This window comes from Botryllus schlosseri, chromosome 8 (assembly GCF_051294905.1).
Source record: "Botryllus schlosseri isolate E-star chromosome 8, Bs_hap1, whole genome shotgun sequence".
Taxonomy (NCBI): domain Eukaryota; kingdom Metazoa; phylum Chordata; class Ascidiacea; order Stolidobranchia; family Styelidae; genus Botryllus; species Botryllus schlosseri.
The window spans coordinates 23737618-24025975 of NC_137243.1; the positions used below are offsets into that span (position 1 = coordinate 23737618).

At 40.4% G+C, this 288358-nt stretch overlaps 10 protein-coding genes and 4 long non-coding RNA genes across 15 annotated transcripts; 4 read left to right on the forward strand and 10 right to left on the reverse strand.

The window, feature by feature from the left end:
* Window positions 1-15121: 15121 nt before the first annotated feature.
* Window positions 15122-222280, forward strand: LOC145444551 (ficolin-2-like). The gene is made up of 5 exons (XM_080322547.1): window positions 15122-15360; window positions 15438-15534; window positions 17557-17653; window positions 217782-217849; window positions 221793-222280. The coding sequence occupies exons 1-5, from the start codon at window positions 15160-15162 to the stop codon at window positions 222038-222040; spliced, it is 711 nt and encodes a 236-aa protein (XP_080178673.1). The 5' UTR covers window positions 15122-15159; the 3' UTR covers window positions 222041-222280.
* On the reverse strand, window positions 31568-41858 carry LOC145445400 (ficolin-1-like). Its single transcript, XM_080323594.1, has 5 exons — window positions 41579-41858; window positions 41419-41515; window positions 40698-40794; window positions 40297-40364; window positions 31568-32367 (listed from the first exon to the last, which is right to left on the reverse strand). The coding sequence occupies exons 1-5, from the start codon at window positions 41801-41803 to the stop codon at window positions 32120-32122; spliced, it is 735 nt and encodes a 244-aa protein (XP_080179720.1). The 5' UTR covers window positions 41804-41858; the 3' UTR covers window positions 31568-32119.
* LOC145444549 (ficolin-1-like) lies at window positions 49292-54795 on the reverse strand. Its single transcript, XM_080322545.1, has 5 exons — window positions 54540-54795; window positions 54374-54470; window positions 53710-53806; window positions 50200-50267; window positions 49292-49764 (listed from the first exon to the last, which is right to left on the reverse strand). The coding sequence occupies exons 1-5, from the start codon at window positions 54747-54749 to the stop codon at window positions 49517-49519; spliced, it is 720 nt and encodes a 239-aa protein (XP_080178671.1). The 5' UTR covers window positions 54750-54795; the 3' UTR covers window positions 49292-49516.
* LOC145444550 (ficolin-1-like) lies at window positions 67955-73819 on the reverse strand. Its single transcript, XM_080322546.1, has 5 exons — window positions 73542-73819; window positions 73385-73481; window positions 71476-71572; window positions 70753-70820; window positions 67955-68447 (listed from the first exon to the last, which is right to left on the reverse strand). Exons 1-5 carry the CDS (start codon window positions 73749-73751, stop codon window positions 68200-68202), a joined length of 720 nt encoding a protein of 239 aa, XP_080178672.1. The 5' UTR covers window positions 73752-73819; the 3' UTR covers window positions 67955-68199.
* On the forward strand, window positions 78496-82059 carry LOC145445506 (uncharacterized). Of its 2 annotated transcripts, XM_080323697.1 has the most exons (11): window positions 78496-78937; window positions 79079-79689; window positions 79748-79957; window positions 80024-80203; window positions 80258-80487; window positions 80549-80677; window positions 80731-80871; window positions 80955-81057; window positions 81188-81314; window positions 81368-81488; window positions 81549-82059. In XM_080323697.1, exons 1-11 carry the CDS (start codon window positions 78779-78781, stop codon window positions 82055-82057), a joined length of 2520 nt encoding a protein of 839 aa, XP_080179823.1. In that variant the 5' UTR covers window positions 78496-78778; the 3' UTR covers window positions 82058-82059. The 2 variants fall into 2 exon arrangements, 1 of the variants encoding a protein (XP_080179823.1); XR_013917055.1 differs by lacking the exon at window positions 81549-82059 and having other exon boundaries at window positions 81208-81314.
* LOC145444055 (uncharacterized) lies at window positions 82734-83868 on the reverse strand. Its single transcript, XR_013916600.1, has 2 exons — window positions 83608-83868; window positions 82734-83393 (listed from the first exon to the last, which is right to left on the reverse strand). It is a non-coding gene; the product is annotated as an uncharacterized LOC145444055 (long non-coding RNA).
* LOC145444034 (ficolin-1-like) lies at window positions 105598-107826 on the reverse strand. The gene is made up of 3 exons (XM_080321932.1): window positions 107674-107826; window positions 107059-107126; window positions 105598-105994 (listed from the first exon to the last, which is right to left on the reverse strand). Exons 1-3 carry the CDS (start codon window positions 107745-107747, stop codon window positions 105738-105740), a joined length of 399 nt encoding a protein of 132 aa, XP_080178058.1. The 5' UTR covers window positions 107748-107826; the 3' UTR covers window positions 105598-105737.
* On the reverse strand, window positions 130596-132126 carry LOC145444113 (uncharacterized). Its single transcript, XR_013916613.1, has 2 exons — window positions 130842-132126; window positions 130596-130794 (listed from the first exon to the last, which is right to left on the reverse strand). It is a non-coding gene; the product is annotated as an uncharacterized LOC145444113 (long non-coding RNA).
* On the reverse strand, window positions 148852-149815 carry LOC145445574 (uncharacterized). The gene is made up of 2 exons (XR_013917084.1): window positions 149661-149815; window positions 148852-149628 (listed from the first exon to the last, which is right to left on the reverse strand). It is a non-coding gene; the product is annotated as an uncharacterized LOC145445574 (long non-coding RNA).
* LOC145445497 (MFS-type transporter SLC18B1-like) lies at window positions 154213-156100 on the reverse strand. The gene has a single exon (XM_080323684.1). The coding sequence runs from the start codon at window positions 155657-155659 to the stop codon at window positions 154226-154228; it is 1434 nt and encodes a 477-aa protein (XP_080179810.1). The 5' UTR covers window positions 155660-156100; the 3' UTR covers window positions 154213-154225.
* LOC145444041 (uncharacterized) lies at window positions 171290-173934 on the forward strand. The gene is made up of 3 exons (XR_013916595.1): window positions 171290-171491; window positions 171552-172418; window positions 172496-173934. It is a non-coding gene; the product is annotated as an uncharacterized LOC145444041 (long non-coding RNA).
* LOC145444125 (uncharacterized) lies at window positions 214908-215527 on the forward strand. The gene is made up of 3 exons (XM_080322052.1): window positions 214908-215075; window positions 215130-215237; window positions 215294-215527. The coding sequence occupies exons 1-3, from the start codon at window positions 214914-214916 to the stop codon at window positions 215525-215527; spliced, it is 504 nt and encodes a 167-aa protein (XP_080178178.1). The 5' UTR covers window positions 214908-214913.
* A 13103-nt stretch (window positions 222281-235383) lies between the features above and the next one.
* Window positions 235384-245952, reverse strand: LOC145444327 (protein unc-93 homolog A-like). The gene is made up of 8 exons (XM_080322280.1): window positions 245832-245952; window positions 245033-245206; window positions 240100-240291; window positions 238764-238942; window positions 237870-238061; window positions 236943-237112; window positions 235740-236008; window positions 235384-235659 (listed from the first exon to the last, which is right to left on the reverse strand). The coding sequence occupies exons 1-8, from the start codon at window positions 245950-245952 to the stop codon at window positions 235484-235486; spliced, it is 1473 nt and encodes a 490-aa protein (XP_080178406.1). The 3' UTR covers window positions 235384-235483.
* Window positions 245953-268061: 22109 nt separating this feature from the next.
* Window positions 268062-269138, reverse strand: LOC145444329 (MFS-type transporter SLC18B1-like). The gene has a single exon (XM_080322283.1). It carries the CDS (start codon window positions 269136-269138, stop codon window positions 268062-268064), a length of 1077 nt encoding a protein of 358 aa, XP_080178409.1.
* Window positions 269139-288358: the final 19220 nt, after the last annotated feature.

Sequence of the window (288358 nt, forward strand, 5' to 3'; positions counted from 1 at the left end):
CCAGAAGGTTACAGAAAGACACCTATCAGTAGTTCGCGAGGCCGTTAGGAACGGACCACGAGATTCGAACTCGAAGTCGCGTGAAAACTTAAGTTAGCCTTGATACACGAAACGGACAATATCAACAGGTATTTATTTTCAATCGTCAATGCCATTCAAATAAGACGTCACAATTAGGCCTACATATTCTGGGCGTCATGGCTTAAAAACAAACAAACAAAAAACATTAAAAACATGTTTTAAACAAGGACCTTGTTTTATACATGTTTGTTTTAAATTTTTTTCAATGCATCTCTAGGTTTGTAGCATAAATAAATTGCCAATCGCACATTCCGTTGCATTGTGGCGATATCAAATTTATTCCATGTAGTCTCTGCAATAAAACGGTAAGTTGCTCTGACAAGTTCGCTTATAAATGACATGCTGAACTATTACTTATTTCTTGTTAACATTGCGAAAACGGCATTACGTATCATGTAGCAAGTTTAGCAAAGAAGAATGTAGGTTACGGATGCACGATTAGACATACCATACAAGAGTATTCGTAGGTAGACGGTGGATGCCAGTTCCTACGCCACTCGTATGAAATACCCAGCAGTTTTGTCCCATGCTGCTACTTAAATATTCTTGATTATTCGTGGCGAACAAGTAGTGAGCAGTCAATACGAACAGATCAATAAAGTATCATTGGAATGATGCAAAGAAGACGAGAACTAAATAATATATGCAATGTCCTAATGTGGGGAAACGTAAATATATATTTACTATCGCTTTATTAGTGTCCAATATCGATGGGTTACAATATTGTACTAATCGTGTTCGAAAATCATTTAGATGTAGAGTCCAGCACGCGTGTAACCGTTCTCATTAATTACTGCAAAGACTAAATATTGATTTTTGCTCGTCAAGCTTGTTCTCGTAGGATTAAAAACTGGAGATGTCTCATCAGAAACGTGTTCAGGGCAAAACGACACACGTCATGTCTGCAAAACGTGTCAACACTTCAAAAGATAATATCCTAGTGAAACCGATTGGTCTGGACCTGTAAAATAGAGTGTCCCTGAATTGGTGTTCGGTAAATCCTCACATTTTCATCATCAAATCAAGTGCATTAGTACACATATTGAGCACGTAGGCCTACGTGTGCGTACACTTGAATGAAGTAAGGAAGACAAACTTTCATTTTATGAAGGAGGTTGCTTTTGATATGTGACCTCTGCAAATTGATGTTTACAGGTGTTTTATATAAAGATGGCTCTTCGGCCTTTCCCCACTGACAATCCGTTGGTAATGTAACTAATATTATTTAATTAAGAAGCAACAAATCTGGGCATATCTCCTAAAATTAATTATATAACATATGGGGGATGGACCAATTGGTATTTGAACAATAACTCATACGACGAGGTTGCAATATGAAATCAGTATATTATACAACAGAATAACTTTAAGACAGGCGACACGAACCAGAGTTCAGTAAGAGGAAAGACCACGAGAAAACAGAACACAGGGTATAAATACAAGCACGACACACGAGAAAATAATGATTGCCTGTAATTACTAATCCCATAGAAAGAAAGAGTTGTACGACACTAAAACGTAAATGCACGAACATAACAATGGACCAATAAACCCATTGCAATCGTCCGACCTGACAGACATCTGCGAAACAAAAATGTCAACAAGGCCCGCGGACCGGATCAGTCCGGGATGCAATTCGTTTATACTTGGAAGCAGTTGACTTCATGACAAAGTGTATTTGCAGTGTGAGTGCGAGTAAAGAACATGTTAACAAACTTACAAAAGTTCTGTGAATTGGACCCCGACTCCACATCTCTGGTTGCGTAATATTGACAGAATGTATTTATACGTTACAGGACATATACGATTTCTATAATGTAGGTGATTCCAAACCTCTTTCCAAAGACAAATCGGTGCAAATACTTTACAAGCTTATGGACCCCAAAATCCTATGAGAGTTGTTAAATTAGAAATCCGGAAGATTGCTACGGATCCGGCATGTCATAATCCGCATTACCCTCACACAAAATAAATAAATTTTGCCCCGACCCGACAGTGACAGAGCACTTTCTATTTGGCTAATACACATACTAGCTATCTACAAACCCGATGTCAGGAAAACCGTGTAGTGACATCGAACAGAATTGTATACAAGGGTATAGCCACTTATGGGGATAATACCAAAGACTGTGAGCTTCAAAATAGTCTCATGCGGTAACCGTAGCAGACATCGCATCAAGGCAAAAGAGACTTATAATAATATTATAAATACAAGCAATTCGGCAATATTCATGCAAATTAACCGTATAATTTTGACCGGTTTGAATCTCTCCCTCTCAATGATCCGTGGCCTTGAATTGTATAATCTGACGTCCTTCGTGTTCACCTCGTAAACTGTATTTCAGTCCTAGTTTTATCGAGCAATTGAAGTTCAGGAAGCGGCATCATCGCGTTATTGCATATAGGTGTTACAATTTTCCAGTGGTAGCGATAATCCAGCGGTAATCCCCAATAATGCTTTCCGTCTGTCACCAAAGCCTAAGGAAAAAGAAATTAATTCGAACAATGGTTTTGCCTTCGACCATTTCGAAAGTGTCATCATAGTGTCCTATATGGTGTCGACACAAGCAAATCGCACGGTTCAATGAAATTGTATCACGTCACAGTTTCCATTTGGCTACAGGCGTTTTGACGGTGATTTTTGACCGACTTTCCGAGCATTAAATTTGATGAATCGGGTATCAATCGAAAGCTGACGCTGTACTGCTTGCGAAAATATAAATTTTATTCCACTCATGGCCCTGGAACCCCCACATTCTGCCCCAAATTATTCATTGTCGAGTAGATTGGCAGTGTGACGCAACAATGATGACTGGCGAAACGAGAGACTAGCTCAAGAGCAAGGATGCGGCCGAGCGGCGAGAGTGGGATCAGCTGACGTCGCGGCAATAGCAATGTGCAACCGCGCCACAGAGAAACGCTGCGCTGTTGATACTTTTTCTATGCGTTTCGGTACAAGCGAGCACACACCAGCCTTTCCTTGACTTGTAAGGGTAGAACTGGGTCCACGGAATGTATTAGGGCCCTACCAATTTTCGCGCAATATCCTTCAGCTGATAGAGATATGTAGGCTACGTCTGAGTAGTCTACATTGAATATGTCAGATTAATATGATATCGATTGCCTTAGCCCGCTTGTTGCGTAGGGCTCCGAAGATGCGTGGCGCTGTTGATACTTTTTCTATGCGCTTCGCTAAAAGCGAGCACACACCAGCCTTTCCTTGACTTGTAATGGTAGAACTGGGTCCACGGAATGTATTTGGTCCCTACCAATTTTCGCGCAATCCTTCAGCTGTTAGAGATATTTCTAGTAAGAAAAATATACTTTCAAGTAATAAGATTCACTCAAGACAGCAAATTTAGATAATGTAAATATATCATATTGTAGTAATACAACTACAGTGTTGAGTTTTCACTCTAGTCCCCATAAGCACCACGTCGGTGACCTTGCCAAATTCCGAGAAGGCGAGAAAGTGCAAACTCTTGTTGGGCCGAATGGACAATGGACATATTCAGTTATTCACAGATGCGAAAAAAATACTGCAAATCCGTTTTACGTAAGTTACATTAGGAATATATATACAGGCTACAGAATGAATATATTTCAAATATCTGTGATACCACTGTATTACTTTTGATGCAAAAGGTCCCCGGCATTCAAAAAATCTATTTGGTGATTGAAAAATGCTAAACTAAATTCCAACGCCAATGTTTATAGTGATATCAGATATATTCCAGTGAAAAACAAAAGTATGAATTTGGTGGTAACATTTTGGAATCATTTGGCAGGTATGGCCCGCAAGCTTTCTAGTAACGGATTGAATCCGGACAGCGATACCAGTTTAATTCGACACTCCTGCTGTTAAACGTTATTCAACAATCAACATTTTACCTGCTGCATTCGCGGACCAAGTCCTACCCATACGGATCAAATAAAAGCTTGTAATGTATGCTCATGCTCAATGCTCCTTGCTCACACTTAACCATAAAAGCGACTATAGAAAGTATCGACACCCGCCATCAACAGCGCGACGTGTCTCTGGAGCCCTACGCAACAAGCGGGCTAAGGCAATCGATATCATAATAATCTGACGTACCCAATGTAGACTACTTAGACGTAGCCTACATATCTTTATCATCTGAAGGATATTGCGCGAAAATTGGTAGGGCCCTAATACATTCTGTGGACCCAGTTCTACCCTTACAAGTCAAGGAAAGGCTGGTGTGTGCTCGTTTGTACCGAAACGCATAGAAAAAGTATCAACAGCGCAGCGTTTCTCTGTGGCGCGTTTGCACATCGCTATTGACGCGACGTCAGCTCATCCCACTCTCGCCGCTCGGCCGCATCCTTGCTCTTGAGCTAGTCTCTCGTTTCGCCAGACAGCATTGTTGCGTCACACTGCCAATCTACTCGACAATGAATAATTGGGGGCTGATTGTGGGGGTTCCAGGGCCGCGAGCGGAATAAAATTTATATTTTCGTAATCAGTGCAGAGTCAGCTTTCGATTGATACCCGATTCATCAAATTTAATGCTCGGCAAGCCGGTCAAAAATCACCGTCAAATTGCCTGTAGCCAAATGGAAACTGTGACGTGATACAATTTCATTGAACCGTGCGATTTGCTTGTGTCGACACCATATAGGACACTATGGTGTCATACAACAATATTAAGGACGCGTGGGTCTGTTATTCACGAAACAGAAACATGCAGGGAATGCGGACAAAATCACATCGAAAGGAGCCGGAATAGCCTTTAAAGATAACTGATGTGTTCCATTCTCAGAAGCGTCATGGTCAGGTCATGTTATTTGGGAAATGTCAAAAATAAGGCTTTTGTAAAATATGGGTTTGTATGAAAGTTTTTGATAAAAATGTCAGGTGTTTATGTGAACCTTCAAAACAGGAGAATTCTTAAATTAGGGGCCGTGAATCCACGGGGGTATGCCGACTATTATCGAAGTAGTCAATGAAAGATGAATGAAAAGACCAAAAAGGTCAGTGAAAAAATTTGGATTTCCGGCAAATCTGTGGATTGATCAATCCTGAGGTTAGGGAATAGACTATAACCAGCGATCAGGAAGTAGATGATCGTTGAATTCAAAACAGGTAATCTGCATATTTCGGTATCTGTGATGGAGGGCACTAATTTATAAATTTAGTGATTTAGCGCTTAATGCTCATGCATTTTGTTACATCATGTAATAGCCGACAGGCGCCACCCAGGCTGCATTTAGCTCAATGTGTTGTGTATAGATAACCTTCAACTTGCAATAGAAAACTGTCTGCATGTTCATTATTCAATACCGGTTAGATTGTGTCATGTTTTCCAATAGGGACGTACTTTCATCAATGAACATGAACATGAACAATGAACATATATACCTGGTGTAAAAGGCCTCCAGATTTTACGTACCATACATACGTATATTGTACGGTTTGTGTGAACTTGTGTGCTGTGTTTAGCCTTGTCTCGTATATTTAGGTCGGTGTACGTTATCAGTTTGTATGTGTCGCTGTTTATATTGTGTAATATGAGTATAGTGTGAAACGACGTTTTTAGCACTGTGTCGTGGTATACAGTGGCGGCTCGTCCTATAGGGCAACTGGGGCATTGCCCCACCTAAAATTCTGTTCAATAACAATTTAACCATTTATAGACGCACAGCGCTCAATATATATCGAGATCACAGCGAAACCCGCGTTCTTCTTGTGCTTTCGCTTGCAAATGCCCATACATAGCGAAGTCTCCGCGAAAATCGAATTCTCTTCTGTGTTTTCGCTTTGTGAATGCCTATAGCCGGGGCTTGCCCCGGTAGCGCTCATAACAAGCTTTCACTATCTATTCTCTCAAAGCTGCGCACAATTAAGAAACGTTGCTTTACTCTCTCCTATTCGTAAAATGGCCGAGCAACCGGGACAAATATGCTTGCTCGCCCCTAAGGTGTGATGTAACAATCGTATCTATATCTGAACTCGGATACCGTGATATGCGTTGAGTCGACCGTTGCTGGTACAGGTCGATTTTGATGGTGTTTCACACCATGATAATTCTTGAAACTTGGTATGTCATGTCGTGATGGTGGTATTTAACACTGTCCTAAGTTTCAGGGTTTCTACTCAAAGTTTAGGGAAGTAATTCCGTTTCCAAAGTCGAGTGTGTGCCGATCGGTCATGTATCGCAAACATATTTCACGCAAAGCCGGTATTGGTCTCCATTGATTTTAACGATGCTCCTTAGCTACATCCGTCATGAACTTTTACATGGTATGTCTTGATTTTAGTATCGAACGCTGTGCCAAGTCTCAAGGTTGACACTCAATGATTAGGGCAGCAATTTCGTTATTAAGTTCGAGTATGGTAGAGATGTGCGCTGATCTGACACTTAGCCTACCTAACGCATTGCGGATTTCACGCAAAAGCCGGTGTATCTGTGTTCCATACTGAGATAGGTGATGAGATGATGATATCATGAAACAGTTTACTAACATCCTCGGTTTGCATTCAAATATTTAGTTTTATTTTATATTCTCCAATGTCAATTTCACCGTGGAATGGTGGCCTTCGGGCCATTTGCTCACAATTACAACCCCTGTCAAGCGCGATAGCTGTTTCGTTTTCGATGGCGGCTAACAGCTGATCGCTTGATCAGCCGATTCCTCAGTAAATATTACGCAAAATTCGGCGTTGATCTGTTCGTATTAATTTTGACAGTGTACCATACCGAAAACGGTCATGAGGCTATACTTCTCGATGATTTCATGTAACAGTGTACCAAGTTTTCGGCTTTCATCCACGTATTTATTCGGTAATATATTTTCCGAAGGCGATTTTGCAGCAGACATTTAGACACTATAGACCGTAAGCCGTATGTGTCGTGTGACAGTCTCCAGCCTCAAGGCCAGAATCTCCCAAGCTGTACCGGGACCGAATTTCCGAGGCTGCTATCCGTAGTTCTTCAGAATGATGTTTTGGATTCAATATGACATTTCCTTGTCCAATCTATGAGATAACAATTGCGTATGTGTCCGAACTCGTTGACCTTTCCAGTTAGGCATACGCAATCTCTCGATTTATAGTCATTTCCATTTCTGCAGATAAGTAGTCAGGTCAAGTGCGAACATGAATCGTGTTGAATCTTTGCTCCGTACGCCGTTTAGCCAGCTGCCTTTAGAGCAAAAATTAGAGGTAAAGCGACTAGGTCCGTATCAGCCTAGAAATTGCCCATTGATCCAATCGTAAGCCGGAGGAAAGCGCACTCGTGCCTTTTCTTCAGCGCATTTCGATAAAAATGAATGGCTTACTTATGGCGAGGATAAAAACGCCTTGTTTTGCTTTTACTGTCTTTTATTCGACAGTGCCGGTACCGGAAGCAGTGGCTCTTGTTGGAACAAAATTGGTTATCGCGATCTGAAGCATTTGTCAGAGCGTCTGAAAACGCACCAAAAATCCCAAGTGCACATGGCTAGTGCAGTTAAATATAAATTGTTTGGCAGAGTAAATGTAATGTCGCAGCTCAATGAAAGTTATCGCGTATCAGTCTGCAAGCACAATGAGCTTGTAGATAAGAATAGGCATGTTCTCTCTCGGGTGATTGATGCCATTAAATTTATTGGAGTTCATGAATTGCCCCTTCGAGGCCACGATGAGAAGGAATGCTCTCTCAATAGGGGGGTATTTTTGGATCTAATTAAATACACGGCTTCCATTGATAGCATTTTGCGCGAACATCTCGACACCGCGACAGTAGCTAAGGGTACCTCAAAGACTATTCAAAATGATGTGCTTGATTCGATATATCACATCTATCTACAGCATTTGTTTACCGAGATTGTTGACGCTGAATTTCTATCTATTCAGTCTGACGAAACAACTGACATTTGTCACAACTAGTCGTAATTTTTCGGTTCACGAAATTTGGTATGCCAGTCGAACGATTCCACAGCTTTGTGGCTGTTGACGATCGCACTGCTGTCGGAATTTCTTACGTATTAAAAAAAAACATTACAGCCCTATTCAGTTGAGTCGAAACTTATTGCGCAAACCTACGACGGCGCAGCAGTCATGAGCGGATCGCGACATAGCGTACAAGTTTTAATGAAAGAAGTTTACCCGCATGCGCATTTTTTGCATTGCTACGCGCATCAGCTCAATCTTGTAGTGAAAAAAATGTGCTTAGGAATATCTTCTGTCAAGATATTCTTTGCAAATCTTTCAGGGTTCTCCTCCTTTTTCTCTGTTTCGCCAAAGCGATCTGATCTATTGCGCGACATATGCAAGCACCGGTTACCTAGATGCGTATCAACACGGTGGAACTTCCAATCCAGAGTTGTGCAACGAGTGTCAGAGAGTAGGGTGGAGCTTCTGGAATGCTTCTCAGTGATTGAGAGCTCTCCTGTCTGGGATGATACTTCCATACGTGAAGCGGCGGGGCTTAAACGACTCCTGGAAGACGAAGAATTTTTGTTCTTTTTGAAGCTTTTTTGTGACATCTTCATGCACGTCGATACACTGTACAGCACTTTTCAGTCGCGTATGGCCGATGGTACTACTGCGCAATTGTGTATTGCACATTTTTGTGAGGCAATTTCGCATATCCGGGCGAATGTACACTTCGCTGATGACACAGCGCTTTTACGTCGTGGGATAAGTGTACAAAACCTGCTTGTTGCGGCTTACGAATGTTGCGATATACTGATGTCCCAAATCCAACATCGTCTGAATAGTGACCAGTTGGTTACTTTCGCCGTGTTTAATCCGAGAAATTTCCCTGCCTACAAAATTCATTTTCCTTCTGGACTACTGCGCAGCGTGCCTCGTTATTACCCGATGATCGACATTGCTCGGTTGGAGAGCGAGTTGACTTGTTTGTATTCTAACACATCCTTTTCGGAAATTAAAACCACTAGTGAACTTTCAAAATTCCTAGTTGAAAATTCGCTTTCGATCAACTTTGCTACAGTAACTAGCTTTCTGAATATCATTTTGACCACCCCGATTTCATCCGCGGAATCCGAGCGCAGTTTCAGCACATTGAAACGTATCAAGACCTTTCTCAGAAACAGGATGGGCCAAGATAGGCTTAATGCGTTGGCTGTTCTCTCGATTCACAACGACGTGGTTCTGGGAATTCCAGATTTCAATAAACTCGTTATTGAACATTTTGCTAATAAGAAATCACGTCGCGCACAATACTTATACAAGACATAAATTAATGCTGGTGGGCGGACGACTGTACACATCATGTTCTTTCCGAATAATTTCAATCAAGTGAGCCCAGGTAACTCAACCATGTCTATGGCTAAGGAAAAGTGAGTGGTTTTCATCCTTATTACTCGAGGCACACTGACAGTTAATTTACCGATATATTTTGTTATGGCTATGGAAAAAAAGTGAAAAATTCATCAAGATGAAATAATTTATTCATGAAATTGTTTAATGCGATATGTGCTCGCATTTCAATTCAACACAATGCTTTGATTCCTGCTTGAATGATGGCAGGCAGACTCGTAATTAATCTTCCATGGATAACAGCTGGCTTTTTATAATGTTTTACGTTTATGGGTGCCACCGCTTTGATTGCCTATCCCCTGGTCGTAACGCATCAGGATCGTGTACCAAACACTTTCGGACGAGGGCAAATCGATTTGACTCGCTTTCGGGACGAGAATCCATATACAAATCGGGTCGGAGGCGCTGCAGCACTTTACAGAATTGCTGAGCATGGAACGATTAAAACACCACAAGGTGTCATGCGAATGCTCTTTGTAGGTAGTTGGTCTGTGTATTTTTGGTATAGTCTTACTCGGCGCTTGCGTAATCTCTACCACAAAATCATAACGCATGCTACTAAGGATAACCTGATGATTGATTCGTGGCATGGGAACGATTCTTAGTTCGCGTGCATTTTGTAAAATAATCATTTGAATAAAATACAATGAATAAAACATTTGTTACCGCACTTCAAGTCACGCCACCGGCAAACCTCTCGCGGCACCTACGTTAAAAATCATTGTTTACGGGAAATTCATGTGGCCATCATGAACGTTGAAAAACGCTACTGTGACGTCATATTGATAACAAGTCGCTTGCGGCCCTTGCCCCACCACCCGATATTGTCACGAGCCGCCACTGGTGGTATATAATCTAAATATAACCGTATGGACTCGTGCCATGTGTTGATAGGCGTTTCGTGTAACGAGCGCGCAGCAGGCGGCGATCGCAGAGAGACGAGGTCACGAGCCCAGGAACTAGTGCGGGGCATGGACCGGAGCCGGATCGGATATCCGGCCGGATTTTTTCAATTTTGGTTGGGCCGGATCGGAGCCGGATCAGTATTTTTTCTGATACGGCCGGAGCCGGATCGGAGCCGGATCAGAATATTTTTGATCCGGCCACAGCATGACTATAGTAACTTCCGACCGCAGTGAGAAAATAACCGAGCCATATTTGTAAAATCACTGAGCCATGACCCAAATATATGATAGCTCATTCAATCGCAGCATTTATTATATGACTAAGCATTTATTACCTCCAACATCCTTTGTTTCCATTGTATGTGGTCGATGCGGGGTCTCCTTAGCGTGCAGTGAGATGGCTAGTTATCCTACTATCATAAGATCATCGAAAATAGCAAAAGCTCTGTATGAAGAAGGGAAACTAAACGCGGTTGATGTGAAGGGAAATAAAAGTGAGGTGTGGAAGAGTTTTGCCTTGCTAACTGGCCCTGGCACCAGTGAGGAGGGCGGTGACTATTCAGGATTTGTTCTCTGTCGGCATTGTGGTTTGACATTCAAGCATGACAGAAAGAACAGTGGCACGACACATTTAGCCACTCATACCAAAACCAGATGTAGTGTATCGAAAGTCATACCATCAGCGGGCCAACGTTCAATGTCATCCTTTCTGACAAAAAAGAAATCTGCTCCGCTTCCGACTAAGGCCAAGGTACAATTGCTCAAAGCAGCCACATCATTCATTGTAAAAGATTTGAGACCATTCCGATCTTTGGAGGGTGACGGTTTTGTCGAGCTTGCTCAAACATTTATGGATATAGGGTCGGTGTATGGTCGAATGAATGCAGAAGAAATAATCCCATCCAGATATACCGTTAAAAGGGAAGTTCTAAGCCGTGCTGCACTGGAGAAGGAAAAAATTTCTGTCATTGTGAAAGCGGCTATTGGCGAATATGGGATGATTGGGCTCACCACGGATATGTGGACTGATATCAAAAGCAGACATTACATGTCACTGACAGCCCATTACATCCGCGAGGAAAAGTTGCACTCGGTAGCAATATCTGCAACAAAGTTCGAGGAGCAAAAATCAGGTGTAAATCTGCTAAATAAAATCCAGGAATGTTGCACTGAGATTGGACTATCTAGCTCTACGCTAGACTGCTGTTATTTTGTAACGGATGACGCAAGCAATATAAGATCTGCACTGACTGAACATCAGAGACTGACATGTGCTTGTCACATGTTGTCGACTGTCCTGCACCACACGTTACAGCCCTCGATGTCCGTGCATAGTCACTGCCCTATAGTTTTGTCTGATACTGAGATGATAGAAAAAGTTTCTGATACAATATCTCGTTGCAAGTCTTTGACTGCATATTTCAAACGTACCGGTCTCAATAATAAATTGCCAACTGCCTTGAAACAAAGTTGCGAGACACGGTGGAACTCCATGTTGTATATGCTTCAATCAGTTCACGATAATATGGAACAGGTGATGCAAGTTTTAAAAAATGCCAACGAGATGGGAAGATTGAATGGAATTGACTGGACATTGGTGATGATTCTCATTAAATTTCTTGGACCATTTGAAGAAGCTTCTAAAATTCTTGAAGGAGGCTCGTATCCGACTCTTCATTTGGTGTACCTCTGCTTCAAAAAAATTGAGCGATCTTTGTTTGAAGACTCTTCTGATCCTCCTATTTTGGAATACATGAAGAGACGTGGGCTGTTTTGTCTGAGAAAGAAGTTTGTAGTCACAGACTTTCACCTGTTGGGATTCTTCCTGAATCCCAAGTATAAAGCTCTTGTTCCACTAACTGATCGCGAAAGATCCAAGATACACAGGCTTGCCGAACAGTTCCTGATCAACATCAATAAGGAAGCAAATTCCTCAGATCAGGAAAATCTAGTACCAATACCTGAGCCACCAAAAAAACAAAAATATGGCGATCTGGACTTTGGCTTTGAAGACTGGGTGGTAGCCAAGCCTGCTTGCGAACCCGAAGAAAATGAGATCTCAAGATACATCAAATACTGCTTTGATGAAGCAACATTGGGATCATTTCATGACGAAGATGCAGGCCTTTTTGATGTAGTGAAGTTTTGGCTATCGCCGCCAATCAGAAAACTATTCCCCTTCCTGCACCGATCGGCATTAGGTATTCTTTCCATACCAGCATCTAGTGCTGCAAGTGAACGACTGTTCAGTGTGTGTGGCCATACTATTACAAAGAAACGGGCAGCCTTGTCATCATCCACCCTTGAGGCAATAGTGATATTAAACAGTTCATGTAAATAATAAATCGCAGTCGAACTTCCAGTTTTACTTAAGGGTTGGGCTTAATCTTTGAGCTTCCTTAGTTTCAATCAATGTTAGTTACCAACCTGTGAGTTTTTCTTGCCATGTAGTCTACCTTGTCATTTTTAATTGGATACCAGCCTGTGAGTGTACTTTCATATCCCATACAAACCTGTGAGTTTTTCTTACCCTGTAGACTACCTTATCATTTTTAATTCGATACCAGCCTGTGAGTGTACTTTCATATCCCATACAAACCTGTGAGTTTTTCTTACCCTGTAGACTACCTTGTCATTTTTAATTCGATACCAGCCTGTGAGTGTACTTTCATATCCCATACAAACCTGTGAGTTTTTCTTACCCTGTAGACTACCTTGTCATTTTTAATTTGATACCAGCCTGTGAGTGTAGATTTCATATCCCATACAAACCTGTGAGTTTTTGTTATGTAGCCTACCTTGCCTTTCTATATTCGATACCAGCCTGGGAGTGTTTGTGTAGTTTTCATATTCCATATTCCATACAAAGCTGTGAGTTTCAATGCCATGTCTGTTTCAATATAACCTGAACCCATTGACTATGATCTACTGCATTTGTAGTCAACTAGAAATAGCTAGTCGTACATGAATATTATCGGAGTTTTTTGGATCGGATATCGCTCATTTCAAGTATCCGGCCTCGGAGTCGGAGTGGAGTCGGACCAGAGAATTGTGGAACAGGATCGGAGTCGGACCAAAGAATTTGTCGATCCGCCCCGCACTACCAGGAACACACCGGCTTCCCTATTAGGTACGTAACGCCGTATCAGGGTCGCTACAGTAGCAACTCAGTTTGTAAATAAACGGTTACTTTGGCAACCACTTGAGGTTTCATTCAGCGATAGAATTGCGAAATGACGACTACCACGAATGAAAGTTGAGAATTATTAAGTGGAGGTCACTATTGATATCTCCTTCAACTGATCCAACATAGCCGCTTGTCATTGCCACTTCATTCAGTAGATTCATAAATATATGCACATTTCACATGTTTACGAAACAAGGCAGGAGTTAGTGGTATTAGAATTGTCAATAGAGCCTTAATGAGCTGAACTGAAACACAATTTAGCGTGACTCTACTATCTACCGGTTTAGACACGCCTATGCTTCATCGAGATATTATCTTTTGAAGTGTTTATTCGCCTAAACATTTCTGAGAAATCTCTAATTAGGTCGGCGGTTATGAGTCTGCATCCATATAAACTTTGCATACACTTCCAAGAATATATTGTTACCAATACTTGATCGCTGGGAACTATGGACCAAAATTTATTTGTTATAAAGCGAATTTCATTAATTGGATTCTTGCATATTTTACATTGAATACAACGGTTATTGTGCAAAATTGTAAAAAGCAAAGCGGTCAAGCTTACTTACTTGATTGAGCAAGAAACCCGATAACAGTTTCGCTGGTTTTATTGTTGTCCAGGCATAATCGTTCTGTGAATAATTTCTGTATGTGAAGATGAAATGAAATAAAATCTCTCCGTATATAACTTAAATTCAAGCTAACTGCAGCCCTAACTGCTGGTTAAAAAATCAGGTAAATTCAATTTCCCCAAAGTTCTTTATTGTCTTGTCTCTATTGGGTTTTAGCAATCTGGTAATTTATTTAGGAAACCTTTTCTCTACTGGATAACTTCCCCTCCAAGGAAAGGCGTAGAACTAGACTCATGTCCTTGTTTTTCACATTATATCGCGGATCATAAGGGTTCTACTCTAGCAACACGCTTATGCGAACGATGGAATTGGCAAGAATACGACGATTTAACGGTTGAGTAGGTTTATGAACCTTTAAAACAGTGATTCTAACAACGATATAAGTTGGCATATTTATGCGCTCCATTTTTTAGTCGTAATCTGTGGCTGGCCCCGCGTATGTGTTGTGGGAATAGGCTACACGGGATTTAACTGTAAATTCGGACGTTGGAATTTGGTTTATAATTATTATCATATCGAGATTCGCTTTTCATTGGAGCCAGGGCATCATTCGAGTCCGATGTTGTACAGCAGTACGACTACAAATATTTGAATTATATTTTTGTGTACCTAAATGTGAGCCTCAAAAATTATACTTATAGGTATAATCACACCACGTGTACCAGTGCAGTATTAAATCAACTATTTTTAATATCTGTGTCAAGGAATAGTTCGAAATCCGCCGGTTAAGTTAAAAACGGCATTGAACAGGTGTTTATGTATGGCCGAGTTACAATATTTTAAAATTCAGAGGTGTTTCATACAATATCAATGATGGGAATAATAGCTGAAAGTAAATCTTAAAGAAATTTACTCAATCATTTTCTGCAACCTTATTTTTTTATCATCAGTCATCGAATTCACAGCTTCACCCTTCCTTTTTTGAACTCGCATTGTAGTATCCTCTTCATGTAGGATATTTACAATGCGACCATTCAAAGCATATAAAAGAAAACGCGCCTCTCTCACTTTTCATACAGTTTGTGTGAGTATCCAGTGAGTCTTATCAAATTATTCTCCGTAGGCATGTCATCGTTTACATCACTTGGTCCAATATTACTGATGGTATGTGTGCACCATAATCTCGCGTGGTCGGCGAATAATGCGCACGGAGAAGAGGGTGCGAATGAAACAATGTTAGCTTTGTCGCAACTCGAATCGCAAGAACTTCGACAGGAATCGCACGAGTTGAAACAACTACCCTGTACTGATCACATTGGCTGGATGGTCAGTATATAATTATACCACATAAAAAGTCCACACAATCAATTAACCTATATACATTGTCGTTTTGTGTCTTTCAGCCGTTTCAGCGACGAGTTGATGGAACAGTCAATTTTTACAGAAACTGGAATGAATATGTGGCTGGGTTCGGCAACCCAACGGGAGAATTCTGGCTCGGTAACAAACTCTGTCTTTTATGAAGCAATATAGATCCGTGAACGGCATTAAGAATGTGTGAGCTTAGATCCTGCATCAATAGGTGCCATATGTATTGGCCTATCACTTATTCTTTTATGAATCACCCACATTGTCCGCATGTCGTCTAACCACATGCTGTAATTATCGTAGAAATTTAATTTTGGTGAAATTGGCGTACTCTACACGTGAGTAGTATTTAATAATTGAACCGTGAACCCCCATAAATACCTGACATATGATGGCCATTCTATTATACACAGTCATTCATACTTTATGATTAAATACCCGAAATATGATGGCCATTCTATTATACACAGTCATTTATACTTTTGGCAGAACATCTAGGAGTCGTTTCTGGCGCTTACAAGGTTGCTGATTACCAATATCACAGTGGTTTTGACTGTTTAGAATATACTTTTACCCCTGAAAGAGACAAAATTACTGGATTTACCCACTAGATATTTCAACGCATAAATATACAATTGACTATAAAGAACCCTCATGTCATCTTTAGTTATTCAATCAATATTAGCATGAACTGAAGCGTGATCTTTGTTTGCCAAGAAGCAATTTGTCAAGCCCAAAAATTGTACTTTTGCACAGCGGAAATAAATTTTCTCCCTATACCAATTGTTCATTCTATCAAGATATGAAAATTTACCATTCTCTCAAGATATGAAATTGGTCCTTGAAAAAGGTTAACTACAATATTCATATGTATGTCATCTCTTTTGGCTTGTACATGGACGATTTTCTGCTGAGCCTACAAAGCAGTCATATAGTATACCAATCAAAAGAGAAGCCTGAAGCTACGGATGGTGTGATAGAGTGGTTCACATACGCTTCGTGTGCGCGATCCTCAGAAATTTGCAGGTTCGCGTTCGCAAACGAACTTGAGTCGTCGCTATATAGGTATCGTGTACATTGGTTTACTACTTTACGGAGATTTAGTGTGTGAAGTAGCAGTATGACGTCACCTGAAGCCGTAGGCTCGTGTTCACAGTATCGGCACATAAAACACTTCCAAAAAGTACGCTTTCACACGAACCAGATTCTTTCAGGGGTTCGCGCCATGCCTACTTACAGCTTGTGTCTTTGATGGACCTCAGATGCAAATACGGTGAAAGATTTCAATTTTGTATGAAAAAAGGAGCTCACTACATGGAATTCCTACAAGGATGTAGTAAATAAATCTTTTTGTAAGAACACAAAGCACTCAACTACAAACAGTTGGTTTGAAAATTGCTTGGTATATTTTCTGATAATCATGGTGATTAGAGTGAAAAGCAAGGAGACGGGTTTCACGAAGACATCAAAACAACAACAAAAAGGTATCAGGGTAGATGAGAGGAATATGCTAATGTAGACCATTGCCAGAACCTTTCGAAAGACTGCATTAAATTATTTACAAGCGAAAATCGTACCGCAAAAAATTATGTTTCAAGATAAATATTAATATCATATTCCAACTGATTATTCTGAATTTGCATTGGCTGCTTCACATAAAATCGATCACATTATTAGAGTATTTAGGTAGATACTCAAATATATGATTGGAGTTGATTTATGTGCATGATATCCGTGAAAGTCTCCAACTATGATAAATCTACTAACCCTGAACATAATGATGTTACTGTATTTCGGTAATAGTCTTCAGTGTGTAAAAATAACTAGTAGATTAGATTTCTGAACTGTATGATACGACTTAGTTGTTCTTTTTCATCTATCCCATACGGCGCAAATAAAATGAGATTTCAGTCAAAATATCACCATGGATTATTTCCAAAACCTACGCCAATTTGAAAAACTTACGTGATATTCGTATTCGGTGCGCCTCAGAACCACCAGATCTATTCCCACTTTGTCTGCGTAAAAATATGTGTTGACCATGACCAGTGTAATGATAATTATTATTGAAAGGAGTCGCATTTTTAAAAGTCGTGAACTAAAGCACTGTCGGAAATATTAAATATTCTAGTCTGTTAATTGATTCTTTTGTAGGTTTGGATGAGATATCACGATTGATGAAATTGGGATCATATGAGTTACGGGTTGATATGGAGGATTTCGAAGGGAATTGGAGATATGCTTACTACAAGTATGATGCGGAATGTATTAAATGGGTTTGACATATCTTTGTTGTCGCGATAGATGTATCGCGTATGTCATAATTAGTAACAAGGATACCAAATTTTAGAAATAGTCTACACACGAGGTGCATAGTTACATAGGACAGAAGGCTAGCTATTCACAAATCCGAAAACGGCAAGACTGAATCGTGTGTGTACAATGTTTAAAGCATATAATTTAAAGACAGTGTTTCTTGTTGAAATATGCTATATAGGGTTTTGCTTTAAACAAAAATCAATTTAAAACTGTTTTTTTAGAGCCATAACGTCACGAATACTCAGTTGTGACGTCATAGGGATTGACATTACCAATTAAAAATATAGGGTAAATATAGCTCCTTTGACGAATTATCCGTACTATTAATGTTGAACCGACTATTTTGAGGGTTCCAACCATCCCATATCGCTATACGTCGGCTACATCGGGTGGTAATTGTAAGTAAGCTCATAAAACGTGTTTTTTTTTTAAAGTATTTACACAATTTTGGCATAATTTTACAACTTAAAAAACACAATTTTGTTTTTTTTTTCAAAAAGGCCCTTGTTTAAAACGCTGTTTAAAACATGTTTAAAACAAAAGTGTTTAAAACGTCGTTTGTTTTAAATGCAAGCCTAATGCTGTATAATGTGGCTCAATAAATGCGAACGTCACAAAGTCAGTTCATCTAATTATATTGAGTCGATTCACTGATGTCATTCCATGCTAATTATATTGAGTTGATTCACTGATGTAATTCCATGCAAATTTCCGCAATCCTTTTTGGGCTAGGACCCAGAGCGCTACATCGTGATTTAATATTGATAAATCCAATTTGACTCGTCCTCATTAATATACATCCGAATATCCTGTATTCCTCACAACTCAAACAGTACCAACACAGAATGAAACAAAAGGGGCATGTATAAATTTGCAAAGTTATATATCGCATGATGTTTTTTCCTCCGAGTTGGCAACCATCAGTGTAACGAACAATTTGTTTCAACAGGCATTTCCACGTCGGTGACTACCGCGACAACTTTCCTGTTACCACTTCCGGATACATTGGTGACGCAGGTAATTCGCACTTGATGTCAATTTATTTGCCAGCTTCGTGGCCTTCGCACACTACACAAATCACAATTCAAACTGTTGCTACTACGAATCCTTCGATATATCCTACTGAGCTACTCCTTCGAATCATTTTACCTTGTTTAATGTGTTGTCTAACACCGCCGTAACGTCAATTGTCACTTAATTTGTATCTCAAATAGAAGGTTCAAATGAATGCCTTTTTCTGAATTTCTTTTCGTTGTAGTCAGTGGCGCACAGGACCTTAACAGGCACGTGCCACTCGAGTGTCACTCGAAACTTTTCATAACAATTTGCGTAATAACTCTTCTTTATCATTAGGTAACGATATGCTGCTCGACGATGTACCCTTCTCAACCAAAGATCGTGACCACGATGTGCATTCCAGTAGTAATTGTGCTGAAAGATTTTCCGGAGCTTGGTGGTATACAGCCTGTCATAGATCCAATCTAAATGGGAAATATCTGCGAGGAACCCACGAATCTCATGCGAACGGGGTGAACTGGCTGGGTTTTCGGGGACATTATTACTCGTTAAAATTTACAGAGATGAAGATGAGACTGCGCTAATCTAAACCCCGAGAAATGTCATGTTTTGACGTTACGCTGCCTGATGTTGGGAATTTAAAATTATAGTAAATCAATCTTCATTACGATTGTTTCACCTTGGATCGTGGATTTCTTATTGATAAATGTGCTCACATAAACGTGAATCGTCGCATTACTGATTCGCTCACTGATTTCCGTATAACATTGATAATTGCGTCTTGTTGAAAGTAATTTTTTATTTTGTTTTGGCTTAGACTCTTGTACGTTGTTGAATTCGTGCTATCGTATGACCATGATTTGTGACATAACTGATCTTTTTCGAAAATTGTATCGTTATATCATACGACATCCTTTCCTGAGTGTGCATTTCATATGTCGTGGTGCAAAAGACCGTCAGGCTATGTAGGCACCAAATATTTTTGTTGTTGTTAAATAAACATTAATAACAACCCATGACGACTGTCAGCCGAAAATGTTCGTGTTTATTTCAACATGAGTATATATTTCAATCTCCTGTATATTTATCAGAGATGCACGATGTATCATGGAAGTTCTGTCGGGTGTTCGGTTCTTAGAAGTTGATAATATATCTAAATATCGTGTTGGAGTGTATCGGCATAAATTCGTTATACATTCGTGCTTGATCAAGTCAACACATAGCGTCACCAACATATATTCCGTTATATAATAATATATCTTATATACATAAACAATGGTTAGCGTGACGACAGGTTTAAGTGCAATTTATAAATACGCAAACTTGTAGTGATGATTAGTGTTGAATAGTGAAATGCGATTTATTCGAGTACTGAAATTGTAAATTCCTTTCCACTAAGAATTAGAATTTGTACATTTTCTTCCTATCTTGGAAGTCTTGAAACCAGTTCCATTGGTCGTATCAGAGCCAGACTTGGGTTAATCGGAATTAGTAATCGCCATCAATTAATACGATTACGGTATTTTCAAGCAATCGTGATCGCAATCGCTTACATTCTGCCGAACAATACACACATAACAAGATGAGTCAGCAGAAGTCCAACATAATTGCACCAAATATTCATTATAATATTTTTGCGTTGAGTGAAAATGCGCGTTATTCTGTAGAGTCGGTCTCAAAATTTCCACCCTCGGAATCATTAATTCGAAATAATTGTACATTGATGTAAAAGCCTATTGAATTGATTGTATCACTGGATTGAATGTTATGGCATCGCAACTTTTGTGGTTACAAGACATGCACAGCTTGCAAACAGAACACCTTATCCACTCATTTCCATATCTCATTCCACGCGAAATCCGTGTAAGCATGGTGGGCATCGCGACTTCCTAGGATCAGCGGACGACCATGTTATTCGTGAGTAGTATACGGGCTACATAAATGATACCTTAGAAAATATACATGCGATACGAATGTGGAGTTGGTTCCGAAACCTAACGATTGCTAATAAATTTATCATCATGAAGTTAAACATTGACAAAATTGATTGCCAAGTATAATATCCTAGTAACGAAGTTAGCGTCGATATGAACACCGTTCCTTTCAATTTATATTCTACCATTTTGCTGAAGTGGGCCACAGAATATTTTCAAATCGGAAAATGGGCCACGGCCGTAATAAGGTTGATAACCCCTGTCTAGACGGAATTATTACAAATATTACTCTTAGCCAGCGAGCCTTTCGAATTGATCGTGTCCACACCTGCGTTGGGATCAACTTACTACCTTCGAGACACGAGTCATCTCGAGGCATTGCATATTTTCCCTCGATTCAATCGATTTTTGAAGGTGACTCGAGTCAAGTCAAGTCACTCGATTTCTGGAGGTGACTCATCGGGTCAAGTCGTGTCAAGTCACAATTCAATTGAAGTTGATATTTTGAAGTATTATTACGTCATTAAATTTTGATAGCTGTTAGGAAGTCGCCATTTATTGTGAATCGATGGACGCATAAGTAGAGGTAAATAAACATACAACACGCATACGTAGAACTGCTAAACTGCGTATAAGTAGATCTATACCCTCATAACCTCGGAAAGTTGAAACGTATTGATATTAGCCCACATACACATACGTGAGATACGATTTAAACTTGCGTCGATGGTTGACGAGTATAATATAAACTTATCAGCTATATTAATATTTGATTTAAAATATACAGGAAGTTTGGTAAGGTGAGTTCCGATCAGAATGAGCAGCCTATGGAACAGAAATACATATTTTGCCATCAGATTACTTTGCTACCATTTTGCGACAACGTAAGCCGTAAGCGTCGAACCTCCGATCACTTCGTTTGCGGTCAATGGTCAATGCTAGAACAATGGAGTTATGGAGGCTCAGTAACACCGCATAATCATACAGTGTTTGCTCACTGTTTATAATCATCATTAGTTGCGAAAAATGTCTCTGCGACGCGACATCAACGAGTTCATTCTGCGTTGCTCATTGCCGTGCCACCGAGTGAAACACTCACACGTCACTCTCTCCGGACTGTCGCTCACTTGCTCCTGTCCTGTGTTATCGTAATTCCAGACGACATTATTGCTTTACAATACACAACTCCGTAACAATGCAAAATCCGATTTGGGCGATGGGGGCTCCGGGGACAAGCAAAGGACAAAATTTGCATTTTCGTAATCAATACATAGCGGTAGATTCAGATTGATGCCGATATTGTCAAATTTTGAGCAATGTGAGCCAGTCTAAATAGTGCATTAAATTATCTTGGGTCATATGGATGAAAACACGTAACCCAGTCGAAGCGGTCCGTGAGCCGCATAGAAATCAATAGGAAGAGAGATTTGGAGGTACATAACTTTACCTGTTACACAATTAAACAATTTTTCATGACATCGTGAATAATGTGTTTTCATACGTTTATTGGAAATGTGAAAGTAATTTAAACCATCACTGTGGCATATAAATTTCGAAGTAGAGAATTTGTAGTCGGGCATACTGTTGGAGTTTGAGTAGAGGTTATTTGAGAAAAATAGTCGGAGTCGGTGTGTTTAAAGACTGGGGAGTTGCAATTTGTTAGTTCGTTTTGTGGTATTCATGGTGTTATGCGACTACTGTGGTCACTTAAACCTGGCCAATATTCTTTATTTTTACTCCGTAACTGCCGACTTGTAGCACGGCCCACTTTCAAGCTTTTGTAAGACACCGCTTACGCGGATGGGATGGCGAGTAGCAGCCCAGCTAAACATCCAACCCTTAGGTAGGAATTCTGGAGTCGACATCGGTCGGGATCGAACCCGCGACCCATTGCTGTTGGTTGAGTCGAGGTAGAATTGCTTTACCCAGGTAAACTTGCTACCGCCGAGAGTCGTTTTCTGTCTTTCGCGCTGAAGGCCATGGATTTAACCGACCACGCTAATTCGAATATTATTTTTCTATTCGACAATATCGAGAGAACAAGCGTATCAGAGTCGAACCAAGCACCTTGTCGGGCCCCTTGCTCAATGCTTGCCCATTACCACCAGACTCAGGCTACTCTGGTTACTACGAATACCATGCGCCTCACGAAAATACCTGACAGCAGCTATACCTGGCCATCCACAAAATCAGGACCGAAAAAGAATTTCTTCAGCCCACCCGTACAAAAACGTTGCGCCCCTACAGGGCGATAAACCAGACTTCTGGGAGGCTTCGACCCCCAATTCGCAATTTTCGCAATTTTCACCAGTACCTGTGAGCACATTCATTCTACTCAGTTTAGGCAGAGAGGTCGAGTTATCCAATTGCGCGAAGCGCGAAAATGTTTCCTGAATCCGTCAATAATATTGTTAGTTGCATATGTATTGCTATAGAGCACGTAATTAATAATAAGTAATCACATTCGGGTGGTCCTGTAGGAACAAATAATTCATTGCATGTCATTATTTCGTGACCTACTTCCTGTTGTATACTGAGTATAGATATTGACATCGCACAAACGTACTAAACTAAAAGACGCCCACGATTTAAAATCGGTATTTCTTCACTGGCAAATAATTTTTCTCTGTGTTATGGCATTTGTTCCGTTGGCTACAGATTGCCAAGACATCGATATTTGGCGCCAGCCATTTTGGTGCCTATGTACAATTAGACATATATATATCGAAGTTTTCGCTCAACAAAGGGCAGTCCTTTTCGTCCAACGTTTTCTCACTGGCGAATGTTTGGCACGCTTTTCGGAGTCCCATGTTAACCTGAACTTCATTATGTGTTGACGCGTCGTTGCGCAGTAATAGCTGGCGTCAAAATGCCTATTTTTATACATCATGCGTATTTCTTGGGGAACGACACTCAATGATTAGGACATTTAGTGACACTAAATCGCGCAAAGACTACAAATATTTGATAAAAGTTGGATTGAGTTTCAAAAATACCCTTTCCAATTGGGGGGGTTTGGAGTGAGGAAGTTAGGGTCCTTCACAAATTGAATGAATCGATGACGAATGATCGCGCAAACTTCGCGGTTTAGCGAGTCAGCTCGTATACTTGTCGCGCGCATGTCGTCAAATGACACGGCTTGAACTTCGCGGCAAATCGAACATGTTTCCACACCTAAATCTGAAATTCCTAATCAGTTCAAAATTTGATGTTTTATTTATTTTATCAATGGACAACCTTCAACATATTGCATCTTGAATTTAGGGTGTAAAATTGAAATATACCTAGCTCACCGGCATGCAAGTCGTCGCGGACCGGCGATTGAGAACCACTGAAGTAGACTAGACGGCAAACGAAAATGTAGGTCCCACGAGGTCGTCGTTTCGTTTATTTCGAATTACTCATTACATCAATAAGTCCATTCCAAACTGTATGAATTCGAGCATAGGAAAAAATTAACTCTAGTACTGGGGCCAATATGTAACAAGAAAGCCATTAATCGTGATAAATGAGTAGCAAAAGTCTGTAAGTTGATTTTTAATATAATTCTAATCGTAGTTCGACGCCTGTAATCTCTTCTTAATTTCTGTGAATTTGAGGGAGTATTAGTATCCACGGTAAGGGACCCAGTTGACTCCGTCACCATAGGATGCGTGCTTTCCCAATAAATACCGGCCGTTCAAGTATGACTTGTGGCAGGACACGTACCACCATCCCCCTTTAAACGTTACTGCGCAGTTACCCGAATATTTATCGTGGTCGCGATCTTTCGTCGAAAATTTAGCATTGCTGAGTTCAAAACCATACCTGAAACAATGAATGGTAAATATTTTAGACATGATAGCCATCTCACCGATGCCAAAATAGCTGGTGTAGACAAAATATAATGACTTCCGAAAATCATCCGGATTCGAGAAGTGACACAATATATTTGTATTGACCTTTGTCTGCAATATTGGTGTGCTCAATTTATTTACTTTCGAATGCAAATTGCTTTCATTGACCCGCAATCATGAATTGAATTATATAACAGTACCAAGGTAATGAATCATAATCAACCACAAATCAAAAAGATCAGATATGGATACCGTTGCAATGTACGCTAATCATTGTATATAATTGCTCAAATAGAACAATATAATACCCGCCCGTATCACATTTGAAAACATGTTTGGCTGCCGTAGTGTCCTACGATGATCACGATGACGATAAAGAGATGATGACGTGTCTTAAATAACACTGGTCAACATCTGATGTTAAACTGATATGCGATTATGGGATTCTTGAATGAATATTTCCCCTGATTCGCCCTTATTTTTGCTAGCACGGCACGTTTGCGAGATATTCGCATTTTACATTTCCACAGTTTACTATTATTTTCATAACAGGAAGATTGAGAAGTGCATTGTAACCCAATAGTGACGTAATTGGTAAAGCATCATATATCTTCTTGACTGATGTCGTGGATAAGGAAGGCATTAGGGAGAGGGTTACCTTACATTTTTACGGCAATGAAAAAGCGGACAGATTGGCCAAAACCGTTTCTGACTCCCCGCCGAATTACTGGGATTTGCCGATGCTCTCGGAACAAGAAGCTCGCCGTATCGTACGTCGCCACTGCATGACGTTGTGGGATCAGGAATACCGCATATCCGAAAAAGGATGTCAATATAAATCCTTCAAATCCTCTGTTTTGATTCTCCCCCTACTTGTGGGAACCGCCTTATAGATGGCATCATGTTTCGTTTGAAATCTGGACATTGCCGATTGAACGCTCATTTGTTTAGAATTGGAATAGTTGAATCTCCATATTGTAGTTACTGCCGATACCCCGAAACAGTCGAACACTTTTTAATATGTTGTCCAAAATATGCTTTTCACCGTGAATTTCTTGTAGATAAATGTGCGCAATTGAAAGTGAATTTTTGTATTACCGATTTACTCCTTAATCCTCAAATAACGCCTTATGTTGTTGAATTTGTGTTATCGTGCAACCGCAATTTGTAACTTGGGTTTATCATGCTATTCTGATAATTGATTTGTTTCCTTGTGCAACCGCCTTACCCTCGTGTTTTTGGTCTACCCTCGTGCCCTTGTGATACCGCCTGTTATGAACTGAGTGCATCCAATTTATTCCGTTTCCGCCATTATTCATGTACAATGTTATTGGCCGTGGCGCAAAAGGCCGTCAGGCGATAAGCGCCATTATTTATGTTTAATAAACAACAACAACAACAACCTTACATTTTTGCAAAAAGAGCAGTTTATTGGGCAGTTAATTCCAGATGTAGATACTGCTTGTGATGCGGTGTATGTATATTGTATGAACATGTTTTAATTTGTCATTCCATTACGGCAGTGGTTCCTAACCTGTGGTGTGCGAAGATCTTCCAGGTGGTACGCGAATAGATTCTGTTTTTTCCGTCGACCGAAGGGAGTTATTAGTTCAGGTGGGTAGATTTTAGGTGTTTTGAATCCGTCGTCGTCGTGATAATGTCGTTGTCGTGGCAATCTACTGACGGCCTACGGGGAAGAGAACTAGCCGTAAAGCATTGAGATTCATACCTAACCAAATTCCGTTTTAATATATTTGACCACATCACCACAAGAATTCCAAATGGATCCACTACACAAATCATATACTGCTCTTTAAAACGGGCAGTTTATTTTCTGTTCCGCAGCCTTCGGCCGCTCAACACGGTAGGAAATGTTTTGAACGCTTTCGGCGCGCGAATCTTTTGTAGTTCGTACGCGAGCACTGCATAAAACCTCGGAATGGTACGTGGGTGGGAAAAGGTTGGGAACCACTGCATTACGGGATCAAGAATAAAGTAGATATCACAATTCACGTCATATAGGCTATTATACACTTTGTTCAACTGGTTAACACAATAGGCTACACAAACAAACATCGTCGATGGGTTTTGCTGTTCCCAACACATGGTGAGGACCAATTGACCACATTCAGGACTGCTATGTACTGCCATATCAATGTGAAATGGTCTTTTTCCAAAAGAAAATTGTGTATCCCAACTTAGGCTAAACGAGAAAACATGCACCAAATTCATGCTTTAATGCAGGTTCGGCTTCCGTCTCATGATGATTTTGAATCTGATTACAATGATATTTAATACAGTGGTGCTGAAGGGAGTTCAAGATACCGCAATGATTCTGCCGAGTCGAGATACAAACTAGAAGAAAGTTATGTTTACTCAAAAACGTTTTAACGATCAATAACACATTGATGGTGCAACATGCGCGACTGGCAATATTCGTGCTAGGAAGGAGAAAACGACAGCTCTTAAACTACATTCGTGTAACATGGGGACGCGATACCAATGTACCGGTTAGATTTAACAGTTGTCTAGAGTGGACGGTAGGATATAAAGAAACTTCTGCTTGGTACACCACCTGAAGAACGACACGAAGCATATAATCTCCCGGCGCTTCGCTATGTGCAGCATCGGGGAAGATGCGCACGAGCGCACCTATGCCAGTAGTAATGGTCGTAATACATGAGGTAATGAGAAAACTCGGCACGCCATTTCGGAACAAGTGGAATCGGGTGGTTGATATTCAATGTGAATTGTTCCCACAATGCTACGATTGTTATAGAATAATTTGGATATGTTATATATGGCGCGCTTGATATGGTCAGTATGATTTATACCAGTGAGTGCCTTGCGATGTCGAATCATTTGAGTTTTTACATCTCAAAAAACTCGGGATATACTTTAAAAGGTTTATTTCCAGCACTGAACTTGTTAACCCGATTAGGATAGATTGAAACTTGGCGGTCAGATTTCGGTCAGGAATGTTAGTAAAATATGCAGCAAAGTCCTAAAACTTCTATTCAATTTAGCGAATGTTTCAAACTGAGTACTGTAGACACTAGTAGTAGTATTGATCGCTGCGACCTGCCTGGGGTTCTTATGGGCCCGTTCGCATGGGGCCGTGAAACTCGTGCTCGACTGGTAGCCCTTTTGGACCCCCCTATTGCTGAACCGGTTCGTGGAGTAGTATAGGCATCTCCCGCACGGTAACCCTTTAGGGTATAGTGATCGCTCACACGGTGCCTCGAAAACCCGTGTACTTTCAGGTGGAGGCATCACGCGCATGGTGACTTTTTGAGGTATAGGCGTGTTGCTGAGGTGTTGTTTCAAGTATAGTCATCGCCGACATGGTGATGAATAGGTATCAAGTATAGTAAACAGTCACGTGATTGATCATTATTTAATGCGTATATTTATATATATTACCGATTCGGGTTAATCCTAAAGTTTACGGTGAGCGCGACACTGATATATCGTTATTCTTACGGATGCGGTCGCGAACTAACGCTTATTCAAATAGGTGTGAAATATAGTTTGCAAAATCTCTCGAGGTTTGGTGTTACAGATCGCTCGCAAGTGATATTTTGGTAATTAGTTGTCACATACCTCAATTGCACTGGTAAGATTTAATAAGAATCATAAATATAATAAGTAGCGAATACGAGAACCGCCACCGGCGGTGACTTGAATACCACCAAATTGTCAGGTTAACGCTTATTCAAATAGGTGTGAAATAGTTAGCAAAATCCTACGGTCGCTTACAAGAAAATGCTTCAGACATGGCTATCTCTCACTCACTACACAACTGAAGTTGAATCGCATCCGAATGCGTGAATTTGTCACCTTGACATCAAGATTCGAAAACCAACAACTTGACGCTTTATGTTCTAACTCTAATCGTTTGCGAGGTCAATCCTTTTCGCGATCAAACTCACTACACAACTGAAGTTGAATTGCAGTCAAATGCGTTAATTCGTTACCTTGACATCACGATAATCTTATTCAAAGTCTGTAAACATGGTACTGTACTATATCCGCTATTACGAATAACGTTTCTCACTTGTTATGTTCGCATATCGATTTGAAACACGCAAACTCAGGAACTCCTACAACTTTATTAGCAATCTAGTTATTTTCGTCGTAGCTGGAAATTTAATCGCTGGTACATCTTACCATACTCAGAAGAGTCAATCTCAACAACATTCAAAAGTGTTAAATCTAGTTTTCAGTTTTCACTTACTTGATTATATCACTCCAACTTGCAAACTTAAATAATTCATCGTGGCTGTATTCATATGATCAGTATTGTTTTATTCAACTGTAAAGGTCGTTACTATTCTGTAAGATAATGTAATTACTACGCGGTATATTCTGTAAGACAGAGTAATTCAAATGTCAAAATCATACCCATATCGCCTCGCTATACAGGTACATCAGTGTTTTGTTAACCTTGTATTTGGTAATCGTTGTTCATTTAAATGACGAATCATATGCATGGTACAGTTGTGACCAGAATATTTTGCGTGAACAAGAATTTAGCAATATATTGTTCACCATCGATTTCTATAATTTATTGTCGTCAGTACCTCCGCCAAATTTGCAAAACGATGCGAAAACACATCGCCATAATTTCGTGCAATGTGTTGACCTTCTTGCAGTTTAAATAGCATTCTAAAGACAGATTTATTGAACTTAAAAGGGGTCCCTAGCGCTGTGTGGGATAATTTTGGGTATCACCGGAAAAGGAATCACATTCGCGCTCGCTTGATATTTCAATATGTGCGTAACAGCAGCACGCAGCCGTGTAATAAACTTATGTTAAGAGTTGCATCTCTTTTTGATTTACTCATAATATGGTATGCGAACCATGCGTTAGCGTCGACAACATAATCAGCAGGGGTGAAACCAGCGAGTGTGCATCATTCGCATTTCAGCGCTGACGATTTCCGTGTCAGGACACTCTGAGACAGATGACGATTTAGCCAACATGCGACTCCGCGAGATGCGCTGCCAAAACTAATCAACGACGATCGTGAACTATAACGACCACGGCATGTTGAACGAATCCTTCAGTATTAATATATTCAATTGTGGATACAGAACAGAGGTGGGCATCTTTTTGCTATTCACGGCCACATTTCGGTACCTTATGCAGCCTATGGCCGCATTCCGGTGATTAAGCCGTAATGAACTAACTTATGATCGTCAAATAACCATATGTTAAACCATCCATGTCCATTTCCGGTGATCTCCGGACTAATCTACTTTCTCATATCAGCCTATTATACACACCAAAATTACGAGTGGCTGGAAAAGGTTATGGTCGTACGAAACGCAAATTTTTTTCAGATTCAAAAATGAATTTCGTCATTATTATTACTACATTCACATATTACAATCAAATATGCATCCTTTGTCAGCCCATGTGATCAGATTCACTGGTGGAGTTGGTGGAGGTAGTGTATTCGGAAATTTAGGGCAAGTTGCACATGATGACGCATCTTCGGGTAGACCAATTGTTATAAGTCACTTTGTTGCATGCTATTATTTCTTGACCTCCCATCAGAATTGTAGGAAGCCTATAGCGGAAATATATTGAGATCACCTAAACGAGTGGTTCCCAACATTTTAGGATGTCGGAACTCGTAACCGCATTTCAAACTTCAGAGTACGAATGCAGCCGCATGGAAACACTCGAGTATAGGCTACTTATAAGGAAAATTTAAAGGTAGCTTGCCTACCTGTGTACTCACCATCCAGCTAATTCAAAAGCATGCACAATTGGCACATATTGCACGTGGAATTATATAGATTCTACATCGGTTATTATAGCATTGATACAAGCAAATTGGCGAGTAATATTATGCCGTGATGTGATAGGTTTGTTTGTCTTATCTGTTCTGTACTTGTCGCTCGCATGTCGTCAAATGACACGTCTTGAACTTCAAGTCAAATTGAACATGTTTCTAGCCCTAATGTTACCTCATGAAGTTCTGAATCAGTTTAAAATTTGATGTTTGATTCATTTTATCAATGGACAAGCCTTCAACATTGCATCTTGAAATTAAGGTACAAAATTGTAATTTACCTGGCGGACCGGTAGGAATGTCGTTGCGGACCGGCACCGGTCCGCGGACCGGCGCTTGAGAACCACTGTGCTAGATCACAAATCACGACAAGTGATATTGTTTAGTGTTGCAGTCGTGATCTAGTTTCGTATGGATTGGATTGCTATCCTTGTGGGTGTGGATGAACTTCCTTGAAAGATTACGCTATACGGTTGTCGAATTAATGCAATTATTACATCTCCGCGATTCCGCTAACGTGAAACACAAATCTCCGTTTTCCAGAACGATACTTATCGACATTTTGGGAAATTCAATTCGAAATATCAAATAAAACTTTCATAGTATCTTATTGAGCAGAAGGATATATTCATCGACGTCTCTCGACGTATAGATCAGTTTGGTGATCTATTCAATCTCAGCATGTACTTTGATCGTGGTATTGGATCATAATTTTATTTTACCTGAGCGTCCCTTTATTGTGTCTCTATGGGGTGTCTGCAATAAATTCATAGAATCATCAACATGACGCCGTATGCCGGAACTGTTACCTGCGAACTTTTTCAAAAAGTTCGTGTTTATATCCATGGTATGCCACGTCCCACGTCATTACCATACCTTACTCTCTATATATTTCTCGTATGTCGCAACCCCCCATGATACGTAACATATCAACACGGCTTTTCTGTGACAATTAGGAACGGCTGTCTGCCCTAGGTGACAACTGCACTTGAAGATATTTCACAAGGTCTTTTCATGAAGGTCTCCAGCCCGTTAAAGGCATGCCTGGTCAACCGGTCAACCACTACGTTATAAAACATTCAACTGAAGGGTTGGTAACACCGTAAAAGCTATCATAGCATATTATGCATATCAAATGGGATTTAAGTAGAAATACTGAAGCTACCGATTTGGATTGGAAGCTCAAGTTGCAAACGATGTTCTCATCACAAAAGGCTCGTCTCTTCCACACACCAGACAATGTAAAACAGCAATATTGGTCTGATATGACTATATCGTTTATTAGCGAGAGATTAGTAACGGTAATGCGGTATAAGGATTTCAAGAAGTATAATGTAGGATATGTATAGGGTTACTTAACCTTTTCTGTCCACGGACGCCAAACCCCAGTCCTAAAGGCTATCCACCTTTTATAAAATATTAAAGTATATATGACATTATAGCCTACTGCTCAATGTATTATGATAAAATTGATGATGGTATAACCTAGGTTTTCATAAGCCACGTGTGATTAAGCATTGTATCATTATAGTTGGGGTGTGACTGTATTTTTGGAGTTAGTGTTGCTTGATCAGGGGGAATCTTCCGTCAAGGATAAGTAAAACGACTGAATTTTCGTAATGCGTAAACCTTGTTTTAAGTATTTCGAAGGCCTACTGCACATCCGTGGAACTCAGGTTAAGAAACCCTGGCTTGAATGATAATTACGGAAATATTGAACATGTTTAACATAGGTGTGAAATTCGGTAATTAATGATTTTCGTCGAGCGAAGATTAAGTTACATACACCACCTCTTTATTCGACGTTCTATGGACGCAGTCTCATTTTCATTTCTGTGAATTTCAGAGAGTAGTGGTATCCTCGGAAACCTACCCAGTTGACACCATCAGCATATGAATTATGCTTTCCCCGCAAGTATCTACCATTTATGTGAGAGCCGTGACAGTTCGTAAACCACCACGCCCCTTTAAACTCCACCGCACAATTCTTCCCCCAAATGTCGTGATCGCGATCTTTCGTGCTAAATTTGACATTGCTGAGTTGAAAATTGTTACCTGAAACAATGAATGGAAATAGTTTAGCAATGTTTTAGTCAATAACTTTTATCTCATTTTTGAAATAAGAACTATTGTAGACAGGATGTACAGACTTTGGAAGTCATCTTTAGATTTAAAAATCCATTCAATTAGGATTTGGTATTGTACTTCGTCTGTAATGTTGCTATGCCCAATTTAACTATTTTGGACTTCTGGACATGATCTTTGGATATTCTTCCATGCAAGTCCAATTTTGTGCAGGCATATGGACTACTGTTAAACAGTTATAATAAACTAAATCAAATCAAATGAAACGTACAGTGCAATGACAAAGATAATGATGGGCTCTCAGAAATGGTGGGTACAGATATGCTGTCCTGTCATATCACGACAGCTCATGAAAACATGAGAACCGAAATCACGAAATGTCACGACATTGCTCCAAGAAAAATATTATAACATTCGATTCAATAGGTGGATGAAAAATTAATATGTGGTATTTATGTTATGGTGTTTACTCAGTACTACATAACTAATAATGTCATATATTGCTTTTATCCAGTTTTCTACGAATAGATACAAACCGATAAAAGGAAACCAGAAGCATACTACGACGTGGCTACAGGGTAACTCGTTAGTAAACCTGTTGCTTCATTTTGATTGCATTCATAAATAAGCTACAGACTCCAAGTCGTTTCGACACCTTCCTATCTTTTCATTGTAGCGCACGCTTGTGGTGTTTTGAATTGATGAAAATTCTGAATAAAGTGAACTGAATTCGCGCAAATTATTTGAAACAACACGAATATGAGTTAACTACATTCATTGTTTGACATAACGATATTTCGATTAGAGAAAATCAATCGGTGAGTTATTTACACCGGTATGATGTCACGATTCAAATCACTTGTTAAATAGCTTGCTGGTTATACTGTTGACGAGAATTCTACATGTCAGTAATACAGAAATGAGCGGATGTAATAATTTAAAATATAAATCTTGGGCCGTTTGTGGACGAGCGTAACAAATTCGGTACATACCGAATTACATCATTTTGTACTGACTTCACGCATACTAGACACGGCCACGACGGCCGTCGCCGAAAGTACACATTCCGAACTTCCCTTTGGCTCCTTTTAAAATATGGTGTTTGGAATGAACGGTGGGTGTCCCGGACGTTGTTTATTGCTTTGGCATGTCTGAGTGAAGTCAGTGGACCCACGTTCTTTGTTGCTTCGCGGTCGAAGGATTTGGTGAGTATATTCGTTCATGAAAATATGTATAGGATTCTTTGCACCATAAATCACATAGCCAGCAGTGTTTTGGATCAATAATGTGTAATTCTTCTTGGCAAAGTTGAAAATGGGGAGTGATGCAAATTTGCATCATTAGCCCTTTGTTGGTAATTTCTGACAACATTCCTACTACTGAAATATTTCCATATGAAATAGGTATTTACGTGAGAAAAGAGGGGAATAGATTCACCAACTTCACGAGTCAAGAAAGTGCCTTGATACATCACATAATGACAACGAATATGTAAACTAACTTCTAGAATAGTGGTAAAAAGGTAAAAAAATATTCTCAATAATTTCAATCAGAAATTGTTGTTGCAGAAATGGATACCAAATGTTGTTAGGGGAAAAATCACTCATCAAGTGACGGTAAACTGGAAATGCAGTAAAGATGGTGGCAGTGATTCTGACGATGAAGAACGTTCTACTGCAGCAACTTCTGCTGCTATGTGATAAATGAGTTCGGATGAATGCTCTTCACCCGATGAATCTGATGAAGATTCCTCAATCGTGTTTTCAAAAGTAGAGAAAATGGAAGCACCGTCAGTTGCATGTACACCGCATGAACCGAAACGAAAACCTATATGGAAAACAATTCAAGGTGGAAAGATCCCTGGCTGCTATTTTCCTATATGGAAGTCAGAATTGCTCGACAGTGACTACTCTATTTATTCTCCGCACATATATTTCGAATATTTTGTTGGAGCGGAATTGCTGGACTGGATTGTTTATGAGAGCAATTTATTTGCCGTTCAAACTAATCCAACGAATGCAATACAGATGGCTGGAGATGATATTGAAAAAGACTTAGGATGTTGCATGTATATGTCTATCGTGAAAATGCCAAGATCCAATATGCAATGGGCCAATGATACTAGATATGATAAATTTTCGGATATCATGTCCCGAGATCGATGGAAGCAGATCAAATATTTCTTGCTCATAGTTCATCTCACATGTGAGTTTTTGCAGTAGGAACTGTGCGATCAAACATACTGTGTGGCTGTCAATTCAGTAATGGCACAGACTTCAGGACAAGGAGAGTGAGATTTGAAGTAAAGGAGGTTTCTCTGGACGGCGTCAGTATTTGGGCAGTAAGGTGGTATGACAGTCGCAGTGTTATACTGGCCAGTACCTATGTAAAAGCAAATCCTGTTAGTAAAATTGAAAGATGGGACCGGAAACGAAGTAACGCTCACAGGTCGACTACCCATTTATTGCCGAACAGTAGAATTCATTTATGGGGGAGGTTGATCTTCTGGATGCCTATTTGGCTTATTACAGAACATGTATCCGCTCAAAAACATACTACACGTAATTGCACGTCATTTGGTTGATCTTGCTGTCGCCAATAGTTGATTGCTGTACAGACGGGACTGTGTTTTTGTGCAATTTCCGAAACAGATGCAAAAATGTCTGCTTGCTCCAAATTATATGCAGAATACCTGGTAAAGTATGGAAAATTATTGACAGGGAAAAATACGGAGGGCATCTTTCTGTATCCAGCAGGAGTATGATAAAAAAAGGAAAAGAGGACCAACAAAGCCCACCCCAACGTGACCAAGTGGGTCACACCCCTTCCATGGACACCAGGCAGAGATGCAAGAGACATACCTATGAAGAACAACCTGTTATAAAATGTGTCAAATGTCATGTACGTCTGTGCCTGAACAAAAACTATAACTGTTTTGCTAATTTTGACCAGTAATTTCAATTGTCAAAATTGACGTGTTTTGTTTCGATTTTTGTCGCGAAAGCCTGGTGTCGCAAATTTGCGACAAACATTTAAAATAACAAACAATAAAAGAAAAATTTAAATTTTGTAGACCAATGTTTAAGTTGAGGTAAAACAATTATAGTTACGCATAGAAATAATTTTTCCAACCATAGAGAATATATTCAGTCCACAAAGGGTTAAGATTTAATATACAAAGACATGCTCATCTCTTCAGAGTAAATCCATGAGGGCGACTAATGCGTGAAAAAAGTGATAAAATATGGGAGCCATGCTCGAGCTCGTACCCCACAAAGATTATTGCACTTTCACTACAAATTTATACATCGGTCAGTAGCAATCCTACTAAAATAAGTACACAAAACAGTTGGACAGATGTTATATGTTCAATAAAAAGAAGTGTCTCAAATTTGGAGGCGTATATGTTGCGGTCATATCCATTAGGGATGTTAAAAAATGACTTTTTTCTCAAATTGTACTGTCTACTTGATACAATTGTTTAGGTGACCTAATTTAAACCTACACACAAAATTTGGTTCAATTCCAGCCAGTAGCCGCATTGCTACAGGTGAAGAAAGGTTCTGTTTATTATCTAAAAATAAATTAACAAAAATTTCAAAGTTTTCTGTTCACCCCATGAAAGTGGTAGGTTGTCTACAGAAACGATGGAAGCAGAGTTACTGCAGTGGACAAATTTGGATTTGAATAAAATAGTATTTACGGTGGGGACACCTAAAATAAATAATTGAAGAATGGGTCACCGTAAATACTATTTTATTGATAATGCAAAATTTTGGAAGGCAGTAACTCCGCTTCCACTGGTTGGAATTGAACCAAATTTGGTGAACATCGTTTCTATAGACAACCTAACTCTTTCATGGGGTGAACAGAAAATTTTAAAATTTTTGTTTATTTATTTTTATAAAAAAAATAAAAACTTTCTTCTCCTTTAGCAATGCGGCTACTTGCTGGAGTTGAACCAAATTTGGTGTGTAGACCTAAATTACGTAACCTAACAATTTTATCAAGTAGCCAGTACAATTTGAGAAAGAAAAAAGTCATTTTTGAACAGCCCCAATACCCATAAGGGTCGTCGTAATCGTTGCCCATTATTATAACATTCGCCACCACCTATCATTGTTGAAATACATTTTCGGCACTCGTTCATATTAAATCGAAGGCGCGGATTCCCAAATCACGACCAAGTATTTCAAGAAATGCAGCTGAAAAATTCGCTAACGTCTACTCAATTTCCACATGAATAGCGTCAGGTTATTATTAAGAATAGTCATTTTGTTGATGTTTGTCACTAGCCTACAGTAAATATTCGCAAGACACAGATGACGGCTGCACGACGATTGATCTAAATTTAAACTGGAACTTGCGAGTCCGCGGGGGTCCTTGACGGTCGAAACGGGGTCCACGAAGACGAAAAGATTGAGAACCACTGTTCTAAGTGTTTATAAGAGAGGAGGTGCATAGAGAGAAACATAGATGAACCTGCACCACTTCGGTAGGAATTCTAGAGTCTACGTTGATCGGGCTAAAACTCGCAACTTTCAGTTTCTGAAGCTGTGTAGCGTAAAACACAATACGGTAGGGACATGTCCGACATTTCACTGTTTCTCCTGCGTCCGCGAGGAAATGCTGAAATATGCTTAAATGCCCGGCATTTCCAAGGCTTGAAGAGAGCTCAAAATTTTTTCGTAAATCAACATGAACAATATTTTATTTGGGGAAGATTTACGCTACCTGCAATTTTTCTTCTATTCAGACTAATTATAATTACAATTGTAAGAGAACCGTGAATTCCTATAGTGTCGGTAAGGCCGTTTGGATGCTTTAATCAAAGATAATGGATCTCATGCTGGGGTCGTTTTCCCTTATTTTTTAATATAATTAGCTTCCAGCATAGGCCCGAGTAAGTCTGGGCAAAAGTGCTGGCCCTTTTTGATATCAGCTTAGCACATTTTGACGTCAGCCACTCGGAGCATTTCCAAATTGCAAAAGGAGTCGTGACCATAAAAGGTCTACAAGATGTGCGACCTGCTGGTTAGGGTGGTTCTTAAAAATCGGATTTTGGAAAGTTGCTGGTCTGACATTGTTTGTCTCCAACGACCACACAGAACGTCCAACGCAATGCTTCAGGATGTTTATGCCTATCTCACAAAAAAAAACTAGGAGGAACTGCAGTTTGCATTTGGGGTTGTTGTCGTCCTCCACAAAATGTTCCCCAACGCCCTCAAACAGAGCTTAATTGGCAAGATAAATTGATATTGGCCATCATGGTACCCCCAACAATGATCAGCTATTAACCAGACGAGGTAATCCAGGCTTTCCAGCGTTGACCCAACAGCAACTATGAATTTACTCTGGATCAGTGGTTCCCAACGTGGGCGATATCGCTCCCCAGGGGGCGATTTGGCGGTCCAGGGGACGAAAATCACGAAGGGGGCGACAGGGGGGCGAAAATGGACAAAGGGGGCGACGGGGGGCGAAAATAGCGAAGGGGGCGATAGGGGGGCGATGACGCATCAAAACGGCTGACCTTTTTTTTTTAGTCAACCCACGGAAATTTAGTTACAAAAGTGTGTCAAATTAGACATCGAGCCGAAAATTTGACCTTTTTTTTTTTTAGTCAACCCGCCGGTGATTACGGTTTGCATGCCCAATTTTAGGTACACAAAATTTGGGGGGCGATGATCGGTGTTGACCTTGAAAAGGGGGCGATGGGTCGAAAAAGGTTGGGAACCACTGCTCTAGATGCTTCATAGCTGATGTAGGTAAAATTTCGGATCCATTGAGCCACCTCTACACATTAATGAATATCAATAAAATTTTACACAGTGAGTTTTTTAACGAAAAGGAACATTTTGGCAGGGTCGACCAACAACTTTCCAAAATTCGTTTTTAAGGACCACCCTACTGCTGGTGCGGACCGGTATTTCGGCTATTAATAGTCTTATCCGTGTGACATGAACATGACTTTGCGACGTACAGTTACGTTCCTTGCATTTTCGAAGTCATCAATTACACCAATTCTACCGCTAACTTTCCTCACGCGGGCTGAGAGGATAAAATATTATAGTGATATATCGTGGAACCAACATTACTCACAGGATTAATCCACGAGATTTACCAATCAGCGGCACATTGAAACCAGATGTATACAGTAAGCCCCCCAGAAGTTGCATCATTAACTTATTGTGTGCCCCAGATCAGGGTTTATTTTGGCGGAGGTTGGCTTAAAAGTGTTGTTTCGGACCTGGCTACAAAACACATCCACATATCCACACCCACATAATAGTATATAGCATGGCTATCTAACAAACCCATGTGGCCAATGAGGAGGTCTGTTGCAGATCAAATTAGAACACCGACCCTATCAATCACCAATCACCAATAGTCTAGTTAATTCACGAGATACGTTAAAAATCCACTCCACGACGGGCATGGACAAGGCATCGCTAGTGTGACGTGTTCGTACCTCATTTTAAAACCCGCTAGGAGGCGCATAACAATGTCCAGAATTTGGGCCATGAAAATATAGTAACCCTATACTATACAGTCACCCGATGTGACATATGTTGTCTACAGAAAATGCATCATTATCATAACTTCATCAATATGTGTCATTATTATTAGCCATAAAAGTTAAATAAAGACCAGAATTTTCGTCGCTCCTCGCGCACGGTACATATATGGAGTGTCAAATATATTTTCACGAAATATCGGGGAATACATTTTGGGTAGCGAGTTGTGTGGTACCGTTCACGCCACATTGTCGCCCATATGAAATATTTCATCACAGTAAATATGGCCCATACATTTGAAACTACCGTTTTGCAATCTTGCAATTACCTATCATAGCAGCCCATGTCGTGTGTCCTAATCTGGAAAAGGGGAACTCTGACTTTTTTGTGCGTTAGACCTGTTTTAGCAGAACACCGCTGCAACTTTTTGTACAAAACACACCAAATATCTTTTTCCGCTTTTTGAAAGTAGTATTGGTATTTCTCTTTCAATTCCTAGTATCATACTATAAGTTCTAATTAGTTTCAGTTATTTTTTTCTGGAGATCATACATATTGAAGTATAGAAGCAACTGTAGTAATGCTTCTATTTTCCGAAAATATAGCTACACTATATGACATTTTTACGATCCGATAAATTTCTTATTAACGTATACTAATCGCTCAAAGTGTTAACACCGTATCCGATACAACTTCTCCTTATTGCTCTTCGACTAAACTACGGGTCTTACAATTGTGGGGAGGGCGCCATGCCATGATATGTTTTGAAACGGGGTGTTCGACTAAACAAAGGATTAGTATCGCATTTCCATATCAGCACTATCATTTGCATCGCATGATGCGGACGAATGGCTATTCTGTCTAAAATTGATACCTCCTGGGATGCATCAATATGAATCAAGCTTTCTACACCTTCCCCATAGCTCAATTTGCAGCTTTTGACAGTCCATGCGAACGAATTGCGACCGTTTTCACAACTACTTACTTACTTGAGTAGATTTAAAGTCAGTCAGTTATACCTCTACTTCAAGTAGTTCTAGGTTGCTTTAAAAATAAGTACTTCTACTCGTACTTGAGTATGTTCTTTCGTCGCTACTTTAACTTCTACTTGAGTAGCTTTATTGATTGCTTTGGCCACCTTTGACTGATAGTATGGTCGGAATGACTTGCAAATGTCTAGTAATAAAATAGACCACTCGCTTGGCTAATAGTCAACAATGTAATTGAACGATATTGATGAATATTGGAGCATGCACACAGCATGGAAAATACGAAAAGATATCACGAAAACGGGCAGACAAATATATTCTGCCCGTTTTAATGCTCCCTTAGGATGACATAAAACAACACACGCTAGACAGAAGAGATAATTGACATTGCATACCTGCATTTCCAACATAGCCCGAAGTAGAAACAGGATATTTGTCCTTAGACGTGCCTACATGAAAATGCCTGCAAAATGAAAACGTTTTGGAGATGCCATTCTAGGTAGGTGCATTCTAAATTTTGCTATTTGGATGCCAATTAAGTGTTAAGAGTAAACCTATTAAAACAACGTGTTGACCTGATTAGAGCAGATTAAAACCTTGCGGTAAGATTTTGGTCAAGAATGTTACTAAAATAAACATGAAAGTCTTCAAACTTTGATTCAATACAACGAATGTTTCAATAACAACTGAACACAGTATGCACCACACAGTTGGAATATAAACCAGTTTTCAACACAACCTGCAGTCACTTGCAACCCAATTCCATATTAAAGCTAAGCAACCAATCAATCCATACTTATAATATGCGTATCTCCAATTCCCCTCGAAGTCCTGCATATCTATACGCAATTCGTAATCTCCTTTATACATCAATTTTGAAATCTCTTCAAGTCCTGAATGAGCAAAGTATGTTTTGAAATTCATCTTACATTTCACCATTACAGATCACGTTGACTGGCTATGAGGTTTACGTAAAACCTTTTGAGACGCGTAGTAGGTTTTAATTGGGTTCTAATAGGATTCTAATATTGAGTTCAAAACAGTAATGGACCCCTCGATTTCTATTGTTATGGAGTAAGGTAACTGTACCTAGAAGTAGCATTGGCTCATCAGTGAAGTTACCAGAAGTGGTAATTAACGAAGTACTTCTATTTTTTAAAGTACTTGCTGCAGATTTTGCCTACTGACACTACTTAATAAATAGTTTTGATTTTAGATAACTTCTTCTTCTACTTGACAGTTTTCAGTTTTGTAGGCAAAAATAAGCGTAGAATACCTACTTACTTACTTACTCACCTACTTACCCTCACTCCTGCTTCTACTTGAGTAGAAATTCTGCCTTTACTTCTACTTCTACTTGTGTAGCGACGGTGACTACTTTGAGCCCCTCTGGTAGCTACTTACATCAATGAAGTCCGCCGGTACGAGTAATACCGGTAAACTACACTGCTTATACGATATTTCGAGATGCAAAAACGCCTGGATGAAAAGTTTCACGATCAGATATTTGTGCGTACCGAGCCAAAATTCTCGCGACGGTTTACCAAATCCGTTCACGTAGTCCTGCCAATTACGATAAAAATTTTCCGATCCATCCATTCTCCTCTGAAATACCTGAAAGGAGTTGAAACAAAAGTCATCAAAGTTCTATATCGTGTCGCAGGGACATTATCTTACAGTCCATCCCAGAAGATCGGTCGGTATCAAAGATTGTTTCAGCTCATGCAGTTCTCGGCGACATTGCTTATCTACGACTTCCGGCGGCGGTGGTGGTGGTGGTGGTCCTTGTCTTTCTTCTCCCGATTCGTTATCATCATTTAATTCGTAGTATGCGTGTATTGATACTACGAGATTAACACCAACCAGTAATAGAAGGAATTTATGCCGCAGTGGTGATGACATTGCGATCAATTGTTGCAGGATATGTATGTCCGTATCACCTGTCGAAAACAAAATGTTCACCAACTATGACTCCAATTATGAACGTTACATTTTGTCTATTCTGCATTCATTCTCGCGTAAGAAGGGCTCGGAACCAGTTCTGTTGTACACAGCACAGTTTTAGCTGGAACAAGAGTATGGTCGGATCAGATCTCTCGAGTGCATGCCAGATTCTACCTTAAATCATGCAAAGCTATAAACATCCACTCGCCTAACACTATGGAAGGAAGCATTGATTCCGAACTATATATACTGGAACCGCTGGGATCTCTCAATTGAAAGAAAAAGGACGGTTTCTCAACTCAAACAATTTGGTCTTACTGTCTTTGATATCATACACGTTTTCATTGACAATGCTATAGGTCGAGGAGCCGACAAGAAATCCGATAATATCGTCCAGTAGGAGCGTCTTTTAAATAATTGTTTTAGGAATACTTCATTTCATTTCTAAATAGCCGGGTTACTGTGAACAAAGTCAGAGAGAACACGACATTGACAATTGCCAAGCTTATATCAGATTTATTGGATTTCATATTCGATCTCTCAAAGTCACCGACTGTGATCTGTGCGCTCTACGTAGCACTGCATGTCGGATGGGAATGATAGTTCGTGAATGCAAACTGCGAATAAAACCAAAATTAAGATTGAATGCATGTTAAGGAAGAAACCTTACCAAATAAAATGCTTCACCGACAAGATATCGCGATGGTGGAGCGTCCGGCTTCTTGATCGGTTGGTCGTTGGTTCGATCTCCGATATATGATCAGTAGAACTGGTGTGGGTATGGCTTCACCGCAAAGATTGCGCGGGAGATAGCATGGAGTGGTGGTGCAAAAGTAGAAAGCCTTACTAGGCTAGGCTTACCATATTTAGAAAATCCAAAAAGAGGACACTTTTTCAGAAATTTGCAACTTGCAAAACCGGAGTAGAATTCTCAAAAAACGGTGAATTTTTCCCACTTTGTGATCGGTTGACTAAAAAAAAAAAAAATGGTCATCTTTTCGCTCAGAGGTAAGTCCACCGTTTTTCACTCCGAAATACCCGCCGGAGCAGCGTCACTTCTGTGCTAATTTGCGGCATATCACTCGCAATTTGCTCTAAATCTGACCTAAATTTTCAAAAGAGAGGACAAAATTTTTAAAAAGAGGACAAAAGGGCGTCCTCCGAGGACACTTTCAAAAAAGTCAAAAAAGAGGACAAATCCTCTTAAAAGAGGACGTATGGTAAGCCTATACTAGGCTATTTCTGTACCTTCATGTACCGTTCGAAGAAGTATAAAACGTTGTCTACCTATTGTCGCGGAAACGGCTCTATGCCTATTTTTCACATAGTTGGAAAGCGCATTATGCACTAATTAACCTAAAATTCGAAATTAACTGTCACATATCAATTCTTAGGAATTCGAAATCGTCATTGATTGCTATTACAGAGCATAGGGTTTACTAGTATAGTGCCTCAATCGGGCGAAAAATTTTTCCAACAAATATTGGTAAGAGGTTTGATTTATGACTACTAATCCAAATACTGTGAGAAATAGAACTATATTTGATATTGAAAAATGGCAATGTCTGCCAGCCTATTCGGATTTTAACATATCACAAGAAAATTGATCAAGTCAAAACATATAAAATTGATTTCGACTCATCGTCACATCACTGTCTTATAATCGAGACATGGATAGATTTTGCGTCTTCACATTGCTTTGAATTGACTACACTAAAACAAGCATCTCGATCCCGATTCCTATCATATGGCCATGTCGCAATTGGTATTCTGATATGATGATATAATATGATGGTGGTCACACATTGTCTCTAGAGTAGGGTTACCATGCGTCCTCTTTTAAGAGGATTTGTCCTCTTTTTTGACTTTTTTGAAAGTGTCCTCGGAGAACGCCCTTTTGTCCTCATTTTTGAGATTTTGTCCTCTTTTTTGAAAATTTAGGTCAGATTTAAAGCAAATTGCGAGTGATATGCCGTAAATTAGCACCGAAGTGACGCTCCGACGGGTATCTCGGAGTGAAAAACGGTGATTTTAGATCCGAACGAAAAGTTAATTTTTTTTTTGTCATCCACTTACCAATGCGGAGAGAAAAACGGTATTTTGAGCTCTGAGCGGACAGATGACCATTTTTTTAGTCAACTGATCACAAAGTGGAAAAAATTCACCGGTTTTTGAGAATTCTTCTCCGGTTTTGCAAGTCTCAAATTTCTGAGAAAGTGTCCTATTTTTAGATTTCCAAAATATGCTAAGCCTACTCTAGAGCAGTGCTCTTCAACCGATGTTCCGCAGCGCACTGGTATGCTGTAAGAAGTTTGCAGGTATAAGTGACATAAGTTGAACGACCACAGGAATTCGTCCGTTTCATTCATTTTGATTCAGATGATATTAATTTACAAAAATGTGCAGGAGAAGCAATCGTTCTAAGTATTCACGAAAACAAAGTTTCACCACATTACTAACCTATAATTACATATTTTATACATTTCTATATATTACTGGACCAGTTGTTGATCAGAATTCACCTACTTTCGAAAACTCGTGGTTTTTACTCCGTTTCGATGCTTCAAAGATACTTACAAAAGTAATCTTACTACTACTAGACACTTACATCTTTGATCATTTTGAGCACGAAAAATAAATTGACTAAAACTGGCGAATTCCCGATAATTCGAATCCAACGATTTTACCTAACCGAAGTAAATGTGATATAAATACCACGGTTTATACAGCTGTTATGTTTGGTGTGCTACGAAACGTCAAAATATAAATTATTCCGAGCTCTGAACATCATTTTAACATTATAAACTGCCTTTGGAATCCTCAAATACATCTATCTATACAAGTTGATATACTGTTTTCTGGTTAGCATTGTGTTATCATTCATTAGTTGGTAAGGCTTTCTTGCCCTAAAGACAAAAGTATGAAGTAGAAATTATCGTGTAGTTTTAGTCTTCAACCGAAAATTCAAAATTGAGAAGCGCGTATAGGTAAGACTTGAAAGTACTTTTGAGAAATTCAGTCTGTTTTATAATTATTGATTAGGGCAGGGGTTCTCTGCGGGGCGCCAGGGCGTCCTGCGGGCCCATATGGAATGTTGCATGAAGGGTGCCACAAGATAATCAGGTATTGCAAGTCTGTATCATCTTTCATTGTTTAGCTTCAACCCGATATACCCCTAATTCATGCGTTCAATTCCGGTTACGTTTTGGCAGTCATTGGCACCTCTGCCTTACAACCGGAACGCAGAACATGCTTACATTATTTTGACACATCATCTCGCCGCTTTGCAATTTCCGTAATACAGGGTCTGATGCCATGTTTAGAATGATACTGACATTTCTGGACTAAAAACAGCAGCAGCCTTCAAATTATACCGGTTCGGATACATTTCCAGTGCGGATCGCCTCCTTGCAGCCACAAGCGGCGAGTATGTCTCAAGACGTAAGAGTCCCATGTATATACTTATGACCGCTCTGTTCGATATGTAATACGGAACTATCCAATTAATACGTTAGTCTTCATAACAAATATGATTATTTCCTAGTCCCCGACGATCAAATATTGACTATAATATCTTCTTTCAGTCCTAAAGCGAAACTAATATTGATGCAGACTCATAATTCCCGACCACGTCGACGATTTGTCTAAAACTTTCAGATAATCAAACACTTCAAAAGATAATATCATAATGAAGCAGACGAGCCTAAGCAGGTATGTATCCGAGAGTCATACTACCTTATGTTCCACATCAGCTGATTTAGGGTATATTGACAAATAGAACACCGCTACTCCATGCCTAACTTCGTAATCATGTGAAATGAGCATATATATTTCAGATGCGCCCAGACGAAGAGGGTCGATTCAAGTGGCTCTGATTGGTTATCTTAACAAGGTAAATATTATAACCGCTCATTCGCTGTATTCGTTATTTACATGTTCTATCGTTGAATGTAATCGCAGTTGGTTGTCAAGGTAACTGTAATATATTTGATCTCAAGGAGACATATAGTAGTATTAGTATGAAATTCAAGAATTGACGATTTTAGGCGAGCGAAAATGAAGGTATATACTAGGGATGGTGCAAACCCTTAAACCAGGGGTGCCGGAAGTACGGCCCGCGGACCGCATTCAGCCAGTCACAAGATTTTATCCGGCCCGAGAAGCAATCTCACGATATATTAATATAAAACAAATTCCTACATACACGTTTACAGTTAAATATTTTGTATTCATCACAACGCATACCCTGGGTCGACACCAATATACGATATAAATAAAGGAAGCATAGAAATATGCCGAAATATGCATCATTGTTAGAGAAACTGCTCTACAGGTTTTTGAATGTCGGCCGCCCAATCAACTTATTATTGCCGATTCCAATGTTTGAGCTGGGAAAGGTACATGCTCGTTTAGTGTTGATTTTATATGCTGCCAGCCAGAATTTCAACCAAAGATGTTACAATGACATGAAATATTGTATTATATGCACAGTGCACAACCTAGCAAGGTTCGTTTCTGAACGTGAACCTCTAAATTTCTGAGGTCCACACACATAACGCGAACATGGACTTCACGTTCACACCATCCCTAGTATAAACACCATGGCACCATTCAAAGTTCAAATCTCGCAATCTTATTTTTATTTCTGTAAATTTCAGAGAGTAGTATTGTCCTCGGACACCTTGCCAGTTGACTCCGTCAGCATATGAATCATGCTTTCAACGTAAGTATCTACCATTTATGTGAGAGGCATGGCAGGATGTAAACCATCACGCCCCTTTATATACAACCGTGGTCATCCAGCATCGGTCATTTATAGACCGAGGTTTTGTCGCTGTTTATGTTTTTGGGACCGCATTTTATCAGCGGTTTGTTCGCCAAAACTTCACGTCTTCATGTGCCCCGACGCAGAAGGGGTTGGCCTCGAAATGAGTGAGTCTCATTGGCCTTAACTCGCTGGTTGCACACCCCTACACCAGTTCATCCCAATGGTCTTCCACCATATTTTCCAGAAAAAAAATCAGTCGAAAAAATCTGACCTTGAATTCTCAGGAGATAAAGCCATATTTACTGCGCGTCTCGCTCATTGGCTACAGTACCCAAAAAATGACCTTGGATATGTAAAAACGATCGCAGGATTTTTTGCAATAAATTCAATACATATTACATACATATTAACAGATAGCTCTGGCACCGTGTCGACTCAAAATTATACCCTTTGATGCCATACTTTAATAAACCATGAAGGCGTAAACATTTGCGTTATAATAAACTTGCAAATGTGGGTACCTCGCGTTGATCGAACCGTTATTACGAAAATATGATGATTGTTTAGCGGAAGAAAGCAGAAAGTCAATTTGACATCATTTTTTCAGACTGTCGCAGGCTCAGACGGGATGATATACTGTATGTCTGCCAGTATAGAGATTATAGAGCTCTCTATACTGCCACTTTTGGTTACGTAATAATTATAGTGTGGGAATATTAATTCACTACGGCTTGTACGAGCTACGATTAGTGGTGCGTCGTATTAAGTTTTTACAATTGCGTCGCAACTACAAAAGTTACACTGATCCTAAATTTCCTATTAGGTTTATTTGAATTTTACCACGTCAGAAAAGTTAACAATTATTCACGATTTTCATTCGCACTTGATCCGGATTTTCATTCGCACCACCTTCATCATTCGCACTGAAATTTTTTTCATTCACACTAGTGCGAACCGTCACACAGGTTGAAAAGCACTGCTATAGATTATTATTGATAAAAAACGACACTGAGCCTGAAAGAAGCCCACAGGAAGGCCGTTAAGATCTCGTGCAAAGCGTTTGAAAGTAGCTGCCGAAGAATGGGCGACTAACCGATAATAGAACGGTGAAAAGACTAGTAATCACGAAACCACGGGTCTTGATTAGCTAATCGGCTATGCCTCAATGACCACGACAGCACCAGCCAGAGATATCTAAAGGTTTAGATATCCCTGCAGCAGCTTGCTAATTAGGTGATCAACGAGTTTGCTTCCGGCGGCGATGCTGAAAGCGCATTGCCTGACAGATAATGATTTGGGATTGATTCAGGGTATGTTGAGGTACGAAATACACAATGAACAAACAACAGCTGCTTCACAAAAACGTCTACAGCAAGACCGCTTTATTGTGAAGGCAACCGCCGTAGCCTATATGCTAGGCTTACCATATTTTGTAAATCTAAAAAGAGCGGACTTTTTCTAAAATTTGAGACTTGAAAAAATCAGAGAAGAATTCTCAAAAACCGGTGAATTTTTCCCACTTTGAGATCGGTTGACTAAAAAAAATGGTCATCTTTTCGCACGGAGCTAAAATAATCGTTTTTCACTCCGAAATATCCGCCGGTGCGTCAGTTCTGTGCTCATTTACGGCATATCACACGCAATTTGTTCTAAATCTCACCTAAATTTTCAAAAAAGAGGACAAAAGGGCGTCCTCCGAGGACACTTTCAAAAAGTCAAAAAAGAGGACAAATCCTCTTGAAAGAGGACGTATGGTAACCCTACTATATGCCTTGTTTTCAACGAGGGAAAGCATAGGCGTTTATGCAAGTGGCGACGCATTGCTAGTTTCAGAAAGGATATGGCATTATTGAATACAAATATAAAGCTTAACAATGACACTACAATTTGTGTGAGCTTATTGGGCTCAGGTTGCAGTACATAGTTCAAGTTCGAAAGCTCTTGAGGATCGGCTAAATAAGCGGGTTATGCTTAGCACTTGTCAGATGCTAGCATCAAACTGTATTCACTTGCAAGTGTTGTCAAAGTCCTTGATGGTAACGAAGAAAAGAGGTGTAAAAGTAGGCACATACTATGCTGGATATGATTTGTCAAAGTCCCTAATAATCGCGCAGAAAAATGGTGTAAAGGTAAGCACAGACAATGCTGCATAGTGAATAATATCCAGCATAGTTTGTATATCATATCAATCATAGTCTGTGCGTGCATTTAAACCTCGTTTCTGCGTCATCATCAGGGACTTTGAAAACACTTGCAAGTGAACTCAATTTACTGTAAACATTTGGCTCATTCATTGTTGGTTACCATGTGACAATCGCAGCGTAGCAAAACAAAGTGATATCGATTTCACACGGCGACCCTGTAGTGCGGATCTTTAGAGCTGCGATGACCAGCATGTAGTGAAGAGCAAATACATTCCCTTACTGTATTTTCCACCCATGCCTACCCTTAATTATGGAGATGTATAGTCTCTTCTTACATTGCCTGTGTGTGAAGAGTGCGAATGTGCTAAGAAACAACTCAGCTTCCCTTTTGGGTTATTATATTTGTAAATCCGACTCTACATGGGTCAGTGGCTCACCAACCATGAACCTCACTGCTCTATTCATATCGCGCCCAAACAACAACAATAACAACAACAACAACAACAACAACAACAACAACAACAAAACAACATATAAATCAGGTTGAATTATTTCTTTTGCTATAGCGAGGACCATTATGGAGGTGATGTGATATTACTTTCAGAACTGTAATATTGGTAACACAGCGCTATACATGTTCACTTCATTGATAGATTACTACATACTCACACAACTATGCCTATGGCCTATATGTAAATTAGGAAACAGCGAACATTATATTCAATCGGTAAAGGTGCAGAAGGTTGGTCAAATCGCGGTTTATGCTCGCAGTCTCATCTTCATTTCCGTGAATTTCAGAGAATAGTAGTACCCACGAAAGTCCCTCCAGTTTACTCCATCTGCGAAGGTCTCATGCTTTCCCCGCAAATACTTACCATTCAGGTTGGAGGCATGGCAGCTCGTGTACCACCATGCACCTTTATATGCTACTGCACAGCTGTTCGCATGTGAATCGTGATCTCGATCTTTCGTAGAAAATGGCACTTTGCTGAGTTGTAAGTTGTTTCCTGAATCAACGGATGGTAAATTAAGTAGAACCAATGTATTATTTTCACCGCATTGTTGTCATTAATCTGAGAACCAGTCAAATCACTGAAAAGGGCTACAAGAGAAAGGGCAAACACATAATAACTAAAATACTGCTCTTGCACAATAACATATTGACCGACCTTATGTAATACCCTGAAAATGGGATTGGTATGTGTAGTGCGATGTCGAATTTTTCTCGCGACCAACGACGACGTTTCTCAAAGTGATGGCGGGTATCAATATCTGACACGCCTTTTAAAATGCGTGTATATACCCTGGTGTATTGTTTTATATATGCCTGATCTGTAGCATTAAATAATATTCAACCTGTCTATAAGGCCTACCAGACGCTACGCACTAAAAAAATTAACAATTATTCTAAAATGGCGAGATTGTGAAACTGGGTAATTTACCTGCATCACCAATGTATCCGGAGGTCGTAATTGGGAAATTGTCACGGTATTCACCCACGTGGAAATTTCTGTTAATAGGAATATGTCGATTTCCATAATAATTTTGTTTTGCTTCTGGTTTTAAACTCAAAGAATATATATATTGAAATGTAGATACTTCAGATTCCATTTCTTTGACATGTAGTGGGAGTTGGTGTGATTCGAATGGAAGTCACAAAGCGATGATGCTACCTTCTAATCCAGGGATGGGCAAACTACGGCCCGCAACACCGTTTTGTGCGGCCCGCGAAAGTCTCAATAAACGTAGAAATATTGATAAAATGCGTAAATAATCAAATTACTGTGGGTACTTGATTAAACTTTTTCCTAATATATTTCAACATGATAATGAAAATTTATATTCTTACCATAGTATTTTATTTATTTTATTGATGGCGCGATGGCCCGACCTCGCGGCCCATATATTTTGAAAGCTTTCAATTGCTAAACATCACAGAACGTGAATCGTATTCGAACTCCAAGTGTGATTTTAGAATGGCAACACGAGCAAGTTTGATACTTTTTGTGATGTACTTGGATGAACCGATTAGCGAGTGCGTTAGAAAGATTCGTCCTTGGTATGTGTAGAAGTATTATGCTCGTAGTGTTTATATATAGTAGAAGCGTATTTTAAGGTAAAATTGTTATGATGCTGTCAGCAAATTTAGGAACAGATCGCAGCTCACAGACTCAAATTTACAACCAGTTCAAAGAATCGGGACAGGGATATCAATACTTCCTGAATCGGGACAGCCGACTTTCATCCCTAATTTTGACAATGAGGACTACCAGCATATATATTCTCGTCATTGTTTCTGAAGCGTGTACGTTATCATCAAATCAATGTTTGGTTTGTCCTAAATTATACAAATGGGCTACATAGATAGCATAGTGGTATAATCCACAGCTGCGACACCAAAGGGTTGTGGTTTCGAGTCCAACCGAGGTCGACTCCAGAATTCCTACATAAGTGTTGGAGGTATATGCTCCTCCTCGCCATATCATCCGTGTAAGCGGTGTCTTATAAAAGCCTAGAAGTGGGCCGTGCTACAAGTCGGCATGTACGGAATAAGAATGAATAAAATTGGCCTGGTGTATATGACCATAGTAGTCGACAAATACCATGAATACCACAAACAAACAACAAATATACATATTATATCCACGTTATCAGTCACCTCATAATCAAATAACAATATTGAGTTTTGGCTTAGTATCCCAGTTTTATATAGTGCGGCCCGCGAATGGATTCAACCGTAGACTGCGTCCCGCGAGCTACAAAGTTTCCCCAACCCTGTTCTATAGTCACTCGATAATATCTGAACAGGATTGCGTCATGGGTGCATGCAATTGATACAGGCCAGGCATGTCAAGCTCATTTTGGTTGCTGACCGGATTCATACCTGTTGACTCTTTTTAGGGTATGGTTAAGAAGATTATGAATATCCAGCGCTACGTTCACAAGAGGGCATGCTTTCCAATATAAGCGGCTTCAGAAATCATTCGCTCGTGAAAGGAACTGATAAACATATGTTGTAATATGATATCGTTGCAATCGGATATGGGGCGTACACTTACCTCCCCTGACGGGCCTAACGCTGACCATGGTAATTTGGAGCATTTTAAAAATTACATGTTAATGTTACCTCCGTGAGTTTATGATCGTTCTATTTATGTTCCGATTCATAACACACAGCAATATAACTAAAGCCACAACTTTGCTATTTCTCGGGGCATGAATTATATAGGCCAATGTTTGGTGTTGTTAGGTATATTTACTCAGCGACATGCTGTGGAACAGGGGTGGCCAACCAGCGGCCGTAGAAGGGAATTTGTGCGGCTGTCGACACGTAATTCAATTAGTATGTGTGGGCGGCCGTCAACATGCAAATTAAGTTTACGAATTTTTTACGAGTTTTTGGGAGATAATAATTAATCTAGAAATTTCCTTCGCGCTAGGCACGATTCAATGCGACTGTAATTTTCAATTTTAATGTAGTAGCGCTCTTTGCCATGTGAGCCCCACAGTAAAGATGTGAACAGCAGAGTAAAATGATGCGCCCCATATAGACATTCCAACTTTGAATCGTGTCCTTCACTCGGAAGAAATTTGGCACACCCGAAAATTCATCATAATTTATATCATAGCCTAAATTTCTGAAAATAACCCTCCAGCTACTTTACCGGTGAATCTAATCACATGGGATGAGAAAGGATACATTTTTGATAGTAATATGTGAAGCTACTAATATTAAAGGCAAAATCCATTCGAGAATTCGAAAATAAATTAGTTTAGCATTATTATTTTGCGTCCATTTGGTTCATTAGGACGATGCCCTGGAATGCAGCCGTAGGCTACACGATTAATCGAAATGCGGCCGTGAATACCAAAAAGGTTCTCACCCCTGCTGTAGAAGCTGGCACAGTTGAATGGCAATGCCCAGATCACAATGCACTGCCTAATTCATTCTCATTATTCTCTTGGGCTCTGCATCTATTACAGATTGTCTTTGAGTCAGACTATGATACTTTACCATTGATTTTGACTTGAGTCCACGACTAAGTGAAAATGACTCGACATGACTCTCAAAACTCTCAAAAAGACTTGCGAGTCGGAACGTCTTGACTTCCTGGAAGTAGCCTACATGTATATTTCATAATAGTATTTTTAAGTTATAGTAGATATATGCTGGATAACACTAGGGTTTGTGCGTATAGTCGGGATATATAACAACGGGGTCGGATGCAGACGTGCGTCGGGGTGTATTCTGCGATACCCCATGTTTGTCATATCTTATATGGACAATGATATCTAGATATAGCTATGTTTGTTTCTTTGTTTTGGGGTATTCATGATGTTTGTCGACTACTATGGTCATTTACACCTGGCCGATATTCTTCGTATTTTCCGTAACTGCCGATCTATAGCACGGCCCACCTCTAAGCTTTTTGTAAGACACCGCTGACGCGGATGAGGTGGCGAGGAGGAGCCTAGGTATAGATATAGCTATGTATACATAATGATTTGAATTGAAGTTACAATATTGCGCTCGTATTAAGGAAAGGAAGGAAAAGAAAGGACGTAGTTTATTTTTGTGCGGCATATACACCGACTCATGATACACATACACACGATCTGTGCATGTGCATGATGTGCATATGCCGCCGGACAAGGAAGTGCAGATATAGCCTTTACGGCTTTCTAAGTCATGCACAACCCCTCCATGCTATCCCAGTAATGCATGAGCGTCAAGCAGGGGAGTCATGGATACCATTGTTACTAATCAGGTCTTTGGTCTGACCCGGCCGGGAATCGAACCCACGACCTACCGATCAAGATGTCGGGCGCTTCACCATCACGCTATCTTGTCGGCAAACGAGTACTTACCACAATTCACTTGATTATACCAGTTTCTATATTACCAACAAGTGTCAAAGTATCAAAACCGTTTCATACAATCCAAAGCACACCTGTAATAGGCATATCTCCAATTACCATCGAAATCTTCCATATCAACTCGGAGCTCATATGTTCCCAATTTCATCAATCGAGATATCTCGTCCAGACCTACAGAAGCGAATTAATTTACAGACTTGTATTTAGTTTCCAATATATCAAACAATGCCTTTGCAACACGTTCCATTTATGTGAAAATTGAATAACCTGTCATGCGGCGGGTATCACGGGACGGTCATCACGTCAAATACCTATATTAATCGAATACTTAATAACAGATTATGTCAATAAAAAAAGGAATTTGAACTATGATTATGGGGCCCAATTACCAAGTGGTACGCGTCTTTTCATCAATGGAATACGACCCTGTTCCGCATTCCTTTATATATGCATGTGCTTTATTTATACCGAAGTATACGAAGAGTCATTTATTGCTCGTTTCGGTTCCAAGAAATTAAAACCGCAAATAATAAAGTTACCAATGAGGTTAAGAGTAAACTCAAAATTGTTACGAATGGACTGATCCACACGGACATGTAGTGAATATGGATTATTTGTAAATGATTAGGTGACAATGCAATATATATTAGGCCTGCCCCTAATGAAATCGAATGCAAGCTGACATATTCGTGAATTCGAATCCCAGCCCAGTGGTGCATAATATATAGCAACTTTTACCAAGCCAGAATTCTCCCGATGGATTGCCGAACCCTGCCATATAATCATTCCAGTTTCTGTAAAAACCCACAGATCCATCCATTCGTCGTTGAAACGGCTAAAAGACACATCGCGGCAATCAATATACTTTCAGTGATAGTATGGATCTGGTACACTTTCTACTTACTATCCATCCAATGAGATCGTTACAGGGTGATTGTTTTAATTCGCGCAGTTCCTGGCGAAGTTTGAGATATTGAAATTCCGATACAGCTATCATTGTTTCATTCTTGTCTTCTACGCGCCGTTCTCCTTGAGCGTATTTCGCAGACCACGACAGAGTATGATGAACACAGACCACCAATAAAATCAGACCAAGTGATGAAAGCGCTGACATATCTGTATAGGTTTATTCCATATAACTGTCGGGATGGTCGCACAATCTTTATAATGAGTGAGGAAGGTGCGTTGACTTTTATTTTTCGAATAGGCCTACTTGTGAGGTCAATCTCATGAAGAGTGTAAATATGGCACGGACAAATTGATTCATAAAGAAAAGATACAGAGCTGCAACTACGATGACTGAAGTATGAGGGTAAAATAAGGTGTGCGACCATGGTCGAGTAAGTCACTCTTAAAAGTAATTTCAATTTCTATAACATCATTCCTATCATTGGAATTGTGTGACACATTTCTAAGTTAAAATATATTGAAAAATCGGCTTACGTAAACATATTTTCTGCTAATACTGCTGGATTTCGACACTATTCCGTGGCACATGAATATGGATTACTTGATATAGCACTTCACCTGCAAACAAGATGTTACACCTATTAGCAATTAATAAGAAAATGAGATCTATTTGACTCTGATTTTGATATTGATTTAATGAATGGTTAGAGTGGGCGTTAGCCTGAGGGAGAGAGAGAGGGAGATAAAATTTAGTTTCAACTTCAAACCCAGAATATATGAATACAGTGGCTATAACTATACAATATTATAATCTGCGAACATGCAGTCTGGTTTTTGCCAGTCGTACCAGTTTAAGTGTAAATACTATTTTCGATATATGCACGGCTAATATCCAATTACCGATTTTATCCGCCTCTGTACGGACTGATAGTGGTTGTCAGCTGCAAATATTACGACAAGTGTGTAAAATCGAAATGCAGTGCCGGACAGTAAAGAGTTTGGAATATCTGTCGACAACCTTGCCATGCGCAATGTTATAGTAATTTCACTTCAGACTTACTAAGTATCCAGTGGTTATGAGCAATGTACCCTCTAATTATGACGAGACTGCGCGCACTAACCAAATCACTGCGCAGACCCTTGGACGTAACGACTGAAAAAAGGTCATCACTTCGGATATTTTGCGCGTAACTTAGATTTTTTGTGCGCGTGTCAGCACTGCGCATTCGCGCACGTGCGCAGGTTAGAGGGAACATTGGTTATGACAAGCTTTTAAATACATATTGTGGCTTCTAGTCCATAAAGAAAATATATGGGTTACAATATGTTTCCTCCAGCGTATGCAAAATGAATATTTACGCAGCCACATAACCGCCGACCTAAGCAACGATTTCTCAGAAACGTCCAGGCAATCAGACACATCAAAAGATATTGTCCTACTGAAACAGACGTGTCTAAACTAGTATATATAGGAGAGTCACGCTATATTGTGTTTTAGCTTATTTAGGATGTAAAGTAAATATATATATATTACTGCTACCCCACGCCTAGCTTCGTAAACATGTGCAATGTAGGACTACATAAATATATCTTTCTGATATGTTCCAGTGAAGTGGAATGATGTGAAGTGGCACTTATTGGTGACCACAACTTCAATAATCTCAATTCCCTGGCGTTATATTCGGTATTTAGAGTTTCAACCGTTGAGTGGAATTACAGTTGGTTGGCACGGTAACTGAGACGCGTTTGATCGCAAAGAAATACGTAAATAAATAATATATCTTCGAATAACTGTAACTGTAACTTATTATACTAACTCTATGATGTGTAGACCAGTGTTTCCGATCTAAAGGGACGCGACCCATTGGCCTGTTGCCAAGCATTTCTAAATAATACGGTTTTCTTTTTAATATGTCAATAACGATGACTTTTGGTTGTTACGCAATGCCAGCAATATTCTAATTGATATTATACTAACTTTATAGCACAAATAAATTAACTTTTGGAACACAGACGGTCTTACGTGGGACGGTTGTCGAAAATAGATGGATCTCAATTTCAGATATTTCTGTATATGTTCCTGGTGGAACATCCAATCAATCAAGCCTGACTTGATCTCATAATGTATAATATGCTAGCTCAATTTCGCAAAATGATTATTAACATGTGTATTGTAGTAGAATCTTGTTTTCACGACTCAGCGAAAAGTTGGGGTTCCACGAAGGCTTGCAGATCGTCGCAAAGAGCACTTGAATATATATAGAATCACACCGATTAGTTATGGTACGAACCCGTGAGTGGTTCAGACTCGTGGTAACTAGAACCTTTTTGAAAGGTCCTGTGTGAACGCAAACGTAAACCTATGACGTCACACATTTCAGTGAAGTGATATACAAGATACCAAGCGACAACTCAGACCACATTATGACACAATGTTGAAGTACATGTTCACTTTTTAAACGTCACCAAACGTATCAACTAGAGCAAGTAAAAGCTAAAATAATCCCAGAAAATAAATACTTTCTGTGGTTTTGCCAGCAATATCAACGACGACTTGCGTTTCACTTGCTAAGGCATTGCAGCACAGACTATGGTCCGATACGGTGAACTTACCGCTATAGGAAACATATTCACACACGAATACTGAATGTGTGGGCAATTCGGCATCGACAAGATGGAAATTTATGGATAGTTTTCATGAAAACCAGATGTAACGGGCAGACTTGGACAACTAGAAAACTTTCAACTTTTCCAAATTAGATTGGAATTAAATTACAACGACAAGGTTTTTTTTCGAATTAGAGTATAATTAAAATTACAGCTGCACAGTTTGAAATTAGATTAAAATTATAACTATAGCTAACAGTTTTTTTTTTAAATTAGATTAGAATTAGAATTACATGAAATTGTTAGGTTGTCTATAGAAACAATGCTCAACAGATTTGGTTCAATTTCATCCAGTAGAAGCGGAGTCATTGCCGTCGAAAAATTTTGTTGTGACTACCGAAAATACTATTTTATTCAAATCCAAGTTTTTCGACATCAATAACTCCGCTTCGGCTTGTTTGAATGGAGCCAAATTTGGTGGGCATCGTTTCTACAGACAACCTAACAATTTCATGGGTTAACAGAAAATTTTGACTCATTTTTATGTATTAAATTTAAAAAAACTTTCTTCTCCTGTAGCAATGCGGTTGCTGGTTGGAATCAAACCAAATTTAGTGTGCAAGCTTCAATTAGGTAACCTAACAATTTTATCAAGTAGCGAGTAGAATTTGAGAATAAAAAGTCATTTTTGAACACCCCTGCTGCACCGCAAGCTTGGCTCGTTTCTCACTATACAGTTCTCCTGTAGCCTTTTCAGGAAAACCAGACATCAGATAAGAATTGAAATTACCGTAGACCATAGAAAGATTTCATAAATTCGATTAGAATTAGAATTAGAGCATAGAAACATTTCACAAATTAGAATAGCTTCAATTAGGATAATTAGACAACTAGAATATCTAGTTGTCCAAGTCTAGCAACACCACCTGTATCAGGAATAACTGAATATATTTTTGAAGATTGTTCCTGTTAGTAGTGTCATATTCCATTAGTAATTTTATATTAGTCGCGAAGATTCATATCGCAATTTTCAAAGTAGAAACTTTCGAAAAACTGCTTACCATACCTGGACTATTTTTCCGACATTTTGTATTCTACTTCCACTTGACGTAGTTTTGACTTGTATTGGGAGCTGTTGCATCTACTTGTAATCGAGTATAAATTGACGGCGATATTTCAACATCGACTTAAGTAGCAACGCTGGTAACTTTGACCATCTCTGCATTGGTTTACCTCATATATGCGACTACGAAAGAGGGTTATCGCATTTCCACATCAACACTATCATTTTCATCCCATGATGCGGACGAATGCTTATGCTGTCGAGAATTGAATACCACCTGGTATGCATCAATATGAATCAAGCTCGGCACCTGTCGCATAGCTCAATTTGCACCTTTTTACAATCCCTGCGAACGAAATACGATCGTTTTCACAACTATATTTACTTACTTGAGTAGATTTAAAGTCAGTCATTTCTACTTCTACTCCAAGTAGTTTCAAGTTGCTTATTTAGGAAGTACTTGTACTTGTTACTTGTATTTGAGTAGATTTTTTTGTCGCTACTTCTACTGATACTTGAGTAGCTTTTCAATTACTTTGACCACCCCTGCAGTGATGACACTTTTCAGCCACGAAGGAATCGATAGGGGCTAGCGAGAGGTGGTACTAGCTGAAACACTATCTTCTCTTAACGCTTAAGCTCCGTCGTTTTCTCCGTCTTGGCAGTGTCTGAGCTATTGCACGTCTACCCATTCATATCAGTTGATTCTCCATCGATAGAATGCTGTGTCCATCGCCCAAGCCGTTTCAGGTAAGTGAGTAATAGTAATGGAAAACAGCTTATTTTGAACAACAACAGCAGAATCTGATTGCGGGGTGGAAAACATGACGCCAAGGGCTTAATGCTACCCGCGGGTCCTGCGTTGGTGAACCATGCTCTAAACCAGTGGTTATCATTTTTTTAGACACGCCTCCCTTTATCACGGTGAAAAATTTTGCACCGCCCTTATCGTCATGTCACAAAATGCAACCAGAATTCTAGCAATCCCAGCGGATAGTTTGGTGGCATGGAAGGTTATTACTTCGGCAAGTTTTTCCAACTTTTGCAAATTTTTTTACAGCTTTTGGCAACTTCCTAAATACTCAGAAGTTATGTAGGATGCTGTTTTAAGCTGTTAAAGAAATGCCATAGTGCAGCTTTTTGCAACTTTTATCCATATTTTTTCATGCAACTTTTTGCACGTTTTTATCGATTTTTCATGCAACCAACTTTTTACTGGAATTATTTGGCAGTATTTATAAATAGATCGCTTGATTATTCGACTGAAATACCGTACATCAGCACTGAAGTAACGATATGCCGGGTATTTCGGGAGCTGAGCCAGAAAATAAATCTTTTTTTTTTTTTAATTTTTCAAGTCAACCAACGGAGAATGTGGATGGAAAACTTTTTTCGGGAGTGGAACTGGGAAGTTGACCTTTTTTTTAGCCCGACCAAAATGTGGTCTTCTAGTGCAAATTTTGTGAAAAATAAATAAAGGCAACTTTTTACTGCAACTTTTGTGATAAATAAATGCAACTTTCTGTTATGTCCTTGATCTTGTTTGAACAATAACTCGAAACGACGAGGTTGCAATATGAAATCAGTATATATTAACAGCAGAATAACTTTAAGACAGGCGACACAATCCAGAGTTCAGTTAAATGAAAGACCAGTAGACAACAGAGCACAGGGTATAAATACGAAGCACGACACACGAGGAAATAATGATTGGCGATAAATACTAATCCTAGACAAATAAGAGACAAACGATACCAACGTAAAATGCACGAACATAACACTTTCCACGGACTTGACTGCAACAAAAACTTGCCCTCACTGTTGATGAGGGAATTCTCAAATATTAAATTCGAATTATACACGGAAAAAGCTGTGAATTGGAGGTAGATCGCGCAATGCGCGAAAAAAAATTAGTCGACTCCAGCTTCGCCCCTCCCTTCACATGCTTTCACGCCGCCAAGGAGGGCGCCCCCCCCCCTGCTCTAAATGCATCGTAGCTACTCTTATGACGAAAACATTCAATGAATAGGTGACACATTTTATTATGAAATCACCAAATTACAAAGCGCTTACACCTTACAGCAGGGGTCACCAACCTTTTTGCAACCAATGGCTACTTTTGGGTACTGATTGAAGCGACGGGCTACCATTTACTCCCGTCGTTTACCCGTGTCAGACACAATTTCCGCTTTGATATTCATAGCATTGGGCAGGTATCGCATAGTGGTAAGACCTAAGAGATTCTTTTAAATCAAAACATCTCATTTTAAAATAAATCTTGTCACACGTTAGACCAGACGTCGTGTTATTTGTTTCTGAACCAGTCAATGGGAGGCCTGGCATTGCATGATATCAACTAGTGCGCCGTACTATGATGGTATGTAACTTACACTGCAACTCTGAGTGAGTGTTCCAGAAGTGCAGCGTGTTCTGTGTTAGTTATTGGATGAATGTCGTGTCCGCAAAGGCTGATTCACAACGATAAGTTGAACCAAACACGCTTGCAAACTTCATAGCTTCTGCGCATTCACCGGCACTGTACTTTTCCGTGTCAACAATACCCAAAAGTTTGCTGCAGCCTTATAGGCTTTTAGGTGGAGGTGATTTTGCAGTGGTACAATTTCAATCTCTAACTGTTCAGCATCCAGACATGACAGATTTCATTATACCTGACAGCAGCATCGATTAAAGAAAGTTAGAAACATGGTACTATAAATCGCGTTGAATGTAAGAGAGACAAGCTGTGTCAAAATATGCAATACATATTAAGCATACTGCATCTGCTAGTACGTCACCTCCATTTGCTACCGGATAGTAATGTTGTTTACTACTTTGGCATTGTCCGGGACGTCGAGCTACCATAACGGAACCCCTCAACCCTTTCAAGAAGACCGTGGATAGCATGCCGTTATATTGCCTGTATGGGCAGTACGGCGTAGTCCTATTCTACGTCTTCCTTTATCTTGTTATTCTACTACATGTTGATATATTACTAATTGTAATTGGGGATATTTGATATCATCATTTTAGGTGTTTATACATATGTATTGTCATTTCAAAGTCACATGTTATAGTGTGATTTAAACAACAATAGCTAAATAACTCAATATATATATTTAAAAGCTCACTGGTGATAATCTGACGAATTTTGGCAAATGCTGCTATTCGATCTATTTTTAGAACAGGCTCGCGGGCCACTCATCTAGTCGTCGCGGGCACCAGGTTGGTGACCCCTGCTCTAGATTTTGAGATTGCAATTGCTATCTGGCATAGGGCTGTTCAAAAATAACTTTTTTTTCCCGATTCAAGCCGGTCACCTCTTAAATCGTCAGGTTACAGTAGAAAACCTTGCTCACCAAATTTCACTCGATTCCAACCAGTAAAGGCCTCCGCAGATCCAATTAAAATTTTTAATTTATTATGGAAAATTAAAAAAAAAAAATTCCAACTTTTTCTGCCAACCCCATGAAATTGTTGAGCTGTCTTCAAAGACGTTGCAAAACAAATTTGAGTCAATTCCGACCAGTAGAAGCGGAGTTATTGGAGTTTTTCGTTGAAATTTCTCGGATTATCCTTGATTGGTTGATAATCCGCGATTTATCAACGAAAAACTCACATAACTCCCCTTCTACAGGTCGGAATTGACTCAAATTTGTTTTGCAACGTCTTTGAAGACAGCTCAACAATTTCGTGGGGTTGGCAGGAAAATTGGGAATTTTTTTTTTTAATCTTCCATAATAGATTAAAAATTTTAATTGGATCTGCGGATTCCTATACTTGTTAGAATCGAACCAAATTTGGTGTGCAGCGTTTTTTGAGGTAACCTGACAATTTAATCAGTGAATGGCTGGAATCCGAAGAAAAAAGTTATTTTTGAACAGCCCTTGTCCAGTCTTCGGCAGTTACTTTCAAACTCCCTGCCCGAAATGTTGAGGAATTTCCTATTAATTTCCTGTGAACGTCTTGAAGGGTCATTAAAGTTTGCTATCGATATTCGATGGAATGATACATTGCAACACAGCATTTCTGAAATTTTCCGGATTGTTGACAACCCTAGTGTTTTGAATGACTAAATTTTGATCATTTTGCACTCGCATTTTCATTTTGATTGCTCGAAAATATAACCTGAACGGGGGTGAGACACTGACGCACCGGGCATCCCCCGTGATAGCAGAATTCATAATAAACTGCTCGATATTAATCGAATGCTATTGCCACACTGATGCCAAACATCTAAATATGAATAATGTAAGAGTACTAGAACGCCCACAAAATCACCAATGACGAATGACGGTGTAATTCAGATGTGTTTCGTCAAATGACAACTAGGGCTGGGCGAAACCGAGTACCTGAGTGATTCGATTCTGAATCACGTAAAGTGCTTCGAGTCGAGTCAAGTATTCGAGTATCACTCATCATGACGTCACAACAGAATATAATATGCCAAAGTTGAAAAATGTACCTTTTATCCCACCACAAAGAATATAATGCATTTTATCCGCCACATTAAAGATACTTTGTATTTTTTTCGACCATACTGATTTCATTGCCCTTGTTGACAATGTTGTGGGATGATGATGACTTTGAAAATATGTTTTTTCCAGTAACGTTTGCAGCTTTGTACACTGTCTCGTAGGCTGCGACACGGCCAACCAAGATTTCAAGGCTTCCTCAGTGGAAAATGGTAACAAAACTATGATTCTCGATAGTAAATTAACTTTTAGTTCTGAGGAGCGCATAATTTCAGTACTCGAAAATCTCATCTTTTACTACTCGACTCGAATCATTACTATTAATACTCGATTCAGATTTGAGTACTCGAATCATTGTGCCCAGCCCTAATGACAACGCAGAAAAATCATAACCATTAACCATGTGAGGCACGGATTTATCTGCACCGTTTATTGCTGGTTAACAATGTGACAATCGCAGCGTAGTAAAACAACGTGCAATTGGTTTCGCACGATGTAGTGCGTATCTTGGAGTTTCGATGACCAGCATGTAGTGCGGAGAAAATACATTTACTTACTGTAATTTTCTCTCTTGGCTATTCTAAATAATGGAAATGTAGTAGTGTCTTTCGTTGCCTGCGTGGGAAAAGTGCTACTGTGATAAGAAGCGATGTAGCTCCGCTTTGGGTCTATATCAGAGTTGGATCAATTACATTGTTTCAGTTCAATTAAAATTACAGTTACAATTGCTTTCATGAATGTTTCAATTACATTACAATTACAATTACAATTACTCCATGCAAAAAATATCAAATTACAATTACAATTACAATTACTCCTTGCATGCTTCAATTACATTACAATTGCTGCTGTTGAACATGTAATTGAATAATCATAAATTCAACCGTGCTCCTTGACAACCGTAGCGTCGTATTTAACAACAATTCAAGTCTGGTTCAGATTGTGTAGTAATAAATGCGTTTATGTGCGTACATAGTATGCTATGTGAGATGTCATTGTGACAATAGGCGCCGACTTACGAGGTTACGAGGTGGCGCAGCCACCTCGTCACCATATTTACGAGGTGGCGGCCACCTCGTACAAAATGCTCAAACGCCCCCAAGTTGTTTGTGACCAGTAATTAGTAATCAGGCGAATCGATGCGTCCTCCTTAGAGACGTCTTCGTTATTTATACGCGCGTAGTCATGGGGTTCGAATCCCCCTGTTTGAAACGCGAAACCCGTCATTTTGAAATGACCATTTTAACTCCAATATTCAGTTGCAATTCAATAATTGTGTTATTAGTGTTCCGTGCGGCCAATTTGCGAGAGTCAAGTTTTCAATCAGCGCGAAGAGTCTGTGATGATATCCCGCTGAGATGGTCGCGAAATTAGGTCAGTCATTGCCGTGCGCGTGGCAATCGTTGCCAGCCTGATTTATCGCATCTCGAACAAGCCTGATTCCGCTGGCTTGAACAATCGCATCTGCAATAGGCCCAGTTCAAACTATATCATCGCTTGTTTGCGCAATCGCATCTGCATTGGCGGCTTCTGCCTGGTGTGCACGATATTACCGTGTTGATGATCATACCGCGTACTCGTATGATAAGCTTGTCGACGAGCCCGGAAGTGCTGTTAATTAGCGACACCCTGATCAGTCGTGAACAATTAAATACGCGCGCTTATCACTGCGTCCTACGTCTTAAGCAGCCTTGGCGACGATTTGTGCAAGTCAGAATGTAAAAGTTTATTTGGAATATGTGCTACAATGACGCCGATTTCAGGTCGTTCAGACCTTTCCTCTTTTCTAACTCAAGCCTTATCGCAGCTTCTGATGGTTATGTTCAAGTATTAGCGGAAATCAATTACGCGTGCACATTGTACAGTACATGTACAAGTACATTGTACATGTACAATAGGGCTCTTCAAAAATGACTTTTTTTCTCAAATCGTACTGGCTACTTGATAAAATTGTTAGGTTACCTAATTTAGGCCTACACACAAAACTTGGTTCAATTCCAGCCAGTAACCGCTTTGCTACAGGAGAAGAAAGTTTCTGTTTATTATATAAAAATGAATAATAAAAAATTTGAAAATTTTCTGCTCACCCCATGAATGTGTTAGGCTGTCTATAGAAACGATGCTCACCAAATTTGGTTCAACTCTAACCAGTGGAAGCGGAGTTATTGCCGTCGAAAAATTTGGATTTGAATAAAATAGTATTTACGGTGACTTTGTTTATTTATTATAGTTGTGCTCACCGTAAATACTATTTTGTTCAAATCCAAATTTTTCGACGGCAATAACTCCGCTTCCACTGGTTGGAATAGAACCAAATTTAGTGAGCATCGTTTTTATAGACAGCCTAACACTTTCATGGGGTGAACAGAAAATTTTCAAATTTTTTATTATTCATTTTTATATAATAAATAGAAACTTTCTTCTCCTGTAGCAAAGCGGTTACTGGCTGGAATTGAACCAAATTTTGTGTTTAGGCTTAAATTAGGTATCCGAACAATTTTATCAAGTAGCCAGTACGATTTGAGAAAAAAAAGTCATTTTTGAAGAACCCTATGTACAATATACATTGTACGCACGCGTCGCACATGTTTGCGGACATTCGATGTCATTCAGTTTCGCGAAGTCACTATTTAACCACAATCGCTAATCAGCATACACTTAACGGCATTTTATCCAAGCTATCGTCGTCGGGAAGTAGGAGCCAAAGCATGGTAGGCCCGAGACGCGGTAGTTAGGCTAGCGATATCTTTCGTACTAGGCCTATTGCAGATGCGATTGCGTAGGCCAGTGATGATCTCGTGTGCACCAAGCCAACGCAGATGTGATTTTGTAAGCCAACGATGATATCGTGCGCACAGGGCCTATTGCAGATGCGATTATTCAAGCCAGCGAAATTAGGCTTGTAGGTGATGCGATAAATCAGGCTACCAACAATTGCCGAGCGCGGGGCAATGAATAACCTAATTTCTCAATTATCTCAGCGGGAGATCGTGTCGCGTTACATTGAGCAGTGCAATGCGTACAGACGAATCTCGCTTATTGTCGACACGCCTTTCGTTAATTGGCCGCGCGTAACACTGATAATACGACTGAATTGCAACCGAGTATTAGCGTCAGAGCGCTCATTTGAAAAGGGCGGGGTTTCGCGTTCAAAGAGGGGGTTTCGCGCTTCCAAAAGAGGGGCTTTCGACCCCCGAAACCCACTGGCTTTGCGCCTGGATGTACTCAAAAAATGCTTAGCTAACGTAAATCGGGAAATGCACAAATGCCGCCAAAATCCCTGTTTTAATCTGCAAACAATTGCCGCGATGCGAGCTTCTCAATGCGAAGCCAGAAACCGCACGAGACAATTGCTGATTAGCTGCGCGATTTCACGTTTGTAATCATCATTGTTGTCGGTTTGAAACCTCATATTCGAGAGTTGACGTGTGTTTTTTGCGAACTTGCCAGCCCAGTTCGTGGTGTATTTCGTTACTCACACGACACATTGCGCGTTGATAACATTGATGCAACTTCAAATTCTCAGTGACGTAGATTCTGAATTTTGTTCGATGCATTCCGCCTGATGGAATGCATCGTATACATCGTCGGACGACGTTTTAAGATTCCACTTAATAACTCAAATGCATGGTTTGATGATAATGAGCGCAGAGGCGGTATTAACGCTGATCAATCAATCAATCAATCAGCGATTGGTACTCTGCACGCACACCAGCGGCATTTAGGAAAGTGCGTTTTACAGCGACGATGACGTCATCGACACAGAACAATTATGACGTCACAAGACTTCGCCACCTCGTAAAAAAATAAAAGTCGGCGCCTATGATTGTGACGTAATATAAGCGTGTTTTGTATGCTCAGTAATTATGGCTCACGTAATTGGAAATGTAAAATGTTATTATTTACCTAATTTCCTATGGGTTAGGATTAAGGATAGGGTGCAGTATGTCGTTGAAAAAGTATTATAATATATGCACGTGTTGGATTTGCGTATATATCATGTAATTAAAGAAATAATATTATTTTTATCGAGGGACGTAGGAATTAGGATGAGGAGTGAAAAGAAAACTGTGCTTTGTCAGATAAGACGTTATTTAATATCCAGTGGTCTGGTTAGTTAGCCAGACGAAATAACGATGCAGCATCATGATCTGAAATCGTATTGTAGATTGCCAACCAACGGATAGATGCGCAAGATGTGAGTCACGGATGAATGCACCGACAAACGTACTGCAGAGCCGGCTAAAAGCAGCAAACTTTGTAGTCCTAGAGCTGGCGATCCATGCGTCCAAATTTGATGCATCTGGTCTTTATCGTAAGCTATTGATGTACTAATTCCGAAAATACAAAATAAAATCTCGTCAGGGCAATGTAACTGCTCCAAACTAGCCGTTTAAGGCCGACTCTACTGAAAAGTGAGAGCGCTGCCGAAGCATGACCACAACAATTACCAATTACGCCCAGCGATTGTTCAGAACAATGCCGATTCCCAGACTTTCACGACTATTTTGGGATGGTACCATTGCCTGGAAATATACTTTTATTGCGGAATCAGTGCGACACTAGCTTTCGATTAGGACCATACATATCAAATTTCGACGCTTGGATCGCCAGCTATGGCAATATCAATTCTGCTGCTTTCAGCCGGCTCAGCAGTTCGCTTCTCGGCGTATTCAATCGTGAGTCACGTGTTGCGAATCCATCCGTTGGTTAGTAATCTAAAAATTGTATACAATGGCAGCCGAGGCCAGCATAGCGGTAAAAATAATAATAAAAAAACTTCGCCCGCAAGGGCGCAGTCAAGGGCTTCCGCGAATGGATCCACCAAATTCCTTGTCGACATTTAAAGAGAATGCATTATAAGTCAATTATTTTATGTTGTGCTTGTCAGGTCTCAATAGCAATTTAATGTAATTGAAATTGTATTTGAGCAAAATTTTTGTCAAATTACAATTACAATTACAATTACACATAATAAAAATGCTTCAATTACAATTACATTACATTACATTGAAAATGTAATTAATTACATTTAATTACAATTACAAATTACAATTGATCCAACTCTGATCTATATATTCATGAATCTGAAGATACAGGAATCAGCGTGTCACTATCAATGAACCTCACCGTAAGTCACTGCTCTGTTCTTCTCGTGACCATTCAACAACAACAACAACAACAACAACAACAACAACAACAACAACAACAACAACAACGACAACAACAACAACAACACCAACAACAGCAGCAGCAGCAACAACAACATACAAGTCAGGGTGATTTAATTCTTTTACTAGCAGGGAGCATCATGAAGGTTATACGATATTGGTTTCATAATTGTAATATTGTTAACACAGGGCTATATATGTTCACTTCATTGAAAGAGTACTATGAACTCAAACATCTATGCCTATATGTAAATTAGGAAACATTGAACATTATTATCTAGGATCTAAATTCTATCTCATTCGGGAAAAGGTGTACGTCTGTAGAGGTTGGTCTATCGAGGTTTACGCTCGCAGTCTCATCTTCATTTCAGTGAATTTCAAAGAATAGTTGTGCCCACGAAATGCATACCAGTTTACTCCGTCAGCACCGGACTCATGCTCACCCCGCAAATACTGACCATTAAGGTTGGATTCATGGCAACTAACGTACCACCATGCCCCTTTGAACCTTTGTGCACAGCTATCTGCCCAAGAATCGTGATCGCGATCTTTCGTGGAAAATGGTACTTTGCTGAGTTGTAAGTTGTTACCTGAATAAATTGATGGTACATTCAGTAGAATCGATGGAGTATTTTAGTCGTATTGCCGCCATGAATCCGAAGAATATAATTCGGTCAAATCATTCAAATAGGCCTACTCGGTATGGACAGTTTACAAAGACAGCTACTAGAGATCATGAAGTTTAGAATCAGATATATTTTTTGGTGTTAGGCAAGGTGATTTCACTTGTACGTGACTAAAATATGTGTTGTAGAAAAGAAAGGGTGAATGATTGATAAGATAATGCATTCTACAAGGGTGATGGCGACTATAAATAGAGGGGCTCAGGATTGCGCATTATATATATATTTTGTTGTGCACGCGAAAATGCGTATTTTAACATTCCACAACAAACGTTGGTGCGTGTAAACAGGCCCCACGTCAGCTCTGACTTATTTCATAATATACGCCGAAGATTATCGGATTTATCATAATCAAGTCAAAACCCGCTGCGCATTAGAGATTCGATTCAATCGTCAGATCCAACTCCATCTCTCGTAATGACAATATGTATTGGTAATTCCAAGCTAACATCCAAATTGACGAAATCTAAAATCCAATTCAGTTCCTTAGCAGCCCGAGATATTGAAATCCAGTACCATATGCACCGCACAGTGCACATGTCTGATGCATGTGTGTAATCGAGGACATTACTACGGTACCTCAAACCGCCTCTGTATTTCAAACATCAACATAAACATAGTATGTGTGGTAGGTGTGATTTATTCAACCTTAAATTATTTTCATCAACATCCACAGCAGATATGAAAAACTATGTCACTGACAATTTTATGTCTGTCATTAATTCCATAAATATACATCCAGCCGAATGTATAGATTGATAGACTGCAAGTGGCCGTTTCTTCATCATTTCATATCAGGAATCGGCAGCTCCAGCATACAAAGGACTATTTGAACACATTTACAGTTGCATAAAACCAACAAACATGACGATTGCACCACATTTCCACTTTTTTTCCACAGTTAGGGATGGTGTGAACTTCACGTTCGCAAACCAACCTTTCTACATCCACACTATGAACGTCTTTCATATGCTATCACTTTTCGTCTCATTATAGTATTTTTGATTGAAATTCTACGTATTGTAACGTCGTACCACTCTTAGCATGGTGCTTGCAGCACGAAAAAGAATTCAGCACTAAACGAGCATTCACCTTGAAAATTTCGAAGATTATTTGCACGAAATATTCACCTTTACGTCTAAGTCTCTGCTGTGAGCTTTGGTCGCAATCACACAATGGCGAGAACGGAATATTTACTACCATATGCGTGGTTATCGAATTGTGCTTAACCAACCAATTAATTATTGACAACAACGAAATTGATATAGGCTAAAGAATGCATCATTATTTATTGTAAATATGTAGCGGACGTAGGCCTACGTGTATATCTTAATTTGGTATGTGCATTGTATCGCTTTCTTGTCGGAAGATAAAGTCACTCGCGTACCCCGTAGAATTCTCGAAGCGCAACCGAGTTTGAGAACTCTGCTGTATGAGTATAGCCCACATCAAAGAGCCGTGAGTTCTTTTTCGAACACGCCCAATTCCAAAATTCGTGTTTATAAGTGCTGGAGGTTTGTCTAGGCTACTATGTGATCCGCGTGATGCAAGTCTAGAACAATGGTTCTCATGCTGGGCGATTTTGATAGTCAGAGCGAAATAAAGCGTTGAAGTAGAAGTAGTATACATTATACAAGTAAAACTACTTAAGTCAGTCGACACAAAATACTTGAATACTACGGAAAAGCTGAAGGACAATCTTACTGACGACCGCTGGTTTCATCCAGCGATAAAGATATGTTGATCTTGAGTAGAGGGCAATGAGTCAAAAAGTTCTGGGAACAACTAACCTATAATGAAACTGTGCCGAGCTATAGGGGAGTGACAAGTCAATAGCGATAATTTGTGGACGGCTACGCATAAAAAAAAATCACAGCTGCTAGGTGTCTCTATTCGCTAGACAATGTAGTAGAAATATCGCTCCTGCTCTGTAGAATCCGAATATAACGGGGGAAAATATGCACTGTCACGCTGAACTCTAAATCTCAGAATGGCGGTGTCCTTTGCCAATCTCACGCTTTTTCTAAAGAGCAATAGAACATACGCTAAACCAAGTTCTCCCGCTTACCATAAAGCTTACACACCCTGGATTATTGTAATATATACATAAGATTTCTAGCTCTAAATGATACTTGACCTCTCTATAAAGCGAACCTAGCGCGAACTAATTTAATAATTATTCTTGAATGATGATATATATTTTTTAATTTACCTGCATCTCCAATGTATCCAGACGTCGTAAGTGGAAAATTGTCGCGGTATTCTCCCACGTAAAAATTCCTGTTATAATATACATATCTTGATTAGAGTATTATTTTCGCTTTTTATGGTGTTAAAAAATAAGGAGAATCTATTGAAACGTTGATAGTGCGGACTTCATTTGTTTCGACTATAATAGGATTTGGTATAATTCCAATGAAACTCACAAAGCGCAAATTTTACCTTCTAGCCTAGCGGTTCGACAACATCCCCGATCCGGATGTGCGTCCTGGCTGCATGCCATTGATATAGATCATGCATGTTAAAATCAATTGGGTCGCGGATCGCATGCAGATCTGTTGATTCGTGTTAGCCTATAGCCGGGAACATTGTGAGTGAGAGAGAGAGAGAGGACATGATGTTCAATATAAAGGACATACGAAATCAACACAATGGGTTATGTGACAGAGGCGGGCGAAACCCCTGACCACGAAATCCACGGACACCGATGTTGCCTAATCCCAATCACATTATTTATGAACAAGAACATATACTGAATGTCACTGGAACATGGCTGATCGCTGGTAGTTTAAAGCAATTTATATGGTGTGTGTATTTGAGCAGTTCCGAAACTAGCTTTTAAATAAAGAACGACCTAAAACAAACACAACATCATATGTTTTATGTTACATTATTTCATTATCCCTATTACGTCACACAGATAAAATTATCGTACCTGTAATAGGCATATCTCCAATTCCCTTCGAAATCTTCCATATCAATTCGTAGCTCATATGATCCCAATTTCATCAATCGAGATATCTCATCCAAGCCTACGAAAACGGATCAATGTTACAACTTGAATTTAGTGTTAGGTCCGGGATCAATAACACCATGTAACAAATTTTTGCAAAAGTTTTACTGGGCTAAAATTTGATGTATTGTGTTTTAGTATTCCAACTAATTACAAAAATACCAACATTTTTCCTGAAGTGTCCCAAATTTTGAAGAAATGTCAATTTCTCTAATTTTTGATTTTACTCATAATTGCTCCGCATTAATCACATAATTCTTTATTGGGGGTAAGAAAACGCTAATGAAAATGTTATAATGAACAAAAATAGCTTACTCATGCATCATGTGACAAATCAACACTTTAAAAGTCGTCAGAAGTGGTTTAGTTTGAATGACTTGCGTCTGTGAAATGAGACATCTTCTCCCCTTAGCCACCCATCCATATTTCATCCGCATGTTTCGAAGAATACATGCAATGCCCAGTATTTATCTTTGTCCCCAATCTACATACCAAAGTAAAGTTAATAAGAATAAAAACCTTACTTATTTCTTCAAATGATAGAAAGACCATAGATATTTCAAAATCAGCCAGAAGACAGATTACATTGGTGATGTTGACATAAATAATGACATTATACTCCCTAGATCCACACTCAGTACAAAACGAAAATGAATTTGAGATTGCTTGATGTTGTTAATACTGACCACCTGAGACCCAGAAGATGATTGTTACTAACATCCAACTATTATGCATTAAATGCCGAATCAAAGTGACGTCACAGTTGATAGGAATTCCAACAACGGACATTGAAAAACATGGTGCAGGCAGCCTAAAAAGCGGAAAATGATATTTTTGAACAACCTTTGAGGCGAATAAAGCCAGGAATACGGTTTAGTAAATATCAAAAAATCGGCTCAACCAATTTTTTGTTACATGGTGTAATTGAAACAGTGCCTTTTCCGACCATTTGTAAAAATAATTCACCTTCCATAAAAAAAAACTTAATAACAGATCTCTTCTATTTCACAAAAAAAATTAATTTGAATCCTGATTATAGGGTCTAATTACCTATTATACTGCGCTTTTGCGAAGTGATTTATCCATGGATGTGCTTTGAATATGCTGAGTTATATGAATGACATGTGGTGAAGATGGATGATCGAAGTTAGTTGCTAATGTCGAAATCCCTTGAACATACCAGTGAATATACCAGTATCAGCGATTATCGTAAGCCAAAATCCATCCCCCAAATCCCGTACATGATTTTGACATTATTGCAGTATAAATAGAATTATCGATAAAAGTTTGTTGAACTTGAATATTTTCCATCGCGCTGCTCGGGATAATTTTTTTGTATCACAAGAAATCAAATCGCGTCAGCGCTGGCAACCGCCGATGAGATATTAATAGCCTACATATCCGACACAGCAGAACGCAGCCGCGTGATCATAGTATGTTAAGAGTTCCATATCTTCCGTTTTCGATTTACTCGTGATACCGTATAATACCATCTGCCTTAGCGTCGACAAAGTCAGCCACGCTGTGAGTGCTGATCTGTAGTCGTGGAAGTTTGAAAGTTGTTTGGTTATTATGCCAGAGTCGCCACAGTTCTCACAGACAATAAATATGCTACTGGATGTTGACGATCACTGTTCTAGTATGTGATGCCGTATTAACTTAGGAATTAGTATAATTAAACTATTTGGTTATCGTCAGTTAGTGATGAAACAGAGAGTTCGGATCCCGCTTGGATGTGATTGAAATAGGTGAAAACGGCTTATTCTCTATGCTGAAGTTTCTCGACCCCTGTCTTATACGAACGCCGTGTCATATTTAGAGAAAATTTTACCGATCCAGAATTCTCCCGATGGATCACCGAACCCAGCCAAATATTCATTCCAGCTTCTGTAAAAATTCACAGATCCATCCATTCGTCGTTGAAACGGCTAAAGATACAGTTATCATCAAGCACTAATTTGTAGTATTGAACATTATACGCTACTTACTATCCATCCAACAACATCATTACAGGGTGATTGTTTTAACTCGTGAAGTTCTCGGCGAAGTTTACTGCATTGCAATTCCGTTGAATCTATCACGAAGTCATTCTCGCGCTCTTTCCGTTTTTCTCGTTGCGGGTATTTCGGTGACCACGCGTGTGTGTGATGTACACAGACTACAAGTAATATTATACCAAGTGATGGAAGTGGTGACATATCACTATGGTATGCTACTATACTGTATTGTAGCCTATCCGATATGACTAGCGAGGATGATCGCACAATCTGTATGAGGAGTGAGAGAACTGCGGTATCTTTTATATGCTTGGAACACTTCGATCAATTTCATCGAGAGGTAAAAAGATGAGTAAAAAATAAAATAGAAAAGCTGCGATTTCGATGACTGGAGGATGCTCGGAAAATAAGACCCGGGAAGTGGTCGAATATGTCGCTTACGAAGGCAGTTCTAACATGACATTATTCCAAACGTTACACAGAAAGAGAGAGAGAGAAATAAAGGGCTGGGGATTATTACCGACTATACCTGGACAACAATGTAACCCAAGAAATATTATATCCCTACAACCTAACAAAAAATACGAAATCAAAAACATATAGTGGCACTGACTAGCGGTGGTTGGTGCGTGCAAATTCTAACGTCTTCGTGAGTAAAATTGAAATATTGTACAAGGCAGTGATATGTAACGAAAATCGGGAGGCAACATTGCTTTATGCAATGTTGCACAGATGTGTTACCAGTATTTTACATTTAATATCAGTAGCTATCCATGTATTATGACGCCCTTCGTAACAAATATTGTGACTTCCAAATCCCTAGGATCAAATATTTGTTACAATATGTTTTTTCACAAACTTAATGAATACAAATATTGATGCAAGCTCATTACAGACGACCTACCCGACGGTTTCTCAGATATGTTTAGGCGAACAAACACTTCAAAAGATGATATCTTAATGAAACAGACGTGTCTAAACCAGTACATACAGAAGATTCTTGCTAAATTGGGTTTAATTTTAGATCATTTAGGTTAACAATATTGACAAATATATTACCATACCCCATGCCTAGTTTCGCAAACAAGTGCAATGTACCTATACATCTTTCAGATACGCCCGAATTAAGTGGGTTATAGCGAAGTGGCACTGATAGACCACCTCAACTGCAATGTTCTCAATCCGAAAGGAGTAATTCACCAGTCCAACTGTTGAATAGAATCATTATTGGCTAGCATGCTAAATGAGAGGTGTTTGGCCAAATGAAGATATACCAGTAAAGAAAGGTAAATTAAGTTCAAGTCCCTGCAATGTTTACAATATCTCATTATAGAATTTGTAATACAATTGTTGATATACAATGTTCTTTCTTATTCTCTACTAGTTGCCGACGATTACCCCTTAAGAGTGTCAGCCGCAAATCTTCGGGTTCATTTCGATATGAATATATTAGTCAATTGTATACTGAAGTTCTGTACCTCCAAGAAGCTCTTCAAATATCTCATTAATTACCAATTATGAAAAAGTCATTGAACCAAGATCTACACTATAGTTCGGTTATGAACTTTCAACTTCATGGCCAGGACATTCATCAGATATAACGGACTGCCAAGCCAGTGCGAAAGTAAACGAGCCATATTTATGAATTCACGGAACCACCGTACCGCACCGAAATTACGCACAGTCATAACAACAGTCATTTTAATTTCACAATTCCATTCCTGTTGTGCGGGGAAGTGGCTTGTGTTATCGAAGAAAGCCAATAAAGATCTTTATGCAGAAGAGGACCCGAAAGTCGAGGATATAATGGACAATCAATGTGAAATATGGAGCAATTTTACATAGCTCATAAGCTCCTGTGAAGGTAACTAATTTGTATTTGTATTGTGTCACTGTGCCAGCAGTGTGGTGGTATATTCAAACTATAGAAGCTCAGTGACACATCACATTTATGAACCCATATTAAAGACACATTGTATCAAGAAAGATATCACCATGGTAATTATTCCATGTCATACATTGTGAGAAGCAAAAAGTTCAGCTACGTTGCAAATTAATGTCAAAGTCCAATTACTTGAAATCAAGTTGAAACAGCCAGGTTTTCGAAGAGGAGTGCTGCAGTAAAAAAAAGAGAAAAAAAAGAAATACCAGCTATTTGAAATATGCTATCGACGAATATGAAATGATTGCGTATTTGATGCACCTCAGAGATTTAGAATGATATCACTTACTGAAAGGGAAACAACTAGGGTCTGCCGACTTTCGGATGATATTGCATAAAGAAGTAAGATCTCAAGATATGGAAAATACATTTCCCCATAAAAACGAAGATCTGAAAATCAGGTAATTTCAGTCAGTCCAAAATTATTTATTTCATACCTTACACCGGTAGAGAATGACTTTTCCTTCGATAGCTGCATCTAATGCTGCCAGTGAGTAAAGTACATGTGGTCATGCCGTTACAAATAAAAGGGTAGCCATGTCGTATTTCACACTGAAGTCAATAGTAACATTGAATTGTTCTTGGAAATAAACCGATTGTTGACTCGAAGTTGGTATAATTACTTCAGATACTTCTATCAACATTCAATACCAACCTGTGAACTTGAAATTTATTGCCATGTTGTTTTGTTTCAATTTTCAATAACAACCTGTGATTTGCAAATGCCATGTTTATTTTTTTAATTATAATATTTACCCGCATCGCATAATGCACTGTTTATGTAGTCGAACAGAAATAGGCAATCGCAGATGATTGTAATTGTAAGTTTTCTGATAGGATATTGCTCATTTCAAGAATCCGGCTTCTGAGGCTGATCGGAGTTGAACCAGAGTATTGAAAAACAAGATATGAGTCGGACCAGATAATTTGTTGATCCGCTCTGCACAAGTTAATGGCCCTGTCACATGCGCCACTTGTGGTATGCGAGAATATGGAAGATATCTGCTGCGATTTCGTTGTTAATTCACGGATTATCCACCAATCAAGGATAATCCGAGAATTATCGAAGAAAAATTCAAATGAATCCGCTTTTACCAGTTTGAATTCAGTCAAATTTGTTTTGCATCGTCTTTGAAGACAGGTCAACAATTTCATGGGGCTGACAAATAAATTTGATTTTCTTTTAATTTTACCTAATTAATTAAAAATTTTGGCTGGATCGGCAGAGTCTTATACTTGTTAGAATTGAACCAAATTTGGTGTGCAAAGTTTTGTAGGGTAACCTGGCAATTTAATCAGAATCAAGAAAAAAGTTATTTTTGAACCTAGTGCACACCCATAAATTTTGTTGATGATCCCATGCAGGCCCAAAACACTAGCGAAGTTACTGACGAAGTGTGTTTCAGTCCTGTATATGCTTGTCGCTGATATTGCGTGTAGGTCACCACTTTCACCGCCGGTATGGAACGAAAATCCATACCACGAGTCTCAAAGTCAAATGTGCTTGCGGGCCAATTTTTTAGTTTTTATGACCCTGCAGGCCGCAAAAACAATGGGGGTATTTCCTGTTTTTCCTAGTAGGTCTTGGGCCTCCAAGTAGGCCTTATTTGACGGCATGAAACTGTCCTGTTGATCGTGAGCCGACCTAACAGACTGACATTCAAAATACAGCTTTAAAATGTGATTAATTATTTTAGCAATTTAAGCCTGGCACGAACAAAATAACATCTATAGATATTTTAATGAAATTGTTGTGGTTGATCGACAGTAATTTTAAAATATAGACACCATGCGGGCGGAAAAATGCATGATGTCATCGTAATTGCTTTTGCGTTATGATTTTCCTGTTACTCCAGGTAGAATATTTTTAAATTTATGTGAGAGATACGATGCCATGGCATTTGGCTATACATTACTCGCCACCTTCAAGTGGTCTTAATAACATGGATATAGGTATCAAAGATGTCACTAGCAGATTGTCGATTGTTGACATAACTACTTGCTTTTATAGCAAAATACCAAGTTCCGAACTTCTTATATAATACTATGTTTACATGACACGTGACTAGCTTGTTGCGTACGTGTTTGTAAACAAGTCGCGGTGTTACCAGTCACTTGGAGTCAACTCGAAGTCATTTTCGTTTGGTCATCGAGTTATCCCGAGTCCGAGTAATTCTATAAAATATAGTTTCCATTTCCATGTCACAAGTTTCCATCACGACTCATGCACGTTTTATCATCACGAATCGGAACTAAGACGTAATAGCATATTTTGCACTATAGATCATAGGTCTCAAACACGCGGCCCTCGAGGCCATTTTGGGTGGCCCGCGATGGCATTTGGGATTTCGAACATTAGACAATATTCAATTGTCAAGTACCTTTTTTTAATTTGAGAAGTCTGAAACAAAAAATCAAACTTCTTTATTACATCACTTTCAAAAGTTACCACGCAGTGGAAGATCAACTATTGCGTCACACTATACTTGTTTATGACCCGTTGATGATTCGTGGCTGAAAATTGTAATTTGGACTTGGACACGACTTTTTGTAGAATTACTTTAACTCTGACTCAATGTGTATGAAATAAAAACGACTCTAGTTCAGTCGCGTCCAGGACCGTAACTGCAGCACCCCAAAACCCCCAATTAGGGGACCAAAAATTATTTCGTGAATTAGCATAATGTATATAGCAATGGTCGGGAACCTTTTTCGTCCGAAGAGCCATTTTGGCCAAATTTTTTCCATTATAACTCTTGAACAGTTGGTTTGTGGTACAGAACTTAAAGATAGCTTTCAATACAACATCCATTGTAGTAAAATATTTATTCAACTCAAGGACTTCTCGGGTGCCTCTTTTCAAGAGTTAACGGCACACTGAAGGGATTTAAACAGAATGAAAAGCAAAACCAGAAAGGCGAAGTATGACGCAACAATCAGAAATTACATACCATGAAGTCTGCAATGTAACGATGGCAACAATAACAAACTTGAAGAGTACGATCATAGCAATTTACAACGTAGCTGGCATGGAGACTAGGCTTTGAGAGCTCGCGATGTTGTGACCGACAGCACTACTAGTGGGTGGGTAACATACTCGCGTAACAAGCAGCCTGTTCAGCTCTATTATTACGTTGCTGTAGGTTCTAATAAATGTTAGATGTAGGTATATTTCGTCTCGAATGCCTGTATTTGTGCAAGTAGATTTTATAATCTGTTTTTTATGGATATATTTTTCATATAGTTGATCTCAGTAACTCAGAATTGCGGTAGTGAAGGCTAGCCAATGGCTCCAGATCGCAAGAGAAGCAGAGGTGGTAAATATTGCTGCCTTCCACATTGCAACAGCTCTAGTACAGGCAAGAACAGATTGTACAAGATTCCAACTACAACAGGAATGAGGTTTGGGATGCCGACAAAAGATTGGGCTGAAAAGTTTCACCAGGCATTTATTGTATTGTATTGTATTGAGTTATGTAGAAAAGATTATTCGTTTGTCAGTAGGAACTAGGACTTTATTATACTCTGTAACGATAATTTTTTTATTATGCCAACAAAATGAGTTTTTTTTTTATTTTATTTACAGATAATATTCAAATTCCGGTACGACGTGGTGTTCAAGAAGAAAGTGCTAGACGGATTGACTTTCATCTGCTCCAGACATTTCAAGGACTCTGATATTCAAAAAAATAGTTGTAAAAGTTGTATTAAATTTGGATCCCTCCCAACGTTAAATTTACCACAAAAATCTCACACATCAAAATGTCCCAGCGAAAGACGATTAATTGCAAAGTATTCACCTCCTATAATCAATTCGAAACCATCCATTTGCTCTATCGGTGATATTGTAAATTCGTGGAAAACATCAGCAACTGATGGTTGGCGTATGTTTCAGTTATCATCCACTTCAATTCACTTATCGTATTATAGCGATAATATTCTGCATGCATCACCATCCGCAAGCATACTTATTAATGACGTAGACGGCATGATCAAATTTTGCATTGCATACGGTGGCGTTTATGCAAGTAATTTGTCAACCTCGTTCAAATTTGAAAACAACACTTTGGAGCAAATGCTGCGCAAAATCCTAAGTGCAAAAGTGTGCTCTGGTTATAATGAAGTTCACGACAAAAACTCTTGGGCATGCAGAAATGTTGTCTCTGCACAAAATGGCAGTAAAGTATTCCAAAAAAGGTACTGGCACTTGAGTTAATATATATTATCATCCTTGCCAACAATGTATTATGAACAGATTCTTCAGTCAAGATTGTGAAGTGGCTTTTCTAGGGCATACAGCGATTTGTACCTCGTGCATGGCCTTCCATGTAAGATGCGCCGAAAACCTTCAACGTAAATTGAAGAGGAAGGAAGAGACAGAGTACTTGCCATTGAGCAGCAATGCTCCCTTAACCAGCTGTAGCAAGGATAGATTGAAATTAACAGTTTGCCAGTACAGATCTAGGTATGCTGTTTTAGTTATATTGGTATGGAATTTGTGTACCGTTTCGTTTACTTACGATTCGTCCAGATTCCGTCATCTAGAGAAAGAGTGGAAAGAGCATGGTTTGACTGTGTCCGAGAATCTGGAGGAATTGATGGTGAATGTTTCGACAGATGATGATTTTTTGAAAGAGTGGTGGAATAATCAGCGACGCTTGCAACAGTCTGAAAGCTTCCATGGCAGACGATATCCACCTTCAGTGATTAGGTCAGTTCTTGCATGTGTACCATTATGAATTTTCTCATTTTTCTTATATTGTAGATATTGCTTGATGTTATACGCAAAATCGCCAGCCGCTTACAGGTTGGTTCAGAAAGTGATGGTATTGCCGTCAGCAAGGACACTTCGCCACGAAAAATCGAAAGCTTTAAATAGATGTAAAACCGGATTTCAGGATGGTGTTGCCAAGCGAATTTCCGCTATCATTAAATCCTCAGAAAATTTTCATGAACAGTTTGTTGTATTATGCTTTGACGAAATGACCATCAAAGGTGGCTATTTTTCAATTATGTGATGTGTAGGCCTACTACAATCTTTGTCTTCTTATTGTAGAGGATCTCGTGTTTCAATCATCAAGTGGTAATGTGATAGGTTTTGTGGATTATGAAAATGAAGATATGAATTGCTTATCGTCATCATCTTCAAGAGTGGCTTCTCAAATGCTGGCTGTGTTCATCAGAGGTATTATCGTGACCTTCTATCCTTGAATTAAAATATGTAAATACTGTTTCCAGGTATCACAAACCAGAAGCTAGATGGCGTAGTGGCCTTTTACCCAACGGTTGGGGCATCAACAGAAGATTTATTTATGATATTGAGCAACTTGCTGGTTGAAATTCCTTATCGCACACAGGCTACAATTATAGGAGTGGTCTGTAAGTTACTTTCCAAAATTATTGAGGCTGTTCTTATTCGTTGTATTACCATCGCGGTACTTTGGATTTTTTTCTTTGTCAAGGTGATGGTTTGCCTGCTAACCGGTCAGTCATGAAACTGTTATGCAATACCGAGGAAGATGGCAGCCCACCATATCGGATGAATAACCCCGTCGAGCCTTCCAGGTGGAAATTCTTGAGCAATTATCATTATGGGTTCACACCTTGTTCAATCTGTTTGCTCTATTCTCATGTGTGATGCACCTTGCAGTGAGGTGATATAAGTACAGGAACATTGACTCGATTGTGTATTCAGGTACATCTATTTTGTGCCAGACCCTCCACATCTGCTCAAAACTGCACGCAATAACCTATTAAACTCGAAGAGGTGCATGTGGAACGATGGATTTAAAGTGATGGAGCCCATCAAAGAGTTGGTAAGGGTGAGTGAAAGTCTGTTGTGGAAATGATGGTATGATTGCATTTAAAGTTACAGGCAGATATCGCTCGTGGTGATTTACGGTTCTATCCGCATTTAACGGAGTCGCACATTTCTCCAACGCCTTGGGAGAAAATGAATGTCCGACTGGCAGCGCAGACACTTTCATTTACATTAGGTGACGTATGAATTTGAACAAAATTCTTCGTTCGCAATTAAGTCTATTTGGTTTCCATAGGTACAGCCATAAGAGATAATGAACCCGCCCTGTCCAAATTTATCCTGCATATGGATAAGTGGTTCGACGCGATGAATTCGGGATTTCAAGGATCAAAATTCAAACCTGATCGTCGACCATTCTATTCCGCAGATGACGACCGTTTACATTGGCTAGAGAATGACTTCATTAATTACCTGGATCAATGGCATGTACGGGCACAATCCCGAGTTCTCCCGGGTGACGTGAATCGCTCGTTGATGCTCCTTAGCCGCCCTACTGAGGAAGGGTTGCGAGTGGCTACCAAGTCGATGGTAGCAATTATTCGGGAATGTCTGTTAATGGGTGCCCAGTACATACTTCCCCGCAGAATTAATCAGGATCCATTGGAAGCATACTTTGGTCACCAGCGACAGCGATGCTCACGCACAGACTCGCCCTCGGTAGCACTCTTCAGAGCAAACTCGCGCTCTGCAGAGTTGCTCCATTTTGCCCCTATATCTGGCGCTAATATACTGCAACCCCTGTAGTAAGCTTTCTAGGTTTTTATGATGAAACTACTGGAGGCACAGAACTTTGTATACAATTAAATAATATATTCATATTGAAATAATCCGAATATTTCTGCTGACAATCATCTCAGGTAATCGTCAGTAACTTGAAAGAACATTTGTATATCAAAATCCATATCACAAAATACGATGTCACCGGTCTAGTTCACGCCAACCTAGTTTGTGCCAACGGAAGGAATTCGTGTATCATCTAAAAATAATTGGCCTATAACCTATAGCTATCTTTTCTGCTCAATTATTCCAAATTTCATGCCAGTGACGTCATATTTTGTGATTATTGATATGCAATGTTCTTTCCAATTCTATACTATTGGCTGATAGTCACCCCTAATGAGTTTCAGCAAAAATATCCGGGTTCATTCCGATACATGAATATATCATTAAGTTACGTTTTTATTGTAAAATTTTTATCAAATAAAGATTAGCATTTCAACTTAATTTAACTAGGACTTGTGCAAATCCTTCAATGATTTTCGGAGGGATGAAGTAGATTTGCGACTTTTGGACTTCGCTAGCTTGCTGCATTCGAGGACCCGCTTCCAGTGCATATGCGATCGTGCACGGATAAAACGGGTGATCAGTAGTTGCATGACGGAGTTCCAACTTTCGGCTTTCTTATGCAGGCTGTTGATTATTTGATGCTCGTTGACTGATTTGGAGGAAATCAATCTTCGAAGTGAGTATTCTGCCTCCACTATCAGCGCGAAAAAGGACTCTTTTGGTGCTAGCAAATATCCTCGGTCAATTCTTGAGAATTCATATGGTAATGAACTGTCTGAGGATATTTGCGACCGAATCCAATTTGCATCTTCACCCGAGCTATTCCGCAGTCCCCACTTCAGTAACGCGCCTGCCATATATTTCAAAACCTTCTCGTCATCACTTGTAATGGAAATATCTTCAATGGTGGATTTTAAAGAATTCGAATATTTTGAATTCATCCGTAGTTGAATTATTTTTTGGGCGGCAGTTGTTATTATTCGCTTTACTGTCATTTCAGATGGTGTAGTACGACTTCCACAGTATGCTTTGCGGAGCATTTCCGAGTACTGCACCAACATTGTCGATTTTGATCCAAAAATTCGACTCAAGTCTTGCATTATTTCGTCCTTGATGTCATCAACCATTGATGCATCCAGGTCGACAATGGTGGCTTCAAGAATTTTTTTATTTCTGACAGTTGCGTGTCTCCAAAACACACTTCAACTGTAAGGGACTGATTGAAGCTGCTTATACAGGCCCCGGAACTCCCCGCTACGGCTGAATCTTGTGGAGTGACCTCATCATCATCCATCTGTAAAGATATAAATTCCCGTCAAGACATGCTACGAATACTTGAACGACAGCTTCTAGGCTAATATCATAGCAATTTACAACGTAACTACGTTGTAGATTGCTATGCTAATATCCACTGGGAGAAAGAATGATTGCACATGAGGCTGCCGCTGCCTATAGACGTTTTACGAAGCAATTACGAATGCATTTCGAGAGCGAGATAGGCTACTCACGTCATCGAATATTCTTAGCAATTCTTCTTCGCTGAATTCCATATCAATCAACTTAATCTGATTATACTGATATCTGATACTCTATATATCCTGATCAACTTACAGCAAATCCGCATAACATCGCCCCTGACATTGTTAGTAACACTGTCATTACGCATCCGCTATTATGTCATATTTGTATTGGGTTACCCACCCACTAGGGGGAGCTATAAACCACAAGTTCACATATTAAGTCTCCATGCCAGCTACGTTGTAAATTGCTATGGTACGATACTAGTAACATAGCATTTTGAAACCAAACAATAACAAACACGAATAAGAACGCACTAATGGGAAATTTGTAAGTTATACAGAAAATCTTTTTGTCTACATAAAATAGGCTTGGTAAATTGGATGATTGTTGATTCTAGGGCTTTCAAATGAAACAAGGATCTGCCTCGCGCAATGACTGTAAACATTTGGTCATTATAGTTTTGAGCACAAGAAGGGTTCTCACTTAGTTAGTGCGTTCTTATTCGTGTTTGTTATTGTTTGGTTTCAAAATGCTATGTTACTAGTATCGTACTCTTCAAGTTTGTTATTGTTGCCATCGTTACATTGCGGACTTCATGGTATGTAATTTCTGATTGTTGCGTCATACTTCGCCTCTCTGGTTTTGCTTTTCATTCTGTTTAAATCCCTTCAGTGTGCCGTTAACTCTTGAAAAGAGGCACCCGGAAAGTCTTCGAGTTGAATAAATATTTTACTACAATGGATGTTGTATTGAAAGCTATCATTATAACTCTCAAAGAGCCATACATGTCAATCAACTGTTACGTCACAATTTAAAATTTGTGACATCACCGTAGCACTTATACAATCTCACTACAGGGCATTCATCGTGTTGTCTCCTTTTCTCTGTAAAAACTCGTACTAATCATGCTTGTATAACCTTATTCGAGCATGCAAACCTTGAGTTACGAGAACGTAGCTTCGTAGTGATGCTCCTATATTAAATGCGAGAACCCATGATCACATGCGTAAGTGGAGCCAAACATGGTCACTTCACTACAGCAGTATATACCCAATGTAAGGAGCGTTACATCAGTGACGTGGGGTCAGGGGAGCCAAGTGAGGGAGTTTGTCGCCTGTCGCCAGGATGAGTGAACGAAAATTGCGAAACCTTCAATTACTATTGGTATTTTCTATCGATGTTCATGAATGACTGAATTTTGAACATTTTCCTCCCTAAATTAGGAAATTTGCAGATTTCTTATCCGAAAATATAGCCTGAAACGATAGGCTATGAACAGACGGGCCAAACTTCACCATTGATGCCGCAATTCATCGTAAAAACTTAGAATTTATAATAACTGATATTAATTGAATGTAAGATGGTCGCACTGATTCCGAATATCTAAATACTGCTCGACTTTTCAATTCTCAAAGTATAAGGCGGGAACATATAACGTTGCGCCACACGCCTACATTATGTCGCCGGTACTACAAAGCGACTTACCAATCAAGAACGTGGATAGTAGGGATGGTGTGAACGTGAGGTTCACGTTCGCGATCTGTGTGTGAATCTCTGAAATTTAGAGGTTCACGTTCACAAATGAACCTCGGTAGGTTCTGCACTGTGAACCCTTTTCGTATATTACAATTTTTACTTCATCATAACATATTTGTATGAAATTTATTGCATTTCAACTGCGGGCCACTCTATCCGCTGGCATGAGTATAAAAAAATACCAAACGAGCATGCACCTTGATAATCTCTTAAATTTTACATGCTTTGCTCCAAATATACTACATGCAGTCTGCGAATGATGCTTATTCAACCAACCAATGAAATTGATATCGTTGTCAGATGTGAAAAATGTAGCAGGCGTACGGGCTCAATCTTGACTTCACATGTTTATTGTATCATTAAAACCAAATCCGTGCGATTGGTGTGTTGACTACTGCTGTGTAACTTTGTTAATGGGGTTAAATCGGTAGCAATTATAGAAACCTGTTTTATACTCTGCTCAATATCAACGTAGCAATACTCAGACACCGAATACATTGTCCGGTCTCGCCCAGACCGTTAAGGCGTGTGCTTATATTCCCTTGAAATTCCTCGTCGAAATTGTTGGTTAAGAGGCGGAAGATATAAATTTTATGGAATTATGATATCATTTGATTGCCCCAGTTGATACATTCGGCGACGTTTAACGTCAATGTCTACTTCAGCATTGTGGCATTACGTGGTCCGAGTCGTCGCTAGGTATCGTGTACGTACAGTAATATATATCACTTCACTGAAATGTAGGGTTGGAATTAGCAATATGACGTCACGTGACTCACACGCGCCGTAGATCACGAAGACAGTGCGCATTTATTTGATAACTGCGTTGTCATATGGACATCGTCATGTCTGCTATTCACTTTCATCAATCAAAGTATCGTGCAATCCAAGATTTCGAGTCGGGTACATCGAATTCGCGAGTGATATTGGTCGCGGGGCGACAGTAACTTAAATTTGGGGATTTTGAAAAGGGGGTTCGAGCCCCTTACCCTGAAGACGGAATTGTCTTTACTTCTCAAAAGACATGTTTATACAGTCACGAGTATAATTATTCAGGTCATGATGAAAATTAACTAACAAGTTGCTGCAATATTGATCAATTCAGTTAAAAATTAAATATTTGGCAAAGAGCCATATCTAATACCCAAAAGAGCCATATATGGCTCGCGAGCCACAGGTTCCCGACCGCTGGTATAGAGTATTGTTTGAAAATCCATGCAACTTTTTCAAAAGTTTTTCCCGCTACGTGCGATTTCAAGTTGCCAAATGTCTTGAATTTTGAGTACTCTTCCCCCAAGAAAAAATACGCAAGATTTATAGAAATGGGCATGTTGGCATTGGCCATTACCGCGCCACGATTTACCAAGACATATAAAGTTTTAGGCCATGTAACATGTGACTCCAAGAAGTGGGCCAGGACGATCGGCAGCGAGAAAACCTTGGCCGAAAACGACCGCCCTTATGTTGACCTAAAACTTCTTTATATATACAAAATACAAATAGGTTTAGTTGTCCATAGGCGCCTAAATGACTGGATTGACTTGGCAATCTGAACCTCGCAAGACAAATACCAAATTATATGCCAGTGAAGAAATACCAATTTGAAATCGTGTGCGTCTTTTACCTTAGTAGCCTACGTTTGGGCTATTCTATATATTTCGATATAGCAGACAGGAGGTCACTAAATAACATTATGTTACGGAGTCATATCAAACGGCCCTACAGTTTCCAAGACACCTCACGAAACTCTACCGGTAAATCTGATTACGTGAGCAGAGAGAACATGAAATTGATAGCAATAGATATGCAATTCCCTATCGTTTTGGACGATTTTATCATGATTTATCGAAAATTTTCGCGCCTCTCGCTGCCTCACTGCACAATACGGCTAATTTCGTGGCAAAGCGAACAACGTGATTGGCTGTAGGCTTATTACCCTATGGTAGTCCAAGACCCGAGTTTTTTGGGGGGACCGGACGAAGTGCTGTTTTCTTCCTGCCAACGGGTATACGCCGGAATGTGTTTTATTATTATTGCGGGTTCCTACCTTTTCAAACACCCCTCCCCTGGAAATCTGATTACGTGAGCAGTGAGAGGATAAAAATTGATAGCAATATATATGCAATTCCCGATGATATTGCCCGATTCAATCATGAATTATAGAAATTTTTCGCTCTTCGCGCGTCTGGGTGAGAAAAGCCGGCACAGTCAAAGGCGCCCAATGTAGATGACAAGTATCACGGTAAACAGCGGATTGCGTGAGGGGGGTCTGGGGGGCTTCGGTTCATCATCATGTGGGGGCCCAAGACTAACGTTTGTTTTGGGGGGGCTGACGAAGTGCTGTAACGGCCCTGGTCGCGTCAAACGTTACAATCAGAACAGGACTTATTGTGACCCGGAACGCCGTGACTTGGTACAACCACGGACGCAACAAACTATCAATCTGGTATTGGGAATGGTAATATATCAAATGGTCCTAGCTAATTGTGTTGCGTAGCTTATTTAAATGTCTTTGCACTTCGGTATGGCCACCATTGGCATTGCGTTGCCCTCTTGATATATAGGTAGTCTTAGTTACATTATAGAATGTAAACAAGGAATGGCAACGACCGATTTTGCAGCTTCGTTCCGCCTCGCTGAGGCTGTATTCAGATTTTTTTGCGTTAACAACTGTAGGATTTCTGGCAACCCAAAAGTTATCTTCCAGAGCGCATAATTTACTCAATCTGGTATTGATCAAAAGCTTTTGGTTTTGCATTTTGGTCACAGTAATTAATTACATCTCACTTGCCGTTCTAACATTTTCTCCCCGCTACCGTCCCCCAATTTCCCCTTTGGTATTTTTTCGCTCCCTTGTTAATCAAAATCGCCAGTGGGGGCTATATCGCTCACGTTGGAAACGACTGTGACACTAGATCAGAGGTCTCAAACACGCGGCCCGCGGGCCGCATGCGGCCCTCGAGACCATTTTCTGCGGCCCGCGAATGCATTTTGGAATTTCAAGTATTCGATAATATATTCAAGTGTCATATATCTTTTTTAGATTTAAGAACTGGAAGTTCACTCGAACACTACTACAAAAATCTGAAATCTCAACAGACTTCACTAGCACATCACTTCTAAAATCTAGCATGAGGTGGAAGATCACTATTACGTCACATTTGTAGTTCATCATGATAAAATATGACCCGTTGAGTATTCGTGAATGGAAATTGTGATTTTGTTAGGTGCGACCGTTCGTCAAAATTCTAGATTTTGGGTGAGCTGGGTTATAAACTAAAAATGAGTCTAGTTGAGTCGGCTCAAGCGTTGAAATCAGAAAAAGACTTGCGTCTCGGAATAGTGACTAGGTGATCCTACGGACGCAACAATCTATGAAACTGTCATGGGGAATAGTAATATCTCAAAATGCCGTAGCTTGTGTTGCGTGGGATATACCTAATCAGTTCAGTATGGAAACCATTGGCATTCTGTGGCCCCCTTGACGTATATTTGGTTAAATCCTAAGTCAGTGGTTCCCAACCTTTTTGGCCTCGCGGCACACTTTGAAAATGAAAAAGAGTTCGCGGCACACCAGCACAGTGGTTCTGTACTATTTTGGCTTACGGCAAAAGCAAACTACCAGAATGCGTATAGCAGCAACCGCAGTCTTATATAGGTGGTCACTGGTCACTGACGAAGTACTTCTGCCTTTTCGGTGTACTTAAGTAGGCTTTTCGCTGCTTCGAAAAAGAAATTAGGTTTTCTTTTATCTCTGCGGACATTTCACAAATACGTCTACGAATGGTATAATTTGACATGGGGATCGTTTTCAATTCTTCGTTTTTTACAATTTTATTGCAGGCAGGAATAAGGACTTTCTCTCAATCCGTGTGAGGTTTTGAATTATCAACCATTACCTCTGTTGCCACATAACTTGCCTGCTGAGATCTCGTTCAAACTTCAGGCTGAGGTTATTTTCATAAGATTGGCATGACAACGAAGTCTGCCCACTACTTCGTTGTCGATGTAATTAACCGTCGCATGGAAGAGTCCAATCGCAATCGTCACTAACAAATACAGACGCGTTTAGAGGTGTCAATATTTGGAAGCCAAACGCGTTTCCATGCAGATCGTGTAATAGCTTCTGTGAGGATAGCAATACCTCAGTCAAGAGTCTTACTGGCAGCCAGCTGCTGTTCAATTGAAGTTCCAACAAACCGGGATGATAAACCTCAGGACCGGTGAAATTTGTTAACTGATATAATTTGATCAACATTACTTCTCAATTCTCCAATTTGTCGCCTGCAACATTACGTTGAGCCCTGAGCCCACATTTTACCTGCAATGCTGGCACGCTACCTAACAATCGCAATGTGAATGGCTATGTCGGCAATTCTAATTTGTAAACGTGAACCTCACTTCCAAATGAGTATACATTTCTCGATGGTGGGGATGCCTTCCTAGGTGTTGGAGGTTTATATTGGCTCCTACTCGTCCTCGGATCTGCAAAAGCAGTATCACAAAAAGTGGACCGTGCTATAAGTTTGCAATTCAGGAATCAAAATATGTTATATCGGCATGGTATAAAATTATCATCCATAACAAAGACATGGCAAGAATACGACTACAAATAGAAACAGAAAAAGTTCATCAACTACGTCACGTCCCTGTTCTGCCTCCTGTTCTGATGGGGGGACAAGTAAAATGTCACCTTCGGCCACACCTCAACATCACGATCCAATAGCCCGAGTCTAGCTATCTATCTATCACCGTCCTAAATGCTACTATATGTGGACAAACTAGCGTATCACACAGTGGCGGCTCGTGACAATATCGGGTGGTGGGGCAAGGGCTGCAAGCGACTTTTCAAAAACATGACGTCACAATGGCGTTTTCCAACGTAAACAAGTGACTTGGAGGTACGGTAACACGAACTTCCCGACAACAGTGATTTTAACGCATGTGCCGCGAGAGGTCTGCCGGTGAGCTGTGACTTGAAGTGTGGTAATTGCGTAAACGGCGTACGGAACAAAGATTCGACACGATTCATGTTCGCACTATACCTGACTAATTATCTGCAGAAATGGAAATGACTATAACTCGAGAGATTGCGTAAGCCCTAGTGGGAAGGTCATCGAGTTCGGACACATACACAATTGTTATCTCATAGATTGGACATGTCATATTGAATCCATAACATCATTCTGTTCTGAAGAACTGCAGATAGCAGCCTCGGTAATTCGGTCCCGGTCCCGGTACAGCTTGGGAGATTTTGGCATTGAGGCTGGAGACTGCCACATGACACATACGGCTTACGCTCTATAGTGTCCATATGTCTGCTGCAAAATCGCCTTCGGAAAATATATTACCGAATAAATACGTGGATGAAAGCCGAAAACTAGGTACACTGTTACACGAAATCATCGAGAAGCAGCCTCATCATGACCGTTTTCGGTATGGCACACCGTCAAAATTAATACGAATAGACCAACACCGAATTTTGCCTAAAATTTACTGAGGAATAGGCTGATCAAGCGATCAGCTGCTGTTAGCCACCATCGAAAACGAAACAGCTATCGCGCCTGACAGGGGTTGTAATTGTGAGCAAATGGCCTGAAGGCCACAATTTCACGGGGAAATTGACATTGGAGAATATAAAATAAAACTAAATATTTGAATGCAAACCGAGGATGTTAGTAAACTGTTTCATGATATCATCATCTCATCACCTATCTCAGTATGGAACACAGTTAGCGTTAACACAGATACACCGGCTTTTGCGTGAAATCCGCAATGCGTTAGGTAGGTCAAGTGTCAGATCAGCGCAAATCTCTACCATGCTCGACCATCATATTCATAACGAAATTGATGCCCTAATCATCGAGTGACAACCTTGAGACTTGGCAGAGCGTTCGATACTAAAATCAAGACATACTATGTAAAAGCTCATGACGGATTTGTTTGTTGGCGAGATGAATAAAAGCATACTGATTGACTGACTGATCTAGCTAAGGAGCATCGTTAAAATCAATGGAGACCAATACCGGCTTTGCGTAAAATATGTTTGCGATAAATGACGAGTCAGCTCTCACTCGATTTAGGAAACGAAATTATCACTAACTTCGTTCAGTGACAAACTTGAAACTTGGTACAGCGTTGGATACTAACATTAAAACTTACCATACCAAATGTCATGACCGATCTCGGTATGGAGCATCGTCAAAATCAATGGATACCAATACCGGCTTTTGAGTCATATCTGTTTGCGATACATGACGGATCGGCACACACTCAACTTTGGAAACGGAATTACTACCCTAAACTTTGACTAGAAACCCTGAAACTTGGGACAGTGTTAAAAACCACTATCACGACATGACATACCAAGTTTAAAGAATTATCATGGTGTGAAACACCATCAAAATCGACCTACACCAGCAAAGGTCGACTAAACGCATATGGCGGTAACAGAGTTCAGATATAGATACGATTGTTACATCACACCTTAGGGGCAACCATGCTATGTTGCCCTACCTGCTACGTAATTTTATGAATAGGAGAGAGTAAATCACTGTTTCTTTATTGTGCGCGGCTTTGAGAGAATAGGCAGTGACAGCTTGTTATGAGCGCTACCGGGGCATGCCCGGTCGATTTTCGCAGAGAATTCGCTATACGTGGGCATTTACAAGCGAAAGGACACGAAGTATACGATTTTCGCTGGGATTTCGGTACATATAGATTGTTGTGCGTCTATAAATGGTCAAGAATTGTTAATGAACAGAATTTTAGGTGGGGCAGTGCCCCAGTTGCCCTATAGGACGAGCCGCCACTGGTATCACACCCATTGACGGTGGAGGCCCCAGTTTCATTCATGGCAGTGCAGTAGCAAGTTACGAAGCGTCGCAGATTTATGAGATTCTCCGACCGTATACGTTGCTGTGCTCAGAGCATCTTTACAATAAAAAGCCAGAAAAGGACCAAATCCATGACCTGATGGGGATGCCTAATTGAGATCACGTTACTATGGCCGTCGCGCCATCCTTGTATCTGTTCACTGCATCGGATTGTAATCGCGTCTCTTGATATAGTAAATTCAATAGAAACTCCAACAGTGACACACTCAAAATTTGGATTTTTGTTATACTTCGACTCAGTTTAGCGCATTTGCTCGCGGCACACCTGAGCAGTCCAATTGGCACACTAGTGTGCCGCGGCACACCGGTTGGGAACCACTGTCCTAAGTACTGTATGTTCTCTTTATCCATGTTATTATCAGTGGTGAGTAAGGTAGAGGTACGCTCCACAGCTGTATCACCAATGGATTCTTCGGCGCTTGGAGGTTCTTAACCAGGGATCCGTAGCCCATTCGTGGTACGAAGCACTACATCGGGGAGTACGACATGCATTGGGGAAATAGGCCTATATGCTGTGGAATATTTTCTGGGCCAATTTATTCAACTGGAAATATTCTTCGCGCCATACGCGCGATTTTATGCGAATGAGCTTTCTGATTTTTAAATAGGTACCATCAGAAATGTTGTTGAAAATGGACACGGGCATGGGAAATCTTATTGAAAGCCCAAAGGGTACGATAGATAAATAGGTAAAGAAACAATGCTTTTACTATGGCCCAATAATGATTATATTTAAATGGTTATTAATCTGTTCCAATATTAATCGAATAAAATATAACGCTGGTTAGTTTGACTTCGGCAATGACAGTAACAATAGCCTACTTCGGCTACACCGCTCAATGCTCTGATATCAGTTCAATCTTCAGTCAATTTTAAAATATTCTACATAAAATTGTGGCACGTCAAAGTTCCACTATAAGTAGGCTTACCATATTTTGGAAATCTAAAAGGGGGACACTTTTTCAGAAATTTGGGACTTGCAAAACCGGAAAAGAATTCTCAAAAACCGGCCATTTTCTCCCACTTTGTGATCGGTCATCTTTCCGCTCAGATCTCAAAATACCGTTTTTCTCTCCACATTGCCAGGTGGATGACTAAAAAAAAAAGGTCATCTTTTCGCTCAGAGCTAAAATCACCGTTTTTCGCTCCGAAATTCCCGCCGGAGCGTCACTTCGGTGCTAATTTGCGGCATATCACTCGCAATTTGCTCTAAATCTGACCTAAAAAAGTAAGCCTATACCTTACGGCCTTAAAAAGCGGGACGTTTGGCTGACTGGTCGGGACGCCGGGACAAGACGTTAAAAAGCGGGACTGTCCCGCCTAAAACGGGACGTATGGTAAGCCTAACTATAAGCTGCAACATTATAACCCGACAGGTCTTACGATGTCATCATCCGTCCTCTCGCATGATATCTAAAATTATTTTATTCAAATGTTTGAAAATGTCATTTTTTTCGTATCAAGCGGGAATAGTATAATCATAGTGTCCTATATGGTGTCGACACAAGCAAATCGCACGGTTCAATGAAATTGTATCACGTCACAGTTTCCATTTGGCTACAGGCAATCTGACGGTGATTTTTGACCGGCTTGCCGAGCATTAAATTTGATGAATCGGGTATCATTCGAAAGCTGACTCTGCACTGATTACGAAAATATAAATTTTATTCCGCTCGCGGCCCTGGAACCCCCACAATCAGCCCCCAATTATTCATTGTCCAGTAGATTGGCAGTGTGACGCAACAATGCTGTCTGGCGAAACGAGAGACTAGCTCAAGAGCAAGGATGCGGCCGAGCAGCGAGAGTGGGATCAGCTGACGTCGCGGCAATAGTGATGTGCAAACGCGCCACAGAGAAACGCTGCGCTGTTGATACTTTTTCTATGCGTTTCGGTACAATCGAGCACACACCAGCCTTTCCTTGACTTGTAAGGGTAGAACTGTGTCCACGGAATGTATTAGGGCCCTACCAATTTTCGCGCAATATCCTTCAGCTGATAAAGATATGTAGGCTACGTCTAAGTAGTCTACATTGGATATGTCAGATTATTATGATATCGATTGCCTTAGCCCGCTTGTTGCGTAGGGCTCCAGAGACACGTCGCGCTGTTGATGGCGGGTGTCGATACTTTCTATAGTCGCTTTTAGGGTTAAGTGTGAGCAAGGAGCATTGAGCATGAGCATACATTACAAGCTTTTATTTGATCCGTATGGGCAGGACTTGGTCCGCGAATGCAGCAGGTAAAATGTTGATTGTTGAATAAAGTTTAACAGCAGGAGTGTCGAATTAAACTGGTATGGCTGTCCGGATTCAATCCGTTACTAGAAAGCTTGCGGGCCATACCTGCCAAATGATTCCAAAATGTTACCACCATATTCATACCTTTGTTTTTCACTGGAATATATCTGATATCACTATAAACGTTGACGTTGGAATTTGGTTTAGCATTTTTCAATCAACAAATACCGGGGACCTTTTGCGTCAAAAGTAATACAGTGGTATCACAGATATTTGAATTATATTCATTCTGTAGCCTGTATATATATATTCCTAATGTAACTTACGTAAAACGGATTTGCAGTATTTTTTTCGCATCTGTGAATAACTGAATGTCCATTGTCCATTCGGCCCAACAGAGTTTGCACTTTTTCGCCTTCTCGGAATTTGACAAGGTCACCGACATGGTGCTTATGGGGACTAGAGTGAAAACTCAACACTGTAGTTGTATTACTACAATATGATATATATTTACATTATCTAAATTTGCTGTCTTGAGTGAATCTTATTACTTGAAAGTATATTTTTCTTACTAGAAATATCTCTAACAGCTGAAGGATTGCGCGAAAATTGGTAGGGACCAAATACATTCTGTGGACCCAGTTCTACCATTACAAGTGAAGGAAAGGCTGGTGTGTGCTCGCTTTTAGCGAAGCGCATAGAAAAAGTATCAACAGCGCCACGCATCTCTGGAGCCCTACGCAACAAGCGGGCTAAGGCAATCGATATCATAACAATCTGACATATCCAATGTAGACTACTTAGACGTAGCCTACATATCTCTATCAGCTGAAGGATATTGCGCGAAAATTGGTAGGGCCCTAATACATTCCGTGGACCTAGTTCTACCCTTACAAGTCAAGGAAAGGCTGGTGTGTGCTCGCTTGTACCGAAACGCATAGAAAAAGTATCAACAGCGCAGCGTTTCTCTGTGGCGCGGTTGCACATTGCTATTGCCGCGACGTCAGCTGATCCCACTCTCGCCGCTCGGCCGCATCCTTGCTCTTGAGCTACTCTCACGTTTCGCCAGACATCATTGTTGCGTCACACTGCCAATGTACTCGACAATGAATAATTTGGGGCAGATTGTGGGGGTTCCAGGGCCATGAGTGGAATAAAATTTATATTTTCGCAAGCCGTACAGCGCCAGCTTTCGATTGATACCCGATTCATCAAATTTAATGCTCGGCAAGTCGGTCAAAAATCACCGTCAAATTGCCTGTAGCCAAATGGAAACTGTGACGTGATACAATTTCATTGAACCGTGCGATTTGCTTGTGTCGACACCATATAGGACACTATGGTATAATAGTAAATTACATTTTCGCGATGTTTGTGAACTCGCTGTCTGCAGGGTGCCGTGAAATAAAGGTGTACTTCGATATTAGACAATGAATACCCCTATTATTGATACTGCCGCCCGCGGTGTCATCAGGAATTTGAAAGTGGCCCGCGAGCACATTTGAGTTTGAGACCTCTGCACTAGATGGTACCGTTTGACAGTGAAGTTTTATGAATCGTTTCGATTCTCGCGGGTTGCGTATATGAGACGGGTGACCTGTACTGACCGTTATTAGTTTTTATTTCTAATGTGTATTTTTACAAAAGCTTGTGGTCCGATAGTGCTGATGTGAATATGCTTCAACTTTTTGTGCTTAATTTGTATACTTTATGACAGGGGTGTCAAACTCAACTTATGTCGCGGGCCGGATTCAAACCTTCAGCTCCCTCGCGGGCCAGACAAATCAAATGATACAAAAATGTTACCTCAATCCTCACCCGTGTTTCACACTGAAATGCTTTACTATCAAGCCTATATTCATAATGATATGTTCATTATATTACGGATTGCGGCGGTTCCATTCTAACAACACCTTTATTCGTAAACAAAGGAACTACGATACTCGATTCCATTGCACGCCGACGAATCGGGGCTCGTATACTATACATATAAGCGTGAATTCGGATGGGAGTACAGCGTATTGGATGATTTTTACTGGATTACCTTTGGATTTACGCTTATCCGGACCCGGATTTTTTAAATTTTACACGCTACTGGCGGAATAATTGCGCTAGCAAGTGATGGCCATAAATCAGCCGTAATCGATCGAGCGTGATAGATGATGTCAGTCGGGGTTTAAAATACTCGTTTGGATTAATTACATCAACGTAGTCATTTTCTTCTGACTCGTGACTCTTCCGTCGATCTGGTTCCTGTATTGAGAACTATACGATACTCGATTCCATTGTACGCTGACGTATCGGAAAAGTTCGCCTCGTTTCGTAGGATACTGGTGAAATGGCTTAATTTCGCTGAATACGAGTTTGGGAATATTTGGCGTTATATTCGAGTGATAAAAAACTTATCTCTAGGCAAGTAGACGTACTTGCTGAGTGATTATAGCCTGCGACCCAAATTCCCATTGTCTCTGTCCACAATCGCTTGTGAAGTGGTGCAATGAATAGGTGATCCGGCTCCTATTTTTCATATAATCCGTGTAAGCCACGACTTCTAGAAGCTCAGAAGTGGGCAGTGCTACAAGTTGGTAGCTACGGGACACAAATGACGAAAATCATCCTGGTGTAAAGGACCGTATTAGTAGTCTACAAGCCCCAAGAATATCACAAAAAACGAATCAAACTCTACCCGCCATGATATGAACTCCAGCAGGACATATTTTCTATATATTGAGATATGTAAATTTCATTCTTAATATTTTCAATCTTGCAAGCGAACCATCTTTTAAGGCGGCAATAATACAAGATTTGTCGTTATCGGCTAACGCTCTCAAGGGCGATTTGGTGTATGGAAATGTGAATATTGATTACGACGGTGCGATCTTGGACGGTTCGCCGCGGGAAACAGTCCTTCATATCAGGAAACAATCATGCGCAGTCTGAAAATATAGTCGAACATTCGTACCATGCTACAATACCAATCACAAAGCGTTATTGGAACAAACATTGCGATGAAGCGGCGATCGACATGCATTGTACAAAGACATAACAATAGTCAGGCACACATACACACTAGAATACTAGTCAGATTATCGGACCACGACCTAACATATCGATCTGGCTTTCCGTCCCATGCCACCCCATTTTGTCGCTTGCCTTTCATATTCTTTGCTTTGGTTTTCATTCGGTGTACATTCCTCTTTTCTACTTTACCTATGCCAAGGTGAGTGTCTGATTTTAAAGACTACTCCAAGCTCCAACTCGTTTCGACACCTTATGTCTTTCATTGTATCGCAGTTTTGTATAGTGTTTTGAAACGATGAAAATATTAATTAACTGACAATAATACACTAAATTCTCCCAAGAACAGCTACAATATAGTAACGGTCAGAGGTGGTCAGTAAAGAGGTACTTCTACTATTTGGAATTACTCAAGTAGTATTGCTCTACTTCCGGTACTTACTCAAGTAGATCTGATTTTCTCTACTTCTATTTCTACTTCGTAATATTTTGTGATCTACTTACTTACTTTTCGATATTTTAAGTTTATCAAGTAGAAGTAGTTTTATCCCCCATTACGAAAGCTAGCCTGAGGAATTTCGGGGCTGTTCTCACGGAGGAACAAGATTTAATATTTATAAAAGTCAAGTAAAGCCCAGGAATTTCGTTGCGCTTCGCGCATAGTAGTGATGAAGTGAGAAATATGTTTTGATGAAAGTATCAGTGAATATAATTTAGGTACCGGATTGTTTGGTTCCTATCACACCGCATTGTCGCCCATATCAAATATTTCATCACAGTAAATATGACCCACCATAACGTTCAAAACTACCGATTCGGAATCTAGCAATTACCTATGCTAATCTGGAAAATCCAGCTTTTTTGAACGTTACACCTGATTTAGCAGATCACCTTTAAAGTTTTATGGACAAAAGACATGCAATATATTTTCCGATTTCCGATGGTATTTGTATTTCACTGCAAGTATCATACTTTGAGTTCGAATTACTTTTAGTTCTTTTGTCTGCAGAATATACATGTTGAAGCATATAATCAAGTGTAGTAATGCCTCTATTTTCCGAAAATAAAGCCACACTAAATATAACTTTAGCGATCCATAATATTTGTTATTAACGTATACTAATCACGTAAAAGTGATGAAACCGTATCCGATACAACTTCCACGAGTTGCTGTTCGCCTAAACTTGGGGTCTTATAATATAGGGCAGGGCGCCATGCCATGATATTCTCTGAAAACAGGGTCTTCTACTAAACAAAGTGTTCGTGTCGCCTTTTCATATCAATACTATAATTTGCATGCCTATGATGCGAAAAAATGCTTATTTTGTCGGGAATTGATACCTCCCATGATGCATCAATACGAATCAAGCTCTCTGCCCCTGCCGCATAGCTCGATTCGCAGATTTTGACAGTCCATGCGAACAGATTAAGACTGTTTTCAAAACTACTTACTTACTTGAGTAGATTTAAAGGCAGTCAATTCTACTTCCACTTCAAGGGGATCTTCCACTTAGGGGATCATTTTCGTTGAGCATTAATATATGGTCTCTTGCAGAGCGTGACGGTCAAAAAATGTGTGTCTCAAATATTCATCGGAAGCCACCGTACATTATTATACGAGACTCCTATATATGGCTTGGAATACAGCACCGATGCCTTGTAATTCAGAGGCTGCTGTATCGAGAGCGTCCATGGCAGTTGATCGAATAACCATAAGATTAGATGGTCAAATATGATTGTTTACCTCTCTATTATAAATATCCTATTTCGGAGTGTTTCCTTGTATATCCCCAAAAGCGACGACATAGAGCCGATTATTACTGATCTCCCGATATGAGAATGAAACTCGTGAAAAGAAGCTTGTGATCTATGATGGATTACAGAATATTCCGATGTCAACGCTGACGTTCGCGAAAATGGTGCTATTCGTTATAGTTCTGATCTTGTGTGACTACCCGAAACAGTAGATTCTCGACTATAAAACGTTTGTGTAGCTATAATTCGTATCCAAGTTGTTGAACTAAGACAAATGACGGTAGAATCGAATGCAATACATAAAAACTTATTCAAATACCTACTAAGAGTGAGCATTACAACGTTGAGTCACTTGAAAAGTTGTCGTGGTAGCAGAATATTGCTTGTGAATCGATATGGTTAGTAACAGTTGCATTGTTCGCACATTTAATGCTATTTATGGATATCGGATCGCCTTATGAAATATCAGTGTGAGAACCAAGTGCGTGCCAACTGCCCTTTGTCGATGGAAATAAACACCTGTCTCCCATATTGCTGTCAGAAAACAATCTGTTTTCATGCAATACGCATATTTGCACGCCAAGTCCTGCTAATTTTGTTGTCCGTTCGGTGGTCCGCCCAAATATGTTTAATTATATTTATACATATAAATGATAATTATCATTTACAAGCCCTACAGTTTCCAAGGCACATCACTCGACTCTACCGGAAATCTGATTTAAAGTGAGCAGGGAGTTAATGACGTGCGTTTGTTTGTTGACTGAAGTAGTGATCTTGAAGTGAAATTAGTCCAGATGTGACTATGCGTAAACTTTATGTGTTTCTGTATGCAAATGTTACTGATCAATATTCGATAACCATATCCAATTCCGAGTCCCTGCCTAACAATTTTTAGCCTTCACATTTCCAACGTCTAAAGTGCTACAAATGCCAGGGCTGTGTATAATAATGATATGAATAACGATATTGATTAGTCAACTAACAGATTAATCTTTGAAAATACAGGCCTATTGCGTGATCGCAGAAACATTGGCAATATTTATTCAACTATCCATGCTTTCGGCTTATCTTACCACCTTTTGAGCGTCTGCCTTTTCCAGTCACTGATGTTCAATGAAGCTATATAGAGACTGTCTTGAACTGGGGACCGACTTTAGAACAAATTTCCAGACATTTACACCAGCATGTCCATTGTAAATTGAGACATATATAATTTTAGGAAGAGCATTTCACGTTATTGTTTCCACTTTAGGACGATGGAGTCTTGATTAGGCAGTCGAGGTGAGCGGACGTTTCTGTCTAGCTAGCGCCAAGTGATCAAGGAAGAGCTGTCTATACGTAACGTGAACTCGTCAAAGGGTTTACCTCTGGCTCTCGCCAAGCGAGATGTCAGAGCCGAATTGTGTTCATGGACATAAAAAAGCAACAAGCTCGAACAAGCGTCGACCTTCTGTATCAGGAACAATGTCTGATGAGGAAACTAGAAGTCCTCCAGCTAAAACCAGAGCTAACGCCAGCAGCAATATGGATACCGAGACGCAGCCATTGCTCAAAGTTATCGTTAAAGGCATCGACCGAACAATGAGACACTATCACCCCACAAAAGTGCAGAAATGCTTATTTGATTCAGTTGGCAGTGTGGAGGGACTCACTATCATAAAATCCGGAGATCTACTCATATCATGTAGGAATGTAACTCAAGTTACGAAACTTCTATCAATGGATATGCTGACAGATAGTGCCAAGAAAATATCGATACCAGTGAAAATAACTCGGAATGAGCAATCGAAGAAAACTTACATTTCAAGATCAGTTATTTATGGAGAACCGTCTGATATCTCCGACGATGAAATATTGGATCTTGCAAAACCATTTAATGTCACGTTCGCAAAACGGCTCAAGAGGAAATCGGAACAAGGCTATGTTCCAAGTTTGTGTGTTTTATTGGGTTTCAGTACGCCAAAGGCTCCTGAATACGTATCACTTGGATATTTGAGGTTCGAAGTAAAACCATACAATCCTCCGCCTCTCAGATGTCATCGATATGGGCATACGGAAAAACATTGTGGTGGAAGACATAAGTGTGTTCGGTGTGGAAGCAAAGATCATGACTACTCCGGATGCAATGGTATAGAATTGAAATGTGTGAATTGCCGGGGAACACACAGTGCAGCTTACGCTGGCTGTCCAGTCTACAAAAGGGAAGCGAAAATACAAATCATTAAAGAGAGGGAAAATCTACCGTACCATGAAGCTAAATCAAAAGTAACTTTGAGTTACGCTGAAGTATGTGCTCGAATCTCTGATTCAGAAAATATAAGAGAGAAAGAGACGCAGAACAAAACTACCAAAGCCAGACAAGAACCATGTAAAGCGAAAGATAATGATTGTACTCTGTCGCACCTTCCTAAAATACCTACTCCTCTCCTCAGTAATAGTAATCAACATCACGAAGACGACAACCAAGCCAACGTAAACTCTTTGTTAACTGCCGTGCACCCGTTACTGTTTTTCGCCTTTATGACAGAAATTGTCAACCAAACCGCTATTGCATGCCGCACAAATGAAGAAATCGATGTTCCGTGCCTCATATCCTCAGCGTCTGAAAAATGGTTAAGCGTGTCCTTCGACTCTGCTACGCTGAAAGACATGTTAAGTGCGATCCCAGGGCACCTTCAATCATAACGGATTACTTATTCTACAATGGAACTGCCGTAGCATATATAGAAAGCTTCCGGAATTTAAGCAATATATTAGCGAAATGAGACAGCATCCTGATGTTATACTGCTACAAGAGACTCGTTTGATCGAGAAATACACACCAACTTTTCATGGATATAATGTTATACGCAGGGATAAAACTGTACACAGCGGAGGACTGGCTATATTAATCAAACAGAACCTAACACCTATCGGATACGATCTTAAAACAGCTCCAAACGTCGATGTCCTATGCATCGAAGTGTGTGGTATTAAGATTTGCAATGTCTACATTTCTCCCAATTCGATACCAAACCGAACTGATTTCGAGTTTTTACAGCAGCTTTCCAGGAAATCTTTGGTATTTGGGGATTTTAACTCGCATCACTGGGCTTGGGGATCAGAAGTAACTAATACGCGAGGAACCAATCTGCATGACGCATTAGATAAATATTCTATTGTGTCACTGAATATGGACTCACCTACTCATCTGAATATAGCTTGTAATGCAGTAAGAAGGTGGTCATTGATAGACATGTCGTTTGCGTCGGCTGATATAGCAAGTAGATGCTCCACTACAGTGTCAAATGATCTACTTGGCAGTGACCATTTGATCGTCCTCACCAGCTATATGAATAAAGTCCCAAGAACCAAATTAAGACCCCCTAGTTGGAGGCTGAGAAAAGCAGATTGGGAGAATTTCGAGTATCACTTAACATTGCCTACCAACATGGAAGCTGAAACCAATATCGATTCAGTCGTCGGAGAGTTCAGTCAAATCATGCTACATGCTGCGAGCAAGTCAATACCTATGACGCGCAATCATAAAAGGAATCCCAACCCTTGGTGGAACGCTGATTGCTCCAGAGCTGTTAGAAGGAAAAAGGCCGCTTTCATGAAGATGAAGAGGACGTTTGCGCAGGAGGACATCATTCGTTTCAAAAGGTTGCGTGCGCAATGCAGGAGTGTAATTCTCCAAGCTAAGAGGTATTCCTGGAAATCTTTTTGTGAATCACTCGGAGCTAGAGCAAACTTTCAAACGGTGTGGAAAGTGGCTCGATCTGTTTCGAACACAAATGCAGCGGTGGGAGTAATCCCAACTTTAACGATTGGCGGAGAAAAGATTACCGCAGATGTTGGTAAAGCAAATTCGTTAGCCCATGTGTTCAAAAACGTGAGTAGCACCAATGACTTTCCTACCGATTTCATTAATAACAGACACAATGCGCTCGGTATATATCCATGTAATATACCAATGTGTGGAGAGCTTGATGCACCGTTTTGTGTAAATGAATTAATGCAAGCCCTACGTACCAAAAAGAATACGGCGCCGGGTGGTGATACCTTGTGTTATGATATGTTTAAGCATCTGCCGGACGAAGGTCAGTCAAAAATGCTGGAAATCATAAATCTGTCATGGGCTACAGGTGCGATGCCAAGCTCATGGAACCATTCAATTATCGTTCCCATTTTGAAAGCTGGTAAAGACCCTACTTCTCCTCATTCGTATCGACCAATATCACTGACTAGTCATTTCTGCAAGATAGTAGAAACGATGATCGCAAACAGATTGACATGGTACCTAGAAAAATATAAATTAATCCACTCTTCACAGTGCGGTTTCAGGAGAGGGCGACGTGCTCTTGATCATGTTATCAGTCTCCATGACTCAGCTTATAAAGCGGTGAATAATGGGCGATCGGTTCTGGCGGTTTTTCTAGATATAAGACGGGCATATGATATGGTGTGGCGGGATGGACTGATTGTAAAACTCCAAAGTATGGGAATATCCGGGAAAATGTTGACGTGGATCAAGAATTTTTTGCGTATTCGGACATTTCAAGTGCGTATTGGGTGTGCATTATCAGATTTGTGCCATCTGGAAAACGGCATTCCTCAAGGGAGCGTATTATCACCTATACTGTTTTCAATCATGATAAATGACCTTCCATCAAACATAGGATCAAAAGTTGGTCTTTATGCTGACGATTGTGCAATTTGGGAATCTGGTTTAGATATTAATGAACTCGCTGCTGATATCCAGTCTAGCTTGGATGCATTCGTCCGATGGTGTTCGAAATGGGGATTTGTGGCTTCTAGAGAAAAGAGTGTCGCCATGATAATCACAAGAAAGCGCAATTTTGATGCACCAATACTTCGGTTGGGTGAAGATGATCTAACATATGTAGACAATTTTAAATATCTTGGAGTATACTTTGATAAGAGGTTGAACTACAAAATTCATATTGATTACGTTATAAGGAAGTGTGCCAAACGCATAAACTTGCTAAAAATGCTATCGGGCACCACCTGGGGCGGGTCTAAAGATGTATTGTTGATGTTGTATAAATCATTAATTCGCTCGGTGATCGATTATGGAATGGAGGCCTACTTTTTTGCCCCTAAAACACACCTTAAGAAAATTGAAGTGATTAGGAACCAAGCCCTGAGAATATGCTGTGGTGCCATGTGTAGTACGCCGATCTGCGTACTTGAAGTTGAAAGCAATGAAATGCCTCTTCACATGAGGCACTGGTACGCATGTTCCAAATATCGATATCAATTGACGGACAACCCTACTTATTCGGTGTTGCATGAGTCGTGGGAGGATATGTATGCTCTTATTAATGAGCGATTCTCAACTTTTCGTACCTTTACTCATGTCAATGCCTTGTCTTGTGAGAATATTGCAGGAAACGTGATGTTATCGACACCACCATGGGCAACGTCACTTCCCGATGTAGATTCCTCACTATCACTCTCAATTAGTAAAGAAACATCTCCAGAAACTGTCATAGTAATCTTCAAGGATCACATATCTGCCAACTATGAAGAACGCACAGAGATCTATACAGACGGGTCTAAAACAGAAACGGGATGCGGATATTCGGTTTACGTTCCTGCACAAAATATAAGTATTGCGTGCCCGCTTCCAAGAATTCTCTCGATCTTTTCAGTGGAACTCATTGCGATCAAACATGCCCTACTATGGGTACGGCAAAGTCAAGTTACTACGAAAGTTGCAATATTCAGCGATTCCTTGAGTGCATTGGACGCGATCAAACATTCGGGACTATATCACACGGCACTGGTGAATGAAATTATTGAGCTGAATCATCAGTTGCGAACAGCAGAAATCACCATATCGTTTGTATGGGTGCCTGGACACTCCGGAATACGCGGTAATGAATCTGCAGATCAATTAGCAAGGACGGGAGCTGCTAATACACACATACGTCGGAATCATGCTATCCCACTAGCCGACGTACGGTCGTACTTGCTAAAGAGCTGCAAAGATGAGTGGGACCGCATTTATCAATCCACAGATACTGGGAGAGCGTACAAAGATCTGCGACCCTCGGTACATGACAGACTATCTGAAGTGGATACAAGGTTGGGAAACTCGATTACGCTGCGGTTAAGAACGACGCATTGCAGACTAAACCACCATCTCAACAAGATTGGATGCATCGACTCGCAACTTTGCGAAGCATGTGGTATTGAGGAAACCGTAGAGCATTATCTCATTAATTGTAGGAAATACCGCTATCAAAGAGAACGATTACGACGCCATGCAGAGTCGAAGAATGTAAATTTCGACATGCGAACCCTACTGACTGATCCACAAGTACTGCGATAAGTTGTTGAATATGTTAGATCGACTCGAGGAATATTGTAAAACCTTTTTATGTGCACATGTGTTCCTATCTTAGTTATATAATATGAACTTTCTGTAGCGTTTAACTTGTTTCTGTCCGTGGCGCAAAAAGCCTTCAGTTGTGATAAGCGCCACTCATGCCAATGTTTTTACCTATAATAATAATAATAACTTTAGGACGATACGCAGTAAGCTATATAAATTCAATCCAATTAACATGGAACAAAATTTCATGATATCGTGATTATACAGTTATAGAATATCATATATAAAATATCATAATATCTTGATTATACAGTATAGTTCATAATATATTTTAAGGCTTTGATGGACGCAGTCTCATCTTCATTTCTGTATATTTTAACGAGTAGTAGTGTCCGCGAAAACCACCCCAGTTTACGCCATTCGCATAAGACTCATGGGGCCCCCACAAATATCTTCCGTTCAGATTGGAGGCATGGCACTTTATATACCACCAAGCCCCTTCGAACGTTTCCGCGCAATCACCCTCAGAGGCATCGTGGTCATGATCCTTCGTAGAGAAAGGAACGTCATCGAACGACATAGCGGGACCTGCAATGAAAACGATTTGCGCTGCGCTGAGAATGGCATCGATATAGACAAATCACTGAAACAACTGCGTTAACTCAACGTCAACGTTAACGTCAATCTCAACTTGCGTCGCTGGGCGGATTCAAACCTCCAGATCCCTCGCGGGCCGGACCAGCAAATGATTCCAAAATGTTGCCTCAAAATCCATTTATTTGTTTTTGACTTGAATGCTTTATTATCAAGTATATAAGTATAATGTATATTCCACTCAATGTAGATTTATGGGGTTCTGTTGTAACAACATTTTTATACGCACACAACGGAGTTGGCAAAATACGATGGTAAGTCGGTTGAATACAGTTATAAACCGCTAAAATTGTGGCTCTGACGACGATATAGGTTTGCATATTTATATGGTCTCTTTGTTTTAGTACTAACCTGTCGTTAGCCCTGCTTTGATTGTTGCGAGGAATACAAGAGCTTAAACTGTAAATGCGGACGTCAGAATTTTTTTTCATTATTATTGAATAGTGATTTTTGAGTCGAAAGTGATACATCAAAGACACAACCGATGATTGAATTATGTTTTGGTGCAGTTATTTGAATTATGTTTTGGTGCAGTTAGTATATCTCCACACGCAACCCACATAAATAGGGATTTCGTATTGGCATATTCCCATTTGGGACTAACAAATTCTGAACTAAGTGTGCATATTTTTTGCTTCCTCGAAATTGGGTGTCAGTGTCGCTGATGGATGGTTGTAACATGTTCGATATTTGACGTGTTGAGGGATTATTTAATGGAAGTATTTCTTACTAAGAAAAAGCTGGACATTTGTTAGAAATATACTGTGATACAAGCATTTTTCAATCGTCAAAATTGCTACACGGGCCGGATGAAATCGTCTGTCGAGCCAGCTGCGGCCCGCGGGCCTTATGTTTGACACCCTTGCATTAACATAAGCATTGCATTACATTGATTTTTCTACCCGCATAACTTGATGGTACAAGATGTAAACGAATCTGTGTGTGAACTTTACTTGAAATAGAAGGATTGAGGATGATGGTTGAATAGGGTAAATTACCTGCATCACCAACATATCCTGATGTGGTTATCGGAAAACTGTCGTAATATTCACCAACGTGGAAATTCCTGGCAAATGAAAATGTTTCGACTTACCTAATATTTTAGAACACGCACAATATCTCTAAGCAAAGAGAACCCAATTAATAAAATATAAACGGATTGCTTTTATTTGTTGATGCGATGCAATGCTTTGCAAAGACCTGATTTTATATAGCAGTGAATATGGTGGGCTATAGATAAAAAAAAATTGCGAAAGGCGCGCAGACAGGATGAGGAATGAGCGTGGAAGCGTCATATTATATTTTCTGGCAAATGAATAACGTCACGGACATATTGTGATGAATTCCCAACACCAAACCAACAAATATTGTCGTGCTGCAGTTTTCTAATCTTCCCTGACTGTTTACGGTCATGTTACGCATCTGTGCTCTATAAACATGGGTTGGTCAAAATAATATATAATATGATATGTTGTGATGCTGCCATGTCATGGAATGAATTGTTATACCTATTAGGATATTATTCGACCCATCATAAGCAATTCAGATTATAGCTTATCCCTGTACGTGTACGAGTGTACAACCGAAACCGATTAATGTATAAGATATCTTACCTGTAATAGGCGTATCTCCAATTTCCATCAAAATCTTGCATATCAACCCGTAACTCGTATGATCCCAATTTCATCAATCGAGATATCTCGTTCAGACCTGCCAAACGTACACTCCGTTTCTATAGTTTCAACAACATCATCCAACAACAACAACAATATAATGTACAAATGTATACAGCAGTGGTCGGGAACCTATGGCTCGCGAGCCATATATGGCTCTTTTGGGTATAAGTTATGGCTCTTTGCCAAATATTTATTTTGTACTGAATTGATCAATATTGCAACGACTCGTTGGTACATTTTCATCACGACCAGAATATTATTCTCGTGGCATCAGTATAAGCATGTCTTTGAGAGGTAAAGAGAATGCCGTCTTAAGGTTTAGGACAGGGGTTCTCAACTTCCCACGTACAACGGGCCGCATTTTAACATCAGAAGACGCCGCGGGCCGCAGAACATTATTACCGTGTATTTGTGGGCTACTGTTAAATTTAGGCTACTGTAGCCCATATTTACCAGCCGTATACGGGCGTTTAGTTAATTTGTATGCATTCTAAAGCATTAATGGACAGCATTCATAAGTTTACAATTGCTGTTTTTGTGAGAATATGTATCTTCCTGCGGCGCAAGTATACATTCCTTCATGGAGCGTGCATTGCATCCATTGCCAAGTCGATATATGTAGCTACCTTCAAACCCTTTCACCAGACAACGGAACTCTCTGTTCCAATGCGTGAGCGAACAAGTATAAATTGTGCTAACTTTTTCGTTACAGAGGCCATTATCACTTTGAGCTCTCAGTGATATGAGAAGAAGTCTGATGTTTATGGGCCATTTGTGAGCAAACCAATTAACCCATCCTCTTTCCGTCCATAGCTGGAAGAGCCAATAGTTACAGAAGTCAGCTTTGTCAAATCGATGTTTTACGCTGGTCCCCTCCCCACGTTTGCCTTTCCAGCATTTCTTCTGCAAGTATGTCCACTCTGATAAAATGCACCCAGAAAATTAGCTATGCAATGTTTGTGAAGTCGATGGATTCGTTCAATGCTATGCTAAATTAGTCTCACCGCAACGTGTTGCAGAACATGCGATTTAAGATCAACTGACATTGCTGCTACTCTTCTGGTCACGGCGGTTGAATCAGACAACTATAGCTTCGAAATTTGTCAGGTGATGTTGTCCTCGCTGCTAAGTTCCGGAAACAGCCAATATTCGCACAATATGTTAAAGTTTTATTGTAATCACACCTTCTCTAGCAGATTTCTTGGGTTTGGCGATATTCCAATGCGTCTGTAACATCGTCGGCAATTTTAAAAATGCCTCGAAATATGGATCGCTGGTTTTGACACCAACTAGCAGCGTTTTTGTCAAAGAGCAGGCGATATGTCACTCCAGAAAAAAGTTTTGTGTTATCATTTGAATCTTCTACGCTTCGTCACGACAACAGTTCTTCAACAAATATGACGAATCGCATTTCCATTTATATCCGAGAAAGCAATTTCATTGTTCCACGCGGAGTTACAAACCCAGTTTTCACCGTTTAATTTCTCCTTCCCTGTTCTTGTTTCTGTTCAAACCATTCGCGGTGAGTGACGCGGGATTCTCTTAAACGTGAGTCCTGACGAATACCGATTCAAATCAATAACAATCTTAACTCGAGCATATATCAAGAGACCAGAACACATCAAAGAATGAGTATTCAAACTAAACAGAGACGGTGCGACAAGAGAGCTAAGTAAATAAATTAATATGTGAAAATACCGTGCCAGTATATAGTCATTGCGTTCATAATGAAAGATGTCGCGGGCCGCAAAACAAACGTCTGCGGGCCGCATGCGGCCCGCGGGCCGCGGGTTGAGAACCCCTGGTATAGACTGTAATTACCGTATTTAATTTGAGCTTATAACGTACCGTACCTACTAAGCAAACTTAATCTTTTGTAACTGAACCCCTGCTATAAATAGTCGAGTAGCGCTGAGGTAGAATGTATATTCCCAACGCATGTGTACATTGTACGTGCAACGATCATAATCAGAACTTAACCCGCGTGCCGAGCTTGCCAACAGCCAGGTAAAGTCCGGCTACGTAAGCAACCGATAATATTTTACTTTACGATACGCTTGAATTATTTCCATACTATGTCAACACGTCAGCATCACTCATTTTACTAGATGAAGAGTACATCCGGGTCTCCCAACAATAGCGCATCCTCAATGCTATTTACTATCCATTAATGTCTTAATTCTATGAACTCGACCAACTTCAGATATGTGATAATACCCGCCACTGTACTTCCACTGATCAGCCTGCAAGATTACCGGACCGCAATCTGACATATCGACTTCGCCTAACGACACATGCACTCATGCAGCATTCATTTTCGTCGGTTGCTTGTATGTCATCCTTTCTTGAATCCAGTGTGCATGCCTCTTACTTACATGCAGTAGGCCAAGGTGGGTATCTCAATAAAAGACTACTCCAAGTGGTTTCGGCACCCTCCAATCATAGCAATTTACAACGTAGCTACGTTGTAAATTGCTATGCTCCTATCTTTTCATTATATCGCAACAGTCAATCAATCAATCAATCAATCAGGTTTATAAATATTTTCATCGTTTCAAAACATCACGAGACTGCGATACAATGAAAAGATAGGAAGGTGTCGAAACAACTTGAAGTAGCCTTTAATATCAGACACCCACCTTAGCATAGGCGAAGTAAAAGGCATGCACTATTGCACACTGAATGAAAAGTACAGTAATGCAGAGAATATAAGACGCAAGCGACAAAATGAGGTCCATGCCCATTGTCCATGTCCATTGTCCATGTCCATGTCCACGTTCAAGTCGAAATACAAGCAATTTCTACTAAATGAATAGGCCTAGGCCTACTACTCCGCCATCAAAATTACCGGACCCTGACCTGACCTTTCAATCTCGCCTTCCTTGACATAGCCTACCACCTCATAATGTCGATTGCTTTTAATAATAAATATCTTCTTTTACTTTTCATTCAGTGTGTATATGCCTCCTCTTTACAACGCCTAGGCGGGTGTGATATATTCAAAGACTACTCCTAGTCGTTTCGACACCTTCCTATCTTTTCATTGCATTCTATCGCAATTTTGTGGTGTATTTGAACTGATAACAAAATGCTAATAACCCGAAACCGATCTTGTGGTGTATTGATTGGATCAAAATTTTAATAAAAAGATGATGATGTTAATATCCGCCACTGAGCGTCCAACAATTAAGTCGCTGCTCCAAAGATTCTGTATCATAAACATAAATGATGTATGCGGTATTAGAATAGCTAATTTCCGTATATATAAGTTACACCACGGTCACTGCCCGAAACTTCCAATGACTTCTTTATCTTCATTATCATCATTGGTTTATTTTATTAGCAATTTTTATCAGTTCAATGCACCACAAAAATGCGATACAATGAAAAGATAGGGAAGTGACGAAGCGACTTGGAGTAGTCTATGGAACCAGACACCCACCTTGGCCCAGGCGATGTAAAGAGGAGGCATGCACACTGTACACTGCACAGTGCACACTGAATGAAAAGTAAAAGAAGATAGTAAATAAATACAGTCCATCCTCAAGATTACCGGACCACGACTGACCTATCGATCTCGCTTCCCATGACATTCCGCCCTCTTTATTGTCGCCTTCTTTTTCTATTACTATCTTCCTTACTTTCATTCAGTGTGCATGCCTCCTCTTTACATCGCCTAGGCCACGGGTGGGCAAACTTTTGAGCTCGCGGGCCGCATTCAACGTCTGGATCCATTAGCGGGCCGCACTATATAAAATTTGGATTATAAACCAAAACACAATACTGGTGTTTTATTATATAGCGAGGACATGGAGATAATCTATATGCTTGTTTAAAACCAACCCAGCATTGCTTTGACGAAATCGTACACGAGTCAGAAACTGTGAGTGGCGAGACTTTATTGTAGCATAGTATAACTATAGCGATGAAAGTCGGTTGTCCGATACTTGAAAAAGGGATTGAAATGGAAATCGGTGAGCAGCGATCCGTTCATAGATTTGCTAATTCCACTTTTGGGTCAGTTCCTGGACACACAATGCTGACAGCATCAAAACCATATTAACTTCTGACACATTTCTACTATGTGTAGATAAAATATAAATAGCCCACTTTTACGCCAGGGGTGGCCAAACTTTTCGCCATTCACGGCCGCATTTCGACTACTCGTGTAGCCTACAGCCGCATTCCTGGGCATATTCGTACGAACGAGCTGGGCGACAAATAACCATGTTGCATTGACTGTGTCTATGTATATTTCCGGTGAACTCCGGACTCGTCTATTTAATGGTATAGGCTTACTATACGAGCCGAAATCACGAGTGGGCAGTGGGCACTGGAAATAGTACGGAACTGTGCATATATTTTCAAATTCATTAATGAATTCCGTCAATAATATTTGTAGTTTTACATATTACTAACAAACAAAAACCTTTCTCAGCCCATGTGATTAGATTCACCGGTAGAGTTGATGGAGAGGGTGTTTTCGAGAATTTAAGGCAAGTTATAAATGATGCGAATACAAATGTAAATATCCGTGTTACAGCGGTAGAGATCCATTCCCAGCGTGAGGAGTCGTGAAAATCCCATTCTATTGAATACAGGCGCCACTGTCAAGTGTCCCTGTAATCAAGAAAAACCTGCCGCGTGGGTATCATAATCAGTGGGATAGGATCCAGGAGTGGAGCCGTTGAATGCGTTTGTCAGTAAGCGGTGACAATGTGTAAATATCCGTTGATGTCAGTCGCCAAATTGACCAGGATGGTAGGCGCTTGTGGCGATTGCTATATCAAATGATTCGTAGCTCCTGATTCGATTTGAATATGTACGTTGATACAAGAATGCTATTTACCATTCTTTCTTGCAGAGCAATAGTGAAAGCGGCACAAGTAGCAGTAGTGAGTTTCGAGCGTTCAGTATTGGCTACAATTTATGATTCTGTATCGTCCGTAACCTAGTCCCGATTCTCAAGCATCACACGTGTGTTGATTAGTCATTGAACTTACGTCTACTGACTTCTGGCTATTTACAGCATAGTTAGTTTATGGATTGGCAGAAAGACAGGCCGTAGCTCAGGGTGGGATTTGCGGATGGATTCCGTCAGCCGTGAGTAACCTTGCATGCTGTGTGATCACTTAGGCCACGCCCCAACACGCGCGTAGCCAGAACCAGATATTTGAAGGGGTACAATTGGCTTTCGGTGACTACAGCTCTTATAGCGGCATCTAAAATTCAAAGTGATTTTGGGGTCTTTTTGAGCTTCAATTGGATTTCGGAGATTACTATTACTACATGTGGCCATGGCCATTGGCCAATAATCGATTGAGTTCAATAGCGTTGTCTAATATTGAAAGTAAATCGGGGTGTTGCTAAACCGTCCTGGCTACGTCGCTGTGCTCAGGGTGCACTATAAACAAACGTGAGGCATCGGTCGAAGAAACTGGGATATAATCGGAAGTAGTAACGCCGAGAAGTAGTTGCAAGAGTGAACGATAGATAGCGACAGAGAGGGAGTATGAGTGATGTAGACAGTTTTATTGCAATCACGGACACCCAATCAAAACCAATGATGTACCGACATATCTGACCATGTCAATACATCATTGATTGCCGTTGCATGTTGGCGCTGAATTGGTTATGTAGTCAGCACTTTAGCATAGCTCGCCACGAAGGCGTAGAAAGTGGCGAGGGAGACGGCTGCTAGAACGCAGGCCCGCCGCATTGTATTGTTAGCGTTGCATTATTTGTTCTGTGTAATAAGTGCTTCATAATTAGGTGTTGTATATTATTAGTGTTGTGCAATTCAGTGGCGCCTAAAAAGGCATGGTGCGACGCGGTCTGTAATCACTGTCTGTTACACAAAACTTGTATACTTGATAAAATTCCTAATCGGTCGAACTGTCGCGCGCGGCGTCGAAATCGGCAGGAGTAGGTTCGTCGCATGATGTGGAGAGTCTGGATGATGCAACGGCTGATGGTAAGACACGTCTCTGCGTAAGTCTTAATTTGTTGTCAACGAAAGTACCGGTTAAAGCTATTACAGGGGGATTCAGATATTGATTTGTTCATTGGATGTATACCAATAAGACTACACGTTGGATTGGTTTCAGATATGAAAAAGATTATTGAATAGGAATAGTAATACTTGTCGTTATTTTGATAACATTTCATGTTCAATCCTACAATTCGGTCATAGTAACAAACAATATCCGTTGCTTGCAATGATATCAACGACATGGCATTATATGGAATCACATGGTATCTTCGTGTTAGGCTGATTTCTATTATCTCCGAGTTACGGCTACTGTAAATTTCTAATCGTTGCTGGAGATTCTCTACGAAACTGCAGTAGACAGTTTCAGACTCGCGATTAGTAAGAGGAATTTAGTTGCAAGCGAGTTGGCATATAGAGAACGCAGACCTATGCAAGAATAGCGTATTCAAGACAGGTAGGCCTAATCATATGCATGCGCTTTCACTGCTTGCCAGCTTTGTGATTTATTGATTGCATGGTTGTTGATATGTTGCATGGTAATGTGTGTGGATTACCAGTTTTTGTGCAGTCTCGTCACGCATTCCTGTTAGTGCGGATCATGGACCGGAGCCGGATTGGATATCCGGCCGGATTTTTACAATTTTGACCGGATCGGATCGGAGCCGGATCAGTATTTTTTTTTTGGTACGGCCGGAGCCGGATCGGAGCCGGATCACTACTTTTTTGATCCGGCCAGAATCTGTATGGATAAGCATAACTTTTATAACTATAACTACCAACCAACCACACGTAAATAACCACCAACCCAGTGTGAACATAAACGAGGTATTTTTATCAATTCACGGAACCCCCCCCCCCCCCCCCCCGAGTAGTACCGAGTAGAGCCGGATTTCTGGCCGGACTTTTTCATTTTTGGCCGGAACCGGATTAGAGCCGGATCGGTACTTTTCCTGATGCGGCCGGAGCCGGACCAGAGAATTTCACAACCGGATCGGAGCCGGACCAGAGAATTTGTCGATCCGCTCCGCACTAATTCCTGTACACTCGTTGCATTTCGAATCAGGAGGTGCGTATCGATCTTCTCGTACATTTTCGGTTAAGTAAGTTTTACCTCTATTGCCACTTTTCACTCAAGTGGTTTGTTTTCAAACTAAATCTCCTTCAAGTTTGTTACGTGGAGGCGAACTACTTACTTTTTGCACTTTCGAAATTGAAAAAGAAAAGTAATTTAGAATGGGTTTGCATCACTATTACGAGTGAAACTGCCATAAAAGCCGCGTGAATTAACCCCGGTGACTTGGTATATTTTCCAAAGTGAGACCTACTTGTAGTGTTATTAGCCCTTGGCCTTTCGAGCTTTCGTAATGTTCTACCATCACTTACTTCAGTAGTTTTGGCAGGGCCTGGAAATCGATGTAGTTTCACTTGTCATCGGGTAAAAATTGACGGCGTTACCATCTATAGTTCACTTGTCACACAGTGCTTTTGAGTCGAAGTTAGAAGTTAGTTGGACGCGGTCGAAGTCGCAGGTTTTTGCGAGGCCCTTTCGAGTCGGAGCCCAAGTTGGGTGAAACACATTTCGCGCTTCCGAATCCAACCTGCAACCATACTTCAAAATCCAACCATGTTCTCAAATGGTACCAAAATGACGTTGCAGTTATTGAAGATATCGGGCACAAATTTAATTTGTTTCGCTTGGTTCGATTTGTTGTGTTCTGAAAATAGGTTGATTCGCTTGCCAAGAAACTAATTAGCAATCACTGAGCAATGTCAATACCAGTCGCCGTCATGAAGTTTCCAATACGGCTTCTGCGTAGCCCAAAGATCGTAGTTGCGACACTTTTGGTGCTTGTGAATATTGCAGAAGTTTCACGTAAACAACTGTCCGCCATGTGCCAGTATCTTCTAGTTTTGCATTGCCTTTTGGATTATAACTGGGCGCGACTGAGTAAACGAGCAACAAAACAGTGGTGCTGACCTTAGTGCAGGGGTGTCAAACATCCGGCCCGCCAGATGATTCCATCCTGCCCGCGAAACAATTCTGAGTAGATTGAAAGATGCGTGTATGATCCAGCACATTTTTAACAAATGTTGATAATTTTGGTAAGAAATACTTCCATTGAATCGTCCTTCAATGTCGGAGTTGGAGTGCTATCGAGAATATATTCGGAGTCGGAGCTGGGGTAGGAATTGGTTGGTATATTGAATAATCGACTCCATACATATTCGAGTCGAAGTCTAAGAGTTGGAGTCGGTGGTGAAGTGAACCGACTCCGTAGCCATCGTAACAACGCGACTAGTTTTACTGGATATCTCGTCAACACGGCTGCACGGTCGCCGACAAGCTGTCGGAAGAGAAAGAGGGAAAGAGGTAAAAACACGACTCTATCTGCTATGCAAGTGAATATTATGCAGGTACGTTGAATACAGTAATTCGAATAGGAGGCGATCGACAATATGACATAAATAGATTTAGGGTAGGCTAGGGTTACCAAAATTTTCAAAAAGAGGACAAATCCTCAGAAAAGTAGGACGTTTAGGCGTCCTCCGAGGACATTTTCAAAAATGTCAAAGTGGACAAATCCTCTTTATTATTAGGACGTGTGATAACCCTCGGGCAGGCCAAAGTTGCGCAATGTTGTTGCCTTTGTCTGTGGTTAGCGTGGTTGCTGTGTTAATCAATATGCAACTTTGTATATTTCAATGGTAGTATATCGACAATACATTAATCAATATGTCGAATATAGACTTCGGATGAGTCAAATCTGCGCGACGTCGTTACCTTTCTTGTGATTACGCAGTTGTTGTGCTAATCAATGGAAATAAACAACGTATTTCAATAGTAACATATCAATAGCGTGAAGATGTTAGAAAATCTAAATTGTATTTAAAATTTAGATATTATGTTGCTTCGATATCGTTAAATTACTTTTGTACAACGAGGACGTGAATAAGAAACTCTTACATTCAGCTGAGCGTGTGAATATGAGTTCTACCGTGCGCCACACAAATTCGCTTTGCTGGCCTGACCGTAACTGCTGTTGGACCGCCGGTTGCCCATCCATGCCCTAGTAGTAAGTATACCTTTCGCTTTCTCAATCGCCGAGAGATCAACGACGAAACATCAAGAAGTAATAATCAAGCACCACGTTTCAGGAATACTAAAGTGGGCCTCGAGTATACTTGCACTACTCAATTGGATATGTTACTTGACTATACCTTCACTCTCGCGTCTACTTGAAGTTTTCATTTACTTCGTTGCACGTCGTATTTTGTAAAGTAGAAGGTAGTTTATGGATATGGATATGTTAACATCGCAATATTCCGAGCGAAACTCATGCCATGACACCGTGGCGACATGGACCCAGTATGGAGGTGACTGAATATTTTCCGAAATGTGAGGCTATTTGTAGTGTCCTTGCACTTGACCTGAAGATGCATAGTTTAATTTCAACGTTGTGCCACACCCAATTAACTAGTGTATACTGTAACTGAGATACGTCAAATCGACTCTTTGAAACTATAAACTTTTCATTCTCCACTATTCCATGTTCTGTTCTGTCCCATCTTGGATCTAGCGTGTAATAACTAAATTTGCTCAATTATTTCTTCAATTCAATGTCGGATATACGTTGATACCATTTGCTGGTGGCAGCTTTTTTTGCTTTCAAGGTTGTTTATTGGATTCCAAATACATTGAATTCAAAAATATCACACATGTCGCGACTTAGGTCACCTCACAAATATTATGCTAAATACTAAATAAGGCTCATCAAGAAACGAGACGTCTCTTTAAAGAAATAGTGTGATGCGTGTGCAGTCCCATTAACATTGTAATTTCGAAGAATAGCAACATAGCCATCGTATTGGAATTTCGTCTATTGGTACTAATACTGGAAAATGCGACCAGCAACTGCGAAAAGTGAGGAAGATTAGCTTGCAAACCATTTCATATCACCAAACAGATAAAAGTGGGTTTAAAGAGACTTTAACCGAAAACTTAGCTGTCAACACAATGACTTGGACTTGGACTCGGACTCGAGTCATCATACCATGACTCGGACTCGAACCTCAGCTCGATGACTTGGACTCGGTGGTGAATTGAAAATGACTCCACTTGACTCGTGACAAAACTATAAAAGTGTGATTGACTTGTGACTCGGAGCCTTGTGACTTAGCTACAACCCTGCCCGGATACCCTGCCCGGATATGCTTGTAGCAATGTTAACCATTTCTCATTACAGCTCACCTTGCCTCTCACCCGCGGGGTGCCAGAGAGATGGCGAGATAGCTTCAGCAGCGGTAAATAATGGGTTCGATCTAAAAAACGTAACCTGGGTGCAATCGTATGTTAAAAACTTACCGAGTTTGATATATATTGAGTAAAGCTGCTTTCATTGCTTTGAGTTCGCACTTATTTGGGCAGCGATGATCCCGACTGCAATGCCTCCAGCAACTTGTCATATGGTGGTGCTAGCTTCGTTTGTCTTCTGCGTCGCCACCCGTACCTTCAGCGTCGCACGTCAAATTTAGCGTTTGTTCGTTAATTGTGAGATTGATTTGAGTTTCGTGCAACTCTGGGACGCGTGCTCTGTCTGGCAATAGCTACATCGGTATATTCAAGGGATTTATCTTTTCTCCCGTTCTGTTCAAGTGTTCATCCTATGGTTTTACTTCCCATAATTGTAATTACTTTTCTGTTTCGTTTCATCATTTATAGAGGAGTTATTGGTTTCGCAGAGAATCCACAGAATATCATGCGCATAGCATAGGCCTATTATGATTCGATGTGAAGGTGCTGTTATTCACTGACCTGTCTGGCCCTTATGATCAGGTTTCATCCCCATAAAATTTTTAAGATATCTTGTGAATAGTGTCAGTCGGTTGGTATCAGGTTGTGTCTGATTTTGGCTTACAAGTCGGCATCGTAATGTGTTGCGTCGGTTTGGTTGCAGGCTGACTTTATGATTTGCCGTGCCTTTTGTTTTGCTAGGCGACTGCTTAAAATTGTTGTGGTGTCTGTCGGCTTTAAACCGGCATTTGTTTTGTTGCTCATCCCGTTGGCTTGCGAGTCAACTTCTAGATTTGTTGGTCATCATGTTTTATGTCTGTTTGTTTCCACATCGACTTCTCAGCGCGTTGTCTGTTCGCGTGGCAGGCCTGGTGAATATTTTCCATCTGTTCCACATGGGCTGTGTATGTTGGTTTCAGAGGTGGCTTAATAGTTAGTTGCATTTTTGGTGGTTGGTGCCTTGCAAACCGACCGGTCCTTATTATGTGTGTGTTGTTTCCAGCGTAACCTTTCGCATTATTGCCTCTGTTGACTAAAAGTCGACTTCTGCGTCGGTTGGCTTCCACGCCGACTTCTGTGTCTGTTGGCTCACAAGCCGACTTTTGTGTCTGTTGGCTTACAAGCCGATTTCCCAATTTATTGTATGTTGTTTTGCACGCCGACTTCGCAGTTCGTTGTGTCTCAGTGCCGCCGACTTCTCAATCTATTTTGTCTGTTGATTTCCGAGGTGACTTCGCGGTTTGTTGTCGTATCTGCCGGCTTCCAAACCGAATTGTGAATTTGTTGCTATTGTTGGCCTCCATTCCAAGATGACTTCATATTTATATTGTGCAGGTTGCCTTATTGGTCATCGGATGTGCCGTTGCCGTGGTATATGCAGCAATCAACGTACATTTATCATTGTTATCATTGGGTATGTTGCAATCGGCACTAGTCAGAAGTTGGTATTTTCCTCTGTCTGATGTTGTGGTCAGCACTCGGCAGTAGTTGGCATTGCATGTATTGTCTCGGATACATCCTTGATTTTTTTTATACAGGTTGTACCTACAATAGACAGAATTCTCAGATATATACTGGCGGCGTATTGCGTGTTTTGGTGACTTTTGCCTCGTCTTTACGTCTAAGGATATAACACTTCAATCCTGAATCGTCAATCCACCTGGTTTATCGAATTTTCATTCCTCCCTGTGTCGGCATTTGTCATAACCCTGTATATTCTATAAACTGTTTACTAGGCAGCGATCGCGTTCGTGTAATAGCCTATACAAACACGATACAGACACGTCAAACGCCAGTTGTTATTGTTTAGTCTTGCGACTATAGGCGAAAAAATAGTCGCAGGAAAAATCTTGAACGAGACACAATCATCAATAAAAAATATATTAGCAATTTAGCTATTTTGTCACGCTATTTTATTCCAATTTTCAACCCATTTTTACCCTATCTATAAAATCATTTTAACCCATTTTATCTATCCATTTCTTGTCTATTTCTCCCTTCAACCGATTTATGAAACCCGTAATTATTTTGAATTCTAATTTTTTAATTAATTTATCCATTTTTAACCCAACTGGTATTTTCAACTGTTTCTTTGTTTCTTTTATTTATTTTTTCTCAGGGGGTGGTTCCCTACTGAGCGCGTCCCCAGGTGGCGGATAGGGGGAATGCCTGACAATATGGGTAGCTACGAATAATGTAGCCGCGGACCAAACCAACCCGGAATCATTTTTCAGTAAATATATTGCGGGAAGGGGCATGCGAACGCTCTTCTTTCAGTACGCTGTCGCCGATAATGGAGTCACAAATCGGAAACGCTAATTGAAATAAAGTAGGCATGAATATTATTAGTCCGGCTGGAAAGTTGGGAATGTAGAATTCTTTGACTTGAACATTTGGCTCCGATTCATGTCACCTCGAGTCGACTCCTGTCCAGTCCAGTCCAGTCTGTATTTTGATGTATTGAAAATAGTCAAGTTGCCTGACTGCGAGTCATTTCATATTGAGCACAAGTCGGGTCAGGAGTTGGGTCTGTCATTTTATTGCATAGAATCCAGTACAGAGTAAAGTCGTTCTGAAGCGTCGACTCGATTCTCGTCAAGCGGTAACTATAGTTTGATTAGAGAACCCCATCACTGATACATACAAGAGGCAGTCGTCAGTACAGTAGGCTATTATGCGCACGCGAGGCCGTCGTCAAATGTTACTGTCAAAATCGGTGTAATATAGCATTAGGACACATATATCCCAAAAACGGTGGAAACTTAACAATATTTCAGGAGCACCGACGAGGATCAGTAAAGAAGCAATGAAGTACAGAGGTGTGATTCATTTGGACATACAGAAATCTCCGGTTAACTGTCACCATAGACATAGTGGATAGAATTTTGATTCAGAAACCGAATATACCAAACATTCATTCTGTCGTAAATAACATACTCCTACCAGAGGGGGTCGGGAACGAAGTACTTCTACTTTTTGAGGTACTTGAAGTAGATTTTGCCTATTCACACTACTTTTTAAGTAATGATTTTAGACTACTTCTACTTGACAGTTTTCAGTTTTGTAGGCAGAAATAATCGTAGAATACCTACTTACTTACTTGTGAGGCACCACTCCTACTTCTACTTGAGTAGAAATTCCGGCGTTACTTCTACTTCTACTTGAGTAGCGACAGTGACTAATTTGACCACCTCTGACTCCTACCATAACATTGTATTATGCAATTCGCTGGGACTTGATCTAGTGCTATAGTCAGTTCGCGTAAGTCAGGGGTTCTCAACTTTCCTTGCGTAACGGGCTGCATTTTAACAGCAAAAAGCGCTGCGGGCCGCAGAACATTATAACCGTATATTTGGGGACTATACTATTATATTTAGGCTTATATAGCCTATTTACCAGTCGTCTATGGACATTTAGTTTGTATGCATTCTACAGCATAATGGACAGCGTTCGTAAGCTTTCAGTTGCTGTTTCAAGTGAGATCGTTTCATCTTCCGACGGAACAAGTAAATCACTTCATGAAGCGTGCATTGCCTTCGTTCCCAAGTCGGTATGTGCAGTTGTGCACCTTCAAACCCTTGCACCAGAGAACTGAACTCTCTGTTTCAATGCGTGAGCGGGCAAGTATACAACTACGGTAACTTTTTCTTCACAGAGTCCATAGTCACTTTGGGCTCTCAGTGATAGAAGAAGTCTCATGTCCGGGGTAATTTCTGAGCAAACCAATCAACCATTCTCCTTTCCTTCCATGCCTGATGCCCTGCACCAATAGTTACAGAAGTCAGCTTTGTTAAGTTGCTGTTGTTTGCTAGTCCCCTCTCCCCACGTTTACCCAGCCAGCATTACGTCTACAAATATATCCACTCTGATGGAATATCGCAATACAATTAGCGTTGCAATGTCCGTAGATTTTGTCCAATGCTAGGTTAAAGTAGTCTATGGGGCAACGTGTTTCAAAACATGCGACAAAAGATTAACTGACATTGCTGTTACTCTCCTTGTCACGGTTGAATTAGACAACTGCAGCTTCGAAATTTGTTAGGTGAAGTTGTCCTTGCTGCTAAATTCCGGAAACAGCGGAGATTCGCACAGTATGGCAACGTTTTGTTGGAGAAACACCTTTTACAACAGATTTCATGGGTAAGCGATATACCAAGCAATTTTGAACCATGCGTTTTTAACGTCGTCGGCAATCTCAACAATGCCTCAAAATATGAATTGCTTAGCCTGAGACCTAGCTAGCAACGCTTTTTTCTAAGATCAGGTGATATGTGTAACTCGTGATTGAACTGTGCGAAGACCTATTCAGAACAATAAGAATCAACTCGGCCATATATCAAGAAACGACAAAACATTGAAGAATGAGAATAAGTCACACGAAACAGAGACGGAGCGATAAGAGAGCTTTAGTAGCTAAATTGATACCGTATATGCAACAATACTGTGTCGGTAGTAATTGCGATCATATTGAAAAATCTCGCGGGCCACAGAAAAAGCGTCTGCGGGCCGCATGCGGCCCGCGGGCCGCGGGTTGAGAACCCCTGTCCTATGTTGTTCCGAGACCGAAGTTCCGAGGCTGCTGTCCTTAGTTCTTCAAAGACCATTCAAATTGATGTTCTGGATTCAATATGACAGGCCCAATCTATGAGATAACAATTGCGTATGTGTCCGAACTCGTTGACCTTTCCAGTTAGGCTTACGCAATCTCTCGAGTTCTAGTCATTGGAATTAGTCAGGTCAAGTCAAGTGCGAACATGAATCGTATTGAATCTTTGCTCCGTACGTAGTTTACGCAGTTGCCTTTAGAGCGAAAATGAGAGGTCTAGAAGTTGTCCAATGTCCAGTCTATTGATCCAATCGTACGCCGGGTGCCTCCGCTTTGGTTGCCCATTATCACCTGGTCGTAACCAGAGATGGCCACAGTCCGGTTCAGGAGCCGGAGCTGGATTTCAATGTTTTTTTACCTGGCCGGACTGGATCCGGATTTTGAATTTGGGGTGACGGTCGGATTTTAGCCGGATTTTTTTTGCTGTGATATGATTAATTAGCATTGTTCTGGCAGGATTTTTTCGGATTCCGAACCGGACATTCACCAGCCGGATTTCTTTGCACTCTGAATTTCCGCCAGCCGGATCCGGATAGATTTGGATCCCGAAATTTTGGAATCCGCCCATCTCTGGTCGTAACCACCAGCTCAGTGGTCGTAACACACCAGGATCGTGTACGAAACACTTTCGGACGGGCTTAGAAAAATTAGGGTCTATCGATTTGCGTAATCTCTAACTCTACCATGAAATCATAACGCATGCTACTAAGGATGACCTGATACTTGATTCGTGGCATAGGGACGATTCTTAGTTCACGTACATTTTGTAAAATAATCCTTTGATTAAAAATAAATGAATAAAACATTTGTTACCACACTTCAAGTCACGGCTCACCGGCAAACCTCTCGCGGCACCTACGTTAAAATCACTGTTGTCGGGAAATTCAAGTGACCATCATAAAGTTACTTTTTTTACGTTGGAAAACGTCATTGTGACGTCATGTTGATAAAAGTCGCTCGCAGCCCTTGCCCCACCACCCGATATTGTCACGAGCCGCCACTGGAGTTCATTGAAGCATTTGAAATGATCTTAGTTCAATTTCAAATACTCGCCTCGCGCATATGTACGGTTTCGTTGTTACACGTAACGCAAGTCAATTAAAACTGTTCAAGATGCCATACAGTAAGGCCGACTAGCAAGCCTCTATCAATAGAAACTGCTTCAATTTCATTTTAAATGTTGTAATCGTGGTTATGAAGATACAACGGTACGCTTCATTTTGCCATGCGACGCGGTTCAGTAAACAACTGCAGCCGTGCTCGTATATACAGTAATAATTTTTCGAATCCAATGCATGCTATATTTCTGTAGTTGTGACCAAAATATGTAAGTATTAAGAAGGAAAATATGTCAGGAGAATGTTCACCGTCAATCATTAACAGTAATTCTACAATTTTGTTCATCAATCCGGACACCGCCAAACTTCCACCATTCGGTATGGTCAAATTAGAAGACGATGGTTATGCGCCAAAAAACAAGTTGACCAACTATACATTATGAAAAAAATATTCGAGTCAGGATCTATATGGACAAGTAATACTAATACAACTAGTAAATTTATGTTCGCACTGCGTGAGAAAACTCTTTGTATTGCCAGGAAACGAGTAGCATCAACACGCACTGGCAACGGCAAAAATATATATTATATCAATATCTGACACAGAAGCACGCAGGTGTGGGATAACGTCATGTTATAAGTCGTAGTCGTTAAATTTTCATTTACTCACTGTACGATATTATTACTGCGTTAGCGTCGATTCCTGAGCACTTCTAATTATATTCGCCGTCAATTTGTACCCTTTCGTTCTAATAACACATATTTTGGTCTAGTACAGTATGAATCAGCTCAATAGTTCCCAACCCGGGGGGGGGATTTTGAAATTTTTAGGGGGAATCTGACTTAAATATTTTAAGGGTAATCTCGCGTTGGCATTGTATCGGAAGATACACTGGGTTCACAAGGTTTGTTATGGTATAGGTGTCGGCAGGAGGGGGGCACGAGACGAAAAAGGTTGGGAACCACTGAATTAGCTTGTCGATCACCCACAAATGTGTGCCATTCTAAATGTCATGTGCTCTAGTAGTCGTTTTCGTTATACCCTGTCCAAATTTGACCAACTATTCTTTGTGAATGATTTGACTGATTCTAGGATTCATGCAAAAAAACAATAACGCTAAAAAAATAAATTGATTCTTCTTAATTCATCATTCAGGTAACAACTTTCAAATGAGCAAAGTCCAATTTTCTACGAAAGATCGCGATCACGATTCTTGGGCAGATAACTGTGCAGTAACATTCAAAGGGGCATGGTGGTACAAGGCTTGCCATAATTCTAACCTGAATGGTCAGTATTTGCGGGGAAAGCACGAGTCCTTCGCTGATGGAGTCAACTGGAAGGACTTTCGTGGGTACCACTATTCCCTGAAATTCACAGAAATGAAGATGAGACTGCGAGCATAGATCGGGAATTGTACTAACCTCTTGCACCTTTTTCGTCGATTGAGCTAGAAGTTCATATCATTGATTATAGTGATCGGTGTTTCCTAATTTACATGTATGCATTCATATTTAACTTTATAGTAATCTACCAATTAAGTGAATAAATATAGCGCGTGTTACAAATATTACAGTTATGAAAGCAATATCATATAACTTCCTCCATAATTGAATACTTTGTTGCGCCGATAGCAGACGATATATATAAACGTAATACCTTGATAAACTTTCACACCCTATTTAACGTCCACTTGTATGAATATAACTTTATCTGTTACCCGAGCTTTCGGAGCTCTGCTCCCTCATCAGGTGTTGAAGCGAAAGTAACGCAAAAAGTTTTTGAATTTGAACATATACATATTGTGACATCATAGTGGGTAAGAACTGTCCAGATTACGAGGTCGTGTAGTTTATGACGTCACAGGCACTAAGATCTAGTATATATTAGAAACGCATAAAGTAAGCGGCACTCCTGAAAATTGGCTACGATATAATATGTTTGTAGTATAATACATATGCGGTGACAAGTGAAGTATAACATGGTGTAGTGAGACATGCAACATCTATCTATATTGAGACCTTGTCGGAATGTATCAAATTTGTCAATATATTTTTGTTCAGTAGCCTTGCGTAGGATAGAGCCTTCAATGTTGCCGACCAATACGTTGATTATTATGTCGTTCTCCGAGTGTCCAGCCGAAGTAAAATGTTCACCGACAGGCTACGATATGTTGACTTTCGAGATATGATGTCGATGTCCATTTACTCTCTTATGGAGAGGTTGACTGGTCTCCCCAACGTACCACGCATTGGTACATCTTTTCCGGCAGCGAATCAAGCTTATCAAATGACTTGATTTGCAAGTGAAATGGCCTTTGGGGTTGTGCTTGGCATGTCCTCTTGTGATCATGGTATTATTATCGAGAATAGCACACGTCTTGCATGACGATTGTCCATAATTTCCACCCTGTTTTTTTCACAGAAAGCTCATGTAACTAATAAAGTTATATTCATACAAGTGGACGTTAAATAGGGTGTGAAAACTATCAAGGTATTACGTTCCTTCATTATGTCATTCGCTAGTAAACTAAATAATCAAGCCGAACTTCTTGTTGCATGGTCGCTATACTAACAAAACAAAGCAGTGAAGTTCATGGTTGAAGAGCCAGTGATCGGTGTATTGTAGAGTCAGATATACAAACACATTAAACATAAACTGACGAAGAATTGATTCTGATCACATTCGCAATAGTGTCACGCAGAGAGAATGTACTATATGTCCACAATTGAAAGTAGGCGTGGGTGGAAAACATTTAACAGCTAAATCAGTAAAGGAATGTTTTTGCTCTGCACTACATGCTGGCCATCGCAACTCCACGATGTACACTACAAGACCGTCGGCGTGCGAAATCGATATCACAATGTTTTACCCTGCTGCGATCGTCATTTATCGCTAGCTAACAATGAATGATGCAGATTAATCAATGCCTCACCTGATTTTAGTCTCTCTGTGCATTTATTGTACGTAACAAATCCGAATTACACAATCCTTGGTGATTTTGAAGGAGGTTTAGGGACAAGACCTTAATAATATTTAGATTTTCCGACCAAGTGCGTCAAAAGCATTCAAATATAATACCGAGCTGTTTATGATGAATCGTGCGATCTCACACTCAGGGGAGACTTGGAAGGGCTATGCCTCGCCCTTCTTTCGCGCAACATTTTCGAACAACTAAAATGCAAATGCATCTTTAAAGTGAATAAGCTACATATTTAGTTATTCATGAACATCTACCTACAGGATATACCCAAAATATTTGACCCATTTTTACGATATTCTATACTCGTTTTGAAGACAGGCTGGGCATTGTCTTACTTTAGGGTTTCCATATTTTTGAAATCTAAATTCTGGACGCTCTTCAGCGCCCACTAGCGGATTTCAAAATGAGGTAGGAGCACATTGTGGATCAATATGACGTCACACCAGCAAAGCTTTGTCTATCGACTAGAGGTGGTAGAGGTAGAGGTTATAACCAGGACCGAGTCCCCATTTTTCAGCCCCATCCCGCCCACTGATCTTGAGCCCATCGTAATCGATGCAACTTCTCGGGTTTACTATATGCACCTGGTCGTTGAATGAATTATGTCAATAATATTGGTTCTTCCATCTATTACTATATAATTTGATCCGCTCTCCGCCCATGATCAGAGTCTGCAGAAGAGCTGGTGGAGGATGATGACTTCGAAAATGCAAGGAGCGTAATTGTACTTCGTTAAGTCGTGTCCATTGTCCAAACGGCCTACATCGACTCTATGAAGATACCGTTATCTTGTAATTGCGATAACAATTAAACTCATTTCTGTAACTGAATGTTATTTTTATTTATTTTTGATCGCAGTTTTGCGAGGGTTGTCGTCCCCCATATTAAGACCAATATATGTGACTCTAAATAGCGCGCAGCGCGACGAAAAACTTCATGTAGCATAAATCGGCCCCAAAATAATATTTTTTACCTTGATTTAGGAAAAATGAGCTTACTTCAAAATTCCAGACATTTATGCATATTTTAGAAATTCCTCCCGGACGCAGTTTTACCAGTCAAATTCCGGACATGTCCGGAAAATTCCGGACGTATGGCAACCCTATCTTACTTCCCTACCAGGACTGCACATGACAGGAATAGAGCCAGCATTTCTCGTTGCAAATCCAAATTACAATACTTTAATTGCGTTTTTTCGCACTTATAACCATTAAAGCCAATACTCAGCCTTATTATCAGAATTGACCGGCAAAACAAATCCGTTACAGCCAAACGGGTTTTGCAGCATTTTATTCTCTAGAGCTGGGCTTTAGTAAAGCAGTACTCGTAGTAGTTATTGTAGTACGCGTACCGCTGGTGGTGTGAACTAGTGTAGGGTGTGTAACGAGTGACGTCAGGCCTATGAGACTTATGCATTTTGAGGCCAACCTCTTCTGCATCGGGTCACATGAAGATGTAAAGTTTTGGCCAACAAACCGCTGATAAAATGCGGTGCTAAAACATCAGCGGCGACAAACCCTTGGCCGGAAATGACCGTCGCTGGAAGGCCAAACCTTTCGATATGGATATGCTCCGTTGGCGGCAGTTGGCACCGAATTTGTGCAAATGAGACGAGAAGAGGAATTTGAATCACCCCTATTTGTATTCGCGTCGTTGAGACGTGCTCGTATGGGTACCATTGTGATGCGCGCTTTCTGTATATCACACATGACCGTAAACTCGTAGCATACAACTGTAATAATAAAAAGGCAACCTTTTCACGTGTGTGAGGCTGGCGTCGCGAGATGCCACCAAAACTCTGATTTTTGTCGTGGTCTAAGATGCGGGTTATTGGTTATTGAAGGTTATTGAGGTGTTACGTACTTTCAAGTTAGATTGAGCTAAAGAACCGAACATGCGGTATCGTGCCTTTCTTTGCTCTTTTCATTTACTCGCGAGAAAGTTGGAGAAACGTTAGGGTTACAACCGGAATGAGGCGCAGAGACACATTATTATGGCACAGTAGACTACATATCATCTATCCACTCTGGAATTTCAGCAGTACAATGCGATTTTGAGGGGTCTGCTGCTCTGACCGGAATAATTCTCGCATTTTCGGACTAAAAATGGCAGCTGCTTTTTAATTGTACCGGTTGGGATGTATTTTCAGTGCGGGTCGTCTTCTTGCAGCAACACGACCGCTTGAGCTTGAGCCTCGTCAATACTCGACTTGGCAAGTTGTTATTAGCTGTCGACCGATTTTGATTTTTACAGGGCGATACCGATGTATCGGCACACTCACAAGGCCGATAACCGATATCATATGCCGATGTTAATATGGAAGGAGCAGAGAACAATTTCACCAAAAATATTATATATTAGGCAAGATGGCACTTGTTCATGCCGCAGAAAGATGAACAACAAACGAGAAAACTGTAATTGAAAAGAATTATTGCTTAATCGTGCACATTCATTGAAATTTGGGCTAACCCAAAAAGCAAAACGTGATACAGAATTGCAGATCAGTTCGGAAAATGTAGATTGTAATGCTGGAAGCATAGTTTCTCTGCCTGCTCACCCAGTTAAACTCGACCTGCAAGGGTAAATCTGTCATATATCACCCTTTGCATCGTCAATTTCTGGAGATTGAGAACACGAAGCATTGAATTTTCAATATTTTTGATTTTTTTTAAATATAAAATATCGGCCGCAATATCGGCCTTCATAGGCCGATATCGATAATCGGGAAAGCTCTAAATATCGGCCTCGATAATCGGTCATTTCGATAATCGGTCGACCTCTAGTTGTTATATGTCTCAAGACGTTAGAGAATCTTGGAACAGTAGCTTTTTCCTGTAACAGATCAACACAGTTGGTTGTTCACATTTCTCTGTAGAATGGTTTATATATTTGTGACCGCTCTGTTCGATATATAGCATGGAAGTATCCAATTAATACGATACTCTTCATAACAAGTACGGTTACTTCATAGTCAATAGCGGTCAAATATTGACTATAGTATCTTTCAGGCATGAGCAAAACGAATATTGATGCAGGTTTCTAACCGGCGACCACGTCGAAGATTTATCTGAAACTAGGCGACCAAACACTTCAAAATATAACATCCTAATGCGGCAGACATGTTTAAGCCTGTATATAGGCCTATGCGAGAGTCCATACCAGCTGATTTAGGCTATATTGACAAACATAACACCGCTACCCCGTGCTTATCTTCATGTGAAATGTAAATATGTCTTTCAAATATACCCAAATGAAATGGGGAGATATTGAGTAGCTCTTAATGGTAATCTCAGCGTCAATAATATAATTCCTCGTGCGTGATATTCATTATTTACTTGTTCCATCGTTGAATGGATTCGCAATAGGCCTTTTGCAGGACATGGATCACGTGACCCGTCGCCCATAGCAACCACAAATTGGTTAGCAAGCTACTTTCTCGCGCACCTGCTTCAGTGCTAAATATCGCTTAGTGTACTGTTGATTTCTGGTTGTAAACGTTTCGGAAATTTGTTGTAGAAGTTATCAGGGATTTAACTATGCTATATGTCTATCCTGTACAAAGCATTTAGAATGATATCGTCATAATTACGCAGAAATCTCTCGGTAACGTACTCGTATTACAGTACTTAACACTGATCATATGTACTTAAATTCATGCATTTGAAGTAGAGCAATTGGTTTATATTGCGGTAAGAGTATTTTCCAGTTGAGTAGTACTATTTGTTTGTTGTGGAGCGTGATTTTGGTTTGAAGCAGCTGGGACCAACAAGGCTCGATCAGTATATACGGTCTGCAGATTTGGGAGCAGGCGTGCTGCCATAAAACAATGTCGCTGAAGACAGGAAGTATCTTTTGGGAGAACTCGCCATCAAGACTAATCAAACAGTGCACTTCATTGTTGTGTTATACAATGCTGATTTTGTTAGCACTACTTCACAACTGCGATTGAAGTGGATTTGGAAAATCACACGGCATTAATAGTTGATGTCGCATATGCGCTATTCAGCGAACTACGGGAAGTAACTATCAAATAGATCTCGGAGCAAGTCAACGCAGTGACAAGATCGGTCATCCTATACCCAGAGGTGGTCAACGTAGTCATTGTTGGTAACCGGGTAGAAGTAACGCTACTCCAGTACAAGTAGAAATAATTACTTCCAGGAGATGTAAAAAGTACTTCAAGTGAAAGTAGAAATGAATTTCTGAAAGGTAGTCAAGAAATTCGTTACATGAAGTAGATTTGGTCAATGGCCGCTTAGTTTTAGAAAATAATGCCGGGTGACAACTGTTAACATTGCACGGTGTATCTTGATCAACGCAAAAGAGTAATGGCGCTACGAATAGGTGCAATTTCCAAAAATTGATTTAGTTACCGTGGTACTAGGGCTATTTTGCCCAGTTGTTATGACAACTTCACCCTTAAAGGGGATGCAATCATGCGCCAAAGCTACTTTCTAGTTTACAAAATCTCAAGTCCGACAAAAATGTACTGCGTAAAAAGTGTCAAGTAGACGTGGGAGTAGCCTCAACACATAATGACGCGAGTACTCACGTAAAATAGCACTTCGTTATTGACTCCCTCTGTATATTGGTTCAACCAACTTACGACGAGAATTGTTCCTTTTTTCATTGACTTAGTAATGTTCTGAACCAATTACATTCTTTGATTCATTGAATTTACAAATAAACATGGAAAGAAGTGCAATTTATTAATTTTTTTGCATTCAATACCCAGATCATAGGATAGTGTTGAAGAAAAATGCATGTCAACCTGATCAGGTTCAATAACTGCTGATACTTAATGCCCATTGCCCATGTCGTTTCCTCTATCTCCATAGCCACTTGTTTAGACAGATGTTTAGGATCTACGGAAGTGCGGTTATCTTGCTGTAGGCAAAATGAAATATCATTTTTGAAGCGGACATCAGCACCGGGAAAGAAGTTCAGGACAGTTAGTCAGTGTTCGGATCATCAGCTGAAATTTTCCGTTTGCATGAAACCACACTGCCTTTTGCCGTATGACCAAATTTTATATGGTGATCATGATTGGCTCCAGGCTGAATTTTTGACGAGGGCCTCATCAATGTCTTAGTTGCCTGTGTTCGGCTCTCTTGGGATATTTCATCAGATCATTAATTCGTATACATGTGGTAAAGCCATGTCTTGAAACCCAAGATATTTGCAATGTGCCAAACAGTAAAGTAATCCAATCCAGGCAATCAATCAAGTAATCCAGGCCTTGAGACAGTTTGTTTCACCATAACTTGGAGGTGATCGATGCTCATTTTTCTTCGAGTAGTGGCACTTGGCAGCATCACAGAGTGATCAAGAACTTGCAATATAGGTATATATCTAAATATTTTGAATTGGTCAACTGAGAAGCCATACAATAGCATAGGATGTTTATTATATATACTGCATGTAGCACATTGCCTGAATTCCTAACAACACGTCAACGTACTGCCAGTCATTGTCTCTTCAGGCTTAAAGATGGTGGTATCCTCTATTTATTGCAATCAACATCAATTATCAAAATACTACAACTATGGTATCATATACTATCCACACCTAACTTAATGCTGAAATAAATATCAAGCAGTCGATCACCTGCAATGTCGAATTTTGTGTCATAAAATCATGGTTGACCATCAAATAACGGCTATAAAATCGTTCATTTTGACGCAAGGAGTTTACATAGTTCTTGAAGCAAAGATATCCAACACATTTGAAGCCTTGCGCTTTACCATGACACTATTATGGAACGTTTACAACCCTAAAACGGTATTTTACAATATCAGAAATACGGCTACGTTACTCAGGAATTTCTGCGTTATATTGACGAAATCATTCTAAATCTACTATGGAGGAGTGACATCTATCACAGGTAAATCTCCGATCACTTTGACGACAAATTTCCGAAACGTTTACAACCAGAAATCAGCAGTACACTATGCGATATTTAGCACTGAAGTTGATGGGCGAGAAAGTAGCTTGCTAACCAATTTGTGGTTGCTATGCGCTACGGGTCACGTGATCCGTGTCCTGCAAAAGGCCTATCGGTTGTCACGGGAACTGTAATACATTTGATCCCAAGGAGACATAATTAAACAAATGTCAATATCTATTAATATGATGCTTTTGAAGTCTTTTCGAGCACGAGCACGTGCAGCGTGGACAATATTTCAACCAATTACATCAGACAGTGGATTGTGTAGATTGCACACATGTCACTTAGTAAAAACTAAATTGGCCAAGATCTAATTTATTTCTGAACCATCAACTGCGTGGCCATATATACGATTTATCAGAAATATACGGCGTATTGTGGCGTCAAAATACTAGCACGGTAACGGCTCGAGCATCATTCAGCTCCGTGACCGGCCACCTCTTGCAGAGAAAATATTATTCCTGGCATACCAAATGATCCGACGGTCATGATGTATCATAATCACTTCAAAAATATGAAATTTTTATTTGTAAAATCGAAATCCTTTACGCTCCCGAGACTCATATAGCCATATGCTATGGTTGTGTTATCGGGCCGAAATCTTACTCTTTATATGCGCAATTGCGCATATGGCAATAATACCGGAAACACCGGGACCGAATCCGGCCTCCTGTTACTTTTAAACCATTATCAACTATTCCTGGATTTTCCTTCGATTTAGAAACGTCACAAGCTTGCGATAGAATGAGAGGTTACGAGGGTGTCGAAGCGATTTGATGTCAGACACCTACCTTGGCCAGGAGTCGTTGGTTCTAAACCTTGGCCAGAGTTTCCCTCAAAGGGGCGGGAACATCCAGGGTGTGATACACCCTATGGGGTCAAAGAATAACGTTTTTGGGAACCTGACGAAGTGCTGTTTTTCGGTTCCAAATATTTGGGGGGCGATGATCGGTGCGGAGCTTCAAAAGGGGGCGATGAGTCGAAAAAGGTTGGGAACCACTGCTATAGGCTATAGGCCTATACGATGAAGGAAGAGAAAACTCTGTAGATTTCGTCAAATCGTCGCAGTGAAGCATGGACCTCTTCTCAGTCGGCCTAGGGTTAGTTTGGCTGATTCTAGTGATACGGTATTAAATGAGGGATTTACATTAATCCTGATGCGGTTGAAGTAGTCAGCATTGCTACTCAAGTAACAGTCGTATTCCCGGGGCGTACTGGTATTTAAAATTCCTCAAGTAGCAGTAGAAAGTTGAATGCCGGCAAGGTACTTAAGTTTGGAGATGGCTTCAAAATTACAAAATCTATCTTCGAAAATAGGCAACACCTACTTGAGTACTGCAATGAAGTGGAAGTTCTTCACTACTGACCAACTCTGCATATATCTCTATATATATTCTCAAGGTTAATTTGTGTCTCTAAATACATCATGTGTTCATTTTTGTTGCAGATTCCAGAAAAACGAACGCGATGTTCCAGCATTTGCATCACATCAACAGTGGATATCCTGATATATTATACTGGGCACATCTTATTGAATTCTTGGCAAAGATGGCCAAAATCTGAATATTTGGATCTGGTGTCTCCTCACTGAGATGTTTTTTTAAACATGGAATCATCTATCGCTCTATCGAAAAATCTGCAAGACGATGATACCGAATATTTCCCAACTGATAAATGGCATGAAATGCTCCAGAAGGCCCATTCGTGATGTACCGTTTAGCCAATGGTGTTAATTTCTTAACTGCGGTCATGAAACTATTTCTAGGTGAACAGAATATCAGCTGAATTCAGCAATTGGGTCTACTGAATGCTTCTCAAATTGATAATATGTTACAATATGTTTCTTGATCAACTTTCATTGAGTGACGTAGAAGATAATGCTGCTATCACAATTTCGAGTACTTACAGGCCGTGCTATCTATTCGTTATTGGAAATGCTTCATGGTAGGGTTGCATTTAAAACAAACGGTGAAAAAAGTATGCCATAATTGTGTAAATGCTTTCCAAAAAACATGTTGTATGAGCCTACGGTCGATTACCACCAGATATAGCCGACTAATATCGATATGGGATTGCTGGAACCCTCAAAATGGTCGGTTCAACCGCAATAGTACAGATATTTCGTCAAAAGAGCTATATTTACACTATAATTTAAATTGTCAATGTCAATCCAATATGACGTCACAATTGAATATTCTTGACGTCATGGCTTAAAAAACAATAAAAGTATGTTTTATACAAGGGCCCTGTTTTGAACATGTTTGTTTTAAATGCAACCCTACTCCATGGTCATTGTGGATAAACACGAATTGAAACCGTTGATTTAGTCAATCCTATTGCCCCCCCCCCCTTCCCAGCTGCACGGTTTCCGATAATGGCTTGTAAATAGGTAGATGACGCTGACTATATTTTTTATTCCCTCTGTTATTTATGGCCTGATGCAGATTATATGTGTAGAAATTAAACACATCCATGATTTACTGGAGTTCAGAGTTATCATACTTCACTTGGTTGGCTATACAGCAGTGTCATCATACTTTACCTATTTGGCTATACAGCAGTTCGGTTGAGATATGGGAAGAACGTCTAGCTTACTCGCTAACTATTCTGCAAAAGGTTGAGGATCATTATTCTAGAAACAGCAGTATCGCTAGCTTGTAGAAAAGTGGATATTTCGAGGTATATTGCAGGTAGCTTTTTGGACCTACTTAGGTAAAGGCCAAAAAGAAGTCAGCCATCCTGAAGTTCTATATATACCTGCTACAAATATATGGTAATAATGTTCTGCGGCCCCCAGCCTGATTTGCTGTTAACATGCGGCCCCGTTGTACATTGGAAGTTGAGAACCTCTGCACTATATAATCATATGTCCCTTCTACACTTCTACTGTGACGCCGTTTCTCGGACGCTCAGAAACCGCCCCCCATGATCCCTGAACGTTTCCGTCCCTTCAAAATCCAAATCGCCCCTTGAATGGCGCTGGCGTCCAGGTTAAGAACCACTGGTCTATAAGCTACCAAAACAATTGACAATATTAGAATCCTGAATGGCACAAATGTTACGAATTTACTCGGAGACTGGCGGAAGAACAATAACTCGTCATTCTGCAGTGTTTCGAAGCTATATCGTTGTTAATGCGGCTGCATATAAGTATTATATATTTGGTCGGAATCCCCGCATTCGTCATTTAGAATAGGGAAACTAAGTCATCTTATATAATACAGAAACAAAGGATAACGGACTTACGCATTTTGCAGAATTGCCGCGGGTACCTCCTCCCGTGATGAAATGCTGCAGCGGCTTGATCAATAATCACTTTGCATGATGTAGTGACTGAAGGTATGGTGTCGTTCGTTACGCCTGCTGATTTCCGGTTCAGATGAGTCTGATATATGTGTGGTATATTCTTGGCGTCGTTTTCGAGGCTACATGCAAAATCGCGTAACTAACTGTAGGGTGATGAGGGGATTCATAAACTGGAAATTGTCTAACTCTACCTGGCGATTTAAAATGCGGCTGTCTTATCGTGTCGATCTATGATTTCCGGTTCGATTGAGTAGGGCTGGGCACAATGACTCGAGTACTCGAATCTGAATCGAGTATTAATTTTAATGATTCGAGTCGAGTAGTAAAAGATGATTTTTTCGAGTACTAAAATTGTACGCTCCTCACAACTGAAAGTTATTGAACTAACAAGAATTATGGTTTTGATAATATTTTCCACTGAGGAAGCCTTGAAACCTTGATTGGCCGTGTCGTAGCATGATAGACATAGTACAAAGCTACGAACGTTTCTGGAAATAACACATTTCCGAAGTCATGATCGTTCCACAAGATTGTCAAGAAGTGCAATGAAGTCGGTATGGTCGAAAACATACCGAATGTGACGGATAACAGGTATTATGTTCTTCGTGGTGGCATAAAAGGTACATATTTGAACTTTGACATAGTACATTCTGCTGTGACGTCATAATGAGTGATACTCGAATACTCGACTCGACTCGAAGCATTTTACGTGATTCAGAATCGAATCACGCAGGTACTCGATTTTGCCCAGCCCTACGATTGAGTACGACTGCTGTCAGCGTGTATACAAAACTCGTTCGTGTTGGATGGAGTTTTAGTATCAGGCGAGTATTCTAAAGTTTGTTGTATTCTTTGCTGTAATTTTCCACGTATTATTATTATTATTTATGGGGTAATCGTGATTAGTAATCGTAATCGATTAAGACGATTACAGCATTTTCAAGTAATCGTAATCGCAATCGATTACATTCGAAAAAAATCCCTATACACTCCAGACGCCACTACCTCGCAGCAGGATAATAATCGACACTCCACCTAGCCTAGTTCCAAATAGTAATGTTTGTGTTGATGTTTGGTTATTCTAAGTTAAAGGCAGTTTAATCGTTGCTTGCTTGGTAAGCAGTAATCCAATCAATTACATCGGACAAATATTTGAAATTTTGTACTCGTCCAACTACACATGGCGATTTCCATATCGAAGCAATTAAAATCAACGGCTGCTGATAAAATCATAACCGAGACGTTTTTGCGGTTACCTGCGATATATGCATTTAGTGGATCGTAGGCAGACTTTTATGTTCACTCTAACTTATTTTCATATAGCGCTACTCGAAACGGGCACCCGTCGTTATTTCGAAATTCTTCACTCAACATTTGAATCTGCCACTATTGCCATCTGTTTACACACCATGTAAAACATCTGACGGGCGAAGTAGGCCGCAATGTATTTGCTGTCACGCAAACAATTGTTCAAGTTCATGACTGAATTTTGTCAATAATATTGGTAATTGCATATTATTACCATTCATTTCTGATCCACAGTCAGATTTACCGGTTGATCTATGTAGTTGGAGGTGGTGTCTTCGAAAATGTAGGCTACGTAATTCACAGTTATAACGTCTTCTGGCGGCCCGTTGTTATAATTACTAGGGCAAGTTTTTGTTGCAGTTGAATCCGTGGAAAGTTGCATTTATTTTTTCAAAAAAGAGTTCAAGTATCAATTTCATTGATTGGTTGAATAAGCATCATTCGCTTACTGCGTATTTTGCTCGTGATGTTTTTGAAGGCGGGTAAAACTCACAACAGAGAGTCACAAACGGAAACCTGGATGTTTCGAGCAAACTTTTGTAACAAAGCAAGTAAAACATTTGAGATTGTCAAGGTGCATGCTCGTTTAGTGTTGATTTTTAATGCTGCCAGCGCCATGCATGGAGTGCCCCTCAGTTGAAATGCAATAAATATGAACCAAAGATGTTGTAACGGAGTGAAAATTGTAATATATGTAAAAAGGTTCACAGTGTAGAACCTACCAAGGTTCTGTTGTGAACGCGAACCTCTAAATTTCCGAGGTTCACACACAGAACGCGAACGTGAACCTCGCGTTCACACCATCCCTAGTAGTAACAGCTCGTTCTCTGGTTAATTTTCAATCATACGTTCTGACTTTGTTCAGCAAATGACCGTCGCCAACGGAGCGATACAAGACATTTATTGTCAAAACAAAATAACGGCGGGCAACGAAATTGGCACGACTTGACGTGTAAATATGCGTATTTCATGGAAACAGGTATGGTTTTCTGGCAGCAATAAGGGAGACAGGTCCTTATTTTTATCGACAAATGGCAGTTGACATGCATTTAGTTCTCGCACTGACATCCGACGATATTTCATGAGGCAATCCGATATCGATAAGTGAGATTAAATGTATGAATAATGCAATTGTTACTAACTATATTGATTCACAAACAATATTCTGCTAGAGACTCTTTGGGGTGTAGAACGTTAATATACATTTTAATAATATATTCATAGTATGACACTTTTCAAGGGCAATCGTCAGCAAATGGAGAATTTCAAAAACATGCATCTAGCTACATTGCATACAACCAATTATGACGTCATAGAAACAAACAACATGAAATACAGGCAAACCGCGAGCGCAGCTAGTGGTCAATTTTTAGATTCACTAAAAATTCCTTCTGCTGACACAAGCGCGGTCGGTGGATTTTAATATAAGTCGATTCCAGTGCAAATAGATGGAAATTAGTGCGGCCTCTACCTAATATAGAAAATCTTTCATCGCGATAGTTTTTAGCGCAAGTTGCATTCTCAGCCAAATGCTTGCCGATGGCAGAGTTCATAGCCATGGCCTGATTACGTTCTAGTAATCGCAGATCAATTACGGCTGCGTCTTCGCGAGAGTTCAATGTGCGTGATCTAATAACGCTCGGAACATGTTGTTTGATGCATTCCTGCAAGCGCTGAGTTGTTCTTCCCACGTACCGAGAATCACAGTGGCACCTGAAATCATAGACTATATTGCTTTGTTGACGATTGCCCTTGAAAAGTGTCAGCTCGAAAAGCTTCGGGTTTTAATATATTTTACTATGAATATATTATTAAAATGTATATTAATATTCTGCTACCACGACAACTTTCAAGGGATTCAACGTGGTTCAGCTGATTCTTAGTAGGTATTTGAATAAGTTTTTATGTATGGCTTGCGATTCTACCGTCATATCGTTTAGTTCAACTACTTGGATAAGGATTATAGTTACACATACGTTTTACAGTTGAGAATTTACTGTTTGGGGTAATCACACAAGATCAAAACTCTAACGCATCGCACCATTTCACGAACGTCAGCGTTGACACAGGAATTTTCTGTAATCCATCAAAGATCACAAACTTCTTTTCATGAGTTTCATTCTCACATCGGGAGATCATTAATAATCGACTCTATGACGTCACTCTCGGGGATATAGAAGGAAACACTCCGAAATAAAATATGCATAATAATAGATAGGTAAACAATCATATTTGACCATCTTCTCACATGGTTATTCGATCAACTGCCATGGACGCTTTCGATACAGCAGCATACTCTGAATTCCAAGGAATCGGTGCTCTATTCCATCTCATCAACGGAAGACATATTCTACATTTTTTGACAGTCACGCTCTGCGAGAGACCATATTTTTAATACTCGACGGAAACGACCCCCAGAACTGAAGATTTCCCCAAACGTGGCAGATATTAGAACGAATAAGACATCTCATCAACAGAAAACTTATTGGTGGTGGAGCAAGAGACATCACGTGCAGAATTTGCATGATATAATCATCAAAGATACGAAAAGGTATATCGTGTAATAAGATTTCTTCTTCCTACCGCCGGAAATACGTAACTGTGCATAGGCTATTTACTATTCAGGTGTTTGGATCCGGATTGAAAACTCCAGCCACATGGATTCATAAAAATCTGATTAAACTGCAGAGCCGTAAAACTGACTGGCAAACCAGCGATTTGTTATTTTCAGGAACGTTAGTAGCTTTATACCAGGGGTTCTCAATCTGGGGGGCGCATGATTCTCTCAGGGGTATCGCGAGAAATTTTTGTCAATTTTGTCAATGTCTGTATAAATTGTGACTAAACATGTACTTCACAACCATTCTGAAGAGACGATTATTGAAGATTGAACTTCATTCGTATTCTAGAAAGCTTGCCAAACTCAAACTCCAGCAGTCGCGCTCAACGGAGTATAGGCTGACTTCAACTTCATTTGAGCAAATTTCTTATATTCTCTGAAGATTTAGATAAATTCGTACGTGCAAGTCATTCATTACTTTATAGCTTTGGCAGTAGCCTAAATCTCTGTGCGCTAGGTGGCTGTTGTTGATAGCTGGCGAACTGCACTACCTAAGCCAGTGGTTCCCAACCTGTGGTACGCGGTGTGGTTGAACACAAACATTGTTCTCCAATAAACTTCAGGCTTAGCATGGCCTCCTTGTACTCGACTCTAGCTTAATTCTCACTCCCCAGCTGCTAATTTTCACTTCTACGTGGGAGTGCGAGCAAGGATTTTCATCTCTGATGACTATCAAGTCGAAGAAACGAAACCGACTTGTTGCGCCCATGCATGACTTTCGATGAGCTGTGAGCAAACATATGCCACGTATCGACCAGCTAGTGCAGTGGTTCTCAAACTTGGGGGCGTGAAAACAGCATTTGAAGGGAGGCGCGAACCTGCGGCCAACTGCAAATATTTTTCGCGCTTCGCGCGATTCATCTCCTATTCATTGTTTTTAATCTGTGTATAGTCCTAATAGCATATTTGAGAATTCTCTTATCAACTGTCATAACCTTCCATGCCATCAAATTATTCGTTGGGCTTGCTAGCATTCTGCTTGCATTTTGTGATATGACGATAAGGGGGGCGTGAAATTTTTCACTATCATAAACGGGGACGTGTCTAAAAAAGTTTGAGTTTGCAGCCATCGCATTAAAACGATTGACGTTTTTTGTTTGCTGTTATTTATCATGTTGTTCTTCTTGTGGTTGGTGGCGAAAAACAATTCCATGCATCCCATTAACCCTGGCTGATAATACCTAGCTTCATAGTATTTGCTATTACGCCGCGCATAGGGCAAATACGTCATTATGACGTCATAAGAGATGGAAACATTTTTTGACCGCCTTCAGTGCGCGAAACTTATGTAGGTGGTACGCGAGCACTGCATAAAACCTCGAAATGGTTCGTGGGTGAAAAAAGGTTGGGAACCACTGGCCTAAGCGGACTTAAATGCAATATAGGTTGCCCGGTTTCGCCCTCACTTTGGCTATAAATCAACACAATTTAATTAATTTCCAAAACTGATCAAATTTAGCATGGCAGGACAGAACGACGCCGTGCTCTCTGTAGTCACTATTAGCATCAGGATTAGTCTCAGTGCAACCTACCTTGAAATTAATTGATGTCCTTTTCAATGTTTTTTTTTGTTACTTTCAAACAAGTTTGGGGAAGTTTGACAGCAATGTAAAAGACTAAACAACTGGAATGCGGATTCAAAATTGGCGTAAGATATACCACATGTATACTATTAGATCAGAGGCGGGCAGCCCGTACGGCCGCATGCGGCCGTAGAAGGGAATTTGTGCGGCCGTCGACGCCTAATTCAATTAGTATGTGTTGGCAGCCCTAGACATGCAAATTGCAATTACGAATTCATTCCCGAATTTTCGAGAGATTTTATTTAACCTTGAAATTTTCTTCGCGCTCCGCGCAATTCCACAAGACTTCATTTTTCGATTTTAATGCAGTAGCGCCCTTCTTACTTGGAGCAGGAGAGGGAATCTTAAAGAAATATCAATTCATTCGCGGCCCTGAAAACTTTTCGCGCTCCGTGCGACAATATGCACTCCCAGAAACTATTCATAACATTGCCACTCGCGATTTCGGTGCGTACAATAGGCCGTTGTGAAAAGTAGAATAGCCCGGAGCTCACCGGGAATGGACATGGACAGTTTACCATAGGTATTTTGCGTCCAGATCGTTCATTGCGGCTATACTCTGGAATGAGGCCTTAGGCTACATAAGTAATCGAAATGCGGCCATGATTAGCAAGAAGGTTGCCCACCTCTGTATTAGATGATGTGCTCTTTTTGACATGACGATAAATGTGAGGGGGGTCAGGGGGCGCAATTTTTTTACCATCGCCAAGGGGGGTGCGTGTCAAAACAGGTTGAGAACCGCTGCTTTAAACTGTATGTCTCGTATGCTGCCATAGGGCCAATGAAAGTTTCAAAGCTTCCGCAGTAAGAATGGTATCGAACCTCTAACTTTCGTTGATTTATTACTCGGTTCAGAATCGGGTACACGAATCATTGTGCCTAGCCCTACTCGTGATTCGAAGATGGTGACTTGATCCCAATACTAGGACTCGACTCAAGTCGAATCATTTTCTATTCACCACCGAGTCCAACTCAGGATTCGAACGTCCAACTCCGAACCACAGTGTTAAGACTCGAGCCCAGAGTTCAACTCACTTATTCTTCTGAACTCTGTTTGGGTGTTATATACAGTAATTTTCCTCGTTTTACACAGATTCTGGCTCATGTTACAAACACCGGTACTGATAGACGAAATATCGATTATGTGATAGAGCAGTGGTTCCCAACCGGTGGGGAATTCAATGGTTTCTGGTGGGGGAATAGTCGCATTTGGTAAACAGTATATGCAGGATAGTCTACATATTTACGGAGACACATGCACGATTACCGCTACCATTTAACTGCTATGGAATGTATGTATCGAAAACTATATTGCGCGTCGTTCAGAAAAGCGTATTTGTAACTTTAGATAACCAATCATGGCGTCACAAGTATCCAGCACGACCAGTATGACATGTAATAATGCTTTCGCTAAATTTTGAGGGTTACCGGTATCGGTTCACGATAGGTTTTATGTTGCAGTTATAGGCGATTGACTAGCATACTGATGGGATTATTGTCTTGTTTACTCAAATGAGCAAATAGCTGTTCCGTAATGACAAAAAGTGAAAGGAAATTCCACGATAGTTTTGGGTAGTGGGGAATGAAGACTCGGAATAAATCTGAGATGGGGAATGAAGACTAAAAACAGGGGTGGGCAAACTACGGCCCGCGGGCCGCATGCGGCCCGCTACAACGTTCTGTGCGGCCCGCGAGAGTCTAAAGAAACTTTTTTAAAATATTGATAAAATCGGTACTAAATATCGAATTAATGCAGGGATATCATTAAACTTTTTCTCAGTATATTTCACCATGATAATTTGGAGACAGTGGTTATAAAACTGGGGTACGCCCTCCCTCCACTGAAAAATTTTTTCGCGCTCCGCGCGATTCTCATTCAAGTCATGATTATTGCTCTGTATTTAGTCTCAATTTCATATTTAAAAATTCCTGATCCCCATTCGTAACCCTCCACGCCATCAAACTATCTGTTAGGTTGCTAGCACCCTAGTTGCGTTTTGTGATATGACGATAAAGGTGGCGCGAAATTTTTCGCCATCACAAGGGGAGGGGGCGTATCTCATAAAAATTGATAGCCACTGTTCTGATAGGTAAATACTTCCTTACTTTATGATTAATTCCTGGCGCGACAGCGCGATCTCAAGGCGCACGCAGTTTGAAAGGTTTCAACTACTAAATATCACAGAAATCCTAAACGAGATTGACATAATCCGGATGACGAGTGAAATTTCATATTGGCCACTTCATTGCAGTTTTAATTATTTCAGTGATGTGCTTATAGAAACGATTTGCGCGTGTCTTGGGTGGATTTTTCTCTATATGCGTAGAATTGGGGTATTTATATTTTATCTACACATCGTAGATGCGTGTTTGAAGCTAACATGGTTATGATGCTGTCAGTATTGTGTCCTGGAACTGAGCCAAAAGTGGAATTAGTAAATCAATGAACAGATCGCTGCTCATAGATATAAATTGCAATCCCATTCTAAGAATCGGGGCAAACGACTTTCATCTCTATAATTTTGACAAATTGGTTATTGAGGTCGAGGAGCCTGTGAAATCTCGCCACTATGTTTCTGACGTGTGTACGATATCATCAAATCAATGTTGGTTTTGTTTTAAATAGGAACATATATAATCTCCATGTCCTCACCATATAATCTCAATTTTATATATTGCGGCCCGCGAATGGATTTAGATGTTGAATGCGGCCCGCGAGCTCAAAAGTTTGCCCACCCCTGGTCTATAAGATCGCACCGTCGTAATCCATATTCACATTTCCATACACCAAATCGCCCTTGAGAACGTTAGCCGATACCGACAAAGCTGGTATTATTGCCACCCTAAAATATGGTTCACTTGTAAAACTCATTGTTAGAGGTCAAGATTGAGAATTATATTAAGAATGAAATTTAGATATCTCAATATATTGAAAATATGTCCTGCTTGAGTTGATATCATGGCGGAGTTGGTTTGTGATATTTATGGTGCTTGCCGACTACGATGGTCATTTACACCAGGCCAGTTTTCGACATTTTTGTCCCGTAACTGCCGACTTGTGACACGGCCCACTCCTGGGCTTCTAGACGACACCGTTTACACGGATTATATGACGAAGAGGATCCTAAATAAACCTCCACTTGGGTAGGAATTCTGGAGTCGAACTTGGTCGGACTCGAACCAGCAACCCATTGCTGTTGCATCTGTGGAATCTACCGCTACTAAGGTTACCATATATGGTATGCAGAGTGCCTCTGCACACTGAGCTCGCGACCCGATAAAACGAGAGAATCGCGCCTGTCTGCGACTGGACCATGCAGACCGGAGTCGCCGGCAACTCGCAACATGCCGTCTGCGACAGGGTTGCGCAACTCCGCGACAAAGTTGAAAATTTTCAACTTTGTCGCGAGTTGCGAGCGACTGGTCAGCAGTTACTGATCGTCAGCTCTATGTCACCGCAATAGTTTGTCCGGGTATTGCGTGTTTTGGCATCTATAATTGTTCCCTCATTGAATTTATACTGATTTGAGGCCATTTTAAAACTTGAAGCTTAACTGCAAGAGCACATTCTACGGTAAGCAGTACCGGTACTTGGTAATTACCAAAGGCCAACCAGCTCCGGCAGTACCGATACCGCGAAACTCTCAGTCATTGTATGTCTACAGGTGGATTTATTAGACATATACCTTGTCTGATTCATTTTAACCCGTACGCGTACAGTGTACATTGGCTGGAAACTGGGTTAAGCAGGTACATATAATCGTGGTATGTCATGGGTTCACTGATGTATATTTCAGATACCGGTACATCTCAGTACATGACGTCTGAAAATCTTCTTGACTAGGTAGCAGCAGTTTAACTCTTGATGTTAGATTTCGTCTATTCTCCTCTTTATCAGACTTCGGTACGAATTGTAGTGGCTAATATTATAAGTCAGAAATGGACTATGCATCATTATGGAGAATGAATCAACCAGGCCTACGGATCAGTTTCCATGCTTGATACCTGAGGGCGAATCGAAGATTGAAAGGAAAGAATCCCAGAGTTATATTAGAATATTGTTAAGACTTAATTCATTTACAATAAAATTATAATGCATTTGAATGTTGTTCTCTATCATATCGAGAAATTAATGTATGAGTGCTTGACAGTTGATGCAGTCACTGAGGCAGTGGAATACAGAAAGGCTTGGTGTCTCTAGCATAATAGGCTACAGCTAGAACTCCAGAAATTTGGATCGGCAACCGGAAATAGCGCCTTTAACTTGGTCACCCAGATTATGCGTTTTCAGCATTGAAATACGATATTGGTTCGTTAATGGAAAAGTGTGTGCATATAAGACGTCATCTTATTCACTGACAAACCCATGTATACCCATCGAAATATTCATTTTGCGATCTATCGGGAGCTGTGCATTGTGTGCAATGTGTATCCATTGCGAGACTTCGGACATAACGCGCAAGAGCCGTAGTTGCCGCTTGTGGGCACTGCCGGGACCAGTGTGCAACTGTGCATTGGGCTCGAAAATCACGTGACTTTCCAGCATAGCAACCACCGTCTGGGGCCAAGCACGTTTCTGGTATCATCTTGTCTGCGACAGTAATGCATTTGTATGTCGCAATTTCTGCTACTGCGCTGGTCTTTGCTGTCACATTATGTGTTTGTGTTACAGGATTGATTTTTTTCGTGCAGATAGATGACAATGTATAGTATTCAATTAACATGATGGAGTATAGAGCAGTTTAAGATAGCCTATCTCAAACAAGTAATTCCAAGGTTTAGTACTTTCATCTGGATCTACTAACTATTCATCGTATGGCTACAGCATTATTATGCTTCAAGTGTATACTTATCGACACGCAGACAGTGATCAGCAGGCCGTGTTATTTTTGGCATTTCGGAGCCAGATGCCAAAACTGCCAAAAATAAAAATTTGAAAATGCCAAAAATAAGCAATTTTTGGCACATGCCAAAAATAACACGGCCTGATAAATAGTGTATTTCGTTCATGGTGTTGTGTTAACAGGACCGCGTTACAAGCGAGAAGAGCGTTTATGAAAAGCAGGTTTCTTAATCTGGGTCCAGCCCACCCATTAGGGGTGAAAGCATGGTGTCCTAAATGGTGTGGACACAGCGAGATTGAACGGCTGACTGCATTTGGTTTACGTCATACTTTCCATTTGTCCAAAGGCAATTTTACGACAATTTTTGACCGGCTTGTCGAGCGCTAAATTTTATAGAACGGGTATCAATGAGAAGCTGCCGCAGTACTGATTATTATAATATAAATTATATTCTGCTCATGGAACTGGAACTCCCAAAATCAACCACGATTTTTGCATTGTGATCGAGTTGAACATGGTGACGCAACAAACTGTCTGGCTATTTCTGAGCTGCATAGTCTCGTTTTGCCATACAGTCTTGTTGCGTCAATGTTTTTAAACAAGCTAACCTTCCCAGGACTCTCCCATGCGCGTTGGTAATATTAAAGCCACCTGAAGTCAAAAAATGTTCTCCGAAAATATATCGGTAGACTGAAGGAGAAATGATAGTCGGGCTACTAAATAGAATGTGTTGAGAGACAACACAGGAAACTCCTGGAGAAAGATCAGGAAGAAAATTATTTCCGCGATGAGATCGATGGCACTGGCGAAGTGATCTCTTTTCATGATGCATGGAAGCCGGTTCGGCCCTCCAAAGAATTTGAAGCTCTGAAAACCTTTTGTGGATGACTGGCAACATTCTTTCCCTCAGCGGCTACTGTTGAAGCCGATATTTCCCAGATTCGCTGGGCGCGAAATGAATTTAGGAGAAACTTAGCTGACCTGAGTTTGGAAGCACCGCTGCAGTGCAAACAATCAGCTGTTGAGCGTGTTTGTTATGCTTTTCTTTCTTTTTTTGCTTATTGGCACCGATTCCGACGGATACTGCACATTTTGTGGTTTCGTTTGATATAATTAACCAATGAAATCGTTAGGATTTTTCTTCTCTTATTGTTTGTTGGCTCTGATTATACGTGGTTGCTGCACATTTTGTGGTGTCTTTTGACAAACTAGCCCAAATAAAGCGTTTTTGTGACTAATTCGAGGCTGAAACTATTTATTCAGATGACGATGCCAAAACTGCCAAAAATAAAAATCGAAAAATGCCAAAAATAAGTTATTTTTGGCAGTTTTGGCATATGCCAAAAATAACACGGCCTGGTGATCAGTCAACATCGGAGATTAGTAATATTGTAACATTACCGTACCGCGTTAAATTTGATTTCAGATGGATTTGGTTAAGCTACTTTTACGATTTGCGAGTTCTTCAAAAATAATCCGAATCTGGTCAAAAGAAGTCAAAATGATTTAGACAACGACCATCCAATATCAGCAATGTATGGTGGAGATGGCAGAGAATTGGGAAATAGTCAGTTCAGCCATGAGTATATTGAAAGTTTATGACGTGGAGGTTGGTAATTGCAAAATTACCTGAAAGATTGGGGAAGCGTTGGAATTGAGTTCGAATCCCACTTGACGCAAGTGGGTCGGAGCCGTCGGAGGCTTATCTGGACTCCCCACTGCTTACCTAACTACATGAGCAGCGTCATGTAATCAAGCCCAGATGGCCAAGTAAAGCCGATGAGGCTCGAAAATCGGCACCTCTGACGAGGACGTATGGAAGCAAGCAAGAGAAGAAAGATGGTGAACGAATGGGTGACAGGAACTGAGAAAAAGCTTATCAAAAAGCAAAGAGACCCTTGAACTTTGAAGCATTTATGTTGTGGTGCAAACAGACGATCATCATCATCGGTTTATTAGCAATTTTATCAGTTCGATACACCACAAAATGCGATACAATGAAAAGACAGGAAGATGTCGAAGCGACTGGGAGTAGTCTATGGAATCAGACACACATCTTGACCTAGGCGATGTAAAGAGGAGGCATGCACAATGCACACTGTATGAAAGTAAAGAAGATAGCATTTCCACCTTTTCAGAGTACTATTTAATATTGCATACTTGCCGTAGTGTTATATTTTTTAAAGTAGTTTTAGGACATGTTTGCGGCACTTTTGTGATGTGTGTATTGATTGATATCAAGTGTCCCTATTCTACCAAATCAAGATCAATAATAGACTTCAGCGTTTAGAAGAAAGTCTTCATTTTGAAATGAGTCGGTGATACTATAGTACTTGCCCAGCATCACAAGTACTTTTTGACAAGTGAAGGGCAGCTTGTGCATTGCATACTCAAAACTTATGCCATTTATTCGTTCTGGACCCGACGATTCCCTCAAGATTCTGAATAGAAGTACTACCTAATTCTGATATAATAATATTTCCACAACAATACTTTCTTAATCTTGCATACTCTCGCTTGATTTTACAAAATTCTAAGAGTGCTGACGAAATCAATAACTGGCGAATAAATTCGACAAATTCACAACTTGAGAATGTATTTCCTTTGTACCGAGAATGAAACAATTAGAATGTAGGTATTGGTCACAGATTAGGTATTCCTGATTAATGTTGCCAACTTGCCATAAACGGATGCAGTTTTGACTTAAGCTATACACTGATACTGTGGAGGTAGTGATAAACTGACGACTCACTTAAATACACAGAGTTGGCTTGAAAATGGGCAGCCATAAGCAATACAATTGATAGGACTGTGTTGGTATATTCAAATTGACGAGAATAACAGCAAGCAGTATAACTGTGAGTACTCCATGGCAATCTGTAGTTATTGCGTTTCTGCATCGCGTCGACGTAAGTATCTTCCATTGACAAGCCAAGATCCTGAACGGCGTTTGTGTAAATTTAGGGTGCTCTGGCCCCGAGAACGACGGTAAGGGATACCAGTGTTGTTGGATCCGTATGGTTACGAGGCTGGTCTCCCACAAATGACCTACTGGTGGCATCGATGTACCATATGTCGACAACAATGTCAGTTCCTTCCCAGCGTTTTGGGTGGATTTCTACCAAGTTGAGGAAGTATATGTGGTCCCGACTTTTAAGGCCGGAAGCGTCTTGAAGTGTTCGCTCCACCTCCCTACGGTGACGTCATTCCAGTTGAGCTGCATTTTCTCACCGTTCAAGGGGTAAATAGCGTGCGTGTGCTTCTCGTTCTTGCGATAAAGGAGATGGTGTCTTCTGGAGAGCAGATTTTGGCAGAGATACCAATTGCATCATACAAGATGCCGGGATCAGAGATGCCTCGGATATAGTTTACATATAGCGCACAGTGCAACTTCACTAGCACAGCAATCAGGTACAGATTAGTGAGGCTAGCATCAATGTTTGCATTGATTTGTTAAACATCTGAAACTATCTATAAAGAGAATAAAATGGTTATGAATTAGCCTACCCTCTGATTTTTGTTCAAGAAATTTGTGTAAATTTTGTATAGCTATAGGGCAAAGCAAAAGCTACTGAAGGTAGAAAATTTTAAATTTGGCTAAACTAGCCCAATTTGCTATACATTTTTTTGAAAACTCGACCATTTCATGGCATAGCCAGTAAAATTTTATAAAACCATTTTATTTTTTCAATAATTTTTTTTTAAGAATCTGATAGCTTCACTTCTGCATGTTGGAATTGAGCCAAATCTAGTGTGCAACCTAACAATTAACAATTTTGTTCATGAGACAGTGAAATTTGGAAAAAAAAGTTGTTTTTGAACAACACTGATGTATAGAAACTTGATCAATATTTAGAAAAAACATTGGCTACAGTGCCAGTACTAAATTATACGAAGTAGAGTCATGAGTAACAGCAAGACCTGGTCTTCCATTAAAAGAATATTTACATTCCAGAGTTAGAATGATACCAAATTGTAAATCGCTGCATCATCACAAAGACCAAGTCGAAAGTACGGTACTCTTGTCCTTGTCCGGCAATAGCAGTCTTCTCAGCACTATCCTTGAAACAATCAATAACTTCCTTCTGATTGGCATGGTTAAACTTAAATTTGGCTGACCGAAATTCTTGATTATCTTTTTCGATAAATGGCACAGATATCTTAATAGCTTATAACCGATGCCTGCAGTTGATGCATCTATTCTTAGGCCAATTTTACTATATAAACACTTTAATAAAAATCTAATAATTGTGGGTTATCTTAAATCATTTGCTATTGAAGCTGACTCGATTACGCTGTCTTGGGGCACACAAAATATACCGGTGTGACATTTGATACCACCAAACAAACAGTCAACATAGATCAAATGTTAATTATATTTATCATTCCCACTAGCTTTATTAATTTCAGTCACTTTCCTGTAGTTTTTTGGCAATTCAGAAGTCGATGGAAAGGTTACTCCGAATTGTTTTCTCATCCATTATAACAAATTGGCACGTTATACCCTGGCATTTTGCGCGGCTGCAAAACAACATAAACCTACCTAGTTAGTGTCTAAAAGTTCTGAAACTAGCTAATAAGTCATAGAAGATAACATAAAACCCAGAACTGTACTTCAAACAACCTCACTGAGACAGAAAGTACGATTTGAAAACAGACCAATATCGCAAATTAACACAGGGAGCGGCTATCTAATATAGTTGTTTGGCCCCAGCGAACCACAAGTCACGTGACTTTCGAGCCCAATTGCTTCGCGACTTACGACTCGCAACTCGCAACGCGCATTCACGGTATAACACGAGTATGTGGAAACAGGATTATTTTGATTCCCGCCGTTGGGATAAAGATTGAATATATATTATGTGTGATGTTGGAGCGAACTCTCTGACGGCACGCGAAACTGCGACAAGCTTAGGCAGCGCGATACACCCAGTTTCGAAGAATGATGTATTTATGTGTATTTATTATTTAGTACATATTAGGGATGGTGCGAACCCCTGAAAGTTCAGGTTCGTGCGAACGAGAACCTTTTTGATTTAGTGTCACTTTCATTGACTTCATTATGTGAACCACCACCCTCGCAAAACATGAAAACCAAAATGAATAAAAATAACCAACATTTACTGAAATAAGTCTAATTGTAATCGCAATTACAGGAGAACGGTATATTCCTAGATTCGGTAAAGGCCATTTAGATGCTTTAGTCAAAGATAGTGGCTCTAAACCTTGGCTTGTTTGTCTTTATTCTGGGATTTGCGAAGATGTTGAACGTAATCAGCTTCCAAAATAAGCTGTGAGTAAATCTGGGCAAACGTGCTGACCGTTTTTCAATGATTAGCTTATCAAAATTTTGAGCTGGGTCACAGAACATTTTCAAATTAGAAATGGAGACGCGACCATAAAATGTGGAAATGAAAATGTGTTTTGACGCGTCATCGCCCCCCTATCGCCCCCTTCGCTATTTTCGCCCCCCGTCGCCCCCTTTGTTCATTTTCGCCCCTATCGCCCCCTTCGTCATTTTCGCCCCCCTAGAACGCCAAATCACCCCCTGGGGGGCGATATCGCCCACGTTTTGAACGACTGGACTAGACGCATATAGAAACCAGATGAATATAGTAAGCGCCCAGAAGTTGCATCGATTACCTTATAGTGGGCTCAAGATCCGTTTTTATTTGGACGGAAAGGGGTTGAAAAATTTTTGTTTCGGTCCTGGCTACAAATCATAACTGCATAAATGCACTGATCTAACATTAAAGCGACTTCTGGTCCGGATTGTGACCACCTTTGGTCGATATGCAAAGCTTTGCTAGTGTGACGTCATACTAATAGAGAATATGGCATACCCGTTTTATAATCCGCTAGTAGGCGCTAAAGAGTGTCCGGAATTTGCTCGACAAAAATATGGTAACCCTAATTTGGAAGTTCCTATCACATGACGTCCACACTCTGAGGCAGAGGTCTCAAACTCAAATGTGCACGCGGGCCAATTTCTTAGTTTTGATGACGCCGCGGGCCGCACCACCAATAACAGGGATATTCAACGCCGAATTTTCAAGTAGGCCTTATTTGACGGGAGTTTGAAGACAGGCATTCCACAAACATTATGAAAATGTAATTTACCATTGTACTATTCACGCTTGACACGGAAAAAATCTTATTTTCAAATATTTGAATAAAATTGATTTTATGTCGGGGATTATTTATTCAAATAATGAGTTATAGACATGTTGCGAGAGGATGTATCATGACCAATGTTCCCTCTAAGCTGCGCACGTGCGCAAATGCGCAGTGCTTGCAAGGTCTCTGCGCTCAGAAAATCCGAAGTGATTACCTTTATTATAGTCGTTACGCACTGTTGTCCAAGGGTCTGCGCAGTGAGTTGGTGGGTCTGCGCAGGTGCGTCAAAAATTAGAGCCGGGGTCATTGATCATGACATCGTCTAACTGTCGGGTTATAATATTGCAGCTAGTAGACCTTTGACGTGCCACAATTTTATGTAGACTTTGTTAAAATCTACTGAAGATAGATCTGATATCAGAGCATTTGAGCGGTGTAGCCTAATCCAGGTTTTGATATAGACGTGATGAGTAAGTAGGCTATTGTTACTATGTCATTGCCAAACTCAAAAATAAATCAGCGTCAGATGTTGCCTTCGATTATTATTGGAACATATGAATACCAACTTGAATATATTCATTATTGAGCCACAGCAATAGCATTGTTTCTTAACCTTGGCGATCGTACCACTCGTGCTTCCAATAAGATTTTTCGTAGCCCTTGTTTATATTTTCAACACAATTTTTGATTGTACCTATATTAAAATTAGAAAGCCCATACACGTAAAATCGCGCGTGGCGCGAAGACAATTTTCCAGTTGAATAAATTGGTCAAGAAAATATTCCACAACATATAGGCCTAATTCCACAATGCATCTCGTTCCCCGAAGGGGTCTACGAACCCTGATTAAGAACCCCTGGAATAGAATTGTCCAATCGCCGATGAATTCATTAGTGTTACAGCTGTGGAGCGTACTACTGCCTTACTCGCCACAGATAATAACATGGATAAAGAGATCAGACAACACCCAGCATGTAGCCAACTATACGTCACGGGGCTCACAAAATGCCGATGGTTGCCATAGGCTACTGACCTGATTAGATAGCTATATATACCCTACGCAAACGCTAGCTACGACTTTGTGATATATTACTATTCCCCATGACAGTTTCATAGATTGTTGCATCCGTTGGATTGCCAAGTCACCGTTCCGAGTCGCAAGTCCTTCTCCGATTTTACCGTTTGACTCGACTCAACTCGAGTCATTTTTATTTAATCACCCAGTCAAGCCGAAATCGAGTAATTTTACGACGAAATGACCAAATGACAATTTTCAGTCACGAATTGTCAACGGGTCATGTTTTATCATCATGAACTAGAAATGTATCGTAATAGCTGATCTTCTACCGCATGGTAGTTTTAAAAGTGATGTGATAGTGTAGTTTGTTGAGATTTCAGTGTTGTTATAGCGGTTTTAGGGTAAACTTCAAGTTCTTATATCCAAAAAAGATATGTGGCACTGGAATATATTGTCGAATACTTGAAATTCCAAAATGCCTTCGCGGGCCGCACAAAATGCTTTTACGGGCCGCATGCGGCCCGTGGCCCTCGTGTTTGAGACCTCTGCTCTAAGGAATACAGTCAGAGGTGAGGAAGACTTATGTTTCGCCTAATAAGCTGGAAAATTATATTCGTCTGAATCATAACAAATTACGTAAATAACGTTAGTAGGTAATATATACTTGGGTACTTCGCAAAAAATAGAAGTGCTTCGCTACCGCCTGCCTACACACATTCGGAAACAGACGGAAAATTTATTGCACATGGTGAACCAGATCAACACAGGCATGTGTGCCTAATACATAACATCTATACGCAGCAACCTTAATTCCTGAGTCAACGAAACAGTTTGAGGCGCGTGACAAATCGGTACAAGAGGATTGACATAGCCATCATTAGCGTAGCTCCATAACCGATTAGTAGCGATGCGGATAGCGAAATGTAAAATGGAATTCTTGTCTCCAGAGCAGATCCAATCAATGGGAGGATAAAGTCACTTAAAGAGACGGCAGAGTTCCACAGCCCCGACAAAGCACTGCTCATTGAATCATCGACTTCTGTTGCAGATTCGTCTCTATTGACAGCACACATTAGCTCATCAAAAGCTGGAATGAAAGCGAATGCTCCGCTCATGGCGTATCCAAACGCTCCGACATATATCCACGCGTCAGTTTGTTCGGGTATGAACATTAGGGGGAATGCAAAACTTCCAATCACTCCTGATAAAAACACAATCCTACGTAGACACTTATTCCTGCTGATAATGAAACCCGCAATCGCAGATACTACGGTATATGCTACGCCAATCACGAATAATAATTGACCAACACCCGTCGTGGAGAACCCTTCATCCTTCAAATATACCGTTACGGTGGCATCGCACACGAATAAAGACCCAGCAACAGTTACAGCTGCGCCAATGATGAGAATAGCCCTCGGTTCACTCAGTATGCGTGAAAGGTGTGAAATATCGCTTTTACTCTGTTTCACGTTGTTTGGCGACTCCCTTAAAGTAATAAATCCAAGTGTAGACGAAAGCAGTGTTGCACCACCGGAAACTGCCATCGGTATCAGCGTATTTCCAGACCAATCGTAGAGAAACCCTCCTAGATACGGGCCCACAAAGGCACCGGCTCCGTAAGCGGCTTCAAATAATCCGAACACGATAGATATGAAATCCGGAAATTCTCGACACACTATTGTCAAGCCAGCAACGTTGAAAGCTGCCTGAAATACTCCACTCAATGCCCGCAAACTGATTCCGACAGTCACCATCGCCCATGGTGCATCAATGTAACCAATCGTTCCAAACGATATTTGTGTTATCGCGAAAGCGATTTGGCCGAACACAATTAGCCTTTTGCAGCCAAATCTAGGTTGGCATTTTCCGATTATCAACGAGAATATAGCCATCGTAATCATGGAAACTTGAAGAATAATCGTGGAAAACACGACCGTGCCCCCTTTCTGTATGACGATCCGAGCTAGAAATGGACTTGCAGAGCTAGTGCACAGGTAACTTAAAAAATTGACGATTGTAATATAGATTAAAATAGTTTTTTGGTGTGCGTTAGTGTCCCTCCAGATACTTGTTTTCTTTTCACTAACGGACATTCCGTGGTCGGGGCTACTGGATTCGATATCGGTTTTGCTTGTGTCGAAGACTTTGCGATGATCTCTTCTATCAATATCCAGAGTAATATTTTCTTCATATGCCCCATGAATCGTCTGTTTATTCGCCAATAAAGGCGTTTCGTCACTGACAACCATACTGACTAATAGTCACATTTATTGAGACCTAAATCTTCAGAAAGTGACTAATAATATTTCACGATTTCCTCATTGACGTAGCCAATCACTATGGCCCAACGGGTAGAGTAATTTGCTCAATCACTCCCCGATAATATCTTTGAGAGCCATCGTAAACTCTAAAACACTCTTCCATCCGGTGATACTATAGTACCAATATCAAACAAACAACCACAGAACTTACATGGGGATCATCCATGACTGTACCGTGTAGGTCATAATATATGTTTTGGTCGGATGTCAATAAAGTAGCAGTAACTAAAAACCCATAAGCAGGGCGTGGTCTGGTATGGTATGATATGATATGGAATTTTTTTTCATACTTTCATACTTTTGCAGTTTTGTCAGAACCATGACAATCATTCAACTTTCGATCATGTAAAGTGATTGCATACCTTAGAAAATCGTGTTGACTGACAGATCTATGTTCATCTCAAAGCTTGACTCAGAATCACCCACCCCGGTCGACATCTATTTGAAGGCAAATAATTGCGCAAATCGGAAATATGATGGAAAATAATTAATAATAATTATTACGATCTAACTATCATAAAAAAGCGAATCATATTCGACCGCTGCCGCGTTACAGCTTAGGCTACACTTCGCTTATCGTAACTTCCAATCCGTAAACTACCAAGAGGAACATTTGGTAGGCTTACCATACGTCCCGTTTTAGGCGGGACAGTCCCGCTTTTTAACGTCTTGTCCCGGCGTCCCGACCGGTCAGCCAAACGTCCCGCTTTTTAAGGCCGTAAGGTATAGGCTTACCATACGTCGTCTTTTTTGAAAATTTAGGTCAGATTTAGAGCAAATTGCGAGTGATATGCCGCAAATTAGCACCGAAGTGACGCTCCGGCGGGTATTTCGGAGCGAAAAACGGTGATTTTAGCTCTGAGCGAAAAGATGACCTTTTTTTTTTTTAGTCATCCACCTGGTAATGTGGAGAGAAAAGTGGTATTTTGAGATCTGAGCGGAAAATTTGTTTAGTCAACCGATCACAAAGTGGGAAAAATTCACCGGTTTAAATTTCTGAAAAAGTGTCCCCCTTTTAGATTTCCAAAATATGGTAAGCCTAGTATTTGGTAAACGTGGAAGTCATTTGCCGGGCTTTGCTCGGATGATCGTCACGATTCACGCTATATCTGTTTCACATTAGCACCATTGTAATTCAAAAATATATAGCTTGTCTCGGAGCAACGTTTCGTCATGCCGTCCTGCAACACGCATTGTAACTTCATTAAATCCCGTTTTCTTTGTTGGAAGAATGAACACCCCGATAATGGCTAATGAAGCTAATGAATATGACCCAGACATTGGCAGGGAAATCGGGCATTTGATCCACAGTTGCAAAATCCCCAATGGTAGTAGCGATTTGAAATTGTATTCTGTGATATCTTCTAATGCAGTAGTTCTCAAACTTTATGATTGTGAAAAATTTCGCGCCCCCCTTGTCGTCATATCACAATATGAAACCAGAATATCAACAATCCCAACGGATAGTTTGATGGCAAGGAAGGTTATTACTGTTGATGAGAGAATTCTCAATAATGAAATCCAGACTACACACAGTGCAATAACTATGAATTGACGGTGAATCGCGCTAAAAAATCAGTTGGTGCTTTCACGCCCCCCAAGGGTGGCGCGCGCCAAAGTTTGAGAACCACAGTCTCATGAGGACAATACCTTTGCAATTTTCTGGACGATATCTCCTTAATAATGTTACCAGACACACTCGTTTTACACGCCATGAGCTTTTGTTGTGATTAAAAATTATTCCCGTCTATATTTTACTTTCTGTCTTCGATGATTAGGCAACCAACATCGCTGAGATATATGACAAATGGATAATTTCAACAAATGTAAATAGAATATAAACGCCGGAAAATTTCCACACATCAAAAGTAAAATATTATCAGAGAAGTTGGGTAACTGCAGAAGCATGGAAGAAATATCAATTATGGTGTGGAAGAATGTTGCTATGGCATGGAAAATTGTAAGTATTGTATGGAACGATTGAGGCGAGTATGCAGTATAGAAATTTGCCAATTTGCCATTCCATACCATACCACGCCCTGCCCGTATGACATGCGAGGGCAGCATACGCCCCGCAGACAACTTCAGTTGTTATACATGATAATGTGGCCGGTGGGTCTACATACATTTTCGAGCAAACATTTTCACCATGATCATTAACAAGACAAAGCTACATTCCAATCTAAAGGACGTTCAAGTGCAAGCTTTATTAAGATTTTCTACATCCGACATGCGGCCAGAGTTCAAAGAATTTGTTCACAACTTTGATCGACTATACACGTCTTATTGACTTCAACAGCTATTGAAGTACATTAAGACATAAAGTATTGATTATGGTCTCTGTGCAGTAAACTTGAACCTTTCATTAAATACGATTCATTCCCTGGATAGGTGGATAAATATCGAATATTGTATCGATTCAGGATTCTGGTTCTAAAAGTACTTTATTTTCCCATATCCGGCCCGCGGACTCGATAAGTTGTCCACCTCTGCCGGAAGGCATATATTTTCATCACCATTATTTCGCCAAAACATATGTGCGTGAGATGCCTAATATTCTGAAAGTCACATCCAGACATATGACAGATGTTGGGTAGACAGAAATATGTACGCTGTGACTTTTCCCCACCGTAACTATACTGCCCCAAAGCCGCAATTTTTGTGGAAGAGAGAGATTGTAGGGGTTCAAAGTTGAATAAAAATACATTATGGAGCAGTGGTTCTAAACCACCGGTCCGCGGACCGGTACCGGTGCACCAGGTATATTACAATTTTATACTTAAATTTCAAGATGCAATATATTGAAGGCTTGTCCATTGATAAAATAAATAAAACATCAATTTTTAAACTGATTCACAACTTCGTGAGGTACCAAGAGGTTTGTAGTAGCCAGAGTAGGCGTGGCCTGTGTCTGGTGATAGTGGGCAATGAGCAAGGAAGCAATGAGCAAGGTGCTTCTTCTTTCGCAATTGTCAATTGTCTGGTCGGTTAAATCCACAGCCTTCGGTGCGAAAAATTGTACAGTGTACACGACTCTCGACGTTTGTCGTGGCAAGGCAATTTTACCTCGACTCAGCAGAATCACTACTGTAAAATTATATAGATGCCAGCATCATGAACACAATTCAGTGCGATCAAAACCCTCAAATGTCACTCTCTATAGCACCGGGACGCTCACCAACACGCAGCCATCGAGGTCGTATTTTGCGGCCCACGACCTGATTTGTAATTTAGGAAGAACGCTTAGTAAAGCATTTTGTGATGCTGAAATGAGTAAATAGATTAGTCCGGAGCTCATCGGCAATGGACATGGACAGTTAAACGTGGGTATTTGGCTTCCAATTAGTTCATTGCGAATATGCACTGTAATGCGACCATAGGCTACATAAGTAATCGAAATGCGGCCGTGAATATCAAAAATTTTGGCCACCCTTGCTTTAGTTACTGAAGAGGGAATAGTGTTGACAGATATCGTGCGCAGCTCATAGTTCAAAATAGAAAGAAAGTGATGATCATGATATTTGTTGTATTTGTATTTCTTCAATAATTTTTTTTGTAGACAACAACTATGCCCATGCACGTCGCCCATGTTAGAGAACACGGCGTTGTACTGACGTGGACTTATCAAAACGTGGTAGTTAAACTGCGTTTTATCTCGATATTAGTGTCATGCTGCCCGCGGCCTCTACGAATTTTGAACAGTGGCCCGCGACCCGTTTTGAGGTGACGACCCCTGCTCTAGCACCATGTAGGGAAGATGTGGTACCGATAGATCACTGGGACCGAAAATACTTGAAAAATTCTCTATGATAATTTCATGATTACACTCCGTGAACTTGACTACAATTGCATGCTGGCAAAATCTTTCCTCACATATAAAAATATTCAACGTGCGCGAACTATGGAATCTCTGACAGATGGTTTTTTGTTTTGGGGGATGTAAACTAAATTTCGATCGACGCATACATTTTTCTTTGTAACCTTCTACACGAACAAACCAGCAATCATTTTTAATGTGAAGTGTAGGGCTTGTATCAGGCTATATATTGGCACATATTATTTTATTCAATACCTTTCTTGGGTGGAATTTTTTTTGGATTCATGTATAAAATTCGTTGGGTGGGGACCGATGATACAATAGCTAAATCAGGCATAATAATCAAGCATACACTAATCATGCATCAACTGAAACATGCCTAAGTAAGGTACAGAAACTCCTTATGTAATAATTGCATGTGACGTTTCATCGCTATAACGAGGAATTTGGAGGTCACAATGTCGATTTACTGGCAATATACATGTACCCTCAAATTTATAAGTTCGAGCCGAAATCGAAACGTGATTTTATGGCAACGTTTGAGTTATTATTAATTCTAATTTTTGACGGTTGTGACCAAAGATTCTTCTTTGGCTTGCAGTTGCTTGGATAATAATACACAGCAAGGAAAGTTGTCACATGTGAGTTTTTTGAGAGTATGTCTCATAGGTCCCCGGGTCGTGTGCCATTGGACCCACCGGTCGGGGACCGATGATACGTTCGAGCAGCAAATTTTGAACGTTCATAAATACTTTTTTGAAAATACGGATATTCATGTATATATGCGCGATTGTTAGAGCTTGTATCAAAGTGTTGAGCCAGCAGAAGATCTGCTGTTATCGACCGAATATATTGGGTCCAGAGATCATTTTCCAATTTTTGATCCATCGGTACCACGTCTCACCTACTTGCATAAACGGTTGTAAGTGACATTTTGCGTTGATTTCAATTTTTGAAAGTACACCGGTCCGCCAAATATTTTTTGAAATTTTACCGGTCCGCGAGGTGAAAAAGGTTGAGAACCACTGTTATAGAGTATTCGTAGACACGCGAATATGTGTAGCTACATTTATCCGTTTCATTATCAGTACCCCTTCCCGCCTGACAATAGAACGATACGACACATCATACTTGCGGGCTAGATATCATTTGGTCTCATGTTAAAGTTGAAGGTGTGAAGGCCATCTTGGAATCAGTCATTTTCGTCAGTCAGTAAGTTCAAATTGCAGCAAATATTTGCACGAAAAGCACCATTCCACTAGTCGATTAATCTATATAATATCAAGGTCACGCGTCATCGCTTCTGAACTCACTGCGAGAAATTTAGGCATGCTTTTCTTCAATGTTGCACTCTCTATACGCAGTCGAGACAGAGAATAAATTTTAGATAGTTTTCGGACGATAATATGAAGTAGCCATTCGCTACGAGCCACAGCATTCGTAACGATAAGTAGATGTACGTCATACTATACGTTCGTTCAACGGACGACGTCCAACCAGATATATTTGTGTGCGGAGCTTGTTGACGGTGCCTGTATCAAACCTTTCTCATTCATCGTCGTAACGCCATCCGTTGAGCCCCGACATCATATACGCCTACTCGCCGTAACTAAACAGCAACGTACCCTAGTTTGAAAACCCCTGGTCTATATCTCTCAAAATTGTGAGATGGAACTCTACGAGCATTTATTCAACATTTAGGGGGAAATTCTCTTCAGAAAGTTTGGGATTTTGGTGTTAATCCTCGTGGCGCCTTTTTGAGTTGAGTTAAAATTACTGGTTGCAATTTTAATTTGACCTTGTTTTACTTTAATTCGCTGAATCCAGCTAAGCCTTATACCTTTTACTTACTGTCATGGGCTCACATAAATAGGTATGATGCTGACAATTCTTGAGCTGGGGCAACTGAAAAGGTTATCTATCTAATAAGCGTCATTACTGACGCAAGCTGCGAAATTTTACTCTAATCCAGTACCTCAATTCACATATTTAAATCTGTTGAAGAGCTACCACAACAATTGAAAATATCAGAATCCTGAATTGTCGCTAGTCGGCACAAACGTTAGGAATTTACTCGTTCACTAGCGCAGGAACACTATTTCATCATTCCGTTTTGTTTCGAGGCTATGTCGTTTGTGATGGAGCATATAAATTGCATATATTCTACTTTCAGACGAAATACTAGTTCAAACGGAAACTTCTAGTAGGTAGACTTCCTTATTATTACTCAGAGCACACGAATGTAAGCGAAGACCATCGAAGACGGAACAAGAAATATATACAAACGGGACTACTCGGGAATCACAACAGAAGCTCATGACATGTAAATCTAGTGCGCTAACGCACTGCTTGCAGTAACATAATCTAACAAATTACATAAAACAAAGGTATTGTCATATTAGAAAATATCTCAGAATATAATTTTGCATCGCTAAAAGCATTTAGCGACAGCTGACCAAATGTCAAATTTCCCCCTTAAGCTGTGGGTCATACTCATTAGCTTCATTAGCCAACATTAGGGTGTCTATTCTTTTATCCCAGATAACCAGATTTCATGAAGTTATTATGCATGTTGGACGCCGGCATGGCGTAACGTGGCTCCAAGACAAGCAACTTATATTATTACAATGATTGTTATTAAGGATGGTGTGAACCTCTGAAACCCTTGTTAATCACAGTAATCGAATTTTTTTTTCTTTCAAGACAGCAAAATGTACTTGCGATATTATAAGACGGAACTTTGGTAATTGCACTCCGAGTTGGACGTGGCTTGGTAATATAGGCTGTTGTTTTGATAGCTTCGGTGGCAAGTGTTAAAGGGGCACTGCGCTCTAAAAATGATGTGGTCTGAAATTGAAGGTAAAAACGAACAAAAATTTTTGGCCGCAGCCATTTCCTTCAGAACGCCACCGTAATGAAGCTGCAATTTATTGAAATTTCTACAAGACCAGCTGCCGCGGCGGCTTAACCCGTTACATGGCACGATGTCTTCATCGTCGCACTTGCTCGACGCGATAAGGCAGTCACGCAGAGAACGAAACTTAGACACATTTCCTTCATAACATCGGCTGACAACTATCTAAAATTCGTTCTCTGCGTGACTGCCTAATCGCGTCGAGCAAGTGCGCCGGTGATGATATCGTCCCATGTAACGGGTTAAGCAGCCGCGGCAGCTGGTCTTGTAGAAATTTCAATAAATTGTAGCTCCATTACGGTGGCGTTCTGAAGGATATGGCCGCGGCCAAACATTTTTGTTCGTTTTTACCTTCAATTTGAGACCACATCATTTTTAGAGCGCAGTGCCCCTTTAACGACATTCGCGCACTCTCAGCCGCCGCTGACTGTGTGTATTTTGTCACTTTGACATTGGGAGTAGGCCTACTATTGACAGCTTTTACGCTCCTTACCAATAAAAGATATCTCTGAATGTCAAAATAAAAAAATTCAACCGATAAAGGGTAATTGGCGGGAGTAGCCTACCTAGTGGCTCTTCGCATCAATCATTTCATAAAAAGTAGCTCTTGCTTTCGAAAAAAGTTGGTGAACCCGGACCTACTGTCGTCAGGGGCTGATAAAGATATGTGGAACTTGATGAGGGAGCGATGAGTCAAAAACGTTAGGTAACCACCGGTCTAGCATACGTCAAACTTACGCATTTCCGTGTACAAATGCAGTGCGCTCCTGAGACTGCAATTTAATATCTTTAGAGTCATAAATCCAAAATTAAACCGCTTCGAACGAATTCTCCTCGGACATAGCTTTCATATGAGACGCTACTTGTTTGAAAATTATGACTACAGTTTAAATCGTGAAACGCTTGACTGATTTCAGACCATTTACCAAATCTTTGCTTAATTTAACATTTGACCCTACGCCGCAGGGCCTTAAATATCACTTGGAAGTATAGACTATCAGACAAGCTACTGACAAATCTAAGTGACAAATATAAACTGTCTTTCAACATCTAGCTACACCTTCTTGTAATTTTTGGTTGATGAAACAAGTACTGTGCAGACCCAAATGAACAGAAAATTGACAATTTTCAAAATGACGTCACTTTTATCGCAAAATTCCAATTTTCATAAAATAAAGTTCATACCGTTTGTAATTAGTTCATCTATGCATATGACAAATTTCAGGAGATTTTAAAAGGTAGTGGTGTCAACATCGGAAGACTAGGTTTGGAATGACTCTTTTGCCACATCATTATTATTGGTTCTTACTGACGTATCATAAAGCTCATAAGCTAGAAGTTGCATAATTTAATCTGGCGACTAATCCTTGAGCTGCCTATTTTTACAGTATCGGCATATTGGCAAGTGTAAGATCAATCGCCTTATGAAAAAACATGCACGGCCTATCATCGACTTGGTGGCATGTTTATAAATTTGGCCCGCGGGCCGTACAATGCCCAGGTCTGCTCTACTTTAAAGAACCTTGATTAGGATTGGTTCTGTATTGGGATTAATCACATCTGATGCCAAGGCTAAGTTTTTCGTATCTGATTCGTACTTGTTATCCGCATCGGAATGATGACAGTGTTGGGATCAAGTCACTACCTTCGAGTCACGAGTCATTTCGAGTCATTGCACATTTTGACTCGAGTCAAGTCAAGTCAATCGATTTTCGAATGTGACTCGAGTCAAGTCAAGTCACTCGATTTTTGGAGGTGACTAGAGTCAAGTCAAGTCAAGTTACCTTTTCGAAGTATGAAGCATGATTACGTCATTGCATTTCGCTAGGTGTCTGAATAACAGATTGATTGCTCATTGATTCTGAACCGATGAACGAATATAGAGTTAAATATACATGCAATAAGGGGCTGTATCGCTCACATCTACGTAGAACTGTTGAACTACGTAAGTAATTTCAGAGTCTCATTTTATAGTTACCAGCCAAGATAGAGAATCGAGAAACGAATTGAGAAGATGCAAGTATCCATTTATACATATTGATATGATACAATTAGAGTCTGCGCTAATGGTTGAGGAGTATATAAACTATACTCGATTACAATTTGAATAGAGCAAGAGGTTCGGTCAAGGTAGGAACAGAGAACACGAATATATATTTTTCTATTGAATTACTTTACTACTAGTTTACGACAACGTAAGCTGTAGCTTCGATCACTTCGCTTGTGGTCAATATATCTGTGAGAGAATATTGGAGGCTAAAACGTTGAGCATTGAATGATCGGTCGCTCTCATGGATTACACGAGTGTTTGGCGAACAATCCGAACATATGCAAGATAAGGTGATTTTTACTTGATGACTTGAAATTGACTCGTGAATTTTGCTCCGAGTCACGAGTTAATCCACATTTCTGATACGCCGAGTCCAGTCAAGTCAAGTCATTTTAGCAAAGTGACTCGAGTCAAGTCAAGTCGTACGAAAAAAAGGTGACTCGAGTCATCCCAACACTGGTCTGATCTCCGGAAAGGTAGTACACAATAGAAAACGGCCTTTAGCAGACAGTCACGTGACTGGTTGCCGACATCCATAGCGAAAAATCTATCTCGCGATTACAGAAAATCACTTTCAGAGTTCATGACTAGCAAGGTATACAATAGCACCAGGACTACTACAAATGTTTTCCTGATACATTGCTCCCACAAGTTCACTCAGGTACTGCTGTTATTTCAAATTGATTGCCTTTTTACTTGAGTTAGTAAGCACGAGAAGAGCATATTCAGCATAGCAATATTCGTGAAATACGTGCTGTTGATCCAAGCACAGGAAAGAATAACTATTTGTACGTTATAACGACCTTGTCCGGAAATGAGTTTTTACAGACAATCTGCATACAACTTTTCTCAATAATGTGTAATTTGTCACTATAGTTTGATCGATGCTTGCGTTTTACGGCGCCATGACTGATATTAGAGTAATGATAAGGTCGTTAGTCACTGTGAGTCAATGCTAAGTATTATGAGAGCAAGGACTCCCAGCCTGTAGGCCATTGCCTCTGGGACAGCGGTTCGTGGCCGTTTGGTTATAATCGGAGGCAGGATAACACGAACAATGGCAAGTAAACACGAGCAGCGAAACAAGGAATCACAAATATGCACTTTCGCTGTACCTGTCATCCGTTTAATTTCATTATTGAATAGTTATTGATTGATCATATCTTGAATGCCAAGTCAGAGATTGTACTGTGTGTGGAATTTTAATTTCTGTGTGGTCTGGTCATGCGCATACCCGCAGGAATGTACAACAAGCACAAATGACTGTTACATCAAAACAACTGTACTAATAACCGGTTCTTAACATGGTTCTGCGACTGTATTCGATCTGATGCTTCTAGATCTGTGGTTCCTGCCGTTTAGTGATATCGGAAACCCTGACGCTAATTTACAAGCCTTCGGGCAGGGCTGTGGAGTTGGAGTCGGACTTTAGCTCATTTTTCCTTAATGGAGATGGAGTCTCAAAATGTTTTATCACGCCTTGGAGTTGGATTCGTCGTAGTGAAAATTATAGAGGCTGGAGTCGGGGTCGGAGTTTGTGAAAATGACCCTGACTCCGACCCAGATTCCGTATTATTAAAACAATGCTTTCAAAGGTATCATCAAGTTACTAATAATAACTAGAACAGGATTTTTATGTAGCCTACCATCAATCACTGTTATTAGTAACGATATTGATCAAATTGGACATTATTCGCAAATTGCTATTCATTTACGTCGATGACGAAAATTGCAATATGCATTTTTGCAGACATAGTAAATACATCGTCTGGTTTTGTAAAACTGATGTAGATATAACTAAAGCTGCTTCCCCCTTCACAAAATTAAAAATGTTTTTAGGATAGCTCAGGTGCTTGGGTCGAACAAAGGATCAAGAAAGACTGCTAGTCCTAGTTCTTGAATACTTGACTAAGTAGATGTAGACTAGACATATGCTTTTTGACTACTTCCTAAATTTCGTTGCTGATCAATTGTTATTAGTAGTGAGAGTGTGCGTGCTTGCAATCAGTAGTGTATGAGAAAATTAGTACTGTACATCTCTGTATCAGTTGCTGACTCATACACAAGAGCTACACTCCGATTATTTCATCTAAATACTTCAGGGGTCTCAACCACGCGGCCCGCGAGAACATGTAATGCGACCCACGGCGGCATTTCGGATTTTTAAGTATTCAACAACATTTACCTGCCATCATGTCTTTTTTAGATTTGAGCACTTAAAATTCCCTCCAAAACCTTAAACTACTGTTCACTTCAATATCGCGACACTTTCAAACGCTACCATAGCGATGGAAGATCTAGTATTACGTCACATTACCTGTTCATCATAATGAAACACGACGGTTGGTGATTCGACTGAAAAAGTGACTGAAAATTGGGATTTGGACATTCGTAGAATTACTCGAACTCGGACTGACTGGGTGATATAATTAAAATGAATCCGAGTTGAGTCGGTTCGAGCGTCAAATCAGAGAAGAACATGTAACTTGGAACGCCGTGTGTTGGCAAAGCCATGGACGCTGTCATGAGTAATAGTAAAATATCAAAAGGTCATCGCGTAGTGTAGCGGATATCGCTAAGCAAGTCGGCATGACAACCTTTCGCATTATGTTGCCTCCATGATGTATAGTTAGTTACATCTTGGGGGTCTCTATTCGTGTTATTATTGTCAATTAATGGGACGAGTAACAAAGTGGCACGCTGGACTATTGTAACACCAATGGATCGTTAGGCAATTGGACATTTCTTTACTATGACACTTTAATTTCATATTTATGTTGTTATTTATCCGTTCCAATGTTCGCTGGTAAATCTAACGCTGATTGAATTTGAATTTGACTTTGGCAATGACATGATCAATAGCCTACTTATCAGGAGTATAGATCTATGCCCGAAACCTGGATTGGGTTACACTGCTCAAATGGTCTGATATCAGATCAATCCTTGTTAAATTCAAAGATATTATACCTATAATTGTACCGCATCAAATGTCTGCTAGCTGGAAAATTGTAACGCGACAGCTTTTACGATGTCATGATGCATTTGCCCCCAGCATTGAGTCTGTATCTCATTATTTTGACAAGTTATGCCAAGTACAACAACAATTTGATTCAAATATTTAAAAATGTGTTTCTTCTCGTGGCAGGCGTGAATATTACGATATAGTACACCACATTGTCACGATATCTGTAAAATGACAGAATATACGGCACCGTCAAATAAAGCCTTGGAAATACATTGTATACCCCTTTGATACTGCGACCATCGGCGTCATCAAGTTTGAGTTTGAGACCCCTGGCCTAAATTATAAATATAAAGAATTGGATATGTGTCATGTTTGAATGATTCACACATATTAGGGTATTAGAAAGTCCCTGTTATATGAAAAAAGGAAGGGTATCTAGAACGGAATTCTGTAATGCCAAGTACATAGTGAATAATTCGAGCTGTGCCATAATGAAACAATTTTGCATACCATCGTTAATCATATGTTCGCATATGTTAATGGTCATATGATAGTCATTTAACCGTCACTGTGACATATAATTTTCGACGTAGATTTGTATGTTGGAGTCGGAGTTGGAGACGGAGTCGGAGTTCTCTATAAAAAATAGTCGGAGCCGGAGTCAGAGTCAGTACGTTTAAACACTTCGGAGTCGGCGTTGGAGTCAGTATATTGAAAACGTGTGGAGTCGGAGTCGGTGGTAAAATTTACCGACTCCACAGCCCTGCCTTCGGGAACTAATAAAACAAAATTATATTTACATTACGCATCTCTAACTCACTTCCGACACATTAAACTATAGATTGCCGATTCACAAAATCCACTATGCGTCAACACGGTAAAAAAAGAACACAATCAACAAAATATGATTTGCACGCAAAACGCAAGTATTTTAACGAATATCTATTGCAGAGCAGCGTGAATTCGGCTGTTCCCTTTCAGAAACCAATTCGGGTATTCATCTTAAAAATTGCAATCGTATTGATTAATCGGAAAGCAACCGCGCATAACCAATTGCTTAATTGCAAATGAGCAAATGGCCCACCATAAATACTATTTTATTGAAATCCAAATTTTTCGACATCAATAACTCCGCTTCCGCTGGTTGGAATTGAGCCAAATTCGGTGAACATTGTTTTTATAGACAACCGAACAATTTCATGGGGCGAACAGAATATTTTGAAAATTTTTATTCATTTTTCTATAATAAATAAATAACTGTCTTCTCCTGTAGCAATGCGGCTACTCGTGGGAAGTGAACCGAATTTGGTGTGCAGGCTTCAATCAGGTAACCTAACAATTTTATCAAGTAGCTAGAAGAATTTGAGAGAAAAAGTCACTTTTGAACACCCCGAATGTAGATACTATCTACCATGCAGTTTGAATCTTCCACGAACCTGCGCTAAATAAGTAGATGTACAGCTGCAACTAACCTGTATTACGTTGATCATGCACAATTTTTCTCTTGCATCAAATTGTATTTTCTTGTTACACATACACATAGATATAATTCCTTGTAGTCTATAAATTGCAGTTTAGATATTCAGGGAGAATAAATGCCACATTGAACAAAGCACTTGGATCAACTTTTTTCTTATGAGTGTGTTTTGACGATTTTACTAGCTTCTCGTATTCCGCTGCGATAGGCGCCGTCGATTGTGCTGTATATGCCGATGTCAGTACCAATATTATTGGCCAAATGCATACGCATACTGATTTTTCACAACAGTTATATTAGCGATTGGTGCATGGTAAGCCGAAAACACAGATGGAAGTGCTGGGGTCTGTTGAGTCAAGCCTTCCAAAATATGTTTGATTGGGACCAAGACCATTGTTTTAACAGGTCTACCAAAGTGATATTTCAGCACTGTGAGAAACAAACACTCGGGTCAGGTACAGCTCGTCTTATTCTCTCAGTGAACAGGTGTTTGCGTGGTGAAATGACCTTTTTTAATCTTCTGGCAGATTTATCCAAGGGGGGAATTTTGGCGTAAATTTCGGCCAAGGGAGGCACGAGATGAAAAAGGTTGGGAACCACTGTCCTGGAGGATAGCACGACACGTGAAATTGGCTCCATTGCCTTCTAATAACCATACACAGGACACGCATTTACAATCATGAAAAATCATCAAATGACAGCATACAGTGATTACCATTAGTCTACAGACTTAATTTTCATAACGCTGCTCGCGATTGGTTTATGGGACTATTTACTAGATAAAATGTAACTGAAAGTCCCACCTTCATCGCAGTCAACTCTGATTCGGCATCAATACCCTTTTCGAATAAAATTTCGTCCGGCAGCTACTAGAACATGTCGAAGAAACAAGCGCCCAGTGGGTTCACCTCGTTATGTATGTGTGACGCATTGGATGAAAAGCTCTCACACCCCAAGCTGACACTACGCGAAAACGTAAGAGGAAAGGGATCGTCTTACGCCTTCGCAATTCAGCAAGCCCATGGCGAAGTTTCAAATTGACGGATAGTTACATAAACGGTTAGGACCAAGCCCCGAACTACTGCCATCTCCGGCTAAGCAAATTTGCGTTGTCACCATGTTACAGTTGCATTGTGGGGAATAGGCTGGACGACTTAGTACAGGCGCTTATGGAAAAACGTCCAGTTTTAAAATATATTTGATTCGTATTGGGTTTGTAGTATTTTATACGAATGGAGCTTTGAATGAATAATCATCGTAACATTCAGGATTTGTTTCAGCCCAATATCTCGTGTTTACATCTGTGTTATCTGTGTATTTCGACATGTCGAAGACATCTCGTTTTGGTGGTAGTGTTTGTTGCGCCTATGGGTGCAGTAAAAGGCAGAAAAAGATATCCACGGATATCCACGACTTGGAAGCGAAACGACCTATGCAAGATGAGGATGACTACTCCGATGTTCCTAAAATAACAACTTTGAGTACAAAAGTCAAGCCATATCATATATTGCTTGCTATGTTGCCAAGTCAGTGGCTGAGCGATGTCTTTGCCCAACGTGTAAAGGGTCGCTCATGGTGGCTTCGGCAACCAGTGGCAGTTTCCTGCAATTCAAGAACAGGGGTGGCCTAACTAAACCATCTACTGGTGTTATTACAATATGTGAGGAGGCTGAAAAATGCTTCCAGCGAATGATTCATGTCACTTCTGGAAAGTTACCTCATTGCAAGGGCTTGATCAACGCCTTTGCCACTGCTATTCTGTCGAACATGCCTGGTAAATCACCAGCTTTCCCAGAGCTTGAAGACCATATTTATGACACCTCAGTTGGTGACGATCATATAATCACTCTGACAAAAGACATCGCCAAGACCTATTGCAAGATTAAATTCAAACATGTAGGAGTAGAACACAATCAAAGGACATCAGACAAGAACGTCTGCAGAGTGTTAACAAAGCTGATTCTCTTCAAAATCAGTAACTGCCACAGTTGGTCAGTCCACTTTCAGGTTGCTTGTTTACAATTTGCTGATGATCTTCGCCAGCTCGAGGGCAACGACACGCTCAAAGTTCCCCCTGCATTAAAGATTCAGGAAATGTGTCGTTGTTTACCCAGACTGGCACCCCCGTAAAAGGGGGGTCACATTGTCAGTCAACCGCTGTGCTAGAGGATCTTCTGAACCTGACGCTATGATATTCAAACCAGAGTCGACGGTTCAGTGGGATCGAATAACGTTCCAGGATATGAAAAGGTTTCAGCGTTGGCCGACTGCCTGCTAACTCACAGAGATTGTACTTGCAGTTTGAGTGAAGCGGTGGCAGCTCATATAACATTGTGGAACGACTTTCTCCCATACGACAAGCAATTGATCAATCACATTCAGGGCCGATGTATAGGAAAGGAAATCCAGGCGGCCGATTCAAATCGGCCAAGTCGCCTGGCGTGGTTGCTACACAGTAGTGCATCTACACTAAAGGAGTAAGGACATGGCGCACACGCGAAGAAAAAGGAACGAACCTTTCATCCGCATACGGCTTTGTAAGTTATTGTGGTTCAGTAACCCTCAGCGGTTTTATTTGATATTTTTGTAATTCAAAGAGTCGCAATTTGGACATGCTACATAATCAATGGTCGGATCGACGTACCGCAACTTGGATGTGAGGATTCCTGAAGCCGGTGAGTTCGCTCCGTGGCCATCGTATTTATTGTTTCTACTCAAGCAGAGATAGTTTAAAAACTTGAAGAAGTAGCGCAAGTGAGAAAAACCTACTTTAAGTAGAAGTACTTCATTACTGACCACCTCTGGTCATTACTGGGGCTTATAGTTGCGTCTCTAGAGTCGTAATGTCATGACAATATAAATTATGTGGAAAGCTCAAATCTTTATGTTTGAAACAATTCCAAGAGTTGGTTCTATCTATAGAACATATTTTGGTGTTTTTTCGATGATGCGTATTTTATAGGCTTCCATTAAAATATATTCTCTACTAGCACAGATTGGGCATCAATGTTATTTCATTAAGCTGGTTCTGTTACGGCGATTGACACCTTTGCCATATGTTCAATAATGAGGCTCAAGGTGATTCATTTGTTGAATTACCTTCATCCTTCCGTTGAAAAAGAAAATGACAATTCGTTACCGTTTTCCGATGTTGTCGTTGAGAAAATGGATAAAAATTTTGTTACATCTGTCATCCTTTTATCATTAGGCTGCATTCAGTGTCCAATACCTTTAGCGGTAAACTGTGAATATATAGCCTAATTTATATGATATGTGCTCTTGTACACAGATGTAACTATCGCTTTATTCCATACTTGCTCGTGGCTGTTTCCTTTTCCATTCAAAGGTTCTGGAATCGACCATCGTTAAGCTGTAAAGCCAAACCTGCGTCGCCAGAAAGAATATTTACATACCCAACTCTTACTTCAAACCCACGGAAGACACCGGCTAACCCACTGAATGAGGTGAGGCCACTTTCTTCGTATGCTGTAGAATTTTCATTATTGTAATTCTGTACTAACCGTTTTTGGTATCTTTACAGATAATAAGAAAACAAAGGAGGGAGCAAGGATGAGCAAGTCTAGCCAACACATACTTCAAACCCGTTGAAGACACCGGCTAACACACTTTCTTTACTATTTTATACGCATTTTGTTATAAAAACGTTGTCGTGACATGAAGTTATGTTGATCAATGTGTCTTCAAGTGAACAATTTCTCATATGTTAGTTCATTTATCTTGAACAGTGACCCAAAACGACGTCGTCGTCGTCGGCCTCGCAGTGGGGTGGCCTTCAATGTGACTGTGCCTGTGCTGCGTAAGAAGAGAAGAAATTCCATTAAATTGGAACTAAGATCAGAATCGGTTCGTTTATTATACCTCGTTCGCAGATATTAAGCCCTAACTTATCCCACATTTGACTTTCAGATCACCGTTAATTACGCCGAAGGCGACGTAAAGTCCATCACAATTAATTAATTTATTTCTGTTTTTATTTTTTTATGTTTTTATGTTAATAGAAAAATTCGTTTCTCATAACTGAAGCTGGTGTTTCTGAAAACGAAAGCTCAGCATTTTGGTACGAGACAGTACAGCGCGGTATTTCGTGTGACGAGGCAGTACAGCGCGTTATTGCGTGTGACCACAGAAATGGTTGATCTAAAGCCAGGTTCGAGTGCTTCATCTAGTAGGGTAGGCAAGTATCGTGGGCAGAAAAACTATGTTGAAATGTTCACATGTCCAGTTAGTTTTGAATCTAATCTAGTTCCTGGTTTCATGAAAGTGCAAAACGAGCCAAGCTTCATGTACACACGTATATGGGTAGCTATAGGTGTAATTATGATCAAATACATGTACGCCATTTAGATTGTATCTTGTGCCGTATTGATTCGATAAAATTAATATTTATTATGAACTCCCACAGTGCACAGATTGCTGTAACCAACATAGCCTCAATTTCACTGTGAATTGGGCAATTCTAGCTACATCTGAATAAGGACCCATGCATTTCTTGTTTCTCTCATTCAATGAACTCATTCAGTCACTTCTACAGAAATCACTACCCCATCGCTACACATAGCAGACATATCTTTACTTTCTCTTTTTTGGATTTATTTAAATACGCTGAAACAATAAATACGTAGAATAACCACAATGGCATTCAATTGATTTCAGCAGTGCCTTTTGATATGTCCCATGATGCTGAATTTTTTCCATCAGCAATATTCACAGCCACCACGTAGCTGGCAGTTACAGCATTCACATCAGCTCCATTGCAGTATGAAGATTTTGAATCCAGGAAAGGTAATTCTGAGGCACGCTCCGATAATAACTTTAAGCTGGCAATCGTAGATGCTTTTACTTCCTATAGATACATATATCTGAAAGATAACTGAACTGGCATTATACATCTTTTGACAGCTTTGTTATTTCTGTACACGTAAAATATGCTGGATACAACGAGTAAAGCAATCTACATCAGGAATATAACCACAAAAAATATATACGATGACACATAGACAACCTTATTTTACCACGAACAATCGAAACCACTTATATCTTCGATGTCGAAATACACAGATAACACAGATATAAACACGAGATGTTGGGCTGAAACAAATCCTGAATGTTACAATGATTATTCATTCAAAGATCCATTCGTATAAAATACTACAAACCCAATACGAATCAAATATATTTTAAAACTGGACGTTTTTCCATAAGCTCCTGTACTAAATCGTCCTGCCTATTCCCCACAATGCAACTGTTTCTAGTGACAACGTAAATATCGCGAGTAGCGCACTCCAGTGTTTATATAGCTCAGTGGTTAGGACAGGAAGTACTGTGTGGTGAATACAGACCGTCACTATAAGACAAGTAACATGATATCATTTGAGGAAATCTCACAGGAAGACATTCCCACTACAGAAGTCGTCATTCTTCCCTCACAACTATGCACTCCGCCTTTTATTCATATTCCCATAAGTAGGCTATATATTTATATATATATATATGTATATAGTATATATATCGGAGTCGGTCAGCCTAAAGGCAGTCATTTTCCGCCGAGGTTTTCTCGTTCTGGCACTCTTCTTGGAGTCGCGTGTTATATGGCCTGAAACTTCTTGGAGTCGCATGTTACATGGCCTGAAACTTCATGTCTTGATGCGTCATGGTGTGATAATGGCTGACGCCGAGATGCTTATTTCTATAACTCATGCGTATTATCTCTTGAAGGAAGGGTATCAAATAAGCGACCAGGAAATGTCGCGCAGCGCGAAAATTTTTTGAAAAATTTGCCGAAATTTTCAAAATATTACTCTAAAATTAATGTTAATTCACGAAAAAATTATGAGCCCCCGTCGAGCTCAGGCTCCCCATTCCAATTGGGGGTTTGGGTGATATGGTCATGAACGCCAATATAGTCATTTCAACGCGCCATCGCCCCTATCGTCTGTTTTCGCCCCTTGGGTATTTTCGCCCCCAGGGGGGCAATATCGCCCACGTTAGGAACCACTGATCTAAAGGGAGTTGAAAATTATTGCGCGCAGTGTAAATAGTGCAGTTTAATTAATATTAGTATTTCTGTGTGAATATGTACTAATACTATTACAATGTCAAATATTAAAAATTATACCTGCAATAATACCATAAATATCCATTTTAACAAGACAGGTACTGCAAAATCACGTCAACAAAATATGTCGCGGATGAATATCAATTGGGTATTTAAATCAGTCGTCACTCCATCCTACAATCTCTATAGTGTAACTGTGAGGAGCGGGACTAGTGTGCAGCAGCCTTTAAAAAGCCTTCCCAATAACAGCGTGAATGAATAATACCTTCGCAAATTGTTTCTCGAACGCGCCGTCATGGTCATAACAACGGCGAAAACGTTGTGCACTGTGATTTAATGACCTCAATCTTTGGAATATAATTCTCCATCGTCATCGAAATTGGTTTGCTCTGTTGTGTCATCATTCGTGCGCGCTTTGTATTAAGATACGCGCATATGAAACTCGCTGCCGCAATTAGCGGCGCGCAAGATAAAAGCGTCATCCGTTTGTTACTGTAGCATATACGACTGTCCATAATGGCGCTATATTTTGATATAACTGGCAAATGTTTGTGTGTATGAGGACGTAAACACAAACAAGATTATCTTACGCTCGTTGTATCGGCATTTGAGTGTACTGTATTAAAACGCAATATTACGCTTGTTGTATCGGCATTTGTGTGTATTAAAACGCAATAAAGGGGTTAGCTAGCATAAAGAATATCATCTTTTCAAAAAAATATCCCCGTTATAATAAATATCCCCGTTTTTTCTTCGGCTGCCTACGCCCCCGAGCCTAGTTTTACCCGGTAAAAATTTATCCGATGCATTTGACAACATTAACACTAAGCTATCGACAGTGTCAAAATGGATGGCATCTAACCAACTTTCATCTCAATGCCTCCAAAACCAAAAGTCATGTGTGTCATACAAAAGTGAATCGCAGTGAAATTATAGTAAATAACGCACATCTTGATACACAACTGTACTACTACACAGCTATACAACTGTTAAAATATCTTGATAATATCATTGATGATAAACTCGGATGGCCTGATCATATCAACGATATGAAAACTAAAATCTCGCGTGGTGTCCGGGCTCTCTATCGCCTTAAAAATTTAATTCCACACCAAACTCTCAGATCAGTCTATTATGCCTTTATTCACTGCTATCTCATTTATGGGATCCTAGTTTGGGGACCTGCTGCGAAAAAACATCCGCAGAAATTGCAAGTCTTGCAAAACCGAGCCATACGAATTCTCTGTCGGAAATCTAGATATGAAAATTGTAATAGCATGTATAAAAGCGTTAGAATATTGAAAGTGGAAGACGTTTTCAAATTTGAGGTGATGAAATTTATGCATAGCTATCATCGAGTGAACTGACACTATATTTTGATAATCTGTTCAGATACCCACCAATATCATACCAGAATTTCTTCTAACTTGTCTCTGTCTGTGCGACACCAGTCTAGTACAAAATTCAATCAGTTTTGTTGGTGTCAACGTTTGGAATAAGCTGCCACGTAATCTCCGCAATTTAGACTCTTGTGCTTTTAAAAAACAATGTTTCACAATGTTTTCATTCTCTTATCTCTAATTACCGCTAAATTGTATTTGCCTTGTATTTCAAATTGGTCCGATACTGTGTCTTATTTTTCCTTTCGTTCGTTAGTTTATTTTAATTCTAATTTTTATTATTAGTTATCGACTGAAAATTGCTGCTGTCCCGGTTGGCTCGGATCTGAAGACTATGTCATATCGAGCCTCCCGTCTACCTTGCATGTCGCATCTCACTGTTACACTTTTGTAGTGTTATGTTGATATTTAATGTATACGAATAAAGACTCTCTCTCTCTACCCGTGTTTTCCGGAAGAAAACCTGATTTTCAATGCTGACATGATTGTGTCATCGCTCGATTTGCATCCAGAGCCTGCCCTTCTCTTTTCAAAACTTGAATCTGATCCTCGTTAAGAAACCTTCCTATCACCTTCTCCACCCGTTCCTTCTTATCGGAGCTTACATTCAACTACCAAACTGATCAGGAATTAGGTGCAATAACGCTATAATCACATGTGGATATCTTACATAGTTCTCTGTATTTGAAACATAAAAAACGAAAAAAAAAAGGCTAATGAATTTCGCAATGATTTCGCATTACCTGCGATTACAACCGCGCAATTTCTTCATCTTTCTCCTGACACTGGCCTTGGAGCTGCAATTTGTAAGGAGCGACATTATATCGCAGTGGGTGATATGAGCTGTTACTGTGTCTACACTGAAAGTTATGGAAAGTTAATACACTGAAAGTTATGGAAAGTTATGGACCTATCGGCAATATTGAATCTTACCAGCTCCAGCTCCTGCCTCAACAGGGTACACTCCTCACAAGAATACTCTTTGTTGATATTCTAAATCAGTGGTTCCCAACCTTTTTCGACCCATCGCCCCCTTTTCAAGGTCAACACCGATCATCGCCCCCCAAATTTTGTGCACCGATAATTGGGCATACAGACTGCAATCACCGGCGGGTTGACTAAAAAAAAAGGTCATCTTTCTCCGCTCAGAGCTGAAAATAACGTTTTTTCGCTCCGCATTGCTAGGTGGATGACTAGAAAACAAAAAAAAAGGTCAGCCGTTTTTCCGCGTCATCGCCCCCTTCGCTATTTTCGCCCCCTTTGTCCATTTTTGCCCCCCTGTCGCCCCCTTCGTCATTTTCGCCCCCCTAGATCGCCAATTCGCTCCCTGGGGGGCGATATCGCCCACGTTGGGAACCACTGTTCTAAATGAAAAGATTAACTGTGCAAACGAGTGTTGCTTATCGTCAAAACATGTGAAGAGGCAATGTAGGTCTACCGGCGATTCTCCCATGATTTGTTCTTCACCAGACATATCGACGGAATCATTGCAATCCATTTCTGTGACAGTTGAATGTTATATGCCAGGAAAATTTTAATCCAATTACTCAGAATAATCTCGTACCTTCAGCTGACATTGGACCTTTTAAGAATCCGCCGAGAACCTTCCAATTTCCGGGGGCGGGGAATTAGGTACATCGAATAATGTGGGGACTGCGTTCGGCTTCAGTTTTACGCGACCGTCAATGCGCTATCTTTCAAACTGATCGGCTTCTAAGTGTTTCTGGAGTTTATTGCGTTGACAAAAAGCTATTAAATGTAAATTTAAATTGTAACAGACTTCGCAAAGTCGAGAACTATGTGTTGGCGTCGATTTATCTCGCCTACAGTTTATTTTCCATCTCCGCCCCCTCTCTTCATCCGCTGGAAAACGGTACATGGCATTGCGAGATGTGCAATTCGGAGAAGCACAGGAAGGCAATCCGGGTAGATCTGAAATAAAAACGAAATGCAGACTACAAAAATACGCATTTTCACCTTGGTTTTGATGTCAAATATCCCAGCTGACTAATCCCATAAATATCGCTGCCAACATCACCGAAAAGTAACTGCCGCACTAGCAGGTTCGGGCTGTTTGTTGTGGTCTTTTGAGACCAAAATGGCGGACGTTCTACGTAACAATGTAATGACGACACAATGACCTCGCACTTCTTGTCCTTCTATATTCTTTGGGTTCAGTGATAGGTTCGTGCAGCCAACCTTGCATATAGTCGATCTCTTGTGGAGAGTAGGCGGTGTGTTGTCTCCCAGGTGTGTCTCCGCTGTTTGTGGGGTGAGGCTCGGGTTTTGGATGCTTTACTAGTTAGGGCCCTCAATTCCCTGGATAGAGTTCTTGCATGATTCATTCCCATCGTAATTCCGTATGTTTCCTTCCTTCTGCTGATTTCCTCTTGGCCGAGTTGTAGTTTCTTCATTACTTCGCTGATTTTCTTCTAGTGTGTAAGGGCTGAAAAGTATGCGCTTTTGAATTAGACAATCGATGTTTTGCATACTTTTGGAGCGTGATGGCGAGTTGGTTCTCTAGCCAATTTTCCCAGCCCGTTCCCGGTCACTCTCCGTTCTTACGTAGGAATGAAGGGCTGGCTTTATATATACCAGATCTGTGATCCTTGGGATATCTGTCAAGTCTAGGCCTCCCTTGCTTTTGTGTTGTATTACCTTTTCATATTCTACCCTTTCATATCTCTGGAAGAGAAAACTCATTAGGTGGTGTTTAAGCCGGGCACGCTGTGCCGAGGCGAACCTGGAGGTTGTTGCCCTGTATGTAAACAAGGGGTAGATGTTAGTTCTTATTATCTGAAGTTTTTCAAACCTTAGGTACATTTTTTCTAGGTCTTTCATGAACTTCCCCGCCGTGTCTACCGATCGTATCCATGGCTTCTCTTCGTTTCCTTTCTCGTGGGCTATGTTTCCTAGAATTTCCACTTTTGTTACCCACCTTTTTTTTGGTATTCCCCTGCGTCCTTTTTTCTCGAAACTGATTGTCATGGTCTTCTTTTGGTTAGTTTTGAGCGCGCTCGCTTTCCCGAAGTGCTCGACTATTTCGACGGCCCGCTCAGCGTCTTCCACCTTGGCGAGGGTCACGGTGACGTCATCAGCGTACGATGGCGTTGTTATTCTGTTTTTGTAGCTGGTCAGGCGGTATCCCTTTACTTCCGTGTTCATCCTTTCTCGCAGGGGCCCTGTAATTAAGGATGAACATTGAGATTGGATCACCCTGTCTGATGCCTTTATGTTGGTTTCCATTCCTATCGTCCCATTTCGGGAGATTGTTGCCGTTCCATTTTGGTAGACCTTCTTTATGAATTCCTGAAAAATGGTGCCAAAACCAGCTTCGCTGATTCCAGCGTGCATGACGTCATGATCTAGAGAATCATAGGCTTTCCCAAAATGAATCGATAGTACAGCACCTGTTTCATTGCCTATATCCGTCGCTACTTCCCGGATTAGGAGATTGAGTTCTCTAGGTTCTGGTCGGGTTTACCAATTGGTGTTCGTGGGTTATGTTGTTGTCTTTGAGAAGCACAGCTGTCTTGGGAAACTTCGGATGGTTTGTCTAATTTTTTTATGCGGCTTACCGGAAACCCAAGCTATTGTCTTTCCCTCTCTTGAGGTGGGTCCTGACTACCAACTTTCAAAAATTTATTATATCGCATATAAAAGAAGCTTATTGCAATAATAATATGAAATATGCAAACAATATCGAGTGGATTTTATATGCAAAAACTAAGGCACATCCTTGACGGAGACCTCTGCTTATCTGTATTTGATTATATAGTGTCCCATTGACTAGTATTTGACTGTATGCATTCTCGTACATTTTCCTGATAAGTCTTCTAATACTGTAAGTAACCGCAGTTTTGCTCACGTACGTGAGTACCGGTAAATAAACCGGATGAAACGGCCTAAAACGCGGACCTGCGTTTAGCGGACCGTTTCTCCTTGCTAGGTACGTCGAACAGCCAAAGAAAATTGTAATCCTATCTATATAAAGCACGTCCTGTCTAAATTATTGCTAACAGCGTTAACCACAGCGGATAATCTAAAGCTAGTTACTAGCATCTGTAATATAAACAACTGAAGACACTTGTCGCAACGGGCAGCAATTCCAACTTGATACAACCATATACTCCAAAACAATTGTGGTGTGAGGAAAATAAATAATTCATTTCTTCATGAAGTGGGGAAGTCAATCCCGCATTTGGGTACCACTCGGAAAATTAAACTCGAAAAACTAAAGTCACACTCGGAAACTGAAATCACACCAAGGTCCCTTTTATGTTAATTTGGGGAGGAGTTCCATGAAACCGGTGTCCATGTGCCTGCAGTCGAACCTCGTTATGGCAAGCGGATTAAGCTGAAATACCGGGGATAACGCACATAACAAATAAAGACAGGTTGTGTATGGTTCATCGTTGTTCGAAGTAGCCTACCCCGGAAAGGAACGAGTAACACAAAAACTACGTGATCTTCAACGGAAGAGAGTCCGAAGATAATTTTTTTCAAGCAATGGCAGTCAACAGACCGATCAGAACTCAGCACTTTAACGATGTATTTGTCTGACTTCTTGAAACTTATTTTTCCTTAATTTGTATGATGTAGTATTTTTCTGGTGGCAGAGGTCATTATAAAAACTTCGCAATGTCATGGCATTCGTGTAACCGTGAAGCGAACACTGCTGCGGACAAGCTTCCATGTCATGGTATTGATGGATCCGTGAAGCGAACACTAATGCGGACAAGCTCGATGCAGCCTCTCGGAACAAAGATGCTCATAATAGATAGTTCTCAATTTTTTCTGTTAGATACAGAGTATAGAGTATTTTATTCTAGTACAAAGCATCTAACAATCATTAGCCACCAGCTGCAAAGTGCCAGCTACTACTGTGTTTGCCCACTAGAATGCCTACCAACTAGGCACTCATATTTCCTGCATTACACGTTATGGTTTTCGCTTCATGAAGAGAATGTGTCGGCGGTTGAAGAAAGCAGTGGCTTCGTTCAATTTGTTAGGGTATAGCGATTGCATTCATTTCGCACAAATTGTGCATAGCACAGCATGTTGCCACAACTTCAGGTACCATGTCAATTGATGCACTAATTTTCTTTCCCAATATCCGCAACCGAGCCTTCGGCCTTCCAAAAGCATTCTAAACTCACATGCGAACACTGGAATGGTACACCTTGAAAGACTCCTGATCAGGGGGCAAGCCAAAACCGATGAATGACTTGATAAGCCATGGCAAAAGTGGGTATGCCGGATCTTCTAGTATCAGTTGAGGAACTTCACTCCATTCATCCAAATAGATGCCTAGAAAAAGATGAAAAAATTCGTTTTCACATGTTCAGTGAAATATAATCGCAAAGTTTACCAAACCTTGGGTAACTTGCCACGATGCTTGCATGCGCCTGATTCGGTGAAGACGGATGGGTACTGCCAGGCCATTTCACATTTATGTCTCTTGTCTGTAAACCTAAAATTTTTATATGTCCTTCATAGTCTATTAATATCAAATTTTGACATACTTCACACTTACATATACCGATGATCATCGACTGCTTGCAAATTATTAAATCCCAGCCTTTCGGTTTGCACGATCGTTTTTGCCCACACATGGCGCCGTCACTGGAATGTGGGTTCCGTCGACACATACAACAACCTATCATGAAAAGTGTATGCATATTACTGACCAACAATGCAGATTTTCAATGAATTCTTGCGATTAATTCAGCCTCTTCTGGCTTTGGCCACGAAATGAACACATGGTGTTGCTTCTTTATTGCCTGAACAGAATCTTTACCAAAAATACAGAAGACAGTTGATACATCAATCAAAGAAATTCCAAATTACCGTTCAAGGCACCTGCAAACCGACGACTCGCTTACTCCAAAAATGTGTGCAACAGTAGGGTACTCAACAGAGGATGCTAGCATATAAATTGCGAAGGCGCTTCTTTCGTCTGTTGGTATTGGTTATCTCACTGTCACATCATCTGATGATATTCAACATTTTACTAGACGTTGGCGAACTCCGTCTATAGATAGATTTACGACTAAGATATTACAGCGCAGTGCACATTTGCGTAAATCGTACGCGCGTACGATTTTCACTCTCTCACTAAGTTGGCAAAAACGAGAGATGACGTCTTCGCTGAAAGAAAAGTATAACGCGAAACAATAACTTCATATTGTTAATTTATTCGCTAAAAGCTTTTCGACTAACTCTCATCAGTAGCGAACGTTAGTGATGGGGTGAATCAAATTCGAAATGTAAGAAATATTTAGTCTGTATGACGTAATAATAACTAAACAAACAACTGGTAGACGGGCTAGATACGGTAGTAACGGTACAAAACAAACGCCAACGAGTACATATTCGGTTATAAATAACCGAAAACACAACACATAACATTAATGAAATATTCCAAGAGTGTAGAGGCGTTCCTTCTGGCGACAGAGAATCGGCTTTCGTAGCTTTATGATCGTAGATTCCATGACCTTTAAATGAAAAAGAGAACGGCCACGAGCAAGTATAGAAAATTGACTGTCATTGTAATGATCAGCACATTCTGGATGGGATAAGAGATGCTGTCCAATAGCCGAATTACAAGCAGTAACTTGATCATAATCACGCAGTGTGTCAACAGACTGCGATGAAGGAGTAGGAGAAACATTATTTATTCTAATTTGCCGTGGGACATGCTGGCGAATTCTTTGCTGCAAGCGCTGAGACGTGCGACCTACATACCGACTGTCACATCGGCACGTGTATTCATATATTATGTTGCTTCGATTTGTCGCAGGTAGCACATCCTTTTGCGTTGCAGGCATCAGAGATTTCGTCATGAAGATTATCTGAGGTTCTACTTGTGAAAAACAATGGCTCACTGACGATTTAATTTGTTTTTCAAACCTGTTGGACACTTTCCCAATCCAAGGAAGAAGTTATGAAGTTATTGTTTCGCGTTATTCTGAAGTTCTGTACCACAAATCACTTGAACTAAAAGTGAGAATTAATTTAGCGCTCTGACGCATGTTGTCGCTGCCGAGCGTCAGCAACGCAACAATCAAAATCACAGACCATGAAATTCGCATTGTACCAATAGCAACAGTAACAACTCTGAAGTATACGGACATGCGGTACTATAGTAGCAAGGCAATTTGTAAATAAACAGTTACACGCACTAATAAGAAAAATGTAGGTTATCAAGGAAATCTTTTCGTCTGCATAAAATAGGTTTGTTGAACTGAATAACAGTAGACTCCAACACTTTTAAATGAAACAAAGATCTGCCACGCGCAATGACAGTAAAGATATTGTCTTTATAGTGCAGTGCACTGGCGAGGTTTTCACTCGGATGCTGACCAATTGACGAAGCATATGCTTGGTAATCGTCATCGCAGTCTGTTTTGGCAGCCAATTTGCACTGACATGCGAGCTCCTTTCGATCATTTGCGCGTGTTGTTGACCGAATCAGTTACGGGATATGCTGCTTAATACGCTCAAACAATCTTTGAGATTTACGTCCTAGATACCTACTATCACTGTGGCACTTGTATTGGTAGACAACATTGCTTGCATTAAAGGCAGGAAGTACATATTTTCGAGGGTTGGGCAACAAGGATTTCGTCGTGTACACCACATGCGTGTTAACGCTGAAATACCAACGGTGAACAGCCGATTTAATAAGCTTTTCAAATGGGTTAGAAGACATGTTACCTACCCAAGGTAGGTGTAAAAATGCCGGGCATTTTTCTGGACCATGTTTGGGAGCTATATCTGATTGGGAGCTTGTCAAGTTAACAATTCGCGCGTACGAATCGCTCTCTCCGCGTAAGGTCTGCGTAATGTCCGCGTCAAAAACGAGAGAAAAGAGGCTCTTTACGCGACGAGCAAACGAGAGAAGAGCAGACAAAGGAAAGAAACTACAAAAATACATTACTATTACTCGTCCTGTACGCGCGTCCGAATGCGAGACATTCACATCTATGGTCAACCACTAGAGGCGCGCAATTCCAGTCCTTTACTGATAACTGAGGTATATGTCGACTGCTTTAATGGACGGTGTCTCGGTGTTGTATTTTGTCCTTGCGACGGGAATTGATGGATGTTGACCAAATTGTTGATCATGTGTGTTGAACACTTCGAAGAGAATTATTTTGTGCATGGGAAACGCAGTGAGGCAGCAACACGGGTACCTTCGTGAGATCAGTCGATACAAGCAGACTGGTTGAAATCCATGAAATTAAAGAATCTCCGCATCCTACGAAATTTCAAGGCCCAAGGGGTCTGAAGATTATACAGTCCGAAAATCAAAATGCGATATATATCGACAGCTATTTAAAAGTGAAGCTGACATATAACTCGACCGACAACGCTCTGCTCGAAAGAAACAGTATGCCAAGTACCGGTACTGAGTTTGCCAAGCTGTCTGAATATAGTCCCGAGCCTTCATGATCTGCGGATCCTGAACTGGATATTTGAGAGTAGCTGCGTAATCGAGATACTTCAAGCCTGTTGGTCATACCATCTTCTATGACAATATGTCCTGGTAGTGATTAATCTCATGCTCCCTTTAGGCGTGGTGTTTACGGTCCAAGACTGAAACCTGGAGGGAGTACCGGTATTGACTTTTCAAAGGCTGTATAGCTACTGAAATCCGATTGGGGAATTTTCGAGGACGATATGATGATGGTAGATAAAATGTATCTGCAAAATGTGGGCTTTCACTGCAGTAACTACTGACTATTATGGTGATGACGATACAATCTGTCTTAGCCATATTTGAATATTTTGTTGCTGCCTTCATTGCCAAGAATCTATGCAAAGTAATATAAACTGCACTAAGTCTAGCTTATCCCTCAAGGCTGATTAAACTGAAGAAAGATATCAAGAATATTCCAGTTTGTTGCATAGACCTTGGTTTCGGTTGATTATACGTTATACCTGCTTTGCAAGTGGTTCATTTTGTATTCGATTGCTTTGCTGCTCCAGATTTCGTCGTACTTGGCTCGCATCTAACTGCGCTATACAGCATTATATGTGTTGAAATTTGTGATAGGTAAATCCCGAATCACTTGTTATGATCGTTTCAATAATTGTACAGATGTTGCTTTCAGAGTAACTGTGATCTTTTTCATAAAAATATGCAGAAATTAGTAAATTCTTACCTCATAGGACTCTGTTTTCCGCAAAGACATGAGAAGTGATTCTGAAATTATGTATTGGGAAATATGTTTCCTGAATCTCAAATTTGAGAGTTTTCAGTTATATGCACCATACCATATGAAGTTTGATGTGTATACTTGTAAAGTTGATTTTGTTGATATCATTTTTACATTATATGCACTATAGTTATCGAGTTCAATGTGCATCTCGTCTTGCAGGAGCCTGTATATATTTTTCCTCATATATGACTGCAATAAACTATGTTTTACAAACAGTCTGTCTCTGTGTGTTGGTAGACGGCCAGAGTCACGGTGCATTATGGCAATGTGGCATTTTCTGACCAATCATGGCCTACTAAAACATGGACCAATTAAGTGCACAGCAGGTAAGGGTGGCAAAATAGGCTGTTGGCCTCTAAATTTTCATGAAAAAAGGTTGGCTCTAAGGACTTCAGACTCCATTGGATTCATCTTGAACCATTCTACCAATGATAGGACGGCGTCTATACAAATTTTAAAGACTACTCCAAGGGCCGAGGTCGATTCTTCCGCTCAGTCCTTTGGATACATGCCAGCTTTTCATCGTTATCGCAGTCTTGTGGTGTATTGATTTATTAAGATATTTAACAAACCGCGCTGATTATGCTACTACCGAGACTCGCACTGCAGGTTTCCAAGCATTAACCAACTACGCCAGATAAGAGACAAATTAGAAACTATTCCGGTACTCCAAAATGGGGCCATCTACGGTCTGTATAAAGCCCGTTTTGGAGTTGAAAATGGCTGCTAATCTACGAAGAAACTGTTGCCGTCTTTGAATAAATTCATGGTCGAGTATTTTTGCGGTGTTTTTGGTGAAGTCAACGTATTATCAGCAGTGGGGACGCGATACCTACAATGTAAGACCGTCCTTTGATAGCAGTTAACATATACCTCAGTGATGAAAGAAGGACTGGAATGGCGCGCCTCTAGTGGATTGACCATAGATGTGAATGTCTCCCGTTACGCAAATGTGCACTACGCTTAACTCACTACCTGGCCTCATCTTCTTAAATTAGGTTCAATAATTCTATTCAAGTTTCCTTTGTGAACCGTTGTCCATTGAGCGTTTTTGTATTCAGCAACATCTTTTTCAAAGTATACCCAGTATCTAAAGTATAGCAATACTATCACAACAGTACGCTGTTAATTGTCAGGATACTATACAATAAAGTTCTGGTGTTTATAGATGTCGTAAATACGAATCTAGTCAAACCTTGGATGCATCCATACTCTTCCGGTACGGTTGTCTGTTGAGGAATCGCTTAATCCTGGGGGTTGGTGCCTCCTTTGTTCCAGTTGAATTTGATGAATCCCATCATGAACATATTTAGTAACAAACTGAATTGTCATAATTTCACTCCGAGTCAACATACTTTTCCAATTTCCCTATAAGAAATGGAAATTGTATGAATCAGCAAGCCAAGTTCCCCCACAGCAATAAGCATCTTCAAAGTACAACAAAAGTCCCGAGAGCATAAGCCAATCGTGAACCACTTTACACAACAGCTTGAGGCTCGAGTCGACTTGAAGCAGTTTGCCTCTTTCTCTTCCTCGAACACACAAGATAGTAGGATCGACGAATCGGTTTCGAAGCTGACTTGAACCGTCATGTAAATAGGCCTATTGGGTTCGAAAGTCACGTGACTTACGGTTCGCTGGGGCCAATTTCTTAGATAGCCACTGCCCGTGTTAATTTCCTATATTGGTCTGTTTCAAATCGTATTTTCTGTCTTAGTAAGGTTGTTTGTAGTACAGTTGGAGGTTTAATGGTATCACTGTAGTATAATATCGAGTTTCAGGGTTTTTAGATGGGAACTAGAATGGTTTGTTGTTTTACAGTCGCTCAAAATGCCACAGTGTTGCGTGTGCCACAATGTCGTAATAGAATAGAAACCCTATTCTATCGACTTCCGAAATGCAAGAAAACCATGGGAAAGTGGCTGAAATGCCATGGGAAAGTGGTGGATGATGAATTGTATTTGAATTGAAGACTTTTCGTATGCCAAGACCATGTAATCAATGGCAATCAATGGTCATTCATTTACCAGATCTGGTTGTTGCGTTGGCCATTCGTCAATGTGTACACCAGGGCCGGCCAACCCGTGGCCCGCGGGCCACATGTGGCCCGTGAGAAGGTTTTGAGTGGCCCGCGAGGTAATGTCCGAAATTTCTAATGATATCAAAAATGAATTGCACAGATTGTGAGCTTGTGAGGCCAACCAAAAATTTGATTAGTCTGGCCGCAACACTTGAGATATGATGACTAAAATATCAGTTCCGACGCATTGGCAGATCCATGAGCCAGTCACTTATCGATAGATCTTCGTACACTACAATAAAGCAGAATAATTTGCGATAGATTTATCAAAATTAAAACTTTTCTACACGCTTCGCGCAACATGTTGTCACTCGATTTCTTGCTTTTAATATTGTTGCCCTTTGTGAAAATGAAAGAACGCCTAATGTATTCGCGATTACGAGACAGAGTTGTCGTTCAACATATGCGACTTTGCGTTTGCACTCGCAGAAAGACCGTCGACTATGGAACCTAGTCACAACATGATTGGCGCATGTTGGTCGAAACTTTCGATATCCATACGTCCAGACGCCAATAGCCCAGTCCTTGCAAACTGAGCCCAGCGATATACAGCAGGCCCGCAATATAGCCAGGTGACAATATTATTGACCTGTGAACTTCAAAAAAATTTCACGCGGCTCGTGGCCCGCGCAACAGTTCGTCAATCGAATGTGGCCCTTTGGCTGAAAAGGTTGGCTAGCCCTGGTGTACACGGATGTTTGCTCATTACCGTCCAAACGGAGAAGTGATAATATTAGGCTTATTCGCTCCTTATTGTCCACACTATAAGATTTTTGCAGGAAATGTGCAACTGTTTTGTCATTCAATGTCTGTAAGAGGTGAGAAAGTAGCATCAAAACTACATCATGAAACATAGTAGGCTACTTACAGCAGCAGGTTCTTCGGATAATAGCCAACCAAATCCTGTAGGTCTATTCAAATTCGCTAATCCCTCTTTGAAAAATATGATGTCATCGTCATTGACGTCACAATCAGTAGTAGATGAAATATATTTATTGTTCACGTCGAAATACACATGTTGTATGCCATTTAAAAACATTATTACCTTGTCCTTGATTTTGCCAGATTTCAGAAAATTCTATTTTCTCGGCTTCATCCACTGGCATTCAACATCGGTGCGTGTCATGTTTAAATGCTGTAAATTTCCATTGGATTTTAAGTAGAGGTAATCTTTCTCACAAAGCTTTCTGGTAATTTAGCTGTTACCAACCCCTATTTCGTAGACTGAATACGGCCCAGCGCTCTACCGTCGTCACCACCATACATCGTCGATACTAAATGATCGCTGTCTAAAGCATTTTGACCTCTTCTATCCAGATTCGAGTCAGTTTTAAAGAAATCACAAGTCGTAGAAGTAGTGACTAGGGATGGTGTGAACGTGAGGTTCACATTCGCGTTCTGCGTGTGAACCTCCGAAATTTAGAGGTTCACGTTCACAAACGAACCTTGGTAGGTTCTGCACTGTGAACCTTTTAATATATTTTAATTTTCACTGCATTATAACATCTTTGGTTGAAATTTATTGCATTTCAACTGCAGGCCACTCTATGCATGGCGCTGGCAGCATAAAAACATCAACACTAAACGAGTATGCAACTTATTGACAATGTCGAAAATTTTACTTGCTTTGTTACGAAAGCTTGCTCGAAATATCCAGCTTTCCATATGCATATTTGGTGACTCTCTGCTGTGAGCTTGACCCGCAATCACACAACATCAAGAGCGAGATAAACCACATATTGGTAATCAGCGAATGATGCTTATTCAACCAATCCATCAAATTGATATCGTTGTCTGATGTAAAAATCTGGCAGACGCACAAACGGCACGCGTGCCGGGGGTTGCCGACCTCTGGCGTAAGCTTATATTCCCTTGGAGTCCTCGTCGAAAATGTTGGCAAAGCGACGGAAGATATTGACTTTATGGTATTATTATAGGCTTGCCATACGTCCTCTTTTAAGAGGATTTGTCCTCTTTTTTGACTTTTTTGAAAGTGTCCTCGGAGGACGCCCTTTTGTCCTCTTTTTTGAAAATTTAGGTCTGATATGCCGCAAATTAGCACAGAAGTGACGGTCCGGCGGATATTTCGGTGTGAAAAACGGTAATTTAGCTCTGAGCGAAAAGATGACCCTTTTTTTTAGTCATCCACCTGGCAATGCGGAGAGAAAAACGGTATTTTGAGATCTGAGCGGATGGGATGACCTTTTCTTTTTTTTAGTCATCCACCTGGCAACGTAGAGAAAAAAAAACGGTATTTTGAGATCTGAGCGGAAGTGATGACCTTTTTTTTTGTCAACCGATCACAAAGTGGGAAAAATTCACCAGTTTTTGAGAATTCTACTCCGGTTTTGCATCGTACAAATTTCTGAAAAAGTGTCCTCTTTTTTGCATTTTCAAAATATGGTAAGCCTATATTATTTGATTGCCCCAGTTGATGCATTTGGCGATTTTTAAAACGTCAATATGTTCTTCAACATTGTGGCATTATGTGGCCCGAGTTGTTGCTAGGTACCGTGTACATTATTATAGGCTATCACTTCACTGAAATGTAGGCTTGGAATTAGCAATATGACGTCACGTCATGAGGTTCACGTTCGCGTTCACACAGAACCTTTCAAAAAGGTTCGCGTTCACACGAACCTGAACCTTCAGAGGTTCACACCATCCCTAGTAGTGACCAAATCCATCTGAAACGAAATACATTGTATCACTTATACTGATGAACTATACTGTTATGTCAGTGTTACAGTTACTAAATGTCTAATCCTCAAGTGGAACGCATGAACTTGTTTCCAAACTTATTCTATGTTCCCGCCTGGCTGAACTGCAGCATTGGGCGTGATACGCAGGGAAACGACTCGCAGTTCATTCGGGAGATGCGCGGTTACACAACTACAAATTAAGATGTCGCTGAATCTGCTCAATAGGTTGAAGAAGCATCCACGGTACGTGTGAAAGAAACTGTGGTTTATCACCTATTCCCGGGAAAAGAAACTTATGACACCAGAAAGAGCATTGCGAGCCGCCTACTGAAAGTTAAAAAGCATGCAATATTATCGACTCTGGCCACCCGTTCTCCTAAAAGGAAGGACTATAGTGAGGAATACCACATATGCAAATGAAGTGATCCCTCAGTCATGGCATTTGTTCAACGAATTCGAGTGTTCTGGAGAATGGTTGGCCTCAGTACGTACTGCCACAGTCAGTGATGACGCTGCCGAACGAGTTGAAACTCGACACCGACTTTGCTTCGATCGTCACAGATGATGAACCTCAAAAGAAAAATCTGCTGCCTGATGGTGTTGCCCAGCTTTAACAAATCCACACTGAAATCCTTATAAGCCTACCTGAGACAAGAGCCTGTCGCTATCCACTTACTGTCAACATGTTCTTTAAAAACGTTCCCAATTGTCTCAAGTCACGTAAATCATAGGCCTGCTATGTGGGGATTTGTGTTTTGCTTTATCCTGCTTTCAAGAACGCACACCCTGCTTTCAAGAATGCAAATTTCCTAAAAACAAATTCACCAAGTTTCAGGAACATAGTCTGTGCGAGATATTTCTTGATGTGAAGTCTGGCACAGACTATATTTCTGAAACTTGGTGAATTGGTGGAGCGGGGCAAGTATCGTGAAACTATCTCTTGCACATCGAGCATTCGACTAGCGATCCCTGATAATTTTTTATCTCAAGACAATTTGTTATGACAATATACTGCCACCGGTGTTGTCGACCTAGGCCAGAGTGAGTGTCGCGCTCAACTCATTGTCGTGTGATATAGCCTCCTTCCATTATTGACGAACAATAACTGCGAAGCGTACCCTCATTATAACTAACACGTGCCGGGTAATCTACAAGACAAAATGAGATAGCATATACGCTATCGGGACCCCACAATCCGAGGAATTGCTCTGCTGCTGAACATCTTGGAACAATCGGGATGGCAGAGTTTGGCGATTGAATATAATGCTGATGTCCCAATGTAAGCTTTGCGAAAGTACGAATAGTCATATACATTTACATCATTGCAGTCAGCATTCGAAACTGTTACCCAATGGTTATTGTTGATGTTCAGTATTTGAACGAATTTCGATTTGGGAGTGTATGACGTCGTGTTTCCAGGAATGCAACAGCTGCTGCTGACCACCGTCCACAGTCGGAAAATCCAAAGACACCCTATCCTACCCATACAATGATCGATTATATCGCTGTTTAGCATTAGATCCGATTCTAGAATTCACTTGATACGCGAGCCAATAGTCTTTAAATGAGGAGGGACAGTTCTTTTAGCAACAAAGCGATGAGGAAGAGGCCGACAGTTATGCGATACAATAGACCGAAATGAAAGACCGGGCTTGTTCTTATCGACTTCGTGTAGTGCTTTTTTTAGCCTGAAAATATTTGCCGAAGGATCATTTCGAAAGGATTTTTTCCACACTTCCACTTCTTCTGGGAGGGTAATAATTGATTCTGGCAACTTGCCCTTCATGGGATGATTAGCAAATCTGTTCAAATTATGATGAAATTCTCGAATCAAGGCGGTGTGCAATTCGTCATGGACCATTGCAACTTGATCCAGTTTTTCATATCGACGGCCGTACAGGCGCGAACGCTCGAGTTCCTGATTGGATTTTCCATGCTACAAGACCTTCGGCAATCGCGCGTTAAATTCTGATGAGGGCTGGCTTCCAAAGATTTAAAAAAGGTGTCAGATGCTGCGTAGACGAGGTTACTCCCAAAACGGCCCAGATTCCCAGTGAGTAAGCTCGTTATGTACGGAATCTTTAGAAGAAAATTCTTCTTGAAAGAAGCAAACATTTCAGGCATGTAATACCTATTTTTGCCAGCGAGTACTAGAGATCCCACCTCAGCCATAGCCGTGAAATTACACCTTCGAAAACTCCCACGAAGAGATTGACTCCAGTCGACTCATCGCCAGCCTCGCCAAACATATCATCGGGATTTTCAGTCGAGCAAAATTTGTTATCTTGGCGTGTTATATCACCGAGAAAAATGCAAAGATTTGTTCGCAGCAGTCTACACCAATAAGATAGTGTGTGAGATGATGTATGTGAAGCAATATGAGTTCCAATCAGAATATTCAACGAGCAATACAAATGTATACATCCTCTCCTGAAACCTGCATTTATTTTTTGAGCATAAGGTCTTGAAATTTTCATTACGTGACTTTCGCACAATTTGAGAAATTTTTATTTTTTTCAAATCATTCCCAGTGGCAGTCCCGGTTAAAACCCTATAACAGCGCTGAAGATAGAACTTAACGACCTCTTTCATGAAATTGCCAAAATCGAGGTTATCAATACTACGCTTCCATCGCAGATGAAAAGCCGCGCAGCGGTAGGGCCACGAAGCGCATCCTTTTCGTCACAGCGAAATTGAAAAGGGAATTTGCTGAGCGTTTTGTCGATTACTCGAAAGAGAGGCAAGAGCAATTGGAGATTTCCCTTGCACAGGGTGCCTAACAAACAACTCATACATGTAAAATGTTCGGTGACCCAAGTTGCGCAGAATGCTGCCAATTGCATCCAGGGGAGGCATTACAAAATAACGACCGCACTGCGGAATCAACATTTACCGTCATAATTCGAGAGAAGCGGACAATCGCGATTACAAAACCAGAGGTGGTCAAAGTAGTCAAGAAAGCTACTCAAGTAGAAGTAGAAGTAGCGACGAAAATCTACTCAAGTAGAAGTACTTATTCCATAAGCCATCTAAAACTACTTGAAGTAGAAGTAGAATTGACGGACTTTAAATCTACTCAAGTAAGTAAGTAGTTTTGAAAACAGTCCTAATTCGTTCACATGGACTATCAAGCCGAAAATAGAACTATATGCGGAAGGTGCAGAGAGTTTGATCTGTATTGATGCATCCCAGGAGGTATCAATTTTCGACATTGCAAATGCGAATTATGCAATTGCAAATTATAGTATTGATATGAAAATTCGATACTAACGCTTTGTTTACTGGAAGAGCCCGTTTTAGAGAAGACAATGGCACGGCGCCCTACCCCATATTATAAGGCTCCAAGTTTAGGCGAAGAGCAATATGGAGAAGTTGTATCAGATACGGTTTTAACACTTTGCGCGATTAGTATATGTTGATCACAAATATTGGGGATCGTAAAATTTATACTTAGTGTAGCTTCATTTTTGGAAAACACTTGCTTTTATGCTTCAACATGTATATGTTCTGCAGACAAAAGAGCTGAAAGTGATTAGAATTTAAAGTATGATACGCGGAATTGAAAGTGAAATACAAATACCACATCTAAAAAGCGGAAAATATATTTCATGTCTTTTGTCCATACAGCTTCAAATGTGATCTTCTAAAACGGGTGCGTAACGTTCAAAAAATGCCGGATTTTCCAGATTAGCAGGACACGTCATGGGCTGCTAGATTACGATATGATAGGTAATTGCTAGATTGCGAAACGGTAGTTTCAAACGTTATGGTGCCCATATTTACTGTGATGAAATCTTTGATATGGGTGACAATGCGGTGTGAGCGGAATCAAGCAATCCGGTACCTAAATTATATTCACTGATATACTTTCGTGAAAACATATTTGCCACTCCATAACTACTGTGCGCGAAGCGCAACAAAATTTCTGGACGTTACTTGACTTTTATGAACATAAAATGTTGGTACTTTGTGAAAACAGTCTCGAACTCGAAATTCCTTAGGCTATCTTTCGTATCGGGGAATTAAACTACTTCTACTTGACAAACTGAAAATAGCGAAAAGTAAGTAAGTAGATCACAAAATATTACGAAGTAGAAGTAGAGAAAATCAGATCTACTTGAGTAAGTACCAGAAGTAGAGTAAAACTACTCGAGTACTTCGAAAAAGTAGTACTTCGTTACTGACCACCTCTGTACAAAACCCTCAACAACGATATGTTCGAGAACATTTTTACCGATGAAATTGACTTACCGAAAAACGTAGGGATCGAGAAAAAACGTGAACGATCTGCGTCACGAACGTCACTACCCGCGAAGTTCGGTATTACTATAGATAACTAACCTACGGATAGATATCCAACACCCGTCGTCACGCTTGCTTCCCCGGAGGAAATTACTGCTCAGCAATCTGAACGCAGCATAATTGCTAATCCCGTAGCTGACGACCTGTGCGCTCAAATTAAATATAGTTGATCTTATTTGAAAGCTACTGTCACGTTGATTCTCGTCGGACGTTTATCTGGGCTCCTCTTCCCCACTGTTGCCATTCTTACAGTGACAAAAAAGCCCAGAAAAGACCCTGACAAGAACTGGACATCAGGTACTCTAGGCGGCCAAGATACTCATGTGAAGACACTCGCATAATAGACTCATGTGAAGACACTCGCATAATAGGATATAATACCAAGTGTACTATGCGGCCAAGATACTCATATAGGTACTCTCCCATAATATGGCATGTCATCAAGTGTACTTTGCGGCCAAGATACTCATATAGGTACTCTCCAATAATAGGGCATTTCATCAAGTGTACTTTGCGGCCAAGATACTCATATAGGTACTCTCCCATAATATGGCATGTCATCAAGTGTACTTTGCGGCCAAGATACTCATATAGGTACTCTCCAATAATAGGGCATTTCATCAAGTGTACTTTGCGGCCAAGATACTCATATAGGTACTCTCCCATAATAGGGCATGTCATCAAGTGTACTTTGCGGCCAAGATACTCATATAGGTACTCTCCCATAATATGGCATGTCATCAAGTGTACTTTGCGGCCAAGATACTCATATAGGTACTCTCCCATAATAGGGCATGTCATCAAGTGTACTTTGCGGCCAAGATACTCATATAGGTACTCTCCCATAATAGGGCATGTCACCAAGTGTACTTTGCGCCCAAGATACTCATATAGGTACTCTCCCATAATAGGGCATGTCACCAAGTGTACTTTGCGGCCAAGATACTCATATAGGTACTCTCCCATAATAGGGCATGTCATCAAGTGTACTTTGCGGCCAAGATACTCATATAGGTAGGTACTCTCCCATAATAGGGCATGTCATCAAGTGTACTTTGCGGCCAAGATACTCATATAGGTACTCTCCCATAATAGGGCATGTCACCAAGTGTACTTTGCGCCCAAGATACTCATATAGGTACTCTCCCATAATAGGGCATGTCACCAAGTGTACTTTGCGGCCAAGATACTCATATAGGTACTCTCCCATAATAGGGCATGTCATCAAGTGTACTTTGCGGCCAAGATACTCATATAGGTACTCTCCCATAATAGGGCATGTCATCAAGTGTACTTTGCGGCTAAGATACTCATACAGGTACTCTTCCATAATAGGGCATGTCATCAAGTGTACTTTGCGGCCAAGATACTCATTTAGGTACTCTCCCATAATAGGGCATGTCATCAAGTGTACTTTGCGGCCAAGATACTCATATAGGTACTCTCCCATAATAGGACATGCCATCAAGTGTACTTTGCGGCCAAGATACTCATATAGGTACTCTCCCATAATAGGACATGCCATCAAGTGTACTTTGCGGCCAAGATGCCCTTTTATGGGAGACTCATATGGGTACTCTCCCATAAAAGGGCATGTCATCAAGTGTACGTTGCGGCCAAGATACTCATAGGTACTATAGCATAATAGGATATGATACCAAGTGTCCGTTGCGGCCAAGATAGCCTACTCATGTAGGTACTTTCGCATAGTAGGGTTTGATACCAAGCGTACTATCCAGCCACGATACTCATGTAGAGACACTCCAAAGTACTGTAATTTACCGCTGGTGACGCGTAAATATGATAAATAAACAAAGAATTTGTGATTCGAAGATTATAATAAACAATTAAACACTTCCGGAGTCGAAAATGTTGCATTTTGGAGTCACAAACACTGCATTTTGACACGCTAAAAGCGGCCGATATAGTTTCGTAAAATATAATAAATAAGCAGAAACAGGAAATCCATTAAAGCGCAGTGCGCTGTGCGATTTTGAAACACAGATGTACGCGACCGCGTTTTGACATGTGTGACACAATAAAATCGTCCGTTTCGCAAAACAGGAAATTCAGAAACGCGCAGTGCGTTGTGCGATTTTGAAAAACAGATGTCCGCGGCTGCGTTGTGATGTGTGTGACACACTAAATACGTCCGTTTCGGAAATTCGGAAACGCGGCCTGTTGTGCAAGAGGATTACGCAGCGCGCGCGACCTATATTTCGAATGACCTGCGCGCTGAATTGTTTCCCGTCCAACTGCATGTTTTGTGCTACAGCAGGGGTCACCAACCCGGTGCCCGCGGGCACCAGGTAGCCCGCGAGGACTAGATGAGTAGCCCGCGAGCCCATTCTAAAATAGGTGGAATAGCAGCGCATTTACCAATATTCGTCAGATTATTACCAGTGAGGTTTTAAATATATAGATTGATTGATTCAGCTATTCTTGTAATTTACATATATAAACACTTAAAAATATCTTCAATTACAATTAGTAATATATAGATTATGTGATAGAATCACCAGAAATTCAAGATACGGTGGATTGCCTATACAGGTGACATGACGGAGTGCCGTCTCCGGTCTTCTTGAAATGGTGGGGGGTTCTGTTACGATAGATCGACGACCAGGACAATACCAAAGTAGGAAACAATATTACTATTCGGAGTCAGATAGACGTGAAGTACTAGCAGATTTTCAATATCTGTATACCCATTACGTATTGCAACTTTTGGCACAGCTTGTTTCTGTTACACTCAACCCAGTTTATTATACCATGTTTCTAACTTTCTGCAATCGTTTTTGCTTTCCATAATAATGAAATCTTGTCAATTCTGGATGCTGAACAGTAGGAGATTGAAATTGTAACAGTGCAAAATGACCCCCACATCACTCTGCAGCAAAGGTTTCGTGCATTGTTGATACGGAAAAGTACAGTGGTGTATGCGCAGCAGCTATGAAGGTTGCAAGCGTCTGTGGTTCAACTTATCGTTGTGATTCAGCCTTTTCGGACACGAACTTCGTCAAAAACAAACACCAAACACGCCTAATTATTGCACATCTGGAACACTCACTCAGAATTGCAGTGTCAAGCTAAATACCAGAGTACAGCGCACTGGTTGATATTATACAATACCAGGCTTCCCATTGACTGTTATAGAAACAGAAAACATGATGTCCAGTCCTGCCCAGTGGTATGAATATCAAAGTGGAAATTCAGTGGGGTGCAGGTAAACGGCGGGAGTAAATAGTAGCCCGCCGCTTCAATCATTACGCAAAAGTAGCCCTCGGTTGCAAAAAGGTTGGTGACCCCTGTGCTACAGTATACTGAACTATCGTATCGAGTATTACGAACATACCAGAAACAATCGCTCAGCGCCAAACTGACTCTGTATAACAATATTACGCATGTGCGGTATTTCAGAATGGTATAATGCCATTATCAGTAAATATTTACCAAACTTAATCGTTTACGCGAATCAAAGCTAAAGTTGAAACAGCAATATAAAGGTTTGAAACCTTGCAACTCGATCAGTGATTTTTTTATTCAACTGTAAAATAAGATTATATTCTGTAAGACACAGCAAATATTGCTCGGCCAATGTGACTTTGAGATTGTATATTGAGTATGCGAGATTTGAATGTTTGACTAGTGATGGATTGAAAAATATCTCGCAAGAGAATCCATGTGTTATAATGCAGGATATCGTGATACAAGCAAATTCAATACGGAATACCTATTAACCAATTGGTCCGCAACCCGAGATTCGAGTGTTCGATCAGCGCTCGATAAAAATTATTTTCATGTATACCACCTCTTGCGTTGCGGCGAAGGGCGTTATGATACGAGCAAACTTTTCATAAACACCATTATCTGCACCCCGATTGGAAAAAACTTGATTCGTATGTATGAAAAGTGCTTGATTGGAAATTTATCTATTTCTCACAATCCTGCCACTGTTTTTGAGGACTGGTATCATATGATTATTAAATAATATTTCACAAACTCAAGCCTAATCGTAAGACTTGAATGAATTCACGTGTTCGCTTGATGATAACACGCATGCGACAAAAAACACCGCGATTTTGTAAACTGATCATACTAATCAGTCGCTATAAGTTTTCACGCTTTTAGAATAGGATTGATTTTAGTTGCGTCATAAGAATCATGATATTATTCAATCAATGTGTTAATTTACCAACTCGAAATCTCACTCGCACCACAAGTGAAGCTGAATTGTATCCGAATATGTTAATTTATCGCCTTGACATCACGATAATATTATTCAAAGTCTGAATGTTGATTGTGTGTTTGTTGGATTATTCACACAATGATTTGAAACAGAACGTTGAAACTTACAACTTTACCATTGGTCTATAATTATTTTTTGTTGCAACTGAGTTTATGGAAATGTAATCGCTAGTACATCTTACCATGGTCAAGAGAGTTATTCACACCAACATTCACAAGTGTTAAATCCAATTTTCACTTACTCGATCATATCACTACAACTTGCAAACTTGAATAATTCATCCTGGTTGTATTCATATGACCGCGCGGCCTGTTGCGCAAGAGGATTTCGAGCGCGCGCGACCTATATTTCGAATGACCTGCGCGCTGAATTGTTTCCCGTGCAGCCGTGGGCTACTATCGTATCGATTATTACACTAGTCCATTCAGTGCGAAATAATTTGCTAAATCTAGGAATCAGTCGCATGGTGTTAATTTAGTAATTACACTGTAAATTCGAGACAACACTAACGCCATATTTGCCGTTGGTGACAACGTCCTATCGTGTCAACAACACTCCGATCGAGAGAAATCTGGTGTCTTTCCTTTCTTCGCGTTTATTTTTTCTCAAGACGGACAACGCCATCTAATGTCGAAATCCGCAAACGGGGTGTTTTGCGATACGACATCGTGGGAGAAAGAGGGTTCGCCGGTTTGAGGAGTTTCTTAGCGAATAACGGTATCGCATCACACCATATTGATATATTGGAATGTAAAAGTTAGAGTATTCGTCGCCATCTTTAGTATGTTATTTCATAGTAGAATCGTGACTGGCGTAATCAGGGCTTAGGCTGATGTCGTAACTTACTGAAGTTTGAGATTTACATCATGGCCAGTGTTACGTGGGTTATTGTATGTATTATTATGATGATGCTTCCCTGTAAAATAGCAAGGTATGACGTCATGCCTTACCCAACTGTGCATGACCGCATTACTCGTGCTTGACTGCTTCTTCTCTTATCTCATCTCTGGTTGATGGCACATGGAAGCCATAATAAATGTACAGCAAGAAACATGGTGTCAGAAGATAACTGAACTCGCGAGCCCTAAATCTGTCATTAGCTCGACATAAAGATTTATCATCTTATCTAACTATATGGATCTACGATATGTGATACCCCATCCGGGTCCTTTAACTGTCTCTGGTGATTTGGCCACCAACTGGAAGAACTGGAAGCGCCATTATGAGAATTATGAAGTGGCTACAAAACTCAATAAAGAGGAACATTCCATTCGTATTGCGGCTCTCAAAGCGGCTCTTGGACCAGCTGGATGTGATGTCTATGATGGCATTACTCTATCAGAAGATGACGCCAAGAGTTACCCAGTCGTATTGAAGAAAATGGAGGAGCGCTGTGTTGGGAAGATCAACATTATATACGAGAGGTACTGTTTTTTCAGTCGCAGTCAAGCTTCAAATGAATCATCCAACACATACTACGAGCAGCTGCGAAGGCTGATAAAAACCTGTGATTTTAAAACCTTGGAGGATGAGCTCCTCAGAGACAAAATTGTGTGTGGCAAATCCGATGTTGTTCTGAGAAGAAAACTCCTACAAGAGACAGGACTTACATTGGACTCATGTATTTCGAGCTGCAGATTGTTTGAGTCAACTGCTCTGCAAATGGAAAAAAATGACTCTAACGTCAGATGACGTTGCAATTCATGCGATACAAAATAAGTACAAGCAAAGTAAATGGCCAGCTGCTGAAAGAGACTCTCAAATGAATCGAGGATATGATTGTAGTACACCTCAATCGGAAGAGCTCCCCAAACTCTGCAAGTTTTGTAGAAAAGTGCATGTTTTTGGTCGGCGATATTGCCCGGCTAACGGCAAAACTTGTTCACGCTGTAACGGAAAAGCCCATTTTGCCGTGGCATGTCAGGCAACTCTGATGATGATATCAGCTGATCGCATTGAGTCGGATGAAGAAGAGGATGACGAAGTTCTTTCGTTTGAACATGTGAGTGCTACGGAGGAATCCTATGTTAAGAAAATATTTGCTCTGTTATACCTGGTTAACATGTATGTAAAATTCCAAATTGATTGTGGCGCAACCGTAAATGTTCTTTCATGGCGGGATTACTTGAATGTAACTGGTGACACAAAAATGCTCAACTTGAAACATACTTCTATGAGACTGGTTGTATATAATAAGGAAGTGATAAGGCCTCTCGGAATAACAACGTTGGAAATCACCAATAAAAAGAATGGTGAAAACTACTTGCTAGAATTTGTAGTGGTTGAGAAGCCGAACACTTCCATCATTGGTTCTGCCGATGCTCAAAGGATGAAACTAATTACGATCAATTTTGAAAACATAATGATCGAGGAACCTACAGTACAAGCTCTTACAGCGAAGGATCCTGAATTCGCCAATTTTGCTACACTGGAGTTTGATCAAATATGTGAACAATTTTCGGATGTTTTCAATGGTACGGGAAAGCTAGAGGGTAAACGTCATCTGGAAATTGATGACACTATCAATCCTGTACAGATGCCTGTTCGCAAAATACCCCTGGCACTTGAAGCACAAGTGAAGGAGAAAATTGATAGTTTGGTTGATGCTGACATAATAGCTCCCGTGGATTGCCATACTCCCTGGATATCTAATCTGGTCACTGTAAAAAAGCAATCTGGAGATATCCGCTTGTGCCTGGATCCCCTGGCGCTGAACAAAGCCCTAAAACGCAACAACTATCCAATGCCGACAGTTGATGATGTGTTACCATATATGCACAAGGCCAAAGTATTTACACTGTGTGATGTAAAAAATGGATTTTGGCATGTAGAACTTAATAATACTAGTAGTTATCTAACTACATTTGGTACTCCATATGGTCGTTACAGATGGCTCCGACTGCCTTTCGGAATTAGCCCAGCACCGGAGGAGTTCATGAGAAGACTGAAGATAGCGCTGGACGGCCTGGAAGGAATCACGCCCGTCGCGAATGACATCTTGATTTATGGTGTGGGCGACACTGTCGAAGAGGCGACTATGGACAATAAGAAAAAGTTCTTTGAACTGTTGAAACGCTGTCAACAAACTGGTATTAAACTGAATAAAGCGAAACTACGCTATCTGCAGACTGAAGTGCCCTACTTAGGCCATACCATCTCAAAAGATGGTTTAAAACCCTCGTCGAGCAAAATTGAAGGCATCATAAAAATGCCCCCTCCAACAGATAAGCAGGGCGTCCAGAGAATTTTAGCGATGACAAATTTTCTGCAGCGTTTTGCCCCTAAGCTTTCAGATATAACCGCTCCCATCCGCGAACTCCTTAAAAAAGACAACGCTTTCATATGGGATCCAATCCTACATGGGACATGCTTTGAGAAATTAAAACAAACCTTGATCAACGCGCCAGTTTTACAATACTTCGACAAAAACGCACCTATGGTACTGCAATGTGATGCCAGTTCAAAGGGGCTAGGATGCTGTGTGTTGCAAAACTCTCATCCTGTTGCCTATGCTTCAGGGGCATTGACAACAACGGAGTGCAACTATGCGCAAATCAAAAAATAATTGCTTGCTATTCTGTTTGCCATGGAAAAATTTGAGTTATATGTCTATGGCAGATTTGTAACAGTAGAAAGCGATCACAAACCTCTGGAAGTGATCACAAAGAAAAGTCTGGTTAATGCACCAAAACGGTTACAGCGCATGTTACTTCAACTCCAAAAGTATGACTTCGAGGTGATATACAAGCCTGGATCACAATTATTTGTGGCGGATACGTTGAGTCGTGCGTACATTCCGAAGTCACCCAAAGACGCAGAGACTGCCGATGTGTTTGATATCTTTCAACAGATTGAACATATCGACATGTTGAACGATATACCGGTATCAAGCTCCACGCTCAGCATGGTCAGCCAAGCAACAATCTCTGATTCTGTCATGAACACGTTAATCTCTTTTATAAAACATGGGTGGCCGAATGAAGCCAAGCGGGTACCCCAATCAATTCGAAATTTCTACTGTTTTAAAGAGGAGTTGACATTTCAGGATCAAACCGTTCTGAAGGGTGATCGTATTGTCATACCGTCGTCCATAAAAGGCACTATTCTGAAGCGACTTCATGCCAGTCATGTTGGAATTCAAGGTTGTGTACGCCGGGCTCGTGAATGTTTGTATTGGCCCAACATGGTTAACGATATTACGGACTTCGTATCAAGCTGTCCCACATGTGGCTTACACCAACCCAACCAACAGAAGGAAAGTCTGATTTCACATCCGGTACCAGGACGTCCTTGGCAAATAATCAGTAGCGATTTATGTGAATTTGACGGACAACATTATTTGATTACAGTTGATCACTACTCGGATTATTTTGAGGTAGATCGACTAACCTCACAGACTTCTACAGCAGTTATTCGCCGCTTAAAATCACATATGGCACGTCATGGAATCTGCGAGAAATTGATTACTGACAATGTTCCATGCTATGCTGCTCATGACTTCGAGGCATTTGCAAAGGAATACTAGTTTGAACATGTGACCAGCTCTCCAGGACACAGCCAATCGAATGGAAAGGCGGAATCAGCTGTCAAAATCTTCAAATCGTTACTTCGTAAAGCAACAACTGACAAAAAAGACATAAATATTGTACTGTTGGATTGGAGGAACACTCCAGGCGAGACTGTTCTTGGCTCTCCAGCACAGAGGCTATTTGGAAGACGCACCAAGACCTTGTTGCCAATAGCAATTAAACTGCTTGAGCCGAAAATTGTTTCTGATGTCATTCCATCGCTTATGGATCGGAAAAGAAAACAGGCAAAGTATTACAATCGTGGTGCAAAAGACCTTGCCCTGTTGAGTCCTGGTCAACAGGTTCGATTCAAAAGGACAGAAAATGGCTTGTGGCTCGAAGCGGTGGTGATTAAGCAACTGAATGATCGATCGTACATTGTTAAGGCGACAGATGGAACGATCTACCGACGCAACAGAAAGTTTATTCGAACTACTGTAACTCGCCCGCATGTTGCATTTGACTTTGACGACATTTCGATTGCCAGACCAGCAGTAGTGAACAGCGGCACTAATGGGTCGTTATCTGGTTCCAGTAGCAGCAGGCCAAGCCGTACAGTTATTCGACCAGCATACTTGCAAGACTCTGTTACAACTTGATTCGTTGCTGTAATTTATATCCTAATTCGTTTCGCTTCGTTTTCTATTATTTTGGGATGTTTTGAGAAGGGGATGTTACGTGGGTTATTGTATGTATTATTATGATGATGCTTCCCTGTAAAATAGCAAGGTATGACGTCATGCCTTACCCAACTGTGCATGACCGCATTACTCGTGCTTGACTGCTTCTTCTCTTATCTCATCTCTGGTTGATGGCACTATAGTGTCCTATATGGTGTCGACACAAGCAAATCGCACGGTTCAATGAAATTGTATCACGTCACAGTTTCCATTTGGCTGCAGGCAATTTCACGGTGATTTTTGACCGGCTTGCCGAGCATTAAATTTGATGAATTGTGTATCAATCGAAAGCTGACGCTGTACTGCTTGCGAAAATATAAATTTTATTCCACTCATGGCCCTGGAACCCCCCCCAATCAGCCCCAAATTATTCATTGTCGAGTAGATTGGCAGTGTGACGCAACAATGCTGTCTGGCGAAACGAGAGACTAGCTCAAGAGCAAGGATGCGGCCGAGCGGCGAGAGTGGGATCAGCTGACGTCGCGGCAATAGCAATGTGCAACCGCGCCACAGAGAAACGCTGCGCAGTTGATACTTTTTCTATGCGCTTCGGTACAAGCGAGCACACACCAGCCTTTCCTTGACTTGTAAGGGTAGAACTGGGACCACAGAATGCATTACGGCCCTACCAATTTTCGCGCAATATCCTTCAGCTGATAGAGATATGTAGGCTACGTCTAAGTAGTCTACAACTCTACATTGGATATGTCAGATTATTATGATATCGATTGCCTTAGCCCGCTTGTTGCGTAGGGCTCCAGAGACACGTCGCGCTGTTGATGGCGGGTGTCGATACTTTCTATAGTCGCTTTTATGGTTAAGTGTGAGCAAGGAGCATTGAGCATGAGCATACATTACAAGCTTTTATTTGATCCGTATGGGTAGGACTTGGTCCGCGAATGCAGCAGGTAAAATGTTGATTGTTGAATAAAGTTTAACAGCAGAAGTGTCAAATTAAACTGGTATCGCTGTCCGGATTCAATCCGTTACTAGAAAGCTTGCGGGCCATACCTGCCAAATGATTCCAAAATGTTACCACCAACTTCATACCTTTGTTTTTCACTGGAATATATCTGATATCACTATAAACGTTGACGTTGGAATTTGGTTTAGCATTTTTCAATCGCCAAACAGTGTTTTTGAATGCCGGGGACCTTTTGCGTCAAAAGTAATACAGTGGTATCACAGATATTTGAATTATATTCATTCTGTAGCCTGTATTTATTTTCCTAATGTAACTTACGTAAAACGGATTTGCATTATTTTTCGCATCTGTGAATAACTGAATGTCCATTGTCCATTCGGCCCGACAGAGTTTGCACTTTTTCGCCTTCTCGGAATTTGGTGTCAAGGTCACCGACGTGGTGCTTATGGTGCCTAGAGTGAAAACTCAACACTGTAGTTGTATTACTACAATATGATATATTTACATTATCTAAAGTTGCTGTCTTGAGTGAATCTTATTACTTGAAAGTATATTTTTCTTACTAGAAATATCTCTATCAGCTGAAGGATATTGCGCGAAAATTGGTAGGGACCAAATACATTCTGTGAACCCAGTTCTACCCTTACAAGTCAAGGAAAGGTTGGTGTGTGCTCGCTTTTAGCGAAGCGCCTATATAAAGTATCAACAGCGCCACGCATCTCGGAGCCCTACGCAACAAGCGGGCTAAGGCAATCGATATCATAATAATCTGACATATCCAATGTAGACTACTTAAACGTAGCTTACATATCTCTATCAGCTGAAGGATATTGCGCGAAAATTGGTAGGGCCCTAATGCATTCTGCGGACCCAGTTCTACCCTTACAAGTCAAGGAAAGGCTGGTGTGTGCTCGCTTGTACCGAAGCGCATATAGAAAAAGTATCAACAGCGCAGCGTTTCTCTGTGGCGCGGTTGCACATTGCTATTATCGCGACGTCAGCTGATCCCACTCTCGCCGCTCGGCCGCATCCTTGCTCTTGAGCTAGTCTCTCGTTTCACCTGACAGCATTGTTGCGTCACACTGCCAATCTACCCGACAATGAATAATTTGGGGCTGATTGTGGGGGTTCCAGGGCCATGAGTGGAATAGAATTTATATTTTCGCAAGCAGTACAGCGTCAGCTTTCGAATGATACCCGATTCATTAAATTTAATGCTCGGCAAGCCGGTCAAAGATCACCGTCAAATTACCTGTAGCCAAATGGAAACTGTGCCGTGATACAATTTCATTGAACCGTGCGATTTGCTTGTGTCGACACCATATAGGACACTATGATGGCACATGGAAGCCATAATAAATGTACATTGTACAGCAAGAAACAGCCAGCTGTAATAAGTCATTCCTTTGCTTGATTACGATACACGAAAGAGTCGAAGTATGTGTTCGAGGTGGTTAATGTCATTTTCGGGGCCTGGCCAACTTATCAACATTATGAAGTTCTTGCATGACCGTGTACGTTACCTGTCGGTGTTCCCCCTGAACATGTCACGTACACAAACTGAGAATTAGGAAAACGCTTAATCCTAAGAATCATTTCGTTCTGCGAAGCCTGGGTAGCATAGGCCTACATGATAATTTAGTCGACATTGATGATTTCATTAATATGCTCTGTTGAAATTTGAAGTCTACTTGATCACCATGAATCGGTGTTCCCCATGGACATGTAGTGTGCAAACTGTCGACGAGCAAGAATTTACTATTGAATTCTTATAAATGTAGCTTCGCACCATCTGTGTGCATTATGATATTGTTGGTAGTGATGATTTATTCGTTTGCCCGACATATGAGCTTGAGCATGCGACACAATGGAAAACGACAATTGAACATAGGAACCTTTAGCATGCGTCGCTTCAGCATGTAACTTTGTAAACCCAAAACTAAACCTAACCCGAAACATAACCCTGAAATTACGCGCTACATATATCCTAACGCCAGTGGTTCCCAACCGGGGAGGAATTCCCCCCTAGGGGGGAAATTTGCAATTGTTAGGGAGGAATTTCACTTTAGAATTGTAACGGATTTCCCAAATTGTTCATGTCCGAACCGTCACGTAGTCAACCAGTTATATTCAAACGTATGCTCCTTATGGCTGTTTTTTGTTTGCTGAAAGTATGTTCAAATGCTATTTGAAATCTCTTTCACATACAAATTCCCCCCCCCCCCCCCCGCTTTTAAAAAAAAAACTAGTTCAGATGTGTTGCAGTTCGCAAGGCAATTTTGTAGGCCAGCAACGGCCTCTCAATCAAATGTATCCTAATCGAGCAAATGTCGTGCCGAATCTATCACAACAAGGCCTCTAGTGAAAGTATTTATCTTATATTTTCAAGTCAACGTTTTCGGACAGTGACAAAATATTCCAACGTCATCGATTCAAGTCAAAGAGATCGCTAGCCTTGCTTCATTTTAAAAAGACATGTTAAACTTGGTGCAATGTTGCCGAAACGTTATGGATGTCCTAAATTTTCTACGAGCTCCAGCAGGGAATGTGATCACGTGTATGTTATATATCAGGGCTGTAACCAATAAGTCACGAGGCTCCGAGTCGCAAGTCAATCTCACTTTCATAGTTTTGACTCGAGTCAAGTCGAGTCATTTTCAATTTACCATTGAGTCGAGTCCGAGTCCAAGTCACCGAGCAGAGGGTCGAGTCCGAGGCATAGTATTATAACTCGAGTCCGAGTCCAAGTCACACTCAAGTCAACCCTGTTTGGTGATATTGAATGATTTGGATTCATGATATACTAATTTTCGTCACTTTGAGCAGTTTCTTGTCGCATTGTCCAGTACCAGGACCAATAGACGAAATTCCAATAGGATGCTCACTTTACTGTTCTTCGAAATTACAATGAAATGCCGGTCTTGACCGTCCTATAGTCTCGACTCGTATAGCTTGGTTCGAGTCATGCACAATGACTGGAGTCCAAGTCGAGTCAATACCCAGATTGTCTCGAGTCGAATCGAGTCGTTTACGTATTTTGAGAAAATGACTCGAGTCAAGTCGAGTCATCAGAAAATGGTGACTCGAGTCAGGCTCGAGTCTGGTCAACCCTGCTACATATGGAAGTACCAATAGTATTGGCCAAATGCATACGTAAGCTTGAGCAAAAAGTCGGGAGACCAGTAAATTTATGAATACTGATTTTTCACAGCAGTTATATTAGCGATTGGTGCATGGTAAGCCAAAAACACAAATGGAAGTGTGGGGCTCTGTTGAGTCGAGCCTTCCAGAATTTGTTTGATTGGGACGAAGACCATTGTTTTTGGAGGTCTGCAAAGTGTTGTTACAGCACTGCTAGAAACAAACACTCGGTACCGCCCGTAGTCTTATTCTCTCAGTCAACAGGAGTTTGTGCGGTAAAAATGACCTTTTTTAATCATCGGGCAGATTTTTGCTAAGGGGGGAATTTTGGCTTAAATTTCGGCCAAGGGAGGCACGAGATGAAAAAGGTTGGGAACCACTTTCCTAACCCAAGCTTGAATGACACCCTAACCTAACCCGTAATTTAACCAACATACTCATGTATTCCATGCCGATGTGTCGCATGCTGTAATGTCACATGCTCATATGTCCACGGACCGATTTATTCATGTGCTATCCTAGATAAACCTGGTATTCGTGTGCTGTGTCAGCTCCCCTCCTGCTCGACTTGTGAAACCTTAATTTCGATACTGCCTTATTCCGAGTTATTCAATGCATCCTGGGTGGCGTTGAATGCTGCTACCAAATGTAATACTGAGTGGTAATTTTACAGTTATATGCTATTGATGTACAAATTATCAACCTCGTCGATAAAAACTTTATCAAATAATGTCTTGTTGGCTGTGCCAATTTTTCGATAGCCCGGATAAGCTGAGAAAACATTTGCTGAATCGCCACAAGGATCATCCCAGTTTAATTTTTACATGTATGCTTTGTCGAACAAGATTTGCAAATCATCGTCTGTTCAAAAATCATTGTAGGACACATCATGACGGACAGACTGAACTTGATTTATATGGTGTTGTCAATGAATTAACTGCCATAGATGCTTCATCAGAAGTTATGGAATGTGATCTCCCATTGCCGCTGATTGAGAGTCCTGTCGTCACTTTCCCAATGACTCTCTTATTACCTCAAGCTGCACTTCTACTGAGACTGAAAACCGTTCATAAGCTTTCTGATGCTGGGGTGACAGATATTCTAGCTTCCAATGCATCTATGCTGGATGCTGTATTAGCAAGTTGGCAGAGTTCTATACCAAGTGATTCAACTGGAAGTACCGGTACATCACTTGTGAATCCTGTGAATATTTTATCTTGCTTGGAAACGAAAGAATCCCGGCAGGAGTTCTACAAGAAACATTTCAATCTTGTCAATCCAGAAACTGTGGTGCTAGGTTATCGCACTATAAATAAAAGATATGGCAGAAATTATCGGATCATGCAAAAACCTGCTACTGGATACTTTGTGCCTTTTCTGAGGCAGTTAGAAGCCGTACTTAGTGGCACAGAAATTGTTCGCATGTCCCCATATGTGGTTCATAACAAGTTTGATATAATGAAAGATGTATGGCAAGGTGAATATTTCAAAACTCACGAGGGCATTGTCCGTTATCCAGACTGTCTTTTGTTCGCACTATATTCTGATGAATTTGAAATTGTTAATCCGATTGGAGCGCACAAAAAAAAACACAAAATAACTGCATATTATTGGTCTTTGTTGAATATCCCAAACCACTGCCGTAGCAAACTAGTTAGCATACAGTTACTTTGCCTCGCAAAATCTGTTCACTTGAAAGCTTTTTCTGGTCACAACGCTATTTTGAAAGATTTTGTGAATGCAATGAAAGTGCTGTCAAGAGGTGTAAATCTTACTATAAATGGCTCCAAGCAGGTGATTCATGGTTTTTTATTGTATTGTATCGCAGATACTCCTGCTGCACAGCAGTTGGCTGGATTCAAAGAAGGTGTCGGTGGGGCGGATAAACCTTGTCGGACGTGTGATGTTCACAAGCAAGAAATTGCTGATTATAATGCTCACGACAAATGCCCCATTCACTGGCGTAGCAGCATGTGCAGCCGCCCCTGGCTCTCTTGAAAATGCCGCCCCCCTAAGTAGACCGCATCAAATCTCGACATAGATTGATGTTCAAGTAATCTTGCCAATAGGAATAATTACAAATAATATGCCGCTTCTCAGCCTCACCGTCTCGACGTTAATGACGCCAAAAATAATAAAAACAAGAAATAGCGAACGAATGTATTGTACAAATAGAAAATCAATGGCCGCCTCAAAGCAGAAGCAGCAATAATATCCTCAAATTCAAGTTTTTGAACGTAGTCTCTTTCCATAGACAGAATGGATGGAGCTGATAGCCGATCATTATTCATGATAGAACTAAATATATAAGACTTGATCAGTTTGAGCTTTGAGAAGCTCCTCACACAGCTCGCAGTTGAAACACCAATGTTCAGATAAAGTTTCAGACACGAGCATAAATACGGTGTCGAATCAAGTAGCTTTGCATTAAACAACCACTGTAAAACATCAAACGTTGTTGCACTACGATCAAACGTGGTTTCACTGCTCCGCACCAGCCTCTTAACCCTGTTAAAATCTCAAGTTGAACAACTTCATATGATTATAACTTAATTTGTGTTCGTCCTAGAGCAGTGGTTCGCAACTTTTTTTAGACACTTCCGCGAAAAATTCCGCGCCCTCGTATCGTCATATTACAAGATCCAACCGGGATGCTAGCAACCCTAACAGATTGTTTGATGGCATGGAAGGTTATGACTGTTGATGAGAGAATTCAAAAATAAGAAACTGGGTCTATATATAGAAAAACACGCCCGAATTGCAGGTAAATCGCGCTTGGCGCGAAAAAAAATCATTTGACCGATTCTTCGCGCCCCCTTAAAATGCTTTCACCCCCCAACGGGGGCGCGCCCCCCAGGTTGAGAACCCCTGTCCTAGAGGCCTCATATTGGTTTGTACGAAAAGCTAGCAATCTTCTGCTTTATATGATCCCTAATTCGAGGTATAAGGCATGACAATTTTCGCAGCTAACTCCAAAAAGTCCACCTCGTCGTCATAAGTGCTTCTAAAAGCGCTGGTGAATAAATTGTGACTTTCGCTTTGCAGCAGCGCGTGGGAATTCAAAAATCCAAATATATCATTTAAGTGGTGAATGCCGGTAAACCTAGTTTCAGCTTCAAGTTTAAATCTGTCCTATGCTTGAAACATGCATCGTCTAAATTCTTCAACAACACTGAGGCCAGCATCTTCTGTTTGTTCGCCAGGCATTCTCCTTTTTCTGCGAACTCTCCGAACAATCGGCCGTGACGGCTATTTCGGAGTGATTCCATCGCCATGTTAACATATTAATTCGTGTTTTCGGAATCAGCGCAACACTAGCATTCGATTGAGACCTGTTTGATTAAATTTTAGCTGACGGGACGCCAGCTATAGGACTACCAAGCACTCTTCTTTTAGCCGGCTGTCTACACGCCGCGCGAGATAGTGTAATGGTGATGCGTCCGGCTTCTTGGATCGGTAGGTTGTGGGCCCGATCCAGGGCCGGGTCAGACCGAAGACTCGAAAACTGGTATCCGCGGTTATCCCGCTAGACGCCGAGCAATCACGGAGGAGAAAAAAAACGGGGTGCAGACTAGATGACCTTACTATAAAGTCCTTATCGCATCTCCGTCTTCAAACCATCACGATGATGCAGGCATCTCTCTCACTGTGCAGCCTCATTTTGCCGCCCCCTTGGAGCCTGCCGCCCCTGGCGCAGAGCCAGAACCGCCAGGTGGCTGGTACGCCACTGGCCCCATTCGCTCGAAAGAGCAACATAATGAGCGATTAGTAGCCTTGCAGCGCTGTCCCAGAAATGCTGAACGATCTGCACTTTCTCAACAATTAGGGACAAACAATGCAACTTTCCTCAGTGACAACCCTCATTTCGATGTGACAAAGGGAGTATTACATGACCGTCATGACGGAATGCATTTGCTCCTGGAAGGCATTGTAAAAATGGAGCTCAAGGCATTTTTGTTATATCATATAGATGTCGGGGTCATTATCATTATCTTGCTTGAATCATCAATTACAGAATTTTGAGTACGACGAGAGCTTTATGAAAGATAAGCCACAGATAAATTGAAAGAAAGCATTTGCAACCAAGCTCAAATCTACCCCAGACTGCTGCAAGTATGCTCGTACTATTGCAGACTCTCCCATTCGTTATTGGTCCGTCTATGACTGATGAGAATGAATACTGGATGAATTTGGTTCGACTGCTGAAAATTGTGCAGGTGTCATTTTCTTTCATCAGTTCAGCAAATGTTGCATATGACATCACTTCATTGATAGCCATTCACAATGAAGAATTTAAGCGCTTGTATCCTAGTTTGTCATTTACGCCCAAAATGCATTTTCTTGTACATCTGCCACGACAAATGTTAGAGTTTGGTCCCCTCGGTTTTCATTCGTGTTTGAGATATGAGGCTAAGAATGGATTTTTTAAACAAAAAAGGTGGTTTAATTTCAAAAATCTGCCACTGAGTCTCAGTTTTCATCATCAACAATGGATGTGCACAAAAATGATCGATAACAACTTAGGTGTAAGAAAAATCAACTTTTTGAAAGATGAAACTGTCATTGCTGACAATACCACTGTACCAGTTGTGGGTTATCCAGATCTAATGGAGTTTGAGAATTGTCAATTGGACACATGTGTGGTTACTGCTACACGAGTTGTGCACAGAAATATCACTTACAGCAAGGGTCGGCAACCTACGGCCCGCGGGCGGGATCCGGCCCGCCAAGCGAAATCGTCCGGCCCGCGACATAATAATTAGTTATCACAAGAATACGGGCCGCCGCTTCATAATGAGTTTCAATCTGCAGTGCAGCGCTTCATAAAAAAAATGCGGCATTTCTACGATATAATAGTAGCCTACATCGTATTAGTCTATTGTTACGCCATAAAACGAAGGTGGTTGAAGTAGGAGATGGAGATAGACTAGACTGGATCAGCGCTTATCAATCGGGTGTATCTCGCAACCGAAGGTGTTCCATAGTTTTTTAAAGGGTTAATCACTCTAACGGGGTGTGACAATAAAGGTGTTCTTCCTTTGCTTCAAAAACGCTGGGAGCGTCTCAGATGCAATGACGGAATCTCAAACTATACAACTATAGATAACTAGCCTCCTTATGTTAGTTAGCCTGTCTATAGTTTGATTTTCCAGTAGGCATTGTGTGCCAAGACAAAAAACCTGAATAGTGTTTTGGCCACAATGGTGAAAACTGTTAATAGGATTTTTGTCTCATCAACTGAATCAGTTTAGCCAGATATTACTAGAAGCAGAGAATCAATATGGCCTATGCCAATATCTGTCATGTTCGCTCATTGAGTCGAGCAGCTATGCTTACACGAGTGTATGAACTGAGAAATGAAATAGCATCTTTCCTCGAAAATACAAATATCCCCGACTCATAATCTTGTAATCGAAAATGGGTGTCTCATCTTGCTTTCCTGGTACATGTAACGTCATATCTGAACAAATTGAACTTGCAACTTCAGGGGGAAAACAACTACATGCATGAGATGTTGAGGCGCATTCAAAACAAATCTGTGTCTCTGGAAATGCCAATGCCTGAAAATTTCAAATGGGCCTTTCTGAAATGCGATGCAGTTGAATTGAATGACAAATTTCATACAAAGAGCATATCGCTGCATGACTTTGACAAAGAGTACGTTCTTGAAATTGGTCTTTATCCCAGCTTGACCAGCAATGCAAAAGAAATTGCATCGATTTTTGGAACCACGTACGCATGTGAACAATAGTTTTGAACAATGAAATTCACGAAGACCAAGCTAAGATCACGTATTTCGGACGTCTATTTTGAATAGGGTCTGATTCTTGTTTCATCTGACATGTTACCAGAAGTTGAAAACCTTTCACAAAGCAAGCTGCGTCAATTGTCCCAATTATTCTGTGTCGTTGAAGTGTAAATACATGTGTCTTCGGATTGGTATGATTGAGATAGCAGCAATGTAGGATAATATACCGAAGTGAGCGTAAAATATAGTACTAAAAAAAATCCGGCCCGCCAAAAGGTTGTACACCCGAAATTTGGCCCGCGACTAGCAAAAGGTTGCCGACCCCTGACTTACAGGGTAGGAGATGTCCTTGTTGACAGCTTCCAAGATGATAGTTTTCCAGAATTTATGTGCATTGACGAATTGTTGTATATAAATAATCGACTATTTTGCAACTAGGCCTACCATAAATTGTTAATTCGACATTTTGAGTCTGCAATGAATTCCTTTGCTGTTGAACATTGCAATAGTACTGGGTTGCATTGTATTTCTGATCATGATTTTCCATGGCCTCAAATCAGTCATATTATTGACAAACAGCAGTTTGTGATGACTAAAAATGTTGGGCATGTTTGGTGTTTGTAGCTACCTGGATTAGGTGTATCATGATATTAGGTTCTGTTCGCAATTTTGTGTCCGTTGTTTTTCAGCAAATGACATAGACTCGAATATTTTTACCGATATTCTCGATAAAGATCTGTGGCAATTATTCAATATTGGTACTACGCGCCGTCTACTGAAATTGCAAAAAGTAGGAGCAACTCATTCGCTGTAAAATGCGTTCGTTCAAGTATATGTTGATATTTCAGATTTATAAAAAGATGTTGACCGAGGTTTCGAACAATTTGTGTGACGGTTCCGTCTCACCAGTAGAGTCCAGTACCATAATTTCAGCAGAAGAAGAATCGGTCGGCGTTGATGCTGTTTCACGCACAGAATCATTGGATGCCACCTTGCCCATAGCAGAGCCAGCTATGAAACTGGTAATTATTTGGTAATATGTTGCTATGACCCATCTCAACTGTAGGCTTTAGCAGGCGTTACAAACCACAGATGGAGCAAAAAGAACACAAGCACAAGCAATGCATGTAAAAGCCAGACAAGATGAGGCAGAAACCATGTTTGATCCAAATGTGGATGAAGGGGTAATATATCCACATAATTATTGTTAAGCACGATCCTATTTATAATAATATTGCAGCCATCATCCTGCGCCGATAATTCTGAAAGCGTACATGGGATGTCTTTACCTGAATTCAGCCGTAAAGCCCGACAAGCGCTAAAGGCAGAAGCTGCCTATGAAGTCATACACCTTGTTGTAGAAGAGTGTGCCAATCACATCCTCAGAAAAGGTGACATGACTGAAAAGCGAGCATATTCAAAGTTTGGAAAGGCACTTGTTGGAAAAAACCCTTACAACACCCACCATGGGTAATGTGAAATAGTTATATTTGTCAATATTTATTTGCAATCACCTTTTCATTTGTTTTCTAGCGTAATTTTAACAAAAAGTTATCCCAGAAATTAAGAACGATCAGACTTTTGAAAAATCGCTCTGCTCATTCCGGTACGAGCACGTCTTCGCTTGCGATTCCAGGTGTGTTTTTGAAAGTGCAAGGCCATTTTGAATGCCTTGGGAGGATACTTATGTGTTCCATCTTAGGTGGATGCATTTTAAATGCCGAAGAAGCCTCTCTTCAGCTTCAAAGTGAATTCGCAAATGCTAATCGTGATTGGAAGAAAGCTGTCGCTCTGTTCAACCACCTGTTTGGACATCGGCGTTCACGGATAATGCAAAAAGACATTCCTCTGTCTGGAATACTTGACTTGTTCCCTTCCTTGGGGGATATCAAACTGGTGAGTGTGGGTATAACAATATGAAACAAATTTATAATTCATTATACTTGTATAGCTGGTTCGTGGCACAGAATTTAAAGATAGCTTCAAGACAGCATCCATTGAAGTAAAATATTTATTCAACTCGGAGACTTTTCAGGTGCCTCTTTGTTTCAAATAGCACTACCACAGCACCGCACAGATCAAAGTTTGTTATTGTAGCCATTGTTACATTGCGGACTTGATGGTATGTAATTGTGATTGTTACGTCATACTTTGCCTTTTTCGTTTTGCCTTTCATTCTGTTTAAATCCCTTTAGTGTGCCTTTAACTCTTGAAAAGAGGCACCCGAAAAGTCTTCGAGTTGAAATAAATATTTTACTACAATGGATGTGGTAGACTAAAGGTAATGCTAACATGCACGAATTAAAGTTCGTCAGATTTCCGCTGCAATTGCAAAATCACTCATGTATTTTAGGCTTTGATGTAAGCATTGAGGTTGCAAACCACTAAGAATATCCATCAAATTCTCGGCAGCGTCACATTTTTTTCGACCTGAACATTTGCTACGTGTCAAATTGCTGCAACAATAAATACAGCCTACCTGCATACGTATTTGATAGCAATATGGGAAACTAGTAATATTAATGACAAAATTCATTGGTGAATTTGAAAAAATTATCGCGCTTGTCGCGACTACATCATTATTACCAGTGCTTGATTCGTAGCCGCATGACTGCTCGCGACTCTCAGGGTTGTAACCAAGTCACAAGGCTCCGAGTCACAAGTCTATCTCACTTCTATAGTTTTAACTCTGGTCAAGTCGAATCATTTTCAATTCATCACCGAGTCAAGTCGGCGAGAAGAGAGTCGATTCCGAGTCTTGGTTTTATGACTCTAGTCCGAGTCTAAGTCATCGTGTTGACTGCTCACTGTGCTCATTCTCCAGTTAAAATCTTGTTAAACCCCCATTTTGAGAACCACTGTTCTACGGCATGTTGCGGAGTGAATGTACCTATCAACAACAAAGATTATACAATCCATGCCCTCTGAATTCGCAAAGTTTTGACTTGAATTATAATATTGTCTATTGTGAACCGGAACATAAATATAACGATTGCAAACTCAAGGAGGTAACATGTAAGCTGTAAGGATATATTATCAATGTTGTGTATCAAGTTGTGTCCTGTACACTTTGCGTTACGAAAATATATCCAGGCACCTATCAAAGTCCTGCTCAAAATATGGAATTATGTAAATACTGACGAATAAGTAAGTAAACGACACAACATTGGAACCACGGCAAGCTTCATGTCTGTTTTGTTATGGTTTCGGTTATTTCGTTCATTTACTAGCGAATTTCGGAACTTCTCCGATACAAAAGCCGTGTTTTTTTAATGCTCCAAATTACTATGGTTAGGACGAGGGGATGCCACTGTATGCCCCTTATCCGATTGCGTTGATACAACATATGATTATCAGCTCCATTCATCGGCGATTGATACCTGCTGCCTCAGATATGTCCTTTCGTAAATGTAGCACTGGATTTATAATTTTCTTGACCAATGACCATACACTAACAACAGTCCACTGGTATATATCCGGTCAGCAATTACATCGAGCTGACCTATATATATCAATTGCATGAACCCAGAACGCAATCATGCTCGGATATTATTGAGAAACTAGAAGATAGCATTTTCGCTATGTGCCTTTCCTTCGAATCATACCAAATCCCATTACAGGTTGAAGAAATGAAATCTGTAGTATCTACATTCCAATATATAGACGTTGGGTTTAAAACCACCAATAAAATGAACTCAATATGTGAACTGGGATATGTCTATTAACAGAAATTTCCACGTGGGTGAATACCGCGACAACTTTGCACTTACCACGTCTGGATACATTGGGGATGCAGGTAAATTAAAAGGTTTCGAAATATCATCATTTAGGAATAATAATTAATCACTTTACGTGTAGCGCCGGCTAAGCTATATAGACGTGTTGTCTAATATTTAATGCTAGAAGTCAGAGATATATACCACAATAAACCAGGGTATGCAAGCCGTTTGAAAGGCGGATTAGATATTGATAAAGCGGCGAGACCCAACATCTTATTGACAATCGGTTTCGCCAATTGCGAAACACGTCGCACTAAACATACCGACGCTTTTTTCAGGATATCGATTAGTGTGTAAATACAGTATTTCATTTAATTATATGCGTTTTACCCTTCATTTGTAGCCGTTCGAGGCAAACTCAACTTATCGAAATAGACTAAATTAAAAACCATGGTGCCCACATCATTCAAAATTGGTATTTCATCGTGGGCGATGCTCACACCCTCGATGATATAAATCTTAAATCAATGGGCTGTGTTGTTGTTGTTGGTGTGTTATTTATAAGGCATGTCCTTATTTTGAAGAGTGTCGTCCTCTGAAGTTACATTGTCCTTATTTTGTCGTAGTTTCAGTGCTCACCACACGTCACAATAGTTAGCCTACATGGGCGATACGAATATACCAGCTGACAATGAGACCGCTATCAGTGTCGCAAATTTCGCAGCTTGGTTGCTCAGCGTTTTGGCTGTCCATAATTCCTATATATCTAGATGACCGTGACGTAATGGGAGAAAAGTAGATTTTAGGGCATTGGCGTAAGAGTCGGTTGCGGTCAAATTAAGCGTTCCGAACGCCCTGATGAAAATGGTTGCTGAGTTCATTGATGCATCTGAAATGTTCTTAGTTCAATTCCAAGTACTCGCCTCGCGCATATGTAAGGTTTCGTTGTTACACGTTTCGCAAGTCAGTTAAAACTGTTCAAGATGTCATACGGTAAGGCCGACTAGCCGTCCTCTATCACTAGAAACTGCTCAAATTTCATTTTAAATGTGGTAATCGTGGTTATGAAGATACAACGGTACGCTTCACTTTGCCATGCAACGCGGTTCAGTAAACAACTGCATCCGTGCTTTAAAATCCTCGTAAATACAGTAATCATTTTTCGAATCCAATGCATGCTGTATTTCTGTAGTTGTGACCACAATATGTAAGTATTAGGAAAGAAAATATGTCAGGAGAATGTTCACCGTCGAACATCAGTAATTTTACAATTTTGATCGTCTGTGCTGACACCGCCAAACTTCCCCCATTCGGTATGCACAAATTAGAAGGCGATGGCCACGCGTCAAAAAAGAGTAATCAGATTTCTTTAATTAAGTTGACCAAAAGTACAGTATGGAAAAAAAATTCGAGTCAGTATCTATGAACAAGTAATACTAGTAAAACTACTAAATTTATATTCGCACTGCGTGAGAAAACTCTTTGTATTGCCAGGAAACGAGTAGCATCAACACGTACTGGCAACCGCAAAAATATACATTATATCAATATCTGAAACAGAAGCACGCAGGTGTGGGATAAAGTCATGTTTTAAGTTGTAGTCGGTAAATTTTCATTTACTCACTGTACGATATTACTACTGCGTTAGCGTCGATTCCTGAACACCTCTAATTATATTCGCCATCAATTTGTACCAAGTATTATTTTATCAATCATGTACAGGGTTGTAACCAAGTCACATGGCTCCGAGTCACGAGTCAATCTTACTTTTGTGGTTTTGACTCGAGTCAAGTCGAGTCATTTTCAATTCGTCACCGACTCGAGTCCGAGTCCAAGTCACCGTTTAAAAGGTCAAGTCCGAGTCATAGTGTTATGACTCGAGTCCGAGTCCAAGTCACAGCATTGAACTCATGTTCAACCCATGTTTTCAATCCTGCTTGGGTGATATCGATTATCGAATTCCTTGCTTGCCGAACATGCTTATTTTGTCCCTATCAGAGTCTTGGCACATGTTTATTGAGGCAGATTACGGACAGTTCCTGGCTTCATCTACCGATGCTACAGATAGACGCGACAGGTCGACAAAATCATAACTTAACTAATCTTAGAACTTAAAATCAAATATCTGTCTTGTCAATCCGATGCATCACAAGTACAAGCATTCAGTTTTTATTTCGAGCAAATCGACGACAGCTCACAAATAGCCAACGAATTCAAGTCTACATACTATCAGATACAGAACCTACGAATTCACGTCTAGGCTACATATCTGGTGATAGAGAATCAACAGATGCATGTTTATGTAGAGGTATTTTCACCGGGCCAGCATACTGTAAAAGCGTGCATGCAGCAATGTGCAGTGACAAACGAACAGATGCCTTTTGATATTACCAAAGGTTTTCCCAATTGCATTACAGACTACATCGCAATTACAGCATTGGAGAAATAATTGTACAACGGGGCTGTTAAAAACCCTTTTTTCAAATTTTCCGGCTACTTCTTAAAATTGTTAGATTGCCTAAAAAATCTAATTTGACACAATTCTAACCGGCAGAAAGCAATGCTGCGAGAGAAAATTTTGGATTAATTACGAATAAAGATTTTCGAATTTTACCGGCTACCTCATGATATTGTTAGATTGTGTGAAAATGTGATTCATAGCAAATTTGGCTCGATTCCAATTGGAAGAAGGGAAGTTATTAGAGTAGGATATTTTGGATATGAAAAAATAGTCGGCTTACTACTAGTATGTAAATATATTATATGAAATAATTTCTCATTAAAATACTCCATTAATTTTCAAATTCAAAATTTTCTCCTCGCATATCATTGATTCTACTTTTTAAAATTTAGCCACATACAGTGTTCTTTTATTGCAACATAACAATTTTATCAAGTAGCCATCCAGTAAAATAAAACAGAAGTTATTTTTGAACAGCCCCACAGCCCTATTGTATAGAAACATCACACAACATTAGCCATTCATTATTACTCACGTGCACGATGCACATACCTAACAAAACGTCAAATGGACGGAGGGTGTTGTGTGTTTTCACAGACTGCAGATCAAATCAATGATGAGTTACACTTCAAAAATACCGAAGTGGAAAGGAGATCCTCAGATATATTAAATCGGCATGGCCTTAGAATAAATACACATCTACTGAAAACACGTTGCACTGGTGCAGTAGGTGCAGGAATTGACAAGCATTTTTGAACCACAGTGAAGAGCATTTGATACATATTCTTTCTAGTCGCCCTAAAATGCAAAGAATCATCGCCTTCAAATCTATACACATGAGCTTATCAGTCTCTTCCAAGTACTTGGCCATCTGAGTCATTGCATTGGCTCTAATTTAACTTTGCTTCGATTATTTGCTGGTATAATTGAAAAGTCTTGAATACTTAATTGCGGAGGATTTATTACCTCTTCATCCCTGGATGATTTTGTGCAATGCATTGCTACTATGTACCATTGCCTGTTGTTTTTAAGGCGGCATATCTGATATCAGACGAGTTCAAGGAAAGCAGTGTTGACAAATAGCGATATCGGCAGAATTCGTCAGATGCTTTGATCTAGCCATTACGATTCGCAAATTTCTTCGCTTTCAAGTCATATAAAATAATCCGAGTCAATGACTTGGGCCGAGTCATGCGTAATGACTCGAGTACAAGTCGAGTCAATCCAAATATTGACTCGAGTCGAGTCATTTTCCCATTTCAAGAAAATGACTCGAGTCAAGTCGAGTCACCAAAAAATCGTGACTCGAGTCATTACAACCCTGATCATGTACCCTTTCTTAATAATAACACATATTTCAATCTTGTACAGTATGAATTAGCTTGTCGATCACCCACAAATGTGTGCCATCCTAAATGTCATGTTCTCTAGTAGTCGTTTTCGTTATACCCTGTCCAAATTTGACCGACTATTCTTCGTGAATGATTTGACTGATTCTCGGATTCATTGAAACAATACCGCTAAAATAATAGATTGATTCCACTGAATTTATCGTTCAGGTAACAACTCTCAAATGAGCAAAGTCCAATTTTCTACGAAAGATCGCGATCACGATTCTGGGGCGGAGAGCTGTGCAGTTAAATACAAAGGGGCATGGTGGTACCAGGCTTGCCATCATTCTAACCTGAATGGTCAGTATTTACGGGGAAAACACGAGTCCTCCGCTGACGGAGTCAACTGGAAGGACTTTCGTGGGTACTACTATTCCCTGAAATTCACAGAAATGAAGATGAGACTGCGAGCATAGATCGGGAATTGTACTAACCTCTTGCACCTTTTTCGTCGATTGAGCTAGAAGTTCATATCATTGATTATAGTGATCGGTGTTTCCTAATTTACTTGTATGCATGCATATTTAAGTTTAGAGTAATCTACCAATAAAGTGGATAAATATAGGGCATGTTACAAATAAAACAGTTATGAAAGCATTATCATATAACTTCCTTCATAGTGTCATTCGCTAGTAAAATAAATAATCAAGCAGAAATTCTTGTTCCATGGTCGCTATACTAACAAAGCAGTGAAGTTCATGGTTGATGAGTCACTGATCCGTGTATTGTAGAGTCAGATTTACAAACACAATAAAAAAAAACTGAAAAAGAATAGATTCTGATCACATTCGCAATAGTGTCACGCAGGCAGCACGAGAATATACTATATATCCACAATTGAAAGTAGGCGGGGATGGAAAATATATAACAGCTAAATCAGTGAAAAATGTTTTTGCTCTACACTACATGCTGGGCATCGCAACTCCACAATGTACACTACAACAACATCCGCGTGCGAAATCGATAGCACAATGTTTTACTCTGCTGCGATCGTCATACGGCCAGCTAACAATGAATGATGCAGATTAATCAATGCCTCACCTGATGGCGGACATAAAGTGTGCATCTGCCCGTCTGAGCCGGCGAAAGGCTGGAAAAATGACATCAAATTGACTGGTTGCATTCTTTCGCTGAGCAATCATAATATTTCCGTAATGCAGCTTGATTAGCGCGAGGCAGAGGCACGAGGATAGTAGCAAATACCATTATTACAGACTCACCTTTGCAAGTTACTGAAACGCAAATTTCAACCCATTCAAGGTTTATTATAGTCTGGAACGCGAACAGTATGATTATCCTGTAATATGTATGTAATATTTGTTGAATTTATTGCAAAAAAATCCTGCGATAGTTTAAAAATTTCCAAGGCCAAGGTGTTGGGTACTATAGCCAATTAGCGAGGCACGCAGAAAAAAATAACTTGTTCATGAGAATATGCCGACCGGTGGTTTGAGTTCATGATAAGATTTGTCCGAGTGTATTTTTTGGAAAACTTGGTCCAAGACTGTCAGGATAAACTGGTGTAGGGGTGTGTAACGAGTGAGTTCAGGCCTATGAGAGCTATTCATTTCGAGGCAAAGCCCTTCTGCATCGGGTCACATGAAGATGTAAAGTTTTGGCCAACACACCGCTGATAAAATGCGGTGCCAAAACATTAGCGGCGACAAAACCTTGGCCAGAAATGACCGTCGCCGGAGGCGAACATCCTGAGGTTTTGGCAAGTGTTCGATTAGTTCAACGGATTTGTTTGACAGGAGTTTGGCGTCCCTGTCCTTTATGTGACCAAGATACTCGATACTACTTTTGGAAAATTACCATTTCGGGAAGTTGACTGGTGAAACCGTATTCGGTGAGACAATCAAAAAGTAGCGATATGTTGCGAAAATGGTCGTGTTCATCAGCGCAAGTAACAATTATGTCAATGATAAAACTAGCAACACCTGGTACGCCGGCGATCATACCATCAATAAAACGTTGAAAATTTGCGAGACTAGATGCGACCCCGAAACACATGCGCCGATAACGGAATAAACCGAATTGCGTGTTCACACAAATTCTTCGCGTCATCATCTAATTCCAGTTGAAAACAAGCATCGGGAAGATCAAGTTTCGTGAATATACAACCACCCTGTATTCGGTGAAGAATTTCATCTAAGGAGGTCACGGGGTGTTGATCGATCTGAATTTGTTGATTCAATGCTTTGAAGTCATCACAAATGCGTACTGATCCATTTGATTTAGTGACGGCAACAATTGGTGCTGCCCAATCACTGTAATTGATTGGTTCGAGGATACCTTGATTGCCTAATCTATCCAATTCGGTTTGAACAGCGATTTGCCTTGCGAAAGGCAAAGGACGCGGCTTGTTAAATACAGGCTTGGCATTAGGTTTCAAGTGAATTATAGTTATTATACCGATTTGTCGTTCGAATCACAAATGTCAATAGTATTACATGATTGCGATTTGACCATCTGCGAGGAGATTGCATCCAAAGCAGACGTTCCCTTAGTGGTCATGGAGAAAGCATCGCTCGAATCGAGACCAAAAATGTTTTGCCCACGGTGTTCATCGAGAACTACCAGTATTAAGCCAACTCAATCTTCGGAACCCACCTGCACGGTTACAGTGCAAATACCTTTCAATTTCAATGGCTTGTCGCCGTACGCTACGGAAGAGCAATGGTATGCTGAGAGTTTCGGAGAGCCCAAAGTTTTGTACCCAGTCAATCACACCATGGCGGAGGGTGCACCAGCGTCCCACTGCGTCGGCAAAGGAATGCCGTTGATGCTGGAGTTGATCCAGAGCTGGTTTCCTACGCGTCTATATAGTTGATCGATGTCGAAGAAGAGGAGCGGCACTGAGCAGAAATTGACGGATGTGACCTGTTGCGTGATTCTAGGTTTGATAGACATGCACACAGTTTGATATGACCTTTACGATCACATTTCTGACATACTGCATGTCGATATTGACAGTCATTTCTCTGGTGACCGACGAAACAGCGGCTGAAGGATGTCAGTGTTTTCAGGAAGTTGCCTTGGTTGGATTTGGAAGGTTTTCCCCCTTCTGATAATTTCCCGTTATTTTGTTGACGATGGAAGTGTCTTTATCGTTACTCTCGGCGTAATGACTAAGCGTCCGGCTTCTTGATCGGTAGGTCGTGGGTCCGATTCCCGGCCGGGTCAGACCAAAGACCTGATTAGTAACACTGGTATCCATTGCTTCCCTGCTTGGCGCTCATGCATTACTGGGATAGCATGGAGGGGTGGTGCATGAATTAAAAAGCCGTAAAGGCTATAACTGCACTTCCTTGTCCAGCGGCATATGCACATCATGCACTCATGGTATGCATATGCGCAGATCTTGTGTATGTGCATGATGAGTCGGTGTATATGCTGCAGAAACATCAAGAACAAAACTAAACTACGTCCTTTCCTTCGTTCCTCGCCCCGGATAACTCTATCAGTTTCCCAGCGTTCTCGCCGCCACTTTGAGAGCGTCGAAAAGGGATGGACAGAAGTTGGTCAAACTCGTCAAGTAGAAGAGGAGACGAAAAAATCTCAAGTACGAGTAGAAGTACTTCTCTCATAAGCAAGCTAAAACTACTTGAAGTAGAATTAGAATTTGCTGGCTTTAAATCTACACAAGTAAGTAAGTAGTTTTGAAAACGGTCATAATTCGTTCGCATGAACTGTCAAAAGCTGCAAATTGAGCTATGCGGAAGGTGTAGAGATCTTGATTCATATATTGATGCATACCAGAAGGTGTAAATTTTTGACAGAATAAGCAGTCGTTCATATCATGGGATGTAAATGATAGATCAGAATCAATTCTTCTTCCATTTTTGTTTATTGTATTTGTATATCTGACTTTACAAGCCATGGGTAAGTGCTTTACCAACACTGAACCTCACTGCACTGATAGTTTCGCTACCATACAACAACACCATACAACAACAACAACAACAACAACAACAACAACAACAAGTCCTGTTGGAATATTTCTTTTACTAGCATTGTGAAGGAGATTATAAGATATTGTTTTTAGAACTGAACACACGCTATATATATCCACGTCATTGATTGATTACTATAAACTTAAGCATGCATGCATATTGCATATATGTACGCTTTTAAATATGTTTAAATCCCTTCAGTGTGCCGATAACTCTTGAAAAGAGGCACCCGAAAAGTAATCGAGTTTATTAAATATACTGCTACAATGGATGTTGTATTGAAAGCTATATATGTAAATTAGGAAAAACCGAACACTATAATCAATGCGGCGAAATTTTATATCGGTCGATGAAAAAATTGCAAGATGTTGGTTTAATCACTCTTTATAATCGCAGTCTCATCTTTCTGTGAATTTCAAGGAATAGTGGTACCCACTAAAGTGCTTCTAGTTGACTCCGTCAGCGAAGGACTCATACTCGCCACGCAAATACTGATCATTCAGGTTCGAGGCATGGCAAGGCTGGTACCACCATGCCCCTTTGTATGTTAATGCATAGTCACACCCCCCCCCCCCCCGCAGAATCGTGATCGTGATCTTTCGTAGAAAATTGGACTTTGCTCATTTGAAAGTTGTTACCTGAATGGTACATTCAGTAGAATCAATATATTATTTTAGCGGTTTTGTTTCCATGAATCCGAGGACCAATCAAATCTTTCACGAAAGGGTAGTCGGTTAAATTTTTACTGGGCAAGGAAAACGACAACTTGAGCCCGTGAAATTTAGGATCGCACACATTTGCGGGTGATTGGCAAGCTAATTTCAACTGTACTTGACTAAAATATGTGTTATTAAAAAGAAATGGTAAATAGTTTATAAAGGAATGCATTGTACAAGGTTGAAGCCCTTGACTGCTCCATTGCGGGCGAAGTTTTATTTTTATTTTTACCGCTTTGCTAGCCTCGGCTGCCATTGTATGCAATTTTTAGATTACTAACCAACGGATGGATTCGCAACACGTGACTCACGATTGAATACGCCGAGAAGCGAACTGCTGAGCCGGCTAAAAGCAGCAGAATTGATAGTCCCATAGCTGGCGATCCAAGCGTCGAAATTTGATAAGTATGGTCCTAATCGAAAGCTAGTGTCGCACTGATTCCGCAATAAAAGTATATTTCCAGGCAAGGTACCACCCCAAAATAGTCGTGAAAGTCTGGGAATCGGCATTGTTCTGAACAATCGCTGGGCGTAATTGGTTATTGTTGTGGTCATGCTGCTGCGTCGCTCTCACTTTTCAGAACAGTCGGCCTTAAACGGCTATTTTGGAGCAGTTACATTGCCCTGACGAGATTTTAATTTGTATTTTCGGAATTAGTGCATCAATTGCTTACGATAAAGACCAGATGCATCAAATTTGGACGCTTGGATCGCCAGCTCTAGGACTACAAAGTTTGCTGCTTTTAGCCGGCTCTGCAGTACGTTTGTCGGTGCATTCATCCGTGACTCACATCTTGCGCATCTATCCGTGGTTTGGCAATCTACAATACGATTTCAGATCACGATGCTGCATCGTTACTTCGTCTGGCTAACTAACCAGACCACTGGATATGATATAACGTCTTATCTGACAAAGCACGTTTTTTTTTAATTTACTCCTCATCCTAATTCCTACGTCCCTCGATAAAAATAATATTATTTCTTCAATTATATACTAAATACGTAAATCCAACACGTGCATATATTATAATACTTTTTTCAACGACATACTGCACCCTATCCTTAATCCTAACCCTTAGGAAATTAGGTAAATAACATTTTACATTTCCAAGTACGTTAGCCATAATTACCGAGCATACAAAACACGCTTATATTACGTCACAATGCCATCTTACATAACATACTATGTACCAGTGGTTCGCAACCGGTGTGCCGTCGAAAAATTTTGTATTTGAATAAAATAGTATTTACGGTGACCGATTCTTTGCTTATTTATTTTAGCTGTGCTCACCGTAAATACTATTTTATTGAAATCAAAATTTTTCGACGGCAATAACTCCGCTTCCACTGGTTGGAATTGAACCAAATTTGGTGAACATCGTTTCTATCGACAACCTAACACTGTCATGGGGTGAACAGAAAATTTTGAAATTTTTTGGTATTTAATTTTATATAATAAATAGAAACTTTCTTCTCCTGTAGCAATGCGGCTACTGGTTGGAATTGAACCAAATTTGGTGTGTAGACTTAAATTAGGTAACCTGACAATTTTATCAAGTAGCCAGTAGGATTTGAGAAAAAAAGTCATTTTTGAAGAGCCCTAATGTAGGGATTATTTGATTTATGCTTCTATACCCTGCCGCGCATATTACACCAGGCTGTAAAAAGACATGGGTACCACTTACGTATATAACATGTGAAAAATTTGCGAAAATTTCAAAAACTATGCATAAATATCCCAAGTATTCTTCAGGAAATTTGCCAGTATTTCAATCCAAAACTTTGATGCAAATGTCAACTTGTAAATCAAATGTTGTCTTGAATAAAGTCTTCCTCAATGGCATTCCTATATGGTATTCAAGGTGGTTAAGAAAAATAAAACTACCGTCCATTGGTCCTTTAAAATGTGTAACCTAATACATGCAAACACGTGCTTAATATAAGATTTTGTTTTCAAATACTGTCGAAGTTTGCGCTCGGTAGACACAAAGACGAATTAAATATTTTGGATTCAAATAGGATATATATTGTTATGTTCGTGCATTTACGTTTTAGTGTGGTACAACTTTCTTTCTATAGGATTAGTAATTACAGCCAATCATTATTTCTTCGTGTGTCGTGCTTGTATTTATACCCTTTGTTCTGTTACCCCGTGGTCTTTCATTTAACTGCACTGTGGATCGTGTCGCCTGTCTGAAAGTTATAGTGCTGTAAAATATACTGATTTCGTATTGCAACCTCGTCGTATTGAGTTATTGTTCAAACAAGATCAAGAACATAACAATTGGTGTCAGAAGTCGGATTCATAGTTATTTCTACGACGAAAATAAATCATGGAAGCAAGTATATTGAAGCTTCTGGAGAAGCAGCAGGAAATGATGGCGACGCAACAAAAGCAGCATGAAAACACCATGGCAAATCAAAAAGCACAGCATAAAGAAGAGCTGAAGCAACAACAGGCACAGCTAGAGCAGCAAAATGCCCGGCACAGAGAAGATTTGGACCAACAACGCGCACAACACAAAGAGGAGATGGCGCAGCACAAAGAAGATATGGCACAGCAGAAGCTGCAGCATGAGGAAGCCATATCGCAATTAGCGCAGAGGTTGAGTCCTGGTGCGTCAACATCTGAAGCTACCGCTCCCAAGTTTGATTCGTTTGTAAAATCAAAGGAGAAATGGGACCAATATCTGCAACGATTCAACCATCACCTTGCAATTTACGGCATTTCCAACATGGAGAAGAAAAGAGCGTGTCTACTCTCATGGGTTGGACCTGAAACGTACTCGCTCCTACGTAATTTGTTTGGTGCTGCTAATGTCAGTGCGCAAACTTTCGACGCGTTGACTGAGAAATTGCCTACACACTTCAAGGACTCAATTCATGTGCAAGCTGCCAGGTACGAATTTTACAATTGCAAAATGCAACCGGGACAATCGTACGCCGATTGGATCGCTACTCTACGCGGAATCTCCAAAGATTGCAACTTCATATGCTCAAGAGATGGCTGTGATCAGAGCTACGTTGATGAGCTAATGCGCGATCTCATCATTAAAGAAACGCCGCACGCGGATGCGAGACGGCATTGTCTAACACAAACCAATCATCAATTTACATCATCATCAAAAATACACCGCGAACAGAGAGGCGAGGTACGGATGAGGCACGGGCGGGTCGTGCCTTATCTCCAACAATGCAATTGATCATAAATAGCTCGGAATTCCTAATAACTGGTATCAATGAAACGCTTTGGTCACACTGATTCCGGAAATCTAAATAATAACAGTGTCAGGGCACCAGAACCCAAAAATTCCCAAGGAAGGTGACCTTAGCCTTTATTACAGACAATGCTATCGCAGAGGAACAATTGCTAGGTGAGGCACAAACGAATCTGCTTCATGCACTATTCGCTAACAATTGGACAATCGAAACATTTTGAAACGCGCTATCGATTTCGGAATCCAAACTGTCTTGTAGGAATTATATAAGAAGCGACGGCCAATGCGTAATGCGAAGCTAATACACTCCCTTACTTATGTAGCTGGTATGTATTTTGCATCCATAGCTACGTTGAATTGTGGTATGTGATAGCTACTTGCATACGCTTCATTGTCATTGTTCGTGTCCATTATGCTGTGTTCGACTGTAATCCTTTAACCCCTTATTGTGGTATGTGATAGCCATAGCCATATACCTACAAAGCCTGCGTTATTGTTTGTGGTCAGTGGTGCCACTCCTAAATACTGGATCTAGTACAGAGGTCTCAAACTCAAATGTGCTCGCGTGCCAATTCCTACCTTCAGATGGCACCGTGGGCCGCAGCACCAATAATAGGGGAATTCAATGTATTTCAAAGTAGGCCTAATTTCCTGGTGTCGAGCATAGGTGTACTCCTGATAACTAGGCTATGTTGATCATGTCATTACCGAAGTCAAATAGAATTAGCGTTTGATTGTACTTTCGAATATTGGAACAGATCAATAGCAACTTGAACATAATGGATACTGTGCCATAGCAATAGAAATGTGCGATCGTCGAAGAATCCATTGGTGTTACGGCTGTGAAGCGTAGGCGATACGACTAGTTAATACTCGTCACATTGGGGAAGCGAGTGGCGCATTTGGTTAAACACTGCAGTCACGACACCAATGGACGTGGGTTCGAATCACGGTTCTGACCCACCTCTACGTGTCGGAGGTTTCTCTGGGCTCCTCATCGCCGACCTCACTGCAACGGCAGTGCATTGAAAAGCCCAGACTGAAAGTGAGACGAGCTACAAGTCGGCAGCAAAGACTTCGATGGGAACGCTTGGGAGCGAGAGAGAATGAAGAAAGACTGCGAGAGAGATTGAAAGAGGTTCCCAAGAATACTAAAAGCAAAAGACCTCTGAACATTATGAAATTCGTGTCGTGGAGCACAAGGCTTAAAAGGCGTTAAGCTCCACTGTGTTGTACCCATTAATACATACATACATACTCGCCACATTAAATTGGCGATAATAACATATAGAAATATACCCAAGATGACACTGGATGTATCCAACTATACATCAAAGGGTTAACATATTGCCAATGGCGGTTGTCAATTGTCAAACCTACCTGCTTAGATATCTAAATAAGCTACGCAACGCAAGCTACGACCTTTTGGTATTTTACCATTTCTCATACCAGTTTGATAGTTTGTTCGTAGTGTCCTATATGGTGTGGACACAGGAAAATCTCACGGCCCAGTGAAATTGGTCTACGTCAAACTTTACATTTGGTCAAAGGCAATTTGACGGTAATTTTTGACCGGCTTGTCCAGCATTATATTTTATAAAACGGGTATCAATGGAAAGCTATCACGGTACTGATTGCGAAAATATAAATTTTATTCTGTTCGTGGCCCTGGAACTCCCCCAAATAAGCATCGAATGTTGCATTGTAAGTGAGTTTGGTATTGGTACGCAACCATGCCGTCTGAGCAGCTCAGGAGCAAATGCGCACGAGAGTGAGAGTGTGAATGCTCATTGCTCAATCGCTTGCGCAACAATGGCCAATACGCTTGCAGCTTGCGGTGCTCCTCACCTGCTCCCAGACGTCATTGCTGCGTCACAATACCAAACTCACTTACAATGCAACATTAGAAGCTTATTTTGGGTAGTTCCAGGACCACGAGCAGAATAAATTTATATTTTCGCAATCAGTACCGCGGTAGCTTTCGATTTATACCCGTTTTATCAAATTTCATGCTCGGCAAGCCGGTCAAAAATTACCGTCAAATTGCCTTTGATCAAATGGAAAGTGTGACGTACACCAATTTTACTGAGCGGCAAGATTTTCTTGTGTGTACACCTATAGGACACCATGGTTTGTTGGGTGCGTGGTTGTACCAAGTAACCGAATTCCGAGTCACAAAAGTCCTTTTCTGATTGTAACGTTTGACGCGACGTGTACGAGAAATTCTACAAAAGGTCGCGCCCAAGTCTAAATCACAATTTTCGGTCACGAATTATCAGCGGGTAATGTTTTACGATTATAAACAAGTAATGTCACGTAACTGCGTGGTAACTTTTGAAAGTGATGTATTAGTGAAGTGTGATGAGTAGTTTCAGGATTCTGGAGTAGTTTTACAGCGAATTTTAAGTTCTCAAATTAAATAACATTGTCGAATACTTCGAAATCCAAAATGCCGTCACGGGCCGCACAAAATGGTCTCGCGGGCCGCGTGTTTGAGAACTCTGATCTAGTATATTATGACTTGACCTGATAAAATGTAACTGAGCATGCTTTTTTGATGTTCTTCGAATAATTTATACCGGAAGGCCTACTTGAAGAGATAGTAATTATTATTTGTCTAAACTTGCCCATTTAGCACAATAGGACCAGTCCTACGTGTATCATAGAATGTGGAATTGCAACGGCTATCAGTGTGCACAGATGCTCTCTATACCCGCTGCTGTTGTTATTCACATTTTAGGTCTCTTTATCAGGTGCTTTAAGTGCTTGCGTGCGTGCTGTGTGTGTATGTGGAGGGGGGCGTCCATCACCAGGCATGAACCTCACCGCACGTCACTGATTACCCCTGACGAGTGTCAGCCGAAAATATTCAGATTTATTTCAATATGAATATACTATTCAATTGTATATTGAAGTCCTGTTCTTCTAATAAGCTCTTCTAATAAAAGCAGCTATCACATAAACTGTTCTTCTAGCATTTCGTGCATACTGTTGAAGGGTAAATCTATAACATATATATTTGCTAAGATGGCGAATGTGCAAAGTACATAAAAACCATATCCTCTTGTCTAGTCTACTCTGTCATTTCAATCTGTTAGCTGTAGCTGGTCACAGGAGCGGCTGCTTTCTTTGCGGCGAGACTGCAAGTTTCGCTCTTATCGGTAGCAATATCGCTGTTCTTGTATACCGAATACATCTGTGCGAGCTCCAGACCGACTGTAAGCATTAAATTGTTATTTGAAGACAGCAGTGCTGGGTTTGCAACATTGCGATAATTTTGCGACTGCTAGAACGAGTGCACATAATTAGTCCAATCGGAAGGGGCAGTTACCATAGACGCGGTAAATGATAACATGAGCGATTTATGTTGTGGGTTCATATAAAAGGCTCATTTCAACACAAAACCTGCATAAATATGCCGGACTTCATTCCAAATTACTTTAAGCATATGATGCACCGCTCAAAAGGGTGAACAACATAATTGGCTGAAGCTCATAATAAAGTAGCCTACTTTTAGGTTTCGCGTTATACACTACACAGGCTTATGGTAATTATGATTGGAAACGGTAAGTGCGACATGATGGGGCTGAGGTAGTGTCATACAGACAATTATGGGACAAATCCCGCCTTCTAGTATATGCTCGCGCCATACTTCCTAGCTATAGTGAAGGGGGTATTAACTACCGTTACAATAAAAATACAGGTATTGTATTTTACCAAACTGGTCTATCATTTTTCATGAGTCTCCGCATCCACACTATTCGCGAAAAAAGTGTGTATTCACACGAGGAAGGTGGTACGTGAAAATAGCAACCTAATACAGAATTCAGAAACCCCGTTCTCGAGGTGTCAATCTAATATTTCACCGGACTTGTTAGAGGTCTTGTTTGTTGTTTGTTTGTTTGCTTCAATTTCATTGTAGTACGGTCTGGGACAACCATCATTATCAATCGGCATTTATTTCTCTGCATTTATTCAATCGATAATAACTTGGTCCTTTTGGTACTTCTTGGTGTAATAGTAAGCATTGTTATAAATCCTTCGTATCTTTCTAAGTCCCTACGTGTCTTCGAAATGCATTTGTACTTATCTAATCGTTCAAGCACCATTTGGAATAAAATGACGTGCTTGATTTATGTCGTGGCATAATTCTCATTAAGGATGGTCTGAATCCCTGAAAGGTTCAGGTTCGTGTGAACGCGAACATTTTTGAAAGGTTCTGTGTGACGTCACATTGCCAATTTCAACCCCTCATTTCAGTGAAGAGACCTAGAAGATGCCTAGCGACGACTCAAACCACATTATGCCACAATTCTGAAGTAACTTACATGCTGACTTTTTAAATATCACCAAATGTATCAACTGGAGAAATCAAATGCTATAATAATCCCATAAAATCAATATCTTCTGTCGCTTTGCCAACAATTTCGACGAGGACTTGCAAGGGAATATAAGCTTACGCCTTAACGGTCCAGGCCAGACTGGGCCTTGTATTTGGAGTTTGGCTGTTGCTACATTGATATCGAGCAGAGTGTAAACGGGTTTCTAAACTTGCTAGCGACAGCACCCATAATCAAGTTATACAGTATCGCTAGGGTGGCCATACGTCCTCCTTTACAGCTTTTAGAGCTAAGATAGTGAATAGATTCGAGTGGAAATGGACATAAATGTCGCTAAATAGGAAATCCGTGGTTCGAACGGAAGTGACGACTTTTTTTTAGTCAGCCAAGGTCAAGCGTGAAAGAAAAACTTCATTTCTGAAGTTGAGCCAGAAAGTTGACCCTTTATTAGTCAACATGCGCATGACTCGAACCAAGTCATTGATTCGAGACTCAGACGACCAAGAGCGACATTTCATTGTAATTCCGCAGCCAACACACTATTGGGATTTCGTCTGTTGGTACTGATACTTGAACATGCGACCAGAAACTGCTAAAAGTGAGGTAAATTGTTATATCATAAATACGAACCATTCGATATCACCAAACAGAGTTATAAAAAGTGGGTTTACCAAGAGTTTTACTGGAAACTGAGCAGTCAACACAATGACTTGGACTCGGACTCGAGTCATAATTCCATGACTCTGACTCGACCCTCTTCTCGCTGACTTGGACTCGGACTTGACTCGGTGGTGAATTGAAATGACTCGACTTGACTCGGGTCAAAACTATAAAAGTGAGATTGACTTGTGACTCGGAGCCTTGTGACTTGGTTACAACCTTGATGAATCAATAAGCATATCAAATCATGATGGATCCGTCACGGCTGCTGGATATTTTACATTAGACAACGATATATTCTTTATATAAATTGTATTGATTGGTTGAACAAGTATCATTCGCTGACCATACCTACGTCTGGTGTATTTCATTCTTAATGTGTGATTGCGGGTAAAGCTCACAGCAGAGAGTTACTAAATATTCACGAGCAGGAAGCTGAATATTTTGCAACATAAAGTAAGTAAATATTTTTAAGATCGGCGAGGTGCATGCGTGCAAGGTGTTGGTTTTTGTTTGTTGTCAGCGTCATGTATAGAGTGGTCTTATAGTTGAAATGCAAAGAATTTTAAGCGAAGATCTTATAATTACGTGAAAAATTATAATATATGAAAAAGGTTCACAGGGCAGAACCTACCAAGGTTCGTTTGTGAACGTGAACCTCTAAATTTCCGAGGTTCACACACAGAACACGAACGAGAACCTCACGTTCACACCATCCCTCATTATTCTTATAGGTTCTGCTTCCGTGTACGACCTTTGGAAGGTGCTAACACAGTGTTTTCGCTAACAGTGCACCCAAGCTCTCATTCTCAAACTCAGTCGATGGTATGCGAGTCTGCGTTTGGGGTTTAAAACAAATTTTTGGGGTCAAGTTGTGGAAAGTAACTGTTTTATAGGAATTTAATCAACTTATCACCCTCACCCATCTTTTCAACGGGGTATCACGAAATGATATGACGAACGACACTGTCACTTACCGTATCCTGCCACAGCCACTGCAAGAAGTATTAGCTGTACGACAATCTTGGTGCTGACGCAGGCTAGCGGACTTATCGCGAATTCCAAGGAGATACCAAGCGTCCACCAAAACAGCCATGCAGCGGAGCCTACATCCAGGGTATGGGGGAAGGTTCTTGCCTGTATCGCTAAATTTGAGAAAATGGTTTAGGTAAACAACTAAACATATGGCCCCCAGTCAAATAATGTCGGGGAATAGCTCCACTACCTATAGACTGCGACTTCCATATGCCTTGCATCCCGCCTCCTAATATATAAGCGGGTATCACAGACCATTGCGTGCTGTCATTTGGTGTCCAAAATAGGTAGTATGTGTAAGTCACAGCATCGACAGTAGCGGCGAAGAAGATGAATGCGAGAACAGGCAAATGTTTTCCTAATCTCCCGGTGATTGTACTAAACACGCAAGCGCTCAATCCGAATATCATGAGATGAATTGTGACCTGCGTTATGAAGAACAAGCGACAGGTTACGTTTCTTCGTCACTCCAAATGATTTGGGGAGTAAGACATTGTACAGTGTACAGTGGCATCGTACAGGCTGCCCTCCGTGACCGGTACAATCACTGCTGTAAATAGAAAATAAATCGGACTGATGGTTGGCCTAGCGAAGCGATTGCTTGATGTTTTTATTTCTGTCGCAGTCACAACATGGAGAAATATTACCTTGCAATCCATTTGAAAATTTCGATATCTTCAGTAAATCGCGTAACTTACACGTGTATAACTGCCCTTTAGCACTGTAGCTGTAATTCATGGTACATATGGAACCATATGTTCAGTGAAATCAATCACTCGCTTGGCAAAGGCTTGAAATACATAGAGTTTGACATGGCACGATGTTGAATTCATATAATTTGTGATAACGGTATGCTTATTTTCAAGTAACTCTCAGTAGCTGGTCCGCAAAATTCCTTCTAGGTGGTCTCTTTATTTTCTTTACCTAGTAAACAAAAATCGTTTATTTCGACCGTTCTCACCATGCCGTCGGGTGTACATCAAGTAAATGGCATGTTCTTGTACTGATTCATGATTCCACAGCAATGCGAATGGGTGAACATAAGTCAACTATATCAATTCTTATGGACATATATCTCAATGGAGTCTGTCATCGTGTAGGTTACCTTTCAGCGCCAGAGGCCACTGTACACATCTGGCATCCACAATGAGTGGTGTATTTGACCAGTTTTCACCATTATAGTGGGTGCGAAAGAAAAAATAAGCACTTGAAAGCGCCGATGACCCTTTTTTCGCCCTACGTTATGAAGGAAATCTGATAAATATACCCGTTTTCAACCCGAATATTTGCAGTGATTACTTGTACTGGCACTTCCATGGAAGTTAAAAATTGAGAACGACTTGGTTACAAGATTGCATCTTAAAACGTATCTGAAGCGATATGTCTCACCCACGACACTCCGAAAACGCACGAGGTGTACGACCTGGTCAATTCCGACGTCAAAAAGCCAAAATCAAAACCCCCATAGATTAGGCCAGGTGACAAAAGCAGTTGCTGTAACCGCACGATTTGCCGGAAGATGTCCTCGATGGTGGATTTTACGAAGTCGAGCTCCTGGCGGACCTGAAAGGCGATTGCGGTTGGGTTCAGGGATCGGCTTGTTTCGAAATGCTTTCTTCTCAACTAATCAACCTAAAAAGCAAGCTTCATTTTTAATCTTAGCTTTTAATGTCATATCATCAAGTTCTCAAAATTTTTTTCGTCCTCGTTTATATCCGACCGACCTGTCATGTTTTGGTAGCGTTGGACTTTGAAGTTGTGCGACATGTTTTGAACTTACAATAATCATTTTCAATCCAATATAACCATATAAATGAGATGATCCTCACAGAAGTATAGTGATCAACCCATAGCAATCAATATACATGCTCGATTCCAGCTTGGATGGTCGATATTCACAGGTATTTAGATACGGGATACGCAAACATTTATTATCTCTATATATTTCCGAGTATAGTCTCGATCTCTGCGTACAGTGCTTACGTGAATGATATATTGCGGCATTATCTCGTACATGTGTAAATGTACATTGTGCACGGTACCACCAGCTTCAAATCAAACACCTATAAATAATTCCATATCGTATGATTGCAAGTACCTTATTTTTAGTGTGCTGTTAACTCTTGAAAAGAGGCACCCGAAAAGTCGTCGAGTTCATTAAATATTCTACTACAATAAATGTTATGTTGAAAGCTACCTTATTTTCCCGACTAGTCCCGTCATGTTCATTCGCACCGGAAGCTGGAATCCTCGAGGATTTTATTTGAGGCAGTAGGAAGGTAAATAGCAGCATAGCTGACAGATACATTGCGACCATTACCCCGAGAATAATGTTCGTTGCGTTCCTGTTTGGGATATAGTTTGCGATGTTGTGCCGGATCAGATTGGGATTCTGGCAATCATTTGATCCGCAAAATGTGATGTTTGTTTCAATTACGTCGCTTCCACTGGACGCGGATTTCGTCGTTCGAAACGCGTGTAGCACAGTGTAATTGATGGAATTTCCAACAATCTTAAAATCAAGGATCCGTAATATGGAAAATGAAAACAGACTCAAGTTGCGATTTTAAGTGTACCGTAACATTTGAAACGAGAATGAGATGAAACCCCGCAAAACATGATGTTGAGTCGATCTGAGTCGATTCTAATAAGGATAGCTGACTCGTAGAACAGCAACAGACAACTGCACGAAGATAGAAGACACGTAGAACAGAACAGGCACATACGGCCGAATGGACGTAACTGACTCGCAGTACAGCAACATGGAACCAAATGAACGTAATAGGGTAGGACGAAAGTAAGGAACGTAAGATATCAAGTAACAACGAGGGATATGCAATTAATCTTGCGACAACGCAAATAATAATCAACAATTGGTGGTTCGCAGACTCTTGTCTGCAGTGGGAACTGCCTATCTGAAAACGCGTGATCACAAATGATTGCTCAAATACGAACGCAATTGAAGATTATACCAAATAATATGCGTAATTGCAATTAACAGGTTACTTGCTCAGCGATGATGAAATGGTGTGTGAACTAAACCTGACACGTTCTAAGTTATCAGGAGAGTTCCAGTGGATTCGACCCAGTGTGTCAATCTAAATAGGAACTACAGTATAGAAAATGTACTCGCATATCAGCGCCTAGTGTCTTAAAGTTCGAAAGCAAAATTGACTGGGCCGCGGTATTACGTTAATAACGAGCATAATTTTACCTTCGACATTTGAAATATCGCGAAGAAATATCCCGAAAATGTGGCTATCTCGCTCCTTCCGCTATTGGTAATTCGTTCGTAATGCGTCGCGAAAAATGAGAAGAAATGCGGCATCGCCGTCCAAATGATGGCATCTCCCAGACCAACAAATATTGCAGCGGGAATCAAAATATACGTTTCTGCATTAATTGGAGATAATACATCAGTTCCTGCATTCAAATCGACATATATGGGTGGATGGATGGATGGTGTCCTGCGGTTTGTGGTTAAATAAAACTTATTAAACATATATTGTGAAACTTAAACAGAATGACTTACATTATTATACTCGTGACCGCTCATGTACGAAAACGCGAGATACGATAAGAAATAGAAAGTAACATAGACAACTGCATACTCGCATGAGTTGATGAACTAAACTAGAGGATAGAATACGAAACCTCATATAGTTGAAAAAAATTGATATTATACTGTGCAGTGTACACAGCCCAACAAAATGAAATACAATTTAAGCAGGCCTGATCGCTGACTAGTAATATAAACTTTATTAATTCCGTGCCAATCATACAATATGTTCGTTATGGTGAGCAGTGAACATTGAGCCCTGTGAGCAGTGATGAGATACATATAAAGATTACTACTAATTTACGACAACGTAAATTATCATCATTTCGTTTGCAGTGAATTCATTGTAAAATAAAAGCTCAGTAAAATCTGGCTACACGAATATTTGCAGTCATTGAATAACTGTCTTTTCTCACAGGTCAAAATGGCCTATCGCGGTTATGTATACAATGTATATTGTACGGGTATAGCGAGTTGGTCGATATCAATTACTCGATGACTTGAGTTTGACTCGAAAAGTTCGGCTCGAGACAGGAGTCTATCCACATCTCTCAGACGCCAAGTCAAGTCAAATTATTTTTGCGAAGTGTAAAGAGTCAAGTCAAGTCCTGTGAAAAAGTTGACTCGGGTCATCCCAACACTGAGTTCGGCCAGTATAAGGTCGACAGAGATGTTTTGCAGACCGCCTTCTTGTAGATTGAATTGACATTTTGAAATTATTAAAAAGAGCACCATAGGAACAAAGTTTCGACGATAACGTCACAATTTGCACGGATAAAATTCCATGTATTGAGGAATCGGGTAGGTATTCTTGACGAATATAAAACGGAGGTGGCGGAGCACAGGGATGAGATCATTTCATCATTGGCGTAGTGATAACTGTTGTCTTTTGTTAATCCAGGAGATACCACTGTCCTATAAAACGCAGACGCATCAAATGAGAAGACCACTGATAGCGAATGGCCTGAAACATTACTTTAAATTTGCACACGATAGTTACTTGGATAGAAGTTCGCCAAAGTAAAAATAACGTAGGACGATTCTGCAACAATAAGGCATTTCTTCGGACTGATCTTTCGTAGCATCAACGGTAAGATGGATACAGAGCACACGACTGAGCTTCCGTAAAGCAAGGCAGATATCTTAGTACCTGTACACAAAATATAAATCAGAGGTCTCAAACACGCGACCTGCGAAGGCATTTTGGAATTTCAAGTATTCGACTTCATATCCATGTGTCATATATATTTTTTAGATTTAAGAACTCAAAGTTCACTCTATATAAGCCACAAAAACCTGTAATCTAGCAAACTTCACTATCACATCACTTATCTACCATGCGGTGCAAGATCGCTATTACGTCACATATTAGGTTCATGATGATAAAACATGACCCGTTGATGATTCGTGACTGACAATTGGGATTTTGTTTGGTGAGACCTTTCGTTAATTTACTCGATTTTGGATTGACTGGCTGATAAACTAACAATAACTCGAGTTGAGTCGGGTCACACGTCTGAATCAGAGAAGAACTTGCGTCTCGTAATAGTAACTTGGCAATCATACGGACGCAATCTATGAAAGTGCCGTGGGGAATAGTAATATATCAAAATCCCGTATCTTGCGTTGCGTAGAATGAATAGATATCTAATCAAGTCTGTATGGAAACCATTGGCATTCAGTGGCCCCCGTGACGTATATTTGGTTGCATCCCGGGTGTTGTTGGTTCTCTTTATCCATGTTATTATGGGTGGCGAGTAAGATAGTGGTACGCTCCATAGCCGTAACTTCAATGGATTCTTTGGTCATTGGTCATTTCTATTCCAAGGGTTCTTAACCAGGCGTCCGTAGCCCCCTCGTGGTACGAATCACCCCATCAGGTCGTACGAGATGCAATGTGGAAATAGACCGATATGCTGTTTAATATTTTCTGGGGTAATTTATTCAATTGGAAAATATTCTTGGCAGTATGCGCGATATTATGTGAATGGGATTTCTGATTTTTTTATAGGTACCATCAGAAATTGCATAGAAAATGAACAGGGGCACGGGGAATCTTAGTGAGAGCACAAAGGGTACGATCGCTAAAACGGTTAGGAAACAATACTACTACTATGGAACGATATAAATTATATTTAAGTTGTTATTGATCTGTTCCAATATTATTCCAAGAAAATCTAACGTTGGTTTAATTTGACTTTGGCAATGAAAGTAACAATAGCCGACTAATCACGACTATATCAGAAACCCCGATTAGGCTGCACCGCTCACATGCTCTGATATCGGATCAATCTTTAGTAAATTCTAAATATTCTACATAAAATTGTGGCACGTCAAAGGTCTACTAGCTGCAATATTATAACCCGACAGCTTTTACGATATCATCATGCGTCCTCTTGCATGATGTCTAAAACTCATTATTTTAACATTAAAAAGTTTTATTTTCAAATATTTGAAAATGTAATTTTTTTTCGTGCCAAAAAATTACATTTTCACGATGTTTGTGGAATGCCTGTCTGCAAGATGAGGTCAAATAAGGCCTAGTTGGAAATTATACTTGGAATATCTTTATTATTGATGCTGCGGCCAGCGGCGTCGTCAAAATTAAGAAATTGGCCCGCGAGAACATTTAAGTTTAAGACTTCTGATATCCGATTAAGCGGTGTCTTACAAAAAAAAACTAGAGGTGGGCCGTGCTATAAGTCGGCAGTTACGGAAAATAATGAACAATATCAACCTGGTGTAAATGACCATAGTAGTCGACAAACACCATGAATACCCCAAACAAACCTCTGATATAGATTATCCAAGTTCGTAGACAGCATAGCGTGAATATTCGTAAGAATCATCTTCAAAATTATTTCCACCGTTTGACGACACGTATATTGTATAATGTCTATAAACTGCGAGGTTTGGAATGGATTTTTCCTGCGAAACTCGACTACAAAACGTTAGACACAAAATAGATTCGATTTTCAAAACGCAATAATATCAGGCGGCCTCTGTGACGTCCGAAACTAACAAATCTGGTTGAGCTTGTCGACTCTCCCTGGTGACTACATTCGCGTATGTAGCCTACACAAATATAAGTAGGCTATATTTTTTCGTATTGATGGATGTTAGCCAGCATTCTTTAACCCGCTTTTTGAAGCGACCATCAATCCGGATTGATTGTTTCTAATTTATGTTATTTAAACCGTCTTAAAGCGCCTAGTGCCGGAGCCGAATGATGTTGAGGCCGTCACCTATCGGCATGTTTACTGGCACAGGCAACACCAAGCGCGGGCCTGGCTATCAACAATGACGGTAGAGTGTCTTCAATATTCACAAACGGAAATACTGAAAATTTTAATAGAACTTCCTAACACGGCAAATAAGATATTTTAAATTAGCGATTTGCATTTTTAATTTAGTGCTGAATTCCACCCCATGCTGTCAGCGTCATGAAGTGGGTGACTCGAAGTAAAAATGGCAATCATTTCTACGAAACATGTTGAAATATATTTGAAAAAAATTCAAATAAGGTTTACAGCAGTGGTTCTTAACCGGAGTTCAGCGCAGCATTTCCAGGGGGTCCGCAAAGCCTCTAAATTTGCAAAATGGTTGATACCCGAATTTTTATTTATTATACTAGCGGAATCAATAACAAGTTTGTGCTTCATTACGGATAAAACTTCATGAGTTATATCAACAGAATGGCCGTCTTAGATGAAATATTCGACTGTGAAAACTCATTTTAATTGCAAATAACCTACTGATACAAACATATTGATGTTTAGAGACGTTTTTTAACGTTTGTGTAAAATATAGTAGTTGGAGAAGTGGGTCGCGCAGGATTACTTCGAAATGTTTTAAAAAATCCATTTTCATATTCCAGAATAACTTAACGATGAGCGGCTAGATAGAAATGACTCAGCTGGACGTTATATGTTCGTCGTTCATTAAAAAATCTGTTTCCCTATTTTGGTGCTCTTGTCACATATGCTGCGATCATACTTAGCGAAGGATTACTATATTTTGGAATCAAGAAAGGAAGACACTTTTTTATAATTTTCAAACTTGGAATACCAGTGGAAAATCCTGAAAAAGTGGTAGTTATAGTCGGTTGACTAAAAAAAGGTCAATTTTCGCTCAGCTCCCGAAATACCCACCGGAGCGTCACTTCGTTCCCGATTTGCGGCATCTCAATCGAATTTTGCTATAATTTGACCAAAATTACTACAAAAGAGGACACATTTTAAAAAGGGGGACATGTAGGCGTCTTCAGACGACATTTTCAAAAATCCGAAAAAGGACGGCAAATCCTTCTAATCTTTCCGTTAGTATTACATTTGGCACCACTACTGACACTTGTTTGTATCAAATCGAAGGCGCTGAATTTCAAGACACGACCACGTATTAAAGAAATGCAGCTGCAGAATTCGCTTTAAAATAATATAAGTCTACCCAATTTTTGCAAAAATAGTATGATGTTATTGTCAAGAAAAGTCATTTTGTTGCAGTTTATAACTGAGCCTATACAGTTATATTTGCACAAGAAATATAACGGTGCACGATGATAAGGGCCAAATTAAAAAGGAGGGGATCCGAGGGGTGCGTGAGGGCTCTCAGCGGGTCCACAGAGGAAAAAAGGTTGTGAACCACTGGTTTACATTGTAAATCTAACGCTGTTTTGATTTGGCTTAATAGGCAATGACATCATCAATAATCTTAATCGGAAGTATAGACTACTTACGAACCTTGATTAGAGTAGTCTACACTGCTCAAATGATGTGATGTCATCATATCAATCATTGTTAAATTGTAAAATATTCTAGCTATAGTTTTGGCACGTCAAATGTCCGCAAGCTGCATTATCATAACTAAACAGCTTTTATGATGACATGATGCATTTGTCCCCTCGCATCGTGTCTATGTCTCATAATTTTGACAAATGATGCTCTCTCTCTACCTATTACGCTACAACAAATACTTACAAATGTGATTTTTTTTTGGTGTCAAACTTAAATTGCTGGTAAATCACATTTTTGCGATGCGCGTGGAATGTTAGTCTGTTCGGAAGGCTCACTTTTCATCGGACAATTTTATCCTCTTAAATTAGGCCAACTTGGAAAGACATTGAATACCCCTATTATCGATGCCGCGGCCGGCGGTGTCGTCAAAAACTGGGGAATTGGCCCACGAGCACATTTTAGTTAGCGACCTCTGCTGTAGAACCTTACCAAGGTTCGTTTGCGAACGCGAAAATTCCAAGTTTCTGAGGCTCACACAGCGAACGAGAACAGTAACCGCACGTTCGCACCATCCCTTATATTGTGCACAATTCATACAGAAAACTAGTCAGCGTTCGTATTCATAGTACAAGTAGAAGTAACGCCATATATTTCTACTAAATAACAAGTAGAGACGCACGAATTTCTGCACGACTCTCCAATTCATCGGAAATTTAATGAAGCATGGTTATGATCACACCAGACACTATTACTATTTAGGCCAGATGTATCAAACTCAAATTGCGTAGCAGATCGGATTCAAGCCTTGAAATCCCCGACGGAACGGATTGGTCAACTGATTCCAGAATGTTACCTCGGGCCATGCAACTACATACAACTCTAAACTCAGTATGCACTTTTGCCTTCCCGAGTTAGAGAGAGTAAAACCACAACGCCGTAGTCAAGCTGTTTATAATGTGACCTATGAACATGCTCGACATTTGCTGTATTGAGGGAATATTTAATGAAAGTATTTCGGGCAAAATCTCCCAGCATTTGTTACAAATGTGCTGGAAATATATAATTTTTCAATCGACTCAGAATTGCTTCGCGGACCGGATTAAATCGTCTGGCGGGCCGGATGCGACCCTATGGGCCGTATGTGTGACACCCCTGGTGTAGGCTAAATGTTAGTGGTCAATCGCAAATTACTTTGGCATACGGAATGGACATGTGCTGAATTATACTTGCCGATACCGTCCACCACATTGAGACTTGATTGCAATCCAAGAAGACTACCGAACGCTGAATAGGTCAAAAGATTTCCGATGGAATACACCAAGAAGTGAAATATAATCTTCGCTTCGTGTACTGTATAAGCTCCATCTTCCAATCACACGGCTGGAGCTTTAGCAATCGACGATCGATTGGAATGGTGGGATCGGAGCCTTTGCAGTCAACAGTTACGCTGTTATATAAGTCTGCAAAAGCAGTCTATGTATAAAAATACCGAATGGATATCTCATTTCTCATTTCCAATTGATCGATAGTTGTATGCAGTGTAACATATATTGGCAATTCAGGAGGAAATTCTTCCATCTTTCATTGTTAATCAGTCATGACTCAGAACCATACGTAGCCTGCAACGCCAGGAATAATATCTCAGAGAAGCATTTGAACCTTTTGAGGTCGAGATGTTTTCAATATTGACTTTGACGAAATAGTGGAAATAGATAACGCCTCAATGAACGACCAGTTGGAAAATTGAGTGAATGGCGCAATTCGATGTCCCGTGTGCCACAACCCTTTCTTGGAAATAGTTTGCACACGGGCTCCGCGGTCCATTTTCCCTCTGATTTTGAGTTGCTCAGCCTCCACTGTACAATTTAATAAGTTTATTTTGTGAATCCAAACCACGGCGCGCATGTTAAAACGACCGTTCGCCATCCACCACTCTACTGACTCTATTACCTTCCTTGTGGAACTCGCAACTCGAACCATGTTACTATACCTTCTGACAACGAATTTGAAGTGATCAACTTTCTCAAATCAAGATGACTTACAATATGGTTGCTGCCGAATATTGTCTTCCGGTCACCGACAACTGACAAATTGATCAGTCGAACAAACATATTTCCAGCATTGCGTTGCACTAACGAGGCTATATATGCGATTGGTGAAGGAGAGGAACTGAATGCGTTGACTTGATTGTAATAAATGGATAAATACGCCGTGAAATATTAAATGATCAATTAGAGGGGTATTTGTGCTCCTCTGAGTGTATCTGCGATTGGGTGCAGTCCCGTGATTCCCGTTTTGCGGTCAATAATTTATATATATTAAGATATTCTATTTTCTGTCAAATCTTATTACTTTCTGTGTAATGCTTGATTTCGAATCGGAAAATCTTCGTCTCAGCAGCGGCTAGTTGCAAATCGATGGGCAATATTCTTCAAAACAGGGTTCTTACTGTATCCTGCTTGGGCGCAGACAGCGATGACACGAGCGGAAATAGCTAATTTAGCATTCGTGAATAGGATAATCTACTGGAACTGCGTATACGTAAACGGCCTACATCTCATGCAAGTGGAGGCGTTCAAAATAAACCTTGGGTCACAAGAATGACGGAGTTATTTATGAAGGATAATTGCTGGCCTATTATCATTGCGATGCAGAGAATATGGTAAAATCGACGTTGGGCTCTTGAATTTCAGTTATTTATGACGAAGGTTTCTGAATTGAAATATACAATAGTACGACGCAATCTTCAATAGCCCAGTGCTAGTGAAATTGCGAAACATTTCGGTAAATGGAGTCGTGAACAACATTCTAGAGTGGCAAAATATTATCCAAATCAATTGCTTAGCGATGGCTACAAGCGATACACCATAAGTAATTGTAAATCATTATCTAGGCAAGCCAGATTGTCGAATTCTTATTTATTATTGTATTGGAACAAATCATGTTTTGAAGCGAACCTGTTTCAAATATGTTTTAAACAAAAACTTTCAAAAATATTTATTATTTCCATTACTAAAAAATGCAACTATATGCCATAGCAGAGCTTAAATATTTTCAGTAAGCATGCATATAGCATTAGCTTGCCGTCTATGGTTTGTTTGTTTGTTTGTTTTGGGGTATTCATGGTGTTTGTCGACTACTATGGTCATTTACACCAGGCCGATATTCTTCTTATTTTCCGTAACTGCCGACTTATAGCACGGCCCACCTCTAGGCTTTCGTAAGACACCGCTTACGCAGATGCGGTGGCGAGGAGGAGCCTAGGTAAACCTCTAACACTTAGGTATCGGAATTCGGAAGTCGACCTCGGTCGGACTCGAACCCGCACCCATTGGTGTAGCAGCCGTCTATGGTTAAAAAGCTTCAAAGCATCTTTAGTGTAAAAATGGCACTGACTCTCAAAAGTGGTACAGTGTCTTTTTATTCAATTTCGACACGCTTTGCGATGCAGGATACAATACCTACAGTTCGAAATATTTTATAGAAAATAACCCGAGCTAGGTGTGACCTGAGTGATTTACCGGGGAATTGGCGATCTACAAATACGCGCAATTCCTTTTAAATGAATAATAATAAACCACTGAATTCTGTGTTGTGAACATCGCTGGTATATATTTCGCGAAAAATGCGACGAAAAATTTTGAGATTTGGCAGATTTGGTCGAATGTTAATTTGCAATCAGGGCTATTCAGAACTATTGTTTTACCACATAACCAGATTTGCCTACCACACCATCTATTGCGACACCATTTCCCAGCTCCCTCCATATCACTCCATGACCCCAGCACCCACCATATCCCTTCTTGAACATTTCCGCTTCATTCAAAATACAAATCACCCCTTAGGGTCTGGAGCCAAGATTAATAACCATTGGTCTCCATGTTAACAGCCAAGTGTCTTAGCAATCGATTACATGGGAGGCTGCAGTAAGATACTATATTGAGCCGCAATTTCGTAATTTGCAGCATAGAAATAAGGTCTGACATCTCATAATCCATTTTTATTGTAAGTCGACATTTCAGAGCATTTGGACCGGGCAAGAAAGCTATGATTTGTATATATATCTGCAACTTCTTCTTGCTTCGACAATAATTCAATTACACGCCAAAATCATAGGCATAGGCAGGATTGAAATTCATGAGGGGCATTTCTACGTTTGTTTGTTTGTTTTGGGGTATTCATGGTGTTTGTCGACTACTATGGTCATTTACACCGGGCCGATATTTATGTTATTTTCCGTAACTGCCGACTTATAGCACGGCCCACCTCTAGGCTTTTGTAAGACACCGCTGACGCAGATGAGGTGGCATTTCTACGGATTTTGAGCGAAATGATTTTATCAAACAATTGACGTTACCTTCCATTTTGGCATAGTGGAATTAGAAAATGCCAGGGCGATAATTCATGTTGTAAGTGAGATTGTGCCCACCTCCCCTCGCGTCCCATTTGGAAGATCATATATGTGCAACGCGCCACATTTCTTCAATAATATCGAGTTCTACAGTTCATACTGTAAATCCTTCCAGGTTTCTATTGCGACCGAAAAGCAAGGCTTGCATATGACGACTACCATGCACTAACCAGTCCTAACTGAATACTTTCAAATATGCCGTTTTTTGTATTTTCAGAGCTTCCTAATCCAAGGGAAAGTTTACTCAATTAACTTCCTCAAAATACACGTACTGCAGAAAAAAATTCGGCTAATACTTGCTACGAACGTCGATCAATCGACATCGCTGAACGTGAGACTCTCTTTTTAATTCAGAGCATAATCAGCTCAGCGGAGCAGGGTAGTAACGAAGACACAAGGTTCCGAGTCACAAGCAGTGCTGTGGAGTCGGTACATTTTACCACCGACTCCAACTACGATTCCACACATTTACAATATACCGACTCCAACTCCGACTCCTGGGTCTTTAAACGTACTGACTTCGGTGCCCATGCACTCCGGTATTTTCTTAAGAGAACTACGACTCCAACTCCGACTCTAGCAGTATTACCAATTTACTTCGGAAGTTATATGCCACAGTGACGTCTAAATGACGCATAAAACCATGAGCATATGCAAATATACACCATGACCGATGGCATGCAAAATTGTTTCAACGTGGCACAGCTCGAATTATTCACTATGCAATTAACATGAAAGAATGCCTTTCTAATATCCTTCCTTTTTTCATAATTGATGAGTTTTTATAACATGGACTCTGTAATATCCTACTATGTATGAATCATTCCAACATGACATATATCCAATCCTGTATATTTAAAATGTAGATAAAACAATTGAAGTGTAGCTCTTGTGTATGAGTCAGCAACTAATACAGAGATGGTACATATACTAACTTTTTCGTTACACATTATACTGATTAGAAGCACACAAACCCTCGATACTAATAAACATTGGTCAGAAACCAAATTTAGGAAGTAGTGAAATAGCATATGTCTAGTCTACATGCACTTACTCAAATAATCAGGCACTAGGACATGCAGTCTTTCTTCATCATTTGTTCGACCGCATCGCGAAGATGCGCATTGTTATTTTCTTCCTCTAAGCAACTGAATTGTAATTTGCAAATAATGGCAAATTTTATCCTTATTGTTACTAATAACAGTGATTGATGGTACATAAAAATCCTATTTTTGTTATTATTTCTAATTTAATGGTACATAATAAAGAAGTAGGGGTCGGAGTCAGGGTCATTTCACAAACTCCGACTCCGACTCCAGTCAGTATTTTTTACATGACTCCGACTTCAGTCACTATAGTTTTCACGACTCCGACTCCAAGGCGTGCTACAAAGAGACTCCTAATCGGACTCCATTAAGCGAAAATTAGACAAACCCTGACTCTGACTCCACAGCCCTACTCACAAGTCAATCTCACTTTTATAGTTTTGACTCTCGAGTCAAGTCGAGTCGTTTTCAATTCACCACCAAGTCAAGTCCCAGTTCAAGTCAGTGAGTAAAGGGTCGAGTCCGAGTCATAGTGTCGTTACACTAGTACGAGTCCAAGTCATTGTGTTTACTGATCGGTTTTGAGTTCAATACGGTTATACCCACTTTTTCGACACTGCTCGAGTGATATAGAATGACTCGCATTCGTAATATCGCAATTTTCGTCAGTCCGAACGGTTTCTTGCGCTATTTCCCAAGTATCAGGGCTGTTAGACGAAATACCAATAAGGTGGTGACTTCACTATTCTTCGAAGTTACCATGAAATTTCTGTCTTGGCCGTCCTAGTCTCGAGTCAAACGACTTGTTTCGAGTCATGCGCAACGACTTGAGTACAAGTCGAGTCAATACACAAATTGACTCAAGTCGAGTCATTTTACGCATTTGAAAAATGACTCGAGTCAAGTCAATTCACCAAGAAATAGTGACTTGAGTCATTACAACCCTTCACCGTAGGGTCAGAATATCATGAGCCATGCGAAAATACAAGATGAAATCGAGGAAACAAGCACGTAATCAATAGGATTACAGAGATAGTTTAACGATCTCGACTCCGCAAATTTAGTAAATATTAGTGTATCTACGATTAGGTCCAGCCCGTGATTCCTGATCGGCAGTCGGCAAATTTCAGACATTCGAGTACCAAAATACTGCCTTATCAGATGATTGAAAAATATATCCTATATTTTCCGTGGATCGCATCTTCATATCTCTTATAATCTTACATGGACCTGAGCGAATATTACCGATTTAATGAATCATCCCATTGCTCTTTGTCAAATGCATGCTTTCGAAAGAATTAAGACTTCGGATTATCGGTGAATCGCTAATCGATTTAGTTGAAACAGGGTTCTTGCAGTATCATGTTTCAACGGAAACAACGATGACACGGGTGGAAATAGGCCTTCAACTATTTATCACTGGGCCTGATTAGTGAAACTTCCTCGCATCCGTAATATTGATGGCCTTGACATGACAAGCGCGCATCACACCCTCACTTAGAATTTTATGCACATGAAGTCGATTTAAGTATACGTTTGAAACTATAATCAAGTAGAGACTGAGTCATCTGAGACAGGAGAATGCTGGTGCAGGCCCATTAGAATGGTCTACAACATGGGTCACCAACGCGGTGCCCGCGGGCCCCAGGTAGCCCACGAGGACCAGATGAGTAGCTAAAGTCCAGGACAATGTCACATTAATAAACAGCATTACTATTCGGTAGCAGATAGCCGTGAAGTACTAGCAGATTTTCAATATAAGTATACGTCTATTACGTATTGCATCTTTTGACACAGCTTGTCTCTCTTACACTCAACACAATTTAGTCCCATGTTTCTAATTTTCTGTAATCGTTGCTGCTGTTGAGTATAATGACATCTGTCATGTCCGGATGCTGAACAGCTGGAGATTGAAATTGTAACACTGCAAAATGACCTCCACCTCAACGCCCACCAGGCTGCAGCAAACATTTGGCGCCTTGCTGACACGGAAAAGTACAGTGGTGTATACACAGCAGCTATGAAGGTTGCAAGCGTTTTTGGTTCGACTTATCGTTGTGAATCAGCCTTTTCGGACATGAACTTCATCAAAAACAAAAACAGAACATGCTTCACTAATGCACATCTGGAACACTCACTCAGAGTTGCAGGTTGCAGTGTCAAGTTACATACCAGAGTGCAACGCACTAATTGATCGCATACAATGCCAGGCTTCCCACTGACTGATATAGAAACATATAATATGATGTCCAGTCTAAAAGTGTGACATGATTCATTTAAAAATTTGAGTTGACTGTCGTTGTATAATTTATACAAACATGGTGCGGAGTAATTCGTGATTTAATTAAAAAATCTTAGGGCTGGCTAGCTAGCTAGCTAGTTGAAATGAGATGTTTTGATTTAAAAGACTCTCTTAGAAGTCTTAGCGAAATATGTGATTCCTTCCCAGTGCTATCAATATCAAAACGGAGATTCAGTCTGGTACGGGAAACGGTGGTAGTAAATGGTAGCTCGTCGCTTCAATCAATACCCAAGAAGTAGCTCTTGGTTGCAAAAAGGTTGGTGGCCCCTGGTTTACAAGTTCGAAATCAACATTTGTGAAAACAACTTTGATGACTGATTTAGGCTATGTATGGTTGCTGAATACAATCCTGAACTCACCATAATTACGGTACGATGTCACCTATTTTCGCTGTGCATTTTGCCAATTCTGTAAATTGATCAAATGTTTGACATTCGTTGGGCACAGGATGGTGTAAAACAGCACCGGATAAACTATCGTTTGTAAAATTATTCGTGATGACACCTTGGCTGCAATAGGCTGCCTCAGAATTACTGAGATTTTTGGCAATCTTCCATCGAGTTTTCGACATTAGAAAACATATGTGGATAGCCTACATTCATCCTCAGTAGCTCTTCTCTTTGTTATCGTTTTATCTTTATGCCAATAATTCTTACACTTTTCAGACCGCGGTCCATACTGAGTTTATTGACATCTGGGACCCAAGCCTCACACAGCGTATCAATGTATTTGTAGTATTCGTGTGCTATGATTTTATGGTCATGTATGAGGTGGAGATGGTGGCGACAAGCAATTGTACGTAATACAGTTCTATATGAAACTTACGTGACGCACTTGATTTAAAATCGACATGCAATATTTTGTACGCATTTGAACGGTGGGGGCACCGATTACCATTACCGGATTATTGACAGCCGACCATTTCGACGACTGAACATATCAATATCTAAGATTTTGGCCAACCAGAGACAGATATTTTAGGCCAAGTTTACGTAAGCCGCATCACACGTTCCCAGCAAGCATTTTGGTCAAACTTTGATGTCTTCAAGTATACTGGCGCGGAAAAGAACACCCTCAAAACACCTGCTTACTATTCCCACGTCGACACTTTGCACACCTCTAGACTAGAGCATCGCAACGGTTTCCGACAGCGTTAAGCGATACTTATAGTAAGCAGTTCTTGCATAACAGTGCATACATCGATAGATCAGGGGTGCGCAAACTACGGCTCGTGGGCCACATGCGGCCCGCAACACCGGGCTGTGCGACCCGCGAGAGTCTAAAGAAACTCATTGAAAATATTGATAAAATGCGTACTAAAATCGATATAATTCAGGGACGAGATCAAACTTTTTCTTAGTATATTTCACCATGATAATTTGAAGGCAGTGGTTCGCAAACTGGGGGGCGCGCCCCCATCTGAAGTAGGGCGCGAAGCTGAGCTCAACTGAAGATTATTTTCGCGCTGCGCGCGATTCACCTCCACTTCATAATTATTGCTCTGTATTTAGTCTGAATTTCATGTTTAAAAATCTCTCATCCACAGCCGTAACCTTCCATGCAATCAAATTATCCGTTAGGTTTGCTAGCATCCTGGTTGCGTTTTGTGATATGAAGATAAAGGGCGCGCGAAATCTTTCACCATCATAGGGGGGGGGGGGGGTGTCTTAAAAAGTTTGAGTAGCACTGTTCTAAGGTAAATACATCCCATCTAATTTTTTATGCTTAATTTGTGGCGCGACAGCTCGATCTCCAGGCCCACGCAGTTTGAAAGGTTTCATATGCTAAACATCACAGAAATCCTACACGATATTGACATAATTCGGATCACGAGTGTGATTTCAGATTGGCCACTCCAGTTTTAATTATTTCTGTGATGTGCTTATAAAAACGGTTCGCGCGTCTCTTAGGTAGATTCGTTCTCTGTATGCGTAGAATTAAGGTATTTATATTTTATCTACACATCGTAGAAGAGTGTTTGAAGCTAACATGGTTATGATGCTGTCAGCATTGTGTGTCCTGGAATTGAACCAAGAGCGGAATTAGTAAATCTATGAACAGATCGCTCTTAACAGATTTAAATTTCAATCCTGTTCTAAAAATCGGAACAACCGACTTTCATCTCTATAGTTTTGACAAATTGGTTATTGACCAGCCCAGTGCTTTTCAACCTGTGTGACGGTTCGCACTTGTGCGAATGAAAAAAAATGCAGTGCGAATGACGAACATGGTGCGAAGGGTGCGAATAAAAATCCCGGATGAGTGCGAATGACGAAGGCAGTGCGAACGGTGCGAATGAAAATACCGGATGAGTGTGAATGAAAATCGGGAACAATAATCGTTGATTTTTCTGACCTGAAATAATTCAAATAAACCTAATAGGAAATTCAAGGGCAGTGTAACTTTTGTTGTTGCGACGCAATTGTAAAAACATGTTTAACTTACGACGCACCACTAATCGTAGCTCTCACAAGCCGTAGTGCAGAGGTCTCAAACTCAAATGTGCTCGTGGGCCACTTTCCTACTTTTGATTGCGCCGCGGGCCGCAGCACCAATAATAGGGGGAGTCAATGTATTTCCACGTACACTGTAAAAAAAAACTCGATTTACCGCGAAATGTTTGGAAGCACGGTAGCCAGACATTTCGTGGTAATGTAGCATTACCGTTAGTCAATGTAAATTTAACTCACACTCGTCTGGTAATCTCACTTTACTCGCCAGCCTGTAACGTTACAGTCACCTCCGGTATATCCAATCCACATGTTCTCCTGTAAATTTGCGACCGAGACTATAATGTTACCGCCTACCTATATACATACATGCTGTCCGTGTAAATCAGGATTACATACCATACCTATCGCAAAGCAACGCGATGCTAAAATATCGCAAAAGTTTCTTCACACTCCCAAAACGACATTGGAACAAACTGTATATTCATTCATGATTCACGATGAAATGGTTATCGATGGAATAGCATTGCTGCAGGAGGTCTAATTCTTCTTTAGGAGACATGCAGTAACACGAGTGGTCTCAAGAAAACGCGAGTTGATGCCACCACCGGCCGAACTTCCAATTGTTTCTTTTTCTCGTCACCATTCCTTCTGTGTAGCTAGTATCTTGCAGTTCCACTAAAAAGAATTCATGCGTTAGTCGCTATATTAAGCAAAGTTCCTAACCTGAACAATAGTGGACATGACATTATAAAGACCAAAACAAATAGGCTAACAAAAATATAACATGTTTTTAAGTACCGGTACTGGCACATTTTGTGATGACGGCTCCGCCTTTTACATGATATAGCAGAGATTCATGACTTACTTACTTTATTTATGTATTGAAGCAAAATGTTCCTCATTTGAGGTGGCCTGTGTGGCAAACAAATCCAGCAGTGAATGAAACATCTCTATGCTATGGCCCGAAAATGACATTACCAAGCCAACAGTTTCAACTCCTCCGCGACGGAGTATGTGGTCAGACTGGTCACTATATAAGTCGACTAATATCCCAAAATATAACAGACAATGCGGCGAATGAAATATTTCAATCATGAAATCAAGGTCACCAAAGGCTGGTGTGCAGAGTCGGATATTCACGGTAACAAATACTATGTGGTACTGTACCTTTTACGACGCGTATCCCATTAAGCATTCCTAGGAATCTTCAACGACCATGTCCACTTTCTTCAAGCACAACAAGCTTCGCTCCACCCTTTGCTCAAATCTCACTACTGGCCTGACGACACTCGAACGATTTCGAAATAAGTGGTATTCATCCGCTGACATATGCCACCAATAAGATTTACTGGTTACGTTATAACGTTTGAACTAGGTCGTTTTTCCATACAGAAACATTTATCATTACATGTAGTCCCTTTCTTCGTCTAATTTCGTATAAATTGATATCTATTCCATGTGTGCTTCATTACTTACTGTACTTACTTAACCAGACGCTGCTAGTGATGTCACAGTTGTGCGTTGGTTATTTACCTACGAATCTCAGAAAAAGCAGTAACCTAATGTAACCTATTACAGGTCGCCTTGTCCGCCATTAACAAATGGTCAGCTGAGCATGCGGTGCTGATATTTCTAGTTTCCCGAACAATATTATACATCCTAACGGTGTTGGGATGACTCGAGTCACCTTTTTCGTATGACTTGACGTGACTCGAGTCACTTGCAAAAAATGACATGACTTGACTTGACTCGGCGCTTCAAAAATGCGGATTGACTCGTGATTCGGAGTAAATTTTACGAGTCAATTTCAAGTCATCAAGTAGTCGGTGTCGATAAAAATCAATGTATCTTGCCTATGTTCAGATTGTTCGCAAAACGCTGGCGTAACCCGTGAGAACGACCAATCAGTAAATGGTCGTGCGTTTTACTGAGAGTCCATTGTTCTCTCACGAATAAATTGACCGCAAACGAAGTGATCGAAGCTTACAGCTTACGTTGTCGTAAACTAGTATAGTAAAGTAATTTAATAGCAAAATGTCTATTTCTGTTCTCTGTTCTTACCTCAACCAAACCTCATGTTTTATTGAAATTTAATTCCAATATAGTTTATATAGTTCTCTACCATTGGCGCAGGCTCGAATTGTATCATAATAATTTTTAAATGGGTAATGTATGGCATCTTATCAATTCGTTTCTCTATTTTGGCTGGTAACTAATAATTGAGGCTATGAAACTACTTACGTAGTTTAGCTGTTCTCAGTGTTGGGATCAAGTCACTACCTTCGAGTCACGAGTCATCTCGAGTCATTGCACATTTTGACTCGAGTCAAGTCAAGTCAATCGATTTTCGAAGGTGACTCGAGTCAAGTCAAGTCACTCGTTTTTTGGATGTGACTCGAGTCAAGTCAAGTCAAGTCGAGTCGAGTCACGAGTCAAGTCACAATTCAAGTCAAATTGAATTTTCGAAGTATCACGGACGATTCAAAGTCATTACATTTTGCTAGCTCTGAGAAAGGCAGAATAATTTGCCATTTATCTTGCATCAAATAACGAATATAAAGTTTTATATGCTTGCAAGAAGGCGCTGTGTCTATCACGCACACGTAGAACCGCCAATAAACTACGTGACTGACTGTACAGCTATGCTACAGTCTGTTAATATCAGCCAATAGGATCGAATACGAAGCCTCGAGAAGTTGTAACAAATTGATATGGTGCAATACACTATCATCTACACATCCGTGAGAAAACAAACGCATCAACTATATTCGCCAGATTTAAATCATAAAAGAGGGTTGGTAAAGGTGATCAGTGGGCAATGTTAACACACGTTGCTATTATATTCTTTTTCTTCTTCTTCTTCTTCTACTACTACTGCTACTAATACTACGACAACGTAACCTGTGATCATTTCGCTTGTGATCAATGCATTTGTGATGCAATAGTGGAGGATCATTCAAACGTACATTCAGTGAATGCCTGGTTACTTTCACAAGTGACACAAGCGTATCGCGAACAATACGAACATACACAAAATACAGTGATTGATTTGATACCGTTTACTTGATGACTTGAAATTGACTCGTAAATTTTGCTCCGAGTCACGAGTCAAATCCGCATTTTTGAAGCGCCGAGTCAAGTCAAGTCAAGTCATTTCTGAAAAGTGACTCGAGTCAAGTCAAGTCATACGAAAAAGTTGACTCGAGTCTGACTCGAGTCAAGTCATGACTCGAGTCATCCCAACACTGGCTGTTCTACGTATATGTGAGCGATACAGCGTCTTCTTGTGTGTATATCCAACTCCATATTCGTTCATCGGCTCAAAATCAATGACCACTCAATCTGTTTTTCATCAGACAGCTAGCATAATGCAATGACGTAATCATGCCTCATATTTTGAAAAGGCAACTTGACTTGAATTGTGACTTGACTCGTGACTTGACTTGACTTGACTCGACTTGCTCGAGTCACCTCCAAAAATCGAGTGACTTGACTTGACTCGAGTCACCTTCGAAAATTGATTGACTTGTGTGAATGTGCAATGACTCGAGATGACTTGTGACTCGGAGGTAGTGACTTGATCCCAACACTGCATCCTAAACTAATTTTCTAACTTATCAGCCTTATCCGTGACAACAAATGTAACCAGTGAGACCGGCCGTATAGCCACAGCCTTATAATATAATATAATGGCTATGATGTACCACATTATCTACGATTGTCAGTTGTTTCTTGTACCCTACTATGTACTATACTTAAATTGGCACTAGGGCCAACAATTTCCGTATGACAGACCCCAGTCTCGCGAACGAGGTTGAATCAGGTCAAATCACCTCTAGAATGATATATCAGTAACATTCAGTTCCACGTACACATTGGCTGCAGCGATTTTGAAGCTAATCAATTTTGCCAATAGCCTGGTAAACTGCAGTAACGAGTAACTGTCAGTAATTTTGCTAAGAAATTCTGGTACTTACTTTACAGCTAAATTAAGGTAATATTACATATCAAAATGTAAAATTACAAGCCACGCACAGTAATTGGCTGCGACCGGTTATTCGTTGCAAGATTTACAGAGATTTCCCAGTAAGTCTACCAGATTTTTTACAGTGTAGGCCTTATTTGTCGGGAATTTGCAGACTGACATTCCACACGCATCGTGTAAATGTGATTCACTATTGTGAATTCACGCCTGGCACGAAAAAATCGTATTTTAAAATATTTGAATAAAATTGCTGCTGTAGCCTACTTGAGAGAGCACAAATGCATCAGGACATCGAAAAAGCTCGTGCGTTAAAATTTTGCAGCTAACGGACATTTGACGTGCCACAATTATAGGTAGAATATTTTAGAATTTTAAAACGGTTGATCTGATATCGGATCATTGGAGCAGTACAGCCTAATCCGGGTTTCGGGCATCTCCTGATAACTAAGCTATTGATCATGTTAGGGTTGTAATGACTCGAGTCATGACTCGACTGGAGTCAGACTCGAGTCACGATTTTTTTGTGGATCGACTTGACTCGAGTCATTTTCTTGAAATGAAAAAATGACTCGACTAGACTCGAGTCAATATTTGGATTAACTCGACTTGTACTCGAGTCATTACGCATGACTCGACCCAAGTCATTGATTCGTCTTATTTTATATGACTTGAAGATGAAGAAATTTGCGAATCGTAATGGTTATAGATCAACGCATCTGACGAATTCTGCCGACATCGCTATTTATCACTACTGCTTTCGTTGCACTCGTCTGATATCATATATGCCACCGTAAAAACAACAGACAATGGTGTTATGGTACACAGTAGCAATGCATTGTACAAAATCATCCAGTGATGAAGAGGTAATAGATCCTCTGCAATCAAAGAGACTCAAGAATTTTCAATTATACAAGCAAACAATCGAAGCAAAGTTCAATTACAGCCAATGAAAGGACTCAGATGGTCAAGTACTTGGAAGGGCCTGATAAGCTCATGTGTAGATTTGAAAGCGATGATTCTTTGCATTTTTAGGCGACTAGAAAGAACGAGTATCCAATGCTCTTCAGTGTGGTTCAAAAATGCTTGTCAATTCTTGCATCTAGTGCACCAGTGGAACGTGTATTCAGTAGATGTGGATTTATTCTAAGGCCATGCCGCTTTAACATATCTGAGGATCTCCTTTCCACATAAGTATTTTTGAAGTGTAATTCATTGATTTGATCTGCTGTCTGTGAAGCACACAATACCCTCCGTTCATTTGACGTTTTGTTAGGTATGTGCATTGTCCACGTGAGTAATAATGAATGGCTAATGTTGTGTGATGTTTGTACAATAGGGCTGTTAAAAAAAACCTTCTTTTTTATTCTACTGGGTGGCTACTTGATAAAAATTTTATGTTGCATAGAAAGAACACTGAATCTGGCCTAATTTTAAAATGTAGAATCAATGATATGAGAGGAGAAAATTTTGAATTTGAAAATAAATGGAGTATTTTTAGTGAGAAATTCTTTCATATAATATAATTACATACTAGTAGTAAGCCGACTATTTTTTAATATCCAAAATATTCCACTCTAATAACTTCACTTCTTCTAGTTTGATTTGAATCAAATTCGCTATGAATCATATTTTTACACAATCTAACAATATCATGAGGTAGCCGGTAGAATTCGAGAGTCTCTATTTGTAATTAATCCAAAATTTTCTCTCATAGCATTGGTTTCTACTGGTTGGAATTGAGCCAAATTTAAGTTTTTTGAGGCAATCTAACAATTTTAAAAAGTAGCCTCCCTTTTGAGATTTTGTCCTTTTTTGATAATTATAGGTAAATATAGGGCAAATTCGACTAAGATACAGTAAATCAGCACTGAAGTAACGCTGCAGCGGGTATTTCGAGAGCAGAGCAGGAAAGTTGACGTTTTTTTAATAAACCACATGATAATGTGAAAAAAACTGTACCTCTACATAAATATGCGTCTGTTGATTCTCTATCAGATGGTATCTAGACGTGAATTCGTTGTTTCTCTATCAGATAGTATGTAGACGTGTGTTCGTTGGTTCTCTATAAGCTATTTGTGAGCTGTGGTCGCTGTGCTCGTAATAAAAACTGAATGCTTGTATTTGTGATGTATCAGACTGACATGACAGATATTTGATTTAAAGTTCTAAGATTAGTAAAGTTATCATATTGGCGGCCTTTCTCGTCTATCTGTAGCATCGGTAAATGAGGCCAAGAACTGTCCGGTATCTGCCTAAATAAACATGTGCCAAGACTCTGATTGGGACAAAATGAGCATGTTTGGCAAGCAAGGAATTCGATATCACCCAAGCAGGATTGAAAACATAAGTTGAACATACTTCAATAATGTGACTTGGACTCGGACTCGAGTCATAACACTATGATTCGGACTTGACCCTTTAAACGGTGACTTGGACTCGGACTCGACTCGGTGATGAATTGAAAATGACTCGACTTGACTCGAGTCAAAACCACAAAAGTAAGATTGACTCGTGACTCGGAACCAAGTCCTTCTCCGATTGTAACGTTTCACGCTACTCAACTAGAGTCATTATTATTTTATCACACATTGAGTCCGTGTTAGAATGATTCTACAAAAGGTCGCACCCAAGTCCAAATCACAATTTTCAGTCACGAATCATCAACGGGTCATGTTTTACCATCATAAACAAGTAATGTGATAGTTGATCTTCCACATCGTGGTAACTTTTAAAAGTGATGTAATAGTGAAGTTTGATGAGTAGTTCCAGGCTTCTGGAGTAGTTTGAAAGCGAATGTCCAGTTCCTAAACAAAAGAAAAGTAACTTGGAAGGTAAATATTGTCGAATATTCGAAATCCAAAATGCCATCGCGGGCCGCACAAAATGGTCTCCCGAGCCGCATGCGGCCAGCGGGCCTCGTGTTTGAGACCTCTGCCGTAGTGAATTAATATTTTCGCACTATAATTGTTACGTATGGTTTGGATGCTGCTGGTGTAGTGGCAGACATACAGTATATCAGTACGTCTGAGCCCGTGACAGGCTGGAAAAAATGACGTTAAATTGACTTTCTGCTTACTTTCGCCAAACAATCATCATACTTTCGTAATACCTGTTCGATTAGTGTGAGGCACGAGGATAGTAGTGAATACCAGACTCCCATTTGCAAGTTATTGTAACACAAATTGTACCCCTTCAAGGGCTATTAAAGTATGGACCGCAAAGGGTATAAATTTGCGTCGACACGGTGCCAGAGCTATCTGTTAATAAATGTGTAATATTTGTTGAATTTATTGCAAAAATCCTGCGATAGTTTTTGCAAATCTTTGGTCACGGTGTTGGGCACTGGAGCCAATAAGCGAGACACGCAGAAAATATGACTTTATCATGAGAATTCGTGATAAGATTTGTCCGACTGGTTTTTCCGGAAAACATGGTCGAAGGTCGTTGGGGGAAATATTGTCGGGACTAGGGATGTGCAACGACCGAGTTCAGGTCTATGAGATTCTTCATTTCGAGGCCACCCCTTCTGCGTCGGGTCATATGAAGACGGAAAGTTTTGGCCAACAAACGGCTGATAAAATACTGTGCCAAAACATAAGCGTCGACAAAACCTTGGCCAAAAAAAGACCGATACTGGATGGCCAAACCATTCGATATGGATATGCTCCATTGTAGGCCCAGAATAGTCCCGTTCTTGCAATCTGAGTAGACAGTGGCACAACCGCGACACGCAGAGGAATTTAATTTTCCCTAATTTGAAATCGCGTGCGTCAGACATATTTTGTAGAGCTGTGTTGGATAGAAATGTGGTTTGCGCGTTCTGTAGCCTATGTCATGCATGTCCGTAAAATCGTAGCATACTACTGTAATATTAAAAAGGAATTCCTTTTCATGGCTGAGGCTCGGGTCGTGAGATTCCACAAAACTCAGATTTTGGTGGTAGTCTAAAAAGCTCCTTTAACGTTATTAAACTGTCATGAATTCTCAAGTTGTGCTAAAGAGCAGAACACACAGTATCGTCAGTTTATTTCCTCTTCCCACATACCCGCGAGACAGAAAATAGGGAATCGAAAAAAAGTTGAAGCAACGTATCATAAGGTAGCGCGCTCGAATAAGCCTAGTCTCCTTGATCGTTTGGACCTTATTTTCCAAGACAGAAGGCAAAAGCCCCAACACAACAGGTGTGTTTTTCACCCTTTCCACGTACTGGAGCCTTCTAGGCCTTTTTGTCAGCTCTTTCACCATCATAAGGGGGCGTGTCTTAAAAAGTTTGAGAACCACTGTTCTAAGGTAAATACTGCCTCTGCTATTTTTTATGTTTAATTTCTGACGCGACAGTCCGATCTCAAGGGTCACGTAGTTTGAAAGGTTTCAAATGCTAAACATCACAGAAATCCTAAATGAGACTGACCTAATTCGGATCACGAGTGTAATTTCAGATTGGACAGTCCAGTTTCAGTTATTTCAGTGATGAGCTTATAAAAAAAACGATTCACGCGTGTCTTAGGTAGATTCGTTCTCTGTATGCGTAAAATTAGGGTATTTATGTTTGATCTACACATAGTAGAAGCGTGTCTGACGCTAACATGGTTATGATGCTGTCAGCATTGTGCGTCCTGGAATTGAACCAATAGTGGATTTAGTAAATCTATGAACAGATCGCTGCTCACAGATTTAAATTTAAATCCTGTTTCCAGAATTGGGACAACCGACTTTCATGTCTATAGTTTTGACAAATTGATTATTGTGGTCGACCAGCCTATAAAATCTCGCCATTGTTTCTGACGCGTGTACGATATCATCAAAGCAATGTTTGGTTTGTTTTAAATAAGCATATATATTGTCTCCATGTCCTCACTATGTAATCAAATACCATTATTACCATTTTGGCTTATAATCCCAATTTTATATAGTGCGGCCCGCGAATGGATTCTGATATTGAATGCGGCCCGCGAGCTCAAAAATTTGCCCTCCCGGCGTGATTTAATGACACTCTATCAAAACTTGTTAGGCAGCGTATTTTAATCTCAAATATAATCGTTTGATAGGTAAGTTGCCTATTGAATTAAGAAGTGAAATCAATATACGCATTCGCGGAATAACACGACCATGTCGAAACAGGATTATTTGGATTAACACCGTTGGGATTGAGATTGAATATGTATTATGTGTGATGTAGGAGCGAACTCTCTGAAGGCACGTGAAACTACGACTAGGCGAGCATAGCGATATACTCAGTTCGAAAAATAATGTTTGTATAGGTATTTTTCTAACAATAAATTTGTATATCCATTGCGAGACACACAAAATGAATGTCATTAAAAAATTGACAGCCGGTAATTTTGAGGTGGCGTCAACCTTTCGCTCTGGCCAGCCAATAACAGGAAGAGTTATGAAAGTACAATTCGGTATCTAAAAGTGCCTATCATCTGACACCCACCCTATGAGGAATACACACAGAGCGGATGCGGACTTATACCAAACTTGCTTCATACTTTTCAATATCCCAAGTGTGAAAAATAATAGGTTTTGCCTAAATAGCTGGAAAAGGGAATTTGTTTGAATCATAATGAATTATGTAAGTAACGTTAGTAGGTTATATATACTAGAGCAGTGCTCTTCAACCTTTTTCGACGTGGTACACCCTTTTAACGTTTGCTCAAAACTCGTACACCCCTGTTCACATAAAACACCCAAGTCGGTAATCGGCCTAATTATCATAAGAATTAGCAAGCTATAGAAACTTCTAAATATACTAATTAGGGCTCGAGATTACCGTACTATCTAATATATCGATAAATCGTAACGACACATGCCTGTTCTGCCACTTTTAAATACATGTGATGTACATGTTTTTTTTAATCTAAATTATCTAGGCCAGTGGTTCCCAACCTGGGGGCGCGCCCCCCTTGGGGGAGAGTGAAAGCACGGAAGGAGGCGCGAAGAAGCGGTCAACTGAAGAAAGATTTCGCGCTTTGCGCAATTTACCTCTGCTTCATGCGCGTTTCTCTATATCAGTGGTTCTCAACCGGGGGTCCGCGGACCCCTGGGGGTCCGTGAAGCATTTTCAGGGGGTCCGCGAAACCTCTAAATTTGTAGAATGATTGACAACCTATTTTTTATTCATTTTTTAATTAGGCAAAGCATGAGCCAGTTTCGCTTCATAATTGCTAAAACTTTAGGAATCACATGATTAAAATGGTCGTCTCAGATGAAATATCTGACTGTGCAAACTAATTTTAATTATAAAATTGCCAATAGCCCGCTGATACAAACGTATTGCTGTTCATAGATGTTTTGTTTGGGTTCGTGGAAAAATGAAATGCTGAAGATAGGAAAATATAACAGGGTGACTTGAAATGTCTGCAAAACATTTTGGATTTGGAGTTGTCAGTCTCAGCAAATTAGTAAACAGTCGTTTGAAATAGAAATTCCTGAATTTTTTCCTAATCTGTCCCAATAAAGGAATTGAAACCTCGCCACGAAATCCATTTTCTCCTGTGATATAACCACTAAATAACATCAATATGAGATGCTAGATAGAGATGACTATGCTGGACGTGATGTGTTCTTTAAAAAGTCACACCAATAGCGGTCGTAGGAAGCGTTTCGCGTTAATATTACAATCGCCACCAATATATCTTCGTGGAAATGGATTGTCGGCACTCGTTCAAATCAAATCGAAGACGCGGATTTTCAAGACAATAAATACAGCTGGAAAATTCCTTTCGAAATAATAAAAGTCTACCCAATTTCCACATATAGTGTGCTGTTATTTTCAAGATCAGTCATTTTGTGGCTGTTTATCACTAACCTGCTATTGATATTCGCACAAGACATATGACGGTTTTCACGTCAATTCAGGTAATTTTAAACGAAAACTTGAGGGGGTCCGCGGGGGTCCGTGACGGTCCAGAAGGGGTCCGCGAAGACAAAAAGGTTGAGAACCACTGCTCTATATAGACACCGAATTTCATATTTTTTCAATTCTCTCATCAACAGGTATAATCTTCCATGCCATCACAAAATCTGTTGGAGTTGCCAGCATCTCGGTTGGATTTTGTGATATGACGATAAGGGGAGGAGGCGCGAAATTTTTCACTATCATAAATGGCGGCGTGTCTAATAAAAGGTTAGGAACAACTGGTCTAGGCCAAGGTATCCCATTAAAAGACTACTCGCAATCATGTGGCGTTTGTAATTGATGGAAATGATTATATAACGAACGAATTTGTGGACCACTGTACATACAAATACAAAATACTGCACTACAAAATAATGCCGAACATTCAATGCGACCGTTGCTGCTGTATTTCGTCTGCCACCTGCGTGAAGTTAGGCTCGCAAAGATATGTCGTAGGCATGCGAACAAGAATCGCAAGCGCTTTTTGACTCGGACTCACTGTTTTAGTAATAGCTCAAATCAAGTACGGGATTCAGAGTCTATTCGCAGCCAGTTAGACCACCCGCCACGCAAATTGGAATTTATTTCGTGTCAGCCCAAAACGGCATGACATTACGAACGATAATCAACTAAATGTAACAGTATTGGGGATAAAGCAGGTAAAAAGCTACTGCTGCAGAAGCGGTAATTCAGACCAGCGATGATAGCAGGCGCACCAGTCTACTGCGTATCAGACCTGCCCCACGCACGCACAGTCGATAGTAGCACACGGGCTGCAAGAGATGTCAGTAACCTCAGATCGTCTGCCGCTATACACAGTCGATTGCCGCTAATTTGCATCACTAATAACAAAACACTAAATTGCAAATGTATGGCGAAATATTGGACATCAAATCGGCATTTTAAAACAATAGGGTTTCGATTTCAACATGGAAGCTGTTTCGACCCTGGCTGGCTACGTCACTTCATTTACGTGCATTGCGGCATTTATTAACGTTGGCTAGGAAGTACCGATTCAAGAAGCTATCGCGGCGGTTTCCTCAAGAATCACTAAATGACAAATCGCTAGCTGAACACATGTTTGTTAACTATATCCTTTCCAAGATCAAACGGAACCATTGTCCATTGCCGACGTCTAAATGAATAGGAGAAATATTTGCCTATGACATCACAATCTAGCAGTGTACAGTATTACACTTGAGATAACATCGTACCATGTTGCTCATTAACCTGTGCGTCAACCTGTACTGACGCATAAACCTGCCTTTGTGATAACTAGCCATCGGCTCATTGTAAGTCGGATCTGGTACACCCCTGTACACCCCATCCGAGTGGTACATCCTTTGCAAATTTTGGTACACCCTAGGGTGTACGAAAACCCCGGTTGAAGAGCACTGTACCAGAGTTGGATCAATTACATTATTTCAGTTCAATTACAATTACAATTACAATTAATTTCATGCATGTTTCAATTACATTACAATTACAATTACTCCATGCTAAAAATAACAAATTACAATTACAATTACAATTACTCCTTGCATGCTTCAATTACATTACAATTACAATCACAATTGCTGCTGTTGAACATGCAATTGAATAATCATAAATTCAACCGTGCTCCTTGATAACCGTAGCGTCGTAATTAACAACAATTCAAGTCTAGTTCAGATTGTGTAGTAATAAATGCGTTGATGTGCGTACATAGTATGCTATGTAAGATGTCATTGTGACGTAATATAAGCGTGTTTTGTATGCTCGGTAATTATGGCTCACGTAATTGAAAATGTAAAATGTTATTTACCTAATTTCCTATGGGTTAGGATTAGCGATAGGGTGCAGTATGTCGTTGAAAAAAGTATTATAATATATGCACGTGTTGGATTTGCGTATATAGTATATAATTAAAGAAATAATATTATTTTTATCGAGGGACGTAGGAATTAGGATGAGGAAAAACAAAACCGTGCTTTGTCAGATAAGACGTTATATAATATCCAGTGGTCTGGTTAGTTAGCCAGACGAAATAACGATGCAGCATCGTGATCTGAAATCGTATTGTAGATTGCCAACCCACGGATAGATGCGCAAGATGTGAGTCACGGATGAATGCACCGACAAACGTACTGCAGAGCCGTCTAAAAGCAGCAAACTTTGTAGTCCTAGAGCTGGCGATCCAAGCGTCCAAATTTGATGCATCTGGTCTTTAGCGTAAGCTATTGATGCACTAATTCCGAAAATACAAATTAAAATCTCGTCAGGGCAATGTAACTGCTCTAAAATAGCCGTTAAGGCCGACTGTTCTGAAAAGTGAGAGCGCTGCAGCAGCATGACCACAACAATGACCAATTACGCCCAGCGATTGTTCAGCTAGAACAATGCCGATTCCCAGACTTTCACGACTATTTTGGGATGGTACCATTGCCTGGAAATATACTTTTATTGCGGAATCAGTGCGACACTAGCTTTTGATTAGGACCATACATATCAAATTTCGACGCTTGGATCGCCAGCTGTGGGACTATCAATTCTGCTGCTTTTAGCCGGCTCAGCAGTTCGCTTCTCGACGTATTCAATCGTGAGTCACGTGTTGCGAATTCATGCGCTGGTTAGTAATCTCATAATTGTATACAATGGCAGCCGAGGCCAGCATAGCGGTGAAAATAAAAAACTTCGCCCGCAAGGGCGCAGTCAAGGGCTTCCGCGAATGGATCCACCAAATTCCTTGTCGACATTTACAGAGAATGCATTATAAGTCAATTATTTTATGATGTGCTTGTCAGGTCTCAATAGCAATTTAATGTAATTGAAATTGTAATTGAGCAAAATTTTGTCAAATTACAATTACAATTTCAATTACACAAAATAAAAATGCTTCAATTACAATTACATTACAATTACATTGAAAAATGTAATATAATTACATTACATTACATTACAAATTACAATTGATCCAACTCTGCACTGTACTAGAGTACTTCGCAAAAGATAGAAGTGCTTCGCTACCGTCATTCACACATTTGGAAACAGATGGAAAATCCATTGGACTTGGTTCACAAGATCAACATAGGCATTTGTGCCTAATACACAATATTTCAACAGCAACAGTAATTCCCGAGTCAAGAGGACACTTTGAGGCGCGTGACAGAACGATACAAGAACATTAACATAGCCATCATTACAGTAGTCCCATAACCGATTAGTATCGATGCTGATAGCGAAATGTAAAATGGAAGTCTTGTCTCCATAGCAGATCCAATCAATGGGAGGATAAAGTCACTTAGAGAGACGGCAGAGTTCCATAGCCCCGACAAAGAACTGCTCATTGAATCATCGACTTCTGCTGTAGATTCATCTCTATTGACAGCACACATTAGCTCATCAAAAGATGGAATGAAAGCGAGTGCTCCGCTCATAGCGTATCCAAACGCGCCGCCATATATCCACCCGTTGGTTTGGCCGGGTATGAACATTAGAGGGAACGCAAAACTTCCAACGAGTCCAGATAAAAACACAAACCTACGAAGACACTTCCTCCTGCTCACAATGAAGCCCGCAATCGCAGCTACTACGGTGTAGGCTACGCCAATCAAGAATAGTAATTGACCAACACCAGTCGCGGAGAACCCTTCATCTTCCAAATACAACGTTATGGTGGCGTCGCACACGAATAAAGACCCAGCAACAGTTACAGCTGCGCCAATGATGAGAATAGCCCTCGGATCACTCAGTATGCGTGAAAAGTCTGAATTACCGCTTTTACTCTGTTTCACGTTGTATGGCGACTCCCTTAAAATAATAAATCCAAGCGTGGACGAAAGCAGTGTTGCGCCACCGGAAACTGCCATCGGTACCAGTGTATTTCCAGACCAATCGTAGAGAAACCCTCCTAGATACGGACCAACATAGGCACCGGCTCCGTAAGCGGCTTCAAATAATCCGAACACGATTGATACGAAATCCGGGAATTCACGACACACTATTGTCAAGCCGGCAACGTTGAAAGCTGCCTGGAATACTCCACTCAATGCCCGCAAAGAGACTCCGACAGTCACCACCGCCCATGGTGCATCAATGTAACCAATCGATCCGAACGTTATTTGTGTTATCGCGAAAGCGATTTGGCCGAACACAATTAACCTTTTGCCGCCAAATATACGTTGGTATTTCCCGAATATCAACGAGAATATAGCCATCGTAACCATTGAAACTTGAAGAATAATCGTGGAAAACACGACAGTGCCTCCTTTCTGTATGGCGATTCGAGCTAGGAATGGACTTGCCGAGCTAATGCACAGGAAACTTAAAAAATTGACGATTGTAATATATAATATAATAGTTTTTTGGCGTGTGTTAGTGTCCCTCCAGATACTTGTTTTCTTGTCACTCACGGACATTTCGTGGTCGGAGCGACTGGATTCTATATTAGTCTTGCTTGTGTCGAAGACTTCGCGATGATGTCTTCTATCAATATCCATTGTATCATTTTCTTCATATGTCCAGCGAATCGTCTGTTTATTCGTCAATAAAGGTGTGTCGTCACTGGCAATCATACTGACTAATAGTCACATTTATTGATATCTGGATTTCAGAAAGTAACTAATATTATATCACAATTTCCTCATTGACGTCACCACGTTCCTCATTAATCACTATAGAACCCAATGGGGAGAGTAATTCGCACAATCACTTCCCGATACTATACCACCACTAAACAAACAACCACACACAAGGAGGTCACCCGTCACCGCACCGAGTAGTTTCCGATTTAAGTTTTGGTCGGATATCAATAAAGTAGCAGTAATTATTAACTTGTAAGCAGGACATGGTGGTATGGAAGTATTTTGTTTCCACACTTCCATACTTGTGCAGTGTTGCCAGAACCTTGCCAATGATTCAACTTTCGATCTTGCAAATTGACTGCATAATATAGAAAATCGTTCTTTGACAGGTTCAGTTCATGTTCAAACGCCGACTCAGACTCACCCACCCCGGTCGACATCAATTTGAAGACACTAAATTGCGCAACTCGCATATGACGGAGATAATTCATAATTATTCCGATCTGAATATCATAAAAAAATATTATATTCGACCGCTGTCGCGTTACAGCTTAGGCTACATTTAGCTTATTGTAACTTCGACCACGTAAACTAACAATAGCAGTATTTGTTAAACTATGAAGTCATTTGCTGGGCTTTGCTCGGATGATCTTCACGATTCTCGCTATATCTGTTTCTCATTAGCACCATTGTAATTCAAAAATATACAGCTTGTCTCGGTTCTCTCTGATAAATGAAGGGACACTAGAGGTGTTTAAAAAATAATTCAAATTTCATCGGCTTAGTTGTCAAATCGTCAGGTTACCTAAAAAAACGTTGCACGCCTTATTTGACTCAATTCCAACCAGTAGATGCCGAGGTCAGCCAAATTGAAATTTCTGTCATTTTTGAAACCATTGTATTTATGGTGGCAGATTTCGCCACTCCGGCATGACCAAAATCGTGTTTCGGGTATGCCTAAAGAGGCAGGAATGTCTTTCCCACTGGTTTTGATCTTCACAAGGGCCATGGTGTAGTTTGGATGAAGACATCGGCAGTAAACGAAAAAGAGACATGACATGGAGTAGCTGCAAATTAGTCGACTTCATTGAAATAGCCACGTTAAAAGGATGGTGAGATAATTTTCAAATATAGTACTTTACACAATGAAATTAACGACCACGCAAAGGCAATGAACTGACAATAAGAAGGTAAAACACGTTTAAATATCTATCTCATGCGATAGTCACTATATATATTCTTTCTCGGCCCAATGTAGATTTCTTCACAATGCAATTTGATATTATGACCTTCTATAATTTGCTCTTAAGCACTCTTATAGTACTCTCTCAGGCGAATTATAAGACTAATGGGCGTCGTGACAGATCTTCTTCCTATCAAAAGTTATCGTCTTTTCTTCACGTTATCCTCCGTATTCGGTGAATGCCATCTAATTGTAATCATATATCCTGGTAAAATATCAACACTTTTTATGTTACTTTATGACAAGAAGGGGTTCCAGGTGATAGTCAAAGACCAGCAAATGACTAATGTGCTTTATTGGCTCAGTGGGTTACAATTTAGTTTCCCTGAAGCTCGCAAAGTTTCGAGCACATAAAAAGCTCACGTATCAACGCTATGTGAAGTATCAGTAATTCTTTTTCAACTCATAAATACTATTCAATGGCGTAGCCCATTATCAATTGCAATCAGCACCATTTTTACCGCCCTGGATCAGTTACTTCACAATTCAGGTCGGACTCCAGAATTCGTACCTAATTGTTGGGGGTTTATCTAGGCTCCTCCTCGCCATCTCATCCGCGTCAACGGTGTCTTACAAAAAGCCTAGTAGTGGGCCGTGCCACAACTCGGCAGTTACGGAATAAAAATGAAGAATATCGGCCTAGTCTAAATGACCATAGTAGTCGACAAACACCATGAATACCACAAAACCAACGAACAAACACAATTAACTCATCAAGATATCAAAGGCTTAGCTAGAGTACAAGCTAATACCTACACAGCAATCACGCAGACGGTACGCAACTCGAACCATGTCACTATACCTTCTGACAACGAAAAATTTCTCAACCTTGCAATATGTGTGCTGCCGAATATTGACTTCCCGTCACCGACAACTGGCAAATTGATCAGTCTACCAAACATATTTCTAGCATTGCATTGCACCAACGAGGCTATGCAAGTGTACATCCAATTGGTGGAGGAGACGGACTGCATTCGTTGACTTTAATCGTAATAGTTTTATAAATATGCCACGCAATATTTATTGATCAATTAATATACTAAGGGTGTTTGTGCTTCTCTTAGTGTATCAACGATTGGGTGCAGCCCCGTAATTCCCGTTCCCGTAACGAAGTCAGTATACGGGCCCGCCCAAAGCTGTTTAATTATTATTTACGGCCCCTACATTTCTCAAGACACCTAACTCAATCTGATTACGTGAGCAGAGAGAAGATGGGAGATTGATAGCAATATATATGCAATTTCCGATCATATCGACCGATTCAATCATGAATTTTATAAAATATTCGCGCTTGGCGCGTCTAGACGTAATGAGCTGACTGATAAAAGCGACAACAGATCTCGCTCATAAGTAGCGTCAAAAACGAACAGCCTGATGTGGGGGGTCTGGAAGCGAAGCCCCCCCCGAAGTTTGGTTTACCACCCTATAGCGGCCGCAAGACCAACATTAGGGGGGTTGAGGAAGTTCTGTTTCGGTCCTGATTACCATTTTCGTTGGGGGAACTTTGGTTTTCTCGATTAAGATACATACGAGCTTGCGATGTCCGGTTTTAAATTGCTGAGTAGAATATTATTCCAACGATAGACGATAAAAGTCAATGAGGATATACATCACTTTCAATTTTTAATTAGGGCTGGACACAATGTTTCGAGAACTTCGAACTAGTAATATTTTTAATGATTCGAGTCGAGTAGTGACAGACGATTTTTTTCGAGTATTGAATTATATGCTCCTTGCCGCTAGAAGTTGATTTATGAACTATGAATTATAGTTTCGATACTATCTTCACCTGTGGAAGGCGGTAGGTTACTCTTCCATTGGTCGTATCGCAACATAAGACACTACGCAAGTAGAGCAGTGGAAATGGCCTATCTGTTCAGTCGCAATCAACCCACAGCATTGTCACAAATTATAATGGAGTATGTACCAAGTGATCGTTGATGTGATGTAGAACTGGCGCTATATTATTTATGGTCGCATAAAAGGTGCATATTAGAACTTTCCACATTATTTATACTATTGCGATGTCATAATGAATGATACTGGAATATTCTAGTAGACGCCTATAATTTGATTCAAAATTTATTCACTAATTACTCGATTTCGACCAGCCATATTCTTAATAAAGAGGATTCCAGCAAAGCAATTGTTATTTCAATTCCATGCAATATATTTAGAAGACAGTCTGCTGTTTTAGAATCGATTGTTTGGTTCTTAAAAAGGATGATGGCGACAAACGGGTAAATGTCTTCTGAGTTGCAATAATTTGATGATACAGCTGCGATATAATTCGCGTACGTGAGCCGGAAAATCATAAAATTGATCGAATGAAACGAATCATAACACCTCGAGAACGAATGCGGCTGTGCGGAAATCCCTCAGGAAACTATATTAATCGTGGTTTCCTCATTGTGACACACGCTGCGCTTTCAACATATGGTGATAGAAAGAGAATCGGTGTATTCACTCTGTAGTGGCAGTATACATTGCTGTTATTCGTCGCAAGCGCCCTAGTATAAAATACATGCATTGCAAACGGAAATCGTGCATTTCACCGACTTCGCCCCAAATTGTACTTTGTACCATTGTACCCATGTACCCTTCCAATTGATGGGAATGAGTCAAATATAGCAATTCATATGATTTTATACCCCAGGGGTGTCGTGGGTAATGTTTTCGTGCAGGCCAGTGGTTCTTAACCTTTTTTTCTCCAACGCCCCCTTTCAAAAATTGTCTGGATCTGGCCCCTTCCTATTTTGAAGACTAGTAAAAACAATGGGTAACTGGTCGAAATTCGTTTTCGGGTTGGCAATTCACTACGAGACCACTCGACTAATTAACGGTATAATAATTGTATGTGCCATCTTCGGGAACAACTCCAGGTTGTTATAACAACCATCGGGTTAGACTTGTGGGCTCATACCATTTGGTTCGAGGTCGATGTACACTGTACAGTGAGCACATCCCCAATACTCATCTGCGATTGGCAATATGGGGAAGTTAATTGTATTGGGTTTTGTTTTATTGCTTTCTGTGACTACTAACTAAATCAACTGAGAATGTGGTAGAGATCTTTGCTCACATTAAATTCAGTACTGCACCAAGCTCTTCACTTTAACATGATAGTGGGTAACAACACTAAGCAATATCATCCTTTTCGCTACGATGGAGAAATATTCTGGCGATTGAGTTTTGTAGCTCTCAAATACAAGTATATTTAGTCATTCATTTTGGTAAAAATCTTCAAAACATGCCTAATGTCCAAAGTGCATCACTCTTGCAAATTGTACAGTGCCTATTCGATTTCGATGCGCAGTGCGCTGCCGGATACAATACCTATAGTTCAAAACATTTCGTGGAAAATAACCCGAGTTCTCAGTATCAGTATCAGTATATTATATGTAGGCACAAAATGGTTGTCACATATTAGCGGAAACATTCGATAACGATATGTCCAGATGCCGAATAGTTCTGTCCTTGCAAAATGTGTGCCTTTGTAGATTTTGTGTACTGACTGTTACCTCGAACGCTGATCATAGCGCGTGCGACTGATTGATTCCTCGTTAATTAGTTCGAATGGTATTGTTTGATGGTCGTGAATATTGGGTCTCAGAGCTCGTGTGACCCGTGAAGAGAGAGAGGTCGTTTTGTCGTTGTTGCGTTGCAGTTGTGGCATTTTCTGTTTTTGCATCTTTTAAATATACTTCTCACCAAATGAGCCCTTCGGGCGGTATACAGTAGACGCGCAATATACTGAAGTAAAATATTGTTGACCTAGTTCATTTATAAACTTTGAACATTTTACGCGCTTGGCGCGGCTATTGGACAGCGCACTCGTTCGTCAGTTTCATGTGGCCTTTTAGTTGAAAAGGTTGGCCACCCCCAGTCTATAAAGATTATAATCTACCCGTAGGTTAGTTATCTATAGTAATCTAGAGTTTGTCAGCCGTAAGCAACAAAGACATAGGTTCCGCCGTGCCGGCTTTCCACGTCATAATGAATCTTGCCAATTGTCGATAACATCATAGTTAAACTAGAAGGCACTTTACTCCATGCCAATGGTTTGAAGTTAGATATTGGTGCACTCGTTACCAGTCCATCCGGTGTCGATCAAGTTCATCGGAATATAATATTTTTCAGTTGAAACGAATCGAATTAAACACTGCGCCATGCACATTGCGCCGTGTTCATAACTAATTAAACTATGCACATTTACAAGTCACAGTGCGCGATAATTCGAGAATACTAGAGTATCGAGCATACATCAAGAATGGAGGCACGAAACAGATGATTACAAATTGGAAATCGCGTATCAAATCAGTAATTTGTCTCCAACATAAAATACCATAGAGTTCTGAACTGACACCGCAGTGAGTAGCTCACACCGCGACAAATGTTCGCTGAGTGTAACGGCGTTTTGGGCTACGCTTCTACCATCCCCTATTCACGCTCGAAAATCCTTACTGGAGTGAATGACGATCATGCGCAGTAATGAATTCCAATTCGCATGCATAGTTGAATACACAATAACACTGTCCAATTTCGCGGACCGATTAAAAAACTATCGCGAAATAACGAGTATTTGCTTATCCGATTCAGAGCAACGATGAGATAGAATTTCTCGGCGCGTGCTCGTCATATCGACATGTGCAACGAAATCACATTTTTATCCTTTGTCCCATTGCGCGTAATACATTGTGATAATTATTTGCGAACCGTACAATTAGCCAACAAGGTTGTACTGATGATGAAATTGCGGGTATGCCAAATACCCACAATATTCACAGGCATATCTAGCATACCAAGGTTCGGCGCTCATGTATGAAAATTGAACATTGAACATATGACTGCTCTGCTGTTAAATCCCCAGGAACATGGTTAGTTGGAAAAGGTAGCGCCAAAGAAGCAAAGATTCTTAATTTCGCGAAGGCCTGCTCTTGAATTATATGATATCAGCAGGTATGGTTGTTGCATATACAATAGCATCTTACGAAATACGTCGGAGCCGGAGCTACTCCTCAAATAACTGGATCTGGATCCAGCTCCGGCTCCGGCTGAATTTTATGTAGAGCTCCGGCTCCGGCGAAAATACGCGACTCCGGGGCTCCGGCTCCTTGCTCCGGCTCCGTCTCCAAAGCCCTGCGTAAAATACGGCCCGTTATACATAGGAAGTTGAGAACCACTGTACTATATAATCATATGTCCTTACTGCACTCTCTACCGTGACGCCATTTTTCTTCAGCGCTCACAAACCGGCCCTCTGAGCCCAGCGCCCCCCAATATCGCCCCCGGAACGTTTCTGCCCCTTTTAAATCCAAATCGCCCAAGTGGGGATGGGGTTAATTTTCAATTTTTTGAAGTTTTCTGGTAGTGAAAAAAATTCCATGCATCTCATCAACCCGGGCCGATAATGCCTAGTTTAATTGAAGCGTTAAGTCAAAAAATCGTCAAAATTGTTTACAAATCGTTCGTATTGTAGATTTTGATATTTTACAGCTTGTAGCCTACTTTATAGGCCTACCGTTGTAGACGGCCCATTGTCTGCTGATCGTTGATCATAAACTGTCAAACGAAACAAATAGGTTGACAATTGACATGGTTTTATGATTAACGTACCGCAATATCCTAACTCAGGGGTTCTCAACCCGCGGCCCGCAGACGTTTCTTTGGCGGCCCGCGACATCTTTCATTACGGAAGCAATTACTACTGGCACAGAATTGTTACATTAATTTAGCTACTTAGCTTTCTTATCGCACTGTCTCTGTGTCGTTTGATTATTCATTCTTTGATGTGTTCTGGTATCATGATATAGGCCTATGCTGAAGTTTAGATTGATTTTGTTTTGAATCAGTATTCGGCTGCACTCTGCTTCAAGAGAATCCCGCTGCGTAGAACACTTTTAAAAAGAGTTTCACACACCGTGAATGGTTTGAGCAGACATAAGTAGGCTACTAGGAAGGAGAACGTCGAAAGCTGGGTTTGTAACTCTGCGTGGAGCAATGAATTTGCTTTCCCACATATAAATGGAAAACCGATGTGTCATATTTGTCAAAGAACAGTTGTCGTAACGAAGCGGCGAAGCTTAAAATGATACCACGCCTGTACCACGCCTGTTTCTTCTGGAGTTTCACATATCGCCTGATCTTAGAAAAAACGATGCTAGCTTGGTGGCAAGCCCAGCAATCCATATTTCTGGCATTGTAAAAATTGGCAGCGACGTTACAGACGCATTGTTCAAAAGTGCTCAGAATATCGCTAAACCAAAGAAATCTGCTAGAGAAGGTGCGATTTCAATACGACTTCAATATACTCTGCGAATATTCGCTGTTTCCCGAACTTAGCAGCGATGATATCATGACCTGACAAATTTCGAAGCTACAGTTGTCTGATTCAACCGTGACCAGAAAAGTAACAGCAATGCCGGTCGATCTTTTATCGCATTCTGAACCATGTTGCCGCGTAGACTACTTTAGCCTAGCATTGGACGAATCCACCGATTCCAGCTAAGTATCTGGGTGCATTTTATCAGAATAGACATATTTGCAGAGGAAATGCGAAAAACAACAAATTTACAAAGCTGACTCCTGTAACTGTTGGTGCAGGGTTCCGCCAGCCATGGAAGGACAGGAGAAGGGTGGATTGGTTTGCTCAGAAATGACCCCAAACATCAGACTTCTTCTCATATCACTGAGAGCTGAAAGTCATGATAATGGCCTCTGTAACAAAAGAGTGGCCGTAATTTCATACTTGCTCACTCACGCATTGAAACAAGGAGTTCAGTTCTCTGTTGGAAGGGTTTGGGGGTGCATATACCTACCTACTTGAAAACGAATGCAATGCAGGCTCCATATGGGGATTTACTTGCGCCGCTGGAAGATACATATTCTCACAAAAAAACAGCCGCTGTAAACTTACGAACGCTGTTCATTAATGCCCCTGAATGCATGAAAACGTACTAAATGCCAGCATACAACTAGTAAATAGGCTATAGTAGCCTGAATTTAATAATAGCGCGCAAATACATGATAATAATGTTCTGCGATCCGCAGGGTCTTTATTTGTAAAAATGCGGCCCGTTGTACAAGGGAAGTTGAGAACCCCTGTCCTAACTGAAGCCAGACTGCTTGTGCATTGCATGGTTCTTTTATCAAGAAGCGCATGATGAAAAATTGTGATGTATGACAACATTTTCAGAATGAAGCAACATGGTGTGTCACCACACACCCCTACACTAGTTCATCCCAACCCTCTTCCACCACACAGTGACTTGGAATATGTAAAAACTATCGCAGGATTTTCTGCAATAAATTCAACAAATATTGCATACCTATTAACAGATAGCTCTGGCACCGTGTCGACCCAAATTATACCCTTGGCGGTCCATACTTTAATAGCCCTTGAAGGGAGAAAAATTTGCTTTACAGTAACTTGCAAATGTGAGTCAGTAATGATGGTATTTACTACTATCCTCGCGCCTCGCGCTCATCGAACAGTTAATATATGAGGATTAATCACCGGAAGAAAGCAGAAAGTCAATTTGACGTCATTTTACCAGCCTGTTGCAGGCTCAGACGAGCTCATATACTGTATGTCTGCCACTACACCAGCTTCCAAACCAGGCTTTATAGTGCGAAAATATTAGTTCATTACGACTTGTGAGAGCTACGGTTAGTGGTCCGTCGTCAGTTGAACAAGTTTTTACAATTGCGTCGCCACTACAAAAGTTACACTGACCTTAAATTTCCTATTAGGTTGATTTTAATTATTCCACGTAAGAATAATTACCGATTATTATTCACGATGTTCATTCGCATTTGATCCGGATTATCATTCGCACTATTCGCACCACCTTCGTTTTTTTGAGGCCACAACTATGCCCGTGCCCGTCGCCCATGTTAGAGAGCACGGCGTTGTACTGACGTAGACTTATCAAAACGTGGTAGTTAAACTGCGTTTTATCTCGATATTGGTGTCATGCTGCCCACGGCCTCTACGAATTTTGAACAGTGGCTCGCGACCCGTTTTGAGTTGACGACCCAGGCTCAAGCACCATGTAGGGAAGATGTGGCACCGATGGATCAGTGGGACCGAAAATACTTGAAATATTCTCTATGATAATTCCATGATTACACTCCGTGAACTTGACTACAATTGCATGCTGGCAAAATCTTTCCTCACATACAAAAATATTCAACGTGCGCGAGCTATGGAATCTCTGACAGATGTTTTTTGTTTTGGGGGATGTAAACTAAATTTCGATCGATGCAATGCATACATTTTTCTTTGTAACCTTCTACACCAGGGGCGGGCAACAACCATCCGCGGGCCGGATCCGGCCCGCGAAAGCATTTTGTCCGGCCCGCGGACAGTTTTCCGCCTTACATGACAATGTGGCGCGCAGCCCAAGTCTGCTTAGATTCCCCACTACTTGCTTACTACGTCAAATTTTAGTGAGTGTATTTTATTATATGCGTGTATCCGCAGCGTGCGAGAGTGGAGCTTACGCGTCAGTTCGTCGAAGCGAGAAGACTTGCATTATCGGCATTTACGATGTAGGCTACTCAACCCTAATGTCGTTTGGGGAAATCATGGTGTTTGTCAACTACAATGATCATTTACACCAGGCTGATATATCTTATTTTTGAATCCGTAACCGCCGACTTGTAGCACGGCACGCTTCTAGGCTTTCGTAAGAGACCGCTATGCCAGGGTCGCCAACTCAAAACGGGTAGCGGACCACTTTTCAAATTTCGCGGAGGATGCGGGCCGCATGAATTCAATATCGAGATTAATTAGGCCACGCAGTTGAACAACGACGCTATCTCGTCACCTACTCAACCCTAATAAATTGATATCTTGGTAAATTTGAGGTACCGGGCTTATCGAACGTCAGTAAATCTTGCACCGTGTGTTCATTGATCAGCTGGAAGCAGACATGACGGCAAGTGCATGACAATGCAATTCTCAAATCCACATTGTTTCGACATTATCGGCAAGAAATGGCTTTGAAATGACATTGCTGTCGTTAAAGTACATTCATTAAATACGATTTATTCCTTTTATACGTGGATAAATGGGCGAATAAGGTATCGGTTCAGCAATCCGGCCCGCCAAGTACCTAATTTTCCTATATCCGTCCCGCCGACTGGAGAAGTTGCCCGCCCCTGTTCTACACGAACAAACCAGCGATCATTTTTAATGTGAAGTGTAGGGCTTGTATCAGGCAATATATTGGCACATATTATTTTATTCAATACCTTTCTTGGGTGGAATTTATTTTTATTCCTGTATAAAATTCGTTGGGTGGGGACCGATGATACAATAGCCAAATCAGGTAAATTAATCAAGCATACACTAATCAATGTAATCATGCATCAACTGAAACATGCCTAGGTACAGAAACTCCTTATGTAATAATTGCATGTGACGTTTCATCGCTATAACGGGGAATTGGGAAGTTGCAATGTCGATATACGGGCAATATACATGTACCCTCAAATTTATAAGTTCGAGCCAAAATCGAAACATGATTTTATGGCAACGTTTGAGTTATTATTAATTTTAATTTTTGACGGTTGCAACCAAACATTCTTCTTTGGCTTGCTGTAGCTTGGATAATAATACACAGCAAGAAAAATTGTCACATCTGAGTTTTTTGAGAGTATGTCTCATAGGTCCCGGGTCGTGTGCCATTGGACCCACCGGGTGGGGACCGATGATACGTTCGAGCAGCAAATTTTGAACGCTCATAAATATTTTTTGAAAAGACGGATATTCATGTATATATGCGCGATAGTTAAAGCTTGTATCAAAGTGTTGAGCCAGCAAAAGATCTGCTGTTATCGACTGAATATATTGGGGCCAGAGATCATTTTCCAATTTTTGATCCATCGGTACCACATCTCACCTACTTGCATAAACGGTTGTAAGTGACATTTTGCGTTGATTTCAATTTTTGAAAGTACGCCGGTCCGCCAAATATTTTTTGAAATTTTACCCGTCCGCGAGGTGAAAAAGGTTGAGAACCACTGTTATAGAGTATTCGTAGACACGCGAATATGTGTAGCTACATTTCCCATTTCATTATCAGTACCCCTCCCCGCCTGACAATAGAACGATACGACACACCATACTTGCGGGCTAGATATGATTTGGTCTCATGTTAAAGTTGAAGGTGTGAAGGCCATCTTGGAACCAGTCATTTTCGTCAGTCAGTAAGTTCAAATTGCAGCAAATATTTGCACAAAAAGCACCTTTCCACTAGTCGATTTATCTATATAATATCACGGCCACGCGTCATCGCTTCTGAACTCACTGCGAGAAAGTTCAGGCATGCTTTTCTTCAATGTTGCACTCTCTACACGCAGTCGAGACAGAGAATGAATTTTAGATAGTTATGCGCCAATAATATGAAGTAGTCATGCGTTACGAGCCACAGCATTCGTGACGATAAGTAGCTGTACGCCATACTATACGTTAATTCAACGGACGACGTCCAGCCAGATATATTTGTGTGCGGAGCTTGTTGACGGTGCCTGTATCAAACCTTTCTCACTCATCGCCGTAACGCCATCTGTTGAGTCCCGACATCATATACGCCTACTCGCCGTAACTAAACAGCAACGTACCCTAGTTTGAAAACCCCTGGTCTATATCTCTCAAAATTGTGAGATGGAACTCTACGAGCATTTATTCAACATTTAGGGGGAAATTCTCTTCAGAAAGTTTGGGATTTTGGTGTTGATCCTCGTGGCGCCTTTTTGAGTTGAGTTAAAATTGCTGGTTGCAATTTTAATTTGACCTTGTTTTACTTTAATTCGCTGAATCTAGCCAAGCCTTATACCTTTTACTTACTGTCATGGGCTCACATAAATAGGTATCATGGGTCATGAACATGATGCTGACAATTCTTGAGCTGGGGCAACTGAAAAGGTTATCTATCGAATAAGCGTCATTACTGATGCAAGCTGGGAAATTTTACTCTAATCCAGTACCTCAATTCACACATTTATATCTGTTCAAGAGCTACCACAACAATTGACAATATCAGAATCCTGAATTTTCGCTAGTCGGCACAAATGTTAGGAATTTACTCGTTCACTAGCGGAGGAACAATATCTCATCATTCCGTTTTGTTTCGAGGCTATATCGTTTGTGATGGAGCATATAAATTGCATATATTCTACTTTCAGACGAAATACTAGTTCAAACGGAAATTTCTAGTAGGTAGACTTCCTTATTGTTACTCAGAGCACACGAATGTAAGCGAAGACCATCGAAGACGGAACGAGAAATTTATACACACGGGATTACTCGGGAATCACAACAGAAGCTCATGACATGTGAATTTAGTGCGCTAACGCACTGCTTGCAGTAACATCATCTACCAAATTACATAAAACAAAGGTATTGTCATATTAGAAAATATCTCAGAATATAATTTTGCATCGCTAAAAGCATTAAGGATTTAGCGACAGCTGATCAAATGTCCAATTTCCCCGTTAAGGTGTGGGTCATACTCATTGGCTTCATTAGCCAACATTAGGGTGTCTATTCTTTTATCCCAGATAACCAGATTTCATGAAGTTATAATGCATGTTGGACGCCGGCATGGCGTAACTTGGCTCCAAGACAAGCAGCTTATATTATTACAATGATGGTTATTAAGGATGGTGTGAACCTCTGAAACCCTTGTTAATCACAGTAATCGATTTTTTTTTTCTTTCAAGACAGCAAAATGTACTTGCGATATTATAAGGCGGAACTTGGGTAATTGCACCCCGAGTTGGACGTGGCTTGGTAAAATAGGCTGTTGTTTTGATAGCTTCGGTGGCAAGTGTTAACAACATTCGCGCACTCTTAGCCGCCGCTGACTGTATGTATTTTGTCACTTTGACATTGAGAGTAGGCCTACTATGGACAGCTTTTACGCTCCTTACCAATAAAAGATATCTCTGAATGTCAAAATGAAAAAATTCAACCGATAACGGGTAATTGGCGGAAGTACCTAGTAGCCCTTCGCATCAATCATTTCATAAAAAGTAGCTATTGCTTTCGAAAAAAGTTAGTGAACCCGGACCTACTGTCGTCAGGGGCTGATAAAGATATGTGGAACTTAATGAGGGGGCGATGAGTCAAAAACGTTTGGTAACCACCGGTCTAGCATATGTCAAACTTACGCATTTCCGTGTACAAATACAGTGCGCTCCTGAGACTGCAATTTAATATCTTTAGAGTCATAAATCCAAAGTTAAACCGCTTCGAACGAATTCTCCTTGGACTTAGCTTTCATATGAGACGCTACTTGTTTGAAAATTATGACCGCAGTTTAAATGGTGAAACGCCTGACTTATTTCAGACCATTTACCAAATTTTTGCTCAATTTAACATTTGACCCTACGCCGCAGGGCCTTAAATGTCACTTGGAAGTATAGACTATCAGACAAGCTACTGAGAAATGTAAGTGACAAATATAAACTGTCATTCAACATCTAGCTACAACAGGGGTGGGCAAACTACGGCCCGCGGGCCGCATGCGGCCCGCCACACCGTTCTGTGCGGCCCGCGAGAGTCTTATGAAAATTAAAAAATATTGATATAATGCGTACTAAAGATCGAATTAATGCTGGGACTTGTATTTTTCTTATTATATTTCACCATGATAATTCTAAGCCCTAAGGCATTGGTTCTCAAACTGGGGGCGCACCCCCCTTGGGGGGTTAAATCATCTGAAGATAGGCGCGAAGCTGAGCTCGACTGAAAAAAATTTTCGCGCTGGGCGCGATCTACATCGCATTCATGGTTTTTATTCTGTATGTGTAGTCTGAATTTCATATTTAAAAAACTCTCATCCACAGTCGTAACCTTCCATGCCATAGAACTATCAGAGGTGGTCAGTAACGAAGTACTTCTACTTTTTGAAGTACTTGAAGTGGATTTTTCCTACTCGAACTACTTTTTAAGTAGTTATGATTTTGACTACTTCTACTTCTACTTGACAGATTTCAGTTTTGTAGGCAAAAATAAGCGCAGAATATCTACTTACTTACTTACTTGTGAACCACCACTCCTACTTCTACTTGAGTAGAAATTCCGGCGTTCCTTCTACTTCTACTTGAGTAGCGAAGGTGACTACTTTGACCACCTCTGAGAACTATACGTTAGGTTTGCTAGCATCGCTTGCATTTTGTGATATGACGATAAGGGGAGTGCGAACTCCTTTACCATTATAAGGGGGTAGGGTGGCGTGTCTTAAAAAGTTTGAGAACCACGGTACCAAGGTGAATACTTCCTATATCATTTTTTATGTTTAATTTCTGGCGCAACATCCCGATTTCAAGGTCTTGCAGGTTTAAAGGTTCCAACTTCTAGATATCACAGAAATCTTAGACGAGATTGACATAATTTGGATCACTAGTTTGATTTCATATTGGCCAATACAGTTTTAATTATTTCAGTGATGTGCTTATAAAAAACGATTCGCGCGTGCCTTAGGTAAATTCGTTCTATGTATGCGCGGAATTAGGGTATTTATATTTTATCTACTCACAGTAGGAGCGTATTTGAAGTTAACATGATTATGATGCTGTCAGAATTGTGTGTCCTGGAACTGATCCAGAAGTGGAATTAGGAAATCTATGAAAGGATCGCTAGTCACAGATTTAAATTTCAATCCTGTTGTAAGAATCGGGACAACCTACTTCATCTCTATAGTTTTGACAAATTGGTTATTGAGGTCGACCAGCCTATGAAATCTCGCCACTGCTTCTGACGCGTCTACGATGTCATCAAAGCAATGTTCAGACTGTTTTAAATAAGCATATCTCCTTGTCCTCACTATATAATCAAATACCAATATTGCGTTTAGGTTTATAATCCCAATTTTATATAGTGCGGCCCGCGTATGGATTCAGATATTGAATGCGGCCCGCGAGCTCAAAAGTTTGCCCACCCCTGAGCTACAACTTCTTGTAATTTTTGGTTGATAAAACAAGTACTGTGCAGACCCGAATGAACAGAAAATTGACAATTTTCAAAATGACGTAACTTTTATTGCAAAAATCTAATTTTCATAAAATAAAGTTCATACCGTTTGTAATTAGCTCATCTATGCATATGACAAATTTCAGGAGATTTTAAAAGGTAGTGGTGTCAACATCGGAAGACTAGGTTTGGAATGACTCTTTTGTCGCATCATTATTATTGGTTCTTACTGACGTATCATAAAGCTCATAAGCTAGGAGTTGCATAATTTAATCTGGCGACTAGTCCTTGAGCTGCCTATTTTTACAGTATCGGCATATTGGCAAGTGTAAGATCAATCGCCTTATGAAAAAACATGCACGGCCTATCATCGACTTGGTGGCATGCTTATAGATCTGGCCCGCGGGCCGTACAATGCCCAGGTCTGCTCTACTTTAAAGAACCTTGATGAGGATTGGTTCTGTAATGGGATTAATCACATCTGATGCCAAGGCTAAGTTTTTCGTATCTGATTCATACTCGTTATCTGCATCGGTCTGATGACAGTGTTGGGATCAAGTCACTACCTTCGAGTCACGAGTCATTTCGAGTCATTGCACATTTTGACTCGAGTCAAGTCAAGTCAATCGATTTTCGAATGTGACTCGAGTCAAGTCAAGTCACTCGATTTTTGGAGGTGACTAGAGTAAAGTCAAGTCAAGTCACGAGTCAAGTCAAAATTCAAGTCAAGTTACCTTTTCGAAGTATGAAGCATGATTACGTCATTGCATTTCGCTAGGTGTCTGAATAACAGATTGATTGCTCATTGATTCTGAACCGATGAACGAATATAGAGTCAAATATACATGCAATAAGGGGCTGCATCGCTCACATCTACGTAGAACTGTTGAACTACGTAAGTAATTGCATAGCCTCATTTTATAGTTACCAGCCAAGATAGAGAATCGAATTGAGAAGATGCAATGCAGTACCCATTTATACATATTGATATGATACAATTAGTAAGTGCGCTAATGGTTGAGGAGTATATAAACTATACTCGATTACAATTTGAATAAAACAAGAGGTTCGGTTAAGGTAAGAACAGAGAACACAAATATATATTTTGCTATTATATTACTTTACTACTAGTTTACGACAACGTAAGCTGTCGCTTCGATCACTTCGCTTGTGGTCAGTATATCTGTGAGAGAATATTGGAGGCTGAAACGTTGAGCATTGAATGATAGGTCGCTCTCATGGGTTACACGAGTGTTTGGCGAACAATCCGAACACATGCAAGATAAGGTGATTTTTACTTGATGACTTGAAATTGACTCGTGAATTTTGCTCCGAGTCACGAGTTAATCCACATTTCTGATACGCCGAGTCAAGTCAAGTCAAGTCATATTAGCAAAGTGACTCGGGTTAAGTCAAGTCGTACGAAAAAGGTGACTCGAGTCAATTCATGACTCGAGTCATCCCAACACTGGTCTGATCTCCGGAAAGGTAATTCACAATAGAAAACGGCCTTTAGCTGACAGTCACGTGACTGGTTGCCGACATCCATGGCAGAAAAATCTATCTCGCAATTACAGAAAATCACCTTCAGAGTTCATGAGTAGCAAGGTTTACAACAGTACCTGGACTACTACAAATGTTTTCCTGATGTATTGCTCCCACAAGTTCACTCGGGTACTGCTGTTATTTCAAATTGATTGCCTTTTTACACGAGTTAGTAAGCACGAGAAGAACATATTCAGCATCGCAATATTCGTGAAATGCGTGCTGTTGATCCGAGCACAGGAAAGAATAACTATTTGTACGATATAACGACCTTGTCCGGAAACGAGTTTTTACATACAATCTGCATACAACTTTTCTCAATAATATGTAATTTGTCACTATAGTTTGATCGATGCTTGCGTTTTACGGCACCATGACGGATATTAGAGTAATGATAAGGTCGTTAGTCACTGTGAGTCAATGCAAATTATTACAAGAGTGAGAACTCCCGCAGCCTGTAGGCCATTGCCTCTAGGACAGACGTTCGTGGCCGTTTGGGAATAATCGGAGGCAGGATAACACGAACAATGGCAAGCAAACACGAGCAGCGAAACAAGGAATCACAAATATGCACTTTCGCTGTGCCTGTCATCCGTTTAATTTCTTTATTGAATAGTTATTGATTAATCATTTGAATGCCAATTCAGAGATTGTACTGTGTGTGGAATTTTAATTTCTGTGTGGCCTGGTCATGCGCATACCCGCAGGAATGTTCAACAATCACAAATGACTGTTACACCCAAACAACTGTACTAACAACCGGTTCTTAACATGGTTCTGCGACTGTATTCGATCTGATGCTTCTAGATCTGTGGTTCCTGCCGTTTAGTAATCTCGGAAACCCTTACGCTAATTTACAAGCCTTCGGGCAGGGCTGAGGAGTCGGAGTCGGACTTTGGCTCATTTTTCCTTAATGGAGTCGGAGTCTCAAAATGTTTTATAACGCCTTGGAGCTGGATTCGTCGTAGTGAAAATTATAGTGGCTGGAGTCGGGGTTGGAGTTTGTGAAAATGACCCTGACTCCGACCCCAGTTTCCTGATTATATGAAAACAATGCTTTCCAAGGTATCATCAAGTTACTAATAATAACTAAAACAGGATTTTTATGTACCATCAATCACTGTTATTAGTAACGATATTGATAAAATTGGACAATATTCGCAACTTGCAACTCATTTACAGAGTAAATACATCGTCTGGTTTTGCAAAATTGATGTAAATATAACTAAAGCTGCTTCCCCCTTCACAAAATTTAAAATGTTTTTAGGATAGCTCAGGTGCTTAGGTCGAACAAATGATTAAGAAAGACTGCTAGTCCTAGTTCTTGAATGCTTGACTAAGTAGATGTAGACTAGACATATGCTTTTTGACTACTTCCTAAATTTCGTTGCTGACCAATTGTGATTAGTAGTGAGGGTGTGCGTGCTTGCAATCAGTAGTGTATGTAATGAGAAAATTAGTACTTTACATCACTGTATCAGTTGCTGACTCATACACAAGAGCTACACTCCGATTGTTTCATCTAAATACTTCAGGGGTCTCAACCACGCGGCCCGCGAGAACATGTAATGCGACCAGCGGCGGCATTTCGGATTTTTAAGTATTCAACAACATTTACCTGCCACATGTCTTTTTTAGATTTGAGCACTTAAAATTCACTCCAAAACCTTCAACTACTAATCACTTCAATATCGCGACACTTTCAAACGCTACCATAGCGGTGGAAGATCTAGTATTACGTCACATTACCTGTTCATCATGATGAAACACGACCCGTTGATGATTCGACTGAAAAAGTGACTGAAAATTGTGATTTGGACATTCGTAGAAATACTCGAACTCGGACTGACTGGGTGATATAATGAAAATGACTCGAGTTGAGTCGGTTCGAGCGTCAAATCAGCGAAGAACACGTAACTTGGAACGCCGTGTGTTGGCAAAGCCATGGACGCTGTCATGAGTAATAGTAAAATATCAAAAGGTCATCGCGTAGTGTAGCGGATATCGCTAAGCAAGTCGGCATGGCAACCTTTCGCATTATGTTGCTTCCATGATGTATAGTTAGTTATATCATCTTGGGTG

Excerpts from the sequence above, each read along its gene's own strand:
- LOC145444125 (XM_080322052.1), top strand. The coding sequence starts at position 214,914 with ATGTTGACCGAGGTTTCGAACAATTTGTGTGACGGTTCCGTCTCACCA. Across the intron at positions 215,076-215,129 it reads CAGAGCCAGCTATGAAACTG|GCGTTACAAACCACAGATGG; the intron begins GTAATTATTTGG and ends AGGCTTTAGCAG. Across the intron at positions 215,238-215,293 it reads ATCCAAATGTGGATGAAGGG|CCATCATCCTGCGCCGATAA; the intron begins GTAATATATCCA and ends ATAATATTGCAG.
- LOC145445506 (XM_080323697.1), top strand. The coding sequence starts at position 78,779 with ATGGCTCCAGATCGCAAGAGAAGCAGAGGTGGTAAATATTGCTGCCTT. Across the intron at positions 80,678-80,730 it reads GCTGGCTGTGTTCATCAGAG|GTATCACAAACCAGAAGCTA; the intron begins GTATTATCGTGA and ends TACTGTTTCCAG. Across the intron at positions 81,058-81,187 it reads AACCCCGTCGAGCCTTCCAG|GTACATCTATTTTGTGCCAG; the intron begins GTGGAAATTCTT and ends TTGTGTATTCAG.
- LOC145444549 (XM_080322545.1), bottom strand. The coding sequence starts at position 54,749 with ATGTCAGCGCTTTCATCACTTGGTCTGATTTTATTGGTGGTCTGTGTT. Across the intron at positions 53,807-54,373 it reads ATCGGGAGAATTCTGGCTTG|GTCTGGACGAGATATCTCGA; the intron begins GTAAAAGTTGCT and ends TCGCTTCTGTAG. Across the intron at positions 50,268-53,709 it reads TGGAGATATGCCTATTACAG|AAATTTCCACGTGGGTGAAT; the intron begins GTGTGCTTTGGA and ends TCCTATTAACAG.
- LOC145444550 (XM_080322546.1), bottom strand. The coding sequence starts at position 73,751 with ATGTCACCACTTCCATCACTTGGTATAATATTACTTGTAGTCTGTGTA. Across the intron at positions 73,482-73,541 it reads ATGATGTTGTTGGATGGATA|CCGTTTCAACGACGAATGGA; the intron begins GTAAGTAGCGTA and ends CTGTATCTTTAG. Across the intron at positions 70,821-71,475 it reads TGGAGATATGCCTATTACAG|GAATTTTTACGTGGGAGAAT; the intron begins GTACGATAATTT and ends ATATTATAACAG.
- LOC145444034 (XM_080321932.1), bottom strand. The coding sequence starts at position 107,747 with ATGAAATTGGGATCATACGAGTTACGGGTTGATATGCAAGATTTTGAT. Across the intron at positions 107,127-107,673 it reads TGGAGATACGCCTATTACAG|GAATTTCCACGTTGGTGAAT; the intron begins GTAAGATATCTT and ends TTCATTTGCCAG. Across the intron at positions 105,995-107,058 it reads AGGATATGTTGGTGATGCAG|GTCCCGCTATGTCGTTCGAT; the intron begins GTAATTTACCCT and ends TTTTCATTGCAG.
- LOC145444329 (XM_080322283.1), bottom strand. The coding sequence starts at position 269,138 with ATGGCTATATTCTCGTTGATATTCGGGAAATACCAACGTATATTTGGC.
- LOC145444327 (XM_080322280.1), bottom strand. The coding sequence starts at position 245,952 with ATGTTTGTTCGACTGATCAATTTGTCAGTTGTCGGTGACCGGAAGACA. Across the intron at positions 245,207-245,831 it reads TTCAAATTCGTTGTCAGAAG|ATGGAGCTTATACAGTACAC; the intron begins GTATAGTAACAT and ends TGTGATTGGAAG. Across the intron at positions 235,660-235,739 it reads ATGGAAGTCGCAGTCTATAG|CGATACAGGCAAGAACCTTC; the intron begins GTAGTGGAGCTA and ends TCTCAAATTTAG.
- LOC145445497 (XM_080323684.1), bottom strand. The coding sequence starts at position 155,659 with ATGGTTGTCAGTGACGAAACGCCTTTATTGGCGAATAAACAGACGATT.
- LOC145445400 (XM_080323594.1), bottom strand. The coding sequence starts at position 41,803 with ATGTCATCACCACTGCGGCATAAATTCCTTCTATTACTGGTTGGTGTT. Across the intron at positions 41,516-41,578 it reads CCGATCTTCTGGGATGGACT|GTATTTCAGAGGAGAATGGA; the intron begins GTAAGATAATGT and ends AACTCCTTTCAG. Across the intron at positions 40,795-41,418 it reads GTCGCGAGAATTTTGGCTCG|GACTTGAAGAGATTTCAAAA; the intron begins GTACGCACAAAT and ends TTGCTCATTCAG.
- LOC145444551 (XM_080322547.1), top strand. The coding sequence starts at position 15,160 with ATGTCATCGTTTACATCACTTGGTCCAATATTACTGATGGTATGTGTG. Across the intron at positions 15,535-17,556 it reads AACGGGAGAATTCTGGCTCG|GTTTGGATGAGATATCACGA; the intron begins GTAACAAACTCT and ends ATTCTTTTGTAG. Across the intron at positions 217,850-221,792 it reads TGGATACATTGGGGATGCAG|GTAACAACTCTCAAATGAGC; the intron begins GTAAATTAAAAG and ends TTTATCGTTCAG.